This window comes from Cupressus sempervirens, chromosome 8 (assembly GCF_028749045.1).
Source record: "Cupressus sempervirens isolate cs-2001-9-10 chromosome 8, ASM2874904v1, whole genome shotgun sequence".
Lineage (NCBI taxonomy): Eukaryota > Viridiplantae > Streptophyta > Pinopsida > Cupressales > Cupressaceae > Cupressus > Cupressus sempervirens.
In genome coordinates, this window is record NC_143125.1 from 349,064,321 (window position 1) to 349,352,678 (window position 288,358).

Sequence of the window (288,358 nt, forward strand, 5' to 3'; positions counted from 1 at the left end):
AGTGTGTGTACTTGTTTAAAATATTGATTTTACAGACTGTAGATTATTTTGATTGGTCATATAGGTTTAGAATATATGATTAAGCTTTGCTTGTTTGTTCATGGTAACTACTATTGTAGCTATTTGCTAAATTGTTAGATAGCGGTCATCTCACAAATAATCATGTTTGACTGTCTTGTTGTGAAGTTGGGTATTTAGAAATTATGTTAAGAAGGGGTGTTCGGTCAGTGATCTCCTCATCAATGAGTCTAATTTGGTTGGGATCATGAGCTATATTATAGTTGTAAAAATTTGTGTTGTAATGGGTTTTATTAATGTCTACATGTTCTGTAATGGGTCTTATTAATGTGCATGTATATTATAATGGGTGTTCTATAGGGAGATTTAAGTGATCATAATTCAATGGTAAAGGCCATGCAAGGCATTGATATTGTTGAACTTTGATGCAGAGGTTTCTTCCTTCGGAATTTGGGCATGATATAGATAGAGCCAATCTAGTAGAACTAGGGCTAAGCTTTTACAAAGAAAAGAGAGTTGTTAGGAGGGCAATTGAGGCATCCAACATTCCATACACTTACATCTGTTGCAATTCTATTGATGGGTGGCCTTACTTTTATCATACCCATCCCTCTGAGCTTGCTCCTCCCCAAGATCAGTTTGAAATCTATGGAGATGGAAACATCAAGGGTGAGATTTTAAATAATGTCATATTAGTAAATGAAGGAATCTTCACTAATCTAGATTGCAGAGTCTGACTTCAATTGTTGAATTGTTTATATTGAATATGAAAATCCACTACTGTTATTATATTCTATTGACCTATTTATAATTGATGAGCTAAATAAGGGAGTCCTAGCATTTCCCATCACATTATATAAAAAATTTGATACAAATTTTCATTTACTAATACTTACAACTCTTCCTTGAAGTTTTGAAAAACCACCAGAGCCGAGCTTGTGTGTCCCGTGCTTTCTAGTCTTGCCTTTGTTGCCTTTGATGTGTCAGGCAATCTATGAAAAGTTTGAAATATGTTAGATAGTATAAATATAGAGGTTAATTAGTACATAATTAGATTATCAACAGTATCACATACCTTGTTGTACTCTCCACTGGTGTAATATTATTTTTCTTGTCAGCTTTATACTTTCCATCCAAAATCAAAGCCTGCCACTCAGCCTTAGGAACATAGGGTGGACGCTCGTACCTGGGGTTATCCCATAAATTTTTTTGTACTAGTCCCTAATATACTTCAAACATAAACCAGCTTTTTCAAGGAGCTTGTTTCTCTTGAATGCACGAGGTCCAAAGAGTTGGGTCATGCTCTCTATAAGATCATCCTTCAACGGTTTGTGTTGGTTATTCCACCTTTTAAGTAAAAAAAAACATGTTAGACTCATAAATGAAGTGAAGCTACCTTTAATATAGTTCAAGAAATGGATGAAAAGGAAAACTATTATAGCAATGATATGAAATCAAAATAGTGGTTTGGGGTTTTAATTAGGATATGATGTTCCACCAGGTACGCATGGTGGGCCCGAATATTCGCAAACACTCATCACCAAGTTTTCTCCAAAAAAGATCATTTCCTACAAAACAATCATGGGATCATTAGTCGATGAAGAGTGATCAAAAACTAAATTACTATTATATCACTATAGAATAATAATAACTTTAAAGTACCTGGAACTTTGGCTACTTTTAATGGAATGCCTTCATCGTCGCTGACGATCAATGTGACATCCTTCACCGTTCCCGTACTAGGAACATAGGAACATCCAAGAAATGATGTTGCAGCTCCTATTGAAAAAAGTTTCATAAGTTTCATAAGTCTTTGTCACGAAGTATAAAAGAACAAATGATAATTGATGTTAAAAAGTTGTAAAAAAAAAATTGTTTGTTGTTGTCATAAGAGAGGAAAAGAGGGATTTGTGTACCAGCAGATGGTGCAACAGTCAATGCCTATAAGCTGCGTGTTGCTGACTCAGCAGTCGAAAAGAGATTTGTGGTTGTCCTGGATGGAGGCAGCGTCATCATAGGATTCAATTGATGTGAAGCTAAAGAATAAAATTGTTAGAGCATGCATAAATATAGAACGCATGGACTAGCATGGACAAGATTGTTAGAGCATTAAAAAAAGGATTGTTCGAGCATGTATTGTCAATGATTATGATTATTCCTATATATATTCAGTGGAAAACAGAAGTGAGGAATGGAACATGCGATCTACCTGAACCACCTGCAGCACCCTCATCATGGGAACGGGGCTCGAAATCATGCAAAAAACTCTGTAAAGACAACACATCCATATTTTAGTTAATGCCATAAAAGAGCATAACATAAAAACCATTATTGAACTCTTGTTATAATTAAAAATTTCATTAATACTTACTTTTAAGGTTTCAGAGGTGTGCATCAATTTAGCTCCCCTTTCTCTTATTTCCTGAGTAGTAGGCTTTATGGTTGCCAAACGTAAAATTTCTCTGCCAATTTTCTTTAGCAACTTTTTAGTCAAACCGATCAGGTCATCGGTGTCTGCTAAATCAATATAAAAAGGGTCCTCCTTAGGGGGGGGCTGTTGATCAGGGACTGCAAGTTCCTTTCCCTCCCTCTGACCACTGGCCCTTTGTGACAACAATAGTATTAGTAATATCAAAATTACTCCAAAACAATGAAGAAAACAACATTAAAAAAATTACATTTTGCTTCTATCTAGTTTGCACAATTACAATGAGTTTTACCTGCTTGTGTGTAGATGAGTCGGGAACATCATCAGCATCCCCTTCAGGCAATTGCTCCATATTGTGCCCCTATGTCAAAGATCAAGTATAAAAATGTTAGCCAAAAATTTATTGACTAAATGGTATGTTGGAGTCATTGATTAGAAGTTGGTTTAATAGTATGTACCACCCCCATGATAGTAGCCTCGTTTGTATCTATGCGATTCAAATTGTAATCAACAAGAAGCTCTTCCCCTACACGTATTGATTTATCGCACAGATGAATACACGATTTCCCTCGCGCACCTCAAATATGCAATTGGGTTGCTTTATAGTTGACCCAGGTCGTGTACTATTTATAAAACCCACACTATTCCTTGTTGCTTTTGGCCTTCCATCAATGTATATAGCCACACTTTTACTTTGATTATTGTCTTGTTGTTGTATATAATTTTCCGAGAAGGCATACTTACGCATGCTTTTTTTATATTTAACAATATGCATCCAACTTTTGTAATCATAACATGGTCCAACATACTCCATCAATTCAAAAACTTTATTGTAAGACACCTTTATGCCGTCCATAGAAAATAGGCCCAAACCATGTAGTGATGATGGTGCTATGCGATATATCCTCTCGTTAACACAAAAATTAGTGTTTATTGGAGGAAGTTCCTTGGGTACCCAATGTTTCTGTAGATGTTGGTACCTCAAGGGCACCTCGATGTCACCTTCCATCTCATCATCATAAGAGCATGACCCCCCTTGATCAAGGAAAAATTTTATGCATTTATTGAATTTCCTTCTAGTCCTTTGACCTCTAGTTAATCTCCCTATTCTAGATAAACTGCATGTCTCACTTTCCTCTTCTATTCCTATATTTCCCTCACTCGAGGAAGACACTTCTGAAAAATACCTATTCGCTGGTACCTGCAAATGGGAGAGATCTTAGAAGACATCAATCTTACTATTGATAAGTGTATTAAATAGACTGTCTATAAGGAGTATTGACTTATACCTATCGATCCATGAGACTGTGCGGGATGCTCCTGAAAGGGGTTTAGTTTCCTGCAAATGTAATTCAATTATCGTGAGCATAATCACATCATAATCATAATCACATCCATCATTAGCATCACATAAAAATTAAAAACATTAAAAGCTACACAATAAAACACTTAAATCAGGCTCACATTATAAGCCTACTAGGGAAGTAGGCCTAGTGAAGGGCTAAAACTAGGTTTTTGTATCAGCTGATGAGTTGAGGGCTTAGTCACCTTAGGGACATGCTATTTGAAGTTGTTTGATGTGTGTGGAGGTGGAGGAAACACCTAGTTAAGGTGAAGTCGAGTTTGGCGCCTATTGAGGTATTGTGAGCATTTGATAGTTTGTTGATTAGATTGCTTGGATGAATCTATTGGATGGATTGAGGGACATTCATGGGATTATTCCAAAGATGTAGAACCTAAGGTGGCATAAGGATTTGGTGTGCACTCTGATAGGTTATGGAGTTGGCTTGGATCAAGGAGAGGGATCTTATGAAGATGCTTGGTTGGTGTTGTGAGAACACTATGGAAGTCCCTCTTGTTATGAATGATTGCAAGACCACCTAGGGTCTCTGCATCACCTACAGAGGAAGAATTATTAACCAAAAAATTGGGTAAGCACTTATATTATGTTTTCCCTATGAATTTTATTCTAGGTACAACTCCCTTTTATAGATATTTAATGAATTCCCTTTTCTAAACTAAACACTTACAAATGCTTTTGACCTGAAAGAAAATAAGGCTCAATACATTCATGCATCAATATGTGTTTTAAATATTTTTATTTAATTAATTTAGATTAGCAGTATTCTATTTGTATTTGAAACTTGTAGCTTTTAAATAGATAATGAATAAACTATGTAACCATATATATAAGACAAATATATTTCTATCAAGAAATGAATATTAAATAGATTAAGGATTGATGGCATACCTCTAAATTCCATCATTATCACCCTCGTCATCATCATCATCATCATCATCATCATCGTCCTTGTCATCATCATCATCGTCATCATCATCATCATCCTCACCATCGTCATCATCGTCATTATCGTCGTCGTCGTCATCGTCATCAACATCAACATCATCTTCATCATCATCATTATTAGCAGCATCATTGTCATCATCTTCTTCTTCTTCTTCATGAAAATTTGTGTCAGGAACATCATCCAATAACTGTCGATCATGATCACCATCTACATCATCTTCTACTTCTTCAATATCTTCTTCTTCCATCGCATTATACTTTATTGGCCTTCCTCTCGGTTCATGTCTAACAAAAAATGACCAACCCAGTTTATGTGGAACCTCTGAGTAAAATACCTGCTCACATTGGCTTGGAAGAACATAAGGCTCATCCCCAACTGGCTCAAATGACCTTGTATTAACCATTGTAAATCCATTATCATGTCCAATAACAATTCTATCAGGATCATTTGGATTAAGTCATAGCTTGTACCATTTGACAATGAAGAGTACTAATTTGAAGGAACTAAAGTCACACTCAAGTATCTCATCCAAAATGCCATAGTATCGATTTTCAGACTCTTGAGGATGTAAGTTGTTTCTAGATGAAATATTAGTCACTTGAAAGACTTTAGTTATTCCTGAATCACAAGTTTTCTTTGTGTCATCCAACACTTTGACGCGAAATTTCTAACCATTATAGAACATAGCCTTGTGGTGTTTAACCTGCAATAATATGTGAAACATATCAAAATTATTGTATCGTGAGTTGATAAACATACATGTGATTAATAAATTTGTATGTACCTAGAAATCTCTTAAACCACGTGCTAAATCTATTTCCCTTTGCGTAACATTGGAATCTCCATTAAGATGAGCTTCTTTAACTAATGAAGATACACCTTCCCATGTTAATGTGCGACCAAAATGTTGACATCGTTCAATCCATACCGTCATCCAATCAAAGATTGTTTGCAATATAAAAATGTAGTGCATCCCACTCTCGAGCACCTATACAAAAAAAAAAAAAGACAACTTACATCCGATTTATTTTGAAGATTAAGAAATAATTTATTACAATAACATCTTATAATTTATTACCTCTCACTTTCCTCAATGTACCTTTCCCCATCAAGTACTCCCCTTCTAATTTTTTAAAAGGCTTGAGATCCCAAATGTGATCTACATGGATATTTGATGCAAACTTAGGAAGATATTCAGTAATGTACATCATAGTCTGGTATACAATATATCCCTCTACCATAGAACCCTCAAGATGTGCTCTTTGTCAAACCAAAGCCTTCAAAGATTTCAAATGCCTCTCAACCATCCACATTGACCTAGTGTGTATAGGTCCACACAATTCAATCTCCTCGACTAGGTGTATGAGGTAGTGTTCCTGTGCATTGAAAAAAGTTGTTTGGGAGTCTTTGTATAGGGGCTCGTATGCCTTCTGAAGTAGAGGTACATCAAGGCTATCATCATCATCATGATCAGATAGACTTGGACTAGATGTGTCATGGATCAATGTATTTATACCATCCTCTTCAATTGTGTTTTTTGGCACATGATCATCATCTTCCATGGGATCATTATCTTCACCTTGGATATTTGCACCTCCATGTTCCTCCACTTTGAAAACCATATTCTTCGAATTGTTGTGGTTCATATCATGTACTTCCCTGGGAAGATCAACCTATATAAAATTGATTAACATAAATAAACCATGATCATCAACTCATCAAGTGATTTCATATGTATATAAATTGTTAAAATGATATAATGAGCAACTTACTAGTGGATGATAGTCATGCCCCCCTTCAATGTGACCATTCTCCCTACAATGTCTCTTAACTATTTTGATTAGCAGTCTTCTACAGTTTAAGCCCTTACAAATATTGCAAGGACAATAACATTTTCCATCACCTTTTCTTTTCAAGTTAGACCACAATCTAGCGATTGTCTCCCTGTTTTTTTCTTCACTTATATTATCTGACATGATCATTCTTTGCAGGAAGCAAAAATTGGGCTATGAAAACTTCGGTCTACAACTTTCACAAACTAAGAAAAATTGTCGAAAGTACACAAATCTTCTTAGACCTAGCTAAATACTTTAATATTTTAAAAATACTTTCTTTGACTTTATTCCTAAGATTATTTGTAAAATTTTGACCAACCGCCTAAAGGTCTTATTTCAAGAGACCTTACAACATTAAGCCACTAAAAGAAATTTCAAAACATATAAGCTAAAAGTCTAGTTAAAATATACATTAGAATATAAAGAAAAACAATTTTCATACCCGAGCACGTGGCTATAACTCGTGCAATGGCCTTCTTGCTTAGCTGTAGAAGCTCTCCAGCAATCAAATTATACAAACTACAAGGCCTAACAAAAATTTCAAAACATATAAGCTACAAGTCTAGTTAAAATATGCATTAGATTAGATTCAACAATAGCAAGCAATGTTATTCAGAATTAGATTCAACAAACCTTAGCAGTGTAAATAGCCATCTCCTCTAAACTGGACTTCAGACACGAGGGGGCATTCACATACTCTTCCCCTAAAGGTATCCTGAAGAACAAAAGCCAGTATTCTTGAGTTTGTGAATTGCACCTCGAGATAAATGAAGCTTAAAAGGAATGAAAATTGTTTTCATACATTTAAATCAGGATGTAATATTTGTTCATAAGTATATACCTTGCAAGCACTTAAAATTGTTGTTATATGTGTTGTAGGAAAAGAAGAAGTTTATACTTATGTGTATAGACGCACTTCCTGTATGCGATCCAAGGCTCGAATGTTATCAAGTGTGTCCAATGATGGGGAGAGACCTCCGTGCAAGCAGAAGATCTGCAATGAAACAAAAGAAAAGAAAATTTTCTTATAGTAAGAACAAGTTTGTTGTGCTGCACAGGGTACCAACAAAATAGTGTATAATATCTTTTTCTTTACCTGGCTTTTAATTCAGCATGAGAACCTTTAATAGAAAAGTCAAGTTGATAACATATTTAACAAGAGCTGCAAGGTAGCATAGTTCCTGCGTAAGTCCAAGAAAATGTGTGAGGATTGACATAGATTTGAGTAAGTCCAAGAAGATGTGTGAGCATTGACATAGATTTTGTGAACATTTTCTATGTAATGAAGATTTTACTACAAATGGAATGAACCTAGGGGTCGATTGGTAAACTGATTATTTGTATCAAATGGTGTAAAATTGAAACTAAAACCATTTCAACTGGCCATGCCAGTCATGGACTGTTCCTCCATATGTTATAATACTTTCATCATATATCACAAATATGAAATAGAATATGTAGCACACTAAAATAAAGCATTAAAAGATAGTGTCTAAATGTAATTAAATATATGGAACTGGTTATAAGAATCTATACAAATCAATCAGAATGGGTTGAAATTAGTGCATCTTACTTCAACATTTCATGTAACATAGCCAAATCCAAAAGAAATCTTGTAGACAAACTACCTGAGATTTATAACCTTTATCTTCCAATATCCAATGGCTCCTTATAGGCGTTAATACAAAGAAGCCAACTGTCAAAAACTATGGCAGTGATAAACATTTTGAAAAATAAAATTGTATTAGGTATAAATAAAAAACAGTGAAGAATGGTGTAGACTTGTAGCCAGAAGATAACACAGTGAAAATTGATGAGCTCTTTGTTATCACCCACCTCAAAGAAACGTGCATATCAACTCCAAGTGTCAAATGTCAGCTGTAAGTGCAACAATGCAAGTTTTCATCTGTGTAACTTGTTTTTCTGCTACAGTCAATGCTGATACATCCTGCTTTAACATAAATAGATTAGTCACCAAACAAATTATCAAGAGACCCTATGGTCATCGTCATGATTATTTGCTAAGCCAATTTCAACATCAAAGCCTCTAATATGAATATAGAGGATCATAACTAGATCCCATATGATTTTCATAGAGTGAGATCTGAAACATTGTCATTCAAAAAACATATACAATCTCTTCTAGAAACAACATCAAGTAAAATCTTGGATAGCAGAAAAATTGTTATGTATAACAAAAAGTTGTTTTTAAATAAACTTAAGCAATTTTTAATTTACCAAAGTTTTTGCTAAGCCCACATTTGCCAACTGTGTAAGGAACTTCATATGATGCTGCGAGGAATGTGTTGATGAAGCCAAAAAATGTGATTTTTTGATTAATCACTAATTGCCAACATTCATGATTATGTAATTGTGAAGGACATGTTTGAATTGTATCTACTCTGATTTACAATCAATTTTCATCCTATCACTGTGAAAAATGGTAGTGTGATGTTGCTTGTATTACAAAAGGGATGTTGCTTGTCAATCTTGCTAAGGGTACTAACCCCAAATCCCTATAAGGGACATTGCCTCTTGACCCTTTTAGGTGCTCCATCCCTAAACTTGTGCCAACGATTGTCCCCAAATCAACCCTTGCTAACCACCATCCCCAAATCAAGATCCTAGGTCCCACCCTTCCCAAGACTCTAAAGGAACATAGAATTATTTGCAACTTTGTACTTAGTTTTTAGGTTGACTTCATACAAAGGAAATTGTAATTGAAAATTATCAACAATTAGTTATCATTTATGCAGTGTGTAGTATGTATTGTGCAATACAATTTAATAAAATACAATATGAACATAAATAAGAAAAAATGTATCTCATAGTTTATGGAATAAGCTTTCATTTTATTTTATTTTTGTATCTCTATTCTATAAAACAACATTTTGTTAATTTTTTCATCTTTATTTTATGTGTGTTGAAAATATGATTTTTTCTTGATTGATTCGTGATAGTTCGATAATTTTTGAATCTTTTGGTTTGCCTTTTTTTTACTAAGAAGATTTTTACTACTATGGTAGATAGTAGGAAACCACTGCAAACTTTTGTTTACATAAAATATAATTCCATGATCAATAATGTTACATGCTCTTTTAAAAAGAGAATTACAATTAACTCTTGAAATGAGCTAGCCTATTACAATTAACTTTATCAATGTGCTAGACTATTAAAATTTTGATTGGAATTACATGATATAATAATGCACTTGCAGTCTGGTCTATTGCAAATTGACCATTGTTTCCAAAAGAATATGTTGCATTTTATTCCATTACACAGAATATGATACTGTGAGCCTGCATTCCCTTCCAAAAATCGCACTGTATTATGGTTATGGCACACAACTCAGGAATTTGACTTCAATTCTTTTGGCATCTTTGCTGCTCTTGTAGAAAAAAATGATATTGCAAATATATAACCATGCAGCTCAAGACAAAATTGTAAACCTGCTATATTATAAAACCCATTACAACCATACAAACTCAACAAGAGAATCATCCATAGGACAATGCAAGGCTGTTGTGCCTCCTACCAACATTCCTCAGGGTGAACTAAAGCAATAACCAACTCAGATCACCTTGAAAAAAGAAGCGACTAGGTTACCCCCAAATTTTCTCAATGATTGGGTTGCTACCATCAAGCAAACCCATAGTTAAAGAAAGTGGTCAGACCAACCATCGATCGGAAAGCATACAGCAACACCATCAACGACTACCCAAAAATTAGATCCTATATGGACAAACAGACATCATCCATCTATCTGCAAAAAGATGCTATAGATGAGACAATGTAAGTCGGATATAAAGAGGAAATGTTCCAGTTGGAGCCAAATTGAGGGCCAAGTAATATTCACACATCAGAAAACTAGATACAAAACATATATAAATAAGTGCCATGTTGAAATGTCTATATTTCTCAACCCATGTAGTGAACATCACTCATTGCTCCTTTCAAGCTTTTTGTCAACCAAATGGCTGTTTCTCTTGGGGAGACTTTACCACATCCAAAAGGCCTCAAAACTATGCCAAGTTCTTCTAGTCTCTGCTGTTGGATTAATTGTGCACTAAGCTCTAGCAAGCCTTCAAGAGCTTCTGCTCTTTGTTGATATGATTAAAGATATATTCCTCCTTTTACTCATTTTTGAGAATAATCAGAATCTTTGCTGGAGGTTGAGGTTGTCTTAAGGTGCTGATCTGCAATATGATGGCCAATAACAGTTGTCCCCATGGGAACTAACAGGACATCTAGATCATTATTGTTTGCATCTAAAAATGAATTCACATCTATTCTTCCTTGCAGCAAGCTGCTCACAGTTCCTCTCTCTGACTTAGCTTGATCTGTACCAACTCGAAAAGCATTGTGTCTAATTACATGAATAACATCATTGAAGGCTAGTTTCACATGAACAGAAGTAGGAGCTTTTGCATTGATCTAGATCGTGCACTTCTCCTGTGTTCTATCACAGTTTGCATCATCCCTATCTGAACCTGAGCTTGATGAGGTGGACCTTTCTAAACGCAATCCATATGGGCTACTCTCTACTCTCAAATGACAACTTTCTTCTCCAGGAATGTCTAAGCGAGTACCCTTAACATGTTGTTTTGTAGCAGGTAGCAAATTTTTAGAAGGGGCTATGGAGAACTTCGCAATTCGATCAAGTCTGGGTGCATTAACTGATACATCAGGAGACTGCATAGCTCGAAGCCCTGAATATTTTTTTCTATCAGAATACCACAAAGTGGCAGCTTTAGAAACATAAGGTTACTCAATAGTTGCATCTTCTGGAGTAAGGTTTGATCTCTCAGTGAGTGCTTCAATTCTTCCAAATGAAGATGCTGATGAGTGTGAAGTTAAAGAAGATTTTTGTGGCCTAGGTGTTATAGATTCATTGTTAACAGCTTTTACTTTAGGTGTTCCATTCTGAGGACTGTTAGTAATGAATGTAGGCCATGAAACTGATGGCTTTGTTGGTAGGGGCAGGGAGGCCCTACGACTAGAAATACCTGGAGTTGAACCTGGTACACAAGATGGACATTAAGATTGTTTTGTGTGTGAATATTTACCATCCAATTTTGGTGTCAAGACAACTCATGGTGAAGGTTCTCCATAGGGTAGCTATCAAATTTATGACTCAAGTTAACATTATAGTTAAGATAACAAAAGAAAATTGTAGAAATAATAAGAATTTGGAACTTACAGATTGCCTGCCTTGAGTAAGATGTGCCTTCTTTACAGAATCTATTTTTACTCTGGGAGTGGGAAAAACTCAATCAGGGGTCTGAGGGCTTCCCACTCCAACAATCTCTTTTGCAAGTCGCTTTGTTGCATTTGCAGGAGAGCTTTTCTTATGAACCATGGGGTGCTTTACTTCTTTATTTCTATCTACAAGACTTTCCGGATTTTCTGCAAGAAAGCTATGGCCACAATGCCTATCCAATGGAACATCCTCTGAACACAAATTTGATTCCTCTGGTTGCTGCACAGCTAAATATTTATTTAAAAAAAACTGCTTGGAAGATTTTGGTAATTCCTTTCCTGTGTATGACCATGTACCTTCACTTCCAATGTTATGCGAAAGGCTATCCTGCAATGCACTATCTCTAGCATTCACATAATCACGAGGGGGCCTTACTGGACAAGCTAGATCACTATTACTAGAACCTTCTATATCACAACTATTTTTTCTTTCATCTATATTTTCCTATTCAAGATGGTATCCACCCCTCAAGACCCTATCTGGGGTCAGACAGTGAACAAGGCCAAAATGTGTCCTGCCTTTAGCAATGTAAGGTTGAAAATTAGGATGCCTCAAACATAGATGGAAAACTCACAGATTACTCGGTGAGCTTTAAATGCTCGCCAAGTATTTAAGTTGGGCGAGTAAATCCTAGAAAAACTCGCAGGAATAAAAACTTGGCTGTTGGGAAAAAACTCGTCGACGGCGAGTTTTTACTAAAAACTCGGTGATTTTTTTTAAAAACTCGGCTGCATTGTTTGATGCCAAGAACTATTTACTATTTTGCTTCCTGCCATGAGCATTCCGCATGAGAATGCAATTTTGTACGCACTGTGCATTTATATATATCTAAACTCTGCTTGTTTCTTTTGTATTCTCTTTAATTAACTTATTAGATGCATCTTCTCATTAAATTTTGCAAAACAAATGTATTTTTAATTAAATTTCAGTGGTTTTTTTAAGTTCCCGAGTTTTTTTTTTAAATCGCCGAGTTTTTCCCGATTAAACTTTTGGGGGGCTTGGCGAGTTTTTGCCTTTGGCGAGTTTTCCAACTATGGTAGATACTATAGACCTTCGCAATGAAGGCCATACTTTCATAACTATGCCAGATATATAATACCACTGCATTTATGTGTAAGATACATGCAACCAAATGTACTTTTTATTACTGGCCATTTTGTGGACTTAGGGCCTTTCATTTCCAATGAAAATAATGTTCTATTATTACTTTTATACTTGAATTAATGAATAGTGAGCAAGGATTTTTGAATTTTATTCATTATATGAACGTTTAAACTTGAATCTTGATCTCATGTAATGGGATACTTGTAATAATTTTCCAACTTGTATCCCAAATTTTTAATATATAGTCGTAAATATGTTGCTACCATCCTACCATAATGGGCTTCGGGAGTGAGATCTTACCACCCAAGGTTATGCAAAATAAAATAAGCTTTGATGCATTGGACTATGAGGAACAACAAATTTTCATGGATTTCGCATGTCTTTTTGTTGACAAATCCAAGCACACTGCCATGGAAGTACAGGAGGCATCAACATGGAGCTCTCGGCATGCAATGGAAACACTTAAAAACAAGTGTCTTGTTCAAGAAATGAAAGGGCATTCATGAGAAACATTAACAGTTATAATGAGAATGCATGACCATCTTTGGGACATGGGAAGATAAATTGCAAATAGCTTGAGCCTAGTGAACTAGAATACAATTACCAAAATGAATTTATCTCATAAAGGTTGATATTTTGCAATTTTCTTTGGTCAAATGTAGATTTCCATATTGTTGTCAAGACCATAATGTCTTATGACGTTTAAACTGGAACCTAATGTTACTGAACGTTAATGTCTTGTGATGTTACTAGAGAAGGATGTGCAAAAGACATGCAGAAGAATGCGTAGAGCTCATTGGCAAGAGCCTCTCGCCAAACACAACAAAAGCTCACCAGCCCCAATTGCTGATGTGAGGAAAACAAAGGATTCATTAAGAACTAGTTTTATGGCCTCTTTCTTCTCTGTGTGTACCAAGGTTGAAGTATCTGAAATGAAGAGTGTGAATGCAAAATATGTTGATAATTCCTCACAGTGCAAACACATTTTCCCACCATGACATCCACTAGGGGGTGATCATGACAAGTTAAAACATAAGGGAGCAACATCTTCTATCACTGTAAGATAAGCATCCAATTATGGTGCAACCGCATGGATTGTTGAAATAAAAGCAGTGGAAGAACTGTAATTTGTTGGCATTTAGATTGCTCTCCTGTTCATGGGAATTAAAATTTGTTTTCCTGTAAGTTGCTTTCTAATTCAAGTGTATTCCTACTACCATAGATATTTTGTGCCTATAAATTGAGAAATATACGGATTTGGGGCTAGTTTCTTTAATCAAAAAGTGTTTAAGATGGAGGAATTTAATGATCTCTAAGGTTTTCCAAGATTCTCAAATTACCAAAAAAGTAAAATTCCCATTATCTAAGTAACCAAAAATGTGTCCTCCATCTTAAAGAGAATTATTGGTCACCAACTTCTAATCTCTATATTTTCAGCCTTAGGAATGAATTTGATGTTTCATTTTTCACAATTATTTGAAGAGAAGTAGTTATATAAGCTTCATTATATACCTACAAAATGTTGAGAGCAATTGTGTCCCATAGAATTATAATAGGCATTGAAATGATAGTCAACATAAAATGTAACAAAAACTTAATTTGGCCACAACAATCATCGCAGGGCAGCATAGCGCAGTGGATTAGCGCGTTTGACTTCGGATAAAAAGGTCGTGGGTTCGACTCCCACTGTGGTTGAGTTTGTCAAAATGAATTTTATCATTTCATTTTTGACATGTTTCTCAAAGTTCACTGCAAAATGCAAGCACTGCTCTGCTTTCTGTGAGTTTAAAGCTCTTCTTGTAGCATGGTCTTAGGTGACACTATCAATATGGCTCTTTCCTTATCTTTTGCAACTAGTTTTCTAAATGACTAGAGGATTTTTTTAAAATGTTTATGTTACCATATATGCGAAGGTAGTGATAGTGAAATGCATATTGTTGTTTGTTCATCTGTGCATATTCATAGATATATGCCATATCTTAATAGAACAATTATTTACCCTAAATGTCTACTAAAAGGCCTCTTATTTGCCTCTTTTGCTCTACAGTCGTTGAAAGACTTGAAGGAGCTCAAACATTTGGACACTGAAATGAATGGGCATTCTTTTGATCTTGAAAAACATGGAGAACAAAGGAGTAATGGGTTTATTTTTCTTACACCTTGCCGATGCACGTCTCTACCCGACCCTCTGAATGCCTCGAGTTCACCTCAATGCCCCTCTCAATGCTGCTGAAGTGATCTCCCGCGCACATGCCTTTCCTTTTAGAAGAACCCTGTGTCGCGCTATTTCATTCAAATGAGGGTTTTTGGCTTTTTTTTCTCTTATATCCCACTGGCATCGCAATTGCGATGCTTGCCATCGCAATTGCAATGGCATCGGGCTAAAATTGAAAAAAAAAAGCCAAAACCACATTACCTTTTCTTGCCGTCGAAAATTGACCCCTAATGTATTAGTGTAAATGACTAAGTGGTTGATACTAATAGAAAATAATGGTTAGAGATACCAGAAAAATTCCCTCAATGTAAGAAGGATGAACGTAATGATGATAAAAATATATATGTCCTCCCTTGATGGCCAACTCTACTATTCACAAGGAGGGAAGCTAGACCTTAAAGAGAAAACTCATGACATAAAAGAGGGCCTCTAATGAATCCTTTCTTGAACTCCTTAATTCTAGAATGAATGCTTGTAAATATGTATATTTCTAGTAGATGTTAGATCTCCAAATGAAATGAGAAAGCTTCCTTTCATACCCAATTCCAAACGTAAATTCGAATAGGGAGCTAACTAGTATTGGGTAGAAAATTGAAAATTTAATTAATTACCAAAATCTAAAAAAAGTTGTCACTTGGGGGACCAAGTCAACTTTGACTTCAAGCTCAAGAAAGACCAAGTTGGCCTCAACTTGGTCTATGTAGGACTAGGTCAACTTGGTCATGGGTGGGCAACCAAATTCTAGTTTTAGCTTTATCTAGAACAAATAGGTGAAGAAAACCTAGAATTAATCAAGCAATAATGCAAAAAAGAGATCAAATCCACATGAATATATTGGTGGTTTAGGAGATCACCAAAGAGGAGCTAAAACATCTTAAGTTCCCCCAAGTCAATTGGTGATTCCATTTTAAGATGGTATTGTTGTCAATCAAGATTTTTCCTTTAGCAAGATGAAATATCTAGCTATCTTGTTGAAACACAAAAACTCTCTCAGGTGGTGGGTTGTCCTAAAATGAGAGATGAATCTTCGGGTAAGACCGATTCCTAAATAGTGCTCACCTAAAAACTTAATTGTATGTGGGAAAATGGATGAGAAGTGAATGAAAATAATGAATACTAAACCTAAATGAGGTGATACACCAATGATTTTTATGTAACTTCAATTTAATTAACACCAATTACCCAAGATACTAATGCTTCACAATACCTAGACAATCATGCAATTACAAAACTATATCTATGAAAGGACCCAAAGTCTCTTACTTGGAAAGGAAAACCTAGGATTTACCAATTTTCTACAAAAAAAAATGAGGACACAAACAAAGACCTACAATTACAAGTATTGAGATTCTAACATGCACTAAGGAATATAGCTTGAATGAAGGATGAACACTATATAAAAGCAAAGAACACACAATATTGCAAACAAGAATCAATGAGAAGGAACTATTGAATCTGTATAATGAATGCTGAAAAAATCTCTGCTACAAAGTGCTCTTACAATCAACTCAAAACTTTGCAATGTGCAAAAATCTAAACCAGAAAGAAGAGCCCTAAAAAATGAGGTGAAAATACAATAAATAGGGCTCAAAACCCTAACTTGGACATGAAAATTTGAATAAAAAATAAGTCTCAAAACTCCTCCCAACTGTCAAGAAACTAATCCAAGCTACTCTCAAACCCATTTGTAACTTATAGCTAACTGAAATCTACCTCCATCTGCTAAAACAATCAATGCAAAACCCTAGGTCAAATGTGAAAAATAAGCCACAAAAATCATATGTGAAACTGCTCATCTCCAAGTAAAATATGCCTAAAAAGGGCCTCCAAAGTGATTTGGAAGTGTAAACAGGCCTTAACTGCTCAATAACTCACCAAAAATAGCACTTAAGTGCTCAATAACTACAGGAGAAAGGAAACCTTCCTTTTGACTGAAAAAGAACTCCTTGCAACATGTAGTTGACTGAAATGGTATATCTCAGCTGCAACATGGAACTCTAAGATGAACTGAAAGTTTCATCTAGTCTCAAAATACAACTACAACTTGAGCGAGTTAACTCATTTGCATTTGAAATAATTAATATATTAAATGATTTAGAATTATATCCATTTAATATATTAATTTTACAAAATATTATGCAAAGTATTTATTTGATTTTGAATTTAGAAGTAATCAATTGTGTTTAATGTTTTATAATTTGAACACTAGACAAATTGATTTTACAATATATATGCATAAATCAAATATTTATTTTATTTATCAATATATTTATGTTTAATAAATATTAAATAGTTTATATTTCTATATAATAAATATTATATATGAATAGAGTATTTATATATTGATGAATAAATTTCATTATTATTTTATATATGATAATGATGAATTGCAATGTATTTATCTTATTTAAATTAATAAGTAGGGAACTTTATTTGAAGAGAGGAGAAAAATACACTCTCTTAAGAAATGGACCCGAAAGCATTTTGTAAATGCATTTAATGAATTTAGGGTACCAGATAAAAAATGAAGGAAAGTCTCATCTCATTTTTCATTTTATCTTTTTCACTTATAAAGACTCTCTATGGCTAGGGTTTGAGCATCATTGAGTTGCTTGTTGAGACTAGATACATGGCCACTCTGATATTTTAATATTTGTGAGTTTTGTTCCTAAAGCATACTAGTAAGCATTCCTCTCTCTGTGAAGGGAAACACTCAGAAGTAAGGGTTTGAAGAAGAGCTCTGCTTAGTTTAGGCACAGGTAACTTCATGATTGATCATTTTGAGACTCTCTACTATCATTACTATTTATATCATATCATTTCTAAATAAAATTTCTTTGTGTCATGGACACTTTTGGTGATTGAATAAGGTCATTTCTTTATGGGATTGATAAAGATAGATAACTCTGTAAAGGCTTGGGGTCTTAGCTATGAATATTTGATCAATACCCTTGTGCTTTGGCTAGTGTCTCTTTGGATGACTTTGAAATCATAATACTAGTAAGGCTACTAATATTTTTTTCACTCATCATCTCTTTGTGTATATTATGTTATGCAGCTCCATGTATGCTTAATATCACAGTGACTGGTTGAAGCACTTGAAACTATATATTTCCTTCCACAAAGTGCAAAGTTCATGGTAATAAAAATGCAAAAAATATTCTTTGTTTCATGGAAACTCAATATATGTCCTTGTTTTTCTAATATTTAAGAGCCTATATACTTTTACCTATGAGCTCTATTAAAAGGTAAATGAAAGCTTTGTCTATATCTTTATCATAATCTGTGCAAATTCTTATTCTATATTCAAAAAATGATGGCTCTCCTTGCCTTTTGTAAATTTGGGCTTGATCATGTGGGTAATGAAATGATAAGCTTCACTTCTTTATAATATTCTAAATGGATAGCTTCTGCAAATTCTAAATGTTACTATCTTATTTTGGAAGCTCCTTAAGTAGATGTTTTTATCCATCTTGTTGTTTCATCATACTGTTGAGCCTCTCTATTCGTTTAGATCCATAAGAAATAATAATAGAATTTATATCATTAATTTATATAAGGAATAAAATATAGAAAAAGCTCTATGTTCATTTCATTAGATTGTTTTTGATTAAGTAAAATAAGTTTTAACATATTCTTAAAACCCAACAATAAATAAAATAAAATTGACTTAAAGACCAGAGCATGAAGAAAAATAGAAAAAAATACCAAGTCATAGAAGGCCACTAGAACCAGTCACAAGAAGACATAGCCTCTAAATGAGCAGGCTAGCCTAGCAAACCTAAAAACCAAAGGAAAGATAGAAAAGCCAGGAGAACCAATCAAGGCATCATATCTTTGACCAACTTTGCTACCTTGAGCTCCAACTGTTCCATGGTCTTAGCAACATCAATCATCAACTGAATTTCATTTGGAGAGGCCTCCCTATCCTTCATCCTCTTGTTCAATCTCATTTTATTTCTTGGGCTCTCAACGAAGGGGTTGACATCCTCTTTAGTTACCATGTTCTCCTCATTGTCTAGGTCATCTTTTCTTCCTGTGGTAACCTCCATATGCAATTGTTTGGTAATCTCATTTAAGCCTTTGATAATATTGAAGCTCTGGTTAGCTAAGCTATGGAGAGATATCTCCATCCCATCCATTCTTTTTTCTATCTCAATTACCCTGGTTTCCAGACTGCTAATTTTTTCGATCCTATCTTCCCCTTCCTTTCTTTCCAGACCCTACAACCTATTATTTATCTCTTATGTTTCATGGAAGATCCACTTGATAGACTGAAATTTATCCACCGTGTTGTTGTGGGAATTGTTGGGGAGATTTAACCCCACCTCCCTGGCATGTCACTGAGATTCACCATAGCTAGATCAATAAGTTCCTCAAAGTGAATTCTACCATCATTTCCCTATAAGACCTTGGGTTGGATAGTTTTTCTCACAATGCCCATTTTTGTAGTCCAAGTTTTGAAGTTCATCCAGAACATTTTCCTACCCTTAGAGTCAAAAGTACAGGTAGTTTTTTCCATGCCATACTCCTCATTTCTCTCCTCTGGAGCATTAAGAGGGGTCTCTTGTCCCTTTCTTGAATCTTGATCAACTTCCATATCAATTCCCCTTCTCTTCTTGGTACAGCTTTCCACCTTCCTATGTTCCTAGACCTTGCTAGTTCCCTCCTCTTTCACATTATTCTCCTCCTTTGAATCCATCCCCTCATCCTCTTCATTATAGTCCTTAGCAAAATTAACCTCAAACTTTATACTTTTACTTGTTGAGCCTTTCCCAACCTCTTTCTCCTTATTTTTGCTAAAATCCTTTATAATCTTGGCCACCTCCTCTTCATCATCTAAATGAAGCCCAACACTATCCTCTATGTCAGATTAGGGATAGGAGCTCTTAATATCCTCCAAGGAATCCACTTTATGGGATATGGTTCTACCATAGGTTTGATCCTTGAAGTGCTCATAAATCAGTAACAACAAGCCCTCATGGAAAGACGGCATAGCATACAATTTATTCTTATATCCCATGATATTCTTATTAACAAAGAAGAAGAGGTAGTAGGGGATGGAGATTTTAGTGCCATACCTGAAGTTGTTAAGGATGACAAAGTGATGGGTGCAAACTCTATCATACCTAGTGTCCAGTGTAATGTACGAGATAATCACCCTAAGAACGATCCTCCATAGTTTTTTAATTGAAGCGGGTTCATAGTATGCTCCCATCTTCACCAAGCTTTTCATCTCCTTTATATTCTTGGAAAATTCTTTAACATCATTGAGGGAAAATCTCTTATCCCTAAAAAATTTGATTCCTTTGGAAGAGGATTCAGTGACCTCTGCTATAACACCTTCATTAACCTTGAAATCAATACCATCAATCTTAATGTTCCCATCTTTCCAAGACTTGGCCATAAGATTAGTAGCCTTTGGGTTCCATCCATGTAGTTTCTCAATGAAATTCAAAATGCCACCTTCTCTCAACTTCTCCCAAACCTTCGACCTCCTTTTTTATTTTGTCGATTCATCCTCTAGTTCTCTACAATGCCTTTCACCCACCATTTTGTTGCTTAGAGTAGAACAACTTCTTTGCAATCTCTAAAAGCAAAGAACATAACTCTGATAAATATCATTGAAACAAATCTTTCCATTGTTCTCAGGAATGCAATAGCAATTAAGATTACCAATCACCCAAAAAGTGTGCCAAAAAGCCTCCCAATTAAGATTATTGTACTAAAGATGTTGAGCACTGTCCCTTTAACAATATGTTTGTCACTACTAAAAAACCTTGCTTCTGTTAAAAAACCTTCCATATGTTTTCTCTCATTTATCTCCTGAATATATTTTCCATGAAAGACTTGAATAGGCCCACTATGCACATAACCCAGAAAGTGTTTTTTAATATTCATTCTCATTTGGTCATAAATCAGAATGCAAGGTGACTATCATGTTTTTGTTGTTTAGCATAATGGATGATCATGCTGCTATAAGACTCTGTGTTATGGCTTTAATAAATCTTCTCTATGATATTAAAGCTTGCTCTAATTAATGTCTATCCATATACTTCATAATTACATCATGCCACTTGAACTATAAGCTGAAGATGCCTTGTTGAATCTTAACTAGAGTAGTACTTTATACTGATAATGATCCCTTTGGCTATGATATTATGATAATTTCTATTAATACATCTATCACACTACAAATCATGACACATCACCATCATTATTACATTTGAATATGTACCTACACATGAAACAAACTCGTGAGTTAAAAATGAGTTGCTTTGATTTATGTTTTTTTAATACATTTTCTCTCCTTTTCTTTCCAAATGATGACAATGCAACACTCTTCATGGTATATGTTGTTGATTAATTTATTTTCAATCTAGTTTGTATCCTCCTATAAAATGTATCTGAAGGTATGTATATGGTATTAATAAAGAAGATATGGTTACAATCTTTTAGCACTCAGTTCTTCTTGAGTTGACACCAGTTTTACAAACATGCTGAAAATGTAAAGACAACTTCTACAATGTGGCTGACCTAAATACAAGCTCAAAAATCCATTATTTTCTACAAGGCAATACGGGATCTTAACCTTATCTCTCTTGTTGACTTCTATTTATGTAACTTTAGATGCATAACATTTATACCTTTACACAAGTTGTGTTAGATCATACTATAATTTTCATTTGTAAATACCATGAAATGTTTGATTTGCATTAAAAGTATGTGCATTTTTCACATTAATGTATTTCTTGTTGAAAAGAAATTGAAAGGATTTAAATTGCACAAATACATTTGTATATATCTTTTGTGAACACTTGTGCATGTCAATGTAATGATCTATCTTTCATGAATGAAATCAATTGTTTTTTATACTTCTGCCCTTTTGTGTACCTTTATGATGTTCATTCTTAGTCACAAAGATCTCTATAAGTCTCCCAATTTTAGCATGATGCTAAAATTGGTAACAGATACAACAATAGCCTCCCACTTTTTCATTTATGCAACACTTGTGAACTCTTCACATCAATGATATATTTCTCTCCCTTGACATCAATGAAAACTAATGTCTCCCAAATTTCTATATAGACTCTATGTTACCATACACTACAACCCCAAGACCAAAATTCAAACCTACAACATTTTCTAACACTTATTATATAAGAAACATATTCTTTAGTAAATCAAAACTCTCCCACAACTTTACCAACTCCACCTTAGAGAATGCAAAAAAATGAGTGCAAAAAACAAATTGCACTCCAAAATATCTCTACTTAATTAACTACTTAAAAGTTCTTGATCCATCTAATGTTTAATATTTTTCACAATCCTATCTATTTTTTCTATTTGGCTAGGAGACACTCATCTTAAGGAATCATCCTCATCATGATAAGATTAATTTTTAAAATATTAGGAATTAAATACATAGGCATAGAGGTATAACATAAACTCCCTTCCTCTTTCTCATGTGGCTATTAGATGTAGACAATAGGGTCATAAAACTCATGGATGAAATCATAGAAGGAATAATCTACAAAATACAAAATTTTAACAAATCAATCATTTTAACTTACATTATAGAAATAAAATTTGAACTTTTGGATGCATAAAATATATAAAAGAATTGAAATGCATACTCATTACACACACACACACACACACACACACACACACACACACACACAAATTAGATTCAAATAATTTATGAGATGCATTGAGTTCACCAAAATGTAAGGCAGTGAACACAACTTCAAATTATATGAAATGCAAGAGTATATAAAAAATGATAAAAAATTACAAACTTAAATATCAAATAAGAGATTATAAATCAAAGATGAAAATTAAAATTAGATATAAATATGAAAGACATCAAGTACACCAAAATGTAAGGTAGGAATATAGGATTATATAGCTTGTATAAGAAAACTAGGAAGATTACACCTATTTACACCTACAGTAGAAGGGAGATGGTAAATTAGGATCAAGATAACTCAAGCAATTAGTGGATTCAATAATGCTTCTCTATTATTGGACTATAAATTTGTGATTATCATTGATAAACACAAGATCTCGCACCAAGTAGGATGAAAATATTGTATTTCTTCATGCACAACTAGGAATTAATAGAAAAATGTGGGAAGTAGATCTAGAAAAAATAGATTGTAATTGAGCTACATTTTAAATTTTAGGTTAAAGTAGATGGAGTGGGGTTCTAGGTTGACCTACTCCTTGGATTGGGAAAGATTCTCAACTTGCTCCATGCAGTTCCAATACAATGACTTATTGACTACAACTCTTCTCCTAATCTAATAGTATCTATATCTTCATGTTTTCCACCCATACATAGTTTCATTAAGAAAAGAAGGTAATTTTTTTTGTAAAAATAGGTCTCCTAAATCAAATCCTAGTTTAGAAATGAACATTAAATTACAAATAAGTTGAAATGAAATTGAGAGCATGTTGAAGTATAATAGAGGTTAGATTTGAGAAATGAAATTCTTATACATTCCTAAACTTTTTAGATGTCTAAATGTCCATTAAGGTGATTTATGTTTACTTGATGTTAATTTAGGTTAGTAAGACTATGAATTCCTCAAAAAATTCTCAGATCTTGAAATTAATCTCTCCCTGAATGTTTTGGTCATTTGACCTAATGCCTTAAAATTTGAAAATGAGAAATTATAGTTGAGATCTTGATTTGGAATTGATTTTCTTGAAAAATCAAGTATGATACATTGTTTATATACTTATCCCAACTATTTGATTTTTTTAAACTTGAATGATGCTACCATGATTTTTAAATTCCTACTAAAACAAAGTAATAATTGCAAAGTTTCAATTGGGCTCAAACATTGGAGAGTGGGGCAATTTGGTCAACATGGTGTGGTCCCAAATTGAGAATAGGAGCACTAATTATAAAGAATATGTCAAAATTACATGTGGAATTAGATTGTGTTAGACATGTTTTCATAAATGGCCTTAAATGCTAAAATAAACCCTAATTGAGAAAGAGAATGCATTGGGATGCAATTTACAATTAAATACTCACCCCTTATGAATTTTCTTTATAATCTTAGTAAAGTAGATCAAAGAATAGGAAAAAATTTAAGGTAAAAGATACAAGGGTAGAGAGAGAGAGAGAGAGAGAGAGAGAGAGAGAGAGAGAGAGAGAGAGAGAGAGAGAGAGAGAGAGAGAGAGAGAGAGAGAGAGAGAGAGAGAGAGAGAGAGAGAGAGAGAGAGACTATGAGTCATATACGAAGATTGGTGCAAAGAGAGAGTTGAATAGTATAGAAATTTATGTTATGCTAGTCAATTCATCTCAAAGATAAATTGTTGTATAATAGGAAATCTAATAGAAATAAATGGTGCAAAAAAATCCAAGGAAAACATTGTATCCAAGGATATTTTCAAAGAGAAAAGTGCAAAAAATAAACAATGAAAATATTATGTCCAAGTAAATCTTTTAAGGGCATATTACAAAGTAAAAGACATAGTTTTCTAATTAACCTTAAAAAATGATTATAAAATTTGATTTAAGGTATGTACATAATTTGTAGCAAAGAGATGATTCTATGTCCCCATATTAAATAAAATTTTCATGCCTTTTTAAGAGATATATTTTTAAGGTAGCACACATACATCAAAAAGATAAACACATTTTCACTATGAGATGTCACCATGAAAGGGAATTCAAGGGAATTAAAATACATATAAAAAAAGAGATAACATAAAGGATCAACTAACTTAAAGATTTGTATACATATTCAATAACTCACGTGTATCAAGAATAATTATATCCAAGTGATCTCATCCCTAAAAGGTGGTCGAAAGTGTAGAAGAACAATGGAAAATGAGCATGTAAGATGAAAGTAAATAATTTTTTTTGGTAAACATGGTCAAGACCAAAATGGGAGATGGATCTAAATTCTTTACATCATTCCCAAATACACAATATAAAGAAATATTTACAATAATATCGCTTGTATGACATGGCACGCGCGCGCGCACGCACGCACACACACACACACACACACACACACACACACACACACACACACACACACACACACACACACACACACACACACACACACGTATGATAAATGAAAGAATTAAGATAAAAATATAAGAATGTCACAATAGGTTTGGTCCCTTCATCAACTTGTGTGAATAGAGCTAAAATATTCATCAAAATAGACCTAAAACAAAAAAAATAGTAACAAGCAACATATCATGGGGGAACAAATTGCTTACAAAAAAATATACACAAGAGAATACACCACACAAGAATATGTATATAAGTGTATCATATATCTCCTAGTATTTATAAATATCACATAGGGAGGTAGACCACATGCAAGAGGGAAAATGTGAAGCATGAAAAATTGAGCTACTACAAATTTTAAACAAGGACAGTGCTCTAATAATGAGTCACTTTATTGTCAGAAGGATCTAGGATTAATTCTTTGAAAAATATTGAGAAAAGCTCATTAATGATTTCAATAACCTCAAATATATCATTAGAATCATTAGGGTCAACATCATTAGTATCAAAATTTTCATCCATGTCATTATCTAAATTAATCACAATAGTATCTTTAATTGAAAAATGACAAGTATCATGGTTATATAACTTAATTAAGATTTTATCCCTCTATTGGGAATAGTTATAGAATGGTAAATTGGAATGAAATAATCATGAGGTGTTTTAAAGAAGGTAATGGTTTGAGAAACAATCTCATGGACCTTAACATAACATCTATGAAAATGATCACACACACTACAATTTCATTTTGTTTTCTTGAAAGTTGGGTTGATCAACGTCGAGCTCTTTATTCCTTTGTGGAAGGAGGAATGAGAAAAGCCTTAACAAGTTTTTGATTAATGTAAAATTAGGTTTTGAGGGGACTCAAAACCCTATACAAAAATAAAAGATCAATGATAAAGAGTCCACCCAATTTTACAAGCACTGGGAACCTATAGTAATAACACAAAAAAACTAGGTTTTATAAGGACCTGAAACCTACGAGTAGAATTCTAAAAAAAAACCAACTAGAAAGTAAAATCATAGTAAAAGACAACCAACACAGAGGTACAAAACTAGAACCAAAAACCCAAACCAATGATTATGACCAGTAAAAGAAAAATAGGAAAACCCTATCACTGGAGCTCCTCCACAACCTTAGTCAAATCTTTTGCAATATCAAAAATCCCTTGAAGATATGTTTGTATAAGATACGAGTTGAAATGTAAGTGTAAATTGGAGGAATGGAAGGTGTGGAAGGAGTTTGGGTCCAAAAATAAGAAGGTCAAATAGTCTTAATTTTTCTCAACTTGGAAACCATTTTGATTTTGAATTTTTTGTATAATAGAAAGACAATGTCTTCTCATGGTTTCAAGGGTTAAGGTTTTGTGGCTAAAAAAAGTGGACCATAACATTTCTATGTATTTTAAAGACTTATAGATGCTAGGATTGATCATGATAATTTCTCCGTTATGGGAAAACTTCAAACACTTATGAATGCTATAAGGATAATTTTTATATAAGTTATCCAAAGATGCTTATTTCCAATTTTAAAAAGAAGGGTAATATAACCTATCATTGGATAAGTGAAACAATAATGCACCCTAATCATTACATCAGTTTTATCATAAGTAGCTTGATGAAATTTCTTGTTAAACTATGTTCTTTGGAAATAAAATTTGCCACACACATGATCAATAAGGACTCCACAAAATAATTTTCCATTAATCTCTACAATAATTTAAAGGGTTCCATTAGGTACCTAAATAGTCTTCTTATGTTTGAAGGTAACATGAGGTTTATGGCTATGATTAGATTTGGGTTTAGAAGTAGGTTGCTAAATAAGATTAACAACTTTTTTTACTACACCGCATGTATCATCAACCATCAAAGCTATAGGATTGCTAAAATAAAAAATTATATTGAAAGAGGGAGGTAAAATATTGGTTTGATAAATAATATAAGTATAATATAAATTCAAATGTTTTTTATAGATTTACAAGTTTCTATTAGGGTGTGCAACACATTTATTTCATTTAGAATCAATACCCTCAACATCTATAATATTAGATTACATAAGATCTTGGAACATATGTTTCAACCTACAAAACTTCTCAATAAAATTTCTAGGGTGATGATGATATTCAAAAAAGGTTTTTGGATCATAGGAATAAATTAATTGGAAGGAGTAATTGTCTTGATGAGTGGAAGTTTCAAAATATCAGAATTCATTAACTTCGACATAAAATTATGCAAAGATTTTGAAAGTGGTGTAAAGTATGAGATAGTTTTAAAAATGGATTACAAAGGAGCCACGACTAGTTTATCAAATGTCACTTATGTATCATTATAGTTTAATGAATTATTGATCTTGATGAATCCTTGTTGGGATTTTGAAAAATTTGGAATAATTATTGAAAGGCATCAATCTTATGAATTGGATCCACTAGAGTGGATGACTCAAATTAGCTCACTTGAAGATGATAAGTATGAGGCACTACACACAAGTGGGTAAATGAAGTAAACTAAATAATAAATTACATATAATACATTTTTCAATTTATAAATGAAAATTCTTTGAACATCTATATTAGACACTGGATAAGAGATTTCAACATGCAAATGTTCAAATATATAATAAAATTAATATTTTTTCCTTGTTACATGTCTTACAATTTATTCATACAAATTAAGGATCGATATTATTTTGATATAATTGAAAGAAAGCATTAGTTAATTTTTTAAAAGATCCAATAGAAAAATGGGTAAAGAACAAAACCATTGTATTTTCCTTATATCTAAATGTTCTAGAAAATAACTTAGCCATAAGCCTATGATCATTTGTGAAGTCACTACACATGGTTTTAAATATTCTTACACGATTCAAGTGATCGCCTTTTCAATTGTATGTCTTCAAATGAGAGATTTCTATGTATTGATATAGAATCATTTAAATGATATGTCAAGAAAGTGAGATGGCAATATCAAAAGTTGGGATGTTGTATTTAGATTGGGTCATGGAATAAATTAAATTGTTGCAATTTTGAAATACTTTAAGCTAGTTACTAATGGTTTCTTTGGTAAATATGTTAGTGTTAGGCATATTTTTTATTAATAAATGCAATAAAAAAGGGTGTTGTCCCATTAGAACCCATTCTAAAGGGTGTCCAAAAATAAATTACAACATCATTAGCATATGAACATTAGCAACACATAAAAAAAACAATAGATATTTAAAATTGGTATATCATCCACCCAATGAACAATATAAACAACCACTCTAACATCCATATCAAAAAAATAAAAAAGGAATGCAATAATTCCTTTTGAAATAGAAATAGATAAACTAAAATTAGTAACAAGTATACTAACTAGAATTATATTAGCAACTATCAACATGATAATAAAAAATATTATGAGTATACAAAATACTATTCATTGTAGTGATATAAAAAATCATAATATAAGACCACTTAAAGTCATAACCAATAGAAAAGTAAACATAGTTTCAAAGAGTATTAAAAAAATTAACACAAAAGAAATACAACTATCAATCCCATTGAAAGCCAAAGTGCCAAAAAAAAGAGAGGGCCTCACCCTAGTTTTCTTCCTATATGTGGTACTAAGCATCATATTCATCTAGTCCTCCATCAAAAACATGAATATATCATTTTGGTTGACTTCATTATTGTCGTGCCTTTGGTGGTTTTAGCCTAAAGCATATAGAGAAATTGTAGTTGGGTTGTACATAAACTTCAATGAGGGGCAGGACAGATTATCAATCCTATTTTCAACCTCCTCCAATGTCTTTTTTATTTCATCAAACTTGTCTCACACAAGGTCCATCATTATAATATCAATCCCCATATTGGCTTTTACCTTTTGCAACAACCAGAGGCATTATATTAGTCTTCTTCTCCTACACCTGGGTGTGATTAGAAGAACCTGAGTATTAGAGGCTCATGTTTACCAAATTTTCACCCCCTTGGACAAGATTCTAATTTTTTTCTACCCAGATGCCTATTTCTTGGGTTTTCATCAAGGAAATTTTTCTTCTTTTTATCCTTTTTTTGATCTTTTTTGGGGGTATTATCAAGTTTATTTTCATCGTGATAATAAGTTTTAGTAGAAATTTTTTTCATATTTTGGATTTTTTAAGACACACACAAGCTATGAGAGTGTTGTATATAGAACTTATTCAGGTGATTTTTATTGATGGGCTCTCAAATTTATTATCCTTCTGTAGTGGTTAACTATATGTATTGGATCTAAAGACCACACTAACAAGGTATGGACTAAGTTAGTTAGGTTCAAACTTACTCTTACTTTCTTTATATTGTTGATTCTTCAAATTTTCTTATATAACAAGATTAGCCACTTGAGATTATCTATGTCTCACTTTATTTCTAAATCTCTTAGACATTCTCTTATGATAATCTTTTAAATGATTAAAAAATAAATGGCCAGAATCATCTAGTAGTTCAAGCTCGTGTCAACTAGATATGCAATAATCATCATGAGTAATTAGAACTCTTATAGAAACCCAAGTAGTGGGAATATTAACCTCAATAGGTAGTACAACCTCAACTCTAGATACCAAAGAAAAGGGTATCACCTTAGTAGGTGTTCTGATACTAGTCCTATAAGCCCATAGAGTTGGATTCAATTGAAGGCGTTATTCCCATCCAAATTTGTTGAGTGTTCAATGCAAGATTTTTAGTATGGACTTGTTTGATGTCTTCACTTGTTTATTACCTTGAGGATAGTAAATGAAAGATGAATATTATGTAATCGTGAATTTGGTACATAGATCCTTGGTATCTTTGTTTTTTAACTATCCCCTATTATCTTTGATGATAGAAGATGTAATGTCATATCTACAAATGATATAGTTCAAAATAAGAATTTCTACTTATTTTCCCATGACATCAATAAGAGGAACAACCTCTACCCATTTTGTAAAGAATTCTATAGATTTGATAATGAACTTGTAGTCATTGGATGAGGATGGGTAAATTTATCCTATTAGAGAAAAATCCCACAACAGAAAAGGCCAATGAGTTATGAATGGTATGAGCTCCTTGGTTAGAGCATGGATCAAATTACCTTGAAGATGGAACTTCTTGTAAGATTTAGAAACTATAATAGCTTTGTTTCCATATTAGGCCAAAAATAGCCATACCTAAGTAGTTTTTAGGGCTAGCGTCTTTCCATTTGAGTGAAATCCACAAATACCTTAATGTACTTCAACTAACATGCACTCAGACTCACACATTATAGACACCTAAGAAAGGTATTGTCTAGATCTTGTCTATACAAGTAATTTTCTATAATTACGTACTATGAAGCATTTAATATAAGGTAAAATTTATCATTTTTACTGATATTTTCTAGAATTAGTTGATCAAGGATATAGGAATAAACATGATGATAGAGAGATGAATCATGCCCTATGACAAAATAATTCATTTGAGAATCAAGAGAATCATTAGTAGGGTATAATAACATCTCCACCAGGAACTTATAATGAAACTCATTCTTTGGAATTAGTAGCATTTAGATAAGGGTTTCCAAATTCACATAGAGATATTACTTCTTTAGATCATCTACCATCCTCTTATAAGGCAATATTTTTTCATTTTTTTAGTAGAGATCATTCACTTGATTAGTGACCAATAGTAAATCTTTGTAAATATATGACTCATCAAACTTACACTCAATGACAACCTTCGTACCATTAATCAATGCTTCATATTCAACTATATTGTTAGTACAAGGGAAAAGTATCGTGTATGCCTTGAGAATGGAGTATTGTTGAGGTATGATAAACATAGTTCTAGCACCATATCCTTGTTGTGTGAAAGAACCATCAAATAAAATCTTTCATGTTTGTTGCATGAGATGCATTATAGGATCATTAGTGAATTTGATATCCAAAGGTTGATCATCATTTAATGGTGCTTTAACCAACTGATCAGGACTAGATGACACTTTAATGGCTTTCTGATCAACATGTTCAAAGTCAATTTTTTTGAGAATTATGACCCATTTAGCTAACCTTCATATCAATATTTCTTTACTCAACAAATATTTCAAAGGATCAATCTTCACCACTAAATTACAAAACCAACTTGTCAAATGTAGAAATTTATAGTTGAAGAGAGGTTGTGATATTGATTTTGAGTCTTCACATAAGGAAAATTGACCTTAAGTTGTTATTTCTCCCTTCTTTCTATAAAAGGAAATTTGGGGTCATTTTCTTTGGGTTAGGAAATTAAATTTGGATATAGAATTTTGTAAACAGAATTGTACAATGACTATATTTCTCTACTTACTACTAGTAATGAGAGAATTCATTGAATTGTACCATATAAAGTAATGAGAATATTTATAAATTTTATCATATGAATTGCTATATTTTTAAATAAATAATTAAAAATTTGCAAGAGTTGTACCATATCAGATGAGCTAAATAATGCAAATAAAAATTAATATTAATTGTAAAAGTTGAATGATTAATGATATTATCAACCACATACATGATTTGACATTAGAATATGTTATAACTTATTATGAATGATATAGATGATGAGATGCAGAGACTAGAGTCTAGAATCTTAACAATAGACTACAATAATTAGTTGAATAAATACCTAGGACATGCTGCTTATATAACTATTAGACTTGCCATATCATCACATAATTAGGATAATCTAATTCCTTTCCATAAAGTTTAGAGATTAGTTCATTATTCATTATGTTTTCTTCATTTTGCATGCCTCCACTTATTATATCTTAAGTTCAATGCTACCAAAATCAATACTTGAGTTTGTCGATATCATTACTTTTGGAACTCCCTCTTTGGTTTGAAATGTTGCTCAAACATCTTCTTTGATATTTCTTCCTTCAAACATTTAGTGCCCTATTGTAAGGAGAATTAAGGAAATCGTATCTAGATGTATAGAGACTAAAGCAATTTTCTAAATTATTTCCTAGTTTGTTTCTTATCTTTGACTTTAGCAACCCCAAAGAGGTGAAAATGCCCTCATCCTCCACCAACCCCAATATCACAGTCACACATAAATTGGTAAGCTTGAAATATTCTTGTATTGGGTTCATCAACCTTTCACTCTAACCTAGATTTCTCCAAAGCTTGGTTATTGATCCTTCTTCTTTAGGGTTCTACATTAGTTCACATTCTTCCTTCATTGTCTCTGAAAAATTGTATGATTTCTCTCTCAAACAAGACTCATCTAAAATCTGATTTAGAGTTATTCCATTGATTTTTTTGGTTTTTTGATAATGATCTATCAAATTTAGTAGCTTATTTTTAATTTTTTTGGATTATTGAGACTCCAATAATGAGGAAACACAGCAAACATGGAATCGAATAGTTTGACTAAAGGAAATCTTCCTCTAATCTACGAGGAAATACCATATACATTTTCCTTCACAAAGAAGCTACAAACTCAGTAATATTTGGGAAAGACTTCCTTTATAATACTTGATAGTCATTTCCTAGGGTTCTTTACAAGTTCCCCAAACTTGACCCTAGCAAAGTAGTACATTGGTATCTAAACACTATGTATATTGGCACATAAGTCCCCATTTGCATCACTCTTTAAAATGTTATCAAGATTGTCCAAATTTATGAGTCTCATCCAATCAAATTTGTTTACATTATCACAAAGTGATGGTCGATACTAATAGATATTATCGATGGTCATGCATGTCAATATACATAGTTTAGCATATCATACAATATGCGTAGCTCTTTTTTGGGCCTTGTTCATTATGCTCCTCATTTCCTCTAGTATAGGGAGAAGGTCTGCTAACATTAAGAGTATTACTACATTACTTAACTTTCAAAGCAACTTGGGGAATTTTGGTGTGCCATCATCATTACAATTTGAGTTCATTAGACCAAGCAATGATGGATATTTAAAAAAATTTGATGCATTGGTACTCTATCTAAAAAGATCTATCTAGTACTATTATCCTTAATAAGACTTTTCCCATCTGTAGTCCTTCAACAAAGTGTTGAAATTCCCTAAATCATTTTGAAATCTACCAAAAGTGTTGGCAGATCTCTTTGACTAAAATTTCAATTTTTTTTACTTGATGATACTTGCTAAAAATTCCAAAAGCTAGATTCATTTTGTGGGCCAAGTAGTAAATGATAACAACATAAGGTGCACAATTTTTTTAAAATCTTTCTGCAAAGACCATTCTTGTGGTCTCACATTAATGAAGCTCCATCTGCTCCAACATACACCAACTTTATGGCAATTTTCATGTCATCTATATCTCAATATTCAATTAGAGAACACTTTACTAATTCAAAATATATTTTTTATTGTTGTATTATCCTTCATTTTAACAACAACTAGAAAATGAGGTTGACATACAACAATATGTACACTATAAACATGCATGCATGCCTAAGAAGTATTATCTATTGTTGTAACCTCATCTAAAGAAAATGCAAGAAAGTTTGAGGCTTTTAATTTTGCCTTCGCATCTTCTTTTTCAACCTCAAAAAGATAAGTTTCCCATTCTCATTTGTTGCTTACTAACTAGTGACTATTAGGATAGTTACAAGCTATTAGAAAGTGGAACAAAACACTCAATATGGACAATCTACCATAGCATTCGCTTTGCTCAAAATTTAAAAGACAACACTTAACTAGAGATCTTTCCCCATTTGTTCTATTTCCTTTTCTTTTCTAATAATTTTTTTATTGATCCTTTTATTTTGACATGCTTCGTTTGTATTTTTGAAATTCAAATAATTATGCATACTTAACATATTGAGATTCCTCCTAGGTTTTTATCTTATCACTAATTGTTTGACCCCATCTATGATTTTCTTCTTGTATACTTTACACATATGCTTCTCTATGGTGTTAATTTCTAGATGCACAACCTCTTTTCTTTTTTATTTATCCTTGTATTTATCTTAGATGTGCATACTGCCAGAGGCCTACCTTAATTTAAATTTTCCTTGGGTGTAATAAATAGATACTTTAAGGCCCATTCTATTTAAAAATTCTTGATCGATAGTCTCACTCCTAATTTTTTTCATATCATTTTTCTTATTTTTATTTCCTTTTCCCTTCCATGGTCACGCACCACCATCATCTCTATCATTCTCGTTCAAGTTGATTATATCATTCTAGATGACTTGGGTGTTTTCTTGAAAATCTTCTTCAAGTTCACTGTGATCAGAGATATCAAGTTTGTCAACTTATTCAATGTGGTAGTGGTGTACTAATAATTGTAAGTTGGGACTCTTGTAAATGTATTTTTGATGATGTAGCTTCCTAATTTTGGCCACAAACTTTTCGACCACCAAAGTACGATGATAAGATTCTATATTTTGTTGGCCTTTCTTAGCATTTCCCACATGCATGACTCTTACCCTTATTCATGTTCAACATCTCCAATGAAATAAAGGCTAGGAATTTTTTAAACTTTTTTAAGAAGCGACAATATACTATCACATATATTTATCAAATATGATTCATTACTTGTATGACCTACAATATAAAATATATATGTCATCATGTCCAAGGTCTCCCAAGTGACCACTGACCACTAACCACTAACTTTATCCACTAAATAAGAACAAAATCAAAATTGTAGACATATAGAGGTATAACTTTTGTGAACTTAGAATAATATTATAACACACTACACAATGCACTACAAAAAATAATCACTCACCTTTGTGTCAATTGTAATCATCAATGCTCTCATTATTTGAGACTTTACTATTGATTAGAATTGAGAGAACTAACTGAGTCAAATTTTTTGAAATAACTTATGAATTCATTTATACCAATTCTTTTCGACAAATTTGGTGAGAAATTTATAGGGTATACAAATATTTGATGAAACCCGCATAATAATAACATGTCTTGTGTCATTTTTGAGGTGATTATGGTCCATAAAATATATTTTCCATGAATAATAGAGTTCAGAAAAATGGAATTAATTTGTGACACATATTCACAAAATGATAGGCACATTTTGACCTCCCTCTAAATTAATCTTTATAAAATCATTGGATAATTTAGGCAATCCTAAATTCACCTTTAGGAATTCTAGGTGAATGTTTTCAATTTTTTGTGTCCTTGATTGGCTATATCGTGTAAAAAATCAAGGAAATTGCATAAATCATTGGGTGATGGGCCTAAGCATTGCACCTAATTTTTTTAGATTTTGGGCGACATGCCCCATCCCATGCTTACAATTTATTCATCAAATCCCAGTTTGTTGATGTGTACAATTCACCAATTGACGAATATTAACCCCTAAATTTTCCTTGTGGATGTCCCATTTTTTTTATCATATACCTAAGGGTGACAAATGATTAACAATGGAATATTTCATTTTGATGCCTTCCTACTCTTGTGCCCCATTTTCCTATTCTACATTCAATCATGCTCATAATTTTTTTCAAGAAGAGGATTAACCATAATAGTGTTGTAATTTTATGATTTACTAATATACTATGTTACACAACATTTTGGGGATGAAGACAAGGGGGTGAGAATATAAAAATTTTAAGTAGGTGATTTTTTTAAAGTTATATCAAGGTGTGTATGTGTGTGTGTGTGTGTGTGTGTGTGTGTGTGTGTGTGTGTGTGTGTGTGTGTGTGTGTGTGTGTGTGCATGTGTGTGTGTGTGTGTGTGTGTGTGTGTGTGTGTGTGTGTGTGAGTGAGAGAGAGAGAGAGAGAGAGAGAGAGAGAGAGAGAGAGAGAGAGAGAGAGAGAGAGAGAGAGAGAGAGACTGAGAGAGAGAGAGAGAGAGAGATTCGTCAATAATTGATTATTAACAAGATGATATGCAAATAAATTACTAATTCACAACAAGAGTATAACTAGAAGTGTTATAAATCAATATAACAACATTATAATTGTTGGAATTCTTTAGAATAACTAAAAGGGGGGTGAATCAGTTATCCAGGGTCCAGATGTACAAATAAAACTTTTGAATTCTTAGTAGAACCATATCCATAAAAACTTATCATGTATGCATCCATAAGATCATACAATACATAAATGTTGTAGGTTATTGTCCTAGGTCAAAACAACTTTGTAGAAATGTAAACATGAAAAAACATAAGAACTTTTGCACAATTTGACACAAGGATTTTACATGGAAACCCAATTTGGAAAAAAAAATTAATAACATGCTACTAATTCTCACTCTTTTGAAGTGATTCCCTATGAAATGCCAACCCTATTAAAGGTTACAATACACACTGTTAAATATGACCTAGTTAAAAGGATTTCAATCACCTTATTAGGAGTGAGCCATGTTAGAGTGCTTTAGACCATTCCGTTAGAATGTCACCTAGTTAAATGATTTACAAATGACTGTTAGGTCAATCTCAGTCCAAAGGATTTAGCCTAGATTGATACAATGATTATAAAGTAATGATAAGGCTTGATCTAATAACAAATTACAACTCACTTGTAGATTACAAATCTTTGTTTTAGTTCTCCATTATGCTTGGCTTTCACACACTTCAGCTTTGGTATCTTGTTCACCCTTCAAGAATTCATACTCTTAAGCGTTCTTTCTTTGTATGCCACTGCAGTCACTTTTGTTTAGCCAATGAATGAAGCAATACCCTAGACTCCTTGTCTTCCTTAGGTTCTCACACATGAAAACCTTTTCTTCTGACCAACTATCTCTATAAATGGAGAATTAAGATCTTTTGCCACTTAACCTCAATCATCCATTTTAGGGTTAGGTAGGATACAATGAATCTATCCACTTTTCTATTTGGTTGCTCTAGAAACTTCTACAATCTTCCTTGAATTCACCTCAAAATAGTTTAACTTTAATTTTGTGCCACCATCTCATCATGGTTATCTTCAACTCACTCAGTTTAAGAAAATAAAATAGTCAACTTAGATTCATCAAATCTTCAATTTAACACATTTACTAGCACTCAGCATCAGTATGCTATCACTCGGCATCAATATGCTATCACTCAGAAACTATACTGTTCTATCACTGGACCAACACTAGTCCACTTGGAAAACACTAAAGTTTATTGATGCTCAGCACAAACTAAACTTTACTCGACATATACTAACAATCACTCAGCTTGCATTTTTGTATCTTTTCTCGTCATCTCTTAATTTTCACTCAAGTTCCACTGATTTTTGCTCAACTTGCACTGACTGCTTGACAAGGCTTAGTAGACACTTTTCTTACTTGATCATCTTCGAGTCTTAACTTGAGCAATCTTTCATTTCAAACTTTAAGTAGATAAGAAATACACTATAGTATCAATGTCTTACTTAGTCTTAGTTCTTCTTTTACATACCAAATAACTTAATCTTTCTCTATGTGTTATTGTTATCTCCTCTTTTCAAATCATCTTCATCAATCAACTAAATGATAGCTTTTAGACCAAAAATTAATTATCTCACTGGTAGGTAGAAGGTTTGAAATCATTGACAAAATGATGATTAAATAGATCAAATTTCCACAATCCATTGTATTACATTGATTTATTTCTAGATTTGATTGTGTAAAGATTTTTACCATCAATGTTTTTAATCACACTATGTGATCCATCATTAGAATGAAAGAGATGCAAAACAAAGTGATGGATCTCTTTCTCTCTTTCATCTTGATGATGGATCATGTAGTATGATTTGAAACATTGATGGTAAAAATATTTACACAATCGAATCCAAAAACAAATCAATGTAAAATAATGATTTTTCCATTATAGGTTCTTCACTTCAAAACAATCTTATATTAGCAATCTCCCTCTTTTTCATTGATGGCAAACCAATACCAAAAAGAAAATAAATATTTGAAATTATCCCTTTATCAGTGTATTATATTTCCTTCCTCTGTGTAGAGTTACACAAGGTTTGTCAAGTTCATTTACTGTATCTTCTCCCTCTGACTTATATCTCCCTCTTTAGAGCATCTCTCCCTTTTTTTGATATTCAAGTATTTGTCTCTTTCTGCTTTGTTCTTATATCTCCCTTAGTACTTTCTCCCTCTTACTAGATATGTGTCAGTAGTCTTATATCTCTCTCTTTGACAATAATGCCAAAGACTTATCGTCTCTGTATGCAGATATAATCAATTTTAGATTCTCCCTCTGTCACCTTTCATGTGACTGTAAATCCTCTAATTCGGCTCCTTCATTACTTTAGGCAGCTCCTGAAGTAATATCCACTGCATCAAGTTGTAAGATACAACATTCAGCTTAGTTGATGCAGGGCACTACTTATGCTTCTTAAGTAGCTTTGGATAGGGGTATCACCCCTTGTTTACCTCTTAGATATTCACGAGCATCCTTAGGTAAATCTTTTGTGAAGATATCAACTATCTATTCTTTTGTATTCATATATTCCATCCTTACATCTTTTCCTTGCACTAAATCTCTCATGTAATGATACTTGATTGCAATGTGCTTAGTCTTTGTGTGCATCACAGGATTCTTTGATATATTTACAACACTTACAATAAAGTACAACAATTTTAGTGATTTCCTCCTTCATACCTTTGATTAGTTCTTTGATCCATACAATATATGTAAAATTTACTACAGTAGCTACATATTCAGCTTCAACGGTAGATCAAGATATGCAATTTTGTTTCTTGTTGGTCTAGGTGACCAATCTCTTACCTAAGACAAATGCATCATCACTTGTGCTCTTTCTATCATCAATGTTTCCAACCCAATCAACATCAGTGTAGGCTCTCAACTCATTTTTTCATTTTTCTTGTTGTATAGACCATAGTCTTATGTTCCTTTCAGATATCTCATTATTCTCTTAGCAACCATCAAATGATTCTCCTTAGGATTAGTAGAGAATCTTGCAACAATCCCAACAAATAATGTAATGTCAGGTCTTCTATGCACTACATATTGCAATTTGCCAATCATAGACCTATACAATGTTTGATTCACATCAGTTGAATCATCCTTCTTTGACAACTTGTGTCCTATCACCATAGGTGTGTTAACTAGTTTGCAATCTTCCAATTCAAAAAAAATCAATATTTCTTTCACATACTTAGATTGAGTGATGTATATAGCATATTTCATCAGATATACTTACAAATCAGCAAAGAACTTGATCTCTCCAAACATAGATATCTCAAATTATTTCTTCATTTCATTTGCAAATGCTTTACATAATGTATCTTGACCTACAAATATGATTCCATCCACAAAAATTTTAGATAGTAAAATACCTTTACCTCCTTTTGTCTTTAACTACAAATTGTTGTTATCATCAGTCTTCTCAAAACTAATCTTCACAAGATAATTGCGAAGCCTTTCATACCATGCTCTTACGACTTACTTTAAACCATATAAAGCTTTTTGTAGTCTACATACCATGTTCTTGTTGTTAGTATCAAAAAATCCTTCTATTTGTTCTATATAGACCTCTTCTTCTAATATGCCATTCAGAAATATTGACTTCACATCCATTTGATAAACTTTGAAACCTTTGTATGCAGAGTAAGTAGAGTTCTTACTCCTTCCAATCTTGCAACAGGGGCAAATGTTTCTCCATAGTCTATTCCTTCTTCTTATGCATACCCTTTACAAACTAATCTTTTCTTATTCCTTGTGACTTCACCATTTTTATCTAACTTGTTTCTGTACACCCACTTAGTTTCAATCACATTCTTGTCCTTTGGTCTAGGAACTAGAGTCCATGTTTTGTTTCTCTCAATATGCTCAATCTCTTCTTTCATGGCTTAACTCCAATCCTCATTTTCTAAGGCATATTTCATTATCTTAGGTTCATGCATACTCAACAAAAATGTATCACTTCTCATATTGTTCCTTGTCATTCATCTAGCATCTTTATCTCCAATAATTTTTTTAGTAGGGTGATGTATCTTGACATACTTTAACAATCTTTGTTCTACTCTACTTTCCTCAATAGGTCTATCTACTTTATAATCACTATGTACTTCTCTATCTATTAGTTCAACATCTCTTTCATGTACACTTATCTAAAAATCAAAATGTTTCTCAACTTCTAGCTACAACTTGACTCCTGATTGTAGCACAATTTATGAATGCAACTCGGCATTCATTGTATGTTACTCGCCAGTCACTGAAACTTGTAGTTGATTTGCAACTTGGTTTACAAAATCTTCATCAGTAGGCATACCTTCATAAAAGTATACAAATAATTTGTTCTCTCTAGGTTTAGCTTCATGTACCTCTATATATTCATCAAACTTCACATTTGCACTTTCCACAACTTTGTTAGTGTTAGTATTTAAACACTTATAATATTTACTTCTTGTGGAATAGCCAAGGAATATATCTTCTTCACTTTTAGTATATAATTTTACATTCCTTAACTCGTTAAGAATGTAGCACTTGCTTCCAAATACCTTAAAATATTTTACATCGGGGGAATATCCATACCATAATTCAAAAGGTGTTGAATGAGTACCTTTCTTGACTTGCACATGGTTCAAGGTATAGATAGTTGTGTTACAAGTTGGAGTTTTTGTTACACCAAAAGATCAACCTATTAATGCCCAGTACAATCACTAGACTTATAGAACATAGGAGGTGGTTAAGCCATGTCACGAATCTCAAAGAGGAAGGCTAGCGGTTAGTCCAACAATTCCCCCCTTAGTGTTACTCGAAGAGATTTGAACCTATGACCAAGCTCTAATACCACTTGTTACAAGCTAGAGTTGTCATTGCACCAAAAGATTGACCTATTAATGCCCAATACAACCACTAGACTTATAGAACATAGGAGGCAATTAAACCATGTCACAAATCTTAAAGGGGAAAGCTAGCGATTAGTCCAACAAGTTTTACTTACAACCTCTCTCCATTATTTCAAAGCAACATCCTTCTCCATCATGAGTGTCCTAACACAATCCATTACATATATGTTCCTCCTTTCAGAAATCTCATTTTGTACAGGGGTCCTAGGTGAAAAAGTGTGTCTTTTGATTCCTCTATCATCATAGAACATCTCAAACTCATTTGATGTAAATTCTCCACCTCTGTCAGATCTTAAATATTTCAAGATTTTCATGTCTTCTTTTCAACTCTAGCTAAGTACCACTTAAACATTTGGAAAGCATTGGATTTTTATTTTAGAAACATAACTGTCATCATCCTAGAATAATCATCAACAAATAGGATAATGTACTTGTCATCTTTGTAGCTTTGTACATCAATTGGTCCACACAAATTAGTATAAACAATCTGCAAAATATCTTTAGAGATGTAAGTCTTACTTTTAAAACTAGATTTTGTTATCTTGCCTAACTGACATTGTTTACACATCATATTGTCAGGTTTCTTTAGTTTAGGCAAACCTCCGACTCTTTTCATGTTATTGATACATACTAAGTAATCAAAGTTAACATGACATAACCTCTTGTGTCATATCCACACATCATCAAATTCTACAACAAGACAAGTAGCATCATTCATATCAAGATAAAATAGATTACCTCTAGTCTGATCACTTTTTCCAATTAGTTTTACATCGGTGTCATAGATCTTTTTCATCTTGTTCTCAAACTCAACTTTGAAACCTGAAATATTCAGTTGTGACACACTCAACAAATTATAGTTAAGTCCTTCAACATAATAAGCATTGTCACACATGATCTTTTATGTGAGTTTAATAGATGCTTTTCCTTTTATCAGCCAGGGTGCATCATTACCAAACCTTACATTATTACCATCATAATAATCAAGGGTAATGAACTTGCTTTTATCTCCAGTCATGTGATGTGAACATCCACTATCAATGATCCATCTATCACTCTTGTTTACATAAGATACTAGTGCAGTTGCATCAGCCTCACCAAAATCATCCTTCATTATAACATGCACCACTTCATCATCATGGTTGTCAGATCCATCTTTGGTTTCCTCTTCAGCAATGTAGCAAGACTTATTTCCTTTATCTTTGTAATATTTGTTGTCCTCATCTCTTTTATTTTTGTATTTGTCTCCACCTCTATTGTTCTTCTTCTCTGGACATCGAGTAGTAATATGACCAACCTTATTGCAATTAAAACACATGATAGGTAACTTACCTTTGAATTTTTCATTTCCTCTATAAAATCTCCTTACTAGAAGTGCTTCAAGTTGTTCTACATCTTCCTCATCTATATCACTATCACTAGAAATATATTTGACCTTTTTCTTCTTCTTTTTAGGTTCTTTTAATGATAGTTTTGTTGAGATTAGATTGAAAAGATCATTGTTGAGGGAGATTGTTGAAATTAGATTGAAAGAGGGATATTGTTGAAGAAGACTATGTGTTTCAATCATTTTTTTGTCACTAATGTCAAACCTTCTATTTGATGGTGAGACAATTTCTTATAAGATTCAAGTGCTATCACTTATTTGATTGATGAAGAGGATTTGATCAAAAGATGTAACAATAGCACCTAGAGGAAAGGTTGAGTTATGATTATGTATTGAAGTACAATAATTAGTTAAGATAGTGATAATATGATGTATTGATAATCTACTTAAGGTTACAAAGGTTGGTTACACTAAGAAATTTTAGAAGAACTAGTTACACAAAGTTTGTCTACCAAGCTTGACCAAGTGGATAGTAGGTGTCAAGAAAAGACAGAGCAAGCCAAGTAAAAAATTAGTTGGAGCTAAGTAAAAGTTCATTCTTGTGTATGCCAAGTAAAACAATGGATGTCAAGAAAATTTTAGTTGATGTCGAGAACTAGTATACTTTAGTTTGTACTGAATGATTTTATAGTGGATGCCAAGCAACATAGTATGTGTCAAGCATCAGAAGCTTGATAATGTCGAGCTGCTGCATTATTTAAAAGATCATGAATTTGATGGATCTAATTCGACAAGTTTATTTTCTTGGATTATGTGAACCAGGTGGAAGATAAGGTTGAAGAGTTGGTGGCATAGAATTCAAGGTAAACCATTTTTAGGAAAATTCAAAGAGAATTCTAGGAGAAGTTTCTAGAAGAGATATGAGATATGGGGAAGATACATTGTATCCTACCTAATCCATCCAAACCCTAAATTGGACAATGGAGAATGAGTGGAAAAAGATCTTAATTTTCTATATATAGGAATGGCTGGTCATGAAGCAAGTTTTTCATGTGTGAGAACCTAAAGGAGACAAAGAGTCAAGATTTTTGCTTCATCAAGTGACCTAAGAGAAGAGTCTGCAAAGGCATGTTAAGCAAGAAGGCTTAAGGAGATGAATGCTTGAAGGGTGAACAAGCTATTAGAGCTACAAAGTATGAAGGACAAGTAGAATTGAGGACTAAACAAAGATTAGTAATCTAAAAATGAAGTTGTAAGTTGTATCAGATCAAGCCTTACTATTACTCTCTAACAATTGTATCAGTATAGGGTAAATCCTTTGGATTAAGGTTGACCTAATAGTCATTTGTAGATCCTTTAACTGGGTGACATTCCAAGTGAATGGTCTAAAGTCCTCTAACAAGGCTCACTTCTAATAGGGTGATTGAAATCTTTTAACAAGGTCACATTTAACAGTGTGTATTGTAACCTTTAGTAGGGTTGGCCTTTCATAGGGCATCACTTCAAAAGAGTGAAAAGAGTAGCATGTTACTGGTGGTTTTTCCCAAATTAGGTTTCCACGTAAACCATTGTGCTAAGTATGTTGATGAATCTGTTATGTTTCATGCTCTACATTTTTGCAAGTTGATTTGAAAATAACCTACAAGTTTTAAATGATTACATAATGTTATGGATGTATGCACGAGTATAAATGTTTTATGGGTTCACTAAGATGTGAAAAGTTTTATTTATACATCTGGACATTGAATAACTAATTCACTTCCACCCCCCCACCCAAATATTCTAAAGTATTCCAACAATTGGTATCAAAGCCATCTGCTTAAGAGGACTAGTTTGAAGGTACTAGAAGCACAAAGATCAAGATGTCAAAAAGAGAAGTACCCAAGCTCAATAGAGATAAATTTCCTACATGGAAATGTTTGATGAAGCTAAACCTTGGAGGACTTGGAGATCATGCACAATCTACCATTTCAGTGGACCATGTTGATCCTGTTGGTGCCCCTACTGCTAAGGATATGAAGAAGAAGAAAGAACACAACCAGGCAATGTTGGAGATTACCTCTGCCCTAAGTTATGCCAAATTTGATGATATCAAAGGTCTTCAAAGTGAAAATAAAATATGGGATGCCCTAACCACTATCCATGGAGGAGACACAAATGTTCTAAGAGCCAAAGCTGAAAGCCTCAGAGGTAAGTTTGATGATATGAGAATGGAAGAAGGTGAGAATATTGCTCAATATGTTGAAAGGATAAAAGAAGTTGTTAATGCAATAAGAGGAGCTACTGGTAACATAGATGATGATATTGTACTAAGTAAAGTTTTAAGTACATTATTGCCTATATGTGCTATTAGAGTTTCTACAATTCAAGAACTAAGATGCATACCAGGGAATTGACTATTACTTGAAGGGCTGGTAGGTAGATTCACTACTTTTGAGCTATCTAACTTTGATAATTACAAATGTGAAAAGATTGAATTTTCTTTCAAAGCTAAGGTATCATTGAAGGAACCTAATAAAAAGAAGAAAAAGAAAAAGAAGTATGTGTCTAGTGATAGTGATACATATGGGGAGGATGTTGAACAACTTGAAGCACTGTTGGCAAGAAGATTCCACAAAGGTAAAGGAAAGTTCAAAGGTAAGTTACCCATCATTTGTTTCAATTGTAATGAGGTTGGTCATATTGTTGCTAGATGTCCACAGAAGAAGAACTACAAAGGTGGTCACAACTACAAGAGTAGAAGAGATGAAGACAACAAGCATTACAAAGACAAAGGCAAGAAGTCTTGCTACATTGCTAAAGAGGGGGAAAAAAAAGAATCTGATGAACATGATGATGAAGTGGTGTATGTTGCAATGAAGGATGAATCTAATGAAGATGAGGCAACTGCACTTGTGACTTGTGTGAACATGATAGATGGATCATTGATAGTGGGTGTTCGCATGACATGACTGGAGACAAAAGTAAGTTCATTAACCTAAATTGTTATGATGGAAAAAGTGTAAGATTTGGTAATGATGTACCATGTTTGATAAAAGGAAAAGGTCCTATCAAACTCATAGATAAGATTTTATGTGACAATGCTTACTATGTCGAAGGACTTAATTATAATTTTTTTAGTGTGTCACAATTGAATAATTTGGGATATAAGGTTGAGTTTGAAAAAAATAATGCTAAGATATATGATAGAAATGAGAAACTGATTGGAAAGGGTGATCAAACTAGAAGTAATCTATTACATGTTGATATAAATGATACTACTTGATTTAAAATTTGATGATGTATGGCTATGCAACAAGAGGTTATGTCATGTTAATTTTGATAACTTGATTAGTATCAGTAACATAAAGAAAGTTAGAGGTTTCCCTAAGTTGAAGATGCCTGATAATGTAATGTGCAAACAATGTTAGTTAGGCAAAATGACAAAGTCAAGTTTTAAGAGTAAAACTTATACCTCTAAAAGAATACTAGAGATTGTTCATACTGACTTGTGTGGACTAATTGATGTGCAAAGCTACAAAGGAGATAAGTACATTATGTTGCTTGTTGATGACTATTCTAGGATGATGACAGTTATGTTTCTCAAATAGAAATCCGATGCTTTCCAAATGTTTAAGTGGTACTTAGCAAGAGTTGAAAAGGAAACAAGTAAAAGTATAAAGTGTTTGAGATCTAACAGAGGAGGATTATTCACATCAAATGAGTTTGAGATGTTTTGTAATGACAAAGGAATCAAAAGACAGACATCTACTCCTAGAACACCTCCGCAAAATGGAATAGTTGAAAGGAGGAATAGATTTATAATGGATTGTGCTAGAAGACTCATGATGGAGAAGAATGTTGCTTTGAAATACTAGAGAGAAGTTGTAAGTACAATTGTCTATACCTTGAATTATGTGCAAATCAAGAAAGGTACTCATTCAACACCTTTTGAACTATGGTATGGATACTCACCCAATATAAAATATTTTAAGGTATTTGGAAGTAAATGCTACATTCTTAAAGATGTCAGGAATGGTAAACTTGATGCAAAAAGTGAAGAAGGTATATTCATAGGATATTCCACAAGAAGTAAAGCTTGTAAGTGTTTAAATACTAACACTAACAAAATTGTGAAAGTGCAAATGTGAACTTTGATAAATATACAGAGGTGTATGAGGTTGAACCTATGAAAGAACCTAAAGAATACAAATCATTTGTATACTTTTATGAAGGTATGCATACTGATGAAGATGCTACAAATCAATAGCAAGTTTCAATAATTGTCGAGTCACACCTTATGAATGTCAAGTTGCATTTAGGAATCAAGCTACATACAGATGCTGAGTTATAGAACAAACTAGATACACATTCTGATTCTGAGATTAGTGTACATGAAAGAGATGATGAGCTACCTGACAGAGATGTAAACAGTGATTTAGAAGTTGAAAGACAAAATAAAGAAACAAGAGTTGAGCCAAGATTGTCTAAATATGTCAAAAGACATCATCTTACAACTCAAATCATTGGAGATAAAGATGCTAGACCAATGACAAGAAATAGATTGAGAGATGATACATGTTTATTGAGCATGAAGGAACCCAAATTAGTGAGAGATGCATTAGAAGATGTTGACTGGAGTAAAGCCATGGAAGAAGAGATTAAACAAATTGAGAAAAACAAAACACAGACTCTAGTTCCTAGACTTGAAGACAAAAATGTGATTGTTACCAAGTGGGTATTTAGAAATAAGCTAGATGAAAATGGTGAAGTCACAAGGAACAAAACAAGATTAGTTTGCAAGGGATATGCACAAGAAGAAGCAATTGACTATGGAGAGACATTCACTCCTATTGCTAGATTAGGAGTAAGAACTCTACTTTCTTATTCTACATACAAAGGTTTCAAAGTTTATCAAATGGATGTTAAATCTGCATTTCTGAATGGTATATTAGAGGAAGAATTTTACATAGAATAACCATAAGGTTTTGTTGATGTTAACAATAAGAACATGGTATGTAGACTACACAAGGGTCTATATGGTTTGAAACAAACACTAGAAGCATGGTATGAGAGACTTCATAATTATCTTGTGAAGATAGGATTTGAAAGAAATGATGATAACAACAATCTGTACATAAAGACAGAGAAAGGAAAAGATATTTTGTTATCTAAAATATTTGTTGATGATATCATATTTGGAGGTCAAGATGCTTTATGTGAGGATTTTGCAAATCAAATGAAGCAAGAATTTGAGATGTCTATGTTTGGAGAGATCAAGTTTTTTGTGGGTTTGCAAGTATACCAGATGAAATATGATATATACATCACTCAGTCAAAGTATGTCAAGGAAATATTGAAAACTTTTGGATTGGAGGATTCCAAACCAGTAAGTACACCTATGGTGATAGGACACAAGTTGTCAAAGAATGATGATTCAGCTGAGGTGAATCAAACATTGTACAGGTCTATGATTGGAAAATTGCAATATGTAGTACATAGAAGACCTAACATTGCATTATTTATAGGGATAGTTGCAAGGTTCTCTTCTTTAATGGTTGTGAAGAGAATAATGAGATATCTAAAAAGAACATAAGAGTTTGGTCTATACTACAAGAAGAATGAGAAATTTGAATTGACAACCTACATTGATGCTAATTGGGCTAGAAACGTTGATGACAGAAAGAGCATCAGTGGAGGAGCATTTTTCTTAGGCAAGAGGCTAGTTACATAGACTAGCAAGAAACAAAATTGTACTTGAAAATCTACTGCTAAAGCTAAATAAGTTGTTGCTGCTATAAATTGTACAAACATTGTGTGGATCAAACAACTACTCAAAGGAATGAAGGAAGAGATCATAGAACTATTGATACTTTGTTTTGATAATACAAGTGCTATCAATATATCAAAGAATCTAGTGATGCACACAAAGACTAAGCATATTGCAATCAAGTATTGTTACTTGAGAGAGTTAGTTCAAGATAAAGAGGTGAAGATGGAATATGTCAACACAAAGGAATAAATTATTGATATCTTCACAAAAGCATTACCTAAGGATGCTCATGAGTATCTAAGAGGTAAACTAGGGGTGATACCCCTATCTAAGGCTATCTAAGTAACAAGAGGAGTGCCCTGCATCAAACAAGCTAATGTTCATATGTTACACATTGATGCAGATGATCTTACTTTAGGAGATGCCTAAAGTAATCAAAGAGCTTAAACTTCAAATTAGTCACAAGTAATATGACAAAGGGAGAAATTGAAGACGCTAAATTTTTTTATATATGTCATATTAAAGATGACAAGTCTTTAGTATTGTTGTCAAAGAGGGAGAGTTTTACTGATCAAGAGAGATTGATTGATCAAGAGGGAGAGATTATATCAAGAGATTGTTGTCAAAGAGGGCGAGTTTACTGATCCTAAGAGGGAGATAATTGTTGAAGGAGACAGTTATTGATCAAGAGAGCAAAGAAAGAGAAATCCTAACATCTACCTAGTAAGAGGGAGATATAGTAAGAGGGAGTTATAAGAAAGTGTTTTGTAACCTATTCAAAAGATGGAAGTTGTTGATAGAGGGAGATATTTCAATACAAGTTTTCTCTAGTTAAATAAGTTGTTGCTGCTATAAATTGTACAAACATTGTGTGGATCAAACAGCTACTCAAAGGAATGAAGGAAGAGATCATAGAACTATTGATACTTTGTTGTGATAATACAAGTGCTATCAATATATCAAAGAATCTAGTGATGCACACAAAGACTAAGCATATTGCAATCAAGTATTGTTACTTGAGAGAGTTAGTTCAAGATAAAGAGGTGAAGATGGAATATGTCAACACAAAGGAAAAAATTATTGATATCTTCACAAAAGCATTACCTAAGGATGCTCATGAGTATCTAAGAGGTAAACTAGGGGTGATACCCCTATCTAAGGCTATCTAAGTAACAAGAGGAGTGCCCTGCATCAAACAAGCTAATGTTCATATGTTACACATTGATGCAGATGATCTTACTTTAGGAGATGCCCAAAGTAATCAAAGAGCTTAAACTTCAAATTAGTCATAAGTAATATGACAAAGGGAGAAATTGAAGACGCTAAATTTTTTTATATATGTCATATTAAAGATGAAAAGTCTTTAGTATTGTTGTCAAAGAGGGAGAGTTTTACTGATCAAGAGAGATTGATTGATCAAGAGGGAGAGATTATATCAAGAGATTGTTGTCAAAGAGGGAGAGTTTACTGATCCTAAGAGGGAGATAATTGTTGAAGGAGACAATTATTGATCAAGAGATCAAAGAAAGAGAAATCCTAACATCTACCTAGTAAGAGGGAGATATAGTAAGAGGGAGTTATAAGAAAGTGTTTTGTAACCTATTCAAAAGATGGAAGTTGTTGATATAGGGAGATATTTCAATACAAGTTTTCTTTTTGGTATTGTCTTATTATTTTAACCTAATCAATTTGGTTGAACAATGTGTTCACCATTTGGTTGATTTGGTTGATCAGTTCAGTTTGCCATCAATGCCAAAGAGGGAGATTGTTGAGTTCAAATTGAAAAGATCATTGTTGAGGGAGATTGTTGAAACTAGATTGAAAGATAGAGATTGTTGAAGAAGACTATGTGTTTCAATCATTGTTTTATCATTAATGTCAAACTTGATATTTGATGGTGGGACAAATTCTTATAAGATTCAAGTACTATCACTTATTTGATTGATGAAAAGGATTTGATCGAAAGATGTAACAATAGCACCTAGAGGAGCGGTTGATTTATAATTATGTAATGACGTACAAGAATTAGTTAAGACAGTGATAACATTATGTATTGATAATCTACTTAAGGTTACAAAGGTTGGTTACACTAAGAAATTTTAGAAGAACAAGTTACAAAAAATTTGTTTATCAAGCTTGACCGAGTAGATAGTAGGTGTTGAGCAAAGATAGAGCAAGCCAAACAGAAAATCAATTGGAGTTGAGTAAAAGTTCATTCTAGTGTATGCCAAGCATAACAATGGATGTCGAGTAAAGTTTAGTTGATGCTGAGCACCAGTAAACTTTAGTTCGTGCTGAGTGATTTCATAGTCGATGTCGAGCAACACAATATGTGCTAAGCATCATAAGCTTGATAATGCTAAGATGTTGCATTATTTAAAAGATCATGAATTCGATGGATCTGAGCTAACAAGTTCATTTTCTTAGATTATGTGAACTAGGTGGAAGATAAGGTTGATGAGCTGGTGGCACAAAATTCAAGGTAAACCATTTTAAGGCAAATTCAAAGAGGATTCTAGGAGAAGTTTCTAGAAGAGATATGAGATATGGGGTAGATACATTGTATCCTACCTAATCCATCCAAACCCTAAATTAGATGATGGAGAATGAGTAGTAAAAGATCTTAATTTCCTATTTATAGGAATGTTTGGTCATGAAGCAAGTTTTTCATGTTTGAGAACCTAAGGTAGACAAGGAGTCAAGGGTTTTTCTTCATTAGGTGACCTAAGAGAAGAGTCTACAATGGCATGTTAAGCAAGAAGGATTAAGGAGATGAATGCTTAAAGGGTGAACAAGCTATTAGAGTTGCAAAGTATGAAGGCCAAGTAGAATTGAAGACTAAATAAAGGTTTGTAATCTATAAATGAAGTTGTAATTTGTATCAGATTAAGCCTTACTCTTACTTTCTAACAATTGTATCAGTCTAGGGTAAATCCTTTGGATTAAGGTTGACCTAAAATTCATTTGTAAATCCTTTAACTAGGTGACATTCCAAGTGAATGGTCTAAAGTTCTCTAACAAGGCTCACTTCTAACAGTGTGATTGAAATCCTTTAACAAGGTCACATTTAACAATGTGTATTGTAACCTTCAATAGGGTTGGCCTTTCATAGGGCATCACTTTAGAAGAGTGAAAAGAGTAGAATATTACTTGTGGTTTTCCCAAATTGGGTTTCCATGTAAATCATTCTATCAAGTGTGTTAATGAATCTATTATGTTTGATGCTTTACATTTATGCAAGTTGATTTGACAGTAGCCTCAAGTTTTAAGTGATTGCATAATCTTATGGATGCATGCATGAGTATAAATGTTTTATGGGTTCACTAAGTTGTGAATTTTTTTATTTATACATATGGACCTTTGATAACTGATTCACTCCCCCCCACCCAACCCTCTCAATTATTCTAAAGTATTCCAACAAGTTTAGCTTTGATAGTAGATTCAATGTTTTCATATTTGAAATTATCAAAATTAGAGAGCTTAAAGGCAGTGAGTCTACCTATCAATCCTTCAAGGGTCAAATCATTACCAGCTATGCAACTAAGTTCTTGTATGGTAGAGACTCTAATAGCATAGATGGGCAATAGGTAAATCAATACTTTGTTTATAATAGTCCCATCTTCAATCTTGCCAATTGCTCTCTAATAGCATTGACTACTTCTTTTACTCTTGCATAGTATTGAACTATATTCTCACCTTCTTACATTCTCATATCATCAAACTTGCCTCTAAGACTTCCAAATTTGGCTCTTAGTACATTTTTGTCTTCTCCATAGATATTTTCTATAGCATCCCACATCTTCTTAGTAGTATCACATTCCTTGATGTCATCAAACTAAGTGTATCATAGGGTAGATGCAATCTCTAACATTGTTTGATTTTATTCTTTCTCCTTTTTTAGATCCTCTACAGTTAGGGCTCCAGTAGGGTCAACATGCTCAATGATGATAGTAGATTTTGCATGGTCTCCAAGACCTCCTAGGTGTAGCTTCATCATACTTTTCTATGTGGGGAAGTTATCCTTGTTAAGCTTGGGTACCTCTCTTTCGGACATCTTGATCTTTTGCTTCTAGTACCTTCAAACTAGTCCTCTTAAGCACTATGGTGCTCTGATACCAATTTTTGGAAGTCTTTAGAATAACTGAGAGGGGGGTGAATTAGTTATTCAAGGTCCAGATGTAGAAATAAAAATTTTCAATGCTTAGTAGACCCATATCTATAAAACCTTATCATGTATGCATCCATAAGATCATACAATACATAAACTTTGTAGGTTACTGTCCTAGGTCAAAACAAATTTGCAAAATGTAAACATGAAACAACATAAGAGCATTCACACAATTTGACACAAGGATTAATTCTCACTCTTTTGAAGTGATGCCCAGTGAAAGGCTAACCCTATTAAAGGTTATAGCACACACTGTTAAATGTGACCTGATTGAAGGATTTCGATCACCCTATTAGGAGTGAACCTTTTTAGAGGACTTTAGACCACTCCATTAGAATGTCACCCAGTTAAAGGATTTACAAATGACTATTTTAGATTACTGTAAAAATAGGTTTTGAAGGGACCTCGAAACCCTTTCACATCCTCAAAAAGGAAAAAGCAAGACAACCATCAGGAAAAGAGTCCTTAAACCTACTAGAAGCAGCACCAAAATCAGGTTTTATAGGGACTTGAAACCACATACATAGTCCAAATAAAGTACCTAGGTTTTACAAGGACCTGGAACCTCCAATACAGTTTAAAACTAAAAACCAGAAAACAAGACCAAACACAGGAACCAGATGTAGCAACCAGCAAAAAGGACCTATTCAGGAACCCAACCAGAAAAGAAGACCCAAAGAAACTATTGCAGTTCTGTGATCATCTTAACTGCCTCCTTACCAATCTTAGCCATATCCTAGATGGAGTTAGTAGCTGAAGAAGCAGCAACAATCAAGGCTTTCTTCCTCGAACTCTATCTTTTCCTCTTGCTAGGGCCCTCCGAAGATATGGTTCCTTCATTTTCTCTTTTTCCTAGGCTCACCACAGCAACACAAATGCTTGAAGTTACCTACTCCATTTTTGTTCCACTTTCCTTGATAAGCATTCTAAGATTCTGCTCATAATCCTTAAGTTTTTTTGGGATGTCTCCCATTTGCACCTCCAAGTGTTTGATAATAGCTCGATTAGCCTCCTGGTTATGTTGCAAGGTTTCCACTTTCTTCTTCAACCCCATTATTTCATTATAAATCCAAGAATCAACTTGGAGGAAAGAATCAGCTTTAAGTTTGGCAGAATGCAGGAAGGAGAGCTGTGTTTCCCTCTCCGAGGAGTCACCCGCATCTTCAACAGTGGTATGTGGTGAGGACCCAACTTTATCAATTTGTTCCTCCCCATCCAACGGTTCCTCCTCTCCAGTCTCCACATGGTCATGTTGACTAGGGACCTCATTATCTTGTCCCTTAGTCTCCTTTGTAGGAGTGGAAGCCTTCCCCATATTTTCCTCCTCACTCATAATGACTGTTAGGTCAACCTTGATCCAAAGGATTTACCCTAGACTGATACGATGATTAGAAAGTAATAGTAAGGCTTGATCTGATAACAAATTACAACTCACTTGTAGATTATAGATCTCTGTTTGAGTCCTCCATTATGTTGGCTTTCACACACTTCATCTCTAATAGTGTGCTCACCCTTCAAGCATTCATATTCTTAAGACTTCTTACTTTATGTGTCAACTGCAGTCACTTATGTTCAGCCATTGAATGAAGTAATACCCTAGACTCATTGTCTTCCTTAGGTTCTCAAACATGAAAACCTTTGCTTTTGATAAGATATCTCTATAAATAGAGAATTAAGATCTTTTATCGCTTAACCTCAATCATCCATTTTAGGGTTAAGTAGGATACAATGAATCTACCCACTTTTCTATTTGGTTCCTCTAGAAACTTCTTCTACAATCTTCCTTGAATTCACCTCAATTCAGTTTACCTTGACTTTTGTGCCACCAGCTCATCATAGTTATCTTCCACACGATTCACACAATTTAAGAAAAAAATAGTCACCTCAGATTTGTCAAATCTTCAATTTAACACATTTACTGGAAATTGGCATCAATATGTTGTCACTTGGAAACTATACTATTATGTCACTCAACTAGCACTAGTTCACTCAACAAACACTAAAGTTTACTAATGCTTGACATATACTAACAATCACTTGGCTTACACTATTTTTCATCTTTTCTCAACATCTCTTGATTTTCACTTGGCTTCCATTGATTTATGTCTAGCTTGCACTAACTGCTCGGTAAGGCTTGACAAACACTTTTCTTACTTGATCTTCTTCCAGTCTTAACTTGAGTAATCTTTCATTTCAATTTTTTAGTAGATAAGCAATACACTATAGTATCAATGTCTTAATTGGGCGTAATGCTTCTTTTACATACCAAATAACTCAACCATTCTCTAGGTGCTATTGTTATCTCCTCTTTTCAAATCCTCTTCATCAATCAACTAAATGATAACTTTTAGACCAAACAACAATTGTCTCACCAACAGGTAGCAAGTTCGACATCATTGATAAAATAATGATTGTTCCATTACAAGTTCTTCACTTCAAAAAAATCTTATATCAACAATAACAATAGTCTCAAACATCTAGGCCATGGTCTATCAATATAAATATCCAAATAAAAATGTTTGAAACATGTCTCCAAAAGTCTCAAACATCAAAATATAACAATTTATAGCCACAACCTATGAAACTAGGCCTCATTTTAGCTTTTAAATATATGAAGGCCTATAATAATTCGAGTCACTATCTCTCTTTGGCAAAACTAGATCATCCAATTAATGTTTAAATTTTAAATTTGATGACCTATAAGCATATTTATGTATAAACAATAGTATTTGAATTATTTTTTATCTAATAAATAAATATTTAAAAGTTATCAAATCAAATTTATAATTAAATATTTTTTTTATTTAATATAATTTTTTTAACATATGTTTATTATAATGAATATTAAAACTTATATATATATATATATATATATATATATATATATATATATATATATATAAGATTTATAATTTAATTCTTATGATTTAATATATCAAATTTTAAATATATATTTAATCACAAATCTCATTGTCAAATATTTAGTCTCGAATTTGATCATTTGAGGGCACGAATTTGAACCTTGCAAGTCCTCCACATTGATTATTAGGCAAAAGGAATTTAGACAAAAATCTTTTTATTTAATTTTAATGCCAAAAATCATCCAAGTGTATTGGAGATGTTTTTTTGTTTCAAAGATAGATCATAGACATTTCAAGGACAAATCGCCACCCCTGAATGTCAGGGGACATTTCCTATGGTCTCCTACATTTCTTTAATATGGAGGATGCCTTAACAACTTTTCCTTTTCATTCCACTATCCCAAAATATTTTGGGGATGGAAACAAGTCAGCTGGAGACATGAAACATGAAACATGTTTTTGTGTCACATAACTGATATATTCACTTTTATAGCTCAAATGACAAAATTAAATATACATTTTTGTTATGGGGTGTGAGGAGATCTATATCTTATATAAATACTATGCAAGCAAACCATTTATGTATTGTGATTTCCCTTTATCAAGATTCTAAATGCTCTAATCAATATCTTTAATGAAGATTTCACTGAGTTCATTTAGTTAGGGGTCTATTTTTTAGTCTTTACAATGCTTTAGAGAAAATTTGCATATTTTAGCTATTGGGAATGTTTCATATTATTTTCTATTTATTTGAACTTTGTTGTAGTTATTTACAAAAACCTTTATGTCGTCCATGTGCATTTAGCTATTATTACTTTCTTATGTTCACAAGTCTTTCTTTTTCAAACCATATCAAAATTTCACCATCCTTCTTATTTATTTGCTATAGGTAATAGTATTGCAATCACTTGTTGCAAGTAGTGAATTAATTTCAACCAATTAAAATGCTTTATTTTTTCATTTTGAAAATAGTCATAGTGTTTATAAAGTTTCAGATTAGCTTCTTAATTTTTTTCTATTAAAAAATACCATTTGAAATATGATTGGTTTATACAAATTAGTGTTACAGGAACATTTTTTTTAGACATCCTCCATATTGCCCTATTTTTACCAATATTTTAGTATATTTTAATATTTAAAAATGTTTATATCTTCAATATTCGTTTCATATGATGAATTTTTTTATGATTAGAATTAAACTTATTACTTAATTACTTACTGATTTATTTAAGTAACTAGATTCCACTAAAATTCCTCAAATTTTAAATTTTATCTAAGTTCTATTATAAATCTATTTATTCACTTTACTAAGTTCTTCCATTCTATTAAATTATATTAAAATAAATAAATAAATATAAACTATCATAAAAATTAAAATTATATTAAACACACACACACACACACACACACACACACACACACACACAATATTGTATTAATTAAATTATGTTTCAAAAGTATATGATTTTCAGGTTTATTGGGCTTCAATTGGAAAAAAATGGCTCTGCTTAGCGAAAAAATAGAAATGACGAAAAAGCAAGAGCAATATTTGTTAAAAATAAAATATGTTCAACCCCCTCCTCTTATAATTGTGAACAAATTTGAAGCTCTTCAAAAAATCATGGAAGAATTAGAGAATGAAAATCCTCCAGCGACATCAATTCATAGGAACTCTTCTAAACCATCTGCCAGCATAAGAAAAGAGAAAAACTCCATTAACATTCTGAATAAACAAAACCCTAATCCGGTCAACACCAAGATCAAAAATCTGAGTAAGGGCACTAGTAGTTGCAAATATCCATCCTCCTTTGACTCATTAGTCAAAGCCCATAGCATTAAAGATCAAGATAATATACAAAGGTATGCCTTGTCCCTTGATGGTTCTAAACTACCAAACCAAGGATGGATTCAAGTATGAAGTTGCAAGGATTAGAGAAATTTGATTCGAATGAAGTCCAACTATAAATCATTTTATCACTAAAGTTCAAAATCTTCCAAGCATCCAGTGCGTCCCAAATTTAATTCAAACCCTAGCCTTGCCTTTAAATTTACTTTGCCCACAAATGATCAGACATTTTCTGTCAAACCTCTACAAATTTATGAAGTAAATAGTATCCCTATGGAATCCTAGAAACCCTCATTTGTATCAAACTATTCATCCAAACTAGCTAATCTCATACAGTTATCCAAAAGCAATCAACTGTATATTCCCTCCCCATAAGAAACCCGACTATATAAAACCATAAAGCAATAATATTAGTGCTGGTCAAACCCTTCTAAACAACCATGAATAGATTTCAAAGATGTCTTGATCATTAGCGATAAAATTTTGGAAGAAAGATGGAGGGAATGCCAAGAACTAGGTGCCTTTGCTATCTAGAATGGATCCAAAGTGAAACTTCAAGATCTATTTAGATGGCTAAGGGATCATTGGCATGAATAGGTAAGTATTTATATCTTTTCCAATTATGTATTGTATTTACATTGTCAAAATCCAACAATTAGAAATTAAAATATTTGAATTACATATGTGTTGTTCAAAGGACACTCAATTAATTTCCTAGTTTGGAAACCTAATTTCAGCGAACAAGATCTAAATAGAATCATAATGCCATCTTGGTTTAAATGTAAAAATATACCACCCAAACTTATCCATAGTCAAGCATTGCATAAAATTGGATCGGAATTGGGTGAGCTAATAGGTTTAGAATTTAAACCTACCTTATCCAACCAAGTGGGATTCCTCATTAACATAAAATATGGATCTTAGAAATCTATAACTAACAAAATCATTACCAACAGATCAATATATAAGCTCACATTCAATAGACACAAAGATAAAATTAAGAAGATTAAGAATTTACAATCCAATACAAGTTTGGTCGGCGACATAAAAAGGACCAAAAATATGAAGAAAAATCGAAAGAATACTCTGGAGTTGTATTTAGCTAAAGAAAAAATGCCTCAAAATAGAGGCATAGAGATAGAGATAACAATATCCAATAACAACAGAAAGCTACCAGTAGGGGATTTGAACCATATTAGCATAAAATTTCAAGAAGATCTAGAGCCATGGATAGAAAGTGAGTTAAATAAGAAATATAAGGAATTTATTAGTTCACTAAAAACTTTCAAAAAATGTATGCTATATCAAACTAAAAAGAACTTTATCTCTGATCTAGATTCCATCTTAAACATCTATCACAAAGTATCCCATGATTTACTTCTACTCCAAAATGATATACATGATCAAATAACTCTTGGATATGAGGAACATATGACACATTATACACATCAACTAGGCAATATGTTGGGAGAAATTATGAACTAGAACTTCCAAGAATCCATTTGCTTAAAGGATATGCAAAAAACTAGTGATTTCTACAAAAGTACAACACAAGCATTTCAATGAAGAAGAAAATGAGATCTCACATAGAACCATCAACACCAATGTTGAGCAATGCTCTCCAAAAAAATACTCTACAATGGATAGCAGAAGTGAAAATCATTCAAAACTAGTAGAGTAAGATATAAGAATAGAATATAACTTGTGAAAACAAGGAGTATGCAAGACATACTCAGTTACTAAGTCAATCTTTAGAGTATGGTAAGGAATATACATCATTAAATATCCCACCAGCTTCAGTAAAGAAATGAAGTAACATCACCATATAGAAAAAAGCCAAGAAAAGATCACTAAATTTTTTGGCAAGCTCTAGAGAATAGCATAAATCCCTTAGAAGATCTAGATTTGGGCAATGCATAGAAAAGGTTCCACAAAGAACATAAGGATAATATTTACATATCTATAGAAGTAAAACCTCTATTAAGCAGAATCAATTCAACAGAAACAAAAACCCATGAATTATAAGCTACAAGATCAGTAACACAATATGATTCAGGAAATGAACAAAGTTGGGAAGAGTTTAGAGTCCTAGAAGGTACAGAGAAATAATTAGATAAAAAAGAGAACATGATTAATCAACCTACTAATACAACATTAGAGGCCTTTAAATTAGAAGTGGAAGAACACATTTTACAATAAATAATAGAGGAAGAAGAAGAATTATCTCAATCAATAAAGGAAAACATTAATGAGAACATAAATAATATGGGCCTATCAATGAATAAACAGGGTATCAAAGCTCCAATCATGGAAAGATGAAATTGAAGAGGGGTAGAAAATGGCTAATAGAACTAAGAAATGCAACAAGGCTGGATACAAATAAAAAAATGATAAATGAGATTTTGGACAATGGCAAGGGGAAGTGCCTTCCCATAGAGCAATTAAAATCACATCATGGAATGCTAGGGGCCTCAATGCCCCTAGCAAGAAATGCTTATTAAAGTGTAATCTCACCTTATTCAAATCGGAACTAATCTTAGTTTAGGAAACACAATTTAATAAAGAAGGAATAAAACTAGAAAATAAACTAAGAAATTGGAAAATAGAGTTTTTAGAAGCAATAGGAGCATCAGGTGGTCTTGGGATCCTTTGGAATCCTAGGAAATTGGATTCAACAAAATTACCTCATACAAAAATTGGGTGGGAAGTAAAATCAAAAGTTTCAAACATAATTTTCAAGCAATATTTATCAATGTGTATGGACCTACAATCACAATGGACAAAAAAGAAGTATGGACATGTATGAGTAGATTTATGGACATTATACAAGGAGGGAACTTCATTTTAGGGGGGATTTCAATGCAATTAATAGCCTAGAAGAAAAATACGGAGGATCTAAATTCATTTCTTTAGCAATTATCGATTTCAAGCAATGGATGGAAAATAGCAATCTTATGGATATCCAAACCAACAATGGTTTGTTTACATGGAGCAACAGAAGAGCAAGATTTTGCAGCATAACTGAAAGAATAGACAAATTATTATTAAAAGGTGACATCGACATATTAGACTTAGCCTTTCAAGCTCAAATTCTCCCCTTTGCTGGATCAAACCACTATCCAATTAGACTATAATTTTTGTCCCTCAAAAAGTCATCTAGAAATCCTTTTGAATGCAAAATTTTGTGGTTTTTAGATAATAACTTTATGGAAAACATTAAAGAAATTGTGGAATGAATCAACATTCAAAGGATCCAAAATGTTTCGTTTTGTGTCAAAACTAAAAAATACTAAAAGAAATCAATATAAAATGGAATAATGAACATTTCAACAACATTTTCAAAGAAAATTTAGATAACGAAAAAGACTTAAAAAACTCAATGAAGAAATTATTAGGAATAGAATGGATAATGAAAAATACCTAAAAGAAAATGAACTTTTAGGAAAACAAGAGAAAATAGTAGCTAAAGAAGAGATATTTGGGAAACAAAAATCTTGAGAAACTTGGCTATTAGAAGGAGATCGTAACACCATTTTTTCCACAACAGTAAATTAAACAATCATGACATCAACAAAATCTCTAAAATCAAAAAAACTCAAGGGATAATTGAAGAAGAACCAAGAAGAATTGTTCTACAAAAATATCCTAAATAACTATGAATGCTCCAAATGAACAACCCAAAACAAAATGTTTATCAACATACCTAAAATCATCATAGCAGCAGACAACAAAATGTTAAACAAACCATTAACAATAGAGGTCATTAAAATAGCCCTATTTAAAATGAGCCCGAACAAATCTCCAAGCTCAGATTGTTTTCAGGCATTCTTATTTCAAAAATGATGGGACATAATAGGAGAAGATCTATGGAAAGCATTAGAAGCAACAAAAAATGTGGGCACATTATTAACCAAAATTAATCATACTTTCCTAACTCTCATTCCCAAAAAGAGGATGCTAAGGAATCATGCCAATTTAGACTTATAGCCCTATGCAATACTATATACAAAATCTTATCAAAAGCACTTGCCTTCGTACAAGTACTCCCCAAACTAATATCAGAAGAGCAAACAAGTTTTGTACCTAGTAGATCTATCCTAGATGGTATTATTGCTCTTCAAGAGACTATTCATTCAACCATTAATAATAAAGAAGCATGTATTCTTATGAAATTAGACATACAAAAAGCTTGCGATATGGTAGATTGGAGATTCTTATGTAAATCCTTAGAAGCTTTCAGTTTTTCACACCAATGGGTTAATCTTATTTTTAATTGCATTTTAGCTCCAAAGATATTTGTCCTAATTAATGGTACTCCAAAAGGCTTCTTCACCATATCTAGAGGCATAAGACATAGGGACCCCATCTCTTCCTTCTTATTCATCATAATGGTAGAAGCCTTTGGGAGATCCATAAAAAATTCTCAAGAAGAGGGTAGTATTATAGGAATAAAGGTAACATAAAACATCCCTAATATCACTCATCAACAATTTGTAGATGACACTATTTTGCCAGGCACCAGCTTCATTATAGAAGCCCTTAATTTTGAACAAATTATCTAAAATATATAGAAGCTTCTATCCAAAAGGCAAATGCTAAAAAAATGGAAATATTCTTCCTCTAGAATTTGTTTGATCTAAAAATCAATATCTGCAACATTATGGGATATAAGAAAGATGACTTCCCACGTAAGTATCTAGGTATCCATTTAGGAAAAAATACCAGAAACCCCATAGCATGGGAACCATTATTAGAAAAATTAGACCATCATATTGACAATTGGAAAGGGAAATGGCTTACCAAAGCATGTAGAGCCACAAAAATTAAGGTTGTCCTCTCAACTATACCTTCCTACCAAATCTCATGTCTACCCCTTCCTATAGGAGTTAGTAAAAAACTTGAAAGTAAGCTCAAAAAATCCTTTTGGAGCAACACAAATGAACAAAAGAAACTAGCCTTAAATAAATGGGATAACCTTTGCAAACCTAAAGAACAAGGGAGCTTAGGCTTCAAAAATCTAAACTAGGAAAACAAAGCCTTTGGTACAAAACTCATATGGAATATGTTTTAGGAAAAGGATAGTAAATGGGCTAAGATCCTTTACCACAAATATTTAGGAGGAGTAGATCCATACTTACTCTTCTAAGTCAAAGATCCTTCACGTGGTTCCAACACATAGAATTTCATGCTTAGTTGTTGGCATTTGATTAGCAATAATTTAACTTGGGACATCAGGAATGGAGAAGAGGCTTTATTTTGGGAAGACTCATGAGATGGTCTTCCCCCTCTCGACATCTATCATTTATTAGCCAATATAAAAAATACTTTATCCCAATCATGGGGATCTAAGGTATCCAATTATAAATGTATTTCAGGCCTAAATGGAGTCACCATATCTGAAATGGAGATCCTTAGAAAACTCAGGAATATCCTTATTTGAAATAGAAGAATTCTCAAATTTTTTAAACCAGAAGTGAACTTGCTACAAGGATAGACATGATAAATTAACTTGGGGGTCGTCAAAGGATGGAATATAAAAATTCAAGCTAGGTTATGAGACCTTAAGCCTTACTTGTCTTGAAGGAGAAACCTATATCCTCCTCAACCTATGCTGAGATCTAGCCTGCCTTCCTAAAGTAGGTTTTTTCTTATGGGTAGCCATACAAAATATGATACTTACCATAGATAGATTTACCAAATTAGGCTTTGAAAGGCCCTCTAGATGTATCCTTTTCAAATCCCACATAGAAGATGCACAACACTTACTCTTTCAATGCACATATTCTATTCAATGTTTGGAATGGCTGCAACAAAAACTCAAATAGTATGCACCCCTTCACAACAAACTTAGCCTAATATCAATAAGAAAAATGTATATAATAAATTGTGGAACACTTCCGCATCCATACTATTATGCGAAATCTAGAAAGAAAGAAATAGAAGACTCTTCAACAATCTAGAACTGGATATACCTTCACTCCTCAAAAAAGTGGAAGTAAGCATACAAGAAGTTATGAATAATTATCTAAGGAAACGAGCACAAGAAGAAGGATCCTTCATGGATTGGAATGCGAAAATGATGAAAAATGGGCAAACCTTATTAATCCCCCATTACAATAATCTAAGAAAAACCTCCAAGCACGCAAGGAATGTAGATGGGAACCTCCATCATTAGGATGGACAAAACTCAACTTCAATCGAGCATCAAAAAGAAATCCAGGCAAAGTAGAAATATGATGTATCATACATGTAGATGCTAGAAATTGGATAGTTAAAGGATTAAAACCCATTGGTCAAGCAACTAACAATATAGCAGAATTAGAAGCCCTTAAAGAAGGACTGAAGCTAAGTAAAGATCAAAACATTAGGAAACTTATTGTCAGAGGTGACTCACAAATTGTCATCAATGTGTTAAGAAAAAGGGCTACCCCAAATTGGTAGATCAATCCTAAACTTGAAACAGTATTACCTCTACTAGATTCATTCAAAGAAATAAGATTCCATCATATCTTTCGAGAAGGCAACAATAAAGTAGACTTATTGGCCAATAATGGCGTACTAGGAATAGGTATTACTTTAGCCCCATAAGTTCTTTATCCTTCTTTTTCATTCTTTCTTACACTTTCCATACTTTCCCTAAATGGCTAAATTCTATTTCCCCATCCTAACCTCATAAATAACTATATATTTGAGTAAAAGAAATGTATAAAAATAACATTATAATGGTGTCAAGCAAGAAAACATATTTTGGATTTCTAACATTGCTAATGATTTAAATGATTTGAGATTCATGATATCAGACAGGAGGAGGAATGCTAATATCATATCTTTCAAAATATGGCATTTCTGAGCACCACTGTTCCTGATCTCCAAATTCTATTTATGATTTAAGATATATCCAGTTTCATTCTACCAATTGATGAAAAAGAAGAATGATGATATCTACCAAGCTATTATACAATTAAATTTTAACAAATAACATATAAATTGGAGTATGCCCCTTTTAATATGTAAAAGTGTATAGGACAAAAGTCCTAGGCAAGGTTGGAGGTTTTCTTCTTCATTCTTTCCTACCATTGCCTATTTGAATGGAGACAATACAATGCAATTTTTCTTCTTTTAATACGTGTGTGTGTGTGTGTGTGTGTGTGTGTGTGTGTGTGTGTGTGTGTGTGTGTGTGTGTTATATGACCTTGACCTTTTATCGATTTTTAAAAAATAAAAAAACTATTAAATTAATTAACTTAATAACAAGTATCTTAAAATTTTGTCAATAAATAATACTAAAGTATAAATATTGTAGACACCTAAATTTGATTAGACCACTAGGTAATCGTATTTAGTCATCTTTTAGGACATTTAGGGTACTTAATTTCTGGATTAGATTTTGTAAAGATTTTTGCCATCAACTTTTCAAATCACACTACATGATCCTAGGACATTACTGATTAAATATTTATTATTTAATTAACTAATCGTCATCCCCTAGTTAATTAATTAATTAAATTAACTATAATTCAATTGATAAAATCAAATGATAACCCAAAATCAAATTATCAATTAAATTAAATTAAACCTCAAACCTATTTAATTTAATCCCACATCCCTTATTTATTAAATAAATCATTTAATAAATTATGCAAACCCCTAAAAAATTCCTAAACACTATATCTACCCCTAATCCAACCCATTCACCCATACTAACCTCACTTAGCCTCCAAACTAACCCATCCCATCAAAGCTAAACCACTTCCCCCCTAACCCCCTTTTTAAACTAAGTCTAATCCCCCTCCTAAACATGTGCACAACTTTAAGCAAGGGTTAAGACTTGCTAACCCAAGCCAAAGTCAACAAGTCTCCCTTATCCTCTTCCATCCCTATACAAGAGCATTAATGGCTCTTACATGTCATTAATGCCTCTTAATGCCTCTTCATCCCTCTTAATGCCTCTTACATCCCTCTTACACACTCATATTCCCTCATTGCTCCCCTTAACTCTCCCTTTTGACCACCCAATCCCCTTGTGACACTTGTCCCAAGGTTAGAGCCCTAAACAAGTACAATCCATGTGCTTCCCTTTCAAAGCATCTTAGCTCTCCCTCACCATTCTTCCATCCTTGCATCTTGACCCTCCATTTCACCACCCCTTAGCCTATGAATAAAGCCCTTCCTTCTCACAATCCATATCAATCCACTTTCATGCAAACTTAAAATGCCCCACTAACCACTACATCAAAGCCATTTTTACATCATTACCATGATAAAATTCACCCAAACCTCCATAGTTAAAACCCTCATCCATTTTCATGCTTTATAGAACACCCCATCCATTGGAAGCTTGAGCACACTATGAGCATACATTCCCTATCTATCAGGGACATATCTACATCATTGCAGGTTACACCCAAGGAGCTTACCATTCTTGGTTTGCCTTCCTTCTTGGTGATAACCTTGGTCCTATCATAAGTGTTAACTATTTTAGTATTGTGAATGCTTTCGTTAATAATTAGTATTCATTTTGCACTACTAAATTAGGTGATACAAATATTACATTATTAACCACATTCAAACTTTTTTTTTGAAATATTTTATTTAGATTTAGATTTAAAAATACATCATTATATTATCACAAAAAATTCATTTAACAACTACCATTTAAAATGCTTATTGAATTTTCCTTCTTAAGTCTGAAAATAAGTTAAAAAATAAGACAAAATTCTAAGAACTAGTGGTAATGGATATGAAGAAATGCATCCATATCTATTTTCTAATTACTTCATTTATTCATAAGCATTTAGTTGATGAGATTTTTTTTAAAGAGTACAATATTTGTACTTTAAAATTATTTAAATAATTATAACATATGATAATGGTAGTTATTATCAAATATTTGTACTAGAAAACTACAATCAATGACATGTACTTGCACTTGTTAGTAGGTTTACTATTGCATTATTTTTTGGAATTATCATGCTAACTGTAGTTTTAAAAAGTTTTTAAATCATAGAAATTATTTTTTGATAGTCTAATTGGCTCAATTCATTTAAGTCTTATACACGAGATTTTTAGAAATTTAAACACATCAATTTTATTAGAGATTATATATACCATATAGATTTGAGCATTGAAAATGACACTTATACGTCACATGCTTCACAAAAATATGACTAAAAATATTATCCTAAAAAATGTTGATGGAAGGAGAATTATTTATCCCATCACCAATAAATGTCTTGCTAGGTAGTTCTACTTTCTTGAATAACACTTGCGTTCCCATAAAAAAATCTACGCATAACTCCCATTTTCTATTATTGTTGATGTTCACATTAGAAAATATAATATATCAAATAAAATAAATAATATATCATAGGTTCAGTATATATTATTTTATCATACTAATAAGTTTTTTTTTAATGAATAGTCCCTTTCTATTAATAAATTAATATACTAGTTACAAATTCATAAAAAATAGGCCAAAGGATACAAGATCACCTCGTGAGACTTCATATAGTCAAAGCTAGATACAATAACTATTCATCAAAAAAAAAAAAATTAAGCAGCACCCTCTGGCCACCAGAGCAGTGCCAGCCGAGGGAGGTGGTTCATCACGATCATTAAAACCCCATGCATCCCTAGGATTGGCAAGCGGACTTGGAACAATCCAACCATTAGCAACATCATCAAAAACTTTTTCTTTATCTTTATCTTCCTTCCACAGTGGAGAGATAGCCAGATTCAGTTGGAAAGGCCATTTGGAGCTAACAATACTAGGAGGAGCAACAAGAAGGGGAGCCATAGAAATTAAGGACTAGCTAGAGCTGCGATGAGGTGGAGAAGCTGAGTGGTGCCGCTAACCATCATCACAACCACTTGGAGAGTGGTGGTGGGGAGCTTGTGAGTGCGGCATGTGCGAGCAACAAGTAGAAGAACTGTGACCTCGATGACAACCTCGAGGAGGAGTATGGTCAATTGAGTTAGGAGGCACTCTAGCGATCGTGCATGATGCGTTACCCCAATGATTGAGTAGCTTCTGAAAATGGGCCACCTCTAGAGCCACCTTGTTAGCTTGGACCTGTATCTGCAACATGACATTATTACAAATGCATGCTTTAGTGTACATAGCAACATTGATATGAAGAAAGTTGTGAGTGAAAAGAAAAACATTCTTTTCCTTCCATAAAGTAAACAAAATATCCATCTTGAAAGTATGCCAGATATGGGAAAATTTCCTAGGGATCCTAGGGGAATCACCAAGCACAATCATGTGCCAAGAAAAGGGTTCTAGCCTAAAAGGCTTGAAAAATCATGTATCCAATTCCAATAATTCTAGTCATGCCTACAAAACCAAAAAATATGCAAAAAAGACTTAGGATGCCCACAAAAAGGACAACGAGGATTTGGAAGACCAATATTCTTAAGTCGTGGCCCAAGGGGAAACTCTTGAAACAAAAAGCATGAGGAAAAATGGACAATCTTTAGCTCAGTGATAACACTTTAGATAGTGTCAAATCACATTCTCCAACGATAAGTAGAAGACTAAAGATGCTAGCGTTGGTTGAGAGTGTCCGCCATAGGAAGATGGGGAGAAAGACAATGATATCCTAAGTTGGGTTTGTAATTGATGAAAGGCGTGGCAGGATACCACTTCCAGTGTTTCTACAAAGGTCACACAGACTGGATACCCACCTTGTGGATCAAATGACCTAGAAGGGCAGAGAGGAGAAGATCAAAATTTTGTCGATCTAGATGAGCAAGAGAGAATTGGACCTGAATATCCTCCCTAGATCCAAGACTCATGGAGATCCTAGAGAAGAGATCCTTAGGATTCTTGATGCCACATTTGAAAAAATGCAAAGTACTAGAACCTCGAGTCTTGGCTAGAGGAACACCCTGAATGGCAAACAACAATGACCACCAAAGGTTCTGCTGATTTAAAGAAAGCCCATCATGAAACCCATCACCATCCCAATGAAGCCAAGGATTAACATCTCCCCAAGCTTTCCAAATTCTTTCGATAACAAAGGAGCCCTGGATATGAATTGGTTTTTGCATAATGAGAAAGATATGATGAGCAACCCCCTTCCATGCAGGCTTGTTAACAGAGAGACCAGAAGAGATACAATGCCAAACCAACACTTTCCAAGCTTCATCACCAATGAAGGCATGCAAATAATCCACTTAACATAAAGAGTGAGCCCTTGATTCTATGTGGAAAGAAGGCCAAGACCTCTAGACTCTTTGGGGAGATAACAAAAATTCCAGGCAACCCTGGAAAAGCATGATGATCAGATCCAGAAGCCCAAAGAAAGTCATCAAGAAAATGCTCTAGAGTCAAGTAGGAAGCTTTGGAAGGAGCCTAGCAAGAAGAGTAATACACATGAGTAGCTGTTAGTACCTTATAGAAAATTTGGAATTTCTTTGCAAGAGAAAGGGGTTTAGTAATCCAATAATCAAGCTTTTTCTCAAATTTCATGAGCACAACATTCCAAAATTCCACTGAAGAAGCTTGAAAGGAAAAGGGGATGCCCTAAAAGTGAAAAATCTCCTTGTGGGTAACCCATTTGCACTCGAATTGATCAATCCAGGGTGACGATAGAAGGAAGGAGTGTTTGTAATAGAATGTCTTGTGTCATTGGATAGCTGAATCAAAAGCTTGACAAAAAGTGTCGAAGCATTGCAAGGCATTAGTGATATTTTCCTCGTCCTCTAGGAGAGTGAGAAAAGAGTCATAAAAAAATTAGCCATTGACAATCTGAGAAGAAGACTTGGGCAAGGAAATTCCATGAACCAAACCAACAGAAACAAAGCGGGTAGGTAAGTAACCAAACCCTTCAGCAGCAAGAACATACAAAGTCAGGGCCAGAGGGAAACCTTGCTAGATAGATCAAAAAATCCTGAAGGCCTCAGATTGAGAGCTATTAATGGTAATACAAGCATTAGCTTCACCAAAAAGAATTTCCACAAACTGAAGAAAATTAGGGCTGGAACCCAAAACCTAGAGCATAGTCAAAATGAAGGGCCATTCAATTCGATCATAAGCTTTGGCAAAATCAACTTTTAAGAACATAGTCTATTGATTGGACTTACGAGCCCACTCCATGCCTTCCCAAACAAAAATGATGTTGTCAAGAATATACCAGGACTTGATGAAACCCATTTGTTCTAAGCACACAATTAAGGGAAGAAGATGTCAAACCTTGAGAGATAGAGCCTTAGCAATGATCTTATATGACATGTTAAGCAAGGTGATGGGCCGCTAGTTGTAAATATCCTCAAGGTCACTAGCTTTAGGTATCAAATTAATGTTTCCTTTGTTAATGATGTCTCCTAGACTCTTAGTGTGGTAGGCTTCAAGATATACTATGTGTAGGTTTAGGTTTGGACCAATAGACTCCCAAAGGTGTTTGTAAAATTCACAAGGGAACCCACACACCCAGGGGATTTTTCATTAGCCATAGAAAAGACACCCTCCTTGAGGTCCCTGATGGTGAGAAGTTTTTTATATTAAGCTCATTGCTTAACCACTAGGGGATTTGGAGTAACAAAAATACACTTTCTGAGAGCTTCCTCCCAGGCAACCAAATTTCTCTACAAAGAAAAAACATTTTCATAATGACGAACAAAGGCTTGTAGGATGTCAGGGAGATTGAAAAGAATAACATTACCCTATTTAATATTTTTAATCCCAAAATTAGTATGGCAGGCTCTAAGAGCCTGGAAGAATTCTTTAAAAGCTTTATCACTAGCCTCTAACCAGTGGAGTCAAGCCTTGATTTGGGCACCTTGAGAAACATAGCTATCAGAAATTTGTTTCTCATGGCAAAGCTTGGCAAGTTGGACTTGCAAATCAGAATCAAATGGGCTAAGGGTAAGAGCTTCATAAGCCTTCCTGAGAGCCTTGGTATTGGCTTCATAAGATCTTTTTTTGAAAATAGCCAATTGTCACTCATAGATGCAAAGAAACTTAGCATTTATGGTAACAACATCATTCCACCATTGAATCCAACTTGATTGAGAATGGGGACGTGGCTCCAAATTCCAGACATGTAGCATGTGAGCAATAGTGAAAGCATGAGTGAACACTGACATGTTGAGGAAAAATTGTGTTTTGACAACTTGTTGGACAACTGTTTGCCAATAAATGGTAAAATAAATGGGATAGTAGTCTAATAGCATCACATCCAATAGAGGAATGATAGGTAACTCTCGATCTTCAAAAAAAGGAGAAAAAATATTGTGCAATAATCATAGCACGATCAAGATGTTTTAAAATGTGGTCAAAGACAACTCGAAAATTAGACCAAGTGTGCCAGACCCCACTCTATTGGTGGTGGTTAGCATTGTGATAAAAAAGGCCCAATTTATTGTGCATATAGTACCACAGTTCCCTTTCTCCAGGTGTCTAGTGAAAGGGAAAATACCTTCCTTGTCAAAAGCTAGCTCTACCATATTAAAATCATTGCACATAACCCAAGTAGCTGATGGAAAGTTGTTAGCCATCCAACACCAAAGTTGAGATTTTTCCATAACATCATTGGGAGCATAAAAATTAACTATACCAAAGGAATGATTATTGATAGAAAGAAAACTCTAAATAATTATGTGCATGGGGTTAGAACCATGCAAAATAATAACATAATGAAGACGAGGTGACAAGAGAGTAACTACACCATCTCTACCAGTTTTGTGATGAGAAGAAAACATAATGTCATCTGGCCAAATGACGCAATATGTAGAAGAAAGCATGAAACCAGAAATTTTAACTTCTTGCATACAAAGAAAATCTAAATTACCAAGTCTATGATGGGTATCCTAGACACAATACTTTTTGGAGAGGTCTGTACAACCTTGTACATTCCATGATAACAAAAATTCATGAAAAATCTTCCATATCTTCTTCGTCCTCAAGGGAGGAGTAGCTAATTTGCAAAAAAGTAGAAACTGGGTTGAAACTAGAGGGAAACCCTCTGGGAGTGATGACCTATTGCTTCTCATCTGGTTTCTCAGCAAGTCTAAGAGGACTGCGAGAACATCACACATTTTGAGTCTCAATGGAGGACACAACAAGCGGAGTGTGAACCACTACAGGAGTGGTAGCCCTCGTAGTCACCTTGATCACCTATGAAACAACAGGGTTTGAATCCTGTGAAACAACGGGAATTGACTCCAGTGAAACCACTATCAACCCTGCAATGACTGAGGTTTGCACTCCATTATATGAGGAGTGGAAGTTGAAGCAACATTCAACTATTTTGGGGCTGAGGAATCCTTTCCCTTGTGCCCAATAGTGGTCCAATCTACTTTTTGTTTTCCTTCTGCTGGCTTAACAAGAGCATCCTTGGGCGAGGATTTAACCCTAGGCATTATCAAAGGGAAATCCCTGATCTTGTGTTCTGCTAACTGACACTTATAACATGTGTTTGGCAGGTTCAAATAAAGCACCTTCTAAGAGAAGGTGTGGGAACCAATTTGAATCTCCATAGAATCCTTGAGATCCTTGGAGACAGCAACCTCAACACAAATGCACTTTTGAGGATGAGCATTGAAAAATTTCTCATGTTCCTTGGTAACAACTTTTCCAAGAGTGTTGGCAATGGACTCAATAAAGGGTCAGCATGGTAGGAGAAGACTAGGAAACTCAACCCAAACAGGAACCCTACACTTTTTGTCATCAAAGATTGTAAAGTCTCTTGACCACCTTTGGAACACAAGTAAGGAGGAATGAACTGACCAATGGTCATTGCCAAAAACTACATCAGCCTGGGACAAGTTAGCAAAATAGAATAAAAAAAACCTTTGGTAAGGTTTTGCATAGCTTCAAGGTGGACTCTGTGAGGAGTCCAGCTCTTGGTAACCCATTCTCTGAGCATGGCTTCAGGAAGAGTCCTACCCACAAAATAACCTATCAATGTATGTTGTTCTAAACATTCACATGCAATGCCAAATTCTTACAGAGGAAGGATAATATCAAGATTACCTTGTGATAGACCTTCGGGACAAATTTGCAAGGATGTTTGTTCAACGAAGGCGCTATGGCTACCTGAAGCAACAATGTGAACACGAGTATCAACTACTAGCTCATAGTTGGTTGGGGCCATTATAAACTAGCCCTAAAAAATTTCCACATTAAATGTGGTTTAATAGATGGCAATGACAAAAGGAAATCTTAGACAAAGAGCCATACACAAGAGACACATAAAACCCTAGTAGAGCAAAAATGAAAGCCAAAGTCATAGAACCACCTTCACAATATTGAAATTTAACTTCACTAGTCTTATAATATTTTAATAATTATACTTATTAATTATTTTCATTATGATAATATTGTTTAATACTTCATTAGATTTTTTTTTACTATTGCATATCAAGAAATAGTGAAAGAGTTTATATAAAATCAGGGGACCACAAAACGACAATGTTGCCTATCAACAATTATATCAGATAGGAAGTATTAAGTCTACATAGACTAGAAACAAAGAGATATATATCCAAAAATGAAATAGCAGTGAACTAGATCACTGATCCTATTCTTCCTCCTCTTCACTAGTCTTAGGAGTTGTGAAGTGTACTAGAGATGATATATAAAAGGACACATCTTCCTCTTCCACTTTTCTCTTCTAGTTTTCTTTTTGTTTAAGCTTCTAGATAGAGTGTGCTAGTGGCATATTGAAGTCATCCACATCTTTTTTAGTAGTGTATCCATGGGCCAGATCCTTCTTTTCTAGTACACATTTTCCATCCTGTAGTAGCTGGAAGAACTGACTTTCTTTTATCTTGAAAATAGTAGTGACTTGCAAGACAACATCAACAAATATGAGTCTTCGTAGAGACTCAGTAAGGCATCTACCTTTACCCTGAAAGATGTCATTATTCCTCTAAGAATAATAGAGGAAAGAATAGACCAGAACATATTTTACCATTTATTGCAACCACTAATTTTGCCAAAAATGACATTATCAACATAAATATTGCCTATCAAGTTTGAGAGGAAACATACTCTAGATCTCCCTAGCAAAGAAGTAATGAAAAAAGACACGAAAGATGGATTCAAGTGGTCTACAAATGGAATAGATATTTGGTTCCCCTCCCAGCTTCTTGAAGGGCAACTTATGTAGCAGAAACCTCCACAAAAACCAAGAGACTTTGGGTTCAATGGGTCAAGACCAAAGACTAGAAAAGATTTTCCTTCAATTAGCATGGGCAAGGGAGAGGCTTCAACAAGAATCAAGGTCGTCAAAGATAGAAGGGCTGACTGAAATCAAAGAGTAGACATATATGGACTTGACAATATCAATGGGGGTAGAGTCAGACCAATGCAACTAGAAACAACTGGAGGTGGGTGAATAACAAAGAGGTCTAACACCAGCATCATCAAGAGCTTTCTTAATAAGGCAATAAATCCTCCATTGAGAAGAAGGAATAAGATATTTTTCTTTGATCTCCTCCCACTGGATCAGTCTACCATCACAAAAAAAATCATTCTTAGCATAACATCCCTAGACAAGAGGTAGAGGTTTAGAGTTTCTTTTCAGGTTCCACCAGATAGATGCTTTGCCACATCGTATATTGCCTTCCTCTGATCTTTGTATCTTACCAAATACTGGTCTAACATTTGCCCAAATTTTCCACAGGGATTTGAAAACATGAGAGTCTCCCACCAGAGTTTTTGTTTCCAATGCCAAAAAGTCCAAAGTATCTAGCTTACCCTAGAACTTGGCACCACAAGGATGCCTAATACTTAAGTTATGTCTAATGAAGAGTTTCAATGGCTCCTCCTCTTGGACAAAATTTTCAATCCATTTAACCACCAATGCTATTCCTTGTTGTCTCAAGTTCTTCAATCCTAGACCGCCAAGTTCTTTACTTTTCATACACCAATCCCATTTAACTGCATGAGTTTTCCTAACTCCTTTCCCATTTGATCAAAAGTAGTCTCTAATATTCTTCTACAGGAACTCAAACTGATTGACATTAAACAACCATGTCAAAGAGAAATACACTGAGTAAGAAGAGAGGATTTTCTAACATACTTGCATCCTTCTGGCAAAAGAGAGGTAGAAAGAGTTCCACTTATTGAGTTTAGTAGTGATTTTATCTTTGATCCAACTCCACATATCATTGATATTAGGGTTGATAGAAAAAGGTATTCCTAGATATCTCACAACATGAGAAGCCCCCTCGCCACCCCCACCCCCCAAAGAAATGCCAAATTTATCACACCATGGAGGAGACAAGTCCTGACCTAATAGGCATGATTTCAATATGGAGATTTTGCTTCCCGATGCAAGACAAAATAAGTCTAACTTGATCATCAAGTGTTCTGTATTTTTCTCTTCTAAAACAAAAAAATAGTTGTATCATTTGTAAATTGTACAATGCTGGAGCTATAGGGCAACCCTGTCTAATTGATCTAGATAGAGAGAGAAATTTTGATCTATTCCCATTGACTTCAATAGTGGCTCTGGTGTCCTTGATTAAAGTTTCAACCATCTAGGAGAAAGTTGTAGTGAAGGCAAGAGCTTCAAGCATCATTAGAATGAACCCCCATTCCACCCTATCATATGCCTTCTCATAGTCAATCAACAATACCCCCACATTTTGGTTTGAGATTTTTGACCAATCCAATGTCTCCCAAGAGGTAACGAGGTTCTCAAGGATGTATTTGGCTTTCACAAAGCCTATTTGGGTGGGGTTGATAATCTTGGGAAGAATATTTTCAACTCTTATAGCTAGAATCTTGGCTAGAATTTTGTAAACCATGTTAAGAAGTGTGATTGGTCTCCAATTCTTAATGAGTGTTTTTTCTCCTCCTTTATGAATAAGATTAATCACCCCTAAATTAATGTCTTGGCCCAAGGAGTCTTGATTGAGGGGAAAGTCAAAAGACATCTTTCAACACTAGGTTAATCCACTGGGAATTAGATTTGAAGAACTCTATAGGAATACCATTTGAGCTAGGGGCCTTCTCCCTACTCATGAGTGAGATAACATAGCTGATTTTTGTGATAGAGATGGGGACTCCACGATGCAAGGAGTCTTGAGCTGACAACTTCCTAGGAATAATAGTGCAAATTTCGTTCCTAGCTTCCTTCATACTGCATCCAATATCTTAAGAAGAGAAAAAACTTTTTTAATATTGGGCAAAATTATCAAGGATGTGTTCTAGATCAGAAATGGTAAAGCCATTATGACATACACAATCTATCTTATCCTTGGCCTCCTTGACTTTCAGTAACTTGAAGAAAATTTTAGAGCCTCTATCAGCAATCTTAAGTCAATTGACTCTTGATTTGATTCTGGCCCCTTGGATTTTTTTGGACTGAATTATTCTAAGGTCATGCTTGGCCTTGGCAACAAGTCCCACAACTCAAGGATTGGAGGGGAGGGCTTGAATAATAGCTTCAACATCCCGAAGAGAGTTAAAGAGGGACAATTATTAGGCCCTACTATCCTTGGCTTTCTTTTTACCCACAACTTTAAACATATTCTGCCAAGAGATTGCCATCTTATTCCAACTAGAAATGGGGTTCTCATGCTGACAAATGAAAGAGTTGTACCAATGTATGATCTTTACAACACCCTGCACTTCATGGACCTCAAGGAGGGAATAATTTAACACAAATGCATTAGCCTTCTTCTCAAGGTTAGGAATGGAGGAACCCAGTTTGATGATATCAACAATAATGAGGTGATGATCAAATAAAGAGAAGAGGAGAACTTTAACAAGATTGTCATCTAAGGGTTTAGAGAAACTAAACATATTTTTGTCAAAATAAACTCTATCTAGTTTTGAAAAAATCCTTTTATCCCCCTTCTAAAATTAGACCATGTGCATCAGATCCCTTTGGATTGATTCTTGAGTTCAGCTAAGGGGTCAATAAGATTAAGGTTGGATAAGAGCCTATTCTAGACTTATTGATCATTTCCCTTCCATTCAAATTTTAGCCCCTCTGCTTTATCCTGTGCCCTTTCTACCATGTTAAAATCTCCTACTAGGATCCAAGGGATGTTAGGCAGGCTAGAGAGCCATTGCCATAAGTTGATTCTATCTGTATGCTCATTAGGGGCATATATAGAGCAAATTCCAAATTCAAACTCTTGTGATTTAAAAGAGACACACACAACTCTATTGTAAGGGGAAATACCTTTTTTATCAATGCACTTTCTCCATTTGGGCCCAATTAGAATGGATGTACCATCTTTTCCTCACAATGGTTGGTAGACACTGAGACAACATCTTTCTAGGTGCACTTAAGGGCAATATCTAATACAAACCCAACAGACTTCACTTCTTGCAACAAAATGATTCCAATATCCTTGGTCCATCTAAGGAACCTCTTAACAATATATTTCCTGTCAAAGGATTCCAATCCTCTGACATTCCAAGAAGCTAGTTTCAAAAATTCCATGAGAAATTCTATTTGTCAATAAACTTGTTATTTAAAATATCACTAAAATATTTATATTTATATTATAATAATTAACTTTTCAAAATAATAATAAATAAGTTGCCATTATATTTTGTATATAAATAATATTATAAAGATACATTTTTTATTCTTCATTTTGATTCTTTCTAATGTTTGTGTAAGACTTGTAAGTTCTAAACTCACTAAAATTATTTTACGTTAATTTGGATGCACATATTTAATAATTTGTTAAATTCAACAAAGTTATGACTACTCTATTTACTACAAATAACATTTATTTTTAAATTATAATCTATCATTATAATCAAATTATCTTTTATTCTTAATTTTAATTACTTTGAAATATAAGTGATAATTATTTATAGTTAAATTTAAGATTCTAATTACAATTTTAATTAACTTCATTAATTAAATTAAATATATTTATTTAGTCTAATGTTTGAAACAAATAGTTTTACTAAAAGAATAAAAACAAGTATTAGAGATTACATGCCACTTGTCTTTGTCCATCTTATATACTCTAAATGTTCTTTTTATTGTCTTATACTCCTCATTGAGCCAAGAGTTTTAGCAGAGTATTTGTAATTTGATGACTAGTTGTATATAGTGTTCAAATTAATGGAAAACAGTTCAAGGGCTTCTTGATGATTTTTTAAAAGGATTTTACTTACTAAAGATGCCTTCTTTTAAATGAGGATGGTCTCTTAGCCAAGCCTTACAATAGTACATTATGATTTGATTTTGTTTTCTTATGATGGTTATTAACTACTAAGTCCACAACCTAAAAAATAATTTTATAATAATAATACAATTCACTACAATTTAATTGTTGACAACTTTTATAAATAGTAACTATTAGATTTAATGATACTCTACAGTACAATTCAATTGTTTATTAATTTTATAAATAGTAACTATTAAATTCAACCACGATACCGTAGCAGTGTGAATGTGAGAAAGTAGAAAGTGAATCATAGAACTCCTATGAAAGAGCTGCCTCCCAATGGTATGGATTCCCCTCCCAAAGAGCAGGTGTGAACCTGAGAAAGTGAAGCCAAGAATGAATTGTAAAGTATGAAAACGTTGAAAAATGGTCGAAATAGTCACTCCCAACGTTTACACACGCGATAGCACTCAACCACGCGTACGAGAGTGTAAAAAAAAAAAAAGAGTTCTCACGCATTCCTCCTTCCTGTTAAAAATGGTAAGCAAATAATTGTGGTAACATGAAATGACATACAAGATAAAACTACCGATGTCATAATTGTGCTCTTCCTGTCACTAATTATCTTCCTCTCATCGTACAAACTAAACATGGAAAAGGATGAAAAACAAAAAAAACTAACCGCAAAAGCAGAATACAAATCATGTTGTAATGTAGGACGGCAGCGAGTTCGATGTGAGAACCGGCAAAAGGCCGTGCTTATTATTCAGATTGCTGAAGTTGAATGAAAGAAGTGCATACAGGCGGGAAAATTGACAATCTGTGACCTATTTTTCTGCTTTATATACAATCACAGTTGATATTACGGCGAAAGAGAGGTAAAACAATATAAAACCCTAAATTGTGCTAAGGGATCTCATCGGAAAAGTTTAAATACATTAGTTATTGTTTTTTAATCACTGCTTCAAATATGATGGAATATCTGAAGAGGTTCTAAATTGCTACATTCTGAATGATAAAAAATATATTATTTAATCTTTACGTACTGTCAAAAGATATTGAAATGTGTTCCGACCAAATGTACATATTTTCCCCGGCCAAATTGGCTTCTTACCAGGTAAATTGATAGGCTGTTTAAACGGATGCCTGTTGCAAAACTTTTTATTTAAGCAGCCGCGTGCACGCGCATTTTCAGTCATGACTGTGTCTGCAAGCATGCATTTTATTCTTCAATATTGTAATATTTAAGGGTAAAAATGTTCCTCCCTGATCCGAATGTTATGGCTTTGCTTGCTTAATGGTTCAGGTGTGCGTGATTTGTAAGGGAAGTCACTGTTCTTGATAGGTTTAAATCAGGAAACAATATTAAATAATAATAAAAATGGAAAAATGGAAAAATAATTTTATTTGGAAATATTGGACTAAGAGATTTGATATTTGGAAAAAATAGTTATAACAGATTAAATATATAGGATATGCCAAAGTTAATATGAAATTGAGCAAGTAAAGCGTGATTAGTTTTAAATTTAATGTAGATTTAAAAGGTGCAAGGTATAATAAATATGTCATTAAATTTTGAGTTTTTATTTGTAGGGCAGGTTGGTTATTTTGTAGATGTGAAAAGTGAATTTTGTGAATATTTAATTGATTTTGTGTGGAAAGTGTATTTAGTATTACAAATACAATTTATTTATATAGTTTATATGATATTTTACAATATAATTGTTTTAGTATCTATAATCTAAATAATAGCTATCCCAGAACACTTACATACAAAATTAAGGAGTTTGTTAGCTCTTTTAGTCAAACTCTAGATAGTTGATTTGACCATGATGAACAAAGATCAAAGATAACAATAAACTATGCATTACACTTTTATGATGTGGATGTTCCATTTTTTTTTGTCTTATTGCATTTAATTTGTAGACATATTCAATAGATTCCTAGAGGATTCATTGATGATTCAAATGAAGTAGTGTTGGTCCTTAAATACATCACTCTAAAATGTAATTTGAGATCATTTACACTTTAAGTTAATTAATAAAATAGCCATGAGAAAAACATGAATTTTTTTTTCACAATTGGAATTAAACTTAGGGCCCATTTCGCAACTGAAATACAAGCGGAATAGGCATATGTAAATTCTTAAAATTTTGAATTCCTTGTTTGGATGCACCAAATTGGAATTGGAATACGAAATAAAATAGGAATACGTATTCCAATTTTGGCCTAAAAATGAGGTTTTGCAATTCCACCTAAATAAATGGAATTGGAATACATATTCCTATTCCAGTTTTATTTATTTTAGAAAGCATAAATTTTTGGGTTTGTGAATTCCCCATCAAATTCTGGATGAATCAAACAGAGAATAGAAATATGTACACCCATTTTCTATTCCAGAATAGCTATTCTTATTCCTACAGCCTAACGGCCCCTTAGAAAATAACATATAATATATTGGGTTGCTAGAATAGGAAATTGAGAATAGAAATAGGGAATAAGAATAGGAGTAGGAATTAAGAATAGGAATAAGAAATAAGAATCAGGAATAGGAATAGGAATAGAAATAGGAATAGGATTTGTTATTCCACACCCTGTTTGGTTCTACAAAACCGGAGTAATCATTTGATTGGAAGGGGCAAATGGTGAAAAACTTGTAGCAAATTTTTTCTTCTCCATTCCTTGGAATGCAAATTGATGTTTTTTTAATTCTCCTTGGCTTAGCTGATTTTCGACATGACACACGCCTATGATCTTACTTGTGCTTGATCAACACCCTGTGCCATTTCTCACCATATCATATTTTGTACAAACCCTTCTTTCAAATCATAACCAGTCCACCATAATCTTTCAAATGGAGACAAGAGTGAGAAAGGGAGGGAGCACCTGGTTTCTTCCACAAGGTATTAATTAATACCTTAATGCTATCAAAGACGAGCTAGGCTTCTTAATCCTTTTTGTGGGAGTGGATGAAGGAAACATAATAGAAAGAATGCCAGATCATCCTTTAAAGCAAATTGAAGAAAGCATAGCACTAAGATTGAGGCTGAAGCTATGGGAAAAGGAAGAACACATCCTAATCCGATGTATTGAACAAAAGAAAATGAGGAGGAACATCCAAAACAAAATATATCAACTGCTCTACCTTTATTTCATGTTTCTCGATGTTGTTCTGACTGCAATCTTCCAAGTGACAGTAAAACCAAATCCGAAGATGTGCAAATGTTGGTGGAGTCCATTCCTTTTAACGACCATAGCTGGCAGTCATGTTTGACAACGTCCATATGACATTTCACTTGGGGGTCACATGGCGACTTTAGATCTCAAACATTGTCGCGACTGGTCCAAGCTTCTAGTGGGGAGGAGTGAAATTGCAACATGTTTTTTTTTCAACCAATCTCATTAAGAGGACCTACAAATTTTATCGAATAAGAAAAAGTAGAAATGAGAATAGGAATAGCTATTCCAAGGTATTTTTTAGAATGGATACATACTCATTTTGGAGTCAAAATGAGAATATGAATTCCAATTCTCAAATCCAATTTAGCAGCCAAATTGAAAATTAAAAATAAGTTCCAATTGCCAATTCCGATTTGGTGCACCAGGTAGAAAATGGAAAACAAATTTTTATTTTAAGTTCATATTCTAATTGACTTCCCACAAACAAATGCACCTTTAGAATTTATAAAGAAAAATAAAACTAAAATACAATTATTTTCTAATTTAATGTAAAAACACATTTTTTGAAAGATGAATTATTATAAGTCCAGCTTAAAAATAATTAATTTTTACAACCATATTGCTTAATACAAAATATAGATTTTAATATTAATAAGAATATACAAATATAATAATAGTACCAAAATAACTGACCGCTCCTTTTTAATTTTCACCCTTCTATATTGAGAAAATAAAGCAATCTGGCAAAAAAATCAAAGGTACCTAAAGTGGATCCATTTAATCTGGGCATAAAAAATGGCGAGTAAATATTATTCAAATTGAAGATAAGAAACAGTAGAGCTGAAAAGTTGTGTTTGAATATTTGAGATTGAGGGGAATGATTTGTGGAATGTAAAAGACAATGAAAAAGAAGAGGACAATTGTGGGCAAAGGTCAAATGTTTGATTGTACTTGACCTCCACTTTGAGTCTGACAAGAAAGGCAGTGAGTAAGTTTTAACAGCCTGAGGTTGACACCAAACAAATTCACCAGATTTTCTAGGTTAGTCAAATATTTGTAACATAATCATGTGCTGCTTTATATATTCCCGAATCCCACCCACACCCACTCTCGCTCACATGGCAGACATACTTGTGTGGGTGTCAAATGTCAATCCCATCACTTCACCTCGCTCAATACAAAACAATATTATTTAATACAAACCGCCACCACCCACTACCAATTCTAAAGTGAAAGACGAATAACAAACAGCTGATTGATGGACGTTCATACAGACGTGTAGTTCGCATTTTCAGAATCATCAGTACAACTGTATAATGTTCACTCATCCTTCACTTCACATTTTATCTACACAGTGTTTGCAAATGGAAATACGGAGTTTTAAATTTGCAGTGGGCCAAAAAAAATCATGCCAAATTGCTAATCTTGTCGGTTATCACAGTTTATTTCGTTATGTACATAGTTTAGCAAGCCGAAAAGAGAGGAACATAACAGGAAGAGTATGAGGAAATATCCTGTGAATAACAAGCTAAAAAGGTCTGGTGGGCAGCAGGAGTGAGTGAAATAGCAAATTTGACAATAGTAGTTTTGCTGGTAAGGGTTGCTTTCATGTAAGCATTTCCGCTTCCTACGCTTCACTGGGCATAGCTCTATTCTCCTCCTACACGTTTCCGCCCTTTTTTTTGAAGGGCAAGCAATCCCCTTGTCTGATGAACATGCCACCGCAGTTTTGAATTTCAAAATCAGGATTCTAAATAAGTGACGGTAAATTAGTCTATAGTTATGTGGGTCCATGAGATTTGTCCGCATAGATAACATCAAAACCTACCAAAGAGGTATATCACAGTTTCCCCTCAATTCATAATTTGTCATCATCCTCATCCTCGGTACCTTAGACGTCTGTTAATTCTGTTGCAGCCCGTCGCCATTAGCCATCATTATTTCCATTGCTTTCCGTGTTGGGACAATGTATAAACTTCATAAATTTTACAGACCAGGGCCTGTGGAATAGAAAGAGAAGAGCAGTAGATAATTGAAAATAAGAGTTTGAATATGGAGCAATGCTCGCACATGGAGAGGATTGGGACAGAGATAGACGGAATTATATCACAAGACAAAGGTGGAGTTGGTGTTGATTCAAGTGAGAATGGGGATGGGGATGTGGACGGGGTTGGAGATGTGAAGGAGGGAGATGTGTACATAAGAAGAAGGCTTGGGCAGGTGATGACAGATGAGCAGATGGATATCCTTCGATTTCAGATTTCAGCCTATGCAACCATTTGTCAGCATCTGGTTGAAATGCACAAGGCCATCATGGCGCAACAAAATGCTCTACCTGGTTGGTTTTTAGACTTCCAATCATTCTTATACTGAGCGTTTGCTTTCTTAAATGTATCTTCGTTTGGTCAAGTGATTGTTGACTTTAGCAATGCTTTATTATTTGAATGTCAGCTGAATATTCAGACAATAAAGAGGTTAGTTCGGAATCCTCCACAAAATTCCAGTTATGATTTGTATTCCTTCGGTGGATGCTGTAAATAATAGCCATTTTAGTCTGTTTTTCAATGTGCTTTGGTAGTTAACTTTATGGGTAGTGAATTTCAGCTTAGATGACACCATCAAGGGGTATTTCTTCTGTTGAATTCACTCATGACATACGTCTGTTCTCGCTTGCGCGGTCACACCCCACCCAGAACTTTGTGCTTGTCAACACCTTTAAAAGTAACATTTGTCTTGGGGAGTCGAACCAAGATCTCCACTATGTGATTTGCCACTCGAACTCATACTGTTGACCAGTTTAATATGTTTGTATTTGGTGGAATATCCCTAAAACTATTTAGTAATTCTAAGCCATTGAATCATAGTTTAAAAGAATCAACTGTTATGGTCTAGCCTCATGTGGATAGCATCGGAATATTTATGAATTCATGGCAAATAAATATTTGCATCTTCATTTGTCATTTCTTGGCTTCCCGTTAATTGATCGTTGATAAATTGTAGCTCTTTTCTGTACCATAACAGGAATACAAGTTGCCTCATAGCATGATTCAATCTTATTCAGAAGTTTTGACTGTTATGTAAAATTCCCTTAAAAAAACATAATGGCTGTAATGTTTCTCGGAAGACCATATATAAGAATTTTCAGCCTCAAAACTTTCACGTGAGAGGATACAATGCCCATTGACTTTCCTAAAGGTCAGAGTTCTTCACAAGTCTCGAATTCTGAAAATGCACCCAGAAGATCAAGCTTGGAAGTGGTAGCTTGAAATCAATTATCATATGCAACAAGTCTTTTTAAAATTTCTTTGGGCAAGCATGCTCCCAGAATCACGTCCATCCTCGTATTCTGGAATTAAGTTCCTCAAGAGGTTGCACTATCAGTCCAATTTTCTGGCAAATACAGGACAGCATTGATGAGAAGAAAATCCAATGACTAAAACTGTATGCGTGGGGGGGAATGCATGTTTTGCTTTTAGTTTCATATATAGTGTGTATTCTGCTCAAGACAGACTAACACTTTTAGTACTTCTAGGGAGCATTTTTTGATGCAAAACTATATTTTCTAGATTCTCCTTCATCTCTGTTTTCTATGACCATTTAAAATCTAATCAGAAATGATTGAATTAGCTTATCTGGCTCTAAGATTTACAGTTAGTTGCATCCCTGATACAAAAATAGATGGATGTTTATGTTAATACCCATCCTCTAATGCAGGAGGAGTGGCCGTAAAGCATCATTTCAATTTGTCTTGTATAGGAAATAGAGTTATAACAATATCCACATCAAGCACATTGCATTTTCAATAAGATTTTGCCTTTTTAGCAGTGATTCTTGGATGGTTATAGCCAGTCCCTTTGCTACAAAGCATCACCATACCATGCAGTTCTGTCCAGACTCCAAACAGCCCAAATCATTTAAGTCAGTGAATAATCTCCTAAGTAGTAAGATCTCATTGATAAGTAGGAGATAATTTCCACAGCAAGTCAAATTGTGATATTGCTATCAGGATTTAACTGCGTGATTTTGATTCAAAGATCTCATTGCTCATGGAACTATGAAAATTATAGCAGAATATGCTCTGGAGAACCTATTATTCAAGTGTAAATCACTATGTTTATTCAATAAGGATGATTAAACTTACGTAGCTTGAAAGAAGCAAAATAAATTCACATACTCATGGATTTAAGCGTTTTAACAAACTGAGACTTACTGACACCAACACTTGGAACCTCTAAGGCTCCTACTCTAACAAACTTCCAGAACTGAAACTAACAGTGCCAACTCTGTAAGAGACTGCCAGCAGCATTTAACATACATTTAATCATTAATTCCTACACCCCCTGTAATGAAGAAATGCATTCTCTATGAAATGTATTTCGACATATTACAAACTTCTTCTTTCATTCCTACAGCTAAGCATCTCCTAGACTATCAAATGAGACCTCAAACAACTCTCATTCTCCAATACTCAAATAGAGGCAGGAATCTATTTTTCCTCTAGAAAACCTTTTATATGTGCTTTGGTGATATCGAAGTATCCAATAATCATTCAAATGGTTGGACGATTTCATCTTTTTGTTCTTCACACCTTACAAGTCCAGCCAATCAGCATTAATTGCAACTATAGCAGTACACTCTTCGTGACACTTTAAATTTTTCTTTTTGATGTTTTCAAGCAAATCATCTCTTGTGCATCCTCTACTGCACAAGTAATTGTTGTCAAATAGTGCTTTTAAGTTGCAAAACAACGCTTTGATGCCTTTTCATTCAATGATCACAGATAAGGTTTTGCTTGGCAGGTCTCTCTACTCCTCTTGCAAGCTGCACCACACTTGAGCTCTTCAACTAGTCAGCCACACCCAGACTATTCTCTACAACAAACTCAATCTATTATACTTCACTCCAATTATACAAGAATCAGCTTAAATGCTCTCATATTATTGGACTGGATTTCTTCATCTACATGCCTTTCTAAATACAGCTTTATAGTCAGCAGCAACCTCCTCATCACTATATGGTGCCATTCTCCTCCACAATAAAAGTACCTCTTTTCTTTAATACTTTGGCAACAAAGCGAATGCTAAGAGATGATGGGCGTAGTCATTTTTTTCCTAATCTTTAGCACAAATTTGAAAAATGTTTCTGTTGGGTCCTATTGTCTGGCTTCAATTTCACACTCATTTTCTCCACCATGGAGTACATGCCATCATAAATCTAATTTATCGTTCCTGGTTCAGATACAGGTTCACTTTGCAGGTTCGGTAAATTATTTTTTCCTTGGGTTCGGGTTTGGCATACATACCCTGTATATATGAGTGTGTGTGTGTACATACTACTACATACAAATTGACATATTAGTACATTTTTATATACATCATATATGTTCTAAACTTCAGACATATTATAATAATAAGTTAGAAGCATGATACACATGAATCCATAATTGTCAGAAAAATTATAAATAAAATACCTGACACATCATATTCATAATTTGCAAAAGTCTCAAAGTGCCATTACACAAAGAAATTTCAAATTACAAGCCATAATTCATATTTAATATTTAATATTTAATACTTAATATTTAATATTTATATTCATCTTCATCACGATCATAGGCATCAAGGTTAGCATTTGGTTCAACTTTATTTGAACCACACTCCATGTCGGCCACCATTAGGCATGGAGTGTGGTCATACCTATGTTACCATAATATAAGTTAGAAGCATGATACTCATAAATCCATAATTGCCACTAAAATTACAAATAAAATACCTCATGCATCATATTCATAATTTCAAAGTCTCAAAATGTATTTGCAAATTGATTTTTTTAGGGTTCAAAATCATTTTCTAAGGCATGCGAGGCCCATTTTTTGGCACCTACAGCCACAAGTGCATCTAGGTTTGACCCAAGTTCACGCCCGAGTTCCTACCACAAGAACCCAGGTCAAACCTAGAGGAGAACCAAATCAGAATCAGAACCCAACTAGAACTGGGACCGAAACCCAATCTTAAATGGGGGAACCCCGTAACCAAGTCATAAATTTCACCCAAACATTGGTGATCATTATCGGCATACCCAATCATGCTCATGATGGGCTCAGTGAAATTTAAAATATATTACACACGAGCCTTTTCTTTTTGGGCATTTTGTGCTTGACTACCTCCATACACTCCACAAGTTGTTGATGGCCATGGAACTCAAGGCCCCTCGCACCTTCACAAGTTGTCCTAAGACAATTGTGTGAGATGCAAATAATGTTTCGACAACCTAACATGGCATAGAAATACACGTTTTCCGTTCATTTCTTCTCTTTCCTCATCCATTTCTTCTTAAGACTACTCCAGCTCAGCAACTTGTATACTTTTCATCTCCTTGTCGCTCTCTTGCCTTGATGATGGTTCGTACATTGTGACCCGAAACATTGGCTCAAAAAGATACATACAATCTAAATCCAGAAGCAAAATGTTACTTCTATGGTTTGTGGAAACACACTTACAATTATAAAAATACACATCACACATCACCAATAAAAAGTTAAAAATAAACAATAAAAGTTAAGTTCCCTTCAACAACTTCAAATTAGAAAAGATCTTGAATATGGCTTATGACATTATATTTAATCACACATTTGAAGTTTTTTAACCTCCATGTAAACTTATTTGACTCGTTCAATTTGTCTTCCAATCTTTTTCAATATCAAATTGAGTGGATCGCAAATGGTGTCCAAAAATGTGACAATATGTAGCCTCCAATGTAAACCTTATGTAGCCTCCAGTGTAAACCTAACTGCCCTAAACAAATTTTGCATTGGCTGCTATAACTTGGACAACATCTTCAGGCTTCACCATTTTTATGGATTTTATGAGGGCATTGGCACAAAAACTTGCATCTTTTATTTGCCCCTGAGAATCCACCTCCTTCAAAAACATTATCCCTCCAGGGGACAGTACTATAGCATTAATCAATGGTCTATTTTTGCGATCTTATTATCCATAAAAAGTTATGGACATGTTTGTTTGGGTCATGTATCCTTGATCACTCTCAATAATATTTGTACAAAATCTTTCTCTTTTGCCAATAAGGTGGTTTGCACCTTTTTTAACTGAGGACTAACATAATTAGGAGGCGTATTGCAAAGAATATTCTCTATATTCCATCAATAAGGTGATCTAACAATATTGAAAGGAAGCCCATTGCATAAATACAATGAAAGATGCCCCAATCTGCAACCTCTCTCACTTCATTTTTGAAGGCCTTGTCCAATGGGCCTCTTTTTCACAAAAACAAAACATTCTCTTCTTTTGAGGATGGTGGCATTGACATAAAAGCCTGTAGGCTAGCTAGTTGTGTGAAGCCACTAGGAGGTACCTTCGAGCTTTCCTTGGCAAGAGGTTGTGCACGAATCTTTGATCGATAACTTCTCATGTCGACATCCACTTTTTCTTTACAATAAGCCAATATTTGTTCCTTTGGCTATGAATTGACTTTTATTCCTTGAGAAAGAGATGACGCATAAATGAGCATTCACTTGAAAACATGAGCTCTTATACTCTTTTCCACAATGGTTATACCATAGTTGAAAAAATCATACTCGACAACTTATTGCCAAGGGGCAGAAAATAACAACAAAAAATTACTGATTACTTGATGACTTATTGCCCCAAAATTCAAGAGCTTAATTTTTTTTCTTAAATCTAATTAGAAATGCATTTTATTTGCAAAATTCAATGAGGAGATGCATCTAATGACTTAGTAAACGAGTAAACAAAAGAAACAAGTTGTGTCCAAATATATTTAAATGCAAATGGGGTACAAAATGGTATCCCCTTGTGGAATGCTAATGGCTAGTAGCTTGATATTTTGAAGCAAAACTAAAATAGCAAATTATCTTTGTAAAACTATAAATAAATACAAGCACAACATCAAAATAGTCTACACCTTCCAAGCAGCTCTAGTAAAAGTTACAAGAGGGCTGTCTAGTCTTAGAAATTCGTTGCTGTCATACCTCTTCCCTCTCCACAACTAGTAGTGACTCAACCTCCATTCTCGATGTAGATTGTATTGGCTTTGGCAATGACTCATCATCCTCAACCTCCTCATCCTCCTCAATATCATCCAATCTCATTGCGAATCCACTCTCCTCTATAGCTTGCCTCTCCAAATTGTAGATCCTATCCTCTGTAAAAAATGAAGGTTGCTCTTTTGATGTCCAATCATAGTAAGGATCTATGCCATCCAAATCAAGTAGACTAGCTTGTGTTTCGTCTATCTTGTGCACTATTGAAGGTTATATTACACAAATACGATGTCATAGAGGCATTATTGTGCTAACTTGTTTTCATGTGGATGGCCTTGAACAAGCTCCAATGCGCTCACAAGTCAATGAGCTACAAGGCTGGCATAAGATTTAGAGGGAAAATCTTTGCAAATTTGGGACACTTCCACCCCAGTTTTGCCACCAAGCATCTACAAAATAAAACATTGAAGAGTTAAAGCTAGGTAAAAACATATTTTAATTTTTATCTACTTATCATATATATGATTGACTTCAAATTCCAAATATTATACCTAGGCTTTGAGTGTTTCTTCTTCTCCTCACTATGTTTGAAGAGAATAGCTTGCCCCTTGGATTCTTGTACATGTTCAACTTGGAATAAACGAGGCCTTTCATCTCAACCTTAGGTATCATCCTCTGTATGTTTGCAGTGAAGCCCTCCATGATCTCTATGTTGGGATTTGAGTAGGATGGCAAGAAGCAATAATGGGGGTTGGGGAAGTACCCTGCAGCATGAACGGGTAGGTGGAGCTAATTGTTCCACCTTCTATTAATAGTTTTCCATATGGGATCAAATTTGAGGTTGCCCCCCTTGTAGAAATTTTTGATAGCTTCCTCGGTCCTATCCATGGCCTCAAATAGATATCTCATTGGGTTTTGATCCCCATCGACCAAGTGGAGAACTCTAACAAAGGGCTCCAACACCTACAATTGAAAAGAACAAAAAGATTAATCATTGAAGTTGTAAATTAATAATGAAAGGTTTGAATAGTTTTCAAGTTACCTTCACAATCTCTGTAGCTCTGTATGCAAATTGCTTGTTGAAGACCATATATGCAACACTTTCTCCAACAGGCTTCTTTGAATAGCTTGAATCTAGCTATGCTTGAATAATAAACATTTGCTTGAAAGAAATCAAAATATTTTGCAACATTAAGAAAATTGTTGCAAACCTCATGATTCTCGCTCTTCCCTTGGTTGTGTTCTTTCATCAAGTGAAGAACCCAAGGGTGACTGTAGATGTATTTTGTGATATTTCTTGCATCTTCAACAACCAGCCTCACTCAATTTAGTTTCGTATATCCTCCAAAAGGTCAAGAACATTCAATACATAAAGAGTTCAGAAAAGTGTACTATATTTGTCTTTCAAGATCTTACCTGCTGCCGTGTATATGCTGCTGCATTATTGATTGTGATTTGCATCACATTATCAATTCTAACCTCCATTACAACTTTTTTTCTAACATTAGAGCCAAAGTTTCAACAGTCTTTCACCTTGTTTGGGGCATCCACGCATTTCAAAAACACCTCATCATCCTTTCTAGAAACCAAAAAATTAACGATGGTGGGTTTTTTGCCATCCGTCCATCCATTTGAAAGAATGGTGTAACCACATTGTTTCTTTTGTATTTTTTGCTCTACCACCACCTTTTGTATTAGCAACGTACAAGTACAATATAAAATTAATAATAACTTAAGTACACAATTTAGATTTAAAAGATAACTTATATTCAACAAAAATAAGTAATTACCATATATAAATAAAAGGTACATAAATTTAGTGTACACTCTAAAAATAAAAACTTTATAAGTTATCAACTTAGTTACCCAGTTATCCCCTTAGCTCTTTGAGCTAGGCGAATCTTGAACCAGTTCTTGGTCCTGGTCTCGGTTCCCTTTTGGGTTCCACTTCAATTTGAACCCAAAAGGTTGGTTCCTCTATGCCAAACCTAGGTCGAACTAGGGCAGACCTAGGTAGACTAAGTGCCAACTAGGTATACTTCCATTGGGACCATTCTATAATTTAGTGTAGAAAACAATTATTACAGAATTTGAATAAAGATTTTTAACATTAGAAACAAAATTTTCAGAATTTCAAATATTTATTTCATCAAATTAAACTAGCCCTCGAGATTTCTTCTAGTGAATTTTTTTAATCCAATTGCTGATAACGGTGCGTATCTAAATAATTGGAAGCTCTACATACTGATAAATCATATTTTAAACATTTAACAACATCTTCAATAGGTGAAGGAAGTTGCAAGCTACTTATGTAACATTTTTCAAGTAGGATGTTAATTACATACAAACAAGCTCTTTGTTCAATGAAAAAGTAATAAGCGTTAGACAATTGGGAAAGCAAGAATTTTATTAGTATAGTTGATCCCAGTAACATTGACAATGTTTGCGAACCAACTAATGCCTTTGATAAAGAAGGAGAAGAAGAAGATGAAGATTTAGATAATCCATTAGATGATTGTAACTTAGCGTAACATTCTAATTGTTGAAGTCTAAACTATGATACTTGAACTTGATATTATTTTAATGTTTTGGTGTTGCTTATAGATATGATGTTAATATTACAAGTATATAGTGTTTTTGTTGTTTTTATGATACTATGCATTCTAATCTTAATTTATTTTTCTAGGCTGCATACATATGTATATGCTATATATATAATTTTTACATGTTTTTGTACTAACAAACCCATACCCCATTTCAAGATTTTGCCATACTAGCGAACTCGTTCGTTCAACCCGAACTTGAACTCGAACTCGAACTCGAACTGGTAACTTAGGTTATTAAGATTCAGAAAATAACTTTAAATATTTAAAAAAGAAGAAGAAGTGAACTAACCTCCAACTCAAGTTTGCATGAGAAGGTGCCTTGTAGCCTTTTCTTGCCACAGTCATTGTCGTAACCATTCAACCAATATGGATTTTCCCCAACATTGAAGGGATGTTATTAAAAGGGATGAGAAGGCATCATGTAGCCTTTTCGAATTTATATTACTACCATTTCTTTGTATACCTGTAGGCTCTTATAGTTTACTTTTTGATTCTCTTTGCTCTACTAACCTCAAAGATCATCCAATCTCTTGGCTAATCATGTTGTGCTCTCTTGTCACATCTATTGAGGTCAATAGGCACAAACTATCTTAAATCAGAGCTTATTGTGTTTTATAACAGTATTGTTCTAGTCATGAGTATGGGATAAGTCAATCTGTAGATTGAAGATGATCCTCAAGCTATCATTTATTTAAAATTGATCTTGAAGGAAACAACTGATGGATGTCATTGGTGAAGGTTATTTTTCATTTGCAGATGTTCAATATCATGCAAGACATTGTTCAAAATTTTGATTATTTGTTGAAATGTTCACATTGAGTACCAATCAAGAAGACCTATCAAGTGACAAACATGCTATATCCATCCCACCAAAACTAAAGCTAACTCTTTACTTCTGCCTAAATGAAGCCAGCAGTCCCATCCAAGTCATGGTAGCCTTAAAAATGTCTCCTAATATAATCAGCCGTGACATTTAGTGTTAATTTTTTTTGAAACAACTTCCACTACCACATGATATTCAGTAGCTCCCACAATACACCCATGTGTTATTGTTTGAGCTCTTCCCACTTTCATATTCCCAATGCACTTGCCAACCCAATTTTTATTTATCTTTTTCTTCTCGGGCCAAAGTCCCCTCTTGTGATTCAAACTTGTTATGTATTCCGTGTTGCCATTCAGCTTTATTTTCCTTCCCTATGTTCACTTATCACCCAATTCATAATAGATAGCCCCTAATTGGGTCTAGCACACCTTTTCTGGTTTTTAAATGCAGTGTGTTGATTTTTCTATCTTGTGACCATATAATCCTTTAGGCATGACCCTCTTCTCAACATATATTCCATTCTTTTCCTTAATCTTTCATATGTACTCCATCTACCCATCTTTCACTTCTTTTCTGTATGTACATGGCCTTGGTGATATTTATAATAATGATTTCATTCCTTTTTGATCATTTCACAATAGTGAATGGATGATATCATTGCAGAAGCCTCTTTTAATAACTCCTTTGGTTTTGCTATAAAGGCCTCCTACAGACCAATGCCTATAAAAAATTACCCAGCTACCATAAGTGATCAAATTAAATTTTCTGAAGAGCTTCATTTCTATTCGGGTCAGACATAAATGGGATAAACTTGGTGTTACCATGCAGAGCTTGGCTGTTTAAATTATGGAGTGGTGAGGCTTGATGAAAATACAAATGGTCTACTTAAGTTTGTAGAGGTAGGTAGGAAAAGTCCCAGAGATGCTTGTCTCACGGCTAAGCAGATTCAATATCTGTCTATAAGCATCCCCACCACACAAAATCACCAACTTGGTAGACTGGACTTGCATAGGGAAATTCAAGTTGTTTCCAAATTCTTAAAGTTCCTCATCTCTACAGTCTGTGAAAGATTATATTGTTTCTCACAGTCACATCCAAAGAAAAAAGGTCAATTCATCAATTATTTTTCAGCAGATATGAGGTTTAGGAGGAGCTCACGAGTTCAAAGCACAACCAGAATCAAGAACCAAAAAGACAGGACAACAAATGTAAGAACTTAGAACACTCCTCCCTCTCAGGACACCCAAATGAAGATGGAGTAGGGCCTAGAGAAGAACTCCCAACAACATATTCCAATTGAAGATGATGACAATGCTTCTAAGTGGGTCATGCAAGTTGAGCCCTGGCCACTTTTTGTTATTCCAAGAACACAGCAGCCTAAGCAGATTAATTTAACCTAGTTTATGACATCTACCCTTGTTATCGAGATTAATCGCTGAAATCTACTAATGTAAATATGCTCATCAATATAATCTACTTTGCTTGAGAAATGTACCATCTTAATGCTAAAGGCATTCTTGGCCTCTACCTTTTACTTGCTTTGGCATTCATCCATGTGATATGAGCATACCTGAAGTCTCCTATGTTTGCATCCCCTTCTATTAGACTATCTACTGATAGCCATGCACACAGTCCCTCATTTCCTATCTTGAATCCATATTGTTCCATAAGGATGACATTTCCCATATAATGGGAAAGGAGCCTACAAGTAGACATTTGATCCAATAAGTTGTAATTGAAGACTGAAACATATTCAAATAAACCTCCACCGTTTATTAGCAAGCACAGGAAGGCAGGATATCAATGTAATCTAGGAAGCATCGATTATGTTAATAAACAGAGATGTCGATTTCAAACAGCAATAGATAGCTGTTCCCCTTGTAATAAGAGCAGTGGAAAGATAACTATAATATTCCCATCAATATCTTGATTATTGATAAGATCATAATATGATGTGGTTGATCAAAGAAGTAAAATAATAAACTATGTAATCAGACCGACGCCATACTATGCACAAAGAGGCATGGTGATACTTTAATGACCATCAAACATGAACAGCGATATTATGAAAGGTGGATTGTAGATGGTTGTTAGATGCTTAGTAACATTGTTCGATCAAGGCTAGTCAAGCCATGATTAATCAGGTGAAGAGAAACTAAGGAAAATGGTATTAATAATTAGGTAGCAAGTGATGGTTGATAATAGATATTATACCAATTAATATCTTAAATCACATACGTTATTAAGTGGTATGGTTGATGAAAGTAGAGGCCAGTGATTACCATAAAGAGACATCATCTAATTGTTAATCATGAAAGGGAGCAATAATATGAAGAGATGATTACATACGAAAGACTATGATTAAAGAAACAAGTCATAATTGAAGAGGCATGATTAAACAAATGTAATGGAAGGATGCATCTCATCCTTGTATCATTTCACTGGCAAATGCAAGTATATAGAGGTAGTTGATTTACCCTCTCAAATGATAATTGAAGACATTTTATTTTATATATTCCTTATGGGATTTGCTCATATCAAACATCAGCTGTATAGGCTATTCTCAGGTTGCAAGTATAAATTGCCCAATCAGAGACAGCACCATTTGCAGGCTTATATAATATCAGAAACAACATCATATATCTTTATTGCATGGGTAAAAGGTAATATTCAGACAAATAAATTATAAACGTTGGAGGTGATAACCTTATTGATCGCTGTACATTGCTAAAGAATATATCAGACACAACAACTCTAACATTGTATTGAGTTTCTAACTAAGAGATCACAGAGATTATACATTATCATTTATTTGAGATATCCCAAGGATTGCCTGTGCACACAGCATTCATAATTACATAATAATATTATTGTATCAGATACAGAAAAAGACTCCATTCATTTTTACTGCATTACAGTGAGAATCATAGTCAGACATTATTTATAGTACAAGTTTATAAATAAATCAGACTGCAGACATTTTTTTCAGTTTTTACATGGGGGCGTCCCAATCAGACTGCAGACTTATCTTCCATTACTTGTGTATATACTCATATCTATCTGATATAGTAAGTAGGAGATATTGAGAAGAAAAAAATTGAAGACAAATCAGATTTCGTAATAATCTTCCATTGCTTAATAAACATCTAATTGACATAGTAAGTGAAGGATAGCGGCATAATATTTTCAGTGTTCTGGAATAGAGAAAAAGGGTACACTATAGGGCCTCACACCTTCCATCCTTTTCCTCCCTGACTGCTGGCTTTGAAAGTTGATTCTAAGTTTCTAATGGCTCTTGTAGATCCTAAAGGTTATTCTGATACTGATTTTCACAATCCATGTCTCGAAATCTACCTTATTGGTCTCCCTCATGTCATTAATAAACAAGAGAGAAGAAAAGAAGTGAACAATGTAAAAATAGGATGACTCATATCATTGAACAGAAAGAGCAAATGGCACAAGCTATCAACTTTCTTCTTTCATCTAAGAATGTAAAGGGAGTCTCTAAGATCATGCAAAAGCAAGTTGAATTGGCTATATATCTCAAGTACTGGGTCAGAAAAGGAGGAATCTCTCCTAATTGACAATGAGGGGTGAGATTTGACAGCAAACAATGCATGAGAACAACCTCACCACTGCTGAAGTGTGGTCCCATGAGGAAAGTTACACCTCTCTTCAAGCTTAGAGATTTTCTTACACTGCAAATTAAAGTTTTTAGCTTTTATTAACGTTTTTGTTTTATCTTTGGAATTTTGAGACTTCATTGTAATCTGTCAATCCAAAATATTCCTTGTTGGCATCTAGTATATCTGATAACTATAATCCATGTAAAGCTTAACTTATTGGTGAATGTCTCTCATGCTGGTCGTATCATCCAACTGTCATGTTAATGATAAATATCAGAAATCTTGATTTTACACAAAGTTTAGGCTTAGAAAAATGTATGTTGCCACAGCTCAAACCATCCCTGTTCTGATGTCTACTAACTGAATGCCTAGTTTGATCCTTATATGTATTTCTCTATGCAAATATCTTTTCTTCTAATATGATTGTTTATTTTTCAAAGAAAATGAATATCCTTTTAAAATTTTTTTGATACATCAAAATAAAACAAATATCTTACTGGGTTTCCGTTTTAAATATAAATTGTAAATAGTAATTCATCATGTTTGATTTCGTTGACCATATCTTTTTTGATGAGTTTGTGATTCAACGTTTATATAGAAGAATTCTCAGGTTAGATCATTTTTTACTAGGATATACATTCCAGTCATGCTTTGAAGGATCCTTCCAAGCATTATTTCTCTGTCTTATTTCCAACTATATGTTCCAGAAGATGTATGGCTTGGTAGACATTTCCAGTTTTCACTATGAAACTAACTCATGGTTCAATGTGTATGCATTGTATTCTGTTGTTTTTGGCACTATTTCCAAAAGTCCCAATATTTTGTTTTTCTAGTTCAGTCTTCACATAATTTTTCTTTTTTTGTAATAACATTTAAAACATAAATGATAAATGAATAGCTTGGTTGATTTATTTGCAGGTTACAGGTTAGGGAATCCCATTCTGTATGATTCAATGATGGCTATTGCAGGCCATAAGATGACTGGTCGGCAGCGTTGGACACCAACGCAGATCCAACTTCAAATTCTTGAGAATATATTTGATCAAGGAAATGGAACTCCAAGCAAACAGAAGATAAAAGAGATCACTGCTGAGCTTTCAGAGCATGGTCAGATCTCAGAAACTAATGTCTATAATTGGTTCCAAAATAGGAGAGCTCGTACAAAAAGGAAACAACAATTGGGTCCACCGAACAATGGTGAATCTGAAGTGGAAACGGACCTTGATTCTCCAAAGGAAAAAAAGGCCAAGACAGGTCAAAACTCTCTCCAGGAAAGTCAAGCTGACAGGTTACCTGATATGAGATTGAATTGTTCTGAAGGAATACCCGATCATCATCAATTTGATTCTCAACAACATGCATCTGCAGTAGCTTTGCGTTCATACCTTGACTCAAAGTCTGTACTGAATTTTAGCAGAATCCCGTCATTTGATCGTGAATTAACTGCTGCAAGTATGCTCAATCTGCTGCATCCTTTTATGCCAGATTCTATCATCCCTGACAATCAATTTTAGGTGTTCTATAAACCCAGTAAAAATATTTGAGTGCATAGATCATTTTGACTTTAGGTTGTATGTTTGGAACCATAACACGATTTCTGAAAACAGATTTGCATTTTATGATGAAAAACACTCCTTTATCCCAATATTTTTTAATTTTTGATCCATGAGTATTTATTTTAACTCGCCGTCTTATAGACTTACAAATTTGAGCATGCAGGAAATGGACAGTTAGTAAGAGTGGATGAGCCAGTGGATGATCTAAGCTATATTCATTCTGGGGAAGGCTACCCTTTGATGAGGTGAGTTGTTTTCCATGCCATTCACTTTCTCAATAAGTCAGTCATTGTATTTTGAGGAATGCTCTCCATGATTCTTTCTGAATTTTATTAGACATATAAGTATAGGCCAATTTCCTCCAATTCCCCTCTAGTAATGATCTCAAGGATCATTGCACCGAATGCAAGGGCACAAGAAACTGAAGTAGATTTAAAAGCAGTTATATGGATTTTTGTGAAACAAAATACCCAAAATTATAGTTCTGCATTCTGGAGTGGCAAAAGTCTCTCCAGGTCATTGTGTTGTTATGTGAAATGTTCCTTTTAATCAGAATAGAAAAACATAGGCATAACAACTAAGTTGCTGATTCGGCTTCTGGTTCAAGTTCAGGTTTGAAAACCTGGTTCGCTGGTACGATTTTTTTTTTTGAAATAAGATTAGATTGTCACATTATATCATACAAACAACAAAAACACTAAACTTATAATCATAGCATCATATACCTCAAGTTCAACATCAAAATATGAAAATTATAATATCAAGTTCAAGTATCATTGTTTCAAATTGCAACAGTTGGAACTTCATACTAAGTTTCAATCATCTAATCATAATGGACTCTTCTTCTTCAATGGCATTAGTTGATTCAAAACAGTGCCAAAACCAATGGGATTAGTTGCACCAACAACACTTTTTTTTGTCCAATTCCTCCAATTCAGCAACTACAAGCTGAGAAGTGGAAGCATCGAAGTCTGTATGCTTTGCATTCATATCCTACATCTTCAACCCCACTTCTTTATATTCATTCTGCTTGTGTGAAATGTGATGCAAGTTGGAATGCACATATACTAAGCTCTCCACCTTTTTTTGATTTCAACCTATTGTGCTTTACTGAGTGGATGAAAGAATATGTGCTCCAATTTTTTCTGATGCAGATGAACTAACAACCTCTGAAGACAAGAAAAAGTAAAATTTTAAAATAAAATTATTACAGTTATAAAATTACTAGCAACCTATGAAGAAAAAGTAAATTAAAATTATAAATTACTCATGCTATAACTTTGGTTGCAAGGGGAAACAATTAGAATCGTTTTCCATGGAGGTACCACCAACTATGAGCATCCTTCCTGAATTGATGACAAAGAGTATCATTATTTAAGCCTCTTGCATTCACAAACTCTGTGAACTTATCTATAATCAAATCTCGCATATCATCATCACGAAAGAGTCTTAGGAGTGCTGCCTTGTACCCGTCAAACACTTCTAGATCTCTATATGGTGGAAGCCTTTTGAGCATATCAAGACATTAGTTGCTACACTATTTTTGGTATCAATGTATAGACAAAATGTAGAGAAGTGGTTGTCTAGTTCCATTGTCCTACAACAATCGTATGCAATTGTTTTAAGGTCTCCTCAAGGTCTTGCTCTTTGTCATTTATGAATTTCTTCATCTTCTCATGCATTGAGTCGATGACATCATACACCTCTCCAATGAAAAGTCTATCCATGTTAGTGCATAAAAGAAAGCTCATAGTGGGCTTGGTGAAGCGAAGGAGATATTCTACATGTTCCCACCACGAGTAATCCAATATTCGTTGCTTAATGTTTTCGTTGTCCTCTTAGTTCTGCTTTGCCTACATAGAGACCAATTATTGTTGATCACCATATTGCAAAGTGCCACTTTCACAAGTTGTCTCAAGATGATTAAGTTTGATGCAAAATGAGTCTCAAAAGCCTGTACTAGAAATTAAAGCAAAAAAGATCAATTAAATATGAACAAAATATAAAAAAGAATACACATTACATTATCAAATCATGAAAATCAGAAAATTTAAAATACTGATTTTGATGTTTTTAAAAATTAAATTACTAAGTTCAAGTTCACTTACCTTCAACAGCTCCAAATTTGAGAATAATCTGAAAATCCCGTAAGGCATTTGGTGGTTTGTGATGGACATTTGGATGTCCTCAGCCTTTGCATACACCTCTTTGATCTGCCTAACTTTATTCCCAATCTTTTGTAGCATAAGATTATGTGGCTTGCCTTATAAGATTGTGCGGATAGTACAAGGTGTCCAAAAGATATCTTGATATCACTCTTCAACCAACAAATCAACACCTCTACAATTTTGTGTTCATTATGAATCGAACAATGTTTCTAGGTCTTGTGACATTTTCACACCACCGCCCCACTACAAATGGTGGCCCCCTCTTTTTGTTCATACTTGTTAGGTTTTGGTAGTAAATGTGGCAATTCAAAGATCAAAAGAGTTGAGGAGTGGTTTGTTTACCGTACGGGTAAATTAAATCAACGCATATAGACAATGGAACAGAATAGAAAAATTGTATTCGCATATGCCAGACATTACATTATGCTTGATAAGATTAATGATAGAAGATGATTAATGATAGTAGAAGATCGAAGATGCTTGACAATGATCCCAGACGGGATATAAATACTATCTGCCGAACCTTCCCGAAGGAGTCCGTCGGCCACAAACATTATGTCCGCTACAAACTATTTACTCGTCGGCTACCGAATACAAAACACCGATGACAATCCTTCCGTCGGCTACAGAAACACCGACGGGACCATCCAGTCGGCTGACACCATCCCCCCCAAAAAGAAAAGTCGTCTCCTGACGACTAAAAAAATATCTGAGACAAATTAACAAACAAAATAAATTAACAGAGTGACTACAACAAAAATCCTGCTTCTGTCACATCACTTCCACATTCATCCCGTGCTTGTAGCCTCTGCTAACACAACACTGCCTCCTTGATGAAGCTGACCTTGATAGCCACCTATGCTACTTTCTCTGTTTTCAATTCCTCGGTACCCTGAGCCAAGTGTCGTTGTACTGCCTCCAACTGGATGATTAGCTCTTCCCGAGCTCTCTATGCATCCACCAAGACAGCCTCCCGGCCAACACCTACTCCCAGTGCCTCTGGTACATAGAAAGTCCATGCCTGCAGCAACTTCAACTCTTCTCAATTGGTCAGACTCCCACGACTGATATCCGCAATGACTGGGGGTCCAAGGGGCAACGCCCTCGGTGGGGTTGAGGGGCAGCGCCCCTCGCCGCCAAGACCAAATTAGCACTCCGGAACTCACACAAAATTGCACGGAACACACCATTTCTGTCATTTTTTACCGATTCTACACTCTTTCTGGCAACCATTGATGCTTCCCCTTTCCTTTGGCATCATCTGCTACTCATTCCGAACAACTTGAATTTGTCGTCGTGTTTTTTTTTTTCGGAAAGAAAACCCTTCACACCCATCTTCTACATAGACTCGAATACTCTCTCCTCCGCAAATGAGAAACAAAACTCCAACAATCTTTCGCTGAAACATCTCCTTCGGCAATGAGAAACACAAAATTCTGAGAATCACAGTGGATGTATTCTAATACTGCTCCTTAGATGGCGCCCAAAACAACAAAAATAGAGGAAAGCTTCCTCGGCAGGAACAACCCGAATGTCACAGCCGGATTCCAAAATCCTTCCTTCGGAAGCCCATGGCTAAGCACATAAGCCGCGGTGAAGAGAATAACGGGCCAAGCTCATCCGAGGGTGTTGCCAAATCTTTTCGTTCGCCGGAGACTGGTTTACATCTGTGGGAGGCTGTTGCATCTAATAAACAAAAGAATCGCCGCGTGAATATAGCAAGAAGAGAACCCCGCAGACAACTTGCTATAGACAGGTGCCTGCGGAGCACCTCTCGCGGACAGGTGCTTGCGGAGCACCTCCCGTGGATAGGTGCCCGCGGAGATGCCCGCGGAGCACCTCCCACGGACAGGTGCTCACAGAGAGCCTCCCGCGGACAGGTGCCTGCAGACAGATGCCTGCGGAGCACCTCTCGCAGATAGGTGCCCTCAGAGTACCTCCCGTAGAATTTATTTATTTTTATTTTTATTTTTGTTCCAATTTTTCTTTTTTTTTTTCAAAAATAAAAATACAGAAAAATACAGAGGTACCTCAATTTTGCCTCCAGGCATTGCCATTCTGCAACGACGACGGCAAAGGAGCCCTCAGAGCATTCGACGACGACTTCTTCAGCGACGACGACAGCGTCGGATCATTCTACAACGATTTCTTCGACGGCGACAGCGACGGTGATGAAATCTTCCGAGCACGGTATGTTTTCAATTTGGACCCGTTGACTGCCTGAGGGATCTCTTCCCCGTCTAAGGTTGACAATTTAATTGCTCCATTGTCGCCGACTTTTCGGATCTGGTATGGTCCGACCCATCTGACTTTGAACTTCCCCGGCTTGATTTCATTTCGCCCGTCATACTTGAGTACCAGCTGCCTCGACTGAAACCTGTTGAGTTTGTCATGCCACGCCTTATGTCTGTTCTGTGTCACCTCTGTCGTCCATTGTGCCTGCGGTCGTTGTGCATCTAGCTTATTTCCTTGCTGTTGGTACCCTTCAAGTAATTTTATGGTACGATGCGTTCTTTTCTTCCTATGCGGTCTGTTCACCGTGTACCGGACGGTGGAACTTTTCTTTTTTTTGGGTTTGTATTGCATGTCCTTTCCTTCTTCAGCCGTAACCTCCTTTACGTCATTTGCTTCTCTGTATTCTTTCAGATACTCATTTTCCTCTTTTTTCTCACCTTCGTCGACCCTTAGCATATTACAACTCGAAAACAATTCGTAGTCTTCTATCTGCCAATGGTAAAGGCCATTCATCGAGTCTAGGTCGTCATCATTTGATCCTCCTAGTGTCAATACTTGTTCGTCGTTCGGTTCCATTCTCCTCTTTCCTTCATTGTCATTTCTTTCGTCGTCACTGTCGCCTTCACCTTCTGAGTTTGACGATGCTGCCCCTCACCTACCATTTGTGTGTGCAAGTCAATTATGAATCTTTTGCCTCCGGGCTCCATTGATAGGGTATTTCGTTTCCAATCATGTTTAACTTTTGCTTGCACCAACCAAGTCCGTTTGAGAATAGCATCATATTCTTTTCTTTTCAATGGAATGACCACAAAATCCAATAAAAATTGGTTACCGGTTGCGCCTTTAAGGTTCTCAATGGTTTGATCCCATGCTAGTCTATCGTGAGCAATTGGAATGTAGGTGGCCACAGCGACGACTTTCCCAACTTCTTCCAAGTATCCTCTGGCAACACATTCATGCCGGACCCTCCGTCAACAATTGTGTCTGCCAGAACATTTCTCAAAATCCCCATCTCGACAACCGCCGGATGCCTTCCCGTCGTGAGCGCCAGAAGCATTGGGTCTGTTGCCGTCATTGGACTATTGTCCCTTCCTGCGTCCTCCGTTGCTTTCGAAAATGGTGTATGATTCAGAATGGCCATCCGTAACTGGGGCATTGTGAGAAGGAGGTCACTTATCTTGAACGGTATCTTCGTTTGTAAGATTTGTCGTACAATATTTTGTTCTGTGAAGTTCCTTGCTAAGGTGCCGGTGATGTCCTTCAACTGAGATGTCCCCGCCGACGATGCCTTTGCAATTTTCGCCTGCGCTTCTCTCAATTTTCTCTTTTCCTCCGCTTGCCTCCGTGTAATTGCCAGAACCTCCTCTACATCCGTGCCGATAGTGATCAAGTTTACTCCAAACTTTGGGCACTTGGCATCTTCATGGTCGTTGGGTCTGCACCATCTGCATAATAATTTTGGTGTGTTTGTCATTGTACAATCTCGCGCAAAATGACCCCACAAATTACATGCTCGGCATTGAACAATCGACTGTTCGTTTGCATCATACTGGGTTCGACTTCGGCTCCCATTATTATTGTTATTGTTCGCATTGTTGTTATTTTGCCCTCTATTATTATTCCTGTACTCTCCGGATGTGGCACCTGCACTATTCGTATTTTCGCTATTGCCCGATGGGGAAGCCTCTTATGTAAGAAGCACCTGTGGAGATCCTCTCGTCTTCATGTTAAATGGGCACTCCTTTGTCGAATGGCCCATGATTTGACAAATGTCGCAGAATTGATTCTTTGGACACGATCCTTTAGTATGATCGTTGGTCTTACACTCCGTGCACCACAACTCATTGCCTTTTGGCTCCTTTTGCATGTTTTTAAACTCCATCATGCGGATCATGTCCTTCTATAGGGCACGAACCTTCTTATTGTTGCCTTCATTGTCGCTGCTATCACCTCTGGCAGGCTCATCGTCATCTGAATCAGATGAGCTAGTCTTCGTCTTTTTCTTTGTCTTCAACTCACTTTCGAGGTCCAATGCTCTGTTATAAGCTTCCGTATATGACGACGGTGGCACGATTTTCATTTTCCTTCGCAACTTCGAGCGTAGGCCTTCCACGAACCATCTTTTCTGAAGTTCGTCCGCCGGCTTACTTTCCATTTTGTTTATCAAGTCTTTTAATTTCCTGGCGTAAACGCGGACGATTTCGTTCTTTCCCTGCTTAGTATTGAAGATCTCTGCTACAATTTCATTATCATCTCGGTACAGTTTAAATTCTGCCAAAAACTCCTTTTTAATGTTATCCCAACTGTTTAGCTTTTGTGGATCTGTATCAGTGAACCAATCAATTGCTACACCTCATAGGGTGGTTGAAAATTGCCTCATCCAGTCGTCTTCATCAGTTATCCCATTTGCCCTCCAGATCGTTTCACATGTTTTGCAATGTCGAATGGGATCGACTGTACCATCGCCATTGAACTTCGGCGGTTTCTCTTTCAGTCCCGCCATCACAATTGGTTTTTGTAAACAAGCATTGCTCGGTCCTGCAATACTAGCGCTGTTCAATCCCACACCGGCGGTCTGCACTCCCACACCGGCGGACTGGTCTCCCACATCGGCGGTCTACACTCCCACACCGGCGGACTATACTCCCACACCGGTGGACTGCACTCCCACATCGGTGGACTGTTCTCCCACACCGACGGACTGCACTCCCACACCGGCGATCTACACTCCCTCACTGGCAGATTGGTCTCCCACACCGGTAGACTGCACTCCCACACTGGTAGACTGCACTCCCACACTGTCGGACTATTTTTCCACACCGTTAGACTACACTTCAACACCGGCGATCTCAACAGCTGCGAACCTTGGTGAAGAAAAATGATCTTCTGAAGTTGTCTCCCGCGGAAGTGTATCCTGAATGAAGAGTTCACTCCACACTCTTGCTCCGTCGGCACTCCGAGCCGTGCGAGTCGATGCTCTTCCGTCTGGATTCTCTCCCCTCGGCGAACACAAATTCAAAAACGCCTCTCGTGCTTCTTCCACCAATTCCACCCGCAACCGAGTCTCCTCCAACAATTCTTCGGCGCTCCGGTTTCCGTCGGCAATCTTCTGAAATCTTCGTCGGCTTTTGGCTTGCTGTGCCAGAATTAAATTCTCTTGCGCAGTACGGATTCCATCTTTTCCCTTGACCTTATTCCGATCCTTGTTAAGCTGATTTGGCATTAATCTTCATTCCTCCCACCTTCCAAGTTCATAAGGCAACGGCGCCAAATGTTTACTGTACGGGTAAATTAAATCAACGCATACAGACAATGGAACAGAATTGCAAAATTATATTCGCATATGCCAGACATTACATTATGCTTGATAAGATTAATGATAGAAGATGATTAATGATAGTAGAAGATCGAAGATGCTTTACAATGATCCCAGACGGGATATAAATACTATCCGCCGAACCTTCCCGAAGGGGTCCATCGGCCACAAACATTATGTCTGCTACAAACTGTTTACTCGTCGGCTACAGAATACAAAACACCGACGACAATCCTTTCGTCAGCTATAGAAACACCGACGGGACCATCCAGTCGGCTGACATGGTTGAATAATCAAGTTGTTGGATTGCAAGAAAAATTGGAATGTTCAAATTAAGGTTCCATTGGATCAAGTTGCAGTTGGTTGGGATAAAAAATTCTAAGTGCATTAATAATTTTGGCTGGTCAAATAGTTGAAAATATGTTATAAAGACACATTTTATGCATTAGGGCTTTAAGACCCTTATAAATAAATGATTTTCCATACTGAAAATGTGAAAAATCCTAATAAAAATCAGAATTTCTTAATAAAAATGCATAGAATCTAGATGAAAATAGAATTTCCCCATTTGAAGAGATATTTTTGTTGAAGAAACCAAGTGTTGGAACAAAGTGAAGAGTCTAGATGAAGGTCGATATTCCCCTTGCAATTAGAGAATTTTAAGACAATTACTTTGTCTAGACAGGTATGGATTTTCCCCTTTGTCTCAATGAAGATAATTTCCCCCCTCTCAACATTTAGAAATGTTTTGAGCTTAAAATTCAGGAAATCCAAATGGAGTATGAAACTCTCCTTTGTCCAAATGAACATAAAAATCTCCTAAATTCAGATGGAGATTGATTTTCCCCTTGAACAAAACTTATAAGATTCACTAGCGGAATGAAGTCGATGGCAAGACTACATCTAATAGAGTCCAATGTTATTCACTTTTCCATGCATCCTTAAATAGAAGTAGTTTAAAACCATAAATTTACATTCATTGCATTGCATTCTGTAAGTTGGAAATTGGTCTACATTTTCATTGGACATTGTGAGGCCATATCAAAGTCCAATTGACAAAGTCCTAGTGAATTAGCGAAAGTCCCTTTATGATACCAACATATCACATTATTATTATTATGTATCCATTATTAAGAAGGCACCTTGGAGATACCTTTATGATCTTTCATTGCAATCTTTATCATAAGTGGTGTCTTTATTCAATAGAGGATTCAATACTCGGTGTTTCATCTTGAAGCATCGAGTGTTCCTATTGTGTATGTTGTAAGGATATAAAACTCACATCAATAAGTCCTACTGACTCAATGGCAGAGACGAGAATATTAGAAACAAATTGCCCATCTTTTACTTGCCCCTCACAATCCATAGATTTCAAGAGCATTGCTCCTTTATGGGACACCACTATGACATTAATCAAGGGACGATTTCTTGTATCTTTCCACCCATCCAAAACAATCAATACCTTTCTCAATCCATGAGTTTCTAATGAGATTCAATGCATCCTCTACCCCCTCGACCTCTCTTTCCAACAAGTTATTGCAAATCTTCTCATAATCGGGGCCCTTATACCCTCTTGGAGCTTCATTAACACTTTTCAACTTATTCTAATTTGGGAAGCGAACCACACTAAAAGGCAACCCATTTGCACATAAGCATCTTTCTATATACTTGTCTCAATCCATGAATTCCTAATGAGATTCAATGCATCCTCAACTCCTTCACCTCTCTTTCCAACAAGTTATTGCGTATCTTCTCATAATCGGGGCCCTTATACCCTCTTGGAGCTTCATTAACACTTCTAAACTTCACAATATGATGTTGAAATAAGACTCACAACCTCCTATATATACCTAATTATTCTTAGGTTGAAAAGACACAACCCTACATAACACCTAGGCTGATCTACCTACCTAAATAATAATATAATAATGATAACATGACTTAATTAAGGATTAAGTTAGCCACAAGTTGACTATTGATAACCCTATATACACCAATATTAAGGGCATAGCATGCCCCCTCTCTTGAAATAAGCATTGTCCTCAATGCTAACCAAGTGTGGGTTCTTTTGAATGAACTCCTCATCCTCCCATGTGGCCTTTTCAACTAGTAAGTTCTTCCATTGGATGAGATACTGAGTCAGGGTTCTGTTCTTCAGCTTCTTCATGCGTGTTTGAAGAATGCACTCTGGTTCCAAAATTATTCTTCCTTCTTCATCAAGTTCTAGTAGTACTGTTTGAGTAGGAATATTCTACCCAATTACCTTCTTCAAACAAGAAACATCAAAAACTGGATGTATCTTTGTTATTGGTGGCAACTCAAGCTTGTAGGCAACACTACCAATCTTTTGCATGATTTGGTATGGTCCATAATATCTTGGAGACAACTTATTATTCATTTTTTGTTGCTTCATTGAGATTTTTTTATAAGGCTACAATCTCAAGAAGACCCAGTCCCTAACTTCAAAATTTCTTTCACGAAGATGTTGGTCCACTTGTCGTTTCATTCGATTTTGTGCCATAGCTAAATTCTCCTTGAGTCCTGAAAGTACTTGTTGTTGATGAAGCAAGTGGTCCTCTACTACCTGAACTCTTGGTGACACCTTTAACGATGATGTGATGGAAGGAGGATGATATCTATAAAGTGCCAAAAATGGAGACATTTTTGATGAGCTATGAAAGAAGTATTGTACCACCATTCTTTAAGAGGTAGCCAATCTACACATTGAGATTGTTTTTCTGAAGTGAAACAGCATAGATATCCTTCCAAACATTTATTAACAACCTTAGTTTTCCCATCTGATTGAGGATGGTATGAAAAACTATGAGCCAATTGAGTACCCAAACATGAGAATAAATCTTTCCAAAAATGACTTGTAAAGATAGGATCACGATTACTAACAATAACCTTAGGTCTACCATGTAGCTTTTGCATATTCTCCAAGAAAACTTTTTCCACTATACTTGCTGTAAAAGGATGTGATAATGCAACGAAATGTGCATATTTAGTGAGGCGATCAACTACTACCATGATGACATTATGACCTTTAGATTTGGGAAGCCCTATGATGAAGTCCATGGATACCTCTTCCCGAAATTGGCTAGGAATAGATAAAGGCTGCAAGAGATCTGGTGTCTTAATTGTTTACCCCTTTTTTCTTTGACAAGCCAAACATTCAACCACAAATTTTTGAACATCATATTTTAGCCCTTTCCAAAAAAAATCTTGCTTGACCTGATGATGTCTTCAAAAATCTTGAATGACCACCAATTGGGGACTCATGTAGTTCTTTGAGAATCTTGTGTTTAAGAGTGGAATTCTTGTAGAGATACAAGTGCTCTTTATACCAAAGAATATCCCCCTTTAAACAAAACTTATCTGAACTAGTAGGGTCACTTTTTATTTGCTGGATGAGATTACTTGTTGCAACATTATTTTGCCACTCTTCTTTGGCTTCTACTACCCAATTTTCTTGTAATATTGAAAGAGCACACAATAAGGCTTCATTTTTTTCATCCTTTTTGGAAAGTGCATTGGCCACAATATTTTCGTTCCCTTTTTTGTATACAATTTCAAAGTCATATCCCAACATCTTAGTGACTCATTTTTGTTGCTCTTCTGACGATAGTGTTTGTTCCAAAAAATATTTTAGGCTATCACGATCTGTCTTAACCTTGAAGTGTCGACCCATTAAATAAGGCCTCCATTTTTAAACTACATGAAGGATTGCTAGTATTTCCTTCTCGTAAATAGGTTTGAGTCGTTTTTACCTTTTAATTGATGACTCTCAAAAGCAATTGGTCGACCTTCTTGCATGAGAACTACTCCTATCCCATTTCCAGAAGCATCACATTCCACAATGAATTCCTTGGTGAAGTCTGGAGTGGAAAGCACTGGAGTTGTACTCATAGCCTTCTTCAATTGCTCAAATGATACATTAGCAGATTCATTCCAATGAAAAGAATCCTTCTTCAATAGCGTTGTAAGGGGTACTGCTCTACGACCATAATTCTTCACAAATATTCTATAGTATCCTATCAATCCCAAGAAACCCCTCAGCTTAATAGTTTTTGGAATAGGCCATTCCATGATAGCCTTAATTTTGTTAGGGTCCACCTTTACTCCATGTGAAACTATCTGTCCCAAATTCTCCACCTCCTTAAGACCAAAAGCACACTTGGATGGCTTAGCATAGAGTTGATGATCTTCGAGTAATTGTAATGCTTGATTTGCATGCTGCAAATGTTCTTCCCAAGTCTTGCTATAAATTAATACATCATCAAAAAACACTAACACAAACTTTCTCAAGAACTTCTTGGAATTCTTCAAACTTTGGAATGTAGATGGTGCATTGGTAAGAGCGAATGGCATCACCAAAAATTCATAATGACCCTCATGAGTTCGAAATGCTGTCTTACAAATATCTTCCTCAATCCGAATTTGGTGATAACCTGATCTAAGATCTAACTTGGTAAAATACATAGCTCCATTTAATTCATCTAGAAGATCATCGATGACTGGAATAGGAAACTTATCTTTAATGGTGTACTTGTTGAGCACTCTATAATCTGGACACATGCACCAGGTTTCATCCTTCTTACGCACCATCACAACAAGTGAGGAGTAAGCACTTTGGCTATGCCTGATAATTCTTGCCTCTAGCATTTTCTCAATAATTTTTTCTATCTCACTTTTTTGTATGTGTGGGTACCTATAAGGCTTGATTTTTGGTGGCTGGCTCCTTGGAACTAGTTGTATGGCATGGTCATGATCCCTCTTAGGAGGAAATCCTTTAGGCATATCTCTAAGAATCATTGAGTGACGATCAATTATTGCTTGTAAATATGGATGAGTAAGAGCATTAGATTGAGAGACTTCTAATGAACATAGCTGGGCCACAAATCCATCCTCACCTTTCTTAAGAAACTTTTGCATTTGATGAGAGCTTACCATCTGTGGGGATTTTGTCTTCAATCCCCTTAGCTCCACTACCTTTCCTTTTGATTGGAATCACATGAATAGTTCTTGGAAGTTCATCTCAATTGTTCCCAATGTAGTAAGCCATTGTACTCCCAAAACAATATTTGATGCACCCATGGATATCGCATACATTGGGGTATCAAGTTGATAATCTCCCATGGATGATTTGATGCTATCACACTTCCCTGAACAACTAACTGTTCCCCCATCTGCAATCAAAACTTGAAACTCTAGGGCTGGATATATAAAAAAATTTAGAAGAGTTGCAAACTTTTTGTTGATGAAATTATGAGTACTGCCTGAGTCGATCAACACTGTTACTTTTTGCTTCTTTGAGAAACCCACTACCTTGAGAGTTTGTGGTGCACTGAAACTTGAAAGTGCACGACAAGAAATGATTGGTTGAGAATCATGCGATTCCTCACTTGACTCCCTATCCTTCTCCGATATGGGCTCATCCTCTTCTTCCTCACTTGGACCTTCAATATAGAATAATTTCTTTTCACTACATTTATGTCCTCGACTATATTTGCTATCACAATTGAAACACAACCCTTTTGCTCTTTTCTCTTCAATTTGTTGTGGAGTTAACCTAGTAGGTTGAGGAAGAGAAGTTGTTGAATATCCTTTTTCTCTTTTCACATTAGCCCCTTGCTTTCTAAGAATCAAGAAATTCTCCTCTACACTGTGCGCCAATATAAAAGACTCATTTACCGAGCTGGGACAAAACATGCGTACCTCATGTTGAATGTGATCCTTGAGACCACCCAAGAATAAATCATTGAAGTTCTCCTTTGTAATTGTATCCACTTTTAATGATAGATTTTGGAATTTTTAAAATATAATCCTTAACTAATCCTGTTTGTTGAAGCTTAGCAAGTTGGCTAAAGAAGTTTTTTGTCACACCATTGCTATATTGTGCTTGGAGTTCTTCTGTAAAAATTGACCATGATACAGTGAGACCCTTTTTCCTCCTATGAGTACAAAGCCAATGATACCAAATAAATTGATTTGGTTCTAGATATAAGGAAGCCATCGTGACCTTTTGTCCATATGAGATTTGATGTACTTGAAAAAAATTCTCCATTTGATTTATCCATGTTAGAGGATCCTTGCCATCAAATTTGTGCATATCCACCTTTGGAAAAAATTCCTAGATCCTATAGGATTAATAAAATTTGTGTCATTATTAGTCGACTTGAAGGTTTTGCTTGAGAGCTCCTTCGTTGTTTCATTCATATAGGTGCTTAACATGCTTCGTATATCTGATATATCTCCTCGTAGGTCACACATATCCCTCTTAACCTCTTCCTTGGACTTACTAAGTTCCTCATTTGGATTACTATCCTTTGTTGCTTACCAATCTTGATCGGAGGATTTCCCCATTGTGGTAGCCTTCTTTTTGCCTCTTGTTGAAGGCCCTGTCATGATGGAAACCAATATTTTTGAAATAAATCACACAAATGAAATGTAAATTCTCTTATTTATTTGCTTATTTATTTTTTACTGTAACTCACTAGGGCCAAGATACCCTACTCGGAAAAAATTAGCAAATTTGCTGCCTTGAGAGAGAATTTTCCTAATTTTACAATATCTTGCTTTTTTTTTTCCAATTTCTCCAAGCTCTAAATTTAGGCTCCTCTACTATGTATTAAAAAACCCAATACAAGTTATACTCTAATTCGATAGGATATGAGAGATATGAAGATCTCAATAAATTGTGTAGAAATAGTAATTCTGCAATAATTTTCTCAAATTTGCTCCAATTCCTCTAAATTTTGACTATAGCTTCTTTAATATGGTCTTCAAAAACCCTTTAAAAATCTTTGAAAAATTTGCTAAAATCTGAAAGTTATGCTCTTTCAAAAATCACCCCAATGTTGAGAAAAAATCTTGTCTCTGTGGTGCCAATATCATGCTGTAATGCCACTTGTAATGAAATAACTTGCATGATAGAGGAAATAATATGAAATATTATATGAATACTTGATAATAATTGAGAGTAATAGGCCACTTCAAGGGGGCAACCTCCAAATATCTTCAATGAGAACACACTTCACAATATGATGTTGAAATAAGACTCACAACCTCTTATATATACCTAATTATGCTTAGGTTGAATAGACACAACCCTACATAACACCTAGGCCGACCTACCTACCTAAATAATAATATAATAATGATAACATGACTTAATTAAGGATTAAGATAGCCACAAGTTGACTATTCATAACCTTATAAACACCAATATTAAGGGCGTAGCAGCCTCTTACAGGGATTGGAGCCTTTTCCTGCATAGTGAGGAGTGCTCATTGTTTCTTTTTTGACCCATAGGTAGAGGACTTGGTTTCGCGCTGGTGTGGGTTGGCTCTAGTTTCTTATTGTTCTTTATGGAATGGGTTTACTTCCATCAGTAGTTGATTGGGTTAGTTAATGCAAGTTTGTAGGGGGGCACTTGCAGGGTCAACATGTCCATGCTGGTTTTGCAGAGGATGGATATCTGAGTTCCAGTACGATTCTTTTTGGGAGTTTTTGTCCCTATTGCATAGGTAGGCTTCATCCTCAGAGAAGGTTGGTAGAGTGTGTAGGGAGTTTTAATCTAGCAGATGGTATCGGATATCCGTTTTCCCTCGATATGGATGGATGTGAGTTTTTTCTCTACTGGGATCCAGGTGGAGATAGGATTGGCATGATAGATTGGATGAGTCACCATTGTTGGTATGGTGACATTATATTCAAGATAGCTTTGTGGATAGTGTTATCATCACAAGAGTTTGTAGGTGATGCTAGGGACATTATACATATCCACCCTTGGGATCCAGGTGGATCATTGTGTTTCTTTGATTTCCGTGATTGCTTGAGGACAAGCAATCTTGGGGAGGGAGGACTGTAATGTCCCCATTTTGGCAAGACCATGATACTGGATGGATTTAGCCTATTATTGGGTCCTCGTAGGCTAATATTGGTGTTGAGAGGACCTTGTTGTGGACTTATTAGGCTCAACCAATGGCAGTGGTGAGTTTTGGCTCCGTTTTGAGGGACTTACTATTTATAGTAAGTCAACAGATGGTTTCAATGAGCTTAAATGAGTTAAAGGAGTTGAGTGATGCTCTTCGTTTTTATTTTGGGCTTCTGGGTTGGGCTCTAAGAATCTTGGAGGGAGTGTCTATTTTTAGTAAGTCATCCTATTAAGTTCATTCATCATCTTTCTTTATCAAGATCGCTCATGTGCTATCAGATTTCGAGTCTGATGCTTCTACAGTAATTTTCACAAGAGGGGTGAATTATTATTTAATTAAATACACAAAGGTTACTATTTTTGCTGGTGTTGTATGTTGAGAAGCTTCAAGTCTTGGGCACAAAAAACAATGACCTTGTGTGTTTGAATATCATTATATTGTTGAAAAGGCCACTTTTGGAGCTAAAGGGAGTTAATAAATAGTATAATTCAAATATGTGCCTAACTATAAAGCAAAGGGCTTTTAAGTGAAAGGTGTATTGAAGAAGCTATTGGGCGACTAATGTGTTGTTGAAGAGTTTGGCTTTGTAAAAGTTATAAAATGCCTTCACGAAACAAATTGATCTATTCCATTATTGCATCTTTGTTTGATAATTTTGATCTACAAGGGTTTCAATGCGAGTTTAGAGGAAATCAGGTTTTCTTCTTGGAATTTGTTTGCACTTTGAGCAGGGTTTGTATACGAGTGTGTTGTGTATCATCTACTGAGGATTGGATGATGTTATTGTAAATCATTCAATCATTCCATCTACTGCAATTTCATTAAGGAGAAGAATAAGTTTGGACGCTATCATTGCAAGGGTTTATACAATTGCAACTAATAGTGTTTATGTGTGCTATGATTACTTGATTAAAGTAGTGTTTGGGCTTTATTTACATGTGCGATCATTGCACATTGGGCAACATTATCAACCTGTGAGCTGTGTTTGGTCTCTAGTAATGTTACAATTGACTATTGGCAGCATTTCTTCTTAGGGTCGCGAATCGTAGGGATTGGCATGGCATTTTACTATACCAGATTTGGCATTAAATCTCCATTCACCTCTGCTGCAACTTGTTTTTCCAATGCCAATATCCAAGTCAGGTCCTTTAATAAATTGAGTTATTTGCATTGTAATTAATTTTCAAGTTTGATAATTGCAATTGAGATCATTGTGCTGGTGTTTCATATTAGTTTCAATTTGTGTTATTTTATGAGCATTTGTATAAATTCAAAAAACCACAAAAACAATTCTTCACCATAAATTCAGAGTGAGCCAGCAAGGCTCATTACATCTGAATATCATATGGTTTTATGAAACAAACAATAAAATTACATTTAAAGATAAAAATTAAAAATAAAAATCTTATCAATACAAAGCTTGACTAGATACAATCTTCTTTTGATTTACATTAGAAAAGTACATACATATTATGATAATAGATAGTTTCATTATCTCTGTTTAGTATCTAATGGTCATCTATTGTAATTTTTTGTAAATATTAGAATGTTTTAGATTAATGCAAAAACAGGTTTTCAGGGGATCCGAAACCCCCTACAAAAGCGAAAGATAAACAGTAAGCATCACTAGGGTTTACAAGGACCTAAAACCTGAAGTTCACTACAAAACATCAGAAAACCAGGTTCTACAGGGACCTAAAACCACAAAAGTAAACAAACAGAAGAAAACCCAAGTTTTACAAGGACTTGGAAACTATAGTTAAAACAAAGAAAGCTGGAAACAACAAAAAAACTTAACCAACAAACCAGCACGGATCAAAAACCAGCACGGATATGAACTCGACCAGCAACTAAAGAAGCTCTTTGATGACCTTCGCTAACTCCTAGCCTGCCTCCGCAGTGCTCTGGATAATGTCTTCCATTGTAGTCCCAGGAGCCTCAACAACTTTCTTCTTCATACTCTGCCTTGTAAATATTAGAATGTTTCTAATATTTAGTTTTCTTTTTCTAGAATAGAATGTATCTATTCTTTAGTTAGCTGTAGATAAGTTAGTTTTTCTCTTAGCTAGAATAGAATGTTTCTATTATTTATGATTGTTTCTTAAGGAAACATCGTTCAATCTCTTGTATAAATTGATCTCTTCATCACTGTTAATAACAAGAAAGTAGTTACCAATTACTTCGTAATATTGTATCAGAGCCAATAATCTAATTTTTTTTAAAAATAATTATAATTTCTTGGTTGAAATTATCTGCCTTTTATTTTCGAAATTATTTGCATACATATTTGCTTCCAACTCTCTCTATAATCCAACTAGGGTTTCCGTTCTGAGAGATCTGAATCTGCCAACTGCTGGTTCGTCTATTTTATTTGCACATTTCTGCCATTTATTGTGGTTTTTTTGCGTCAGGGTTGTTTTTGTTCAAAACCCTAATTTTTTGTACTGGATCAATTTATTTTTTTACAAATTCATGGTGGGTTTTTTGAGATCTCAACTGGGTTGTCATCTGTTTTTTTTAGGTGCCACGATTGTCAAGCCAACCGATCCAGATTTCGACAACATATTCTTTTTTTTGGGTTTTTTGAGCTCTCTTCTAGGTCATCCTTCAATTTTTTTGGGTCTTAACGTATTTTTGCCTTGAAAAAGTGCCTTCACAGATACTCACATTTTCATTGGAAAATGTGCTATGGCATATCTAACTAATATTTTCTCACGGAAAATGCGAAGTTCAACGGTTCCAATTATGGCACGTGGAAACATTGGATGCTAACCATCTTCGAATATTGTGACAATGATAAGGTGGTTTTGGTTCACGATAGTCTTCTCAATAGAGGTCCTCTGCTCCAGCTTCAGAAAGCTCCGGGAAAAAGAACATTCAATGCAACCATTGCCACAAGTTTGGGCACATGAAGGTTGAATGTCGGAAGCACTTAGCTGCCCTATCTAAGCAATTTGGTTCTCAACCCACAGCGAACGGAGCGGAGCACCTTGAGCAGACAAAATCTGCCTTTTATGCTTTTTGACAGCTTCGTGCTTTGGATAGATTAACCATTAAGGGAGGATATTACGATAATAGATAGTTTGTATTATCTCTGTTTAGTATCTAATGGTTATCTATTGTAATCTTCTGTAAATATTAGGATGTTTCTAATATTTAGTTTTCTGTTTCTAGAATAGAATGTTTTTGTTCTTTAGTTAGCTGTAGATAAGTAAATTTTCTATTACCTAGAATAGAATGCTTCCACTCTTTACAATTGTTTCTTAAGGAAACATCGTTTAGTCTCTTGTATAAATTGATCTCTTGATCACTGTTAGTAACAAACAAGTATTTACCAATTACTTCGTAATAATACATACAATCATTTCTATCGAATAGTTCTAGATTATAAGCCTAGCTACAACAACCATTACAATTTTTGTGCCTAAGGAACTTAATTAATAGATTTCAAAGGGCAACTTTTAGGGATCTAAGAAAATAAAAATAAAATATTTTGAAAAGTATCAATTTAAAGTGACTTGATCCCTATTGGCTAAAAAATTGGAAGGAACACCACTTTTAAATAAATAAATTCTTAAAAATGATAAATTAAATAAAAATAACTTTAAATAGGCTTATATCTATCACCCAGAAATAGCCATTATTTGAGATCGCAGTTGTTTAATGTGGCTGGTGCTAAAAATAGCATATTGCACATGAATAACTTTTTTGGAACTCTAAAGAAAACTTTGACTTGAAATTGATGAATACTTTAGAGCCTCTCAAATACGGAAAGCCTTCTAGAGCTTCTAGTGAATTCCAAAATCCTCACTTCCATCTATAAATTGAAATATCACTGCCTAGGGTTTGACGCTAAGTTGTTAGAGGAAGAATAAAATCATAATGACTGTTCAAAACCATAAAACGATTTCATCAAATTAGTTGTTCAAGGATGAGCTCATAAAACACTGGATATCTAACAGATTTTAGGTACTTGATCAGCCAAATGCATCCTAGATGCTGTCATTGAAATGAAAACCAATGTTTTATTTATTGAAAATTGATCGGGTTAGCATGCAGATACCACTTATGTTCTTATCATTTCTTTCTCCTGTTGGGAGGAGTTTTTGTGTGGAAAATCCACTCTCAAAGTGTAGTAGAAGAGAACTAGGGTGACAAAGTCATCATGAAAGTGCACTTCCTTTATGACTGTCTTATATACTCTTGTTGGGTGCAGATTTCAGATGACCAAACCCTGCCATATGTATGCCTCACTTTGACTTTATCAGTGATCTTATTGTGGTGTGTGCTCAAGCATTTATTGCCATGTCTTATGCCTTGATGGAGAATTGGAGTGGCAAAGCACTTGACACTTCTAAGAATTGTTCTCATTTATATTAGGTACACTTTACTAATGTTATAGCCCTGTTCTGGGAAGATTTTTTCTGGTTTGTTCCCCAAAAAGTTTGTGCCTCCTTTCTGATTTTAGCTTGCTTTTATCTCTTGAGTATGCTGGCATGGATTGCTTGGATTATTGTCAATTTCTAGACATAAGTCCGAGCTGTAAAACAATCGAAAGAATGAGCCACTCTCATTAATTTGGTTCTTTTAACCTAGATGCAGATTCATGAGACCTCTGACATATTTTGAACAATTTGAATGGAATGAAAGTCATTTCCTGCCATCTTTTAACTATCACGTCAGAAGTCTAAGAGGGCTTTGCCACTGAAAAGGTGCACTCCATTTAAGCTTGATACATCCCATTCATTGCTTTGGCAGAATTCAGTAATGCGGCAGATAATTTCCTCCTTGATCACACTTTTATAATGTCTTTGACATGTTGGATAATTATTTTCTCCTCTTGCCATGAAAAAGTGTCTTGTCTTGACATTTTTCCTTGAGGGCTAGTTACAGATCTCACTTGTGTTTGCTATATCTCCCTTTGGCATGGATTATTTCTGTTCTCTTCATTAATGATGACTGAAATATCTTTATACTCTGTCCTTGTTCATTGTTCTTGCATGCTGATGATAGGAGTCCATGTTTTCTGGAAATAGTGTAGCCTTGGATTACCTTACAAGAGTTGTTAGACAAAATACTAGACTAGAAATAGACAAGATTTTGCTAACAGATTGGAAAGACCATGAGTTTGAATGGATTAGCAAATTGTTGGTGCATAGTGCATAAAATTTCTAGCATTGCCTCCATTTTGAGATGGTTGGAGTTCATTTGGTGCTCTAGATGGTAACAATGCTCTTTCTAGTGTTCTGATTGTGGGTTTGTTTTCCTTAGTCCTTGGAGAACACTACTATTATAGTAAGTTCTTGTTTTAAGACCTATCTTTTGATTTTTTGTGGGATTTGCTCTCCTTAATCCTTGGAGAATTCTGCTATTTATAGTTAAGTGCTTTTTTGGGTACTAGTCTTTTGTGTTTTTCTAGTTTTTTTCTCCCCAATCCTTGGAAATCATTTCTATTTATAGTTAGTGCTTGTTTCGACAACGATCATCATAATTTAGCATTAGTTGTGTTTTGACATCATTGGTTTTCTTTTCTAGTGTTCTAGTGAGCTTTTTGCCAAGCAAATGGTATTTTTCCTTTTTTCTACACTAGGGGTGTCCTCGTAACCCAACCCAACTCCTAGTAGCTTGAGGCAAGTTGGGCGAGTCTGATCCCTTGGGGATGCACCTACTCACCTGCAGAGCCAGTGCATCTTAAGAAGTAGGGCCTCAGATTCAAACCCAAGACAATGGGGAACTACCCACAACCTTAAGCCTCCTCCACTGACCAAGTAGGCTTTGGGGTGACCCCTAAAGTGACATTTATATTGTCACTAGAGTGACATTTATATCGTCGCTAGAGTGACATTTAATTATTCACTTTAGTGTTTAAATCATAGATGGACTACTCGTCGAAAACTTAGTGAGTAGCAAAAACTTGCGAGTTTTTTTTCCTCAACAAGTAGTTGCGACTTAACTCGCAAGGAAAACTCACCAAGAACTCATCAAGTTTTTGCCAATTTTTCCAATACTTGGAGTTTTAAAAAAATTTCAGGCTATGGAGGAGAGGGTGGATTTGGTTTCACACTGGATGGCATTGAGGAGGATGAGGAGTCATTGCTAGTTCCAACTACATCTAGTATGGAGGATGAGCCACTACCTAAGTCAGACATACCAAACAAGGAGGCACAGTCACACACAATGTAGACTTCTAAGGTTAATCCCTCTAGTTCTTCCTCCCCTTAGTTTTTGCTTGTGCCGGGAAGATGAAGATGTAATTGTAATGATGTATATACTTTTAGTTTTACAAAAACTATTTACTGTTTTGCTTTCAGCCATCAACATCCCTTGTGCAAATGCAATTTTCTACTTACTTTGCATTTATATATATCTAGACTCAGTTTGTTTCTTTTGTGCTCTCATTTATTGACTCACTGGATGCATCTTCTCATTAAATTTTGCTAAAAAATGCATTTCTAATTAAATTTAAGCAAATTTTTAAGTTCCCAAGGTTTAGCTGAAACTAGCCAAGTTTATCCTGAGTTTTTTTAAGGCCTTGGTGAATTTTTAGTTTCGCCAAGTTTTCCAACTATGGTTTAAATATTAAAGCTTTATGTTTTGTCCCTTAGGTGGATACCTAGATCTATATGGAGGAGCCTTTATGTTGAGAAACAAGGTGAAGGCAACTTGTAATATAACTTTCTTATGTGGTACAAATCTGAAACTAAATTTTAATTAAACATGTGTCTAAACCATCCAAAATAAATAAAAAATCAACCATGCCAAAAGAGACAATAAATTTGCACAGAGAAACCCTTTCAGGAAAACATTGCACCATCGAACAAGGGCAAGTATGTTATTATTCTTTGAAAGAGAGACTACAACAATAATACACTTCACTTCTCTAACCAACCATGGACCTACTTGGAAACCTCAAAGAAACTTTGTGATGAAACAACTATGCCTTGGTGTAACATACGGATTTTTTACTAACTAATTTCAGTCTTAAACTAACTGATTTCCAACCCTTATTCACATGACTAAGATTTTCCAATGGCTATATGAACTGAAATAAATCTATATTACAATGCTGAACTACCAAGTTTACAAATTTAAAACATTTACAACTAATTCAGCTGAAAGTAATTATTTAACTACCTCTAGATTTTAACCGAAAATAAATGGCAGATGTTCTTGAAAAGAAATTCAAAATGAAATATACATGATCATTTAACTATCTCAATGAAATAACTATCTTTAAAGTAAATGACTTTCAATCTTGAAAAGAAATACTTAACTTACAAGTTTAAAAGAACATACAGATTAATTTGTGAAGCTTCCTTAAATGGTTGTCCAAGCTCTGGCTTTGGTGAGAGGAGAAGCATTGACATAGGCTTAACCTCCCAGCCGCGGACCATTACTTATCCCCACAGGTTCTAATTTAATAAAACGACCCTCCCTACCCTGAGGTCGGGCTTGGGATGTTCATTGATCCAGCCATCAGAGTATCCAGGTAGGTTGAGGTCCCAGCAGTTATTCGACGAAATAACTGAAGCATTTGGACAACAACAAGATCAATTGTTTCTGGCAAGTCTACCTAATTCCACTATGGCCAAGGATTTCAAATTGTGGGTTTACAACCCGATCTCCACCATTCAGCTTGACAACTTATTTCACATGTGGAACTTGCATGAGCTAATGCATTAATTATTTATTGTTGATTTGGTTCTAATGTCATTCTTGTTTTCTTTTACAGGTTCATCTACACCTCCTCACCATAATCAGGCCATCAAGCCGGTGATTCCTTGGTGCCTTCCAATTAACTTTTATTGATATACTTCGCACCTTCTTCACCATATTTTGGCTTTTAGCCCGGTGAACTCCTTGGTGCTCTAGTTTATTATCTTATCTCAGTTATCAATCATTATACCAAATTGCAAAAGAAATGTTATCAGAGATGACAGACTTTCAAGAAAAATTTAGAAAGTTGCATATTTGGATATCATAAAAAAAAAAAATCAGACTTGATTAGGAAATATTGCTATGGCAGCCGACTGATCTTAAGGTCATAACGAATACGAAGGGATTATAGTATCATGCATTACAATTAATTTAGAGGCAGATTGAAAAGGAAAACGATGGGCTTCAATCTCAGATCGTAGTCACTACAAATAATAACAACATACTTGCAATGAAAGATGAAGAACATGTACGTCTACTACAGGAATGATTACTTATGCATTAACAATTATGATGGAATGGAAATCGGTTTCAATGAATGCAATATAAATCCTTATGTGACTTTGCCTGGTTATTGAGTAGCTTGGGTGTTTGGGAAAACCTCCAATCCGTGGCAAGTTTATTCAGCCGTATGCAAGAATACACTTGCTGTTGCCTCTGCAAATTATTAGAATGCTAGCTGGGGGGTTCGAATGTAAATGGCTTGAAAGCCTAGAGCAGTAATGGATGCCAAAGCTAGGAATAAGAGTGTCGAGTTAAGCTTGAAGGTTTCATATTAAAGACACGAGCCAAACCTTATGGCTACCATTAGTTACAAAATCATAATCGAAATCTTTAATCAATCGGCTAAAAAGAAAATAAAGAGAAAAGAGGGAAAATTGGAAAGGAAAAGAAGATGAAGAGTTTTTAAATATTTAATATTATTTATATTTGTTTTATTTTCTTGATTAAGTTTATAGGTATGTAATAGTAAGGTGGCATCGTTGGATTAATGTTTTTAATGTAATGGTGCCACTTTATTATTATTTACCTATGATCATAGTTGAGAGAATAAAATAATATTTAAATGATTTTATTATTTGATAATTTCTTAAAGGTAAGAACTTATGTTTATTTTGTATTGTTTTAATATATTGTTTTTACTTATAGCTCACGTGGTTCCAAAATGAAATATGTTGCCAAGTCCTAATAACCTTGCCGGAATGGTTTTAAGTCAAACTTGTCGCTTCTGATGACTGAACCTTATGCCCATCCCCTTTCGATAACCTTGTTTTGCAATGCTTTCCCTCTCTCTTTGGTCTTCATCCTGTAATCATTCAAAACAACATTCTCACCAAAACATCAATTCAAGATTTATAAATTGTTAATTAAAATCATCGAGTGACCCTTAGGAATTTCATCAATATCATAAAAACTGACTTGTTTATCATATATGTACAACAGCTGCAATTAACTGACTCTATTTCACATGATCATGAATAAATTAATGCAACGGCTAGAATTCGCTAACTCAATTTCATATGATAATTAGATTGATACAACGGCTATAATTAACTGATTCAATTTCACATGAACATGAAAGTAACGGCTATAACTAACATGTTATAACAACGGCTATAATGAACTAATTCAAATTCACATGAACACGAAGAAATAAATTGGGTTCAACGGCTATAATCAGTTTAAAATTTTAGGGAAAAAATTGGGATGTAACATACCCATCCTCTTAGGTTTTTCATCGTCCACGTTGAAAATAATATCAAATTGTATTTAACAGTTAAAATAAAGGAAATGAAATATTCAGTTTTCAACTTCTGTGAAAAGATAGGGATATTTTTGAAAATATCATGATAATCTTCCCAAGTGGCACTCTCTTCTGTATACTGGTCCCACTAGACCTTGCACTGAGTTAACTCTCGATTTCGTAAGTGCAGCTTACGTACCTCGAGTATTTTGAGTGGTTTTACCTCTACCACACTTGGCTCTCGCACCTGCAACAATTTCCAATCAATCATGTGCTCATGGTGACTAACAAACTTTTTAAGGTAAGACACATGGAAGACGTTATGCATCCTAGCAAGGGCTAGTGGTAAAGCAATCCTGTAAGCCACTAGGTTAACAACCTCCAAAACCTCGAAGGTCTTACATATCTGGGAGCTAATTTAGCATTCTTGCCAAACTTGATAGTACTCTTCTAAGGCTTAACTCTTAGTAACACCTTGTCTCCTACTATGAATTTTGTGGGTGTTCTTTTAGCATCAGCATAACTTTTCTGTCTATCGTTGGCTTCCTTCAACCTTTGATGGATTTGAAGTATCTGCTCTTCCATTTCTTGAAGCATTTCGGGCTCGACAATGACTTTGTCTTCCAATCGATTCCAACTTACTGGGGTTCTGCATTTACAGCCATACAAAGCCTTCAAAGGAGCCATTTTAAAAGAAGATTGATATGAGTTATTATATGCAAATTCGACCAAAGGTAAGTATGTTTCCCATTGATACCATTGATCTATGCAATAAACCCTTAGGAGATCCTCTAATACCTGATTTACTTGCTCTGTCTAACCATCTGTCTCAGGATGATACGCTGAACTTATATTTAATTTAGTGCCCAAGGCTAAAAATAGTGTTTGCCAAAATCTGGAAGTTATCCTAGTATCCCTATTTGAAATAATTTTCTCTTGAACCCCGTGTAACCTGAAAATTTCTTTTATGAACTTATGGGCTATCTCAGGTGCTCCATCGGATAAATTCCCTGGTATGAAATGTGCAACCTTAGTTAATCTATCAACTACGACCAAAATAGTGTTGTGTTGATTCCGGGTCATAGGTAACCCTTGTACAAAGTCCATGGATATTACCTGCCACCTCCATTTAGGTACCTCATTTGGGTGCAACAATCCTACTAGGTACCGATGTTCTACTTTCACTCTCTAACACTCTAAACAACCCGCTACAAACTCAATTATTTCTCTTTTCATTCCTTTCCAAAAGTATAAGGGTTTTATGTCAGATAACATTTTCGTTACTCCCAAGTTTCCTGAATATGGGGTTGAGTGATATTCACCTAAAATTAATCTTCGTAGTTCAGGGTGATTGGGCACATAGATTCTGTGGCGGTATCTCAACAATCCATCTCCTTCCAAGTTAAATTCTGAATTCTTGGGATCTTGCGGATTTCTAATAAGTGCCATGCTGATTTCTATATAAAACTCGTCATGCTCTAAATGCTGTAAAATTTGGTCTCTCAATCAGAAATTTACCATAGTCATTGCGGAGATGTGTCTCCTCCGGCTTAGGGCATTAGCGACCTTATTTTTCTTACCTTTAATATAGCTTATGTTGAACTCATAATCTACTAAAAATTCTAACCATCTCCTTTGTCTAGCATTTAGATTTTGCTGGGTGAAAATATATTTTAAGTTTTGATGGTCGGATCAGAGCTCAAAAGGTTTTCCAATTAAATAATGCCTCCACATTTGTAAAGTATGTACTATGACTGCTAGTTCAAGGTCATGAGGTGCATAATTTTGTTCGTAATTTTTCAACTTCCTAGACTCATAAGTAATGACTTGTTCTTCCTGCATTAACACACCCCCTAAACCTTCACCTGAAGCATCAGTGATTACCACAAACGGTTTCTGTGGATCGGATACCCTTAAGATAGGTGCAGTAGTCAATTTTTCTTTCAAAATTTCAAAAGCTGATTGACATTTTTCTGTCCAAACAAATTTCTTTCCCTTCCTCTGGAGTGAAGTGATTGGATAGGCTATCCTTGAGAAGTTCTTGACAAATTTTCTATAAAATTCAGCTAATCCCATGAAGCTCCTAACTTCAGATACGTTTCTAGGTATGTGCCATTCTTGAATTGCTTTAATCTTAGATGGATCTACTGCTATGCCCTATGCTGAGATAATATGCCCTAGGTACTGAATTTTTTTTTGGTAAAAAACACACTTTGATAATTTCCCGTATAACTTGTGTTCTCTAAGTCTTTGTAGAACTATCTCTAAGTGTCTTTGATGTTCTTCATTCTTGGAATATATTAGGATATCATCTATAAATACCAATACAAATTTATCCAAACAATCCTAACATATACTGTTCATTAAATTCATGAAAGCTGCAGGGGCATTAGTTAATCCAAATAGTAGTACCGTAAACTCATAATGTCCATATCTAGTTCTGAAAGCAGTTTTATGTATGTCCTCATCCTTAATTCACAGTTGATGGTATCCTAATCTTAGATCAATTTTTGAAAACACAGTCGCACCCTTCATTTAGTCAAAGAGATTATCTATCCTAGGCAATGGGTACTGATTTTTGATGGTGACTTTATTGAGAATTCTATAGTCTATGCATAGCCTCATGGTTCCATCCTTATTTTTTACAAATAATACAGGGGCTCCCCATGGTGAGACACTGGATCGTATCATCTTCTTATCCAGCATATCCTGCAGTTGAATCTATAACTCCATTAACTCTGTGGTGGTCATTCTGTATGGGGCTCTGGATATGGGTTCAGCTCCTGGTAACACGTCTATGGTGAAATCAAATTTTCGGGAAGGGGGTAATCCAGGAAGTTCCTCAGGAAACACATCTTGATAGTTCTTCAAATGGGGATATTTTTCTTCGAATGATTCTTTTAATTTTTGCTTGATTTCTCCATCTTCATAAATATAATCATCCCCAATATGTGGTTTCCCTTGTATCTTCAACTCTCGCTGCGCCTTTCCTTTCATATCTCTTAAGTTGCATTGCGGAAATCTGTTGTGCTCTAATTTCATGTTTAACCCTTGAATACTTGTGGGTCTACCTCTATCATACACACAATTGACAGTTTTGGCAAGGCAATCTACCTTAGCCTTATGTTCACTAAGCCAATTAATTCCAATAATAATGTCATAAGACCCTAGTGGAGTTACATATAAATTCAGTTCTGTGGAGAAATTCGGGAAATCAACTTGAGCTTCAAACAGGCATTGCTCTACCTTGGCCCTTGACTGGTTTGCATATTCAACTGTCCATGGTTTTGCCATGAAACCAGATCTTTTTTGAAATCTACTTAATAGCCTAGGTGATATAAAACATTCAGTTGCTCCAGTATCAATGAGTATAGATATAGGGTTTCCGTAGATCTTACCCAGTGTTTCAATGGGACCTATCTGCTGCTCCGCTTGCCTGTTATCCAAGGCTGCATGAATCCTCCGCTGAAAAACTTGCTGCTGCTATGGCAAGGGTGGGCGTTGTGTCTGGTTGTAGTTAGGGCATTGCTTCTTATAATGGTTTCCTCCACAGATAAAACAATCTCTTGGTGGTCCTCTCTTCTCATTATTATTCGTATGAAAGCTTCCTTTGATGTCTCTTGTTCCACTGTCTTTATTCTCAGGTTTGTTATTCTTATAATCCCTAAATTGTTTTCTTTGTGGTCCAAATTCAGCGCCTTTTGGATTCCGGGTAGTCGTTCTCTTATTGTCCCGAATGGAATCATCCTTCTTAACCTTATGTTCTTTTCGGACAGCCTTTTCCAAAGCCTCTTCTATGGTTTGAGGTGCTAGAACATCTACGGCTCCCCCTATCCTGTTATTTAGACCCATGATAAACTTTCTTACCTTCGAGTTGGTATCTTGTTGGTATGGTAGTACGTATTTAAGCAACCGGGTGAATTTCTCCCAATATTTATGTACTGACAAATCCCCCTGTTTCAAGTTCTGAAATTCCAAGAGTTTTCAATCATAGAAAGTCTGGGGCAGCCATCGTGTCCTAAATATGTCTACGAACTTTTCCTAGGTGATGTCAGTAGATCTAATGTTTTGTTCTACCTTGGTGTTTCCCCACCAAGTTGCAGCTTCCCTGGTGAATTGGTATATGCCCCAAACTGCCTTTGAGGTCTTTGAAAAATTTCTGATTTCGAAATATTGTTCAATTTCTGTCAGTGATGCTTCAGCTTCTTCTCTGGACTCAGTGCCAGAGAACTTAGGGGGTTAATTTTTCTTAATATCTACTGATAAATCAGCCACGATTTCCTTCTTCCTTTGTTTATTTGCTTGTTTAGGAGAGGGGGTTTTATTATGTTCAGAGACTTCTGTCTCGGACCTGGGTGTGTTTTGCACCGCTTTGCGATGTTGCCCCATTTGGGCTGCCATCTCACTCATTCTCCTTTCCATGGTTTCTGGTTTTAGTTGTGTTTCCTGTAAAATTTGGAGTAACAGTTCGTTGGAGGATTGAGGGTTCTCACGAACTATCTCTTGGTTTTCTGCATTCTCGTTGTTACTCATGTTTGTGTTTCAGGTCTTTCACCTGTTAGTTTACAATTGTGTTAGAAAATCTAGGAGCGCATAGTTTTCAAATGACACAACTAAGTATATAGTTTAGTTTCATTGCTCGACTAAGCAAAAGAAAATTTTATTTCCATTGTTCAAAATTTTCATTGTTCACCTAAACAATCTCATTATCAAAATTTATTTCCATTGCTCGACTAAGCAATCTTTATTTACAAAATCCATTTTCATTGCTCGACTAAGCAATCCTTAATTACAAAATTCATTTCCATTGCTCGACTAAGCAATCCTTAATTACAAAATTCATTTCTATTGCTCGACTAAGCAATCTTTTATTACAAAATTCATTTCTGTTGCTCGACTAAGCAATCTTTAATTACAAAATTCATTTCCATTGCTCAACTAATTTATCTTTATTTACAAAATTCCTCTATTGAGGAAGACTATATTCACACAGTATCTTTATTCTTGCTTTGCAACATTTGGTTCTGACTGGTACAGGTCTCGTACCATCCATGACCTATGAAAATGGAGAAGGGGACTGCTTTGTTGAGCGTTCTAGTTCTGTATCAATTTGTTCCTATATGCTGCCTTCTTGGCAGGAGTCCATCTGACTCTCTTCTTCATTCATCGGATTGCTTGGCTCAGGTTTTCATTATCTTGAGGTTCAGAATAGTAGGAGTAATCATACTTAGTCATGTTCTTAAAGAGATAAGGGAAAATAAGATGTCGAGTTTTCTTGCGAGGTGCTTTACGTCCAAACATCCTATAGTTAGTTTTCAGTTTTATTAGGTTTTAAGAAGGTGGTGTGCCCTAGGTTCAATGTCAAACCCAACGCTCTGATACCATATGTAACATACGGATTTTTTACTAACTAATTTCAGTCTTAAACTAACTGATTTCCAACCCTTATTCACATGACTAAGATTTTCCAATGGCTATATAAACTGAAATAAATCTATATTACAATACTGAACTGCCAAGTTTACAAATTTAAAACATTTACAACTAATTCAGCTGAAAGTAATTATTTAACTACCTCTAGATTTTAACCGAAAATAAATGGCAGATGTTCTTGAAAAGAAATTCAAAATGAAATATACATGATCATTTAACTATCTCAATGAGATAACTATCTTTAAAGTAAATGACTCTCAATCTTGAAAAGAAATACTAAGCTTACAGGTTTTAAAAAACATATAGATTAATTTGTGAAGCTTCCTTAAATGGTTGTCCAAGCTCTGGCTTTGGTGAGAGGAGAAGCATTGACATAGGCTTAACCTCCCAGCCGTGGACTATTACTTATCCCCACAGGTTTTAATTTAATAGAACGACCCTCCCTACCCCGAGGTCGGGCTTGGGATGTTTATTGATCCAGCCATCAAAGTATCTAGGTGGGTTAAGGTCCCAACAGTTATTCGACGAAATAACTGAAGCATTTGGACAACAACAAGATCAATTGTTTTCGGCAAGTCTGCCTAATTCCACCCTGGCCAAGGATTCCAAATTGTGGGTTTACAAACTGATCTCAACCACTTAGCTTGACAACTTATTTCACATGTGGAACTTGCATGAGCTAATGCATTAATTATTTATTGTTGATTTGGTTCTAATGTCATTCTTGTTTTCTTTTACAGGTTCATCTACACCTCCTCACCATAATCAGGCCATCAAGCCGGTGATTCCTTGGTGCCTTCCAATTAACTTTTATTGATATACTTCGCACCTTCTTCACCATATTTTGGCTTTTAGCCCGGTGAACTCCTTGGTGCTCTAGTTTATTATCTTATCTCAATTATCAATCATTATACCAAATTGCAAAAGAAATGTTATCAGAGATGATAGACTTTCAAGAAAAATTTAGAAAGTTGCATATTTGGATATCATAAAAAAAAAAATCAGACTTGATTAGGAAATATTGCTATGGCAGCCGACTGATCTTAAGGTCATAACGAATATGAAGGGATTATAGTCGGCTTCAATCATTATCATGCATTACAATTAATTTAGAGGCAGACTGAAAAGGAAAACGATGGGCTTCAATCTCAGATCGTAGTCACTACAAATAATAACAACATACTTGCAATGAAAGATGAAGAACATGTACCTCTACTACAGGAATGATTACTTATGCATTAACAATTATGATGGAATGGAAATCGGTTTCAATGAATGCAATATAAATCCTTATTTGACTTTGCCTGGTTATTGAGTAGCTTGGGTGTTTGGGAAAACCTCCAATCCGTGGCAAGTTTATTCAGCCGTATGCAAGAATACACTTGCTGTTGCCTCTACAAATTATTAGAATGCTAGCTGGGGGGTTCGAATGTAAATGGCTTGAAAGCCTAGAGCAGTAATGGATGCCAAAGCTAGGAATAAGAGTGTTGAGTTAAGCTTGAAGGTTTCATATTAAAGACATGAGCCAAACCTTACGGCTACCATCAGTTACAAAATCATAGTCAAAATCTTTAATCAATCGACTAAAAAGAAAATAAAGAGAAAGGAGGGAAAATTGAAAAGGAAAAGAAGATGAAGAGTTTTTAAATATTTAATATTATTTATATTTGTTTTATTTTCTTGATTAAGTTTATAGGTATGTAATAGTAAGGTGGCATCATTGGATTAATGTTTTTAATGTAATGGTGCCACTTTATTATTATTTACCTATGATCATAGTTGAGAGAATAAAATAATATTTAAATGATATTATTATTTGATAATTTCTTAAAGGTAAGAACTTATGTTTATTTTGTATTGTTTTAATATATTGTTTTTACTTATAGCTCACGTGGTTCCAAAATGAAATATGTTGCCAAGTCCTAATAACCTTGCCGGAATGGTTTTAAGTCAAACTTGTCGCTTCTGATGACTGAACCTTATGCCCATCCCCTTTCGATAACCTTGTTTTGCAATGCTTTCCCTCTCTTTTTGGTCTTCATCCTGTAATCATTCAAAACAACATTCTCGCCAAAACATCAATTCAAGATTTATAAATTGTTAAATAAAATCATTGGGTGACCGTTAGGAATTTCATCAATATCATAATAACTGACTTGTTCATCATATATGTACAACGGCTACAATTAATTGATTCTATTTCACATGATCATGAATAAATTAATACAACGGCTAGAATTAACTAACTTAATATCATATGATAATTAGATAGCTACAACAGCTATAATTAACTAATTCAATTTCACATGAACATGAAAGTAACGGCTATAACTAACATGTTATAACAACGGCTATAATGAACTAATTCAAATTCACATGAACATGAAGAAATAAATTGGGTTCAACAGCTATAATCAGTTTAAAATTTTAGGGAAAAAATTGGGATGTAACACTTGGTTCCAATTTCTAGCCAAAGGGGTGAGTAAAGACCATTGCTTATTTTACAAAAAAGGGGCCAAAACAACTTGCAAAAGCCTAGAGCTTGGAGAATGAATGGCCCATAGACATAATAAAATAATTAAACTCTTCATGTGACTCCTTGGGCACCAAACCAAAGCCACATAGACTACGGACATTTTGAGTACCCATAACTCTCGATGACTATCCAAATCTCCAAATGGACACCTTTTCTCTTCCCAAAAATTTAGCACCTCGTTTTTGAGCCTTCATGCCTCAATATGGATGTGGGAAAGAGTATATTTTGTACATTTTAATTTTATCTTTATCACCTAAACAAAATGCAATCACAAATAAGCCATGAAGTACAAATATTAAATATTTTTTCACATGTCCTAGGGAGCACTTTCCAAGGAACATGGAGACTTATGAATTGCTTATGATTGCAAGGTTAATGTCACCTTATCCAGTGCTTTGCATATGAAATGTTTTTAATATTTCAAAGAGGTTTTTTTGAGTGGAAATTGGTTGTTTAAAAAAAGCAACAGAAAGGTAAAAAGTACTTTTTCATTAAAAAAAAGTATCAAAAAAGGAAAAAAGTGATTTTTCAAAAATTGAATTAAAAAAAAAAAAACACTTTCAAAAAATTGCGAAAAAGGAAAAAGTTTTTTCCCCCTGATATAGCTCAGAAAATGTTATAAAAGGCAATTGAGGCTCTCATTTTCTTTTTTATGAGATGTTGTATACATAACAGGATGTTGGAATGAATAGATAAGTTCTTATGAAATTCATTGGGAATGGAGACCCTCATCAAAAACACTAGTTTTGTTGGTGTAAATCCTCTTGAGCTGGTTTGGTGTTTTCACTCAGGAAACACATTGGTTTTCATAGTTTTCCAAAATCGAAGCTTGGAAGGAAAAAAATATTCAAGGTATTTTGATTGATGTTTTCTAGTTTGTTTTCTAGAATTTTTCTCTTTGATGTTTGTAGAGTGTGTTGTGGTGTTTTTTGGGGGTCTTTCAGGTGTTTTCTTCGCTGGTCATACGATTGGGGTTTTTAGACGATTTCCTACTTCTAGAACCTCGTTTTGGCATTAAAATGAACATCGAAAATATTTAAATTTGTGGGTTATTGATTGTCACATAGTTGAAAAACTTGGACTTGCGATCTACTTGCCAAGGCCCGAAAAAAAGACTTGACAACTTGAAAAATTGCTTAACTAAATAAGAAATGCATTTTTTTGGGCAAAATTCACTGAGAATATGCATCTAATGAGTTTGTAAATGGGTAAATAAAAGAAGCAAGATGAGTCTAGATATATTTAAATGCAAATTTGGTACAAAATGGCATCCTCATTTGGAATGCTGATGGTTGATAGCCTAATAGTGATGTAGGTAGGGGTAAACAAGATCAATACACTCTAAATTAACCAATAGTTAAATACCCAGAACACACAAAAGGGTGGTTTTCTCTTACAAGCCTTCTACTAGCTAGCAGCTTTCCAAACAATGTTTTCCTTCATAACTTTGCAGGTAGACATGATAACAAAAACATTAGGGTGGTTTAGATACCCATTTGGGTTTTATATATATTATTTCCGAACCAGAGCAGATTGTTTTTGTAGGGAACCCCTCAAAATTTGACTATCTTTCTGTCAATTAGGCCTATACTTTTGGAAAACATGAGGACATCAGACAAGCGGTAATATCTTTTTCAAAACAAACAACATGTACCTTGCCTGAAATGAAGTTTCTCCTTATGCAATAATTCTTTGACCTTCTCCAACCCCTTGGTTTGACTATACAAAGGTATTTTGTGCCTTTTGCGACATGCTTCAACAGTTACAAACCAACCAACCAATTCTACATCACTTTGACTTTTCATATTCCCATTTTTGCTTTTTTGCAATCTTATGACAACTTTTTCGACAATATTTACAAGATTTGACAACTTATACAAAATATCCCCTAATGACCTATCATGGACCAAAACATAGATAAATAGTCTTCAAATGGCCTTATTACATGATCAAAACCTATAACTCAACCCAAAATAATAAGATGGCCTCATGGCGGCATATAGCTCATCTAGTGTTTCTGCACCAAACTCCTAGAAAAAAGAAAATTCAAGTCCTCTTGAATGCAAGTTTGCTCCTTCCTTGTCTTCTAATTCTTATGCAACTTGTCCTTTATTTATGCAAACTCTTCCTAGGTCCTTCCTCTTCTTCTTCTTACACCATCTCCTATCCAATATTTTATCTGTTTCCAAGTTGCAAAACTCCATTTCATTTCTCGTGTACATGTCTTCGTATCATCATCTATATCTCCTTGTTCCTTGTAACCTAAACATACATAATCCAATGAAAAGTCAGGAATAAAATATTGAGACCTTGAGGTCTCCTTGTCTTCTTGCATCATACACTCCACTTCAACCTCGTCTTCTAAGGGTCTCCTTTGGTGAACAAATTATTCCAGCTTATCCATCATAGTAGCTAATTGCTTAGGACTTTCATAAACAAATTGGTATTCCTCTTCTTTTAAATCTGTCATCCCCTTCCAAAGGATTCGATCAATCTCTTCCTGGTGCAGTTCAGGGCTGCATTCAGCTTGTTCTACTGCTGTAACTTCCTCATCCACAATAATGCTTTTCTTCTAAGAAGCCAGATTCGTCCCCTGCTGCCCAGATTTTGATCCAGTTCTGCACGGGTCTGAATTCGCGTCCGGGTTTGTTGCAGGTCTGGGCAGGGTCCTTATTTTAATCATTGGGTTCGCCCAGGTCCTTGCTGGGGTGAACCCGTGCAAACCCACAGCAAACCCAGGGCAATAGGGTCTGAAATGTGAAATAAAACAGCTTTAAAGAGTTATGTTTTTAAATTTTTGTTTTATGTATCTCTTAAAGGAACTTAATAAAAAACATTTCACTCATCTAATCTCTCATATTGAGGATGATGATGATATAGCAGCATCTGAGACTAGTGGAACCAATTTGAGTTCCAGTGATAGGGATCTAGATATAGTTGTAGCCGGGGATGAAGCCATTGATCTCTCGTTTTTTGATGATCCATTTGACCCTTGAAGGGCATTTGATACTATGATCATTGATAAACTACTAAACACTTGTCATCTATCATTATGTCTTAAATTGTATTAATTGATGAACTAGTCTATGTTTTGCAATTTAGTAATTCAATGTATGATTTTGTTTACAATCATGAAGATAGATTAATGAGCGAGTATTTAATGTTCATCGTTGACATTTGGCATTGATCAATGATCAAGCAACAATTATTCATACTGTGAAATGACTTTGTTTTGCAACTATGCATGTTTCTCTTGTATATATAATGCACACACACACACACACACACACACACACACACACACACACACACACACACATTCACGAACCCACCCACAAACCCAAATGGGAAATGTTTTTCCGCCCAAACCCACGAACCTGAACCATGAACCCAAATCCCCCAAACCTGAATCGGCAACTTAGCTTTTCTTTCTTCTCTCGTGAACAATACTCATAATAGGCCATGATACCTTCTTTTTGATCGGTAAATGCCATCTTTGCATTTCAAGTTCTATTTTTTTTTCCAACTCCATATTCTTTCTTGTTTGTTCCATAGCTTGCTTCAATTCTCTAATCTCTTGTTCAACCTCCATTTGCTTTTCCTTCTCTTTTTTCTTCTTTCTCTCTTTTCCCTCTTGTTTCCTGTTTCGATTCTTCTCTTGTGAGCCCTCAACCTGAAAATACCTTCTTAACAAATCCATCTCTCTTCAAGCAAGTTTCTTTCACCTTTCTTCTTTGTCTTTGTGACACCTCAATTAAGTTTCTTCTCTTTTTCTGTGCCTAGTCTCTTGGCATCTAGGTTTTCTCTTCAACCTACAAGAAGACAACACACAAACACACACTTCCAACTCTCTTTGCCTAAACCTTCTGAGCTATGATACCAATTGATGCAGAGCAGGGATAAACAAGATCAAAGATTCAAAACACACTAAATTAACCAGTACTTCAATACCCAAAACACATGAAAGGATGATTTTTTCTTACAAGCCTTTAACTAGCTAGTAGCCTTCCAAATGATATTTTTCCTTCATAACTTTCAAGAAAAACATGATAAAAAAATATAAAAGTAGTTTCAAATACCCATTTGGCTTTTATTTAGCGTATCTCCAAATCAGCATCGGTGGATTTGTACGGCACCTGCCAATTAGGCCTAAACTTTTGCAAAACATGAGGACATTAAACAGTCAGTCAGTCATAACTTTTGCAGAACAGGCAATTAAGGAAATCGCTTTGGTGAGTTCAAAGAAAACCTAGATACAGACATTTTCTCCAGTTATTAGTGAAATCCAATAGTGAAAAGTAAATTTACAAAGTTTTTCCAAAACTGGTAACCCTCAGGCAGATTCAGATCTGCTCTAACGAAAATGATCATAACTTGTGTAAGTCTCATGAAATTAAACCAAACGAAAGGAAAATCAAACTAGACTTATGTCTTATCTTTTACAATTGGTTTCAAGCTAGTACTATACTGTACTTGGTCTTACCAAAGGAAACAATCACACTGCACTGGAGGAAAAACTCAGAAAATGCAACATAGAACTTGCCAAAAATGAAGTTTCTTCTTATTCAATCACTCCAACCTTCTTTAATCCCTTGGTTCGACCATACATAGGTACTTTATTCCTTTTACATTTTCCAATAGTTATGTTATAGGGGAAATCTGCAAGACTAGAAAGAAAGAAGATTAGTAGCACCGATTAAATCAGCATACTAAACTAACAACTTATTTAACTCTACAAACAACAGAAATGAAAGCATAATTATCAGAAATAAAATGCAAACAAACAAATGCATGCAAACCAATAAACCCTTCAAGTCTCTATTGCTTCTCTTTGTTCGTATGAAGTACGCACTCAGCTGTGATATCAGCAGCACTTAGACTCCAAGCTCCGAGAAAATGATCAAAGATTAGGATTGCGAATGATTGTGATGATATAAAAACTGATAGAGGTTTGATACTCAATTAATTGAAAACCTGCATAAGTGTGTGTGTGTGTGTGTGAGAGAGAGAGAGAGAGAGAGAGAGAGAGAGAGCTGTTTATATAGATTTTCAGGAAATCTATAAACAGCTGAGATTGATTTTGGGAAAATCATGATCAACGAACAAGGATGAAAGAGTAGAGAAATAATTGGAAAGTTTCCAATATTAAACTGAAAAAGACGGGATAAAATCTGATATATTTTCAATTTTTGGAGAGTTTCCAAAAATTGAAAATGGAAAGTTTAAGATATATTCTGATTTTAGATTTTCAGAAAATCAACTTTTAAGTTTATGAGGATTTTCTTATTTTTAGAATTCATAATTCCTCATAAATTTGATTTTTCAGTTTTTAGAAGATTTAATTGAATTAAAAATTTAGTTAAATTAGAAAGAAGAAATTAGTTGAAAATAAATGAAAATTAATCAAAAACTTACAAAAGTTGAAATTGAAAGAAATGAAGATGAAATTAAATTAAATTTAGAATTTAATTTAACGAAGAGGAATAAATTAGATAATTGAAATTATGGGAGATTGGAAATTTAGTTTAACCGATAATAATCAATTAATCAAAGGTTAATTAATTAGATAAACTTAATTATTTAATTAGTATTAGAGAATGATTAAGTGATCCCAAGATTCAATTATAGAGGAATAAAGATGATTAATTAACAATTAAAGAATTATTAATTAATAGAGGAAATAATTAGCAATTTAATGTTAAGTCACACGCATGTCCATTTTTTAGTGTCTATAAGTTACAAACCAACCAAGCAAAAAACTTCTACATCACTTTGATTCTTCATATTCCCATTTTTGCATTTGTTTCAGTTTTAAATTTTTATGACAACTCTTTTGACAACATTTACATGATTTGACAAATTTTACAAAATACCCCCTAAGGACCTATTGTGAACCAAAAAATAGATAAATGGTCTTTAAAAGACCTCATTCTATGATTAAAACTTATAACTTAACCCAAAATAACAAGATGGCTTTATGGAGGCATACAGTGGTATCAGATGCAAATTTTTTGGTGCCAAACTGCTAGGTTGTGGTTGCTTGTTCTTGTTGGCAATTGCATGTTAGAGTTTCAGTGGTTGTTTGTCAGTTTCAGGCTTTATTTGAAAACCTCTTTTTATAGTCCCTAGAACAGAGTTGAAAAATTGTTCAAAGTTGACAAGTCCTTCTGTGAGATGATGCAACTTCAAGAATTGCTGAATTTGACGAAGGATCCAAAAATTATAAGGGAGTTGTAAAGATTGTCGCAAAACCCAAACATACGGAACCATATAGGAAAGAAGATGAGCAAAAACTCCACATCAACAAACTCAGGTAGATCTTGAAACTGCAATAAATGAAGAAACTAGCACAAATGAAGAGTTTGAAAATAAGATGTTAGAACCAAAGAAAAGTGACGCTGAAGCTGAACTTTCAAAAGAAAATGAAGAGGAAAAGTACAATGGCCCCTGGATAACATGTAGCCTCCTTGTGAAGGAGAGTTGGATCATGGGAAAGATTGGCCTAAACAAGACGCTGAAAGCAACCTTAAGGACAATCCACTCTTTGAGATGAAAGTTTGATAACCCACTTCAGGAGGTAGAATACTAAAATGATTGAGAGTCATGTGTAGCACAAAGATTCCTCATTTAACCTTAATAAAGGTTTGGAGCACACTGAAACTTTTAAATCAGCAACTGTTGATGAGCTTGTTGATCATTATGATGTTTCCATTTTAGTCTATGAGTAGGGTGTTTCAATTCATGAAACGTACAGTTTTTGATTTCCAAGATAGTTATGTTGGGAGTATACACTTGAACAAATGTTGTATTAGATCTTGTTGCAATTTTTAGACTAGCAATTGAAGATAAGCAAATTGACCATTTGCTAGATTATAATCCAAGGCATGAAGGTAATCATGAGAGTAGAGGATTGATGCTGTTTACTTTGCCATTACAAAGCTGTTTCGTTAATGGATGTATCATAAAAAGGTAAAAGAACCCGTACGTGTCTAATTATAAGAGCATGCGATGTAGGGGCTCTATTAAGATGTTGGGGATCAAGAATAAAGGGATGTTTAATATACAAGAATCACAGTTTGCAAGTTAAGGTAGCCAAATATCTCTCATCTTGTCATGGCATTGAGTTCACTTTGGGTCAGCCTTGCATGATACTTGATATTGCTTTTGGTATAACTGAAACCACTAGAAATATAGCTTCAAAAAGACCTTGTAGCAGCAGGATTTGAAGAAATCTTTTCAGTTAATGGTGGAGAATTTTTAGGGGTTGTTTCATTTCAGGTGTCCATTGTTTGTCAAGAAGGTAACTATACTTGACGCTTTTGCAAAATTCAAGTTTGGTTATATTATGTTTGAAATTGCTCGTGATTGAATGATGTCGGTCATATTTCAAATCTTTAAAGCTTCCATTAATGATGTTCACATCATACTTGGCGCTTTGGCAAAATTCAAGTTTGGTTACATTATGTTTGAAATTGCTTGTGATTGAATGATGTTGGTCATGTTTCAAATCTTTGAAGCTTCTATTAATGATGTTCACATCAAGAAGTTTATAACATTCATACACTTTGTCATGGCACTAATTTGAATATGAAGTTTTTATATGGGATATTATGATGTTTGTCAAGAAGTTAACTATACTTGACGCTTTTGCAAAATTCAAGTTTGGTTATATTATGTTTGAAATTGCTCGTGATTGAATGATGTCGGTCATATTTCAAATCTTTAAAGCTTCCATTAATGATGTTCACATCATACTGGGCGCTTTGGCAAAATTCAAGTTTGGTTACATTATGTTTGAAATTGCTTGTGATTGAATGATGTTGGTCATGTTTCAAATCTTTGAAGCTTCTATTAATGATGATCACATCAAGAAGTTTATAACATTCATACACTCTGTCATGGCACTAATTTGAATATGAAGTTTTCACATGGGATATTATGATGCATGAAGACTTCATTGTTTTGAACACCGCCACTAGATGACATGTGGATGAAATCATGATATGCAATATGATTGATTTAGATACTTCATTTTGGAGCACTTGTGTAAAGGTTCATTGATTAAGTACATTGGAGATTTATCGTAGTGAATGGAATCAATTTGGTATGATGGATGACTTTGTGGATTCACCACAAGTAGACTACTATTTTGACTCAGAGGTTGATGGCTGTCAATGTGATGGAACCACTTTGCTAGTGAATATGCATACCTAAGATCATATGGATGGGTTGTCGGGAATTAAAGATGATGGGAGAGACTGTAATGATCCTTTTTTGGATATCTTGTAATATTGAAACAATTACTTTTACTTCTCACACTTGCTCTATCTAATTCTTGCACTTGAACTAAATAATGGAGAATATGCACAATATCACTCGCTATTTCTGATTCAATCAACAACTCTTAGGCAAAATTATTTGATGTGTGTGTCTTAGTCAAATGATATTAGCTTCTTCTGATATGTCAAGGTAAATTTTCTATATCAACTAGTAGCTGTTTCTATTATATCAGGATGAGGTATGCTACAAAATATGATTTCTTATCACTTACAGTGACATAGGATTTTCTGCTTCTGATATAAATATAGATAAGTATATACATTGTTATGTTGCTATACTAGTGTAAGAGTTTTACTTAGAGTTTTATAATAATTATAAAAAAAAAATTTAACAATAATTTTATAATAAATTTGTAAATTTGTAAAACAAAATTTAAGAAGAGCTCTCAATATTATCATAAATTATAAACTCATTACTAAACATAACTTTCACAAATACAACTATATAAAAAATAAATCTAAATATCCTAATTTTTCATTGCCCTAAAAGATAAACTATTAAACATAGAATGTAGTATAAATTTTAAAATCCACAATAACGTCGGGTGTGATGAATGTCATCTTCGCAGCTTGCAGGTGCCAATGAATTGCAAGGGCCGATTAATGCAAGACATAATGTCGTTTGTCGTCTTTGCAATCACTGGTGTCGGCAAAACAATTACAAACATTTGACATTTTAATTAAAATGACAGAAGGAAAACCTAAAAAGTGTTTTGTTGTTTCACTTGCCGAATTTAACAAGCCAAATTCGCGATGTTTCGTGAGATTTTCTTCAAAAAAATGCGACAGTATTTGAAAAAACACGTCACCAATATATTCCACATTTTAATCGCTTGTCTGTCTGCCCTACGATATATCGCCATTATTTTCAACTATGATATCAATTATTATTATAATTGGTCAAATTTGTTGACTATGTATTTTCTTGAGTGGCTTACCTGTATGATTAGACAATTCTTTCTATCAACTCAGTTGACATGTGATTGATTTCAAAACTAATGCTCACCTTGGTTTCTTAATTTAGTCTCTATCTAACCATTGCTACCTACTGATCAGAGTCGAACTATCCATCATGCTTTGTCAAAGCAATAATGCTTAAGTCGTTGATTTGGATCAATTCACTACCATCAATATTAATTTTGCCTTTGCTAGACAAATCGAGGCTTCATTAATCTATTAGATATTATTCATCCCCTGCTACTTAATAATTTTTATTATTGTTGTCCGCAACTTCTACAAGTTGCTGTCTTGGGATATTCTTGCCAACAGTCGGTTTGAGCAACAGTAACTATTCCAAAGGATGCAATGAGCTTATGTCTGGCCTTTAGTAGAGGCATCAGTGAAGAAACTATTTGACGCAAGGAGGATTTGAAAGCTAGGGCCAGAGGCACACCTAACTATCCAAACACCTTGTTGAGTAAACACAACGAAAGCAAACAACAGGGAGAACAACACCAAGGAGAGAAGGAACATCATCCAATTATCAACATACATGCCCAACTGTAAGGCCTTCTGGGTTACGACCAACAAGATTTTACGAAATCCTAGACTTAGAACTTTTATAGGTTTTAATTCGGACTTCCAGCTCTTCTACTTTGCTCTCCCATCCAGATTCTCTCCAGCATCTCTAACCTAACCTAAAACACCCTTATTTGTACTTGCCAAAACGGCTTACAGAAGATTCTAGATTATTACATAATAGAAAGGCCAAACTTAGAACTGTTTGCACACATCCCAAGACAAGATCCTTACATTAAATTCATGATCCAAATTAAATACATAAGTCGGCTCAAACTAAGAACCAATCACAGAAAAACTTGGTCAAAGAAGGAACCGAGCATCAACAAAAATCAGGTTCACTCAGCACATGAAGAAACACTCGGTCACCAAAGCACTCGGTTAATATTGGGCAGCTCGGCCAATACTGAACAACTCGGCCAACACTGAACAACTCAGCCGCAACTGCAGCTCGACAACCACTGGAACTTGGCAATAACAGGCAGAACAAACCAAGATGATTAGGATTACAAGGCAACCCAAGATGCTCCTGCATCACTATTCCTTGTTGACTCACAATATCATAATTTCTAGAAGTCAACGTTTAACATCATTTGATATTTGTCCTTACTCTGACAAATGTCGTGTCAATACCTGTCCTAATGGCATCCTTTTGCAATCTCTTGCCTCAGTTGGCCAATATGTCGTAATTGCTTGTAATCTTAATGCCATTAACCTTTCATGGTCAATCTGTTTGTATCATCAATAATGATAAATCCTTTGATTGTGTACTGGGATACCATGATCATTTTCTTTATAGTGAACTTGCATTCTTCATTGGATATATGTGACTGATATGTCTATGGTGTGTCATTACAATTTTAAACCTTACTTTCAAATTCCTCTGCGTAGGAGACTTCGAATTTGAATGGCCTCAAATAGCTAACCTTTGGTCAGGAGGGGGACATTACAGGGACAATACCATGGGAGACTATGAATCAAAAAGGTGAAACGAATGCTGCTGCTACCTCTCTTTACAAATCAGTTTAATGAGTCCATTTATATGCATACAAGTGGATTGGAGAGTGGTTTTGAACAAAATTTGGATCTCTTATGTATTAGTGACTTATGGAAGTGGGTATGCAGCCAAGTGGATGATCAGAAATCTCATTTGGGCCTAGGATTTTCAGCATTGTAGTGATTATTCTTATTTTTGTGTGTTGAATTTAAATGGTCCAGACTTGGACAGATGCAGATTTTATCATTTTCAGACCATTCAAAATTCTGACAATGTTAGTTTTTGGTTTCCCATGGAGGGGATAAGTGTTGCAGATAACTAGGTTTAGTGTTCGATGGGCATTTAGGCATTGCTTGTTTTAATTTTGGTCACACCAATCTTGACTCTGCAATACAGGATCAACAAGAATTGAGATCAAAGGCTTGATGGAGCCCTTATTGAGTTCACTAGTAGTGATTGTGTCATCTTTGAGTTTAACTACACTTGCTGGGGCCTTGTCAATCTCATCAATCTCAAGGGTTTTGACCAAGAATGCAATTTCTGATGGAAGTGCATGGATAGAACAACTTCAGAGATTTATATGGAGAAGGCCTTAGATTCATGCCAATTCTTTCAACAAAGTGGTTAAAACTGGCAATAAATTCAATCATGGGCTCATTGTTTTCCTTTTCCTTTAACAGTTGGGCAAAGAGACTGTAATGGGCACCCCTGGATGTCCCAAAAAACTAAACCAAATTGCTGAAAGGAATTATGTCAAACAGTTTGCATTCAACTTCTTATTTCTCCGTTTAATTTTTTAAACCCCTTATAACTCCGGAAATCAAATGTTTATTTGTTTGTTGTATTTCGTGCATGGAATTGGTATCATACAACATAAACAAGAAAGAAACTACAATGATATGCAAAGTGGAAATGAACTGCTGCTAATAAAATGTTATTTTCAGAATTCATAAAACCAAATACATGGCAGATTTATCAACTCACTAATTACTTCAGCAGTATTGACATAATACTCCAGCCCATGCTTTCGAACTTGCTGCTACAATACTTTGTCCTTCAATCAGTCCACTACCTTCATAATACCATTCCCTCAAAGCGGCATAAGCGTCAGACAAGTAGTGAAGAAGATATGAGCAAAATACCAAATCTACCTGTAGCCGGAAATGCAACTAAACTGCCTAATAATGAAGTCAATAACAAAGAATTCCAAAGGCCAAACCCCAAGGGAATGACGTCTAGAATGTTACAAGAGAGGATAGACGTCCTCAAATGCCAAGAACGGAGCTGCAACTCACACACCAATTTCTTCTCATATTCAACCTGTCTAATGAAGCCACAAATGCTTCCTTTTATTCTATTCCCACGGGTCCCCTCAACTCATATGGGCAATGTGGGATAAAAGATGTGTAATATAAAACATATATTAAAATACCCCTTATGTCTCCCTTGGGTACACATCACCATAAAATAAATATTAAAGTAACACTTTAATATTTTACAATTAAATTAGACGTTACTTTAATAAAACTTCAGGCATTAAAATGTATTAGCAATCGAACTCCGAATAACGCAAGTGATAGCTCATTGGAAAGCTCTCACCGAGAAGTATCGAATCCAATCACCAAAATTGACCTGCACTGTGTCCTGCCGACTTACTAAAAATAGTAAGTATGCCTGAAACTAAGTAAATCAACTTCGTTTTGGCCCAAACTGGAAATGACTAGGCCAAAACACTCCAAGATCCCATTAAACCCTTCGTTAGCCCTCGGGACCATGTAGAACAAGGCTAACGCGCACACACTTGGTCAACTGCTAAAATGGGGACATTACAGTCCGCCCCCCTTGAAATTGCTTGTCCTCAAGCAACCTCAGTCCAGCCTGCTGAATAACCTGCTCACTCTCCCATGTAGAATCTTCCTCCGGCAGGTCTTTCCATTTGACCAAATACTCCTTCACTATCCAGTTTCTAAGCTTCCTCTCTCTGGTATCCACAATAGCCTCAGGTACTAACACAAGCTTCCCCTCCTCATCCAAAGGGGGTAAATCTGCAGAAGGCACTACACTCTGACCAATGGCTTTCTTAAGCCTAGACACATGAAACACATTGTGCACTCAATTGCCCTCTGGAAGCTCAAGCTCATAGGCGACTTTGCCCACTTTGCGAATCACCCTGTAGGGACCATAAAATCTAGGTTTCAACTTTTCAGCTCCGCTCTTCTTGAGCGATGACTGTCTATATGGTTGTAGCCTCAAGTAAACCATATCCCCTACCTCGAAGCTACGCTCTATTCGGTGCTGATCAGCATACAATTTCTGTTGATTCTGGGCCTGTTGTATATTCTCTTTGAGTACTTTCAGGATGTCCTGACTATCCTGCAATAAGTTTTTGGCTTTGGGCACTCTACTGTCCCCCAAAACTAAATCTATGAAGCTAGGTGCTTCATAACCATAGAGTGCCATGAAAGGAGTCATCTTGATGGACATATGATAAGTGGTGTTATAACAATACTCTCCCATATGCAACCATCTGATCCAAGCCTTTTGTTGTGTAGTTACATAGTTCCTCAAATATCCTTCCGCCCATTTATTCACAATCTCTGTTTGCCCATCTGTTTGTGGATGATAACTAGTGCTAGGTGTAAGATCTGTACCACACAACCTAAACAACTCTTGCCAAAAAACACTCATAAACTTACTATCCCGGTCGCTGACAATGAATCTGGGCAGCCCATGTAACCTGAATATCTCTTTAAAGAAAAGATCTGCCACCTGTGCTGCTGTGTAAGTGGACGGAATAGCAAAGAAGTGAGCAAACTTCGTCAAGCGGTCCACCACCACATAGATGCAATCCCTTCCCTGCACTCGTGGTAAACCAGTGATGAAGTCCATCGAAATACTTTCCCATTTCCTATCAGGAATGGGCAAGGGCTGTAATAAACCTGCAGGAAATGTGTGTTCTCCCTTATTCTGTTGACAAACCATACACTCCCTGACATACCTCTGAACATCATCCTTGAGCCCTTTCCATGAAAACCGCTCTCGGATCTGCCTGTAGGTCTTGAAGACCCCCGGATGTCCTGCTGTGGGTGCATCATGAAATGCCTTCAATATCGCCTCTCTCAAATGTGATGACGGAATCAAATAAACCCTGTCCTGAACTCTGATCAATCCATCTATCGCTTCATAGCGATCATCCTGTATGGTACCTGAAATCAATCCAGAAGCCCAAGCATCTCCGACATACTCTGCTATAATCCGATCTCTCCAATCTCCTGAAATCTCTGCCAGAGCACATAAGTGAGGTCTCCGAGATAAGGCATCAGCCACCACATTTTTCTTACCTTTGACAAACTCTATGTCAAAGTCATAAGCTTGCAATTTAGTCACCCATTTTTGTTGCCGGTCATTAAGATCACGCTGGCTCATGAAGTATTTAATACTGTTGTGATCAGTCTTGATCACAAAACGTCCACCTACCAAATATGATCGAAATTTGGCCAATGCATGCATTATGGCCAACATCTCCCGGTCATAGACAGAATAACTTTTCTCAACTCCTCGGAGCTTCCTACTCTCGAATGCAATGGGATGCTTCTCCTGCATCAATACTGCTCCAATCCCATCACCTGATGCATCACAATGAAGCTCAAAAGGCTTTGTGAAATCCGGTAGAGGTAGAACTGGACATGAAGACATTACCTGCTTGAAATGCTCAAAACACCTCTGTGCTGCCCCTGTCCACACGAAGGCTCCTTTCCTGGTAAGATCTGTCAAGGGTGTAGCAATCTGTGAGAATCCCTTAACAAACCTTCTATAAAAACCACATAAACCAAAGAATCCCTTAAGTTGTGTAAGGTTTGTGGGAGTAGGCCACTCTACAATAGCTCTAATCTTTTCGGGATCAACCCGAACGCCATCTGCACTAATGATATGCCCCAGGTAAAGGAGCTCAGTCATGCCAAACTCACATTTAGATTCCTTGGCATACAATGACTCTCTCTCCAGAATAGATAACACCTCCTCCAGATGATGTAAGTGCTCCTCCCAGGTCTTACTGAAGACCAAGATGTCATCAAAGAAGATCAAGACAAATCTCCTCAACTGCTTCCTGAATACCTGGTTCATACAACTTTGAAATGTAGCAGGTGCATTGGTTAGACCAAATGGCATAACCATGAACTCAAAGTGGCCATAGTGACATCAGAAGGCTGTTTTCTCAATGTCCTTTGCTCTCATCCTGATCTGATGGTATCCGGATCGCAAATCAATTTTGGTGAAGAAGCATGCCCCATGCAACTCATCAATCAGCTCATCAATCCTAGGAATGGGATACCTGTTTTTAATTGTTTTCTTATTCAGTGCCCTGTAATCGATGCACATGCGCATTGTCCCATCCTTCTTCTTTACCAATACTACTGCTGAAGCAAAAGGGCTCTTATTGGGCCTGATATGCCCCATCTCCAACAAATCCTTAATCGCCTTCTCTATCTCATCCTTGTGTTTCTTAGGATGACGATAGGGAGTAATCATAACTGGTTTGGCTCCCTCCTCGAGCTCAATAACATGTTCCATCCCTCTGTCAGGAGGAACCCCATGAGGAATATCGCTAAATACTTTAGCGTGTCTATCAAGTATCTTCTGGACATCTAGTGGATGACTCTTTTCTTGTGGCTCTGGTGAAGTTGGCATAATGTGGCACTCTGCCGCCCACTCTATGTCATCATGACGAAAAAGTCTCTGCATTCTCCTCAAGGACACTATTCTGCAACCTCCATCTGAAAGCCCTCTAAGTACCACAGTTCTCCCCTCATGCTGGAATCTCATCTCCAATTTCGCTAGATTGAGTGTGAACTCAACTAGTGAAGCCATCCATGTCATGCCGAGGATGACATCATAATCTCCCATGTCCACAACATTGAACTCATCTTCCAACTCGTAGCCATCTCCAAACCTGATGCGAAGATTAGATATCTTCCGAGTGCATAATAACTTATCACCGTTAGCCACCATGACTCTAAACCCATCATGCTCCTCTGTCTGTAACCCTCTCCTGGCTACCAACTGTGCATCTATGAAGTTATGTGTAGCCCCAGTGTCAATAAGAGATATCACTTTCTGCCCCTGGATAGTACCCCTGACCTTAAATGTGATTGCCTTTTGGGCCCCTGTCAAGCGTGCCAACGATCTATCATCCTTAGGAATGTTGCTCTCCTCTATAGTGTTACCCTCATCTGAATCGGAGTGCTGATCCTCCCCTTCTGACTCTGACTCTTCTGCTGAAAAATACTCCATTTGATTTGCCTTAGCCTTGAGAGAACATTTATGAGATAAGTCCCAAGGCTCTCTACAATGGAAGCACAGCTTCTTCTTTCGAAGTTCATTCAAGGTTTCATTGTCTAGTCCTTTTGATCCTTCTTTGGGTTTGCTATACTCTTTCTGAAATGATTTTTTGTCTTTGTCCTTGCGGTAGGAAGAATCTGTTGAATGGTTTTTTCCTTTGTATACCGAAGGGGCTAAATCTCGTGCCTTTTTAGTTGCTTCAGCTAACGTGAGTGGATCATGTCCCTTCACCCAACCTCGTAATGGATCAGCAAGACCATCACAAAATAACACCACCAATCTCCTAGGAGAGATATCAGTAACAAGTACAGACAAGCGCTGAAACTCGGCAATGTAAGCATCCACAGAACCTGACTGTTTTAACTGTGCTAGCTCCTTGAAATGTAACTCGGGATCCTTAGTGTCAAATCTCCCAATCAATGTTTCGGTGAATTCCTCATAAGATGTAATCTAATTATGCCCCAAAGTCACCATGCCATGATGCCACCATTCATGTGCAACGCCATCCAAGTGCATAGCCGCATACTTGATAGCCTCCTCCTCAGGCATAGGATTAAGCTGCAAGTATGTATCTACCTTCTGCACCCAAGCTCGTGCAGTCATCTTCCCTGAAGCATCATAATAAGGTAAAGAAAGTTTTCCAACTTTCTTCCTCAGCTCAAAGTTTTGATTCCTCCCTCCTGCTTTAGGCATGTGTCTCATCCTCAAGTCCATATAATCTCTAAGAGAAATATCCGCCTGAAACTCTGGTCCACTAGCCTCCCAGTCCCTCCTGAACTGATCCTGTAACTCGGTAATCTGCGGTTCGTTTACTGGATGAACCGGATCTCTGGGTGGAAAAGTGGGTAGAAGAGGTCTCGAGCTCACAGTCCGTGCTGGGCGTGCAACGTGTCTAAAGTTATCAGCCTGATTCCCATTGTTGCCGTGTCCATTATTACCATTAATGTTATTCTCAGGACCATTGTTGTTGCCTTGGCCTTCATGGTTATTGTTTCCCCCGTTGTTATTGTTTCCCTCGTTGTTATTGTTTCTGTTGTTGGCATCACCTGGATTAATATTGACACCCATCTGTCTAGCCATGAGCTGCAACATCATGTCCATTCGCCTATTCTGCTCCTGCTGCATACGCTGCCCCTGCTCTAATGTATCCAGTAACTGTCGGAACAGTACCTCCCCTTGATCTGGACCAGCATTTCTGCCTCCGCCTAATCCTGTATTCCTGTCATCTCGATCACCCATATTATTGTCCTGATCACAGAATATCTCCTCTGTGTCTGTATGGTTGAATTCAATGTCCCCCTGCACGGATGTACTAGACTGTTTGCTTTGCAAGTCTGAAATCCTATTTTGTCTTGCTCTGGTATCGTAGAAATTATAAGACCCCTGTCGCATGCTCAAACATAAATGCTTAGCCTGTGTTTTTTTTACTTACTTTTTCCCTGTATCCGGCTGTTCCAAATTCCCTATAAGACCTCCACAGGATGGCAGGACTTATAGCTCTGATACCACTGTAATGGGCACCCCTGGATGTCCCAAAAAACTAAACCAAATTGCTGAAAGGAATTATGTCAAACAGTTTGCATTCAACTTCTTATTTCTCCGTTTAATGTTTTAAACCCCTTATAACTCCGGAAATCAAATGTTTATTTGTTTGTTGTATTTCGTGCATGGAATTGGTATCATACAACATAAACAAGAAAGAAACTACAATGATATGCAAAGTGGAAATGAACTGCTGCTAATAAAATGTTATTTTCAGAATTCATAAAACCAAATACATGGCAGATTTATCAACTCACTAATTACTTCAGCAGTATTGACATAATACTCCAGCCCATGCTTTCGAACTTGCTGCTACAATACTTTGTCCTTCAATCAGTCCACTACCTTCATAATACCATTCCCTCAAAGCGGCATAAGCGTCAGACAAGTAGTGAAGAAGATATGAGCAAAATACCAAATCTACCTGTAGCCGGAAATGCAACTAAACTGCCTAATAATGAAGTCAATAACAAAGAATTCCAAAGGCCAAACCCCAAGGGAATGACGTCTAGAATGTTACAAGAGAGGATAGACGTCCTCAAATGCCAAGAACGGAGCTGCAACTCACACACCAATTTCTTCTCATATTCAACCTGTCTAATGAAGCCACAAATGCTTCCTTTTATTCTATTCCCACGGGTCCCCTCAACTCATATGGGCAATGTGGGATAAAAGATGTGTAATATAAAACATATATTAAAATACCCCTTATGTCTCCCTTGGGTACACATCACCATAAAATAAATATTAAAGTAACACTTTAATATTTTACAATTAAATTAGACGTTACTTTAATAAAACTTCAGGCATTAAAATGTATTAGCAATCGAACTCCGAATAATGCAAGTGATAGCTCATCGGAAAGCTCTCACCGAGGAGTATCGAATCCAATCACCAAAATTGACCTGCACTGTGTCCTGCCGACTTACTAAAAATAGTAAGTATGCTTGAAACTAAGTAAATCAACTTCGTTTTGGCCCAAACTGGAAATGACTAGGCCAAAACACTCCAAGATCCCATTAAACCCTTCGTTAGCCCTCGGGACCATGTAGAACAAGGCTAACGCGCACACACTTGGTCAACTGCTAAAATGGGGACATTACAGAGACCATGTCCATTCTTGGTTTGGGCCACAACAAAAAATTTCTCCTTTATGATTTCCCAATTTGTGAATTAATAGTGAGATAGTGGAACCATTCTACTTTTGCTTCAACCAAAGTCTGAATGAAAAGGTTGATTACTACATCTTCATAAGAAATCCCCAATATTTTGCAACTCGTGAGTTTCTAGATATGTATATTTGGGTGTTGAGTACCATTAGACATTGCAATTCTATCTACAAGTTTCACACTATGATCCAACATCTGCTTCCTTCTCTTGTTTCTATCCAACAAAACAATTTATTTTCTAAAAGACAAACTTGACTATTATTTTAGTTCATGAAGTTCTACATTTGATGGAACAATGCATAAATGTAGGAACAGTGCTCAAAATTGGACATAAGAATAAAACCTATGACTGTGTTTCTTGGGCTTTCTTGAACAAAGTTCTGGAGAAATTTTTATTACAATAGAAAATCAGAGATCTAATCTTCTTTTGCATTTCCATCCATATGTTTTTGATGTTAATGAATTGTTTTACAATACACTCAGTATCAAAATAATTTTCTGCAACTCCAACTTCATCTTGGTTAGATTTTTTCAGTATGAGGCTTGAAGTGGGCCCTTTGCTAGAGGGCTGGTCTCAGAGCTTTTCTAGAATTTATTTATTGTTTATTTTCACTGCACTTGTATGATTCATAAATGCAGTAATAAATGTCTTACAATTTCTCTTATTTTGGATGTCAATACTCAGCACCACCTTCATTTGAATCTCTCCCGAAACATTAGCTATGGTTGTTTCTCATGACATATATCTCATTTCTTGCAAACCTATGCAGCATGGCAACTGATCTTGGAGTCACAGCATCAATCCTCTCGGAATCAACAGATAGTCGTGCAAAATGATGGCTAGGGCTGTAATAGTATTTTCAGGTGATACACTAATCTGATGGAATTTATTATCTAATGAGATTTTACAATAGTATTTCTTGTTATAATGTGCTTTACAAATGCATTTACTGAAGAAATTCAACCATATAACATATTTTGAACCTAGAAAAAGTCTAAAGAAGTATAGTATAATTCTTCTGTTCGATTTCAGTTCTGTTCAAGATTGAAGAGAGAGAGAGTTGTGCATCTTATAACTCAGAACAAGTTTTGACAATGAAGATATACTTTCAATTTTGCATGATGGTTGTGGCCATTCTGAAATTGAAAATAATCTCTATTGATTTTTGCATTGACTAGGAAGTTTAAAGGTTTCTGCACAGTAAATATCAGTGAGAAATTATCACAGGGTCAATCGTGGGATCTGAAATCTCAAACTAATTGTTTTTGTTTCTAAAATCCTGGTAGGTCATGGTGAGCTGTAAGTTTAATCTCTCACTTGTGCATTAAGAGAGGACCAGGGAAGGAATCGAATTTTCCTGCTGTATACATTTGCAATGGAAAATATATTAAAACTAGTAAATGAAATTTATTACTCTTTAAACAGATTCTGAAAGTTGCCTCTGATTTGTGTGGTAGTATACATAAACATGAAAGTTTAAAATTTCAATTAAAAAATTGTGGTACGATTTTTTAAATACCTAGACGTGTACATGCATTTTGGCATGGCATCAACGTGATGTTGCCTTGCAATTTTTCCTTTCTACTCTTAAAAATATACTTTTAACAGCATAGGACTATAGTGTTATTTTCCTCTAGAAGCGAACAGTCGTGGGTCTATCATCATTTTCATTAGTTCAATCCTAGTTTGAATCTGGCTATTAGGGAACTTCATAAGTGGGTACTTTTTAATTGTATTTCATCTTGGGAGAGAACGGCAAGCTCCCCGTTTCACCTAGCAGTGGACCAGGTTTAAAAAGAATGTTTTAGAAGCTGCTCACCGTGTGGGGTAGCCGTTCTCGCCTATATATAAAATGAAAGATTTTCCTGCATAATGAATAAGATAGTAATACCTCAAAAGAGGTACCTAAGTATGAGATCTATACAAGCTGAAAGAAAAACCTCATCCCATTACTTTATGGGTTTAGCCTGGGAGACTATTATGCATTGTCAACAAGTGCTTCCCGCTTTTTCGAAAGAATCGTTTGATTTCGATATGAGCATAAATCCACAATTGAATTATATAGCTAGTTTGGGATATTCTTCATTATGCTTATGTTTGATTTTGTTTGAATCATGTAGCGTTACTTTAGCACCTAGCGGTTATATTTAAAGGTTTTATCTTTTATGGAATTTGGATTCTATTGGTGTCTGACAGTATTTTCCAATAAAAAATTTCTTGTTGTGACTTTGTTGTTAACACTAAGAGCTAGTCTTTGTTGACTGATAGATGTTACCGTTCATCTAATTGAATCTTTGGATGTCACTGATCTTGTAGCATTCCGTTAAGCATTTCAAATTTTATGGTTAAAGCTAAAGAAGACGGCTCTTTGACTTATACTAATTTTGCTGCAGATTATATGGCCTCAGACAAGCTAGGCTCGTGGACGGATGACACACTTACTATGATATTAGGATTGCACTGAAAACTGTCGATTCTCTTGAATTCATTCGCTTGCTTGTATTTTTGCTAATTTAAACGTGTATATATCTTTCTGATAAAGTCAATTGAAATTTCATCAATGTGGTTACTCTTAAATCTGGTTTTAATATCTTTTGATAAATTCAATTAAAACTTTATTGAAGTGGCCCTGCTTAGTATGATTTTTAATGGATCACACTAAACACAGGTAAGGAACAGTTGTTCCAAACGAAGCTTTTGTTACTTAACGGGGTTTCAATGACGTGTGCTGTCTACTGGTAGTCTATAACCTTTTCATTAAAATTGCCCATGATCTTAACTCAATATCACTGCAAACAAAGCAAACAAAATCAAAACGTGTTTGCTTCTTCTTAAATTTTGAAGCTAACAGATTTTAATTTGTAGATCTACACTCCTATCGACATCATTGACGTTGGAGGGAATGGGTTAAGCTAATTTTGGGTTTTGATATTGTGGTACACGTGATCCAGTACAAGTAATCGTAAGTATATTTTCATAATGCAACTCTGCCGGCAGAATGATATCAGCCCTAAATTTTCGTAAGTAGTCTTAATTTCTATGACTTCATTGGAGGTTTTGTTGGTTAAATTTAGGCAGAATATCTTGGCTGTGGATAACCCTAAATTGAACTGCGACGTAGGATGGCTATTTTTCTGCAGTTGATGCTATTAATAAAATACACAGTGGCTTGACCATGAATGATAATTTTTTTTCTTTTCATAATGATGTTAATCTTCTTACATTAAGTCTTGATTTATAAATACCTCTTAGGAACTTTAGCTTATGAGTGTTTTTACGAGTCTCTATGATGGAAGAGTACTTAGTAACTTAAAGCTCTTGCTTGGGTCAAACTCATTCTTTTAAAGATCTTTTCAATATTTTGTTTTATTTTTTGAATTCAATATATTCATTTGTTTAAGCTAGTTGAAGTCTTCAAATGCATTTAGATAACCGTCAAGGAAAATCTATATTCAAACATAAATCATTAGTGTTCATTTATGTGTACGTGTGTACACATGTGTGCATTGAGATAAAAAAATAGATATTAGATTAATAATTTACACAAGAGCACAAACATGACCAATGATGTGCTCAATCACAACCTTGATAGGAACAATCACTAATCAAAATGTTACAAGATTGAAAATAATGCATGCACTAAACCAATACTTATAAGAGTACACATGTTCCTATTTTGTTCCAACATTTAGGCCTTTATCTTACTAAGTCAATTAGATCTTGATCTCCAAGCACTGGTACTTCATTTTACCATTTGCCAATTGAATCATCCATACACCAACCCTCTTAACTCTTGGATCCTCCATTCTTATACTCTTTCTAGCAAGTTCAACAAATAAGTAAACTTTGGTTCGATGTAATTCCTACCATGTAGTTTTATTTTTTGTTCCTTTTGCCAAGCTCTTTTAGGCCACTTTTATGTGTGCCTTTTTCATTTAAGTAATATTACAAATTATTGATGTATGATGTTATATTTTGTTTTGATTTATATAATGACTTATTAGATAGTATGAGATATCATATACTTGCATGTGCATAATGTGTGTTTGTTTTATATTTTCATTTGATGTGTTTGATGTGGTTGAGGAAGGGAGTTGTAGTCACCTGCGAGTCGGGTTGTACACAATGTACCACTTTCTGTCATTGTTTGTTTAGTGTAGATATAAATATTAGTACATGTTTTTCTCTTATGCCAGTTTGTAGGTACCAAATATGTATCTCTCTGATTTGCGAGGATGAGCGTGCCTTATCGCAATATATCAATGGTAAGAGGGGGGCTAATATACCGACTCATCCTATCCTAAGCCATTATTCTTCTGAAATATGTACAAGTACATGATTGACTACCCATATGATTTTGTTAATATGATGTGAAGTCGTTAACTTAGCCTTGAGCATGATGATCTTGTCAGTTGTTACATGATTTAGTCATGTGAGTTTTATCTTATGTTTGGTTGGTGAAATAAAGTCATTAAGATTAGTTATGACTTAGGAACAACCAAATCTTTATAATTATTGAAATATTAAATATTAGGACATTTAAGTGTAGAAGATTAATTTAATACCTTTCTTTTAACTAAAAGTTTAATTATAAAATTAAAGATTTAATTAATTATTAAATTAAAAATAAATAAATAAATAAATAATATGAATTAGTATTAAATATCAAGTTGCATATTATATTATACTACATTATTAATTATGATTTTCTACATTATAGTGTGCTAAAAATATTAATTATCAATTAACTATTAATATGAGATTAAAGTTGCACATTCAATTTAGTAAATTGAATTATGATTTAAGTTAAAAATTTAGTGATTTGTATAATGAGGATTATTAACTATAGTAATTTGATGTATTATCTTTTGAGTTGAGTTCTAATTATGGTGATTTGAGTTATGTGGTTAAAAATTGAGTTGTATATTATAAATTAACTAACTAAAAATATTAATTATCAATTAACTATTAATATGAGATTAAAGTTGCACATTCAATTTAGTAAATTGAATAATGATTTAAGTTAAAAATTTAGTGATTTGTATAATGAGGATTATTAACTATAGTAATTAGATGTATTATCTTTTGAGTTGAGTTCTAATTATGGTGATTTGAGTTATGTGGTTAAAAATTGAGTTGTATATTATAAATTAACTAAAATTAAGTAAAGCAAATTAAAATCCACTTTATTATAAAATTAGAACTTAATCTTTTAAAAACAAAGTTAAGTGACTTAAATTTGGAATCAGGTTATTAAAACATTGCATTTTATTTTTGAAGGTTGAGTTTTATTTTTAGATAATCTAATAAAACTTTTCTATAAATTAGATGAGATTGTCATCTTAAGGATTCATTATTATGAAATGGAGGAATATTTGGGATTTTTGGAGGAAAAGGAAAAGTAATTCAAAGCTAAGATTTTTGGTTGAAAATTTGTTCTCTCTTCTTTTCAAATTTGCTTGAAGATTTTGAGGCAAGGTTTTGAACCTTTGTAATTTCAATTTAAGAAAAAGAAAGAACTTAATTTTCAAGATAGAGTTGGTCTCTTTGTTGTCAAAATTGATTATTTGGTTTTTTTTCTTCAGTTTTGATTATTTTCTTCTTTGTGTTGGTATGAGTTTTCATGTGTTACTTTATATGTGATTGTTGAAAGAATTATTTGAGTTAAGGGTTTGATGTTTAGAATTTGCATATAATTCTTATAAAACTCTACTTTTAGAAATCGTCAATTTTAAAAGTTTCTATTTTTTAGAAAAAGACTAATAAATTCTATGTCAAGGAAAAAGTATTTGTGGGAATCCTATTTTTAGAAATTCTAGAAAAGAACCATTTCCAGAAATCTCATTTTTACAAATTTATATTTAAAAGAAAAACTATTTTTAGAAATTCGTATATTTTAGGAAATTTGAATTTGAAAAAATAAATCTAAAAGAATTGATTTATAGTAATTCTATTTTTAGAAAAATACATATATAAGTAATGACAATTGTTAAAGTTGATGAAAGATCAATCCCATAGCTCTTGAAAATCACATGCGAACACTTGTCACAGAAAGAGAGAAGCAAAAGTTATGGACGCTGGAATTCAGAGATCCACCGAGGAGACATTCTCGATAAGAAAAAAGATAAATTGATATATATCAAAAAGTAAATAAACAAGATTACAAAGAGAGATCATCCATTTGAAGGAGATCAAAATCCTAAAAGATAAAACTTAGGTTGCATAATAATAATTAATAAAAATATTAATTATTATATTCTTAAAGTTTAGCTTAAGTAAACTAGAGTTAATTAGAAAAAAATCTAATTACTCTAACACCCTCCCTTAAGATAAACTTAGGGAGTAGTTAAAAACCTAGAACTACTACTGAAAGTAAAATTGGGTCTCGACCTCAAAGCCTGACGAGGTACCCAAGCACAACTAAATCTCTGTAAAGAGGAGATATAGAAAAAACCACGTAGGAAAAATTCTATTCCAAGAAAAGATGGAAAAAAAATGTTTAAAGACTAGTGGTGACTTAAGAAGCCTCCAAACTAGGAAATGTCCCAGAAGATAGGAACAAAAAGGATGATCATGAAGAACATCATTGAAGCATGTAGAAGCTGCAAAGCTCTGTCAAAAGTAAGTGTTGATCTGAATAAACTTCATTGAAATAGAACCTGATTAGGTAGACAAGACTATAATCTGGATGAGTGCTCTCGGAGGACACTACTTGATTTAGGAGACACACAAAGGCAAACAACTGGACTAGAAGATACATATGACATAAAACACCAAAGCTTGAAGAGATGATCAATCAAACATGGAATGTTGCATCCAAAGTAGGAACAAAAAGAAGAGTGTCTATATAGTAAATGATTCATCTCACCGAAATGCATAGGTACCTAACCATTGCATCCGCCTAATACATAGGAACAAATCCTAAATACATAGCTCACTCAATCAAACCAAGGAAGCATGTGAATCAATAGAAGAACCCACCCAAATGCAAATAAGGGCAAGGTGACAAGAATATGAAAAAGTGAGCTAAAAGAACTGTATGTCAGAGAACCACGACCAAGATGCACAAAAGAGTACATATGCATGTACTGAGGTGATCAATTTGATCCACATCATGAGGCTAATGTCACAAAAGGAAAACTTACTTGACAAAGGAAGATGACAAACAAAGGAAAAACATCAACCCCCAAGACACTTTAATCAAAGTAGTGCATGTACAATAAGGCACAAAATACAATGAATCCTAAGAATACAATGATTGTATGAGTGTCCTCAAATGACACTACTCGAAGTAGAAGGGAAAAAAAACTAAAACAAAAATGTAAATGAAATATGACACTCTATCTCAGTGTGTTTGCAAGAATTAATACATGTCTACAAAGACCAAAAGAGACATAAGGCTGATACAAAAAATAGTACAGCCTATGATGAATCATCTGAAGCAACAAAAATGATCCTTGGAATTGAAACAACCAAGATATCTACCATAATGAAAAAATATTAAAAAATATTGAATAGAATGTGCATGAAGTAGAATCTAGAAAAATAACCAACATTTGTGGAAAGATCTCTAAAAGACTTTTCCAACAATATAAATAATTTTCAAATCAGAGATTGGATGCTTAAGATATGTCTTCCGAAATGCAAAATTGAACTCCTAACTTTGAAAAAAAAAAATCATAAAAAAATATCAAAACTGAAAATAGCCTGCACCAATATAGCAGACTCAAAACTAGCTTTCTGGCGATCTTGTTTGCAAAAAACAAAGATCACATGCTCGAGATATAAGAAAACACATGAAGGTAGATCCAAACAGAGCCAAAAGGGCTAGCAGGCATGCTGATGTAGTGTTGACATTAGTAAGTAACAAACCCAAATTCGATGCTCAAATGATTATCGAATCAAATAAAAGCCAGAAAAATGTCCCCACATGTCGGAAAAAATATCCTGACATTGAAAAACATACATATGCCAGAAAGTAAGCCGAAGCTAGTAAAAGTAAATCGATGGCCATGAGTGTTACCACATGTCAAAAATAGATTCAATGGGAAGAGTTTGATCGGTGTTGGCGAAAAAAGACAGGGGGACAATATACATGCATGTTGGAAAAAAAACTACCTGGCTCTATCTTCAAACCACCATTAGGAAAACCAAATCCACTCATTAAAATGGGTGGGGCCTGCTCGTCCTTGTCAATAAAAGGGCCAAAGTAACACAATTGATGTGGTCTGAGCTCAACAATGGGCACAATGAGTAAAAAAGTCACATTGCATATAAAACAAATCCTTGTTGCACCAAAAAATATTGAAATTTCCCCACATGTCTTGCATGTGGGCTGATGGGTACGAGCCTAGAGGCCACGATGGCGTTGATTGTAGGTACAAAACAAAAATTGATGCTGAAATGGGACCCAAAAAATTTCCAAACTCAATGGAGTAAGAACCAATAAACTCAAGCAAATAATTGTTGACAGATGTTGCCAAACTGCTATTAGTAATGCCAAAGCCGATGTTCAAGGTTTCAAAGGTATTTGATTGCTGATGTTTGTACACTGTAGCGCATGGAGGGTGGGTTTAATGGTGGGCACTGGCTAAATAGCCACGGAAATGCACTGGCCTGTTTATTTCCGTTAGTCTGCCTTCCACGTCTCCCGTACCATCCAAAGATCTTTACAGAAATGACATTAGTATGATTGCCATTAACATTTTCTGAGAGAACTCAGCAGACAATCGAGTTTTTTCGTATAACCCCCCCAACGTACCGTACTATCATGGGAAAGGCTCGTTTGGTCTCATTGTCAAAATACGCTCAATACTGGGATTGGGAAATTATTAGAAAAATATAGAATTGGTAGGAAATTTTCTTCAATTTTCAGTTTTTATTAAATTAATCTGATTATACATATTTGAACATTATGAGTTTTGATTTTTAAATAATAAGATGTTTTTAATTATAGAATGAGTATTTTATTTAATCAAAAGTTATGTTCAGTTAAACTATTATCAATCAAAAGTCTAATAAACATATATTTAAATCAATTTTTTTAATGTGTTATGAGATAGGCGATTTGATTGACATTCCACTATTATAATTTGTTCACTTCCATTTTCAAAGGTTTTAACTTTTACTAGATGAGAAAGTCAATAAAAATACAATGATACTTACCAATTAAACTCATTTAATTCTTAACATATTAAATAATCAGACTTATATTTTAAGATAAGTACAAGAGAATATTGACTTGAGAAAAAAAGTCCATCAAATTGAAAATGAGAAATGACCATTATAAAATATACTCAATATTGGGATATGAAAATATGAGACAAAACAAATATATACATTCTTTGCAAGGGCTAGGATTGTATCACCATAGTGAAGTAGAAATTCGGGCTAGAATTGTAACAAGATAGTGAAGTAGAAATTTACTATTGATGACATTATATTAATTATTCAATTTATTAGTATAATTTCCTTTTCTGATTTGAGTTTTTTATTAAAATAATTTGACTAGAGCTATCTTAATATTATGAATGACCACATATTTAAATCAAAAGTAATGTTTAGCTGAGTTTTTAAGAACCATGCAACTACTTCAAAGCTATCTAATATTGAAGTATCTAGAAAATGTAGTTGGTTGAATGACATCTCTAAAGATTTTAACTTTTAATAAATGAGAAAGTCAATAAATTCAAAATCATTCATCAATTAGATTTCATAAACTATAATTTAAAAAAAATTATAGTTTATGAAATCTAATTGATGAATGATTTTGAATTTATTGACTTTCTCATTTATTAAAAGTTAAAATCTTTAGAGATGTCATTCAACCAACTACATTTTCTAGATACTTCAATATTAGATAGCTTTGAAGTAGTTGCATGGTTCTTAAAAACTCAGCTAAACATTACTTTTGATTTAAATATGTGGTCATTCATAATATTAAGATAGCTCTAGTCAAATTATTTTAATAAAAAACTAATATTAAGATACTTATAGTCAAATTATTTTAATAAAAAACTCAAATCAAAAAAGGAAATTATACTAATAAATTGAATAATTAATATAATGTCATCAATAGTAAATTTCTACTTCACTATCTTGTTACAATTCTAGCCCGAATTTCTACTTCACTATGGTGATACAATCCTAGCCCTTGCAAAGAATGTATATATTTGTTTTGTCTCATATTTTCATATCCCAATATTGAGTATATTTTATAATGGTCATTTCTCATTTTCAATTTGATGGACTTTTTTTCTCAAGTCAATATTCTCTTGTACTTATCTTAAAATATAAGTCTGATTATTTAATATGTTAAGAATTAAATGAGTTTAATTGGTAAGTATCATTGTATTTTTATTGATTTTCTCATCTAGTAAAAGTTAAAACCTTTGAAAATGGAAGTGAACAAATTATAATAGTGGAATGTCAATCAAATCGCCTATCTCATAACACATTAAAAAAATTGATTTAAATATATGTTTATCAGATTTTTGATTTAAATAAATATTCATTTTGATTGATAAAGTTTAACTGAACATAACTTTTGATTAAATAAAATACTCATTCTATAATTAAAAACATCTTATTATTTAAAAATCGACACTCATAATGTTCAAATATGTATAATCGGATTAATTTAATAAAAACTAAAAATTCAAGAAAATTTCGTACCAATTCTATATTTTAGTTTATGAAATCTAATTGATGAATGATTTTGAATTTATTGACTTTCTCATTTATTAAAAGTTAAAATCTTTAGAGATGTCATTCAACCAACTACATTTTCTAGATACTTCAATATTAGATAGATTTGAAGTGTTTGCATGGTTCTTAAAAACTCAACTAAACATTACTTTTGATTTTAATATGTGGTCATTCATAATATTAAGATAGCTATAGTCAAATTATTTTAATAAAAACTAATACTAAGATACTTATAGTCAAATTATTTTAATAAAAAACTCAAATTAAAAAAGGAAATTTTACTAATAAATTGAATAATTAATATAATGTCATCAATAGTAAATTTCTACTTCACTATCTTGTTACAATTCTAGCCCAAATTTCTACTTCACTATGGTGATACAATCCTAGCCCTTGCAAAGAATGTATATATTTGTTTTGTCTCATATTTTCATATCCCAATATTGAGTATATTTTATAATGGTCATTTCTCATTTTCAATTTGATAGACATTTTTTTCTCAAGTCAATATTCTTTTGTTATCTTAAAGTAAATTGAAGAGAAATATAAGTCTGATTATTTAATATGTTAAGAATTAAATGAGTTTAATTGGTAAGTATCACTGTATTTTTATTGACTTTGTCATCTAGTAAAAGTTAAAACATTTGAAAATGGAAGTGAACAAATTATAATAGTGGAATGTCAATCAAATCACCTATCTCATAACACATTAAAAAAATTGATTTAAATATATGTTTATTAGACTTTTGATTTAAATAAATATTCATTTTGATTGATAACAGTTTAACTGAACATAACTTTTGATTAAATAAAATACTCATTCTATAATTAAAAACATCTTATTATTTAAAAATCGACACTCATAATGTTCAAATATGTATAATCAAATTAATTTAATAAAAACTGAAAATTGAAGATTTTTTCCTATCAATTCTATATTTTTCTAATAATTTCCCAATCCCAGTATTGAGCGTATTTTGACAATGAGACCAAACGGGCCTTTCTTGTGACAGTATGATATGTTAGGGGGGTTATACGAAAAAACTCGATTGACTGCTGAGTTCTCTCAGAAAATGTTAATGGCAGTCATACTGATGTCATTTTTGTAAAGATCTTTGGATGGTACGGGAGACGTGGAAGGCAGACTGACGGAAATAAATGGCCCGGTGCATTTTTGTGGCTATTTAGCTAGTGCCTTAATGGTGCGGGGACTGAGAAAATAAATTCCAAAAAATCTCGTAAAGCATGCTCATTAAAGCACTGAACAATCCACACTTTTTCAAAGGGTTGGTCACCTGTCAAATCAACAAGCACTTAATCCTTGCACTCACTTATACCTCAAAAGAAAGTACACACTGATTGCATAAACCATATAATGAGATAAAGGATAGAGTGCACAAAAAGAGACACCGATAGATGTTGGAGGGGCTCAAGCATTGGGGCTAGAGGTCGAGGCACTGACTAAATAGTTGAAGATTTGCACCTTGGTGAGTGCCCCCAATTTGCCCTGTGCTGCTCGTCCATTCTGACAACTCAGTCCTTTTTAGCATGATTCCGTCCAATCACTCTATCTAGTCAATTTGGTATAGTACTTTATTAAGATATGATCGTTTTAGCAAATATTTAATATGACCATTAGTTAGTTAATAATTTAAAATAAAATAACAAAATGTGCTTTTATTTTGACGTCAAATTATTGTATATTCACATTTTAATTATAAAATCTACTTATGAAATGTTATTACTTTTGTCCATAAAATAAATATAATGAGAAAATAAACTTGAAAATTTTGAATTTTCAGATGCCTTTAATCTTAAATCTATTACAAACTTTAAATATATTGTTGGAAGGACATTTTATGATTTTCGATTGACTTATATTGAATAAGTGAAAAATTAAAAGTATTTTTAATATTAAGTCAAAGAGTTTTTAATTTATATTTATGATGTCTTTTTTTTTAAGTATGAAGCAAATGAAATGAATTAAATTTTGTAAATATATCTTATTAATTTTAGAGAAATATATTTAAACATTTTATATTTATATTTATAATACTAAAAGTAAATATATTTAAACATTTTACCTCTAAAAGTAAATATATTTAAACATTTAATATTTATATTTATAATACTAAGTAATAATGTTTCTGATTTGATTTTCTATGAAACAAATGAAATGATTTGATTTTAAAAAAATATATATCTTTTTAATTTTTCAAGAGAAAATATAAGTTTATATTTAATATTTTATTCTTATTAAAAATATTAACTATATTAGAAGAATGTTATTTCTTAGTATTCATAATACATATTTACATATTTTTGCACATTTTTACACTAATATTTATAATAGATTTTTACTATGTTATATATTATTATTTTTTAAATTAGTAAATGAAACATTGTAAAATAAATTATAATATCTTATTGTAAAATAAGAAAAGGAATTTAAAATCATCTAAAATGATAATAAAAATTGTTTCAACATATTTGAAATATAAAAATATACAATTATAACAAAGATTTTAAATAATTTCTTGTCAAACATAACTTATTAACATTATTGTTATCCATTTGTTTAAAAAATAGAACAATATAATTAGAACTTTTACTTTTCTACCATTATTGAGTAAAAGTCAATTCAGAATCATAAAATACTCTACAAAAGTTTTTTTTTTAGATTGATTTTTTTCATAAAATTACTGAAATAATTATTAAAAAAATCTAATAATATTTCGTAATTTATAAACCAGATTGTATACAATTTTAAAATTGAATATACAATCATTTAATAGTAAAATAGAACATTTTGTTATTTTAATCATTAATTTAAAATATTATATATTAATAACTTTTCATATAAAATATTTGCTAAAAATATTACATTTTAATACAATGTTGTACAAATTTGATTAGATGCAGTGATTGGATGGAAGTTAGCAGAAAGGAAGGACTGGATTGTCAAAATAGATGGGCAGCACAGGGCAAACGGGGGCACTCACCGAGGTGCAAATCTTTGGCTATTTAGCCAGTGCCAGAGGTTGAGGTCCAAAAAAATGCAACCCATAAAAATTAGGCCCGTGGCCCAAGGAAAAATGGAGGAGCACATGAGTGCTAATAAAAAGGTTAATAAAATCAAGGCACATATGTCGCGCATAACAGGTCTATGTGACCAACTACAAGTGGTTTGAACTGGCAACGAGGCCCATGGGTGGATCGCAACCCAAAAAATAGTTCCAAGATTTGCGAAAAGGTACAACAAAATGTCCTCCAAATTGGATCCAAAAAAACATTAACATTAAAGAGCGCTCCCCAAGAAGTTGTTATGTTGGGCACCCTCCAAGTCATTGAAGGTGCATGGGCCCCCAAAAAAAAGACCGACCCTCTTGAGAGAAAAAAACATGCACGTCGTATACTAAGAAAAGATTGCTTGCATGGGCTGACAAACACCCTTCTTGAAATCCCATGTCTTTACTTCCAAGAAAAAAATGACGTACCTTCCAAAACACCTCCCTTCGGCATATTTTTTTGATAAAAATAAAAATAAAAATTTGCACATCTTTTTTCAAACAAATTTATAAAAATATGATTATATTTTTGTCATAAAATGAAATACCATTGTCCTCAATTTGTATGCCCATGCCATATGGCCTTGGTGCAATAGTTTTTGCCATAGACTGCAACTTTTTCTAAATGAGATAAATTATATGGAAATGGGGAATTTTAGATGCTTTGAGCACAACAACGATGTCTATTTGGGCTCAAACTGACCTGAATCAAAGGTCCCTCTACATTTAATAAAAAATCCTCTAAAAAGTACATATATAATCACCAACACAAAACTCTCATAAATAGAATAGAGGCATGAAGATCTAGCACTCTGATACCATTATGAAATTAATCAAAAATCTCTTCACATGAATGTTGATGGTATTCCTTAGGGGGAATATCCTAAGCATTGCCAGAGCATGTGGAGATTGTTTTGATTAGTAAAAATAGGTTTTAAAGGACCCAAAACTTTACAAAATAACAAAAGTCTAGAGAAAAGTTGAACAGGACAACATGAGACAGACCTCCAAAAAGAACAACCATGAGGTCACCCAAGACAAAGCTAGAAAAGATAGCAAAAGAACAGTAAAAGAACAGTAAAAGAACAACAACCAACCAACTAAGAAGTATTTATCAGGTCAATAGATTGATCTGCTAGAATATGCATATTTTTAGCAACAACCTTCACTTCATCCTTTTTACTCACATCCTCATTCTTCTTAGAATGAGCTTGGGTGCGTTTTCTAGGTCCCTTAATCTTTGCCACTGGAGGGGAATCCTGCCCTTTGTCATTCTCAATCTACTTCAAGAGGTTACCCACATTATCAGCCATCTATTTAAAAAACTTTTCCAAATTACCCAGCCTAGCATCCATTTTAGACACCTTCCCCTGAATACCTCTAATCTCTTTATCCATCACCCTTTGTTTGGCCTCGAGCAGTGGTATCTTATGCATGAGGTTTTTAACTTCTTCTGCATTCTCAATAACCTTTGAAAGTCTGTCTATGTGTTGGCCTAGTGTACGCTCACCTTTGGCAGTTTTGCTGACTTGCTCCATTTGCTTGCCTAGCAACTGCATTTGTTGCTTAAGGAAGCCAATCTCCTTCAAGATTGTACCAGGGTTACCAAAAAGACCCTTGGATGACTCGAGTTCACCATTAGTATTATCACTCAAATCTTGAAGATGCCCCTGTTCCCCAACATCCTCATTATCTAAATCCCCATTCTTCATAGTCTATAACCTCTCCTCCTGACACCTTAAAGATTTTCTTTTCCTTTCCAACCGGTGAGCCAAAGGCTCATCATCAGAAGGGGAGAGGCCTGGTCATCTTGAAAGCCCTTAATACCCTTACCTTTACCTCCACTCCTCTTATTATAGTGATCTCTCACTAATTCCTACATGAAATCGCTTTCTCGATCAGAATCACCTTCAACAACTATCTTTTTCTTCTTTTTAGAACTACAACTAGAGACCTTTTTCAAAGTCCCCATACCCCCTTCAGCTTCATCTTGGGTATCTGAATCATAACCCTTATCTGGGAGACTCCCTTCCGTATCTTGGTCTGCCTCTTTCAAACTTCCCCTGGGTTTTACAATCATCTTGGATTTTAATACATTCATAATCAAGACCATAAGACCCTCATGGCAAACATGCTCACCATTCGAGTCTTTCTGAATAGCCTGAGTGGAAATGCTAAGAGACTAGATTAAATAAAATGGGAAATTGATCCTAAAATCATGCCTAAAGTGATTTTCCAACATGAAATGGTACCCATACAACTTAGTGAATCTCTCATCTAAAGTTAGATATTCCATTATCACATGAAATGATATCCATACAACATGTGGAGATTGTTAGTATGATTGACATGATGCATTCATGACTATGTTTGTCATTGATGACAACATAGTATGGTTTCTGTGAAGACTGAGAAAGTTGCAGACAAAAAAAAGGTTGTATGGATAATGAACAAAGGGTTAAGTGAAGCACGGTTAAGGACATGTTCTACACTTTCTTTATGGTGAGGTTAAGTGTGCATCAAGTACGTCAAAGAAATACATAAGATATGTGTGATTTATAGAGAGTAGTATACAAACATAGTATCTAGGAAGCAGCTTCTGATGAATGGATTGTACCTCCTAACATAGATAGAATCATGATATGCAAAGTAGTACAATGACAATAAAAAACATGATGGTGATGTCAGTGAGTGCATAAGGTCTAGAGTCGCACATCTGAAAATTTGTAAAGATTGTGAGCTGACAATGTTGTGTAATTGCAAAATAATTAATTATCTTAATGTGGTCCTATTATAAGTAATTGGAAAAGCCTCAAGGATGACTCAAAGAATTGTTTTAAGGACTTGGTATAAAGGAAGGTATTTTCCTTGATTGTAACTATGCATTATGATTGAGATAGTGCAAGCAAGAGTAGTGTATTTTTTAAATGCAAGTAAGCGATCCAGGGGATTATTGGATGTGAAGTTAGTGATTTGGTGACAAGATCAAAAGAGGCATCCTGATTGACAAGACAAAGGAAGTACAAGTGCAATTCATTTCTATTATTTTGCAAGGAATAACACGAAGATCAGTTGGATAGTGAATTTAGTGATCTTGCCCCTAAAGTGTTTGGACAGTGGGCCCATTTGCCTTCTACAACTCCTAATAGGGTTGGAATCTCCTAATAGGGATTCAAAGTTTCCTAACAGGGACTAATTTGTACTAAATTCTTTTATTGACTTCTAATAGGGTCCATCATCTAACAAGGAAGATTTATATTAGTACATCATTTTTTGGTACCATCACCATTGAGGTTTTCCCTACTTAACATATATGGTGTTATTGTGTATGAGTATCTTGTTATGGTTGTTGATTATGTTGCTCATATGGTTAAGGATTAATAAAGTTGATAATTGATATAATAGTTGGATAACTGATTCACCCCGCCTGGCACCCCCACCCACCAAGTTATAGTGGACTTTACATTCTAACAAGATCAACCCTAGAGTTCCCAGGAATCACTACATGCATGTTAGTGAACAATATTTCCCTTTTAAAATATCAAAAAATTCTTGACTCTATTCCCAAATTTAGAGAAAAACTCAAACACCAATAAATGAGTTCCTTTTGATAGAAAATTCTCTATATTTACAAGTACAACTTCCTAACTTCAGATATATAGCAATTTGAATCTTATTATAAAATAAGGGTTTCCACAATTACTTTTGACAAGAAAGCATTAGGCAAAACATTCAATTCATAATGATGAAAACAATGTGTAGATGGAAAAGCAATTCAAATTTCACAATTATTATTAGCCACATGATTGATTATCACTGTAAAACAAAATTAAATGAAGGATACTCCATTTTTATGGATTCAAGATCAACATTTAATGCAAGGAAAGAATTGGTTTCATATACATTCACTACCAGATAACAATGAAAAACATGTTCCAATAAACCATACAATTTAACAACCAAGATTCATATACCAAAAAACACGATTTCATATAACATTGCATTAAACATATTAATATCAAGAATCCAAAATATGATAACTATAAACAATAGTATCTAATCCAGAGTGCTAACCTTATCAAAGTCATTTGAAACAACATATATAACCATGTAGGGATTGAAATTCAGTTTTTAAAACTTTCACTTGGAGTCAATAAACTACCAAAGTCTTAACAAAAAATCTAGAACACCTAACTAATCAAAAAGGAAAAATTCTATTAACATGTGACCCCTAAGCCCTATCTAATTGCTAACTATGCTAGCAGAGTACATATTATGCTCCTAGCTCGCTGGTAGGCCTCCACCTACATCTTTCCAGAGCTTGTGAGACACCATGAAATCAATCAACTACTTTTGTTGGGGTACACCTGTAATACCTTAAAATTGGCTTATTGCCATGATCACCAATTTTGGTCTATTTCTGATCAATTATAAAGTCTTATTTCATTAGGCAAATTCTTGTTCTAACATTTGCTACTTGACGTAATTGTCAAATGCAAAAAACCCTAATATGCATTCATCATATTTTCCTATTTAATTTGTATAGTACACACTCATATTAGCCACATTAAACCTATTTGATTTCAATTTAATTTAATCTAAAGTATTTATACTTTATTAAATTAAATAATCCCCTAAGGCTAATGTACTATGGAATTAAATTTATTTAATTTAATAAATATGCCTATTCTAATTAATTAAACAAAATTATTTAATTAAATGGAGAAGCTACTTTTAAATTAATTAAACAAAGTTATTTAATTAAATGGGAAGTTATTCCTAAATTAATTAAATAGAGTTATTTAATTAAATAAGAAAAGTGTCTCTAATTAATTAAATAGAAAAAGGTAATTATGAGAGCATATCTTATTTTATTAAATTAAACATCTCTCATAATTTTCTCTTTAGTTCAAGAATGGAAATTCCTAGTTCACTGTTGATCAAATTAGAAGTGACCCAAATCACTTGCTCTCACACTGAAGTCTATTTGAGTTGACTGACTGTTACACTCAGATCTAAGCCAGTTAACTCCCTCTAATTTGGGAATCTTCCACCTTAACTGAACCTCATCTTCAATCCTGACCGTTGATTGAAATCGATCTCAACCGTTGATGGATTCCAAGAAAGTCTATTTAAGAGACCCTCATTTCCTCATTATAGAGGTTGAATTTTTATGCTATTGAATTGCTGTGGAATTGAGCACTCACCTTATTTTCTAGTTTCCACATTGCTATCATTTTAAATTTTCATCTAGCTTAATAATGCATACATTTAGCTTAAAGTCTTTTATTTCTTAGATTAATTGCTTGCACTTCATCTAGATTACTTGCATATCATATAGGCTTAATTGCATTTCTTTAAATCCTTCATTCTTAGAGGGTCTGGTTGCCTGCACCTTGATTTTAAGGATATTAACAGGCAAAATCCCTTTAGATAGAAGCCAACAGGTCAACTCGCAAGGCTAATCTTAGGTGAATAATTTGTTGTTCATTCTAGGATGAATCCATGTATAATGACCGTGTTGAAGTGTTTGTGAGGTTCAGAGGCCCACATTTCACAGGTACATTTTTGGCGCCCACCGTGGGGCCGAGAAAATTAATTTCTTTGGCCTTACTCTGCATTTTTTAAATCATTTTCGTATTCTTTGTTTGTATGATTCTGTACAGGTTTTGAATCTTTGCGCGAGACTATTCATTTTTGCGTGAGGATTCTAAATCTTTGTACAAAGATTCTTTGCATGTCGCGTGAGAAAGTGCAAAGCACATGAATCTTCACGTAACACCTATTTTCTTCACGCAAGTCGTAAAAGAATTTTGCGCAAGCCTGAAAATAATTTTGCACGGCTCTATCAGAGATCTCGTGTGAGATCTTGTAATAGCAGCTTTAATTTTTGAGCATTTTTCGATCTTCAGATTATCTATTTTTACTAACATGCTTGTCTTAATCTGTTCTTTGGTTTTTGCTGTAGCCCAACTATTGTTTACAAGACGTTTGTCAAAGATTCCTTCTAAAACCCACTTAAACATGGATTAACAGTTTGCTTGCAGGATGATTTTCAAAGATACGCTTGTAAAAGATCAAATTTAAAACCCACAAAATAATGTGTGTCTTCTTTTCTTGCTTTCAAAATTAGATTAAATAGGGCTTGTGAACTTCTTAGGGTGCAAAACGGAAGAATAGGGAAATATGTGCTTCACTTCTTGGAGGTCATGATCGAGAGTGAATCGAAAACCTAGACGCTTCTGAAAGATAGCATTCTGAGGGAGGCAAGTAGCTTGGTGGTTCTCCAACGCTTATTCTCTTCTATGATAAGATGGTGATTTCCTTTAATGGAATCAAAATCTTCGAGGAAGAATGAGTTTGGATTGATTAAGCCAAGTGGGTAGTTAATTTGTTTGGCATGTTTGGGCGAGAAAATAAGGTAGAGGATTATGCTCTTTCCCCTTGAGGGAAATCAAAAACTCTGACCCTTAAATCCTGACCACCAGTCCATGTCAATCCTTTAGAGGGCCTGTCGGAGTGATCCAACCTCCAAGAATGACCCAAGTGAGCACACTCCTTTCGCCGGAGATTCCAACTCACTATAATCAAGATGCTTTGTAGAGCAAAAGACTCCAAAGTTAGATTAATTTCTTCCCCTTAATTCTTAATATCACATATCAAGGGGAAGCTCTGTTTGTGCACTGGTCGACATTGGCCCCTAGCTTGCTAAGCAAGTAGTGTGCACCTTTAGATGCTGGTGTGAGCTCTTGGTCTCAACTCCGCTTGTAGAGCCACCAAGAATTAATACGAATGAAAGCCAAGTAAAAACCTTGTAATTAGAAGCCACCCGGTTCACCTCCAAAAGGAAGCATAATCTTTGTGCAAGGAAGGGGAAGAATCTCTCCTGTAGAACTCACCATAGGCATGCTACTGGATGTTTGAAGGTGGTATACGCACTTGTCCCCTGCCATAAGGGTGCTCATTCAGCATATACTATTGAGTCCTTTGAATATACCAAAAACACGAGCACCCTCTAGAGGGTGACACAGCTATGTGAGGTACACACATGCGCATAAGATGTGGGACAAAGGTTTTGCCTTCTCTATAAAAGTGTGTTTGTTATCAAGTCATCAACAAAGTCCAAACCATTTTACAACAAACAAAAGTCAAGACTCCCCTATCCTGTCGAGTTGCTTTGTCCTCGGCAGGACTATTTTCGACTACTACTTGCTTCCCACTGTCTTCTTTGAACACATTGCCTGAATTGCAAACTCAAAACATTGTCTAAATGTCTTGCTAAGTCAACCTCGTTGTTTGTCCAATTGAATTTGTCTAGTAAATCTGTTTATTCTGTCTGAATAGTCTGAAAATCTTGTCAAAATCAGTCATTATTGTAAAAATGGTCTACCTTCTCAAGCAAGATCTTCTTAAGTCTCACGCGAAATCATATGGTTCTATCACTGTTTCACGCAACTCTATCCAAGTTCTCTCGCAGCTTGTCAAACTTTCTCGTGCAAAATTAAACTACTGTCACTGAGTTTCACGCGGCCCAGAGTATAATCTCGCGTGGTCCAGAATACTTCCTCCCATAGCCTGTAAAGGTTTCTCGCGCAAGACTTTATGTTAGCATTATCACTTTTGGTCTGTTTTAGCTATATGTAGCCTGCATGTTGCCTTTTTTTGCATCTGTTTATCACTCTCTGTCTACGAACAGTCCTGAACAGTGGTACTTTGCTTAGCTGAAGACTTGTGTCTCATACTTTGACTAGTCTCATCTCTTAAGTTATCTTTTGTCTTCGTTCCTTAATGGTTGTCATACTTTGTGTCACGTTGGTCATAATCTCTGGCTGTTCTAGCCTTGAAATCAAACCATTTGTGCCTTGGTTGATAGCATTCTTGCTATTATCTTGTCCTTTTTGAGACTCAGTTTTAGTGTGGTCCTTGCCCAGGTTCTAACTTATTGTCCTTGTCTATGACTGTTGCAACCAAAAGCGGCAATGTATGTTATCCTCTTAGACTTAGGCGAGGTCATGCCAGGGGTCATAATCACAGCAGAGATCACTTACCTTTCATTACACAATCTGTATCTAGTTCGACTAGTGAGGCATCTTCATGATCTCCCTCACATGCCAGGTCACCTCGAATTCAGCAAACATTTTCCATAAATTTGCAACAAATTAGGAATCTTTTGTACCAAAAGAATACTGAGATAGGTAGAGGTCCTGCATTACCAAACATGATGTCTGATTCCTTTCTCAGAGGATCTTTTGAAACACAACACACTGAGACTGAACACATTCCTATAATGACTAGTCGTGAACTTGAACATGGTAGTCATAGTTGACATCAAGAACCACCTAGGAATGACAAAGAGTAAGAGAAAGCTTACGACACTGATGAGGAATAGGAAGAGGTGGAAATACTCCCTGAACACATAGAAAAATGTCAAAGCGACAAAAACTTTCAAAATGTCATGGGAATCCTCCTCAACGAAGAGAAAGAAAAGTACTTTCTCAAACTTTCCCAAGAGTGAGAAAAGTTACCTTCTCATTTCAATGTGGAAACTATCATCACACCTGAAGAAGAAAGTGAGACTTCTAAACTCCAAAAAAAATTAAAAATTATGCAAGACCAATTGGCTTAGATGATGCATGAGAAAGAGAAACCCACAAATACATACACATTGGATGTTCTTTGTCCATTTCCATTTGACAAAAGCATAAACATGCCACCTTTCCCACGAGGCATAGAGCTACCCAAATATGACAAGTACTTTGGTACTACTAATCCCCAAGATCACTTGCCAGAATTTGGTTCTTTGTCTATGGAGTTTATACATGATCAAACATACCTAATGCGTTTATTCCCTAGAAGCCTAGGTGATCAGGCTTTGGAGTGGTTCTCACATTTACCTCCTGGTATCAAGACGTTTGATAAAATTGCCAATCTATTCATTTAGTAGTATTCTCATAACATACAACACCCTATCAATATTCGAGATCTATGCAACCTTAAACAGAAAGTTGGAGAACCTTTTCTCACATTCCTCGAACGATGGAGACAACTATACACTAAGTATTCCCATAAAATTCTAGAAATGAAGAAGCTTGACATTTTCACTGATAACCTCCTACCTGATTTTGGATATAGAGTCCAACTTCAAGGACCACGTGCCTTTGAAGAAATGATTACACAGGCTATTTGTATCAAAGAATTTACAGTCAAGAAAGGTGAACTCACCCTTTAGAGAGACATAAAACAAGGTTCCACTTCCAATAGGGATAAAACCAAACACGTCAACAAGAACCAAAAAATTGTACATGATGGAGTCATTAACAATGTCACACCCAAACCTGCTAAAGCAACATTTAATCTCACAGACGGCCTCAAAGCAGCCAAAAATGCTGAGAAACCTCCCCTTGATAACAAAACATTCGGGAACAAACCAAGAAACTGATGGACAACACGCCCCAAGCGAGAGTATACACCCTTGGGAGAACCTTTGGATGTGGTTTACAAAACATTGCTACAAAATAAGCTTATTTCACCAATGGATAACCCTTGTCCCTATGATCCACAACCACATCCACCATGGTGGAATGAGACCTCATTCTGTGAGTACCACCAAAACAAGGGACAAAAAACTAGCAACTGTATAAACTTGCGCCATAAAGTCTAGGACATGATTGATGCTGGTGATCTTGTGGTAGATGGACATAACAAAAACTCAAATTACGAGGCATTCAAAGAACCTTTCCCAGCTTATGAAAAAGGAGAGATTTCAAAACCACAACCCAACAACAAGGTCAACTATACATATTCCAATGATGACAATGTCATCAACATGGTTGAACCTATGGATTCTGAATACTGCAATGTTATTACGATTAAGGGGAAACAAGATAACAACAAACCCAAGACACCATTTATCTTGAGAGGCCCTACTTCCAACAAAATGGTTAATACGTCCTCGCAACACCGTGCTAACACTGTTACTTGCTCTCGTGCCAAGTTGGTGCTAAAAGGCCCTGCGCCTCCTACTTCAAATCTTGAACAACACAAAGATAAAGCCCTTGCTAGTCCATTTGGAAAAGGTGCAAAACCCACAACGAACTTGATCGCAACCAATTATAGTGTTCTTGATTAATTGAAATGAACTAATGCTCAGATTTCCATTTTTGAGCTACTTAAAATCTCACCCGCTCACAGGAAAATTCTGGACAAAGCCCTCACTGAGTTAAATGTTCCTCAAGAGCTTGATCTTGAGTGATTCCAATCCATGGTAGGTCACCTGACCTCACCTTATCTTATGACCTTCTTTGAGGAGGATGATAACTTGTTGAGTCAACCACACAATCAACCTCTATACATCAAGGTTATGATCCATCAAACACATGTTTGTCGGGTACTCATTGATAACGACACTAGCCTAAATATTGTCTCTGCTGCTCTTCTTAGAAAATTGAATTATTTTGAGGACACTATCGATCCTCGATGAAAGATCACTATCAAAGCATATGACGAAGTGGAACGAAAGTCTCTAGGTCTTGTGGTTTTACCCATTCGCGTGGTCCTATAGAAAGGGATGTCACTTTTGAGGTGTTTGACATTCCCTTGGCTTACAACATTCTGTTAGGATGGCCATGGATACATGAGATGTGTGTTGTACCATCCACATACCATCAATGCATCAAGTTCCCATTTTATGGCTCCAAAGTTACTATTCCTGCCACTACTAGCTATACCTGCAATATGCTCAAGGCTATTGGAACTTTCATCCTTTGTGACAGTCACCAGTCATCTTGGCTATGTTTTCTTATTTTCGCCAGTGTCCCTCGTTTTCAAGATTTTTTGCAATAGTCACCAGTTGTTTCAGCTGTGTTTGCCTATTGTTGCTTGGGTTATGTCTCCAAATTCCTTTATGGAAGATCTCTCTTGTGTCAGTCACTAGTCATTTTGACTGTGTCCATCTACTGTTGCTCAGTCCACTTTAGGTTCTTCATCTTGAAGTTTCCTCTTTGACCTCAATCACCAATCGTTCTGACTATGTCTACCAACTGTTGTCACCCTACTGAAGAGATTCCTTTCAAACATGTTCTAGACAATGACACCTGACATCAATCCCATGACAAAACATTGAACTCAAAAATGATATACTTGTTTGGATATACTGAGCATTTTCTTTGTTTTCTTTGTTTGGCTTTATCATATCTCCTTGAGCAACTTGATGATGTCATCTTCAACTAGAGAAGTAATGACTTCGAGCATGATCTTTTCTTTGCTTTCTATCTTTGGTTTAGTTCCAATAAGTTGATATATTCCTATAAAAAGGGTGTCCACTATAAGAGCCTCCATCTCGTATTGGATGGCCGTGTGTACCTCGACTCCTTTTATATGAATATGCCAATAATGTTGGTTCTTCTCCTTGTCTATTGGAGTGAACTCTTCATGCTATAGTAAATACTGATACTCATCCTACTAAGTGAACGTACGGGTCACTGCGAGTATACCTAGCATACTTCTGTCTCAAGTTACGAATGCAAGGGTCATTGCCAACATAATACTTACTGAATACTTAGCATAAGATGGATCTCCCATGTGTTTGGTGTGTCTATCATGCAAGCAACATTCTGGTCATCCTAGTGTTTATGCTTTGATGCTTATATTAACTTGCTATATTAAAAGGGACAAATGTTCTGGTCATTCTAGCTTCTTGTGCCTCGAATGCTTACATTTAATCCCAACAAACCTATAACATATGTTCTATTCATATTCCCATGATTGCAATGTTAGTGGGAATTGTATAACATATGAGCTTTGTTCTATGTCCAGTGATCATAAATTTTTGAGGCTTGGTAACCAAACCTAGGGTTGCATTTAACATAAGTCTTGCATTACATACTTCACTTGCATACACACACAATTTGGTTGTGATTCTATTTCTCCCCTGTGTGATGAAGGATTGGGGGCATCTTCAAACATGCTAGGTTTCTTCACGGCTGCACAAGCATTTGGTTCATCAATTTGTGCTCCTCAATGGAATACATATCACTGTCAAGCAAAAAAAATGCAACACTACATGAGATGTCAATTCATTTCCATATGAATTGCATCCATATTATCATGATATCTACTCTACATGCTCATAATCACATCACATCACATCAGAATAGATATGCATTCATATCAAAGTACAACATGTATCTCATCATCATCATATTGACATCTCATGTACATCAAAGTGAAACAAACACAGATAATGACATGTACACTGATACTCAACTCAAAATCTCATATATATGTATGTCTCAAAAGAATGGGTTAGTACAAAAATAGGCACTACTCGAGTGCTATCAATCAAAATGATACAAAATGGTGCTGGCACACCAATCAATACATAGCCAAAGATCAAAAATCAAGAACCAGATGCACAACATCTAACTCTGCCCTATGCTCTTGTCTCCAGGAGGAGCAAGATTAGGAGCCACAAGCGGAGGAGGAGGTGGTGGCATGTCAAGTCTAGCAAGAGGTCATGCACCTCCCCACTCTCGAGCATACTATGAAAATTGTTGCACCTGGAAAGCCTCATCAGGCACCACTATCAAATATGTAGCAAAGTAGTAAGCCACCCGAGCCGACTAAAGGTGGATCTCCTCCCGCGCAATCTTCAATCTCTGCTAAGAAGTCTTGGCGTGCTCTCTCCATCGATCAATCTCTCACTGTTGCTCCACCAGTTGTGAGTCCCAGATAGCTACCTATATTTGTAGATCCCCCAACTGCTAGGAGGCCTGACGAATCTACTCTCAGTAGCACCATACTGTGTCCTGCACCCCAGTCGTAGGCTAATCTGGCATATCCTCCTCAAGCATCTTAGGTTCCTGCTGCTATGGTGATGCCTACTGCTGTGGTGGAACCTGCTGGTGTGGAGCCTCCTATCGTGGAGCCTACTGACCATGTCCCATCCCACTACCCTCGACACTTGGGTCTAATCCCATCTACCATGGGGGAACTTGCAACTATTGTACTTGATGCTAAACCTATGGCTGCATCTGTGGCTGTGCTTACTGCTACTGAGGCACCTATCTTTGTGCTTGCCTGGCCATCCCCAGAGGATTTGTAAATCAAGGGAATGGATGACTAATAAGATAAGTCTGATATGTAGGTGTCATCCCTGCATCTGCTACCTCTGGTAGGTAGTCCCATTGAACTGTAGCTAGGCTATGCACGTCTATCATGGATCGGCCTGGATCCATATGTGGAGGCCACCCCTACGCTACATCTCTTGCCAGTTTGGCATATGCGTAGTACTCCTGAGAAATATCCTATGGTCAGTTGTACTGCCGCCACACCCATGAAATTGCAAACCGCTCTATGATCTGTGTCGTCCTGCCCAATAATGGCCGCAAGCTAAACACCTAGGGTAGCTCTCTAGGGGCATCATCCCAGTCCTCAGTCTCTTGTCAGGGCTACCATACGATAGAGACCATGTCATCGAGACACGTCCTCCAATGCTCTGTCTTACCCAAGAAGACTTGGGTGATGTGCCCTCGATATCGATAGATGTAAGGCTCCATCAGCTCTCTGGCATCCTAAAAAATTGACCTGCATATGGGAAGATGCTCCCAGGCCTAGATCTGAAGTACATATACTCCAGAGGCCATAGTCTTCTTCTCATGGAAGACTATCTCGTGCATCTCATGGTATAAGTGGGCCAGTATGCATTGACCCCACCCAAAAATCTCAGGCGCCTCTACCATCTGGCACAACATCACTCCCCACCCACACTCCAAACCATGTTGTCCTCTATTAGGACACAAGAAGTAGCTCAAGAATATAGCTAGCATAGATGCTAGCCTATGTGTCGATCGGTATGTATGCATCAGCTCATCGCAGCTGATGGCTTGACCTCTCTGCAGCTCCTTTTCAAACACAATAGACAGTGCCTTTGTACCTGCTCGGGGCACTCTATCATACACCACTTTGGCTCCATGGAATGGGATCCGCAATATCCTCCAGATGTCCTCAGGGGTGATCATCATCTCCCCCACTGGCAAATGAAAGCCGTTCATCTCCGAATGGAAATGCTCCACCAAAGTTGTGAGTAAGCCGTGATTCACCATCACGGCAAGGATCCAGCATAGCGAGGACAAACCCAATCGAGCAATGTGTGCTCGATCAGCATCATCGAGACTCCACAATAACTTTCCATATGGTGGGTAATGCAATCTGAATGAAATGTCATCAAATACCTCCTGCACACACACAAACAAAAATGACAAGAAAACGGCCAGTACCAAAATGAAATGGCGAAACAAAGCTCATAAAAATACAAATCTTACACGCAAAATTAAAAATTTTAAACACTGTTGTCATGGGTTCTCATGCAAAGATCTTAAGATCTCATGCAAAGATCTCTGACTCTCACGTGAAGTTTCCCTCTTCCGTGCGAAGAATCTTCTTCTCGCATGAGAAATGAAGTCCCCGCATGAGAAACAAAGTTCTCGTAGGCGAAGAATCTCATTCTTCGCACGAGAGGAGGGTGTCTCCTGCACGAGAAACCTCACTGACATGCGTGGAGGAACTACGCACCCTATTTCTTCGCGCAAGAAGAGATCATCTTCACGTGAGAAAGGACAGTCTCACATGAAGACTGTTTGGACCAACTCTAAAACATCCTAAAAATGCAATAAATGACCTCGTAAAGCGTGAAAATGAAAGTATGAAGATGGGAAATCGATGACTCACTAGTGGTCCATACTCTACTGGCCGACTATGTTGTTTGGAATGCTCAAAATGATGATATCTCATGTTCACTGCCATGTCTCTCTCAAAGCTTAATTCACTAAAGGACAAAAAACACAAATGAATTGAAAATGACCCCTTGGGCCCTTATATAGTTGTTGACCTAATTTCTCAAAGTGCTCCAATTTGCGCAAAAATTACCCCCTAGCTAATTTGACCATTCTGAATCCATTTTCAAGATCAGATTCAAAATTTGACACACCTAAGTGCCTCAAAAACATGTTTTAAAATTTTGGGGACCGACGTGATCGAATGCTTGTGCTGTCCAAATTTTTCTAATACTTTGTGCTTCTTGGAATCTTTTCAACTCCAAATTCTTCATGTTTTCAAAACTCATTTTGGAAAAAGTCAACTCAAGTCAACTACACTCTATTCTGGTCAACTCCTTGGTCAAACTTGGTCTTTTGGACCTTGAAATCACTTTGGATTGACTTCCAATTTTATTAAGATCATTTTGATCTCTTCATATTTTCTCCTAATCATTCTGATCTCTTTTATATTCTGCTAAACCTTGGATTTCTTCTGTATCTTTCATCATTCTTCTTACATCATACTTCTGGTGTGTCATCTTTTGATTTTGCTCCCAAGGGGGTAGGATGATTACATCATTAAACTTTCATTTCAAATCGATCTAAATCTTCATCGCTTGGGACACCTTGTTCCTATCTTATGTCCTCATCACTTGGGGCATCTTGCTCCCTCCTATCTCACATCTTTTCTATCTATCTTATCTTTTCATCAACTGATCAATCTTATAACAACTCTTTTCATATTTTGATGGACAAGTATTGGGACAGTCTAAACCCTGACTCCTGAGGATCAAGCCTCGTTCTAGGGATGATCCTATGATTCATAATTTGATCTTTCTATCTTTTATCAATTTTAGGTATCTAGATGTTCTGTTTAGATCCTTAAAGATTAAGCTTCGTTCTGGAGATAGTCTTTTAAATGCTTTCAATCTCAGGTATCTAGGTGTTCTATCTAGATCCTTAAAGGTTAAGCTCTGTTCTGGAGATAATCTTTTAAATGCTTTCAATCTCAGGTATCTAGATGTTCTGCTTAAATCCTTAAAGATTAAGCTCCATTCTGGAGATAGTGTTTTAAATGCTTTCAATCTTAGGTATATAGGTGTTCTATGTAGATCCTTAAAGGTTACGCTTCGTTTTGGAGATAATCTTTTAAATTCTTTCAATATTAGGTATGTAGGTGTTCTATCTAGATCCTTAAAGGTCAAACTTCGTTCTAAAGAAACCTTTTAAATGCTTATCAATGTCAGGTATCTAGATGTTTTGTTTGGATCCTTGAAGGTTAATCTTCGTTCTGGAGATAATCTTCTAAATGCTTTCAATCTCAGGTATCTAGGTGTTCTATCTGGATCATTAAAGGTCAAACTTCTAAAGAAACCTTTTAAATGCTTATCAATCTTAGGTATCTAGGTGTTCTATCTAGATCCTTAAAGATTACGCTCCGTTTTGGAAATAGTCTTTTAAATGCTTATCAATCTCAGGTATCTAGGTGTTCTATTTGGATCCTTAAAGATTACGCTCCATTCTGGAAATAGTCTTTTAAAGGCTTATCAATCTCGGGTATCTAGATGATCTGTTTGGATCCTTAAAGGTTAAACTTTGTTCTGAGGGAAACCTTTAAAATGCTTACCAATTTTGGGTATTTAGGTATTCTGCTCAAATTCCTTGGGATTAAACTCTGTTCTAGAGATGGTCCTTAAAAGCTTATCAATTGGTCTTTGTATCATCAAATTCGGAACTAATCTTATTTCTTGATCATCGCATCATGCTTTCTAATTTTCTTTGAATTGAACATGTTACTCGCACATTCATTCAAAGAGGGGCAAAATGTTATACCCCAAAATTAGCTCATTGCCATGATTGCCAATTCTGGTTTATTTTTGATCAATTATAAAGTCCTAGTTCATTAGGCAAATTCTTGTTCTAACATTTGCTACTTCACTTAATTGTTAGATGCAGAAAACCCTCATCTACATTCGTCATATTTTCCTATTTAATTCCTATAGTACGCACTCATATTAGCCACATTAAACCTATTTGATTTCGATTTAATTTAATATAAAGTATTCATACTTTATTAAATTAAATTATCCCCTAAGGCTAATGTACTACGAAATTAAATTTATTTAATTTAATAAATATGCCTATTCTAATTAATTAAACAAAATTATTTAGTTAAATGGAGAAGCTAGTTTTAAATTAATTAAACAAAGTTATTTAATTAAATGGGAAGTTATTCCTAAATTAATTAAATGGAGTTATTTAATTAAATAAGAAAAGTGTCTCTAATTAATTAAATAGAATTATTTAATTAAATAGAAAAAGGTAATTATGAGAGCATATCTTATTTTATTAAATTAAATATCTCTCCTAATTTTCTCTTCAGTTCAAGAATGGAAATGCCTAGTTCACTGCTGATCAAATTAGAAGTGACCCAGATCACTTGCTCTCACACTGAAGTCTATTTGAGTTGACTGACTCTTACACTCAAATCTGAGCTAGTTAACTCCCTCTAATTTGGGAATCTTCTACCTTAACTGAACGTCATCTTCAATCTTGACCGTTGATTGAAATCGATCTCAACTGTTGATGAGTTCCAGGAAAGTCTATTTAAGAGACCCTCATTTCCTCATTACAGAGGTTGAATTTTTATGCTATTGAATTGCTATGGAATTGAGCACTCACCTTATTTTCTAGTTTCCACATTGCTATCATTTTAGATTTTCATCTAGCTTAATAATGCATAAATTTAGCTTAATGTCTTTTATTTCTTAGATTAATTACTTGTACTTCATCTAGATTACTTGCATATCATATAGGCTTAATTGCATTTCTTTAAATCCTTCATTCTTAGAGGGTCTAGTTGCTTGCACCTCGATTCTGAGGATATTAACAGGAAAAATCCCTTTAGATAGAAGCCAACAGGTTGACTCGCAGGGCTAATCTTGGGTGAACAATCTGATGTTCATTCTAGGATGAATCCGCATATAATGACCATGTTGAAGTGTCTGTGAGGTTTAGAGGCCCACATTTAATAGGTACAACACCTAGTTGCTACATCTTTAACTTCCACATGGCCATTATCTTGTGAACATGCCCCATTTTTCCCTCTTGGGCTTCCAAATAATCTTCATAGATGATCATCATAGAGTCTGCTCGAGCTATGGTGTTGAAGTCTTTGACCAAGAGGATTTTGATCTCTTTTGTGAATTTCATCTTATCTCAAAAAGAAGACACCACTTCACTCATCTCATTGTCTAGCTGATCTTAATTCTCCACGATTCTGATGTCAATTCATTTAATATCATTGTTTAGGATCTATGTGAGACATTTTATCTCATTTAGAAGCTTAGAGAAATGATCTAGACACTTCTCACTTATTTAAGTTTTCTCTAGACACGAATAGGAAATTGACATCTATGATAGAATTATGAGGTTTCTTGGTCAGAAATTTGCCTACCCTATATGCTTGAACTTCACTGATGTGGACGATGAACTCATCACATTTTAATTTCTCTTCTTCCCATGTGTTTAGTTTTGATTCAAGCTCAACCATGCATTTGTCTTCTTTTGTTTTTACCTTAGTGAAATTGGAAATGTAATTAACTCCATTAGAAGCTACTAAATCCACCCAATCATTGAAAACATGAGCCACTGGCTTGTGTCTTTATTTTCTAGAGAAGTGACATTAACTGTGTAGGTGGAACTAGGTAGAGCTAGGACATTAGGATTTCACAAAGTATGAATGTACTCAATCATCAATTATAGAGACTGCTTCAAACCTGTCTTGTCTTTCTAGTCTTTCTAGGTCTCTATTGACAATCCTTGAATATCTAGCTTGGAAGATCTTCATATCTACAGTTGCAGGTCCAATATCAATCCTTTCAACAACATAATCTTGTGGCATTATATCACCACAATCTTTACCCTCTACAGGCTTATACACATCAGGGACCTAACACCCTATTTTCTCATCCATTTCAAGCTTAGTTTCCACCTTTAGTTTCTTGCTTCTAGGTGTCTTGCCTAAGCATTTACTTACCATGTTGATTTCTTGCATAATTATTGGAACTATACTCATTTTCCTACTAACTGATAGGTCAAACTAGTTGGGTGCTGAGCAATCAAATTTAGATGGTGGAGTTTGGAGAATTGTGTTTCTAGTAGCTAACAAACTTAGGGTATTAGCACCATTAACCATTTGCTAGGTGTTTTGGTCCTCATCTTTTCTTTGATTTTCAATAGTGGATTCCATTATGTTGGTAAATACATTTGTTCTTTCAAATTATTACTCTTTAATGCCCAATTCAAAACAATATTTGATCACAAATAGTTGGAGAGCTCCTTATGCATGTTTTAGCTTTCCTCTGAATTGGTAGGTATAGCTCCCTAAAATAGATTTGCAATGAAATTTTTTTTCTTCCTAAACTACGTTGGGTTATGTTCTTAACCCAAGAATAGTAGAGGGATAACCAAGCTAGACCTAAATAAAATCCACCTCAAGTAGATAGAAGTTTATCAATACTGAAACAGATTTATGCATCCACACATCTTATGAATCCATAAATCCCATCCACACAATTAACTAATGTTGAACTAAGCTAATTTAAATTTGAATTGTGACTAATAAACTGGAAATGCTAGAAGGATTTCCTCTTCGAATGACCTATAATAATACTTATTACATTCATCTGTTGCCTCAAAATAGGGGAGGTAGGACTCTGTCCTTCTGTTGTTCTAATTCAAACAAAAGAGAAAACATGGACTAAATATAATACTAATTGGAATAGAAAATGATTGACGTAAAATACCACTCAATTGTCTCTGCAACAAAAAGTACTTCACACCAAAATTTTTTTTGACCTTTCATTAATCTTATCAATTCATACATATAGAGTTTTTGAGATGACTGTTACAATGGAAGCTTAATTGGTTCATATTTTGAAAATGACAAATGGCAAGATGTCAATTTTTCATATTACAAAATTACAAAAGAAAAATGAAAAGAGCGCATAATATGAATCATTTAGATTTCTTCCCCTTTTCTATTTTTGCTCTGTGTGACATAGTAGCAACCATTATTGGGATCAACTCCTCATGATTGGGCACGCGTATATTAGTGAATCTCAAAAGCCATTTTAAGTGTTCCCTCACCAACTCCTTTACAATATTTAACTAATCTGACAACTCCTCTATGGCACATGTATCCATCCACTGAGCATTTGGAGTTATGCAGTTCTGTTTTGGCTATTGGAAGCCAGTGTGGATAGATTATCCAAAAAAGTAGAGAAGTTACTTTTCATTACTTCCACTCTAATGAGATCCTTTCCTTGACCACTAGTTTGAGAATTAATGTGTAGCCCTCTCATAACCTCAAATCTTCTATCTTGAGTTTTGTTTATTTTTCCCTCCATTTTCTTGAGTCCCTTCTTAGCTTCCTAGATCATTTCTAACTTGAACTACATACTTTGGAGCCATTCAAACAAAGGTTCATTTCCTTTCTTTAGAATCTTGGCTTCGATTGCTTCTTTTTCTTTCATCTGGATGATCATCTTTAAAAGGGAGATGCATTCATCACACCTGACTCTTTCTCTGGCCAGAGTATTACTATTAGACAATATGTTTTCATTTTCATTTTCTAGTCTGAGGAGAACATTTCCAATTTGATCTATGAGAGAAACTCCTTTTGATTTAAGTCTCTCAATCCACTCCCTACCAATTTGGCCATAATGTCTATCTTCTTGTAGCTGGGAAATGAGGGCTTGCACTTCCTTTGAGATGAGTCTGGAAGAAGACTTACCCTTCCCCATCTTTGAAGTCTTCTTTGTCTCCTCATTTGATTTGGTAGATTCACTACTACTACTTTTTCCATCCCCTAGGTCTACTATTTGTATAGGGGAACCACCTGGCTTCAAATGTGAAGCATTTGTAGATGGCATGGGGCTATGATGAGGAGATGGAATTGGAGTGGTATGCAGAGAAGGAATAGTGGTAGTACGTGGAGATGGAATGAGAGTAGTATGCGGGGAAGGTACCGAAGTAGTGGCACTATCCTTTGGTTTTTCTGCCTTCTTCTCTTCAGCACAAATCTAGGTTCCTCTGAAAGGAAAGTAACCATCATGACATGTCTGGGCTATAGGGATATTCTTGTTTGGAGGTTGATCACCTCCACTAGCAAGCTGAGTTGGCCCTTGAGTGGAAGCTATGGTCACACTTAGTCTAGCACTCTGGAATGAAGTTGATGTTGCAGATTTTGGAGAAGCTTGAGTGGTTGCTCCCTTACTCTGGCTCTTTCTAGTTGTCCACTCAACCCATTTCCTAGTTCTCTTGATAATCCTAGCCATCATGATATCAAGATTCTCCTCCACATCTACATATGGCTTGGAACTAATAGGAATCTGCCTTAATTTAGTCAAATATGTATTGCTATACATATTTTGACCATCATCCTCCAATCCTTCTACATTGAGATCAATGCTATATGTCTTTATTTATTCCACTGTGAGCTTGGAAAAAGCACAACCTCAGCTCTCCAAATCATCCCTGCAATCTACCCAATAATCCTCCAGAGTGGGGACATGCTTGATCACACTCTCGATTTGAAACACCTCTCTTGCATATCCATTTGGGTTGAACATGGGCCTCACAACCTCATATTCCTCCAATTTGTACTTATTCTCGAATGCCTTGAGCATTTTTTTGGCATCAGACCAAGAATCACAACTATAAGCCCCAACCTTCATGGGGAACTCATACCCCTTCTTCCTTAAACTGGCACTCAACACATTCACTTGGATAACTTGTCTCATGATCTCTATGAGCATGATCATGTCACTTGGGTATCTGAGCAACTTTAGAGGAAATTTGTCAAAGGGTACAAGATGCAAATACGAGAAGGATGAGAATTAAATAAAGTAGCTACCAAACTGACTGATGGCCGCCATCGCTTCTAGGCTAAACCTCCTCTCTGAGCATCCTTGTAGTTCCCTACAAATCCTCATTGTAAAAGAGCCATTAACTCTGACATACTCTGCATAGCTATTCTGTAACTGCAAGCATGGATAAAATTCATAACTTTTTACATCATCAGGAAAATCCTCTATTTTGGGAAGGCTTGAGCACAATTGTAGAGAAGCCAACATATTAATTAGGAAAGAAGACATGTAGAAGGTATTGTAGAACTTTGCAGCACTGAGAGCTCTGGTTAGGTGGTCACTTACCTCATATGCCCAATCAACATAATGTGTGTTTGAAGATATGATTTGCACTAAAAAGAAATATTGTTCTACGAAATTGAGTACTTCTACTTCACCTTTCAACCGATGCAAAAGAACCAGAATGTCCACGATTTCAAGCTTGAGATCGGTGCCAAAAAGGGTCTTAGGAACCTTACTCTTAGCTCCCCATGGCTTTTGGAACCAGGACCTCATGATTTCCTTTTGCCACACCATCTTCTTCAAGGAGAACTTAGACATGGCTCCTCCTATGGTCAATTCAGAAAATTCTTCCCACTCTAGAATTCAGAGGCAATTGACTATAATTTTCCAATCAATTGAGATGAAAACTATATGATCTAGCAACAAAATTTGTTTAGTGTCTAGATTGTAATGGTTAATACATTCAATGATCAGCTCGGGGGCTTGAAATTCCATTGGAAACCTGACTGCTTCCATGAAGTTTCTTTGTTATTGGGTGAATTGACTCCATCCTCAACCTTCTTTGGAAATATTGCATGTCAAAGAAGCAGAGTGAGGTATCTGTAACATTTTGCAATGTTGACCTAATCCCATTTACTCCATTGAATCTAGCGAATCTTGTTTCCATCGTAACTGAGATAGAGATGAATTGAAAATCTTAAAATTGAAAATAACATAGAGAGTAGAGCTTTGCAACTATGAGAATTTTGAAATCACTATTCAATTCAATAGCATAATAGTTCAAACAAGAAAGTGGTAGTTCAAAAATCCATTATGTTCATCTCTATATAGAAATCCCAATCCACCCATTAATCTTCAAGATCTGCACCACATGAGTGAATTAAAGGATAAATCTGTTAGATTAGTAAATGCAGGGGTTCCTAATAGATTTTTCCATGTCTTTTCATTGTTCCCATTAGCCCAACAGTAACTTTCCTTTATTACAGACTTACTTTCCCATTTTTCACCAAGCTATGAAAAATTAAGAACAAAGTACTCCGTGGGGAAAATTTTGCTTAGCCAAATTTTGCTCAAGATACCTTCCCAAATGTGATTAACTGGCTTCCATTATCCTTTTTAAGCATCCTGCAATTGATCTATGAGCCCAACATGCTTTCAGAATTGATTTTCAATAGATGCGAAAAATCACTTTCCAAGGTTGAAAACCCACTAAGAAGAAGGCAACTTCTATTTTTTTGCCCTTGTCTTTGTTTTCACTTAACTCTTTAAGTTAATGTGTCTCCAAGCTTTGAAAAATCTAAAAAGGACTGCAAAAGTGAAAAAGGAACCCACTAATTTGCTTTCCTCTCTTACAAATGCCTTTGTTGAAAAATTGACTTCCTGGGTCGAAAACCCGTCATTGAGAAGCAACTACAGAGTTTTTCGCCAGATGCTATTCTTATCATTATGATGAATTTTGAGTGATTTCCAAGATAGAATACTGCAATGTAGGAACACTATATCCATAAAACAACTCATGTCTTCCTTGCTTTAGCTTGTATACTTCGTTTGTTGACCATTGGCAAAAAATTACCTTCATAGTTTGAAACTCTACCATGTAGAAGCCAATGCTAGGTTTTCCGCAGACTTCATTTTCTTTATGTGCAAACTATAGTGAGTCATAAGAAAGTTCATTCTTGGAAATGAATTTGTGAAGATCATGACGTGACCCAAGAATCTCCATCAAAAGGGATGCTAGACTACCCACAAAACTTAGGACAACAAGGGAAACCCACTCGGTTATGTAATGCGGGAGAAGAAGGAAGATGAAAACTCGATGGAGAGACTTTTCATTTGGGGAAAAGAAATAGACTTAGGCATACTTAAACCTAATTGAGACACAAGATCATTTTCCACTTTGCATAAAGGGTACAAGATGAAAAGTGGGGCAACAGTTGGCTCTGACTGGGGACTTGGGTTGAGCATACCCAAGCAAGGAACTCAAAATCTCTAGTTTCACAAAAGAAGGTAAAAAGGTGGCAACACGCAAAACAAAAATGAGGCAAAGAATAGGAGAAAAAAACAAAGGAAAAAGACTAGCTAGGAAACATAAAAAGATACTAAACCTAACTATAATACAAATATAGGGGTTACCTATTCTCAGTTAACAATTTGATAAAGCTTCAGATCCTTACCATTATAGGTCAGGGGTAGTACTTCACCATCTTCATATGTCAATTTTAAAGAATTGTTTTCAAATGCCTGATGAATTTTGAATGGGCCTTTCCATAAAGTATCGAACTTCTTATGCATTCCTTTTGGAGCACTTCTCTTATCCTAGAGAAGCACACTATCTCCTACCATGAATTTTTGGGTCTTGTTTTCTTATCAAACAGATCCTTCACTCACATCTGGTGCTGTGTAATGTGATCTACAATTTCTTCCTTTTCTTCTTCAAGTTTGCTCAAGTATAAGATCCTCTTCTCCAGACCATCTTTATAAACATCATCCTCAATCATTGTTCTGAGTCTATTTGTGGCTAATTCCAGAGGTAAGGGGAGGTTAGCTTCAGTCTTGTAAACCAATTCAAAAGGAGATATGCCAATTTCCCTTTTAGGTGTCACTCTATCTACCCAAAGTGCTTCATGAATCTTTTTGTGCCAAGTCTTTTGATTATCTGAAACCAATTTCTTAACAATATTCATCAAATTCTTATTACTTGACTCAGCTTGACCATTTCCTTGAGGGAAATGATCAGATGAATGACCCACGGTGATCCCATACTTAAAGTAGAAATTGGAAATTTCAATTGAAAAAAAATAAGATACATTATCCATCACCAATTTAATGGGGACACTGAATCTGGCCAATATGTTCTCCTTTATGAATTCACACACCACTTCAAAAGTAGTTTTTTTAGTAGCTTTGGCTTCTACCCACTTAGTGAAATAGTCAGTCGCAGTTATTACATATTGGTGACCAGCACTAGATGTATGACTAATTGGACCAATGAAGTCAAGATCCCATTGTTGAAAAGGTCCCTCGATGATAATGGGTCCAGAGGCAAAGCAACTAGTTGAGGATGTCCAGAGAACATCTTGCACTTCTCACATTTTGCTACCCATGCATAGGCATCTTTAAACATCCCAAGTTAGTAATAAAACTGCCTTAGTATTTTAAAGGATGTGACTGAAGATGAGAAATGTCCTTTGCAAGCTTCATCATGAAATTTTCTCAACAACTTTTCCTGCTATTGTTTGTCTATGCACCTAAGGAAAGTGCCATCAATGACATTTTTGAATAGCTCACCATCCCAAATCACATACTTAGTTGCTTTCAATTTAAGATCTCTTCTTTGTCTTGTGTTTAGGCATTTTGGACATTCACCATATGTTAGCAAATAAGAAATATTTTCAAACCTTGAATCATAGAGGCCTACAACTAACACTAACTGCTTTTCTACCAATTCTTATGATTCTTCAGTTACCTTGTTTTTTGAAATTACCTTACACAGAGCATTTCCCCTTACCATCTTGGTAGGTTTTATTTCTATATCATACTCCTGTATCTTTGCCACCCATGCTCCTCTGATATTACAGCCCACATCCTACTATGTCAATACACTCTTTACTGCGACATCTGGGATAAAGACCACAGAATGTGAATGCAGGATATAAAATCAAAAAATTTTGAGGGCTTTAACCATTGCAAAAGCATTCTTTTCAATCTACAAATATTTTAGTTCATGATTCTTCAAAGGTATGCTCATGAAGGCTATTGGGGCTTGTACCCCTTCATCATTTCCTTGCATAAGTATCGTCGATAGAGTATGTTCAGAAGCGTAACAATAAATGATTAAATCTCATTTATAAATGGGATGGCATAAAACTAGGGCATTAGCAATAGCAATCTTTATATCTTGAAAGGCTCACTTTCCCACCTCATTCCATTTGAAATTTGAATTTCCTTTCATCATATCCACTATATGCTTAGTTGTTTCCGTGAAATCAGGCACAAATCTTCTGAGAAAATTCACCTGCCCAAAGAAAGATTTAACAACTATTTAATTCAAATGAAAGCTCAATCTTTGAATGGCTTCTACCTATTCAGGGTCAGTTCTAATGCCTTCCTAGGATACTATATGACCTAGGAGTTTCCCTTCTATTACACAGAAAACCAACTTCTTGGGATTGAGAGAAATTTCATGCTCTTTGCATCTTTGCAAAACTTTCCTTATATCTTCCATATGGTCTTTCCTTTCTCTTGAGAACATGGTGAGGTCATCTAGGAATATGACTATGGTTCAATCTTTTAGATTGACAAATGTCTTACTTCTGCATCTTTGGAATGTAGCATCAATCTTGATAAGTCCAAAGGGCATTTTGAGATATGCAAATGTACCCCAAGGAGTGGTGAACGTTGTCTTATGCTGATCTTTCTCCTCTACTTCAACCTGATTGTAACCTGAGAAACCATCGAGCATCAACATCATTTCAGATCTTGCCACCATTTAAAATAAGTAATCCATGTTAGGAAGAGAAAATCTATCTTTAAGAAATGCTTGGTTCATATTGCAAAAATTGACACAAATCTTGATCTCCCCATTCTTCTTTCTGATGGGTACTGTATTGGCTATCTAGGTGGAATGATGAATGGGATAGATGATCCTCACTTTCAACATTTTATCTACCTCCTGGAAGATAGAATCTGCGTCTTTAGGATTATAATTCCTTTGTTTTTTCTAGAAAGGAACTGCATCAGGCTTCAGTGGAATTTGATGTTTGACCTTCCCATCTCTATAACTTTTCAAATCTTCATAGCTCCATGCAAAAATATCTCTATATTCCATGAATAGATTTATTGCAACTTCTTTCTCTTCAGGTGAACAACACTTTCCAATGTTAATCATTCTAGGATTATGAATATCTCCAATATTTACTCCCTCATATTCACCCATAGTAGGCCCCTTTTCTTCTCTCTCCTACTTTGTGTAGGCATCATGTCTATTAAATAGTTTTTCTAAAGCCACAAAATATGGGGGAATAATGTTACCTTTCAGCTGAACTTCTCCATTTTGATTTTGTTCCTCATTTGGACCAAAGCTTTCATGATCACTTCTACTCGATTCATGCTCAAAACTAGACTTGTCATTTTCAAGGAACATCTATAAACTCTTATCATCATTAAAGAATTGCCACAATTTTGTATTTTCTGGAACAGCAGATCGATACACGATTTTAATTTGATACTTTTTGTCTTTGAAATCTGGGTGAGGAAGTAATAGGGAGGTAGAGACTGCAAGGGAATTAGCCTTGGTATTCATCTCTCATAGAACTGCTTCAATAGAGAAGGCATCTAGGCCTTCTGTCTAATCCCAAACTCTATTTCTATAATTCTTTAGCTTGTGATTTTTTATAGAATATTGCCCTTTACCTGCTTCACAATAATCTCTACATCACCTTGAGCTTTTAAAATCTTTATCCCTATTTCCTTTGATGTTATTATCCCCAATAACAAGGCTTCATATTCCATAGTGTTATTTGTATTCCCAAATTCTAATTTGAAAGCCATAGCTTCAGGTTCTCCTTCCAAGGATATCAATACTACACCTAGTCCAGATCTTGAGGTGGCACAACTTCCATAAAATTCAAGTGTCCATATACCCGATGCATCCTTATTTCCATTTGAAACTTTCTTGCTTTGATTCTCATCTATTTTCTCACCTGAGCCTTCTTCAGTAAACACCATATAATTGCCAAATTCCAATTCTTGGTAGAGAATCTGAGCTTTAGGGTCATCTGATTTCAAGACTGTGAACTTTTCCTTTTCTTCAAGTTATAATTTGACTTTCTTATTCCCAATAAGTATCACTACTTGAGACCAGTCTAGCTTTATTTCTCCTCCTCAGTCTCAACAAAAAGTTCTACTTAAAAGAATTCCATAACTTCTACAAAAACTTCTACTTAAAAGAAGTCCATAGCTTCTTTTCTAGCTGAGAAGCTAAGGCTACCTGAGTGTCTTTAATTTGCCCAAGTAATGGCACTTGTTTGGCATCCATCGAGTAGCATCTTCAATGCACTTTAGTGAGATTGAGACCCAAGGCTTTGGCTATGGAATAAGGCATAACATTATTCGATGCACTTGAATCTATTATATAATTATATGTTTACATCCATTGATATACAATGAAATATAAAAAGACTCAGGTTTTTGCCCAAGGGATGTTGCTAAGACTGTAGAATCTTCTTGGTTAAACAAACCAAATGTCAAGGTTTCATCCTCTTTCTCAACCATTACCTTATTATTCACATCTAATGTGTTTCCTTTACATCGGTCTACTAGTCTTTTTAACTCAGAAGGATGTGACTTTAAATAATTAATAGTGGAAATTTGAAATTTTGATTCTTCACAAAATTGAATGAAATCAAAGGATGTCTTTTCCTTACCCATTTGTGAGGTAGATGCTCCTTGATTAGTATGTACATTACTTGCTAAAGGACTGGAATCATTTCTGTGAGTGTGACTAGAGGATTGATTCTTCAACCTTTGCCCACAGGTAAGCACTATGTATGAAGTTCCATCAATGGTTGCACAACACTCACCTTTTGATTCATAATGTAATTCATATTCCAAAAATAAATTTCCAAAGTCACCATTTGGATAGGAATCGGGCTCCAAATAAGGAGTTACAGTGTTTAATTCATTAGTAGATAACAACTGCATCATGTGGGCATTCTCTGAACAACTCTCAATGTCATGATCTATGGTCATATGAAAGGCACACATATTTCCTTTTTTCAGCACCCCCTCAATTTGCAACCTGGATTGTCAACTTGTAAGCTATGGAAATCTACTTTTGTTGTTTCTTCCTGGTGAATTTTGATAATTCCGTAGATAGGGACTATTGAATCTGGGTAACTTCTTCTTCATTGCTACTAGCTCATTTAACAATTTTTGAATCATCTCCTCAGACGATGTGGTATTACTAGAACTTCCCTTAGTTTATAGTTCTCATTTCCACTTTCTTGCAGAAAACAAATCATCCTCACACTCAATCACCTTCTTTTTTGCATCAGCTAGATCCATGGGATGTGCTCTCCTTAAATCATAATTGACATCTTGAGGCATTGCACTAATAAAGAAGGTTTTCAAATTATGAGGTGTGGATCTATCAGAAACTAGAATTCTATTGATAATCTTATTGAATTTGGCAATGAAATCCCTCATGTTCATCATTGGTTGCTTCTTAATTGAAGTCAACTGTGTTTTTAGGGCATGTTCATCTTCCACGGTCTTGAATCTTGTCTCGAAAGTTGTCCTCAATGTATCCTAATTAGTTATTGAGCCATTAGCTAGATGATAAAACCAGTTTGTTGCATTATCTGTGAGGGTCTCTATGAATAACCTTACAACAACATCTTCATGTCCCACCCATAAGATATGAGTGGCTACGAAGAAAGCTTTAATGTGTTCATCAATAGTGACTTTCCCATCACTTGAGAATTTAGGGAAATTCTTCCTTGAAATAGCCAGAAGTGGATGATAAGTGTTTTACACTAACAGTCTTGTTGTCACAACCCATGGAGTAACCATGATTGTCCTGGCAGTATATGGCAATAAATTTACAACTGGAGTAGCAGTAACTCTGTGAAGATCTAACACCTAACAAGTAGAATGTGAAGTACTAGTGTCCTGATTCTTAATAGGGGAAGGTGGCCTACTCTGGCTCTTTTTTTCACTTTTTCACTTTGGAACATCTAAGATAGGAAAATCGAGCTCTATAAGCTTATCAAAAATAAGGTCTTGCCCACCCTATTCCTTGGTACTTTTGAGGAACCTAAATTGTTCTAGGATGCTAAGTTAGGTTTATCTCTGAGCTTCTTGTCTCAATTGTCTTTCTTCTCTTTGGATATCTCTCCTTTGAACAACTCTCTCTAAGGCTTCAGCTCTTCTTTCTTCTTCTTCTAATACCTCACTAGCGTTCTTGTAATGTTCAGTGTTCCTTCTTGTCTCCAAATGAATGTGTTAAGGGATGAAATTATGTCTTCTTGGTCATCTTGAAAACCAAGGTTAGGTTGGAGCATTGGAATTATGTTTTCATTAGGTAGTACCATTTTCCCTCATGACATAGGCTTTTTGGTCAAGCGACTATTTGTCTCCCCACTAGAGTCGCCAAAAATTTGTTGGTAAATATATTTGTTATTTTAGATTATTACTCTTTAATGCTCAATTCAGAAAAATATCTGATCACAAATAGTTGGAAAGCTCCTTATGGATGTTTTAGCTTTCCTCTAAATTGGTAGGTAGCACTTCCTAAAATAGATTTGCAATGAATTTTGTTTTCTTCCTAAACTAGTTTGGGGTATGTTCTTAAACCGAGACCACTAGAGGGATAACCGAGCTAAACCTAAATAAAATCCAACTTAGGCAGATAGAAGTTTATCAACACTGAAATATATTTATGCATCCACACATCTTATGAATGCATAAATCCCATCGACACAATTAACTAATGTTGAACTAAGCTAATTTAAATCTAAACTATGACTAATAAACTGGAAACACTAGAAGGATTTCCTCTTCAAATGAACTATAACAATACTTATCACATTCATCTGTTGCCTCAAAATAGGGGAGGTAGGACTCTACCCTTCCCTTGTTCCAATTCAAAAAAAAGAGAAAACATGAACTACATAAAATACTAATTGGAACAGAAAATGATTGACATAAAATACCATTCGACTATGTCTACAACAAAAAGTACTTCAGACAAATTTTTTTGCCAACCTTTCATTAATCTTTTCAATTCATACATATAGAGTTTTTGAGATGACCATTACAATGGAAGCTTAATCGATTCATCTTCTGAAAATGACAAATGGCAAGATGCCAGTTTGTCATATTACAAAATTACAAAAGAAAAACAAAAAGAGGGCATAATATGAATCATTTAGATTTCTTCCCCTTTTCTGTTTTCGCTCTATATGACTTAGCAACAACCATTATTGGGATTAGCTCCTCATGATTGGGCATGTGTATATTAGTGAATCTCAAAAACTATTTTGAGTGTTCCCTCGCCAACTCCTTTACAGCATTTAACTGATTCAGAAACTACTTTGCGGCCTAATGTATCCATCCACTAAGTGTTTGGAGTTCTATAGTTCTATTCTGGCTATTGGAAGCCACTGTAGAGAGATTATCCAAAAAAGTAGAGAAGTTACTTTTCATTACTTCCACTCTAATGAGATCCTTTCCTTGACCACTAGTTTGAGAATCAATGTGTAGCCCTCTCATAAGCTCAAATCCTTTATCTAGAGTTTTCTTTATTTTACCCTTCATTTCCTTGAGTCCCTTTTTAGCTTCCTAGACCATTTCTAACTTGAACTGCATACTTTGGAGCCATTCGAACAAAGGTTCATTTCCTTTCTTTAGAATCTTGGGTTTGACTACTTTTGTTTCTTTTATTTGGATGATCATCTTTAAAAGGGAAATGCATTCATCACACCTGACTCTTTGTCTAACCAGAGTATTACTGTTAGACAATATGTTGTCCTTTTTTGTTTCTAGTCTAAGGATAACATTTCCAATTTGATCTATGAGAGAAACTCCTTCTGATTTAAGTCTCCTGATCCATTCCCTATCAATCTGGCCATAATGTCTATCTTCCTAGAGCTAGGAAATGAGGGCTTGCACTTCAACTGCACTAGGAGTTTGCATCACAAACATACTAGAAATAGTTGGTAGTGGAGTGACTAGCTACCTGATAAATTTGTTCAATTCTTCTATTTCTACTTTCATCTTGATCTTTGACAATTTGAGACTCTCCAATTGTCCTTCTATCACTTCATTACTTGATCTCCACAAGCCAACTTTTATATCATGTCTAGCTTCTCCAAGATCAATTGAATGCAGAGTAAAATCTTCAGGCGTCATATCTTGAATTCTCCTTCCTTTGTTTGGCTTGGCTATTTCCATTGTCAAGTGCCCTATTTCTAGATCTTGCCTTAGTATTAACAAAGTCTTTTTCTTTTTGACCTTTGTCAATGTAGTTCAAGACTGAACAATGAGGGATACAATGTCCTTCGCAGAAAAACTTTCATCTTTTCTCTTTCTTTTCCTTTCCAAGGTATCTTCTAGCCAAGAATCGGCTCCTATCACTTTGGAAGCTATTCCGAGTGATTTAATGCTGAACATTTTCTTCTTCACTAGAGTCATGGCTACAGTACTTGAAGAGAAAGGACTCTTTGAGTCCTTTGAGATGAGTCTAGAAGAAGCCTAGCCCTTCTCCATCTTTGAAGTCTTCTTCATCTCTTCATACAATTTGATAGACTTGTTGCTACTACTTTTTCCATCCCCTAGATCTACTATTTATATAGGGGAACCACCTGGCTTCAAAAGTGAAGCACTTGCAGATGGCATGGGGCTATGATGAGAAGATGGAATTGGAGTGGTATGCAGAGAAGGAACAGGGGTAGTATGTGGAGATGGAATGAGAGTTGTATGTGGGGAAGGTACCAAAGTAGTGGCACTATCCTTTGGTTCTTCCACCTTCTTCTCTTTAGCACTAGTCTAGGTTCCTATGATAGGCAAGGAACCATCATGACATGTCTGGGCTATAGGGATATTCTTGTCTGGAGGTTGATCACCTTCACCAGTAGGTTGAGTTGGCCCTTGAGTAGAAGCTATGGTCACACCTGGTGTAGCAGTTTGGGATGAAGTTGATGTTGCAACTACTGGAGAAGCTTGAGTGGTTGTTCCCTTACTTTAGCTCTTTCTAGTTGTCCACTCGACACATTTCCCAGTTCTCTTGATAATCCTAGCCATCATGATATCAAGATTCTCCTCCACATCTACATATGGCTTGGAATTGATAGGAATCCCTCTTAATTTAGTCAAATATGTATTGCTATACGTATTTGACCATCATCCTCCAATCCTTCTACATTGAGATCAATGTCATATGTCTTTATTTGTTCCACTGTGAGCCTGGAAAAAGCATGATCTTGGCTCTCCAACTCATCCTTGCAATCTACCCAATAATCCTCCAGAGTGGTGACATGCTTGATCACACTCTCAATTTGAAGCACCTTCCTTGCATATCTATTTGGGTTGAACATGGGCCTCACAACCTCATATTCCTCCAATTTGTACTTATTCTTGAATGCCTTGAGCATGTTTTTGGTATTAGATCTAGAATCACAATTGTAAGCCTCGACCTTGATGGGGAACTCATACCCCTTCTTCCTTAAATTGGCACTCAACACATTCACTTGGATAGCTTGTCTCACGATCTTTATGAGCACGATCATGTTGCTTAGGTATCTAGGCAACTTCAGAGGAAATTCGTCGAATGTTGCAAGACGCAAATACGAGAAGGATGAGAATTGAATAAAGCAGCTACCAAACTAACTGATGGCTACCATCACTTTTTGGATAAACCTCCTCTTCGAGAATCCTTGTAGTTCCTTGCAAATCCTCATTGTAAAAGAGTCATTAACTCTGACATACTCTACATAGCTATTCTATAACTACAAGCATGGATAAAATTCATAAATTTTTACATGATCATGAAAATCCTCTATTTTGGGAAGGCCTAGCCACAATTGTAGAGAAGCCAACATATAAATCAGGAAAGAAGACATGTAGAAGGTATTGTAGAACTTTGCAGCACTGAGAGCTCTAGACAAACGTTCACTTACCTCATACACCTAATCAACATAATGTGTGTCTGAAATGATGATTTGCACTAAAAAGAAATATTGTTCTACAAAATTGAGTGCTTCTACCTCACCTTTCAACCGATTCAAAAGAACCAAAATGTCCACAATTTTGGGCTTGAGATCGGTGCCAAAAAGGGTCTTAGGAACCTTACTCTTAGCTCCTGGTGGGTTTTGGAACTAGGACCTCATGATTTCCTTCTGCCACACCATCTTCTTCAAGGAGAACTTGGACATGGCTCCTCCTATGGTCAATTCAAAAAATTCTCCTCGCTCTAGAATCCAAAGGCAATTGACTACAGTTTGCCAGTCAATTGAAATCAAAACTATATGATCTGGCAACAAAATTTGTTTAGTGTCTAGATTGTAATGGTTAATACATTCAATGATCAGCTCAAGGGCTTGAATTTTGATTGGAAAATTGACTGCTTCCATGGAATTTCTCTATTAGTGGGTGAATTGGCTCCATCCTCAACCTTCTTTGGAAATCTTGCATGTCAAAGAAATGGAGTGAGGTATCTGTAACATTCTGCAATGTTGACTTAATCCCATTTAGTCCATCAAAACCAACGAATCTTGTTGCCATCGTAACTGAGATAAAGATCAATTAAAAATCTTAAAATTGAAAATAGCACAAAGAGTAGAGCTTTGCAACTATGAGAATTCTGAAATCACTATTCAATTCAACAACATAATAGTTCAAATAAGAAAGCAGTAGTTTGAAAATCTGTTATGTTCATCTCCATATAGAAATCCCAATCCACCCATTAATCTTTAAGATCTGCACCACAGGAGTGAATTAAAGGATAAATATGTTAGATTAGTAAATGCAGGGGTTCCTAACAGATTTTTCCATATCTTTTCACCATTCTCATTGGTGCAATGGTAACTTTCCTTTATTACAAACTTACTTTCCCATTTTTCACCAAGCTACAAAAAATTAAGAACAGAGTACTCCATGGGGAAAAATCCGCTCAGCCAGATTTTGCTCAAGATACCTTGCCAAATGTGATTAACTAACTTCCATTATCATTTTTAAGCATCTGACGATTGATCTATGAGCCCAATAGGCTTGCAAAAGAGATTTTTCAATAGATACAGAAAATCACATTTTAGGGTTGAAAACCTGCTGAGAAGAAGGCAACTTCTATTTTTCTACCATTTTCTTTATTTTCACTTAACTCTTTAAGTTAATGTGTCTCCAAGCTTTGGAAAATTTAAAAAGGGTTTTGAAAGTGAAAAAGGAACCCAGTTACTTGCTTTCCTCCCTTACAAATGCCTTTGTCAGAAAATTGATTTCTTGGGTCGAAAACCCACCATGGAGAAGCTACTGTACAGTGTTTTGCTAGATGCTATTCTGATCATTATGATGAATTTTGAGTATTCCCAAGATAGAATACTACAATTTAGGAACACTCTATCCATAAAAAAACTCATTTCTTCCTCAGTTTAGCTTGTATACATCGTTTATTGACCATCGGCGAAAAATCACCTTCACAATTCAAAACTCTGCCATTGAGAAGCCAATGCTAGGTTTTTCGCAGACTTCATTTTCTTTATGTATAAACTATAGTTAGTCATGAGAAAGTTCATTCTTGGAAATGAATTTTTGAAGATCATGATATGTCCCAAGAATCTCCATCGAAAAGGATCCTAGACTACCCAGAAAACTCATGACAATGAGGGAAACCCACCCGATTATGTAATGTAGGAGAAGAAGGAAGATGAAAACCCAATGGAGAGACTTTTCACTCTGGGAAAATAAATAGACTCAGACATACTTAAACCTAAATTAGACACAAGATCATTTTACACTTTTCATAATGGGTATAGGATGAAAAATGGGGCAACACATTACAAGCTCTCTTTCACTTTGTTCCTTGTCTAGATCAACAATTTCTACTTGTTGAACTTTTTCTTCTTGATATGTAAGTGAGTAATCTTAGATGAATGTTGAACTTGAACTAATATCTAAACAAAGGGTTCAACTTCAGGTCCAAATTCTATATTACCTACAAGGAAACATGTGATAGTTTGATTAGTATGAGGAAGAGGAAGATTTAAACTAGAACTAGCAGAGCCTTTTTAAGGAATCTGACTAGTTGGTCCCAATTTTGATGTCTTCTTCTCAATGAGCCATTTCTCAATCTTATAAAAAATAGGGAAAATCCTAGCCTGTAAACCATCTTTCTCTAGCCTAGCCCAATCCAATTTAGGTATAGATAAATCTTCAACTTTTTCACTAAATGATGGGTCAACCACTTCTTCATTTTCCTATTCTTTAACACCGATGACATCCATTTACAAATTGTTTTCTTGAATCTATTTCAAGGTGAACCTAAACCACCACATATTCCTTACTTTGCAGTCTACCTAAAAATATTTTAATTGTGGCACATGAATGGAAGGGGGATGTGGGTCAAATTAAACCTATGAAAAACACTTTGAGATCAAACTTAGCTCGAGTAACATAAGGAGGAAAGTTGATAGTTTGTAGTTCAGGTTCCAAACCAAAAGCCTCTTGGATTTTCTTACAACAATAATGGCCAAGATTTTTTGGGAAGACATGGTCGAAACCTCTCCTTTCTTCACAAATTTTGTCCACCTCTGATTCTTGTCTGCAAACTTCAATTAGCACATAGCGGTCCAAGCAATATTTGGGAAACTTTAGGGGTTCACCTCTGTAGCCTCTAACTCTTAGATATGTAAATTTATTGAATTGGATAAAGAAGCTACCTTAGATTGTAATGAATTGAACCTATTCTTCTAATAACCTTTTATTTTCCTTACCCTATAATTCAAAGACAAATTTCACTAAGAAAGTATCTTAGACTCTCCTGAAATCTCTAGGGTTCCTCTTCCTCTACAATAAAGGGTAATAGTCATAAATTTCCATATTACTAGTCCAGACTTCATGAGTTTAACCTCCCCATTGTCTAAAATTAACCAAGATGTAGAAAAGATAAGAGTACATATAAAAGTTGGCAGTTTTAGATACTTGTGAAAGCTCTTCATGTAGTCTATATTCTATGATTTCTTCCCAATCAATATACTTTTCTTTATCCAGAATGGTTTGAATGAAAATGTACATCCAGTTCTCCCAATGAAAGGCATGTTGGTTCCCTTTTATCATATCAAGGAAAATTATGATGTTTCAAATCTCAAGAATCATACATTCTCTTATCAAGGGTCATGGCAAGCATGAACCACCTTTCTCTAGTTTTTCCAACTAGTTCTTAGCAATAATGATGTTTTAGTGCTTGGCATTGGTGTTGAGCTAGCTGTAGGATAAGCTAATAGTCTAGTATTCATATACCTCTTGAGGTGGAATTCCCAAGGAACCCATTACTATCACCTGGTTCACATAGATTAAGACTTCAACACTATGTGTCCTAATACACTGTTCTATGGAATCATAGTTGTCTCTGCATTCCGAAATCAATTCTAATTAAAGGGTTTCTTTAAGAAAACTCCTAGACTACACTAATCTATCCAAAGACACTTTCTTGGAAATTCACCTAAGTTTAGCCTTTCCAAATCTTGCCACTACTTTCTCAATCTCTTCTTTTACAAGGGAAGTGTCTCCTAATTCTGGCAAGAAACTAGTTAAGGGTGTTCTTTTCTTTTCTTTGGGTAAGTTAGAATGGAATGCAACCATAGAATAGCTACATGCTTTCAAACTTGCATGCAAATGAAAGAGGAAAGAAAAAAAATAGCTCTTAGTTGAGTAAGAGAGAAACTCACCATGTAGATTGCATGAAAAGTCCTTTGTAGGTACACTAAATTGCTACCTCCTTTTATCTCTAGAAGAAAATAGAGTTCTTACCTTGAGAAATCAAGGTGAAACAATCAAAAAAGGATTTTATGGAAGTTAAAACCTAAAAAGAATGTTGCAAAATGATAGGGAAAGTAGTGATGTGACATGGTACATTTTACTCATTAATGAGTACTTTGATCTCAACATGTACCTAATCTTGCTTCACCGTCGTTCTTACCAATGATTATTGAATGCATGTCCTTTAACTATTTTTTGGAAAATTAATGAGCATCTGTCTCTAGAAACTCTTATGAATTTTGAACACTTGAACCAATTATAATTGGTTGGAGGTTCAGTTTGTCTTGTTGTGGATATATTGGGATGCAGTGCTCATGACTGACTAAAGCTCGATAGCAACTTGCTTTACATTGAACTTTGAACTTGAATAACATGAAAAATAGTTCAAGGTTCACCATTGAAAAGAGCATTGGATCCATTAGACATCATGAGACCAACCATGCCTAGGTTATAAACATGTGAAGTAGACCTTTGACTCGAATGGTTCAAGGTTTAGATAGATTATATATGACCCAAGCATCACAACAATAGGTAGACCAAATTTGACTTTTGAAATTGGACTTATTATTTCAAGTTCAACTTCAAGGCAATTTTCAAAGATGATAAAAATTCAAAAGTTAAGTCTAAAATGTGGGTGTTAACTAGCTCTAACTGGGGATTCAAACTGTAAGGGACTAAAAAGGGACTTAGACTCTCTTGTTTTGAAATATATTGACTTAGACTTTCTCATTTTGAAGTACACTAACAACCAAAAAAAACAAGAAAATGAAACACAACAAGAGAAAGGAAAACATAAGCTTAAGACACAACAACATGTTATATACATCCTATACAAAAAGAAAGAGATCAAAAAAGTTGGTAAAGATTCAAATCCTACCCATTGTAGTCCACAAGGGTATTTATGTTCCATCCAAGTACCTTGGCTTGAAATAATTGGGCTTGAACACTTGGCTAATTATAAATGACCTCTTCCAAAGTCATTCAAAATTTTCAAGGGCTCCATGGAGCTCTTTCCTTTTATCCCAAAGAAGTACTTTGTCATTTACCATGAACTTCCTTGGTCTATCCCTGTGACCAAAATTTATTGACGCATGCCTAGTGGTTTGTGATGTGATCTACCATGATTTCTCTATATTCTTTAACTTGTGCAGGATAGAAAACCTGCTTCTCTAGGGTTGTTTAGAAGGCTTCATCTTCTATCACCTTCTCAATTTTAGTTGTGGCCAATTCATGAGGCAAATATAATTGAGCTTTTAATCCATACATTAGCTCAAAAGGAGTAATTCCTATAGCCCTCTTGTGGGATGTTCTATCAGCCAACAATTCTTCAAACAACTTCTTATGCCAATCCCTAGCATTTTCACTAACCAACTTCTTCATAATCATAATGAGGTTCTTATTAGTAGATTTTGCCTGACCATTTCCATGCAAAAAATAATTTGAAGAGTGTGAAAGTTGGATACCATTATCGTAAAAAAGAGTTGCAATTCACTAGAGTAATTTTTTTAGCATCATGAACGATTACCTTGGTCACCACCCTAAATTTGACCAAAATGCTTTCTTTCAAAGAATTACACACTACTTTTGAAGTAGTGTTTTTCACCAGGACAACCTCAACCCATTTGGTAAAATAATTTGTTGATGTTATGATATGAGTGTGTGACCAGTACTAGGAGGGGGATTTAGGGGTCTTATAAAATCCATACCCCACTATTTGAATGTAACTTTAATGACTATTGATCTTAAAGGTAATGCTGCTAATTGGGGGTTTCCTGTAAACATTTTATATTGTCACACTAACCTACCCATTTGTATGCATCTTTGAACATCTCAAGCCAGTAATAGTAATTTATGAGGATCTTAAAATCCATGAACGTGGATGAATAATGTCCTACACATGCTTCATTTTGGAATTCCTATAATAACTTATTCTGTTGGTCATTATTTATGCACTAGAGGAATATGCCATCTAATCCCTTCTTATAAAAAAAATCATTGACAATTTGGAGACTTTAACCTCAATTTCCTTTTCTCCTTGTCAGTAAGATGCTCAGGGAACTCACCATATGTGAGGTAGTAAGCAATATTCATGAACCAAACATCTTTAAGACTTAATAGAAATGTCAATGGTTTTATTGTTTCAACCAATTCTTGCTTTTGGGTCATCAACTTGCACAAACCTTTCCCCCTCATAAGCTTGGTGGGCTTGATTTCCAAATCAAATTCTTGAACTCTCACCATGCAAGTCACTGTGTTGTTCATGACCACCTCCTATTGGGTAAGAATGATTTTCATGATAGCATTAGGACACATATTGTTGATGGGAATGCAAAATGTAGTATCAAAACTATTTCACCACTTTGACTACAACAAATACCTATTTCTTTGTGAAAGAGTATCTCAATTCATGATTCTTTAGGGGCACACTCATAAAGGAAATAGGGACTTCCTCTCCTTAGTCATTTTTTTTCTAATAGAATAGCTGAGATATTGTATTTGCAAGCATAGAAATAGATTAGGAAATGCTTTTTATAATTTGGGTGAGCTAGAACTGGGGTGTGGGAAATGGCTATCTTCACTTCTTGAAAAACCTTTATGGCTTAATCACTCCACTTAAAAATGACCTTCTCACTTTGTAAATTGGAAATAGGCCTAGTGGTCAACAAAATTGGGGAAAGACCTTGCTAAGAAGTTGATTTGACCAAAGAAAGAGTGCACCCCATTGCGGTTGGAAGATAGTAATAGATGTTGAATGAAATAGATTTATTCAGGGTCAATCTTGATACCATCTTTTGACACCAAGTGTACCAATATTTTCCCCTCATTAACACAAAACATAGACTTCTTCAGATTTAAGGGCATTTTGTGTTCTCTACACCATTGAAGAACTAACTTGAACTCATAAAGATGCTTCTTTCTCCTCCTAGAGAAGATAGTCATATCATCCAAATAAATAATGTTGGGTGGATATTTTGCAACCAGAAATTTTGGGTAAATCAAGTCATAAAATAAGTAGACCAGCCATGGTGTGTGAGACAAAGTCTCTTCTACATTAAAGGGAAGGCTCCCCCTTCTCATCATTCCTTGGATCAACTCAAGGTAAGAAAGAAGTTGATTTTGTAAGGGGTGTTACCAATATTCTTTCCTCTTAGCTTTTAGGAAAGAATCAACTTACCCATGGAGTGAGTAATGGGCAAGATGAAATCTCAAACTACACTTCTATCTAAAGTTGTAAATGGTGATATTGATAAACCAACACTAATTCAAAGGCTAGCTAAAAGCATACCAATTTGGCTCTAAGTCTTATCTTAACCTATTCTAAGAATAACCTCTACCACTGGGGCACAAAGACTTTCAAAACTAGAGAATTCTAACTATTTTTCATGAATTTGAGATGCTAATACTAGTTGTAGTCAAAGCTCCTAGTTTATCTATTGTCACAATCGCTCCCAATCAAAGCTTCAACTTTGATTGCTTCTTAACTCACTATGCTCTATTATTGAACACACAATAATAACATGAATAAAAGACAATAGGTACAAATTATAGTCAAAGCTTCAAGTTTTTTCTATCACAATTACTTCCAGTCAAAGCTTTGAATCCAATTGCTTCTTTTATTCACTTTTCTCCCAAATTGGTAGTACACAACCAAAATTATGCTTGCACAATTTTGACAAAGCTTTCTTGCATACAATAAAAGATGATTTTTACAATAAGGGGACACTCCTTTATATAGGAAAATGAGTTGATAAAAATATGGAGGAAAAAGTGGGAGCAACTAAACCAACTTTGACCCAGTCTAACTAATAAGAGAAATAATTGGATTACATGTAATTACACATTTTCATATAATTAATCATCGTCAATTACAAACATGAAAGAAGAAGAAGAAGAAAGTATTGAGGCTTATTGATTTTGAATGAATCAATCATGTAGATTATCAGTAAAGGCCTTGTCCTTGATGATACAATCCCAAATGATAATAGCATCGAGAGTTCGTGTCTTACATGCCATTGCATTCACCTTGATAATCATGGTATTGTTTCTTTTGATAGCCTTTGATGAATTAGTCATCGTCATTTGAAAACTTGATGTGATAAAGCTTTTTATCGTTCAACTTATCATGAATTATCCTTTGTAGATTGGTACATTTTGGAGTCTTCGACACTTTAAAAACCTTCCTAATAGTGTTTGGAGGTAAAATCAAAATAATTTTTCAACAAGCATCTGCAACCTTTTTTTTTGAAACAAAGTGCTTGGTGCATTCCCAAATGAACTGAGGTTCTCAGAAAAGCATTGGGAAAATTAATATCAAATGAATTTTTGCTTCTTGAGAATCAAAGCATGTCTTCTTCACTTGATGTCTTCATTTTTTATAGAATCTTGGTATATCTTGACTTGCTGTAACATGGAAGTTTCGATGGGATTGAATCCATGAAATATTTTAGATTTGAGTTACAATGATGAATCCATGAGGAGTGGGTATTTGAAGTATGGATTTGATACTTATGAAACACATGTGATGGTTATAAATGAACTAAAAAGCATATATATTTGGATGGAAAGGGCCAAAGTTGGACTTGGAAGGATGTATTGCATGTGAACAATGATGGGTTTTTGTGGGTATGGCCAAGAATGCAAGTAATTAGGATGCACATAGATGTATGCAAATGATAACTTTTGACTTTAAAATTGTGACTTTTAGTAAAAAATGGGTTCTCAATATGCAATTACATGTAAAGTGATTTACATGTAATCATGAGTTGACACATACATGTAATTAGGTTCAAAAGATGAGATTACATGTAAGTGGGTTTGGAAAATAGTTTTACATGTAATTGGATATGAAGGATGGAATTGCATGTAAATGTGGATGGAAGATGAGTTTACATGTAATTGTGGATGGAGAATGAGATTATATGTAATCACATGTGGAGAATGAGATGTAGTGTGTCATGACATGGAAAGTGGAATTACATGTAATTTCTCTTGAAGTGTAATTGCATATGAAAGAAGTGGATGCAATGTGCCTTGACATGTAATGGCGATTATGGAATGAAACAATGCACTTGCACGAAGAGGTGGAAGGTGGAGTGAAGTGAAACGTGCTCAAGTTCTTGGGAAAGAACTTGTAATTTCTTCCAAAAGAAGAAAAATGAGAAAGCAATCAAACAAACAAAAAACACATCTTTGGTTTTAGACTTAAACATGTTAAGAAGCAAGTTGCTTTCAATATGCAAATTTGAATTTGGAGTTTGGGAAAAAACCAAAAACATGAAAATGAACTAGTTCATCACTTTTAAAGGAAAAATGTACTTTTCACAACATCTAAATCAACAAGTGTAAACCATCAAGCTAAAACATGTACAAAATTAGTAAGATAAGCATGAATTAATTAGCAAGAAGGAAAATGTCTAGTTACATGATGATTGTGTGCCAAAAATGAAGGAGAAAGAAACTCCAACTTTGAAAAATTCTCAAACAAATTTGGACCCCTTCAACCTTGCCATGATGAATTTGAAATGATCATCTAAGGGGGTGTTTTCCATGTATATGCCTAAAAATGTGATCAATAAATATCAAAACACAACACATTTTTGGCAAAATGTAAGAAAAGAAACCCATTTTTCTCAAAAACATGGTTCTAAAAGGGCATTACATGGATCAATTTTCACCTTAGAATGTAAAAAAATTCCCTCCAATGTCATCTAGAACGGTTAAGATTCCAAAACAACTCCTTATTTGGCCAAAACATGAATCTTGAAGGCCAAAGTCTGGGTGTTTTGTGGCTCCAAATGGGGCTGAAATAAAATGTTTTTAGCATAAATGAGGTTTCCAAATGCATGGGAATGCATAAGGATTCAAAAACACCTCTTGAGGGAAATATTTCAAGTCATTCCATGGAAGAATCTAAGGGAAATCAACAAAAATAGGATCTTGATGGCCAATGACAAACATTTTTACCCTAGGAGCTAAAAATGGGTTCTTAAGAGGCCAGTGCATGGATTTAACGTCAAAACACACTCTCTAGATGCTATTACATATTTAAAAATATGCATTCGGCCTTTCCAAGACAAAACACTCTCTTGGAGTGCATATACACATTAAAAATATGCATCTTGAGAAAAAAAAAGGTTCTCAAGATGCATATACATATTTTAAAACATGCATATGTGTTGTCCCATGTTGGACACACTCTTGGAGTGCATATGTATATTTTAAAAATGTGCTTTATGTGTAGCTCATTCTTGAGAGGTCATTGCACATCTTGAATAAGATGCATTTACATACTTTTTTTTCAAAAGCTCACTCTCTAGATGCATTTGCGTATTTTAAAAATATGCAATTGGGTCTAGAGATTGAGATGCATAACTTAAGTGACATTAAAGAACATGACTTTTTAATTTTTTAAACCCCATTCTCTAGATGCATTTGCATATTTTGAAATGGAGAATGAGATACATAACTTAAATGACTTAAATAAGAACATGGCAATTTAATTTTTTATGAAATATTACTTAAATGGACCATAAATAATATTTACACCATCATTTTAAAAATATAATCCGCACATCTCATTTTAATAGTAAATATTTTCTAGAGCCTTTGATTTAAGAATGAAAAATGAAATTGAACTATAGAGTTAATATAGTCACTTAAGTGAAAAATTAAAAAGCAACTCAACTTAAAAATACAACATAAAGTGCACTATACTTACTTTAAGTGAAAAATTTAAATGATAAAGTAACTTACAAACATAACATAAAGTGACTATAAGTTATATTTTTCAAAAAGTGAATGTCAACTTAAAAATATAACATGGTATTTTTAATTCATGTAGTTGCACCAAGAGAGTCTACTTTTGGGGCATTAAAATTGTCATATCTTTTGATTGCAAACTTTGATTAAGCCCTAGGATATATCGAATTGAAGGGAAAATCGGAAGTAATGACTTGAGCAAAATCAAAGGACTAAAAACCAAAAATCACACTCAAAAATGAAGAAAAGGATGTTGAAGGTCTAAAAAGTCAAGGATAGGTTGGACAAATAGAAAAATGAAAAAGACTTGTCTTCCATAAAATGATTCATTATATCAATTGGAATCGATTGGTTGATCAATACTATCCAATTGAATAACAGACTAAACTTAGAGAAAAATGAAACTAAGTTGAAAAAGTTTCATTCTATTACCTACATTTTGTGGTGACAAAATGCATGACAAAAAATAACAATCATGTTGTCAAGGAGATGAGAAAAAGATGAGTTCATTTCCCTTTAAAAGGTAGCACCTGCATTGACAAGCCCAAAAGCCATCCAACAATAGGCAAAGGTACCTCATGGGGTAGTGAAGGCAGTCTTATGTTGGTGTTTAGGAGCTACACTGATATGATTGTACCCTAAGAATCCATCAAGCATGGACATCATCTCTGAGCCTTCCACAATTTACAAGATGTGATCCATATTTGGTAATGCCAAGTTATCTCTTAGACTTGCTTGGTTGAAGTTCTTGAAATCCACACAAATTTTTACTTCATTGTTCATCTTACGAATTGGAACTATGTTGACTACCCACATAGAGTGGTGTATGCGATATATAATATGTGCTTTCAATATTTTGTCCACTTCTTTGAAGATTGCATCTTCTATCTTCAGGTTGTAATTCCTTAGTTTCTACTTGAATGTGTTTTCTCCAAATTTTAGTAGGATTTGATGCTTGGACTACCCTTGCCTACAGTCTTTTAGATCTTCATATGATGAGGTAAACACATCATTTAATTCTTTCAATAGCCTAGTGAACCTCATCTTTCAATCTCACTACATCGCATGCCTATGTTTGCGAACTTGGGGTTATCCTCAGTGCCCACATTTATTTTCTTACATTTTCCTGAGGGATTCTCTTCTTTTGTGATGATATTCTCCACATATTGGCCTCTCTTGTCAAAAAGTGTTTCCAATGCCATTAGTCCCTTTGGGATTCTATTATCTCTTAACTAGATGACTCCATTGTCAGGTTTACCCATAGATTTAGGACAGAAATTTCAACATTCTAAACTTGAACCTTCAAAGAAAATGTCTCAAAAATATTCAATTTCTTGTAGAAAAGAGTTTATGTGTGTCTGTGTCATCATCAAAAACTTTATAAGAATTGGGATTATTGGGCACACTAGGGTGATGAGCCAACTCTATAGTATAAAGATCCTCTTGAAAGTTAGGATGTGAGATCATCAAAGATGTTGATGATGCCAACTTATCAACTCTAGCATTAAATTCTTGAGGTACTAAATCAATTGAGAAGGCATCCATTCCTTCCAATTCATCTTAGACTCTATTTATGTAACAATTTAATCTTCTATTTTTCATAGTAAAAATCCTTGACTTGTTTGACTACCAACTGCACATCTCCACGTGCCTTCAAGAGTTTCACTCCCCTCCTTTTGGCTTCATCAATTCCTAGTAACAAGGCTTCATATTTGGTGGTATTGTTTTTGTTTTAAAATGTCAACTTGAAGGCACAAGGAATCATCTTCTTAGAGGGTGGTATCAACATGACCCCATCTCCAAATCCAACTAAAGAACAACTACCATCAAATTCAATCTCCCATATACCTTCTTTGGCTTTTTCCCCTATGCTTTCTACATCATCTCTAGGTAAAATCACATAGTTAGAAAACTCAATTTCATTATACAAAATATGGGACCTAGGGTCTTCCAAGGGGAAGAATATATATTTTGACTTCGTCTCAAGGTGTAGGTTAACCTTTTTATTGCCAATCAATGCAATAGCTTGAGACCACTCTATCATGCCCAAACTATGAGGGCAAAAAAAACACACACACTTTTTTTTTTTTTAGTTAATAATTATAATTAAAATGCTCTAAGTTCAATATGGTCATATACACAGTTAAGGTAAAGGTTCTCTACACTTTATTTAAGTTTATAAACTTGTGGAGGAAAGCATCGTTAAATTTGAACTCTCGTTATAAATCTGATATCAACATTTGTTTCATTATTACGTAATTTTACTTAATTTAAATTGTTCTAATTAGAATCTAACTAAAACAATTGCTAACAAGTCTCGATTAAACTAACACAATTACATATAAATATTAAGTGAAAATCTCAAAAAAAACGTAAATAAGACTACTTACTATCTAGTACTACTAAATAGAATTAACTAAATCTAATTTAATCTAAATTTAATTATATTTAACTAACTTAAATGACTTCTTCTAAAACATGCAAAAAAAATTACTACTACAAAACAATATATATATATATATATATATATATATATATATATATATATATATATATATATATATATATATATATATATATATATATATATATATATATATATATATATATATATATATATATATATATATATATATATATTTTAACAAGCATAAATAACCAAGTAAATAATTAAATCTAACATTAACTAATCTAAACTTAAACTAATTCTAACAAACATAAAAATCAAACAAACTAACTCTATGAAAATAATCTTAATATAAACTAAACTAATCTATACTACTCTAAACCCCTACTAACACCTACTAACCTATCATCATACTATCCTAGCCCACTTGACAAGTGGATTTTCTTACATCCTAACCTATCAAATCTACTCAACCCCTAAACACTCCTCCCAAGCTTGGGCGGATTTCTAGACTTCCTACAAGTCAAATCAACTTCCCCCACATCTGGCACACATACTTCCCCAAAGGATGCGCTTACCTAAGCACAAGGGAAATTAACAAAGCAAAAGTAACATCATAACCTTAAAAAAAAAAGACTTCCTATCAACCCAACTAATGCCCACCCACCATCATAAACGTTCTACAAAAAAAAAAGTCAGCGCTTCAAGCGCTTTCCAAGGCCCCCAATCCAAAAGCAAGCGCTGACAAATATGAAAAGACAAGGGCAAAAGAATTACAACATGTAATCTCCATCAAGGCAAAACCTAACGCATTTGGAGTTTTTAAAAATTTGCAAGGAAGATGGGGACGGTACACAGCGACATCACCCTCATCACCATTTGCTGACCTAGATAAATGCTGCAACATAATGTCTTTTCAATCCCTATAAAAGAGCTGCGACCAACAAGGAAGATATGGGGAAGCATTAATCCCATAAAGTTTTATAGGTAAGGTTATAGATTTTTAGGATATTAGTTATATTTTCTTGTATTAATTTATTCAAATGCAATATATATTCCATTTTGTTTAATTCTATATTTTAAATAAAAAGAATCATTTTGGAATATTCTCTGTTGTTAAATTCCTTTAATCTCTACTCCCATGCAAAGGACAGAGAGTTTCTATTACTCTTCTTGGAACACTTTTTTTTTTTTGAAAATTTCTTAAGTATAGAATTACAAGGCAAGCATATATATATATTTTTTTGTCTAAATTTTTTTTGAATAGAATTAAAACATGGGTACAATAGTTTGAAGCCTATTAACACCATATTTAATATGATCTCCTATATAACTTGAATTTGCAATATAATGATCATAGATGTTGTTTTCTTTCCTTAACATAATTGTCATTTTGAACATAAAAGAAACATAAAAGGAACTTGGGTATTTGCTCAATTAAACCAAATCTACATCCATGATATAATTTTCGTTTCCAACATAGAAGTAAACTTGAAATTTACCTAATTAAATCAACACCATTTCCATCTTATTTTGATGTGCATCCGTCCAAAATAAAGTTTACACAATTTAATCACATGACAAGCAATTATGCTCAAAACACCAATTTTATTGGCAAACCTGATTCAAGGCTTAGCCGGGAAAGAATCAGGAAGAAAACCCGGCTTCGTTGCCATTTACAATAAGGTTTAAAATACAATTTACAATAGAATCTCAATCCCAAATTTCAACAATTTTAATAGAATTTTCTCCATGATCCTCATCAAGGGATTTATAATGTTTTCTGCAATACATTTCAGGAAACAAGGAGGAAGCAGATATCTGATCGAGTGACAACCAAGCATAACCAAGAGAAAATCAAACATGCATAATCATACATGGTTTACACAATAGGATTCACAATGAATCAAAACTAGGGAAAGGTGGATTCTTCCAACAGGAGAAGTCAAGCACAACACCAATTCAGATGCCCAATCAGGGCTAATAACCAAGAACTCCCGTTCTTCCATTTAATCATTGCCATACTCATATCAGGTTTGTGCTGACGGGTAGGCGCCCATAACACCCTACCCTTTATCCCTCTTCTCATCCTGAGAAGAGACTCTAGACTGGATGGAGTCCAACTAAATAGACCTTTCCCAAATTTGGTCACTTCTGCCCTCTCCAAGGGTGAGTAATACTAAAACACCCATGCAAGGAAAAACTCAAAAATTCAAACATAAACATGGAAGGAAAACAACCAAAATAGCATAGTTTTCAAATCTTCCCAACATACCCACAACCATACAAACAATGAAACAACAACAAGGTATCATGAACATGAAACAAAACATAAAAACTAAATAAGGGAGATGAGAATTTCCTACCTTCACAAATAGGTAATGGAAATGAACCAGTTTGAGTAGAGTATCCCTTCCTTCCTTCAACCTTCAAGAATTCTTCTCTAAATGTAGAGATTGGGTAACAACCTCCACAAGTCCAAGAAGGGCCTCTAAATAAGCCTCCAACTCAACCACCAAAAGGAGCAATAACTATTTCCACCCACTAGCAATTCTAGAAACTCCTAACTCAACCTACACCATGGTTAAACCCTAAGTGGAGATGAGGTGAGGTAACTCAAGATAACCATGGTCAATTTTCGCTCAAAGGCAAAAAAGGACTTTTTGAGTGACCTCAAAAGTCAATAAAAGGGGCTTAGGGGTTGGAAAAGACCCCTAACCCATACCCATACCCTTTGGGTAGAATAATTTCATGATTTAAGCCTTAGGAAAAAGGTTTAGAGCCAAATAAAATCTAGAAATAAAATAGCACCTTCTAACTACTCTAACATGAAAATAAGCACTAATCCGGATTAGGGATGACTAACCTCAATTAAGAACCTAATAGTAATCTGACACTAACTTATACCAACTTGGTCCAAAGGTTAAACAATTAACCCTAATAGCACACTGAAGCACATAAACATTTTACGAGTGTCAAGCAACACTGAAAGAACATAATTATGAACATTAACATTTATTGAACAAAGAAGATACATACATATATCTCACAATACAATACGTGAATTATGAACAACAAGGCTTCCAAAATTAGCACAAAGAGATCAGTTCTGTTCCTCCGTAGGGTTTCTCGGCTAAATATCTGCACACTCATTGCACACATCAATAGTCCCATAAAATCACATGTACATAAATGTATACGTATTCAGAAATTCACATAAATTAAAACATACATCAATAAGGGTTTCTTCATCCTACTTAATTCTTCATCATTTAAAATCTCTTAAATCAAAGTCTCAATCCTACATTTATTGATTTCATCAACATACATATACATGAAACATTAAATGAAAATCATCAAATATATCTGAAAATAACATCACACAACATGAAATAATAAAGTATGTTCTAAGCATCAGATAATGTCTCGACATCTCGAGTCGTGAATATCAAAAAAAAATAGTACTGCATCACTATGCTACAATGGGTCAGGGCGAGGCCTCACATTCTCCTCCTAGGTCCTTAAAAAATATCCTACTCAACAACATTCCATAGCTGGTTGAAATGTCTGCTACTAGGATGGTTAAGTTAACTCTCTTGTCAAGGAACTCAACCAAAGAGACTTGGGCATCTTTGAACTAAATGAACAAGGGGACTTGTTTTGAATCCATGTAATAACAATTACCAAAAATCTTTGTCATAGGTAAATCTAAGGCTTTGGTGATAGAAGATGGCATGATATTATCAAAGGCTTGGGAATCTATAATGCTCAAGATATGAGAAGAAATGTGAAGATAGGTCCAAACAGAGCCAAAAGGGCTAGTAGGCATGTTGATGCAGTATGGACATCAACAATTGACAAACCCAAATTTGACTGTCAAATAGTCATCGAGGCAAAAAAAATGCTAGAAAAATGTCCCCACATGTTGGAAAAAATATCTAATCATTGAAAAACATACAAAATGTCAAAAAGTAAGCTAGAGCCGATAAAAATAAATTGGTGGCCATGAGTGTTGTCACATGTCACAAACAGATTAGTTGGGAAGATTTTGTTTGGTGTTGACAAAAAAAGGTTAGTGGCCAATATACATGCATGTTGAAAAAAAAAACACATGATGTTGTCTTCAAACCACCATTAGGACAACCAAATCCACCCATTAAAATGGGTATGGCCCGCTCATCCTTGTCAACAAAAGGGCCAAAGTAATAGGGTTGACATGGCTTGAGCTCAACAAAGGGTAAAGTGAGTAAAGAAAGTTGCGATACATGTACAAAACATTCCACATTGTGCCAAAAAAATGAAATCTCCCCACCATGTCTTGTGTGTGGGCCAATGGCTATGGGCTTAGAGGCCACGTTGGCATTGACTGTAGGTACAGAACAAAATTTAATGCCAAAATGGCACCAAAAAACCATTGAACTCAATGGAGTAAAATTTAGTAAACTCGAGTAAGAAACTGCCAATAAATGCCACCAAACCGCTATTGGTAATGACAAAATTGACATTCAAGGTGGCAAATGTATTTGATTTTTTGATGTTTTCTCATGGAAGTGCATGGAGAGTGGGTTTAATGATGTTGGAGATGAGAAAGATAAATTACAAAAAAGCCCGCAAAGCATGCTCAATAAGACACCAAACAATCCACACATTTTCAAAGGAATGAGTGCTTGTCATATCAACAAGCACTCAGTCCCTTTGCTCACGTATACCTTGAAAAAATGCATGCTTAAATTGCATAAATTATAGAACAAGATAAAGGGTAGAGCACACAAAAAGAGGCACCAACATCAATGTCAGAGGGGCACAAGTGTTGAGATTGGAGGCCAAGGTCCAAAAGAAATGCAACCCATAAAAATTAGTCTATATGGCCCAAGGAAAAATAGAGGAGGACAAGAGCATCAATAAAAAGGTTACTAAAATCAAGATGCAAATGTCGTGTGTAACAGGTATATGTGAACAACTACAAGTTGTTTGAGCTAGCGGCAAGGCCTGTGGGTGGATTGTAACCCAATTTTGTTTCCAAGGTTTGTGGCAAGGTACAACAAAATAACCCTAAAATTGGATCCAAAAGAAACAATGACATCAAAGAGCATTTTATAAGGAGTTGTCATGCTGGGCACTCTACAAGTCATTGAAGGTGCATGGACCCTGCAAAAAAGATTGACCCTCTTGAAAGAATATGCATGCTCATGTTTTATACTAAGAAAAGGCTACTTGTGTGGGCTAATAGGGAGCCCTTCTTCAAATCCTATGTCTTTTCTTCCAAGAAAAAAATGTCATACCTTCCAAAACACCTCTCGTTGGCATATTTTTTAAATAGAAAACAAAAAACATATTGTATCTATTTTTTCAAACAAACCTATAAAAATATATATATATTAAATTAAATAAAATATTTATGTCCTTGATTTGCATGCCCAAGCCATATGGATTGGGTGCAAAACATTTTTTCTATAGATTGTAACTTTGTCTAAATGAGAAAAATTTATATGGAAATGAGGTTTTTTGCATGCTTTAAGCGCAATGGTGATGTCTGTTTGGGCTCAAAGTGACCAGAAACAAAGGTTCCTCCAAATTTAATATAAACCCAAAAACCAACACAAAACTCTCATAAATAGAACAGAGGCATGCATATCTTGTACTTTGATACCATTTTGAAGTTGATAAAAGATCAACCCCACAGGTCCCACAAGTCATTTTATGCAAACACTTGCCATAGAAAGAGAGAAGCAAAAGTCGCAGAGGCTTGAATTCAAAGATCCATAGAGGAGACATTCTTGATGAGAAAAAGATAAATTAATAAGATTACAAAGAGATCATCCTAATAAATGAAATCAAAACCCTAAAAGGTAAAACATAGGTTCCATGATAATAATTAATTATTATATGCCTAAAGTCTAGCTTAAGTAAAATAAAGTTAATTAGGAAAAATCTAATTACTCTAACAATAATAATCTTATTTGATGAGGTTTTATATGAATTATTAATTAGAAAATTAATGCTTTCTAGTAGTGAACTTTATCATACAACGAGAAATTTGTGAAACTCCACATCAGAAAAGTATTAAAAATTAAAATAAACTTTTATAGTCAAATTAAACCCTTAGAAAATAAATGAAATGTTGAAGTTGAGAAAAGCTCAACCCATAGCTCCCAAGAATCACTGCATGCAAACAATTGTCACATAAAGAGAGAAGAAAAAGCTATGGAGGCTAAAATTCACATATCTACAAAGGAGACATTCTTGATAAGTAATAAGAGAAATTGTTATTCAATCAAAAAGTGTTAATTACAAAGAGAGATCAATCCTTATCAAGGAGCTCAAAACTGTAAAAGGAATCTAACCTAGGTTGAATGATAATAATTAATAAAAGAATTAATTATTATATGCCTAAATTTTAGCTCAAGCAAACTAGAGTTAATAAGAAAACACCTTATTAATCTAGCATGAACTTTTATTCATAAAGAACTATTTATGTGAGTGTATGTTTACGATTATTGTATTTGTGTTTTTGTGTTATCATGGCATTTAAGTTGGCTACAGGGTTGTACATAGAGGCTTGGGAAGCAGTTGATTTTTATGATGTCCTTTATGTGATATTTTTAGTGATGATTGTTCTTTCACAACCAATGTTACAAACTCACGTGTTATGTGATAGTTTGAGGACCAATCTTGTTATATTGTCATTTGAGGACCATGTATGTGAGAATTGTAGTTTGAGGATCATGCATGCGAGAATTGTGTTTTTAGGACCCATATATGCAAGAATTATGGTTTGAGTACCAATGTGTGCATTCCTATTTACCTTCTTATGGAGCCATACTTGATTATCATTTGATTTATGAGATTCTTTCTACGTGTTGAGCTTAGGGTAAGTTATTTAGATGTGTGGATGGGAGTGGCTTTCAATAAGTATTAGAGCCCACAAGTGGCTACTAGGATCACTTATTGTAAGTAATATAGTAAAGTGGTAACACGATACATTAAATGGGGGGGTTTTAAAATAAATAAATAGTATATGTTCCTCATCCATGCTTGAGTTCTTGATTGAGGTATTGGCTAAGATGAGAGTGGGAGAAGATGATTGATTGAGGTCTTTTGTAGTTAGTAGCCTTGTGCATACACAAGGTTTACTGATGTTACATATGGTCATTTGAGTTTTAGGGTTCAGAGAGGGGCTACCAAGACAAAATGAAAGGCTTATACATATGTGGTGACACTTTCCTATATACATAATTGTTTTCTTAAATGTGTTGTTTCCTCTCATATAGTGTATATTACCTTTTTAGTTGGGCATGGATCTTGAGATTAGATAGATTTTTAGGATTTCATCCTTTCTTATGTGAGCTTTTTTTATGGTTTGATACCCATATGGAGTTTGTTGTTATCTCCTCAACATGGAGGGAGTGAGACTTCTTTGTGTTCTATGAGGTCAGGAGGTAGTGTCACCTTTACTATTGAGATATATGTCACCTTCATGTACTAATGTTGGATAATTCTTGTAGTAGTTGTATCATTGTAATTCATCTTGGAGATTAATTCTATCTTCTTCTTTTATTCTTGTATATTAATTTATTCAAATGTATTTGATTTATATCACATACTCTGTGACATGTGTTGTGGATGCATAGTTCTATGTATTTGGCTTATGTATCAATTAGATTTTGGATTTCATATATGATGAGGTTCATTTAATTTTTGTGAGTTATATTTTATTATTTGTACTTTGTAGATTTTAACATATACTTAATTCTATGTTATGGAATCCATGGGATTTTTAATCCATGTTTTGAGTTATAATATATGCATGTATTATCTTATTGTTTCTTGCTTTCTCTTTGTTGTCACGTTGTTATTACATTACTATTTGTAAACTCTTAAGAATTTTTTTTACGTAAACTTAGTTGAATTATTTACATAATTTCTCTTCATTCGATGTTAGTATGTGAAGTGGTGTCACTTGATTAACTAGCTATTTATTTCATCTTCCCCTATCTTAATTTGCCTTTGGTTGAAATGTTCATCGTGAATTAGATTCTCCAACTTGGGAATAGTTGTGAATTCCCTCTATTATAGGAAATCTATTGTCCTCCAATTTGAAAGTGAACTTCTTTAGCTCTTCATTGACGATCAAGTTACTAGTGGAACTTTTGAAGAGTTCCACTCATGCTAGGAACTTGCTTATGTTCCAATACTAAAATATTATTGAGTCTATGTCACATGAAGAAGGAATCATCCAGAGTTTTGTTAGTGTCAAGAACTCATTCAAGCTCTGATTCATAGCACATCAAAGTGAGTAATAATTTTGTGATTTCTTTCATAGAAGGAACCTATTGAAGGGTTTCAAAGTTATTAGCATTGTCTGCATCTCAAATCTACATTACTTTGCATGTTTTTTCTATTAAATTTTACAAACAAATGAATCATTAAAGTTCCTTTAGTTTTAAGAATCATTTTAACTCTCAATTTAAAATTCAAAATATTGTCTCCATCAAAAGTTGGTGGTTTTGAGGGATCTCATATCTAAAAGGGTTCTAAAAGTTTGTGGACTTTGTTCAACCTCCAATTAGTTTGTGAGGAACTTGAAACTTCCCATCGATAATAACAATCTATATCATTTTAAATTTTACCAAATTTGATTAGTGGATGATTATTAAGCTACTTAACCCAATGATTTATTTACTTGGTGAATTCTCATCAAAATGGGCAATTTGTAATACCGACCCCTAGTTTTCTTTTGAGTTATTATTGCCAAACTCTTTTAGGCCAGCTTTATTTTTATGTTTGATGATCAACAACATTGGTTTTCCAGATTGTTGGATATTATTTCGTACTCACTTGATTATATGATGAGTTACTTTGGTACTAGTTATTTCGTGTATGCATGATTGTTCTTCGATGATGATGATAGTATACAATGATTCAAGTTATTTCATGATGATAGTTAGATGGATTATTTATATGTGTTTTCTATGGATGCTTACCTCATACTTGAATGTGTATGGTGTACCTATATGTTTTATTTAATGTATGATGTTTTTGATATGGTTGAGGGAGGGAGTCGTAGTCACTTGCTAGTCGGGATCTACACGATATACCACTTCCCACCATTTCTTGTTTAGTTTAGAATATATGTGTATGTACATGTGTGGATTTTATGCAGATTATAGGTAGTGGGTATTGACTTCCTTGAATTGCCAAGATGAGCCTACCCTATCACAATATCTCAATGGTAAAAGAGGGGAGATAATTCTTGAGTCTAAATCCATAACTTAAGCCAATTGTCCTAGAAAGTAGGATATGTATTTGAGTTGTCTACCCTTCTGAATTCGTCAAGTGACATAAATTTGTGATTTTAACCCTTGAACTTGATCTAGTATTTTGTACTTTACTACGGGTTTTCATATTCAGTCTCATGGGTCTGTAATGATTTTAATTTATAATTAGATCAATTTAAAAGATTAATTAATGATTTAATTTAATGGAAATTTTAGGAAGGAAATCCAATATTTAATTATATTTAATTAATTGAAAAATTAATTAAATAAAAGAATTGAATTTAAAGATTTAGTTGAAGTCTAATTTTGGGCATAATAATATTTATTTAATTTAATAATAATATATTTAGGAGTTCATTTTTAAATAAATGCAAAATATTATTATTACTTAATAAATATTTTTATCAAGAATGTCTCAAGAATTAATTAAATAGAGAAGAAAATTAATTTGATAAAGATATTTTAATTAAATGGCAAAAAGGTTGTGCATGAAAATTAAGACATAATTAAATAATAAAGGAAAAGGGCTTTTCGTGTGATTGCATAATCAAAGCCCTAAATTTGGGAAAAAACTCTTTATTAGCAATTTAGAGTTCATTTCTTCATAACCGAGTTTTGGAGGAACAATTTCGAAGCAGGTTTTCAGAAGAAAGGGGATTACTTGTGTGGTCCATGCATTTGTCATATCAACATCAGATTCAGGTAGAATCTTGTGGGTTTATTTATGCAATTGTTTTTTGTTCTTCAAATTTCTTGTCTTCTTCGTGTCTGGATAAATCTATTTTCAAAATTTTAGATTTGGTTGAAACTCTTCTATTGAAATTTAATGTTTTTTTTGTTCTTGATCACGTCTATGAATGAATTAGTCAAATTGAAACCCTTGTCTTATATTTTAATTGTTCTTCATTCTAAGATTATCTGTATATAAGTATTGAGAATTTAGAAACACTCATCTTGTTAGAATGGTATTTTAAAATGGATAGGGTTTGGAAAAGAAGTCAATTTTCTATAATTCAAATTCAATTGTTTACAATTAATTGCCCTATCAGATTTGGAATGAAAAATTATTTTTAAAAAATTATAAATTGGAATTTATTGGAGGGGGGCAAATTTGATAATTTGTTTAAATAAAAAAATTTAATAAAACAAAATAATATAAAATATATCTTGGACGGAGGCAGGCCACCACATCCCACCTCCACTCCTCATATTTCCCCCAATGGCATGCATAGATGATGTTGCATAGCATGTGTTGTTGCAGTAACAATAGTACTATGTATTGTTGTTGCAACAATAGTTTGCTACGTCAGCAAACACATTGCAGGCCAACGGGCCATTTTTTTTTCAAGAGGGGTAAATGCTTTGACCTGGAGCTATGAACCAGTGAGGCCACAAATGGGGGACCTCATCCCTATTAGATTTGAACCTTGATGGCAAGGATAATAATTCAACAACTTAACCATCACAACATGCCACTATTGTTAGGCCGACAGGCCTTTAAACGTGTCAGTATTAATTTTTTTAATTATATTATATTTCAATATAAATTTATTAATTATTAATTTATTTTTTATTGGTAAGAGGTTGAAGCCAAGATTCATTATTATTATGTGATTGAATTAATTATTATTATTTATTAAGCTTGTGTAGAGTTGAACCCAAGACCTCTCAGATAAGCGGCTCATAATTTACCGTTGTTTTGTAGGCTCTTGCCTTTTATTAATTATTAATTTATTAATAATTAATAATTTATTTAATTTAGTTTAGTAATTATTAATTAATTTAATTAATGTAGTTAAATTAATTTTAATTAATAGTAAATATTATTTAATAAGTTTAAATTAAAATTTTATTATGTTATTATTTAATGATTATGATTATTAATGATCTTGTAATTATTTTATTAAATAATCAATAATTATTATTTAATAATTAAATAACTATTATTTAAGAATTAAATAATTATTATTTAGTAATTAAATAAATATTATTTAAATTATTTTATGATATTTAATAGAGGTACTTTTATTTTCAGAGGTTAATGGTTAATGATGCGTTCAAATTTAAAAGTGAAAATGGATTAAGTTGTAAGGGGAAATTTGTAGACTTTATCAAACCAAAAACTTACAACAAAATGAAAAGTTGAACCTTATTGTTAACCCAAAACTGTGTGTTTTAAAAACCAAATAAAAACTATGAAACTACACTATCAGTTGTATGTTTTCTCATGTGTTGGGTTTGGGGTTGACTTAGAGTGTTGACCAGTTTTGGGATATCTACTAAAGGCCAAGAGTTATTGTTTTTTGTGATGTCATGGTTTTGTATATCTCTATTGATTTTGGATTAGTCTTGTTAGGATGATTGTATTGGTAAAATCTGTGATTTTGATCAGTGAGATTCCAGTACCTTCCAGTTGCTTATTTAAGAATTGATGCATGGTTTATGGTCATATGAGACCTTTGTCTTTTACTGAGCTTAGGGTAGGTTATGTGTATGTTATGTTGGGAAGTGACTTGCAATGAAGGCCAGAGCCCTAAAGAGGTTGCCTGGGTAACCCATTGTAGGTTATGTTAATAAGTGTAACATTTCATTAAATGAGAGTAAAATGAATTAATAAGAGTCATTATTTTTCCTCCCCCATGTCTCGAGTGCTAGTACAAGCTAGGATGGGAGTAGAGAGGATGCTTGTTTGTGACCTTGCTTCATTAGTATAACTTGTATGTACGTAAGGATAATAGTTTCGCATAGAGTCACTAGGGGGCTAAAGTCTACTGAGGCTACTAGGGTAACCTTAGAGTTGGCTCATGCGATGACACTTGCCCACTTACATAGTATATTCCCTGCGTGTCTTTTTTTCCTCTAGGTTTAGATGTTATTTGTGTCTTGGTACCTTGAGTTAGATCGCTTTCAGGTTTTCCTTGACCTAGATGTTAATTTTGACTTTTGGGATTGTTATCCTATTTGGGGCTTTAGACTATCTCTTTAGCAAGGTGGGAGTGGACCATTTAGGCTCCATGAGGTCAGCTAGTAGTGATTTTTACTTTTACCATTGAGATCTGACAGTTCGATGTTCTGGCTGGAGTTCCATGTTATGTATTTCCTTTCATATTATTATTGTGTACTATGATGGATGTTTATACCTATTGTATTGTATTTTATTTCATGGATCTTAAGAGATGATGTAATCTATTTATGATGTATATTCTTTCACCATTTCATACCCTATGACTTGTATAGTGGATGATTGTGCATTTTGATAATTGCCAAGTGGTATTCCAAATAATTGAATATTATTTAAATGGTTTCATACTTGTAGTTATTTTTTAATGTGCATGTGTTATATATTAGTTTTAGTATTAATTAAACTTAAATTTGGTTCAACGTCATGGGACCCTTAAGAACTCTAATATGTTTGATGGTATGTGTTTATGTGTATGTTATTGCTCTGCTATATTATATTTGTTGTTAATTTATTATCTTTCAAAAAAAAAAAAAGTTTGGAAAACTTAGTGAAAACTTTAGGTTAATTTCTTTTGGGTTCCCTAGCAGGTTGTTACACCTGGTATCAAAGCCTAGTTTCTACATTGGCAGTTTTGGGTATATTGGAATGCCACTAGTTTGTAACTAGTTGAATTGAAACAAAAAAAACCATGATATGTATATTCTCAAACTTGAACAGATGAACTTTAAAACTGAAATATATCTAACGTAAATTAGGCAAAACTAAAATTGATCTTCTATTGTCTTCAAAATATGTTTCTTATGTGTATGTCTGACAATATTGTATTCTTATGGTTGTTATAGCATGTTGTTATCTTGTATATTATTGTGGGATGATATCTAGGATGAGATCTATAGTTAGAGGTCATAGCTCCTGTAGTAGTAGAGGCCGAGGGCAAGGCGGCGATACTGGTGTGCATGAGTTTGTTTTGGATAGTCCTATTCAAGAGAAAAATAGGAAGGAACATAATGGGGAGAATCAGGCAAATTCAGAGGAAGTTGACTTGTGACAGAGGATGAGGGCCATTATGGATTGCCTACCTCCTCCTCAGGGTGTTGATCATCATGAGTCACACCATGCAGGGAATGAGGAGAGGCATAGGTCCAAGAGTCCTCAGAGGGACACTCACATTGATAGACAGAGGTCAGTTGTAGCTGCTTAGATTAAGGACCTTCATGATCCAAGATCAAAGCTTTTAATGGGCTAGGTTCAAGTTATGTGGCCAACCAGTGGCTTATTTCTCTAGACAGGTGTTTTGCTACTCAGGACTTTGACTTTAACATCAAAGCGAGGTTCTCCATGACCCACTTGGAACTCTTTGGAGCAACATGGCGGAACATCGAAGAGAAGAAACTAGGTGTGAGCATGAACACCATTACATGGGAGTTATTCCTTAAGAACTTGAATGAAACTAGCAGAGGGCTGATGAATTTCACAAACTAAAATAATTACTTTGACCATAATAGAGTATGAGAAAAAATTCTGTGAGCTCATGCCTTATGTTGGAGCTAGTGAGAATTCATCACTGATGGTTCAACACTTCATTCGAGGTCTGAACAACAGTCTTATTGGAAATGTAAAAGTTTTCAAACCTACAACCTTCAAGGATGTAGTACATCAAGCTATCCTAGTAGAGTAGAGCGTTACCTTAGGACATGGTGGTTTTATGGGAGCACCTATAGCCTTAGGGTTTAAAGGTAACCAGGGATTAGGTACCAATAGGAAGCCTACTTGTATAGGAGGCAATCAACAGTAGCATCAAGGATAATCATATCCTTCAGTGCAGAGTGGAGGCGATGGTCCACATTTTAGGAATTCTCTGCACAATAAGTGTAACCAGTATGACTAGTCACAACAGAGTACTCAATCTTTTGCTAGCGGGGGTAGTTTTTAGTAGTCTGGTGCACCTAGAGTGTAGACATGTTTTAATGGAGAGTGTTTTCATGCAAATAATGATGACACAATTTGTCTCATTGCCCTTACTAGAAATCACAGTTCTCAGATCAGAAACCTGCAGCTTTAGAACCCATGGTTGGAGATTTGGGTAAATCGTAAAGAGTGTTCTTAGTGAAGTCTTATCCTCCTATAGGAGGAAAGGGTCCAATGGACCCGCACAATAAGTGCTTTAGTTTCTTCTTTCTTGTAGGCTTCTAGGAGTAAGCCTAAGTCTAGGGGGAGTGGATGTAATGCCTACCCCTAGTTTTCTTTTCAGTTATTATTGTTGAACTCTTTTAGGCCATCTTTATGTTTATGTTTGATGATCAGTGACATTTATTTTCCAGATTATTGGATATTATTTCATACTTAGTTGATTATATGTTGAGTTACTTTGGTACTAGTTATTTCATGTATGCATGATTGTTCTTCAATGATGATGCTAGTATATAGTGATTCTAGTTATTTCATGATTATAGTTAGATGGATTATTTATATGTGTTTTCTATGGATACTTACCACATACTTGCATCTGTATGGTGTAGTCGTATGTTTTATTTTATGTATGATGTTTTTAATATGGTTGATTGAGGGATTCATAGTCACCTGCTAGTCGGGATCTACACAATGCACCACTTCCCAAAATTGCTTGTTTAGTTTAGAATATACGTGTATGTACATGCATGAATTTTATGCAGATTACAAGTACCGAGTATTGACTTCTCTAAATTTCCAAGATGAGCTTATCCTATCGCAGTATCTCAATGGTAAAAGAGGGGAGATAATTCTTAAGTCCAAATCCCAAACTTAAGCCAATTTCCCTAGAAAGTAGGACAAGTATCTGAGTTATCTACCCTTCCAAATTTGTCAAGTGATGTAAATTTGAGATTTTAACCCTTGAGCTTGATCTAGTAATTTGAACTTTATTATGGATTTTCATATTCAAGTGGGTTTGCGATGATTATATGTTATAATTAAATCGATTTAAAAGAATAATTAATGATTTAATTTAATTAAAAATTTATGAAGAAAATTTGATATTTAATTATATTTAATTAATTAAGAAATTAATTAAATAAAAGAATTAAATTTAAAGATTTAGTTAAAGCCTAATTTTGGGTGTAATAATATTTATTTAATTTAATAATAATATATTTAGGAGTTCATTTTTAAATAAATACAAAATATTATTATTACTTAAGTTAATAAATATTTTTATTAAAAATGTCTCGAGAATTAATTAAAGAGAGAAATTGATTTGATAAAGATATTTTAATTAAATGGAAAAAAGGTTGTACATGAAAATTAAGATATAATTAAATAATAAAGGAAAAGGGCTTTTCACATGATTGCACAATCAAAGCCCTAAATTTGAGGAAAAATCTTTATTAGCAATTTAGAGTTCATTTCTCCATAACTAGGTTTTGGAGGAGCAATTTTAGAGGAGGTTTTTAGAAGAAAGGGGATTACTTGTGTGCTCTATGTGTTTGTCATATTAGCATCATATTTAGGTAGAATCTTGTAGGCTTATTTGTGCAATCATTTTTTGTTCTTCAAATTTCCTCTCTTCTTTATGTCTAGATAAATCTAATTTTGAAAATTTAGATTTGGTTGAAACCCTTGTGTTGAAATTTACTGTTTTTTTGTTCTTGATCATGTCTATGAATGACTTAATCAAATTGAAACCCTTGTCATATATTTTAATTGGTCTTCATTATGATATTATCTATATATGAGTATTGAGAATTTAGAAACCCTCATTTTGTTAATAGAATGATATTTTAAAACGATTAGGGTTTGGAAAAGAAGTCAATTTTCTAAAATGCAAATTTGATTGTTTACAATTAATTGCCCTATCATATTTGGAATGGAATTTTTTTAAAAAAAATTAAATTATAAATTGGAATTTATTAGAGGGGGTGAATTTGGTAATTTGTTTTAATAAACAAATTTAATAAAACAAAATAATATAAAATATATTTTGGAGGGAGGCAAGCCACCACATCCCACCTCCCCTCCCCATATTTCCCTTGGCAACATACATAGACATTATTGCGCTACATGTACTACTATGTATTGTTATTGCTACAACAGATGTGTTAAAGGCCGACAGGCCTTTAAACACACCACTATTAATTATTTTTTAAAAATAAAAATTATATTTTATTAATGTTTTTTAGTAACAATTTTTAGTAAATAATAATTCATTTAATTTAGTTTAATAATTATTAGTTAATTTAATTAATATTGTTTAATTAATTTTAATTAATAGTAAATATTGTTTAATAAGTTTAAATCAAAATTTTATTATGTTATTATTTTATGATTATGATTATAAATGATCTTGTAATTATTTTATTAAATAATCGATAATTATTATTTAATAATTTAATAATTATTATTTAATAATTTAATAATTATTATTTAATAATTATTATTTAAATTATTTTATGGTATTTAATAGAGGCATTTTAATTTTCAGAGCTTAATGGTAATGATGCATTCAAATTTAAAAGTGAAAATGGGTTAAGTTGTAAGGGGAAAATTGTAGACTTTATCAAACCAAAAACTTACAATGAAATGAAAACTTGAACCTTACTATTAACCCAAAACTGTGTGTTTTCAAAACCAAATGGAAACTATGAAACTACAAGTTGTTAGTTGTATGTTTTCTCATGTGTTGGGTATGGAGTCGACTTAGAGTGTTGACCAATTTTGGGATGTCTACCAGAGGCCGAGAGTTATTATTTTTGGTGATGTCATGGTTTTGTATATGTTTACTTGATTTTGGATTAGTCCTATTAGGATGGTTGTATTGGTAAATTCTATGATTTTGATCAGTCATATTTCAATACCTTCTAGTTGCTTATTTAAGAACTAATGTGTGGTTTATGGTCGTATGAGACCTTTTGCATTTACTGAGCTTAGGGTATGTTATCTGTATGTTATGTTGGGAAGTGGCTTGCAATAGAGGTCGGAGTCCTAAAGAGGTTGCTTGGGTAACTCATTGTAGGATATGTTAATAAGTGATAACATTTTATTAAATGAGAGTAAAATAAATTAATAAGAGTCATTGTTTTTCCTCGCCCATGCCTCGAGTGCTAGCATAGGGTAGAATGGGAGTAGAGAGGATGGTTGGTTGTGACCTTGCTTTGTTAGTATGCATTGTCAGTTCAAAAGGATACTAGTGCCACATAGAGTCACTAGGGGGCCAGAGTCCAGTGAGGATACTAGGGTAACCTTAGATTTGGCTCATGCGATGACACTTGCCCACTTACATTTTAGATTTTCTACGTGTCATTGTTTCCTCTGGGTTTAGATGTCATTTGTGTCTTAGTACCTTGAGTTAGATTGCTTTTAGGTTTTCCTTGACCTAGATGTTGATTTTGACTTTTAGGATTGTTATCCCATTTGGGACTTGAGACTATATGCTTAGTACGGTGGGAGTGGACCATTTAGCTTCCATAAGGTCGAGTGGTAGTGCTTTTTACTTTTACCATTGAGATCTGACAGTTGGATGTTGTGGTTGGAGTTCCTTGTTCTATATTTCCTTTCATTCTAGTCTTGTGTACTATGATGGATGGTTATACTTGTTGTATTTCAAATAATTTCACGAATCTTAAGAGATGATACAATCTATTTTATGATGAATATTCTTTGAGCCTTTCATACCTTGTGACCTATACAATGGATGATTCTGCATTCTAATTATTGCCAAGTGGCATTCAACATAATTGTATATTATTTAAATAGATTCATACTTGTAGTTATTCTTTAATGTGGATGTGTTATATATTGGTTTTAGTATTAATTAAACTTAAATGTGATTGAACTTCATGGGACCCTTAAGAATTGTAATTTGTTTGTCAGTTATATATGTTGTTGTTAAGTTATTATCTTTCAAAAAAAAAATGTTTGGAAGACTTAGTGAAAACTTTAGGTTAATTTGTTTTGGGTTCCCTGGCGAGGCGTTACACAAGTGCAATCTAAGTTGGGTCCTAATTCAATGAAAGTTTTGTAGACTTGAAGAATATTGCTAAAAATGGGAACTTGTTTGAGGCTTGAATTCTCAATCCAAAAACTCAAAAATTAGTTACCCATTTTTTCAAAATACGTTTTTGTTTCAATTTTTATTTTAAATTATGCATAGAAACATATTTTTGCACGCTAATTATTTTTTATTAAGTAATACAGGTTTTTTGTTAATTAAATATGAATATGTAATATAAGATGCACATTCAAATTAGTAAAGTTGTATTATGATTTAACTTAAAAGTAAGTGATTTAAGTTAAGTGGTTACCAGGTGAGTTACAAATATTAAATTAATTAAAATTAAATAATGCATCTTAAAAAACACACTATAGTAAAATTTGAACTTAATCTTTTGAAATAAAGTTGAGTTAAATGACTTCATTATAGGAATTAATTATTAAAATATTGTTTTTTACTTTTTATATGATTGAGTCTATTATTTTAGAAAACCTATTGAGTCTTATATATTAGAAGGTTTTAGGTTATTATTATTTTATGACATTTATCAAGTTTTGGAGTTTGCTTGCATCTTGAGAGTTTAAAGAATTTTGTGAAAGATTGGAGTCCTTTTAAGGGTTTATAAATTGTTCTTCATACTTACAAGTCATCTTGGTGGATTAAGATAGGGTCCGAAAATCCCTTTGTAATTTTTTTTCAAAAAGATTGTTTACATTGTGTTTGCTAAATTGTTAAGGTTTTTTATTTTTATTCTTAAATATTCGAGTTTGAAAGACATTTTAGATTTTTAATTATTCTTATTTATGTCAAAAATTATTAAAGTATTAAATTTTAAGATTTTATTTAAAAATTAAAAATTTAAAAATTAATTAATTTGTTGGTGTAAATAAGTATTTACTATTTACACTTTACTTAAGTTTAGTTTGGTTAATGCATTTTTATATTAGTTGTCATGTCAATACCTAGGACTTTGCATATTCACATGATTTGTCATGTTGACAACACAATAGTTTGCATTGTAATTGAGCACACGTTGTCTACTGCATCTCTTTACAAGATAAACCTTTGTATTCTTATCGTCTCATTGTTGCACACACATTCAAGCACAATGGGGGATAATCCAATCTTGGTGGACATGTGGTTACTTATTATGATTATATCTTTGTTGACTCCTAGTCATCTTGATTGTCTTTATATATAGGCACTTTATCTAAAATTCATTATTATTGAGATTCTAATTTGATCATCTCTCATCTCTCTTGTTCAATCTCTTGTGCTTCTAGCTCTTGGCATAGCATTATTGCCTTAGAAAATTTCTTACATGGTATCAAAGCCATAAGAACGTACATTTGGTAGTTGTTGGAGAGTTTCATTGTCTCACATCTTGGAGGGCCACAATTTAGATCTAGGATCAACATTCTTGTGGGAGGAACTTGATCAATAACTAACCTCACCATTGCATTCGGTTGATCGCTATAGAAATTTTTGACTATAAATTTTCCTACTTTTTTTAAAAATTAGACTTGGAAGATTTGCCAATTTGGAGGATTACAAGTACCATTCTTCTGCAGTATGGTAACCCATCGAACTGATCTACAAATTGGGTAACATTAGTATATTATTCCTTGAGAATTTTGTAGAAAATACTTGGGTGGATACATCTTTGCATTAATGTTTGAGGAAGATAATTGTTAAGCACGATAAATCATTGTGCACTATGAGCATGAGCTCTGTCTCCATTGTTGGCAGGACCTTGCAATCCAACAATGACTCTTTCACATGCGATCTCCAATCGAGTAGACATATGCCCGACTAGAGCCAAGGTGACCTTCCATCTCATTCAGTAGAGGCATTTCCATGGTTGTGTTGTAGTTTCCCACTGGTGTAGTGAACCCTCCTCATAGTGACCGTCTTGCTTCTGAACTTCTCTATGTTGTGACTATCCAAGCTATGCACTTCGTTTGGAGGATTACCCTCTATAAGTGCTTTCTGAGCTTCAAGGTTAACATTGTTATCCTTCTCTTTTTTGATGTAAACTCTGGGTAATCTACCATATTTTTTGTCACTTGTCTAGACACCAATGTTTACAATACTATTATGTGGATTGGCCATCCCATAACATTAACCTAGGAAAATGAAATAAAATTAAATCATCAATTAAAAAAAATTGTGTTCAAATTTTTTGAATCATGTTTATGAAAGATTTTATATCATATATGAATTTTTTTTGCTATTCGATACATATATGAACCTCGGTAGCCTTTTCCACCTCAATTTGGCTAATTAGTTTCTTAATGCAGTGGGGCTTGTTCCAAACTTGTATATGAAATGTTTTCTAATTTCTTCATCTAGTTGGAGTTGCATAGAAACAGTACCACACTCTTTGAAATGACAGTAAAACTTTGATTTATATATTTTGAGAAGAGAAAAATTAAACAAAGAGATAAAGATCTTACGAGTTTGAACTCCTCTTGAAGAAATTCTCCACCACAAATCATGATAGCGACCACATAAACTACCATTGATATCTGTGATGCACATACCAAACTCACACCTCGAAAACTTTGCCCCACAAGCACTATCTGTGACAGATAATTATTGAACACTATGAGAGTTTAAGATATAATGGTCTTTCTATGACATATAATTAGTTAAAATGGTATTGTCTAATTTTTGTCAATTTTTAGTAGACTTTTTAAATTTTTTTTTTAAAGCCAAAGTGGGCTAGCCACCATAAACATATTAATAATAGAAACTGATTCAAAACTCATTCAGGAAAGAATAAAAAAGAAAACCCAGAATCCTTGTCATATACATGCACATAATTGACAATTACATTTGGTTTTCAATAGGAAGATCTCACATTCCCTGAAGATAAAACATTGTTCTTAATGTCCTTCAACATTAGCTTGTTGAATTCCCTATTAGACTTAATAAATGCAACCTATTTTTTTATTTATAAGTATTTTCATAATATTTTAGCATCGCGTAGATTTTTCTACTCTTAAAAATACTTTTCATAAATTTAATACAATTTGATTTATTATTCACTATCTTAAAATTATTTAAATATTTGATTCTTCCATTTCTAATTATTTGATTTTTATGAGAGGCATTGCACTCAATGCTTTATTTAATTATCTTTAAGTTTTCAAATTGATGCAAATAATAATTTCTAATATTTTTCAAGTGGAATGTTCCTAAGACTTATTAAATTGTGAAAAAAAAACACAAACACATCGAGTTGTGTATCAGTTGCAATGCCTATGCATGAAATCAAGTTGTCAATGAAATAGAGCTTCATGATAGAGTCAAGTATTCAAACCCTACCAAACCTATCAAATATACACTTGCACCCTGTCCTGGTGCAAGCACTAGTTGTTTAATTTATCAGTTTGTTTGTCCAACTTTAGGAGGCCATAACTCACTCATCTAAGCTCCAAATCAAATATAATTTTATTATTATTTTGGCCTAAATTTTCTAAAGTTTTTAGTGGTATCGTTATTTTTTGATTTTGGTGAACATATTTTCTAGAATTTCTATTTTTTGGTGACTTTAGCCAAGCAATCTTGCATTTGGGAACTTCAAAGGCTTTGTTTGAGCTCATCCAAACACATTTTCAAGTTTCATTTTTTTGAAAGTGCATATTTTTTTGTCTACTTTCTAGATCTGCAATAATATTGTAGTCTTATTTGGGTGAAAATATCACTTTCATAAATTGGTCTCATTTGGCCTTGTATGATCATTATAAAGCATCAGATTTGATTTCATTCTGAGCTATTTTGATTAGTGTATGGTTTGGCCTTAAAAAGGTAGTTGTAAACATCAAAATCAAAAGTCCACCTTTTCCCAAGTGGTTATTGTACACACACTATATAAAGTGCCAAATCATTATTATTATTATTATTTTTAAAAAAAAAATTTGGGGGGGTGTGGATTCTTTGATTGAGTGAAAGTGGGGGGTTGGGGGTGTGCATTTGGTGTCTTGTGTTATTTTTCCTTCTTTGATTGTGCTCTTTCTTTTACATTATGGGTTCTTTTTCTAAATTGACAACACATAATTATGCTACTTGGAGAGAAAAAATAAAGAAACCATTAAATGAAAAAGGCTTACTATGTTATGTAATAGGTGCTACAAAGAAACCTGATAATGATGTTGATAAGGCTCGTAAAGAAGAATGAGAATCAAAACAAGAGATCCTAAAGAATCAAATACCACATCGAAACCATTAGCAATCCTAAAGAAGCTTGGGTTAAACATGAAGCATTGTATGGGGTGTAGATGAAGATATGACCTACACCATTGAGGATAATCTTCTCAAGTGGGATCCTAGGAATTTTGACACCATTAAAGACTATCTTACCCAAGCAGACTTGTATAGGGAACAACTTAAGGATTATGGTGAATCCATTAAGGATGCAAAGTTAATCAATCATGTGATGACTCATCTTCCTCTTGAGTATGTGGCTTTTGTTTCAAGTTATAATACTCACATGTTAATGATGGGAAGTGCCTTCACTAAGACTTCATTTGAGTCATTTTCAGGATTGTTGTTATTAGAAAATGAAAATTTAGTGAGCATGGGGATTATCCAGTCTTGCAAGTCCAAAGCTTTGGTGGCTAATAAAAGGGACTCAAGGTTGGAACAATTCCAAAAAAAGAAAAAGCAGTGGAAGACTATGCCAGAAGATGACACATAACAATCTACCTCTAGTCAACAATCTTCTTCACAAAAGAGAAAGTATTTAGGGCAGAAATTCAACAAGAAGGGAAATAAAACTTGTGCATGTTACAAGAAGAATGGACATGAAAAACATTATTGCTATTAGAAAAAAATTGATGAACTTAAGAATCTTCTGAAGAAGAATCACATAAGTCTACCTTCAAGTATGACTACTTCATCCTCTTCTTCATATTTCAATTCTGATAAGGTCAAGCATTAGTTATTGATTCAACTCATGATTAAAAGAGATAGCTTCTTTGGGCTTCTCATTATGTAACATCTTCATAGTCTATGTTTTCATCATTTGATCCTAGTCATATACTCTACCTATTTTGATGGGAAATCATACTTATATGAATGTGATTAGGAAAGGAACTATTGATAAGGGGAAGGGATACTTCAAAGATGTATTTGTAGACGCTTAAAATCATCCCAAAAGACTATGTTAATTTATTTAATATTGCCCTTGACATTATAATTAATTAATTATTAATTAATTATATTTGTCATATTCTTCTACCTATTTAATTAAGTAGGTTCATTTTCCTAAGGTATTTAAATACTTCCATCCCTAATGTGTTAAATTTATTTAATTCATGACCCTCCATAAATTCCCCTTTTAAATAAATCTTATTTATTTAATCCCCTCCATCTCATTAATTTCTTTAAACCTATGATTAAATTAAATCTTATTTAATTTAGTATTAAACCTAGCCTAAAAACTAGTTTACACCCATCACTTTCATCCTCCTAAGCCTATCTACCATTTAATCCCACTTAATTACCTTAATCATCTTGCTAAACCCCTTCTTAAGCCTAAGTGTGTGCTCGCACATGTGTGAGGAACACTCACACTTCCCACACCCCTCACACTTCTCACACCTCTTACAACTTTGTCCCCCACTCCTCTCTCCAAGTTTTCTCACACATGTGTGAGAAAACTTTGAATGTTGACCACTTGTATGACTTGCCTACATATCTCCTTGTGGCACCTATGTGGATGCCACATAGATGCCACCTCACCAGGGCCTCTCTCAAGCCTATAAATAGAGCCCTTGTCTCAAGCATTTTCATCTCCCTCATATGCATTATTATCATGTTAGTTTGAGTTTTGAGCTTGTTAGTGATTTTTCATGCTTGCATACTAACCTTTGGTAGTTGTTAGTTTTCTTTACATTTGCGTTGTTAGATTAGCTTGTTCTTGCATTTCCATTCTCATTTCATCTTTGCATATTAGCTTAGTTTTTTTATTGCATTCCATCACCATATCCTTGAATGCTCTCAAGCATGGTTGCTTCCATAGCCATTTTTTGAGGTATTCATTCACTCATTTAGCATAAGATCATTATCCCACTTGCATTTCAAATATCAAGAGATTCACCATAGTTGTGTTTTGGGAGAGCACATCAACATCCCTCCAATCTAAACACACCAACAAGGCCTCTCATGGGTTCCTTTGTTGAGTTGTTTGAGGTTGCTTGAAGACTTGATCTTTTAGTTGCTTTGAGTTACAAAACTCAAAAAAGTGTGTGTTAGTTTCCTTTTATTGTTCAACATCTGATATATGCATATTGGCTAACATTTTCTTGTTTTCTCTTGCTCCCAACAAGTTTAGTTTTCTAGCATACAATATTGTCTATACCTCACCTAAGTCACAACCTTCTTTCCATCTATCATCTTACTCATGGGGATACAAGGAGGATTGTTGAATTTAGACCTGCTTTAATGTTTATCAGAGACTTGGAGACTAGAGAGGTAATTGCTAAAGGGGTGGTTGATCATGCATATTAACTATACTACTTTGCATACTTTTCTCGTAATGAAGATAGTGATTCTTTTGTAATCTCTTTAGCAAATTTTGATCACACTTCCAGTGTTGATTCGTACTTTGAGGAGGTTTTTGACTACTTGAACTTGGGTATTCTCACATGTGATCAAGTTCTTGAGCTATCCATTTCTTCTCCTCCTATTGAGATTGCATCTACAATTGTACCTAATGATTCTTTTATTTGCATAGCCATGGATTAAGGAAATTTAGTGCAAAAGAATGTTCCTTGTCTTCTAGACTCAGTTCCATGGGATGACTACTTGATAGACATTGCAAGTTTTTTTGTGGAGTCCTATATTTCTGATTTGGGAGACACTTGTAATAACCCCAACATGTTATAACTTCGTGAAACACCAAATCCTTCTCAAATTCAATTGTTTGACATTTTGTCAAACACTTTGCAAGCAAGAGATATATTGCATATGTAAATTTTGATTTCTTTCTAAATGCCAAACTTTAACAAATATGCTTCCAAAGAACCCACCAAACAACTAACAATGAAGATGCAATTATTTTTGAATAACACTGATTAAAAATAGGAATATATGCATCTACATCAATAAGAAATTAGGGCAACAAATTTTTATATAAATTAGATTCCAATAGATTTCACAAACCCTACCAATGCCCTAAATATCTACTCTTAAACAATGCAATATGTAGTAGATAAAAACCTGGAAATTGCTCCAAAAACATAAATTTTCTTGTAGCAAATCGTTGTAACAAATTCCAACTTATTCCTTACTTCACAAAGCTCGCCCTTGGCCACAAATTTGGTACAATAAAAATACTAATTTATCTTCTCCAACAGTCCCAACCCTTCAGAAGATATTTCACCATCTCATTTATGCAAATCAATGGGAGTGTTTGTTCCCAACGATCAATATAATAACTATAGAAACCCTTGGCTCCACAAGCTATCTAGAAGAGTAGATGGAAACACATTCAATGCTAAAAAATGAGGTTGTTCTCCCTATTTATTCTTTTCCTTCACCCTTCTAGAAAGAAATAAAATATTATTTAATTGCACTTTCTAGAAGTTTCTCCCTTTCCAAGGCAATAATTAGTTGTACTTCTAGAAAATGTACCCTCTAGAAGCTTCACCTTTTCCAATACAATAATTAGTTTTGCTTCTAAAAAATTAAATTAATTAAATATAAAGTCACCTTTTATTTTAATTTATTTAATGACTTTATAATAAATTAATTTAATTAGTTCCTCCTTATTTCTCCATTTATCCTTCGGAGAACGTAAAGGCTAAGAACTCCACTAATATGCTAAAAAGATGGGAACATTACAATCCACCCCTCTTGAAATTGCTTGCTCCCAAACAATCTCAACTCTAGATGCTGCAAAATTTCTTCATTCTCCCAAGTGGCATCCTCTACTGGCAGGTCCTTCCACTTCACCAAGTACTCCCTGATAGTACATCTCCTCAAATTCCTCTCCTTGAACTCAATGATAGGCTCTGGTACTAAAACCAATCTCCCCTCACTGTCCAAGGGTGGAAGCACTATAGAAGGAACAATTTGGTGTCCTAATGCCTTTTTAAGATGTGACACATGAAAAAATTATGGACTTTACTTTCTATCAGTAAATCCAACTCGTAAGCCACCTCTCCAACTCTCCAAATCACCCTAAAAGGCCCATAATAATGTAGCTTAAATTTTTGGGCACCACTCTTCTTGAGAGTGGATTGATGGTAAGGCTGCAACATCAAATATACCATATCATCTACCTCAAAAGTTCACTCAATCCTCTTCTGATCAGCATACTACTTCTATTGATTCTGTTCCTTGGTGATATTATCCTTAAGAGCCTTCACAATGTCCTAATTCTCTTGTAAGAAGTCTCCAAAACTAGACACTCTACTATTTGATAGCAACGAATCCATGAAACTGGGTGCCTCATATCCATATAATGCCATGAATGGTGACATCTGAATAGACATGTGATAAGTGGAATTAGAACAATATTCACATAGATATATCCACTTAACCCAAGCAATCTGTTTCCTTTCTATGTAATTCCTAAGTTACCCCTACACCCATTTGTTCACTATCTCTGTCTGACCATCTACCTAGGGGTGGTAGCTAGTACTTGAAGTGAGTTCTATCCCACACAATCTGAACAACTCCTGCTAGAAGTGAGTCATAAACCTACTATCCCTATTGCTAACAATGCTCCAAGGTTTAAACCATGCAACCTAAATACCTCTCTAAAGAATAAATCTTCCACTTGTGTAGCAATGTATGTAGTGTTGATTGGGAAGAAGTGGGCAAAATTTGTAAGCCAATCAACAACAACATATATACAGTCTCTACTCTGGGCTCTCGGTAGTCCTGTGATGAAGTCCATGGATAAACACTCCCACTTTCTATAAGGAATTGAAAGTGGCTTAAGTAAGCCGGCAGGGTAAGAGTGCTCCTTTTTATTCTGCCAACAAGTACCTGACACTCTCTAACATATGGAAACACCTCATCTTTGAGCTGTTTCCACAAAAAATGCTCACGAATCTACCAGTAGGTTTTGTAAAAACCTGGATGTCCTACCATTGGTGAGTCATGATAAACTCTCAACACCATCCTCTTCACCTTTGACCCTGGCACCAAATAAATGTGCCCTTTGTAAATGATGATCTCATTCACAAGGGTGAAATCACTATTTTGAAACAATCCATCTATGAATCTCAATGCCCATGTATCCTTTGCATACTCATCAAGGATCAATTGTCTCCAATCCTCTAATATATCTGACATCAAGCTCAAGTGGGGTCTTAGTGACAAGGAATACGCTACTACATTCTGTGTCCCCTTGAAATAGGTGATATCAAAATCATATGCCTGTAATTTACTTACCCGTTTCTGTTGCTTGTCATTAAGATCTCACTGCCCCAGGAAATGTTTTAGGCTATTGTGGTCAATTTTTATGCTAAATTTTCTACCCACTAAATACTACCTGAATTTGGCCAAAACATGCATTATGGCCAACATTTCCTTATCATAAATGTTGAAGCTCCACTTAGGCCCCCTAAGCTTCCTACTCTCATAAGTAATCGGGTGCTTGTCCTGCATAAGCACTGCTCCAACACCTTTGCCAGATGCATCACAGTGCAAATCAAAAAGTTTTCTAAAATCTGGTAATGTTAGCATTGGACAAGAAGTCATCAACTCCTTGAATTTATAAAAACACTCATGTGCCTCAAGAGTCCATACGAAAGCCCCCTTTCTCATCAAGTCTACCAAGGGTGTTGCATGCCTAGAATACCCACTAACAAACCTCTTGTAGAACCCACACAACCCCAAAAATCCTCTCAACTGTGTTAGGTTCACTAGGGTAGGCCACTCAATAATAACACGAATCTATTTAGGATCCATGCATACTCCTTGAGCATTGATAATGTGAGTGACCTAGATATAATAACATATATAATCCCAAATCACATTTAGACTCCTTTGCATACAAGGAATCCCTACTTAGAATGCTCAACACAGTGTCTAAGTGTCTCACATGCTCATCCCATGTTCTATTGTATACTAAGATGTCATCAAAGAAGACTAACACAAATTTCCTCAGCTGATGCTAAAAAATCCTATTCATTATGGACCAAAAAGTAACTGGAGCATTAGTTAGCCCAAATGGCATAACTACAAAATCAAAATAGCCACAATGACATATAAATCTCATCTTCTCTATATCTTGTTCTTTGACTCAGATATGATGATAGCTCGATCTCAAATCAATTTTGGAGGAGAAACATGCTCCATGTAGCTCATCTAATAACTCATCAATCTATGGGATGGGGTACATATTTTTTTATAGTCTTCTTGTTTAGGACCCTGCAATCTATTCACATCCTAAGAGTTCCATCCTTCTTCTTCACCAAAACCACAGAAGAAGTGAAAGGCAACTTACTTGGTCTAATTTGCCCCATAGCAAGTAGTTCCTTGATGGTTTTCTCGATCTCATCCTTCAATCTCTTTGGATGGTTGTAGGGTGTGATCATGATGGCTTTAGCACCCTCCTCTAACTCAATAATATGCTCAATACCTTTATCTGGAGGTCTACCTGGTGGTATTTCATTGAAAACCTTGTAGTGTTTGATTCTTGATTCCTGTATGTCTAGGTGATATTTTGATTTTTGTTGCCCCTGTGATGACATTAAAGTGCAATAGGCTACCCACTCAACCTGGTCATGTCTCAACAAGCTCTCCATGCATCTACAAGACATCATCCTAAACCCACTATCATGAATGGCCTTAAGTTTATGGGTCTTCCTCTCTGACTGAAACTTCATCTCCATATCTCTCAAATTGAGAGTGAACTCCTCTATGTCATGTAACCAAGTCATACCCAAGACCAAATCTGTATAACCTATGTTAACAACATACAATCTGCTTTGAAATCAAAATTATTGATCTTTAGTGGTAGACCTGTAATCTTCCTATCATATTTAAGGATGTAGCCATCAGCTACCCTCACTCTTAGACCCTCAAATTGCTCTATATGTATCCCACACCTCTCAATCAATATGGAATCAATAAAATTGTGAGTAGCACATGTATCAAGCAAAGTAATAATTCGTTGACCAACCAAAACCCTCTCATCCTGAATGATCCCTCTTGTTGTACAATAGTGAGACAGGCCTCCTTAAGTCTACCCTTAGTCTTCTCATGACCTATATCATCCATGCCTTCCTTTTCTTCAATCGTTCCTCATTCTCAGATTGCTGGTCTAAATTTTCAGAATCATAATCCTCATAATATGCCCACATAATGTTGTTTACTTTCCCTTTTGGCCTCAAGGGATAGTCACAGTTCATGTCATAGGGTCCTTTGCAATAAAAACAAAGTTTTTTCTTCCTTAAATCATTCAATTTCTCTCTATCCAAAGGAGCAAATGATTTATCTTTATTTTCAGCCTTTGTTTCATTCCTGTCATGTTTCTTGAAGAATGGTTTGTCTTTGCTAGATGATGCTCCCTTTTACTGAAATTTATTTATTGGGGTTTCTTGTTCCATACTTCTAGCCTTCTTAATTGCTTCATGCAAATTAAATGGATCAAAGGCTTTTACCCAACCCTTTAGTGGTTTGCATAATCCCTCCATGAATAAAACAACCAATCTCCTATCTAATATATCTGGCACCATAATGGATAGCCTCTAAAAATCACTAATGAAATCCTCAAATCTTCTTGTTTGTCTCAACTGTGCCAACTCCCTGAAGTAGACTTCTAGATCCTTCTTATCAAACCTCTCTACCAACCTGTCCACAAAGTCTTCATATGAAGTCACTTGGTTATGCTAAAGGGTAACCATCCCATTGTACCACCAATCATGTGTAACTCCCTCTAAATGTAGCATGACATATTTTATTGCCTCCACTTCTGTCATAGGTCTTAGTGCTAAGAAGGTATCAAGCTTGTGAATCCAAGCTTGCACTGTCATTCTGCTACTCTTGTCAAATGTAGTCAAGGAAAGCTTCCTTATAGCCCACTTTAATTCATTATCCTTGCCACGAGGTCTCCTATTATGTTTGACTGCATGGTAGTGTTATCTTCTTTGGTTCAAAAACCTCTCAAAAGTCATTCTCTCCTATAACTGCAATGTCAATAATTCCCATTCATCATTAGCAGCTATAAGGATATCTACAAATGTCTCATCCTCAGCTTCCTTTGTTGGCTCCTATACTAGTTCCTCTCTAACAAAGGTAGGATGTGTGGGCATGTTTGTTGTTCTAGAAGGAGTTCTATGAGCTCTAGGAGATGCCACTACACTCTTGTTATCCCCGTGTTCCTGATTTCATCTATCTTGTGGGTTCATGCGCTCAACCATGGTGGTGAATTCCTGCAAAGCCTAAACCATCCACTCTTGTCCTGTAACCATTGCTCTAAAAAATTCCCATGTTTCCTGATCCTCATTCCTATTGTCTCTTGGTGGGCTACGCTCTTGCCTATCACCCATGGTGTCTGGCTTCCTATCAAAATCTTGTCCCTGTCAAACAAAGCTTGCCTGTGAGTGGAAAATCTATGAGAGCCAACTCCAGGTGGATGCATTTGATTGCTAAACCCACAGGATGGTAGGATTTATCTCTGATACCAATGTAATAACCCCAATAGGTTATAACTTCGTGAAACACCAAATCCTTCTAAAATTTAATTGTCTAACATTTTGTCAAACACTTTACATGCAAGAGATATATTGTATATGTAAATTCTAATTGCTTTCTAAATGTCAAACTTTAATAAAGATGCTTCCAAAGAACACAACAAACAACTAACAATGAAGATGCAATTGTTTTTGAATAACACTGATTACAAATAGGAAAATATGCATCTACATCAATAAGACATTAGAGCAACAAATTTTGATATAAAACTCTGATATAAATCAGATTACAATAGATTTTACAAACCCTACCAATGCCCTAAATATCTACTCTCAAACAATGTAAAATGTAGTAGATAAAAACTTGGAAATTGCTCCAAAAACATGAATTTTCCTATAGCAAATTCCAACTTATTCCTTACTTCACAAAGCTGGCCCTAGGCAACAAATTTGGCACAATGAAAAGACTAATTTGTCTTCTCCAATAGTCGCAACCCTTCAGAAGATATTTCACCACCTTAGTTATGCAAATCAATGGGAGTGTTCATTCCCAATGATCAATATAATAACTATAGAAACCCTTGGCTCCACAAGCTATCTGGAAGAGTAGATGGCGATACATTCAATGCTCAACAATGAGACTACCCTCCCTATTTATTCTTTTCCTTCACCCTTCTAGAAGGAAATGAAATATTATTTAATTGCACTTTCTAGAAGCTTCCCCCTTTCAAGGAAATAATTAGTTGTACTTATAGAAAACACACTCTCTAGAAGCTTCCCCTTTTCCAATACAATAATTAGTTGTGCTTCTAGAAAATTAAATTAATTAAATATAAAGTCACCTTTTAATTTTAATTTATTTAATGACTTTATAAGAAATTAATTTAATCAATTTCTCCTTATTTCTCCACTTAGCCTTCGGAGAATGTAAAGGCTAAGAACTCCACTGATATGCTAAAAAGATGGGGACATTATAACACTATTGATGAGATTAATCTTCTCTTTGGTAAAGATAATCCTTCTTCAGTTGTTGTGAGGGAACACTCTGACCCCCATCTTCATTCTCTACTTGATCAATCTTTCGAGTTTGACATGATGGTGGATACCTTGATACAATAGTTGGAGGAGATCACTTTCTCTTCAGAGAAGACACTTGAGTCTTTGATGCATGTTCTACATTCATCCTCAATTGGTCTTGATTTTTCTTTTTCAATGGGGTTTATAGTACACATGATTTGGAGGAGGCATTTTTTAGTATTGCCATGGGGAAACTTGAATAGATTTCAAATATTCCATACATTTTGAGGATTCTTCTTATAGATGGGGGGAAACTTCATTGATACACCTTTTTTTTTTTCCTTCCTAAGGGGAAGAATGTTGTTCTTTGCTCATGGTGTAGTTTCTACATTGAACCTAGACCATCTACCACATGTGTACATTCTACATTGAGTGGAGGTTACTTGGTCTGTCTTCCACTTCTCTCTTATGGGGGGATCTTTTCCTCACATGAGGTCTTCTTCTCTCTCACTTTCTTTTATTGTACTTATCTCTCTTTTTGGAGGGGGTTTTTTCCCATGTGGTTTTCTCACTTTCTCCACTTTATGAGAGATTGAATTGCATTTTTTTTGCACTTGTAGTTTGTACAAGGGTACTTAAAATGGCCTAGTAGCCGAGACCCATCTTGCATTATCATCTAGCTTTTGTGAGATTAAGTGCATCCTAGGGGGTCTGTTGGTGTAAATAAGTATTTACTTTTTACACTATTTAAGTTTACTTAGGCTAATGCATTTTTGTATTAGTTTTCATACAAACACCTAGGACTTTGCATATGCAAATAAGTTGTCATGTTGAAAACATAGTAGTTTGCACTACAATTGAGCACATGTTGCGTACTACATCTCTTTACGAGATACACCTTTGTATTCTAATCCTCTCATTATTGCATGCACATTCATGCACAATTGAGGATAATCCACTCTTAGTGGACATGTGCTTAGTTGTTATGATTATCTCTTTGTTGACTCCTAGTCATTTTGATTGCCTTTATATACATGCACATCTATGATGTATTTATCTAAAATCCATTATCATTTTGATCATTATTGAGATTATCATTTGATCAGCTCTCATCTCTCTTGTGCTATCTCTTATGCTTCTAGATCTTGGTGTTGCATTATTGCATTAGGAAAATTCTTACACAATTCTATATTATTATGTATATGAGCATTCATATATTAATTCATATATGAGCATAATCTTTTCATAGATATAAAATAAAATATGGAAGAATATATATGTGGAGAAAAAAATTACGAATTAGAAAATCAAAAGAAAGATTTATATATTTTTGAACCTTTTGAAATTTATTTAATTTCTTGATTTAAAAAATTAAAAATGTCCAATTATTGAATTCATAAATTTTAAAACCACGTGTACATTGTGTGTGTGAGAGAGAGATCGGTAAACAATTGAAGCCTAGAGTATTTATTGTTATTATTTGTGGATATTAATTATTTTGTTTAACTCTGATTAGACTCGAACCCAAGACCTCTTAGACAATAGGATCACAATTTATCATTGTTTTGTAGGCTAATGCCTGTTATTAAATATCCATTATTATTAATTTTAAAAATTAACAACATTAATTTTAAATTAAAATTTATTTATTTCAAAATACAATAAATATATGTAATTTATTGTTCTTATAAGTGGGTTTTAATAATAATGTTTTTATTTATACAAGCAAGTTTAGTTAAATTGATAGTTGAATATAATTGTGGTTTAGTTAAATATTTTAAGAGGATTTATTGTAGAGTTCACTTTATAATTATTTAGTGATAGTTATTGATATTATGAGTGGAACTGTAAATAATTTAATTATTATTTAAGTTGATTTATTTATAATTGTATAATGAATTATATATATATATATATATATATATTGGATTTAAATGAAAGTTAGATTAATATTTTTAAATAGAAATTGATATTAATATTCAACTTAACAATATATATTTATGTTTTTTATTAAGACATTTATTATTTAAGAATATCCTTGACACTTTGTTATCCTAACACTTTGTTGCAACATGCTTAGTGTTGAAGCAGATCCTGCATCTGAATAGAAGACCTTCATAATCTAAAGATTGAATCCAAGAGCCAATAGGACTATATAGTTTAAACTTCATTTGAATGCCTTTGGATGCATCAATATCAACAAAAATTTGAGCATAGGTAGAATGTGATAAATTAGAGGATTCTAGTCCACCATTTAAAAATAGCTTGAAGCCTCACTTACTTCCTCAAGAATAGAATCATGCTATAGATGAACATGAAGGTTAGGAATTCGTACTCGTATAGGAATTTTGCAGAAAGATTCAATAGTAGGATTGAAGCCCTTGTGCCAAGGTTTAATCATCAAAGGGATGTAGTTCTCCCATGTGAAAAAATGATCACATAGGATGGTTCTTCTATCATAGGAAAGATTTGAACTACATTAGTTAGAGATGGCTCCTAGTGCTTAGGGATCCAAGCATGAAGCCCCTTGAGAGAGGGCTAGCAGCCCCTAAAATGATAAATAAATGCACCTCGAGGGTCGCAAACCTTTGTTCAATCTTTAAAACTGCATTTTTATCCAAATCGACTGCAATGGATTTACAAGTAGGGAAGAGATTAGAGACAAGCTTAGAGCTCACCCTCAAACCCCCACCTTTAACAAATTGGGCATAAGAGGGCCTAATTGGAACCCCCAAACTCCTCACCGTAGCCTCCTTCCACACCATAACTTTATGCAAAATTACTTCATTAGTAGCAGAATGAGATAAGAGCGACCTAATCAGAAACCCCTTGACTGAGGTAACTCAAACCCAACAATAGTTGACAACTCCAGATCCTTGGAGCCCTCAAACACACACAAAAGGTTGCTAAAGGAAGATCTGATGACCTCAACAAACATACCACCACATCCCTTGAGGGAAGAACCCCCCACCGTTGCCAACAAGGGAGAAAATTAAGTCAACAAACCATAGGGTTGCACACGAGCACATGCTAGAGATTTCAAATTTACCATTGCATTAGTCTACTAAGATAGATTGATTGATGTAGGTTGTGATTAGTCTTAAAGGATTTAAACTACTTTGGTATAGAGAAATTTTATATTTCCTCTCTGCATATATAATCCTCGGGCCTTTTTGTGAAATACTTATGCACATATATGAAGTTATGAGGTGTGTAATTTTATGAATGCATGTAGGTATTATTGAAGAAGTTTTATGTGTTCTACAATTTTAGTATTTTGGTGTATCACCTCCTTAACAAGATTTTGAGTTTTAGTTTTTTGTATGTTATTTTTCATTTTCAAGCTTTTTCATAAACCTTCTCTATGAAGGAAGTTGGATTTTAGGTGATACCTTAGGAAGTCATCATTCTCTAGAGGTTTATTTAGCCATAGGTCACCCAGAACTTTGGAATAATCTCATGTTTATCTAGATGTGTTCAGTTTGTAAAACCTGGCATAACATGCAAACATGAGAGATAACACTCATGTCAGCCAAACAAAAGTCTAATGCATTGTTCTTAGCAGAAAATCCATACATCCCTAATCCAAACTTCAAGTTTCAAGGGTCAAGAAGGTAACTGAAGTGTATTCAGATAGTCCAGATACAACCACTACTAAATATAACTAAATCTAGTTTTTTATTTCTTTTGTTATGTAATTTTATATCATCGTTTCTTTTATTTACCATCATCATGTAAAAATGCATATTTTGCTTGCAATTTTAATTTTTATATTTTTTATTTTCCCTTGACACTATTTTATTTTTATACATACATACATAGACACACATTTGACCCATTGTTTAAATAAAAAAATCTTATAAATGTAAATAAGTAACAAAATATATCATATTAAGCTAATTTCAACATACTAAGAAGTTAATTAATTGATCCATGAATAACATGAACATAAGATTAACTTAGTCAAAGACATTGAATTAATCAAAGCATTAACATTAGATCCTAAGTCCAAATCCTATGATCCTCATAAGTACAATAAATACCAATATCAAACTAAAGTCAAATGCATCCTGATACATGGATTCAAACCAAAATAGAGGGGCACTACAAGACACACATGTGTGAGCAAGGCATAGAGCATGTAGGAAGGGTCATATAGGTGGGAGCATGGGGAAGTTGGAGACAATTGTAATAAGGCACACCACTTGTGAAAGTTTTGCAAAAGAGGTTGCAAGCAAAGTGGGTTTGACCATGGAGGTAACTTCGCATAAGTGACCTCCCTGGAAGTCTTGGTGCTTCACCTTTGTGAGCATCGTCTACATCCAATGAGCGCTAAGTGTTTCATTCATTCTCATGAGAGATGGGTTCATGTGAACCACTACTAATGAAACATGGGTCAATGAGTTCAACTCAATAACCACAGAGTTAAATCTTTGATAACAATATTACAATTTGATATGTTGTGGAAAATATCTCATACTTATCAAGTGATAACATGTTTATATTTTGATTCATGCAAATAGATAAAATGAAATTGATTAAGTGCAAAAGGATTAAGCAAGGTGTGAATTTGAATATTACAAGAAATGGTAATGCAAATAAATTAACCTAAATTTGTTTTAATTACCTAATTATTAATGAATTAATTTAGCTTTGAGATTTAGGTTAAATTTAATTAAATAAATTTATTGAAGAAAGGGTGAGTGATAAAGATAAAGGGAAAAAATTACTAGTAAAATAAATACTAATAATTTATTTAGTTGATGACCATGGCTAGGATAGAGTAAAATCGTGTGTATCCAAGTATGAAAAAAGTTTAAGCACTTATGTACAAGTTGCAAAATATTATTACATGGAGTGATAAAAAATCTAGTAAAAATATGATATATTTATAATACTTGGTTTAATCGAATGTTATTCACTTATGTTGGATCACTCTATTGGGCAATGTTAGGAAGTTGTCCTTAAAAAGCATGCAAGATAGATAGATAGATGAACTAATAGTTTTCAAATCTTGAAACCATTTAAATATTTTTATTATTTTTAATCGTCTTTTTAAAAAAATGAATACTTGATTAATAAGCCTTATAAATTTGATATCAAAATGACTCACTCTTGTACAAATGTAAGACTTGAAGATGTTATATTTGCACTAAGAATAAAACAATTAAAATTATTCTTCTTTAACCACAACCTTAGTATGTCATTGTCTAAAAGGAAAAATATTTATTTGTATTTCAACCTTACCATATAAATAATAACAACTTATTAAAAACAAATTTAAATGTATAAACCCTTACCATATATATATAATCTAAACCCCTCTACATTGAGCAAGTGTGAAGCACCCCAAACCAAGTCAACTATTTAATAGACTAATTTCATTACGCATATTACATATATTAACATTTTAGAAACTAAAATATATGTTACATTTAATAGCATTTTAAAATCTAACCAATAATTACATATTGTTTTTTGATGTTTGAGTAATTAATTAGGTTTCTATAATAAGAAAACCGGGCGTAACCGGGACCCACTTCCCTATCGGGGGCCTATTTTACTTATATAGCTTCAGCTGAATGAAAATGGACGTGGACTCTTTTATGCGCTTCCCTGATATACATTGAATAACATTCTACTGTTTGTTCGTTAACCAGTACACGAAGCCCTCTCCTTGATCACTGCCTGCAGCGGATTCTTCATAACCACAGTGAACTCCTCCATCTCAGCAAGGTCCACCGTTTCTCCCTCTTTGCTCTGCCATTCAAATTTCTGAACCAGCGTGGCTACAAGAAGCTCAACATGGAGCATTGCCAGTCCCAATCCAGGGCAAATCCTCCTCCCAACGCCAAAAGGCATCATCTTGATCTCCTTGCTTCCCGTCAAATCGACATCCGCCTTCACAAACCTCTCCGGCACAAACTCCTCTGGATTCTCCCACTCCACGGGATCGCTCCCCATTAATCCCACACAGAAATTCACCAGCACTCCCGCTGGGATATCAAAACCCGCAAGACTACAATCTTCCGTAACACTATGCGAAAGAACGAACTTCCCAGGCGGATGTCTGCGCAGCGCCTCCTTCACCACCGCCTCCAGGTAGGGCATCTGGGATTGAAGCTTCTCCTCCTCCGCCAAGTTCTTAACCCCAATTTCTTCAATTTCCTTGAAAACCCTAGCCTGGACATGCGGAAATTTCACCAAATTCGCCATGACCCATTGTATCGTAGTCGAAGTTGTGTCGGTGCCGGCGTTAATGAACTCCGAGCACAGAGCCACGATTTCCAGATCCGTCAAAGATCTGCCGCCATCAACACTCAGAGAAAACAGAGTATCAACGTACGCCCTGCAATCTTTGCCCTTCCCCTCCGCCAGCTCTCTCCGGCGGCGATCAATAAGCCCAACTAGGGTTTCCAGGTGACGCCGATAAATCCCTTGCATCTGCTCCTGCCGCTTCCGGTAGAAAACTTGCAGAAGAGGGAAAGAGTCCTCCAACTTCACACCCGCGCCGCTGAGGAGGAGCTCTCTCATGACGCCTTCCACCTCTCGGACCGCCTTGTCGTCCAGTTGCAGTCCAAAGCACATGTAGAGCAGTAGGCAAAACGCCGCGTGCCTCAAATGCTCTATCAATTTCACCACGCCGTCGTTTCCCTCTGCCTCGGATTTCAAGCCCTGGATGAGCACCTGGAGGCCCCATTCTCTGCCCGATCTGAAGGATTTGAGGGCGTTTGAGCTTAGGGTTTCGCTCACCAGGTTTCGTCGGAGGGTTCGCCACATGGGACCGTAGGCGGCCGAATTGATGTTCATCTGATTGCTCGTCAACAGCTTGCGGATGCCCTTTGCGGGCGGTCTGCTCGCAAAGAGGGAGCCTTTCTGTACCAGAGCCTCGTGGGCCAATTCACGGCTTGCGACAAATACAATCGGTTGAGGTCCGAATCTGATTGTGAAAATTGGACCGTATTTTTTCTGAACTTGTTCTATGTAGACTTGGAAGCTTTGTTTGGAGAGCTTAATCTGCACCAGGTTGCCGAGAATCGGTAATCCTGGAGGACCCGGAGGCAGATTGGGTTTCTTCCTGAACTTGAGCAGCAGTAGCAGGGGAAGTGCAAATAGCAGAACAAGATATAAAATGGAATCCATGTCCAATGCGGCTTCAAATTTGTGCGTGATACTCTTTTTTTTTTCGAAAGCTCTGGTTATCGAACCTCTACATCCAGCCGATAGCAAAAACCCACGAGATTTTCGAGTCTGTTTAAGATTTTAACAATTTAGTGTGGTACCAGAGTTAATGCCAAACCAATCATTTCTTATCCAGAGTGAGGCGAGCAGATCGTTTACGGCAATGGACTTCTTTGCAGAATTATTTGATGTGCGATCTTCTTAACCACGAGATGTGGAGAAAGCAACTTCTGAACAGCTATCTAAATCGTATATATATTTTTAAGAGGAAGTTTTTTTTCTAATCTCTTATTATTATTATTATTTTGGAAATATATTAAGTTATGATAAATTACCACAAATCATCGATCCTTTTTTTAAGGTATTGCAAGACTTAAGTAGTTATATATATATGTTTGTTAATCATTATTATTATTAAGTTTGAGTAGACTGAACTCATAGGCTCGTCTAATTATTATTATTATATATTAGAGGAATACAAATAAATATATTCCAAATTCAATGAGATAAAGAATAAAAGGTTAGTGAAAACATAAAAATAATTAGATTCCAGATTTTCTTATGATTAATTAGATCATAGAGCCAAGGAGGTAAAATATAAAATGCTGGTGGAAACAATAAAAATGATTATATTGCAAATCAAGTGGAAAGAATACATATCTTTATATTGAAAATTCTAGAAAGTTAAAAACAAGGGATTAGGTGGAAGAAAGGATGAGTATATTAGAAGAAATCACAAAAGGAAAAATAATAAAGAGAATTCTACAACCAAAAGTCAAGCAAGATAATATAAAAGGCTCGTGGAAACAATACAAATGATTATATTGCAAATCACGCTGAAAGAATAAAATTGTTTATATTCTAAATTCTAGAAAGTTAAAAATGAGGGATTAGATGGAGGAAAGGATCTATAAATTAAGGAGAAATCACAAAAAGGAAAAATAATAAAGAGATAAATCTACAACCAAAAGTCAAGCAAAATAAAGATAGAATATGAGCAACAAGAATATAATAATAAACAAGTGCCATGTAGTGGCTTGTATTGAGGCAAGTTATAATAGTTTAAGAATAAAAATTTAATAGTGAGTTGTAATGATGTTTTTGAAATTAAAAGCGACCAAAAACAAGGGGGTCGACCCTTACATCCAAAAGGTTGGTAACCAGCACATCACCAGCAGAAACCAATAGAGGACATTACTGAAGCAAAAACAAACTAAGAAGTAACTTAACCATAGTATTTCTACCCAAACTACTAACTAGCATACTACTATGAACAGAAACAACTAATCTATAGTAGAAGTCTATACAGTTTACCAAACTACTGAAGTTCATAAAAAAACTGTTGGCATAGTCAAGCCAACCCAAGTCTGAGTAACAACTGGATACCCGCAAACCAAGTAACAACATAATAACATAAAATAAGAAGGATCCGATGATCCCTTAAAACTATAGACTTATTTATCAATTTTTTCCTTTCCCTTCCCAGCCAATAAAACCCGAGCCCAATCCTCAGCAAGAAACTTAAAGAGGAGCTTATGATCCTCCATGTCCATCTCTATTTCTTCTTTCTCCTATGCCAACAATTGGAGGGTGGTAGTTGCAGCATGAGTGACCTTTAGGGAAAATTTAGAGAAGGTGGAAAATCCTTCCTCTAAAATTTTAACCCTTTGATCCAGTTGGGCAATCACCTCCTTTTGCTCCTCGACCTTCTCTTTGTTTTCAGTCCCCACCTTTTTAACTTCCTCTTTATCTTTTTTTGCCTGGTTATCATCTTACAAAACCTTTGGGTTAGTAAAAACCTTGGATTTTTCCTTGACCGGGGTGGAAATGATAATGGGGGAGGTATTCACTTTGCTACTATCTTCACAGAAGGTAATGGGTTGTAGGGTGAAGTTGGCCGAAACATGGGTAGTCTTCGTAGTGATGGCATTTTCAGCCGACACCTGAGTATTTCCAACAAACATCTAGGCATTATCAACAGAGTTGTCAGCAGAATTCTCACTTTTTTCTACCTCCTCTTTCCCTTTTTCTCTCTTGGAGTCAGAGTTATTCTCCTCCTCCCTCTCCCTTTCATTGTTGTCAAAGCTCTCCTCCTCCACCTCTTCTACCTTGAATCTATTAGATTTTTGCTTATGTCTTGCTTGGGATTGGGCAAGCCTTCCTGACCTTCTCCTACCCTTTCCACCTCCCTCCTCCAAGTCCTCCTCTTCCACCTCCACCAGTTTTTCCACTTTAATCTTTTTACTACCCTTTTGTTCCACAACCACTTCGGCTTTCTTCTCTTTCTTATTTTCATGGCTAGGGGAAGGCCACGAGGTATGAATTTTGGTAACAGTGCTGGTACTCGGGGGGGAACTCTGGTGGTCGTGCTGGTTGTTAACCACCACCACCCTAGGGGGGCAAATGGCAAGATGGAATTGGTATAGGCAAAAAATCAGGCCTTGATGAATAATGGTGAAGTTATGCCCCTTGTTCCTCCTCTCCCTAACATCATTGACCATATCCTCCAGAGAATGTAGTAGAAAAAACGAGATAGAAATAAAATCCCTAATTCTAAAATGATTCAAGAGGGGAAAGTGGTAATAGTAGTAGACACCAAATCTGCCCTCCAGCGTAAGATATTTCATGAGCACCAGGTAGACGTCATCCCATGGAGCTGGCAATCTATCCCTCTTAAATCCTCCTATGGAGCACATTGGTTCTTCATTTTCCACAAAAAAACTACTCATAGTGGCCTCATCTACTGTTTTGGTGACCTTTCTCCATTTTTTTTCCCTTCGTAGACAGCCCGGTGGCCATGGTGATTGCTTCCTCATTTACTTGAAAAGTAATGCCATTTATGGTTACCTTGCAGTCGTTCCACCCATTAACGAACTGGAGGGCACAATTCTCATTATACTCTGCCATCGGCTACATGTAAGGCACAAATCCCCGTTCCTTTAATAGGAACCAAGTAGCCATCCTATCTTTAAAATTCTCAATTTTTGTGGGCTCTAGCCTATTCAAGTCTCCACCAATATCTTCCCCGCCTTCTTCTAATTCCCCCACCTTAGTGATGCACATCTAAACCTCCCTATCTCCAATATCACTACTAATACTATTAGCCCTGGATCTCTCTGCAAAGAGTGAAATAGTTTTAGAAGCCCGTTTTTGAGACACTTCAAAATTCCATGTGAATTCATTATGAGAATCGTGCATGTTTAACATCATAATTTTTACACCCCTAAAATCTCTGACAATTTGAATAATGATATTATTCGTACTTTCAAAGGGGAAGTAATTTGAATTCTACAGTATGTTACCATAATGGCAAAATGACACTCTCCTTAATTTGCATTCATTTATTTTTCCTTTTGTACGACCACGTCTTCTCCTCATTTCCCTAAAACTCTTATTAAATTTAGCAAATTTCAACTTTCTAAGGAAGAAATTGCCAAATTTGGCCCCGACCTTAATTTTTGTAGTCATAATTAATTAATACTCCCCCCTCTTTCCTTGTGAATCAAGAACATAATATCCTCGTTTAGATTTTCCATATTTCTCCAGCACATGACTGCTGTTAATTCAAACCCCATGGCAGCCGCTGTATCAGCCCCCTTATTTCCTTCTCTATAGATGTGTTGCAGGTGGACCCTTTCCATCCCTTCTAAAATATGCGTAATGTCCATGATGATAGTTTGAACATTCCATCTCAGTTAGGACACTCCATTTACCATATCAATAATAATTTGGAGTCCCCTTCTATAGTTATTTCCTTAACTTGCATTTCACTAATCAGCTGAAGACCTCATAGCAGAGCCATAACTTCAGTCAAATTATTACTTCCACCCCCCACCTTCCCAGAGTAAACTAACATTGCATCACCATTCACATTTCTCAGCACTCCACCCACCGCTCCTATACCCCCTCTAGCAGCACCATCAAAGTTTAGTTTAAATTGTGTTAGTGTTGGTAGTTTCCATCTTGTTTGCTATCTCTTTAACACTTTTGAGTTCTCGAAAAGATAAAAATCCTCTTGAAACCCTCATTTTTCAGCAATGCAACCTTCTTGCCTACCTAGTTCTTCCTTCGATAATTTACATTTGGCTACCCTTATATTTTCCTTCAGTAATTTCTCTGTGATTCCCATAACCACCTCCACAGGTTTTTCCTCCTCTCTAAATATTCTATTGTTTCTTTCTTTCCATATATGCCAATAAATATATGGTGGAACAATTCTCCACAAAAAAACCAATTTTGGGTGGTAGAAGGGACAACTCCAATTCTCCACAAATTGACATAAGTTGTCCTTTAGAACCCAATTCAACCCAAATTTCTCCCACACCATAGCCCAAATCTTTAAGGCGTACTGACATTCAAGGAATAGGTGAGAGATACTCTCCTCCTTTTCTTTGCAGAGACAACATCAGTTTGTGATTAAAAAAAGCCCTTCTTTTTTGATTGTCTAGAGTTAAAATTTTACCATATCAAACAGTCCACTGAAAAAAATTAATTTTAGGGAGTAGATTACTGATCCAAACTTTACTCCATAATGGTGGGCAGGAGTCCTTACTAAAGAGGTTTTCGTAAGCCGACTATAAATTCTCTGCAAGAAGTTAAGTCTCAAACTCTAGTATCCTCCTAGATCAGAATTGAGGGTCTTTGCGCTCCTAACAACATTTCCAACTCCTTAAGAAGCTGAATATCCTCTTGGAAGTAAGTGCCTTTACATAGTTTCTTCCACTTCCTCCCCTGGTCAATATAGTCCTCCACCTTCCTTACTATGTCTTCCTTTAGTAACTCCATTAGTCTTTAGTAATGATGTTGATTTAATATAATTTAATCAATATTTTTAAGATTAAAAAAAACTATCTTCATACATATTTAAATATTTGAAGAATAGTAATTTCTTTAAAAAAATTATAATTAAAAAAATGATCAAATAAATATAAGTGTAATATTAGAATTCATTTATTCTCTTTAAATTATTAAGATTAAAAATAATTATCATTTAAACTACATATATCAATAATAGTTTATAACATTAAAATATTTTTGAATTTATAATATGTAACTATTATAGCCAAAAAATTATTGGATAAGTTTTATGAATTTGATATGTCTTATGTGTTTCATATTTTATATATTTCATCTTAAATATAGTGTAGTGCTTCTTGAAATCCACTCCTATATAAACATTAGAAAAAATCAAACAATTAACTTAATTATAAAAATACTTACATTTCATTGGTTGAATAGGAAGAATTAATCACTCATTATGCACAAGTATTGCAATAGTATGCGTCTCCAACAAATACAATAAGAATATTTTTTTTTTTAAATCTAGAAATAAAAATAAAAGAGATTTATAAGTAAAAAGTAATTTGAAAATTTAAGATATTTAAAAAATATGCAATACATAATATAATTTATAATATAATTTAGTTTTGTTTCATCTAATAAAAATTGTGATATTAAAAATGATTAAAGTATTATTAAAAATATTATAGTAGTTACAATTAATTTAATTCATATAGTCCATAATAATAATTTAATTTAATTTAATTAGAAACATTATTGTATACATTTGAATTGATTCAAATTATGATGAGTAAATGTGAGAATGGTTATTGGTAATTAATGAATTGACTAAAATATATTCTTGTAGAAATAGTATAGTTATATTAATGTCTCAACTAACATATTGCTTGCAAATATTGCTACAAATAGAACCTTTGTGTGCAATGGGTACACGGAATATATATTGAAAATCAATTACAAAGATAAAGAATGATGGCATTATAGTCATGAACACTTCTATTTTGCTATCTTTTGAGGACGACTATTAATTATCTATGAGAGTAGCTATTGGAACATCAAGAGCACTTAATTTGAATAAGATTATTTTGGGAAATAATAGTCTATTGCACAAAATATTTTAAAATGTATATAAATTGCAGATAGAGAAAAAAAATTTAAAGAAAGAAAACATTACATGAGTGTATAAGAGGGTTTATAATGGGTGATTAGCATCACACATTAATGGGTGAAATCAATGAGAATGCACCCAAACCAACTCAAATAATCGGTTTTGTAAATTTTTTAATATTTGAAGTCATTTGTAGCTTCCTCTTAGCCACCAAGTTTTATATCGTGAGACTATCTAATCATTCAGAGGTACTTTCAATAAGGGTTGACCAATTCTATTAATCATGTAGGTTCTTGGAATAAATGCTCACCATTGTGATGCCCTCTTCCTCTTTCATAATGTGCATGCTCTTATATGTGTGACAAAGATTTCAAAACAAAATCTTCACGACATCCAATGCCCTATCTTATTATATTTCCTCTTGATCCCAATGTAATTTATTTCCCATGAATTCAACAATTCTTGGCCAAATTTTATGTCACCTAAATTGTAATTATATTTTCATTTCTTACACTACAACTTGTGTTTATAGGTCATGTTTAGAATCACTAAAAATAGATTTAAAAAATTAATTCATATTCTACTCCATATATGTTTGCATTGACATGTTTCTTGTGTATTGGTAATTCTATGTTCTGTTAAATGTAAATAGTCTACTATACAATATCATATATTCAAAATAAGTAAACTAAAAGTATCAAAATTTGACTTCATGCACATTTTCCTTTTGAAAGTAATCTTGTTTTTAGAAACTATATGGTACAAATAGTTTTGTAAAACAAATGAGGACATAATTTGAAAAGTATAGTGATGTATAAATTATTCAGCAACAAAAAATCCAAATCTATGAGTATAGCTATTATGAAAGATGGTTTGATGGAAGAGTGAGTTGGTGCCTTTAACAAGTTCACAAGTGCTAAGTGTGTATTAATTGTGAAAATTTAATATGTTCACTATTATCTACAATATATACAAAACATATCATGACTTATATATCTTATTTATATCATCATCTATAGATAATTTAGTGTAAGATAATATGAACAAAATAATTGATGAAATTTTACCATGAAATCCTCTAAAGTTGTAGGTCATTTACAAAAGATTTTTTTTTAAACAAAGAAGCAACTTGTTTAGTTTAAACTAGTTTTTAATTATAATATATTTATGAGCATTTTTGTTGTTGTTGCTAAGTTACTCATCAAATAACTTATTAGAAGGTAGTGGCCATGACAATAGATTCAATGTGTTCTCCTAAAGAAAAGTTTCCTCTTTATTTCAAAATTTACTTTTAGTTTTCTTTGTTATCTCTTTAGTATCATGGACCCACATATTTGTGAGTTCTATCAAGCAATCCAAATTCCTTGTTTATGCTTCCACATTTTGAAAGCATGCAAACCAAGGTAGTTTCTATTACAACATCTAACAATATTAATCTATCCTTTACACTTTGATGGATGTTCATGGTCTATTACAAAGCTCCCATTTTGTCACAAGAAGACATGATGTAAGCTCCCATTTTGTGGATCTTAGCTACAAACCTACCAATTCCATTTTCTTGAATATTTCTAAACTCCTATCTTGTGTTTGTCCTACAATCATGGTGTAAGCATTCCATGTGACCACATTTCGTTGAGGTATTTTTAAAAATAATTCAATTTCTTTGTCAATGCTTCCACACTTTTCATACACATCTATTAGGCTTGCTATGGCTACAACATTTGATATTTATCTTGTTATGTAATTTTAAGTATGCCACTCCCTTTGACTATCCCTCTATTTATTTTTGTCTCCACATCTCTCTTATTTCTCCCTATATGTCTCTCATTGTCTATTTTCCCTAACTCTTTCTACTACTTATCTCTCATTTCCTCCTTTTTTGTCCCTCCCTCTCTCTCTCAATGCTAATTTCTCTACCAATCTTTGGAAGAACAATATTTGACATACAATTCAAATTGTACTATTAATAATTTAAAATTTCTATAGAAGAGAGTACTTAGGAAGCCACTTAGAGATCGCACAGGTGTGTCCTTTTTTATTGAATGTGAACTATGTTACTAAATATTTGTTAGTTTGACTCCCTAGTAATTGACCTTTATGTCTACTTTCTCACTTCCCTTGTGTACTTTTTCTTTTCCTCACCTTTGGCGATCCCAAATTACATTATGTCATTTATTCCCTTATATCCCTACTTGATTTTTTGTAATTTAACATATAACATTACAATTGTGCATATACTATTATGAGTTATAAACAAAAATAGTTTATATTTTTAAAATTAAATGTAAACTTTGAGTTTTAATTTAAAAAGTCTTGTTCACATTGTAATAAGATTTTGAAATATCTTTAGTTTATATTATAATTTAAAATTTTAAAATTAAATGTAAATTTTGAAATTTAATTTAAAAAGCCTTGTTTACATTGTAATAAGATTTTGAAATATCTTTAATAAGGTAAAGGTTTCACTTCAAAAAAATTATAAATAAAAAGAAGCTCACTCCACATTTGAATATGATAGCAATATCACAACAAGAATCTTACTACATATCAAAATAAATAAAAAATACTTATATTATAATGTAAGTTTAAAAAATAATATGTGAAATTAAATTAAAAATATTAATTCTTTTAATGTTCTATATATTATAATAACAATTTGACATAACTTTCTACCAATAAATAATTTAATGATAATTTCTTAAACTAAAAAAAATCACAAATTGTAAATAATTATATATCGAACATAAAACCAAAATTTTAAAAATATATTTCATTTATTAAAAATTGTATTAAATAGAGACATTTTACCTATGTAGATTTTTTTTCTGAGGTAGGACAAATATCTACTACTTTTGATTGCTATGTCTATGAACTATTGAGTGCCTTACATTGGTGAACCTGCATGCACGTAAATTTGCACTCGGGACAGAGTGAAATATGCAATATGAGTTTCAGTCATATGCCATGAATGACTACTCTTAGATCCTTACAAGTGGGTGCATATTTGATTTTTAGGTTTCACATTTCTATTGAAATTAAAAATAAACAATGAATTAATCTTGGATAATACACAAACAAATAAGACATATCTTATATTCTTTATTTATTTATGGTTAAACCCACATCATGGGTTGTGCCTATGACCTTTAAGATTTGTAGCCCTATCATGATCCGTGGATGTAGCTATGGCAGCCATTTCCTTCCTGGGAAATACTGTAGTCTAGGGGCCTCTAGGTGCCAGATAACACTCTAATTATCCTATGCATTGATAAAAAAGACCTATTATCTGTAAATCATCTTTCTTTGGAGTTGAGTAAAGAGAGTTAGATCCCAAAGAATGACAAGATTTCATTTTTTCATGCAACTGAAAAGGAAAAATATAGGAGATTGGGGAGATGTATTGATGATTATTAATTTAATATAAGTAGTATATAATTAGCTTTAATGTTTAATTATATAGAATATATATTTTATAATCGTTGTCAATATACTTTAAGTTTATTTTTCTCTTTTCCTAGTATCATTCTTAGTGGATGAATTGTTGAGTGAAAGTTGGTTTTCAACTAGTTAATTAATCAATATAAACATTAACTCATGGTGTTTAATGTGAAATTAATTCTATAAATATTTTAAAATTTGGTTTTCAACTAGTCAATTAATCAATATGAACAATAATTCATGGTGTTTAATGTGAGACTAATTCTATAAATATTTTAAAATTTGATATCTCTCGACATTTCTTACATGAATTTTTAATAATATAGGTACACTACTTTAATAATAAGTAAAGAAAATTATTTAAAGAAAGATGGCTACAAGATGTCATATGTCAAATTTCAAATGACTCTTGCATAAGAAGACAAAATAGTTATTAAATGTCAAGAGATATATTACAAGATGATGTGGATGACTGAAAGAGACAATATAGTTATTAAATGGAAAGAGGCATATTAGTTCTTAGAGGTGTACTAATTATTAAATGGGAGAGGACAAGGGTAACAATCATTCAACTTCTAATGGAAATGTCGATGGGTAACAATTATTCAATTTCGTATAGAAAGGTTTAAGTTATTAGTTCATGAATACTAATATTAAATGTCAAAGTATGGATCAATAGGTATCAAGAATCACATTTAAAAAAAAAAAAATTATGTTATCACTCTTTTTAAATTTATATAAGATTGATAAGCTAGTTTTATCTACAATTATGTTAGACAATAATATGCATTTTTTAATTAGGATGATGTTACTTTATGTTGTTTATTATAATTTTTACTTTTACATATGTATTACACTAAGGGGTGTCTTCTATAGTGGCCACACAAATTGAAGGAGTGTGTGTACAGAAAAAAGAAATGTTGGTAGTTGCAAATGCTTGGTAGTAGAAGTGGATACAAAGGTTTTTTTCATGAGTTGTATTTTGTGAAGTGTTTTTTTTTTAAATTACGTTGAGAAGCATCATCTACAATTGTAGCACAAATTGAAGCAGTCTACTTACATAAAAGAGAAGTGTTGGTATTTACAAACACATGGCAATCAAAGTCAATATTAAGTATTTTTCATGAATTGTCTTTTGTGAAGCATTTTTCTTAGTTATTTTGAGAGTCATCTTCTATAGTAGTACCATGTATTGAAGGTTCAATATACATAAAAAATCATTTTTTTATGAAATTATATTTTTTTTAATAAGACTAAATAGCTACAATTGTTTTAAATGCATGTCGAAATGTCATGTTTTATTTTGTTTGACTAGATAGGCATGTTTACTAGAGCCTTGGGAAGTAGCTATTTTTTTGATGCTTTTATGTGATGTTGTTTAGTCTTGATTATTTCATTCCCAACTGATGTGATATATCCACGTGTTTGTGTGATGAGATCAAGTTCTTTTTTTAAGCTCATGTATTGTGAATTTCTTGGTGTAAGCTATGAGGTTTTTGATCAGTTATCTATTGGTTCTTTCCAATTGCTTGTATAGGATTAAGGTGAATATTGCGATTTATCTATTGGTGCTTTTCAGTTGCTTGTATAGGACTAAGGTGAATATTGTGATTTATCTATTGGTGCTTTCCAGTTTCTTGTATAAGACTAAGGTGAATATTGTGATTTCATGAGATATACTTTTATGAGCTTAGGGTAGACTATTTATGTGTATGTTGGGAAGTGGCTTCAAATGGAGGCTAGATCCCTAAAGAGGCTCCCTAAGTAACCCAATGTAAGTTGTATTAATAAGTGATAACATTTCATTAAATGGGTTTAAATGAATTAACAAGAATCAATGTTTTACCTTGCCCATGCCTCTAGTGCTAGTATAGACTAGGATGCGACTAGAGAGGATGTTTGGTTGTGACCTTCCTTGTTAGTATACCCTATATGTAAGAGAAAATATTGATGTGGCATAGAGTCACTAGGATGTTGGAGTCCAAAGAGGTTGCCAGGGTAACCTTAGAGTTAGCTGAAGTGATGACACTTGCCCACATGCATATTAGGTTTCCTACGTGTCTTTTTTGCCTCTGGGATTAGATGTTACTTGTGTACTTGGTACCTTTGAGATAGATTTCTATCAAGATTCCTTGAACTAGATTCTTATTATGACTTTTGGATTGTTATTTGTTTTAGACTTGAGATTATCTTCTCAGCACAGTGGGAATGGGCCATTTAGGTTCCACAAGGTTGGGTGGTACTATTTCTTATACCATTGAGATCTGATAGCTGGATGTCATTGTTGGATATACATGTGTAGTTGTTCTATTCTTCTACTTTTTTTATTATGTTCTCTAGTCATATTATGATGTAGTGTACTTGATTATTGGAGATCTTATGAGATGTATTTATTCATAATGTATATTCTTTTAGCATTTCATACCATGTGATTTGTATAGAGGATGATTATGCATGTTGGATTATGCCATGTTGCATCTTATGTACTTGTATATTATTTCATTTGATTTCGTACTTATGGTTATCTTATCACGTGGGCATTGTTATGTATCAGATTTAATTTTAATAAAACTTATGTATGTGATTCAATGTCATGGAACCCTTGAGAGATGTAGTTGTTATTGTATTGCTTTGTATGTATGTGAGTGATTGCTTCCACTATGTTATCTTTGGTTGTTATAATCTTTAAAAAAAATGTTTAGAAAACTTTGTGATGTAATAGGTTAATTTCTTTTGGGTTCCTTGATGGAGCGTTATATTTTGTCTCCTCATCTTCAAACCTACCACTATCATCTCTGTTCTGGCTCTTTTGGGCGCTGACGGGGAGCCTTTTGTATCAGGAGGAGGTTGTGGTGGTGGGACTCCTTCCTTTTCTTGTTGAGCTTGTTCTTTCTCAGGTTGGGCTTGTTCTTCTTGAGCAGTTGGTTTTGCCTGAGCCTCTTGCTCGTTCTCTCTTCTTCCAGGGGTTGCCTTTCTCTTCTTTCCCTTACCCTTTTGTGTCTCAAATTACTCAACCTCCTGCTCATGTTGGTGTACTATCTCTGACCTCATTAGTGATTTGGCAAGGTAGGTTGGTATAGTGATCTTTTTTCCTTTACCTCTTTTAGGTTGAGTTGTTGCTTAAAGAAGTAGGGCTTGAGGAATTGGATCCATCCAAAAAGGCTTCCTGATCCATTCTCTTGTTACCTCAACTACATTTCGGCCTCGGTGATTAATATCATCATTCTCCTCACATCCAATTTCTATATAATTTTTTTTTTGTAAATTTACAAAATTTGTATGTATTTATTTTGAGGGCTCTTTTTGTAATGCCCCTATAGGGAAACTGGTAAAACTAAGCTAAAATCATCTAAGTGGTAAAGTTTTTTTTTTAATTAACAATTGGTTCCCTAACAATTTAACCTTAGATTATTTTTCCTTAAGGGTTCATTTGGTTTGTGGAAGATGAGAGGAATTGGTTTTTCCAAACTCTGGATTTGAAATTTTTTGTGTTTATTTCAAAATTTTAAAAAAATGGAATTGGAATACCAGACTCCTAATTTTGTCTCAAAACCAAGTTGTCCAACTTCTTACTAGCAAGTAGAAATTGAAAAACAAAACCTGGTTATGTTCTTTGAGTAGTGTAAAAATAATAGATTAGACTACTTTTTGGAGTTTTCCTGTAACTCCAAGCTTACACATAAAAATGTGTCTTCACACTCATCTTTCGAGTGAAACAATAGTTCAAGTAAAATCCCAAAAATAGGAATGAAGATTTCCAAAACCTTGATTTGGTTAAATCAAGATTTCTATCTAGAAATATTGACTTCTACAATTCCACGAACCAAAAAAACCCTAAAGTAACTTGATTGATTAATCCAATTTAAAACTTAAACTTAAGATATGCTCATTAACCAAGGCAATGATATACATTAAGAGCATATGATCATTGAAACAAGAAACATAGTACTTATAAAGAAAATGAAACATAATGTTAATTCATATTCACAAGTAATCATAATGATACATATACCAAAATTATCTTCACAAAAGAGAGATAACAACCTTTTCCTTTTTAAGAAAAATTGTTTCCTTTTAAAGAAAATCTCATCTCTATCTACCCAACCCTTATACATGCTTTTCTTTTAAATACACTAGACTTAATCCCCTTTACATTATACATCAAATTACATTACATCAAATGCAAGTATTAAGAACATCTCTAATTATCTTCAAGCATTATCCAAGCATCTCATCATGAAGAAACTACAATGCCATGCCAAGAAACAAGCCTCAAAATTTTCCACCCAAACATTTGGACCCTAATGAACCACCCCTTGAGAGAAAAACCATGATCTATAAAAGGCCTAAGACAAATCTAGGGCTTAATCCGAAGATAAAAATGATAAAATATAAAGATAGAAGTTCATAAGAGACCTCAAAAAATTGCAAGGACAAGAGTGAAGGGTGTATCTACCTCTAGGTGAGTGTCATCGTACCTTCCTATAAGTTGGGATCCACCCCCTAGGCTTAAGACTATCTTACACACAAAACATCTTTTCCTTGAGTACTCCAATAGGGATAGGCATGACCAAGTAATGTTGGGATCAGCCCCCTAAGCTTAAAACCTATAGTATATGTAGTGAGTCCCTACTTTGAGTACTCCAACCAATCTTCCACAATTATCTTATTAAGAGTGAATACCTATGCCCTAACCCATATTTAATTATCATTATGTTATGACTTGTTTACTTACTCACATTGTAGCGAACTTGCACAAGGTGCTGGTCTCCTAGCATAGGATTACCTAGCCGCCACTTCCAGGCGCCAACAACCATAATAAGCCAGTCACCTCAAATTTATACCCTGCTCAATATTTACACTCATAACATGTCCATACAATAAGTGTTATCACATAAAACAACATGTCATGATCACATGAGAAAATATCAAGTACAAACCAAAAATCAACCAAAAGATTGACTTCAAACATTTCAAAATGACAAGGAAACTGTAAAATTGCGCATCTATAAAATATATTAACCCATATTCCTTCTTCTATTGTGCTTTCATTATAACTATGCATCTGTAAAGCAACAAGGGACATTGGTGTCATACAACTATGCATATGTTTTATTTTTACCAATTTTGCACATACATTTTGTAGAACGATGCATATGTAAAGTTTAACTGTGATTTAATTATATATGTGCATTGGTTTTGCAGCCATGCACATACATTAAGCAAACTAACACATTTTTTTAAAGCAAACAGATAGACAAGTAGGTTGTTTAAGGTTACACTATTGTGCATATGATCAATATACTTGTGCATGAATAATAGAGGACTCAATTTTGTTTTTGAATGCTATGAACTAAATTCCCAGGGCTTATTGGATAGTGGATGATCTTCCAACATAAACTGGGCTGAAACCTTGGACAAAAAAACCTTCTAGCATCCCACCCAAGGGATTCAATTCATAGCATCCTTATTTTCATACTTTCATTATTCAATAGGAATAGCTATAGAAATCACATGGAAAGGACATAGAATTCAAGAATTCATAAATAAAATACAGATTGCAATCTCACAATGAACATATCCATTATGTCATAGTGATTTAAATTCCAAACATAAATGATGTGATGGTGGCCTACTTTTTTTTATTCTTCTAAGGTACTTGGTAGATTTTTCTTTACATGTGTGGTGTCTCCCATGTTTTCATATTGTACCTTGATCTATTTTATTCAGTGACACTTTGTGATAATCATGTTTATATGCATCTAAGATGCTTTGATGATTTAACATTATTTTTTATTACGAGTATCATAGCCAATAGATGTTAGATGCTACATTTTTTAGTTTGATCATATCTACATGATGATGCTAGTGATGTGCCATGATGCTTTATGATGATATCTGGTTATTTCGCATTAGATATCAACTTTGTTTATGGATATATGACAAACTTTATCAAATTATTGTTGATGTGGTTGTGGTATATATATTAATACTGTTAAAATTTTATTATGGTGCAAATGAATGATTTAAATAGGTTATTTTAATGGAGTTAATTAAATGATTACTTACGAGATTTCATGCATTGTTGATTCGATTATAGTATTATTGTGCATCTACGCTTGATCATAGTTTTTATTGTGCAAGACTTATATCCTCGACATTAGCATGTGGAGTTAGTGGTTTGGCCAGTCATACCTAGCCAATGTCATTCTTGTATGGGTGATGTATTATGTTTAACTAAAATAATAAAACCTCTAGTTAATTTGGTAAATCCATATTCATGATGCATTTGTAACTAGAAAAGTGAAGTGTTTGTGCATTTAGGAATCCAAAGTGGTTGTGAAAGTTATTAAATTATTGCAATTTCTTATTAAGGGAATTTTTATAATTGATTTAATTTGGTTTAAATTACCAGAAAAATTTTCATAGTTGAATTCCATTTAATTGGAATTATTTTATTTGTAGTGCCTCTCATGTTTGCAGTTTGTACTTGTTCATTTTGTTTTGAGATATGCTTGATACTCTTATTTTATATACTTTGAGATGATCTGAGGGTCAGATGTTATACTTTGATTTCAATACCATAGATGGTTTACTGCCATGTTGTTCAGTTTATCATTTTCACATGTTGATATCATTTTGAGATGATAGTAGGTTTATGATGATATCTGATTTTATGATATTTGAACATATTTATGATTATGTTATGGGATGGATTTTATGCTATGGTTATTTACTTCATTCTTGTCTCTTTATGCTTTATGTGAACATGAGTGATGTAAATGGATTATTTATGTATCATTGAATGAATGGTTAAATTAGTTATTTAATGTATTTATTGCTTTGGCTATGTTATTATATACAATTGCACTTGATTGTGTGTTTTAGTGTGTAGGATTTATATCCTAGGCAGTGACACATGGAGTTAGTGATTCAGCTATTCATATTTTACTAATGTCATCCCTGTATGGTTGACATATCCTTATTTTAATTGTTTAATTAAACCTTTCAGTGACTATTAAATCTGAACTCATTTGCATTATGTGACTAGACTATTAAGTGTGTCTATGCATTTAGTAGTTTGCATTGTTGTGAAAGTTGTTATGAGATTTTCTATGATTTTGGGTTTTAGGGCTTTAAATTTTATTGAATTTAATTTTTGGCAACTTTTCCCTAGGTGAATTCCTATTATGAGGGATAACTTGTTTTTGTTTGGGTCGATGTGGAGTTGAGCTAGTCTAACTGGCTATTTGCCTTGATTAATTATTCACTTGACAAGTGAATAAGTATTGAAAATGAGATTTTTTTTTCTCACTTCTCAATTTTGCAAAATACAAATTTGAGAGTTTTTTTGAGAATCCTCTTTTGGAGGATCTCATTTTTGTTCATTGTGGGAACTGTGAGCATGGGATCTTCTCAAGGTTAGTCTCATTGGATCCAGCTAGGGTAGACCTTGCTTTTCCATGATTTCTATCAGTTTCAGGGGGTGATTTATTTCATTGTGTTGTTTACAGTTTCAACCCCTCTTGCTATCAAGTAGGGGTTTCCCATTTTCATGTTTCTGCTTCATTTGAGCTTCTATTTATGGTAGCAATTTGTTAGGAGGCTAAGAACTAGTGTTCCCCTCTATTTCTATTTGATGGTTCTGCTCGGTGGGTTAGGTATGAACATTTTCCCTATTTTTGGGATGGGGGTTTGGGGTTTCACATCTTTATGCTGGTCATTTTTGCATATGATGTATGAACCCAAATATTATTGGATTTTTGGGGTTTTTGTGCCCAAGGACCAAATGAGTTTTAATTTTAAGTTTTTCTAGTTTTTGGCTTTTTACCTCATTTTGCATACCACCTTATTTTCTTGGATTTTCTTGGCATGATGTTGGTCATGGACTTGGATCATTTGTTTGGATGTCAATCAGACCATTGTTGCACTTTTATGTGTCATTAGGATGCATGCCACATCTGTCCTCTCGAGACTATTTTTTGTTGGGTGATATTTTGTGTTGTGTTCTCATCCAGTCCTTATGTTATGATCTTTGTGATGGTAGTGTGCCACACATGAGTATGTTCCCATATATTTATTGAGTGGCTTGCGAGGTTTAATCTTCTATGGTACTTTCAGAAGTTATGATCATTGGGGTTGGGTTGGGAATATGCATGCCTACAGGCACTCATTGTTGGATGAGCATGGGTAGGGTAGGGTAGGGTAGCATATGGAGGGGGATTATTTTCCACAACCCAATGTCTATTTCCCAAGGGTTGGCATGCATAAGTTTTAATCAAGTGATAACTAAAGAAAATACTAGGTGGTAATAAAACTTAAGATGATAAAATGTATGTGCAAGAGCCTTCCATTAAGGAGTTGAGCCATAGAGCTTGGGCTTGCCGATGCCAAGTGACTCTCCATGATGTCAGCCCCTACTTAGTAGCCAATTGAGTGCCTGACCAAGACTTATAGATCATGCATTGTCTATGTTCTTGGTTTTAGTCATCATACTATCTGGCGTGAGTGTTAGCCATGTACATTTTCTTTATGTGTGTTTGTGGTTGGATCATTATCTCCATCAGCATGGAAGGAGTGGACCTATGGGTTCCATGTGGTTGGGAGGCATAGCTACCTATATCACTACTAGGGGTCAGTGTATAGAGACAGTCTACTATCCCAATGTGATCGTTGCTAGATGTTTTCACTTGGTACTTTAGGTTTCAGAGTATTCATTCTTGTGATTTATGTTTTCATTGGAATGCTTGTATATCATGTTTAGATGATGTTAGTATTGTCACATTTTTGTATTATGATGTTTAGCACATGGTAGATGATGAGTTTGATTTTTAGGATTATCTTATGCTTTACTTCTAGCCTGTTAGATTTTCGTATTCTTATGTTGTAGCATGTTTTAGTAATGACACCCTCATAAGATAGCACCGATGATCTGGTTGGTAGTTTGAGATGTTACGTGTGGGGGATGGCTAGGAATCATGATGGTCTTATGACACTATTATGGTTGGAAGGAACCATGTACTTAGTTTGGTTGTTCTATTCATTGTGATGTTGTTTCAATTTATTGCGATATTATTTTAGCACACTATGATGTTTCATTCTATATTTTCCCTTCACTACTATGTTAGATGGTAAGATGTAGTTTTCATCTTATAGCTATTGTGTTTGAGTTCCTATAACTTGACTATGGATCATTGGGTGACAATGCATTAGTACTGGGAAACACATTAAAGTATTGCATGCCCAAAGGGGAAGAATTGTGTGATACTAGAAAGTATCACATGCCCATGTAAACTCTATTGTGTAAAACTTTGTTGTATGGCACACCCATTTAAGAAAATTCATATGATACTAGTAAAGTATTGCATGCCTTCCTAAGAAGTGTTGCCCAAGCCTTGATTATATTGCACACCTTCATTGGAAAGGTCGTATGATACTGGAAAGTATTGTATTGTGTTGTTTTAAAACATCACCTAGGTTTTGGAAAAACTTGCTTGAGTGGATAGTGGACTCTTTTTGGGTTTTTCTAGAAATTTTTTCGGAGGTGTTCAGGATACCCTTTATAGTGTTCTCAAATACCTTGGGGTTGTATTTCAAATTCGGTATTTTTCAGATTTGTATTTTTTTGCATTCTTCCATGGTTTTGTTGTTTTGGTCAGTAGTGGCATTTGGAGATCCATTGACATTTGGATGGTTGTTTTGTCTTGCATTGCAATCTTTGTGATCCTCATAACTTGTATGTCATGTACATCCTTACTTGTTAAAAAAATTATGTTGGCTTATATCTATCCTCATTTACAAGGATCTCCGAACTAGGCATTGTTGAGAGATTGTTGAAAGCATGAATGCTAATGATATTCCTATGAGGGAGTATTGTAGATATGTTACTGTGATGATATGTTACATACATGATTGATTTTTTCATTGATGTTAACATAGTAGTTTTTTGTGGTATCTAACATAAGAACAATGGAAAGATCAAGTTGGTATGGACCGCTAGTTTAGTATTCTCACTATCCAAGGTTATGAGAAATATATCGAAGTATCTAGTATATGCAATTAACGTCAGAAGAAGAAATGATAAGTTTGGAAGAAGTTATGTAAGTTTTGGTGTTGTCTATTTTGAGATAGAGTTTACTGAGGCATATTCTAGTAAACTTGTTATATCTCTTAGCAAAGTTGTTATTTTGAGTATTGAGGTTGAGGATGTGAAGAAGACATGTTGGTGAAGACATGGATAAGTTTGCTCGTCATAATATTACGTGTATGAAAAGATATTCAAGTTGCAAGGTGGAAGATTAATGTTATCGCTAAGTGTAATGTGTTCTTAATGTGGTCCTATAATGATTAATTGAGAAGGTCTAACAAGTGACTTAGGGAATTGTTTTATGGACTCAGTATAAAGGAAGGACATTTTTCTTTATCATGAAGTATGGTATTGTATGGAATTGTATTGATGTGAAGTAATTATAAGCAGTAGAGAGAGTGAAATGCAAAGTTGAGCAAAGAAAAGTGAAAGTGAAGGAAACTTCATTACCGAGGTTTTACTAAGTGATCCAAGGTTTGATATTTGGATCTAAGGTTCATGACCTAGTCTACAAGGTCTGATAGTGATTGGTTCTATTGACAAAACAAAGGAAAGAGGAACATAATAGTAAATTGCATGTTTGAGCAGTGAGCTCTTCTTGTAGTTGAAATTACATGTTTGGGTAGTGGTCTCATCTTGCATACATTGTACTACAACTTGTAATAGGGTTGGCATAGCTCATAATAGGGATTCAAAGTCTCCTAATAGGGACTCATATGTACTAAATGTTGTAATAGACTCCTAAAAAGGTCTATCCTCTAACAAAGAATATTTATTTTAGTACATCATCTTGTGGGCATCATTCCCACTGCGGTTTTCCCTCTGATCAAGGGTTTCCCTAGTCAACAAATCTAGTGTAATTGTCTATGTGCATATTTGTATGGTTAGTATTTACTTTGGTTGAATGGTTAAGTTTTTCTAAAGAAGATAAATATTTTAATTAGTGGATAACTAGTTCATCCCCCACCCCCCATCAATTATCTTGATGGACTATTGTTTATAACAATTGGTATCAGAGCATCAGGTCCTTGAAGATAAAGTTTAATAGCTTTGGGAGATCAATGGTGAGTTATTTCAGAAAAGATAGTCCTGAATTTGATGGAGGAAATTTTGACACCTAGAAGATGTTGCTTCTTGGTAAGAGATTAGAATTGTGTACAAATTTGAGCATTGCATTTCTGGATAGAGGCACAAGCAAAGATAAGTGCAGATCTAAAGAAGACATAAAGATAAAGGAAGGTATTGATCTACTTACAAAGAGAGAACCATAAGGTATGAAAATTTTTGTTTGTTGGACATTAAAGAGTCTAGTCATTTTTCATCTAGATGTTCTAAGAGATTAAGAAAAAATAGAAAGAATCTACTTTATGATAAAGTTGAAGAATTTAAAGCAAGTATGGAAAGATCTTTTAAAGATAGTGTTAATGAGTCTATATTGGTTAATGAAGAGCAAGTATCAAAAGAGATAGCCTTAGTAACCATTATGGAAAGTGAAAATGTGAGAATTGATGAGAAATTTAGGATACAAAAAAGAATAGTTGATTACAATTTAGATGATGATAATGTTGTTTCTAAACTAAGGAATGATGAGGTATTTCTTGAGACTAACAATGATTTTCAAAATGAAGGATAATCGAGGCAGGGACAAAGCTCAAAACCTTTGATAGAGCCAAGAGTTGAGATAGCAACTCATACTTTGGGAAAGAATATGATAAAGAATCACCTATCTAAGAAGATCATTGAAAGCAAACATAAAGGCGTGATGACAAGAAGCAAAGTCAATGAAGAACTATGTTTGATATCTCAAGTTGAACCCAAGAATGTAGATGAAGCATGTAAAGATGATTATTAGAAACAAGCTATGGAAGAGGAATTGGATCAAATAGTAAAGAATGAGACATGGGAATTGGTTCCTAGACCAGCAGACAAGAATGTGATAGGAACTAAATGGGTATTTTGGAACAAGATGAATGAGTGAGGCAAAATTTTAAGGAACAAGGCAAGATTGGTATGTAAAGGTTACTTATAGGGAGAAGGAATAGATTATGGTGAAACCTATGCTCCAGTGGCTAGAATAGAAGCAGTAATATTATTCTTAGCCTATGCAACACAAGAGAAATTCAAAGTGTATCAGATGGATGTCAAGTCATCATTTCTGAATGGAGAACTTGAAGAAGAAGTGTACATGGAGTAGCTTGAAGGTTTTCCTTTGACAAATGATAAGGACATAGTATAAAAATTGAAGAAAGCATTGTATGGCTTCAAGCAAGCACCCAAAACTTGGTATACAAGGTTGAACAAGCATTTGACAAAGCTTGGATATAGAAAAGGTATGGCAGATAGTAATTTGTATTGGAAAGAAATTGACGATCTGGTTTGATGATTTTGGTAATATTTGTTGATGATATCATGTTTGGAGAAAATGATGAGGAAAGTAAGAAGTTTGTAGAAGAAATGAAGAAAGAATTTGAGACGAGTATGATAGGAGAAATGAAATATTTTCTAGGATTGCAAATTGTATAGAATAAAGAAGGAATATTTATTTCTCAGACTAAGTATATGAAGGATTTACTGAAAATATTTGGTTTGGAAACATGCAAACCCATTGGAACACCTATGGTAACTAGAAACAAGTTATCTACAAAGGATGAGATACCTACTATTGATCAGAAAAAATATAGATCTATGATTGGAGGATTGCAATATCTGACTCACACAAGTTTGGACATAGCAAATGCAGTTGGAATTGTTGCAAGATTCCAAGTTGATCAAAGAGAAGTACCTTATGTAGCAGTCAAAAGGATATTTAGATATCTGAAAGGAACATCAGAGTTTGGATTGTGATATGATAGATCTAATGATTTTACTCAAAGTGCTTATACTAATTTTGATTGGGGAGGAAGTATGGATGATAGAAAGAGCATCAATGGTGGAGCCTTCTTTCTCGGAGGAAGATTGGTTTCTTGGTTAAGCAAGAAGCAAGATTGTACATCACAAAGTACAATAGAAGTAGAATATGTTGCAGCAATAAACAATTACAATCAAATTGTTTGGATGAAGTATATGTTGAAGGATATAAGGATAGAAATCAATGAACCTGTTCTCATACATTGTGACAACAAAAGTATGGTAAATATGTCTAAGAATGTAGTCTTACATTCGAAGACCAAGAACAATTCTATTAAGTATCACATGTTGAGAGAAAAAGTTGTAGAAAAATAAATTAGATTGGAGTATGTGAGCACTAAAGATAAGATTGCATATATATTCACTAAACCTCTTCCCAAAGAGTCTTTTGATATTTGCAAGGTATGCTAGGGGTTATGCCCCTTCCTACATCAAAGTAGAAGATGAAAGAGTGCATTAGTCCAATGTAACAAAGCCATTGTTGTCTAGACTAAATGTTGATGCTTCCTTCATGGGGGAGTATTTGTGATGGATAGATTCATCTAGGACTCATGTTGGATGTTGTTTTGAATAGTGTCTTTGGATACTTGAGTTAGTAAGAATCAATTTTTGTAGAGTTTGATGGTTGTTGAAACCTTTGACATCAATGTCAAAGGGGGAGAAGTTCAACATGAAAAACATCATGAGAAGATCATGAGGAAGTACAACATGTTTAGAAGAAGTACATCATGGAATGATAGTTTGACAGAAAGCATATTGAGGTATATCAATGGGGGAGAATGATTGATGAAGAGGATTTGTAAAGTAAGATGACCAATCTTTTGTTGGTATTCTTGGAACTAGATGTTTTTCATCTATGTTTCCATCAATGCCAAAGGGGGAGATTGTTGAGAGATTGTTGAAAGCATGAATGCTTATGATATTCCTATGGGGGAGTATGTAGATATGTTACTATGATTATATGTTACATTCATGACTGAATTTGTCATTGATGTCAACATAGTAGTTTTCTATGGTATCTGATAAAAGAACAATGGAAAGATCAAGTTGGTATGGATGATTAGTTGAGTATTCTCACTATCTGAGGTTATGATAGATACATCGGAGTATCTAGTAAATGTAGTTAACATCAGAAGAAGAAATGATAAGTCTAGAAGAAGTTTTGGTGATGTTTGTTCTGAGATAGAGTTTATAGAGGTATGTTCTTGTAAACTTGTTATATCTCTTAGTAGAATTATTATTCTAAGAAACGAGGTTGAGGATGTGAAGAAGACATGTTGGTGATGATGTGACTAAGTTCGATTGTCATAATATTATGTGTATGGAAAGATAATCAAGTTGTAAAGTATAAGATTAATGTTATCACTAAGCGTAACATGTTCTCAATGTGCTCCTATAATGATTAGTTGAGAATGTCTAATAGACAACTCAAAAAATTGTTTTATGGACTCAATATAAAGGAAGGAAATTTTCCTTTATCATGAAGTATGGTATTGCATGGAATTGTATTGATGTGAAGTAATTATAAGTAATAGAGAGAGCAGAATGAAAAGTTGAGCAAAGCAGAGAAGAAGTGAAGGGAACTTCATTGCCGATGTTTTTCTGAGTGATCTAAGGTTTGATATTTGGATCTAATGTTTGTGACCTATTCTACAAGGTCTAATAGTGATTGGTTCAGTTGATAGAATAAAGGAAAGAGGAACATAATAGTAAATTGCATGTTTGAGTAGTGATCTCTTCTTGTACTTAAAATTGCATGTTTTGGCAGTGGGCTCATCTTGCATACATTGTACTACAACTCCTAACAAGGTTGACACAACTCTTGACAAGGTTAGAATCTCCTAACAAGGATTCAAAGTCTCCTAATAGGGACTCATATGTACTAAATGTTGTAATATCCTCTAACAAGGAATATTTATATTAGTACATCATCTTGTGGGCATCATTCCCATTGTGGTTTTCTCTCTGATCAAGTGTCTCCCTAGTCAACAAATCTAGTGTAATTGTCTATGTCCATCTTTGTATGGTTACTATTTACTTTGGTTGAATGGTTAAGTTTGTTTAAAGAAGATAAATGTTCTAACTGTTGGATAATTGATTCACCTCCCCCCCCCCCCCCCCCCCCCCCAATTATCTTGGTGGACTATTATTTCTAATAGGCATTACATATGGTATCAGAGCCCATGTTGCAACATTGGGATCTTTGTGTTATGCTTCCACTATGGTTTTATTTTTGTAAATGTATTGATTAGTTACTACTTATTATTTTGATATCTTTCTATGACTCTTATGCTTGTGACTCATTATTCTAACTTTTCTTTGTTGCTTCCATAGTGATGCCTCCTACACATAGACCTAGTGGTGGAGGTGGTACTTGTATCAATAATCATGAAGAATAACATCAGGAAGAGGAATGTCAAGGTGGAGGAGGAGAACAAGGTAATAAAAATCAAGTTGGAATTGAGGTACTGATGCCAGTGTTTCATGAGATTCTTACTCAGTTGGGCCCTTGTGTAGAGGAATGCCTATAGGATCATAATTAGGAAGAGGGATCTCATCATGGAGATTCCCATCACTTAGGGCATAGAGATGAGGAGTGTGAGCATGAACATTCCCATAATCCACCAGGTGGCCGAGGGAAACATTAGGATGGTAAGGACTATAACAACAAAGATTCCATCAATTTGGATATCATGAAGTCTCTTCATCAATCCAAACTGCCATTGTATGATGGTAAGGGAGGTGGCCTCAAGGCATAAACTTGGTTATTGGACATGGAGCACTGCTTTACCATGTACCCATATGCAACCAATATGAAGGCGTGTTGTGTGACTATGCTATTGAGGAACCACACATCTATATGGTGAAATATTGAGGGGCATAAGCTCTAGATCATTGCAGATCTCACTAGGGAGATAGTTGATGAGAGGTTCTGAGAGAGATTCCTATCTTCTCAGTTTAGAGAGGCTCGTGTTGATGCGTTCCACACAATCTGACAAGGAAACATGAGAGTGGATTAGTATGAAATCTAGTTCCTTGAGCTTAAGTAGTACTCATGCTACAACCATGATGATTTACTCCTAGCTCATCATTTCATCTGAGGCCTTAGGGATGCCCTTATTGCAGAAGTTTGTATACATTAGCCTAGAAATCTTGTCCTCCTTGTTGAGAAGGTACATATTGTAGAAGAAAATTTGCCCAAAGGTTTTAGTGGAAAATTTGGTTCTTAGAACCAAAGCACAAATAATTTAGGGTAGGATGCATAGTTTATCTAGTCTACAAGGAAAGGCTAGGCCCAGTCATCACCCTCGCAGGTTGTATTTCATCACAATTGATAGAAGGGGTATTGGACCAAGGGTGGACATTCTTTTGGTACCTCAAGAAATAAAGGAGACAACCAAAGCCAAGGGCAAAAAGGTCAGTAGGATTGTCCTCCTCAGAGCGTTCAACAAAATTCTAGGAGGGGTAGTGCACATTATCCTAGTGCTACTCAGGATGGTTGTGGAACAAGTTTTAGCTTTTGGCAAAAACTATTATTGTCATGGTCAATCAGGCCATAAATCTTTTGAGTTTTCCATCAAACCATCCATAGGACCTATTAAGAGTGTAGCCAGATCAAAGCCTATAGTGGGAGATGTTGGAAGGAATCATCGAGTCTTTGTGGTGGTTGACAACCATCAAGTTGAGTACCAAGGTACAATAGTCGAGGCTACATGTATGTTGCATGGTATGTCAACTTTAATTTTGTTTGACTCTTATGCTTCATATTATTTCATTTCACCATCTCTTGTTCAACGATGTGGGCTAGTGGCAATGCATCAGGTTGATAGGTGGCAAGTTGAGTTAGCCATGGGTTCTAAAGTGGTTGTAGATTCTTTGGTCAGCTGTTGTAGTTTTAATTTGGGAATCTTCACCACCATAGTGGATCCACAGATTCTACCTGTAGGATCATATGACATTATGTTGTGCATAGATTGGTTAGCCGCCCATTTGTGAATATCAATTTTCATCATAAGACAATATAATGTGTTGATGATACAGGTAGGCAAGTGGAACTTTTGGGAGTTTAGAGACCAGTGTCACTTTGAATGATCTTAGCTAATTAGATGAAGTGATGTGTATGGAAGGGTTGTTAGTTGTTTCTTATTTTTCTCAGTGATCTTGAGGAAGCCAAGAGTCGTACAGTGATACTTGATGATCACCCACTCCTTCGTGAGTACGTACATGTGTTTTTGGATGAGATACCTAGTATGCCACCATAGCATGACATAGATTTTTGGATTGATCTTGTACTAGGAGTGGAGCCAATTTCATGAGCTCCTTACTGCATGACTACTCAAGAGTTGATTGATCTTAGATTGTAGTTGGAGAATTTGTTGGCCAAGGGCCATATTCATCCTAGTGTATCCCCGTGGGGTGCACCAATCATCTTCATGAAGAAGAAGGATGGTTCATTGCATTTGTGCATTAAATACCAATAGTTGAATAAGGTAACAGTGAAGAACCCATATCCTTTGTTGAGGATAAATGACTTGTTTGATCAGATGAAGTGAGCACAAGTGTTCTCAAAGATTGATTTGAAGTTGGGATATCATCAGCTTCGTATCGAAGAGGTTGAAATTCATCAAACAACTTTTCATACACAGTATGGGCATTATGAATTCGTAGTGGTACCCTTTGGGTTAACACTTGTTCCATTAGTGATCATGAGTTTGATGATTGGAATATTTTGCACTTACCTCGATCAATGTGTCATTGTATTCTTGGATGACATATTGATCTATTCAAACATTATTGAGGAGCACGAAGTCCATTTACATCAAGTATTGCAGTGCTTAAGAGACCATTAGCTATATGGAAACTTGAGTAAATGTGGGTTCTTGCAGTCAGAGGTGAAGTACCTAGAACACATCATCACTAGTGTTAGAATTGTAGTGGATCTAGAGAATTCATGCTATTATGGATTGACCAGTACCCACTAATGTCTTAGCGGTTAGTAGTTTCATGGGATTGGCCAGTTACTATTGTTGCTTTGTGAAGGATTTTTCATGAGTGGCTCATTCAATCACTTTTCTTCAGTGGAAAGGGAATAAGTATGCTTGGTTGCAATAGTGTGAGGCAATGTTTAATGCTCTTAAGGAATGTTTGACAAATGCACTAGTCCTTGTAGTACCTAATCCTGTAGGTGATTTCATGGTTTGCATAGATGCTTCATTGGAAAGTGTGGGTGTGGTGTTGATGCAAGATGGTCGAGTGATTGCTTATGCATCTCAGAAGCTCAAGGACCATAAGCTCAAGTACCCCACTCATGATTTGGAACTCACAACTATGGTGCATGCCCTTATCCATTGGAGGCATTTTCTTTTGGGACATGGGTTTGAGTTGCATAGCAATCATAGGAGCTTGCAGTATATCTTTATGCAACCAAACCTGAATGTACGATAGCATCATTGGATGGAGTTCCTATGCAAGTATGAATTTGATGTTCATTAAATTAAAGGGAAGCAGAACATCATCATGGATGCCTTGAGTAGGAGGTGAGATGAGGTATTAGTGATGTCATTGGGAGTGGAATTGCAAGGTCGTATCTTGGAGGCCTTTTCTAGTGAAACTTGGTATCATGAGTTGAGGGAAGATATCAAGTTTGGGCACACCCTTGAGTGGAGATTTTTAGGATTTATGCTTGAGTTCAATGGGCTATTGTAATACTTGGGGCATATCTAGGTACCTGTGTCGAGTAATCTTCATATCTTGGTTTTTTTGGAAGCGCATCATGCACTATATTCCACACATCCTAGTGTCAAGAAGATGCATGTTGATCTCAAAAAATTGTACTTTTGGGAAGGGATGAGATGCAATGTTGCTGATTTTTTTGTTGCTAGAGAGTGAAGGCAAAGCATCAGCATTTGACAAGTCTTTTACAGTTGCATACCATTCTAGAGTGGAAGTGGAATACAATATCTATTGATTTTATCATAGGGTTTCCTATGTCATCACAGAGGCATGATTGTATCATGGTGATAGTGGACAATTTGTCCAAGGTAGCACATTTTTCACCATTGAGAGTATCCTACACAACTTCTTTTGTAGCACAGTTTTTCCTTGAGGATATTCTACATTTGCATGGGATCCCTTGTCAGATTATTTTGGATAGAGATCTAGTGTTTATTTTTGCACTATAGATGTCTCTCCAACATGCTTTGGGCATGCATCTCAATTTCAATTTGGCTTATCACCCAGAGACTAATGGTCAGACTGAGAGAGTGAATCAAGCTCTAGAGAATATGCTTTGCATACATGTGATGGATAGGCTAGTGAAGTGGGACGATTACTTATACCTTGTTAAGTTTGCATACAACAACAAGTATCATAGTTCTTTTGGCATGTCACCTTTTCAGGCTTTGTATGGTAGATTGTGTTGTACCCCTTTGAGTTGGGATCATTTAGAGGATTAAGTTCTTTGGGGTGGAGTAGTAGGTTGTTCATATTACGGAGCATTTTGTTATTTCTTAGGATATATGGAAGAAGTATGCAGATGCCCATAGGTTGGACTGTCACTTTTCAGTTGGTGACAAGGTATTTTTGTGAGTGTGTTCGAGGAAGAGCCCCATCCATTATGGAAAGGGCTCTAAGTTGGCACCACATTTTGTCAGACCATTTGGGATCCTTGAGAGGATTAGTCCTAATGCTTATTGAATAGCATCCCCACTTAGCCTATTGCACATCCACGATGTCTTTCATATTTCTGTTTTGAAGAAGTATATTCTAGATGTTATACATGTTCTTGATTAGGATGCTTTGTAGGTAGTGGAGCCTACTCGTATCCTACAGAAGTGAAGGTTGACCTTGCAAGGTCAAGACATTGAGCAAGTAAGGGTCCAATGGGACCCAAGTGATGAGACCTATGCGACTTGGAAAGATGCTACACGATTGAGGGGATTGTACCCCTATCCTTTTGCTAGCTTCCATGAGTAAGCCTATGCTAGTGGGGGAGGATGTAGTGCCTCTCGTGTTTGCAATTTGTACTTGTTCATTTTTATTTGAGAGATACTTGATACTCTTATTTTATGTACTTTGAGATGACCTAAGGGTTGGATGTTATACTTTGATTTTAGTACCATAGATGCTTTACTGCTATGTTGTTCAGTTTATCATATTTGAATGTTGGTGTCATATTGAGATGATAGTAGGTGTATGATGATATCTAATTTTCTAGTATTTGGACATATTTCTGATTATGTTATGGGATGGATTTTATGCTATGGTTGTTTACTTCACTCTTGTCTCTTTATGCTTTATGCGAACATGAGTGATGTAAATGGATTATTTAGGTATAATTGAATAAATGGTTAAATTAGTTATTTAATGCATTTATTGCTTCAACTATGTTATTATATACAATTGCACTTGATCATGTATTTTATTGTGTAGGATTTATGTCCTTGGCAGTGGCACATGGAGTTAGTGATTCAACTATTCATATTATCCAATGTCATCCTTGTATGGTCGACGTATCCTTATTTTAATTGTTTAATTAAAACTTTCTATGATTATTAAATCCAAACTCATTTGAATTATGTGATTAGACCAGTAAGCATGTCTGTACATTTAGCAGTTTGCATTGTCGCGAAAGTTGTTAAGATATTTTTTGTGATTTTGAGTTTTTAGGTTTTAAATTATATTGAATTTAATTTCTAGTAGCTTTTCCTTAGGTGAATTCCTATTACGAGGGATAACCTTTTTTTTTTGGGGTCAATTCAGAGTTTAGCTAGTCCAACTGGCTATTTTCCTAAATAGATTATTCACTCAAAAAGTGCATAAGAATTGAAAAAGGGGTTTATATTCTAACTCTCACGTTTACAAAACACAAATTTTAGAGTTTTTTAAGAATCATCTTCTAGAGGATCATGTTTCTATTCATTGTGGGAGTTTTGAATGTTGGACCTTTGCGAGGTTAGTCTCATTTGATTTGGCTCAAGTAGACCTTGCTTTGCCATGATCTTTGGCAGTTTCAGTAGGTGATTTATTTCATTTTGATGTTTTCAATTTCAACCCCTTTTGTTGTCAAGTAGAGTTTTCTTGTTTTTCTTGTTTATGCTTCATTTCGGCTTTTCTATCTGGTAGTAGTTTGTTAGGATGTTGAGAACTAGTGTTCCCCTTTGCTTTTGTTTGTTGGTTCTGCCTAGTGGGTCGGCTATGAATATTTTCCCTATTTTTGGGATGGAGGTTTGGGGTTTTGCAGTGTTATGCTGGTCATTTTTGCATATGGTGTCCAAATCCAAATATTATTAGATTTTTGAGGTTTTTGTGCCTAAGGACTAGATGGGTTTTAATTTTCAGTCTTTCCAATTTTGGGGGGTTTTTACCTTGTTTTGTGTGTCATCATGTTTTCTTAGGTTTTCTTGGCATGATGTTGGTTGCAGACCTAGATCATCCGTTTGGATGTCACTCGAACCATTGTTGCACTTTCATGCTTCATTGGGATGCATATCACATTCATCCTCCCAAGATTATTTTTATTTGAGTGATATTTTTAGTTGTGTTCTCATCTAGTCCTTGTATTATGATGTAATGTCCCCTTTCAGGACATTAAATATTTTTCTCTTGAATTGTATAAATTTGATAATATTTCGTATGATATCCTCTTTAATGTTTGAAATTCTATATATATATATATATTTAGTAATTCATAGGGTCATGTCTTTTTATTAATATTAATTATATATGATTATATAATTAATAATATATATGAATCACTTTAATTATTTATAATAATATTATTTTAATATAGATATAATTGTAATATACTATAGTACATAAAATAGTAGACATATATATATATATATGTGTATGTATGTATATATATGTGTGTGTGTGTGTGTATATATATATATATATATATATATATATATATATATATATATATATATATATATATATATATATATATATATATGTATATATATGTATATATGTATGTATGTATATATATGTGTGTATATATATGTATGTATTTATGTATGTATAATTAATATTTATAATTATATAATATATAACAATTTATAGTTGTATCTTAGTATAACTATAATATTTTATATAAATTATCGATTATTAATATTCTACTCTTTATGTATAATACTTATTATTAGTTAATTTATATGCTGAAATGGGGATATCACAGTCCTCCCCTCTCAAATTTGCTTGTCCTCAAGCAAAATCATTCATACACAACTCCTTCATAGATACAAACATATTTGCATACAAAAGTCCTAAAAGATTTATGAAATATACATCTTAATGAATGATAACACAAAGCAAACACGATGTAGATAGATGAAGACACGAAGAAAACACAATGCAGAAAAATGAAGACACATGTTATATAATTCCTTGATTGTGAACCTGCAACCACAAAAAAATCATTAGTACACATTTATATATAATTTTTTCTTAGGATTTCATTATATCAATCCCTTGAGAAGGTAGTGATTTGTCAATCAAAAGTATAGTTCATCTATTAACTCATCATTTTCTAAGTATGAGAGGAGAAACTATAATAGGGTGCCTTCTTACCCAATCATGGGCCTCACCATTCTCCCTCATTATTGTCATCTCTCTCTTATCACCATCTCCAAGATAGTGCCTTTGTATGATGTACCCCAGGGTATTCGCTCCACCGTAGGCCTTACCTAGTACCTTCAAATGGTGTCACCCAACCCATTCCACTGCATGCCTTATCTTATCTTGAAAGATGACGATCTTAGATATTTTAATAATATTATAATTTATTAAACCTTCAATTTTACATTATTAAAGCAATTTCAAGTCAATCAAGATTTATGCTTAATTGACTAATAATAATTTTTGTAATAATCATTTCAATTATCAAATGATATTATTATCTAAAACCATCGATTATATATGTTTATAATTTCATACAAATACATGTATCTTATATACATTATAAATAAACATAATCCTTCATTTTAATAATAGAAATTAAATAGCATAATACTTTTTTAAAAATACCTATGGCTTTCGCAGCAGAGATAATAAATGTCCCTTCCAATCAAGGGCATCTTCCGTCATGTTTGAGCATACAAATCTGCCTTCCATCTTAGTGTGATTTAAAGGTTGTAAGATATACTAATGATTCAATGTATATTGCTTCCCAAATAAATAATATTAAATATATTTGATTGGATATCTATATTTGATCCCATATTGCTTCCATATAGATATCAAGCTTAGTACGCTTCCAAAATCGAGAACTCCTTTAAGGTAGGAATTGGGATGATTAAGGCTTCTCCTCCTAGCACAGTTCTCCTATATGCTAAACATCAGAAAAACAATTTTCTTGTGATTATCAAACACTTTCACCGATACAATGGAATGAGCAACAACATATGGAAATAATTGTTATATTTCAAATACTATTTAATATTTATTCCATGTCTTCAAAAATGAGAATCTCTCAGATTAAGAAATCTCCTTTCCGCTCCACACACAAATATTCATTTGTGAGATTTTTATCATTGCTTCAATGTAGATTCATTTTCAATCTCATCACTAACTTGCATTACACAGTATGAAAATTTGAGGTATTGCTATAACTAGGGGAGAGCTACGATCAACAAGTTTCATACACGAAATGAAGTAGAACCAATCTCACAAATATCAATGAAAACCATTGTACTGTTCCATGAACCTTCAGGGATAATATAGTTTGGATGAAATATTTTGTCAATCATAATATTTTAGTACTCAGATGAATATGATCTACTGCTCATATACTATAGTTCTCAAATAATTCAAATCGATTTGTTATCAACAGACAAGCTCCATAATATTATGATCACTTAGTCATCCTGAATTTCATATAGAATTGATAATGATCCTTAGCTAATCAATGTTGGGATTAAACTATCGATCAACAATTTATCTCAACCTGGCAATGAAGGTTTTCACGGCGAACTGATACATTATTCAATAATATAGTTGTGATAGTTTTCAATTGATCTCTCATCTTGTTTTGTAGCGTATGCTTGACATATTTGTATTGTCTCACTATGTCTCTTCAATTTGTGAATCCATTTCTTGTTAAGAAAATCTTGCATTGTATCCAAGAGTTTATAAAGCCACTGGTTTCGCATGATAGTTCACCGTAGAAATGAATTTCCTGCATGTCTATAACCTATGTTCCCATCAAAGTGCCATTTCAATGCTTTATCTGTATTGCAAATCTAATCCTGATGGCATGCCCATGGGTGAACCTACAACTCTGTAATTCAACTTTGTGTATTTTTGCATCTAACAAATTATCGATTCTCAATTTATCAATGGTCATTTGCAAATACAAATGTGTTGCGTTCTCATTTCTTAGATATTGTAACCTTTATTTTCTTTTTCAGTGATATCCTCCTATCACACCTTAAATTTTCTATTGTTGTCCTTGGGATCTCATTCCTTTATCTCACAAAATGTGTATAAGTGTGTTAAAAACTTGCAAATAAAAATAAGATTCCCCGTATCAGAAGTGAGTAGGGTTTTTACTTGCAAAAACCCATGCATTCAATAACTTAGCCACTGCCCACCTTTTCAAAAATTTGACCTGTTAATCATGTCCAACAATGTGGACATGATTGAACAAAAAAATTAACAGGTTTAGCCAATTTTCAGGGGTCATGTAATGTCCCGTTGAATTCTTTCTTCCATCATCACCTTTTGTTAATAATCTCATTATTGCATGTGTTGAAAGAGAAATGAAGGATTCTAAAATGTCACCAATATGCTAGAATATTCATTGACATTTATTTTATTTTATATTTCTTAACTCTCATTATTCATGTCTTTGTTTGATTCCTTGTTTAATCTTTTACCTTGCAAGATGGCAGGATCATGCTCTAATACCACTTGAAATGTCTCATTTTAGAACATTAGATATTTTCCTCTTGAATTGTATAAATTTTATAATATTTCGTATAATATCCTCTTTAATGTTTGAAATTCTATATATATATATATATATATATATATATTCAATATTTCATAGGGCCATGTCTTTTTATTAATATTAATTATATATAATTATAAATTAGCAATATAAATTAATATCAGCGTTTACCCCTCTTTAAAAAATATTATATTAATTATTTATTATTATGTATTATATATGAATCACTTTAATTATTTATAATATTAATATTTTAACATATATATAATTTTCATATACTATAGTACATAAAATAATAGACATATATATGTGTGTGTGTATAAGTTATTTATAGCATGGCTATTAGATATCTAATTTTATATATATATATATATATATATATATATATATATATATATATATATAATTATATCATTATATAATAATTTATATTTGTATCTTAGTATAGCTATAATATTTTATATAAATTATCAATTATTAATATTATACTCTTTATGTATAATATACTTATTATTAGTTAATTTAAATGCTGAAATGGGGATATCACATATGATCTTTGTGATGGTGGTGCACCTCACATGAGTACGTGTGTGTACATTTGTTGGGTGACTTGCAAGGTCTGATCTTTCGTGGTACTTCTAGAAGTTATGATCATTGGGATTGGGTTGGGAATATACATACCTATGCGCAGTCATCATTAGATGAGCATGGGTAGGGTAGGGTAGCATATGGAGGGGACTTCTTTTCTACAACCCAATGTCTTCCCAGGGGTTGGCACACATAAGTTTTAATCAAGTGATAATCTAAGAAAATATTGGGTGGTAATAAAACCTAAGATATAAAATGTATATGCAAGAGCCTTCCATTGAGGAGTTGAGCCGCACGATCTGAGCTTGGGCTTGTCGATGCCAAGCGACTCTCCACGATGTCAACCCCTACTTAATATCCCATTGAATGTCTGACCAAGACCTATAGTTTATGCATTATCTATGTTCTTGGCTTCATTCATCATACTATTTGGCATGAGTGTTAGCCATGGACATTTTATTTATGTGCATTTGTGCTTAGATCATTATCTCCATCAGCATAGTGGGAGTCGACCTACGGGTTCCACTTGGCTAGGAGGCATAGCTACCTATACCACTACTAGGGACTAGTGTACAAAGACGGTCTACTATCCTAGTGCGACTATTGCTAGATATTTTCACTTGGTACTTTGGGTTCTAGAGTATGCTTTCTTGTGATTTATGCTTCATTTGAATGCTTGTGTATCATGTTTAGATGATGCTAGTATTTTCGCATTTCCTTATTATGATGTTTAGCATATGGTAAATGATGAGTTTGATTTGTAAGATTATCTTATGCTTTACTTCTAACTTGTTATATTTTCTTATTCTTATGTTGTAGCATGTTTTAGTAGTGACAACTTCATAAGATAACACTAACAATTTGGTCGATAGTTTGGGATGTTACATGCAAAGGATGGATAAGACCCATGATGGTCTTATGATGATAGTACAGTTGGGAGGAACCACATACACAGTTTGGTTTTTCTATTCATTGTGATGTTGTTTTAGTACACTACAATTTTTCCTTTTGTATTTTCCCTTCATTGCTATGTTAGATGGTAAGATGCAATTTTCATCTTATAGCTATTGTGTTTGAGTTCCTATACCTTGACAATGGATCTGGTACTCCCCAGTGTGGAGGTTTTAAGTTCTTATTTTATCCCTTGATTCATCCTTAGAGTAATTCTTGCTTTCACTGGGCAACCATGCATTAGCATTGAATGATACATTAAAGTATTGCACACTCAAACAGGAAGAATCGTGTGATACTAGAAAGTATCACACACCCATGTAAACTCTATCATGCGACACTATGTTGTACCACATGCCCATTGAAGAAAACTCATACAGTACTGGTCAAGTATCACATACCTTCTTGAGAAGAGTCACCCAAACCTTGATTGTATCGTACACCTTCATTAGAAAGGTCGTTTGATATTGGAAAGTATTGTACTATGTTTTTTGAAAGTATCGCCTTGGTTTCGAAAAAACCTAATCAGGAAAATAGCGAGCACTTTTTGTTTTGTCTAGAAGTTTTTTGGAGGTGTTCAGGATACCTTTTATGGTGTTCTCAAATACCCTGGAGTTGCATTTTAAATTTAGTATGTTTTTAGATTTGTATTTTTTTGGGTCCTTCTGTGGTTTTGTTGTTTTGGTTAGTAGTGGTGTTTGGAGATCTGTTGGCATTTGGATGGTTGTTTCCTCTTCTGTTGTGATCTTTGTGTTCCTCATAAGTTGTATGTCATGTGCATCCTTGTTAAAAAAGTTTATCTTGGCTTATATTTGTCCTTATTTTTAAGGATCTCCGAGCGGGGCATTACATTATTTATCTGGGTTAAAAAGGGGATTTAGTTTATTTTTTCTTTATATATGTCACTTTGTTTAAAGTGCATATATGGCCCAAATCTGGAAAGAATATTCACTTCTCACATTTGAAAACCAAGGAATTAGGAGAAAATCCTCTAAACCCCCATGTGAGTTTCTAATGTTTTGTTCGTTGGGAGAGTTGTGATCATGGTGTTACCGTGAGGATAGGTGTGTTGGATTTGGAGTCGAAAACTCTTCCCTTGCTGAGTTTTTCATCAACGTAGGCACTTCGATTATTTTATAGTGTCTTTCTCTATTTCAACCTATTTTACTATGAGCTTGGCCTTTTCTATTTTATTAGTTCTAGTATTTTTCAACTCTTGTTCTTGATTTCCTTAGGGTTAGAGGTTGGGAACTAGTGTTCCCCCCTATTTTCATTTGTCTGTGTAGGACCATAAAATAGGCTAATATCTAACATACTATGAGAAAATCACAAACTCAATAAACATACTAATGCCCTCTAGTTACCATGAAAGCCAAATAAAACAAAGAAAGAAACATAAAGTAAAATTTCTCTTTTTAGTTGTAGCTCTCATGTCCTTCTTTCTTCTCCATATGATGTAGCTCCAATTGCCTATATTGCACACAATTTTAAAAAAAAATTTATGATATGATAATGCTAAGAGAGTACTAGAAGAGTAATTTTAAGCCTAAGAGATGAAGAAGTTAGGACCAAAAATGGGAGCAATGTGGCTCATTTTATAGCCAACACCTAAGAGGAGTGCATTGAACTTGTCACCTTGAATGTACAACTTGGCAAGAGATTCCTTTTGGAGATCTATGATACATATGAAACAAGATGCCAAATATAAGATTCTATGACACATGGAAATCAGCTTGACTAACAATGGATGGGAATCTATGATGTGCATATGACATCCCAATGTCACTTGTAATCAAGAATCTATGACAATGGAAGCTTATTATAGCCACATGTAAGGAATCAAATATATCCAATATGACGTATTTAGCCAAGTGTAGATGGAGAATCTATGATGTGTCATGCCCATGTATCATGATGATGTCAAGGTTATGTCAAGATTATGTGGAATAATTGAATTAAAAATTCATTATTCCACACAAATGGGAATTAGTAGTTTGAAAATTTAAAGTGGAAAATACAACTTAGGAAATCGAGAACTTCCATGGTTTGTGAATGATGAATCAATTAATTAATAATATTAATCAATTGAGAATGTTAGTTAGGAAGAATGATTAGCAATGCAAGATAAAAATGATTGAAATGACATAGGATTAAATCATGGGTTATTTAATCCTATAGAGAAAATTAGTAGATGATAGGACAATTTGATTTGATAAATGCGACAACACCCTTTAATGGAATGTGATGATTATGCAGATCAACTAGGGTGATGATGGGTAGACCAAAGCCATGGTCAAATTGAATGACTGATGAGGGTGGATAACATGCCAAGGACACATGACATGGATTAAGAATATATAAAATTTAATGGACATTGTAAATGCTATAGGATCAAGATTGATTGACAGGGTTGATCATAATAACATCGATGAACACTCAATGCTATTAAATTAATTTGATGATATCCCAATTTGACACTAAGAGACTCGACAATATCAAAGGTCAGAGGATGTGAATGAAAATTTGACCTAGCACTAAGAGCCATGACAATACTAAAGTCAGATTTGATAGGTTTCATAGATTGATAGATTTCCAAGGCACCAACAGACATGAAAATGCCTAGGGTTGAACAAATGATGATCAATTTGATATGTTTGACATGTTTTAGGCTGATTATGGTTGATTCTGAGTGATTTCAAGTAGATTTGAGGTGATTCCAACTTGATTTAATATGATTTTGATATGATCTACAATTAATGTGAAAGAGGATATGAATGATGAATAATATTGTTGAGATATAATCAAATGACAATCAAGTTGGCCAAAAGATTAGAATTAGTGAAGTGAGAAAATGGGGTGAGTTAGTATGAAAACATGATTAAAGTGTAGACATGGACCATTTTTGAGCATCTACATTTTTCCCCTCTTTGATACAGTGTGATTTAGAGCATTGTGTCAAAGAATACTAATGAAAAAGCTAAAAAAGCATGCCCCAGTAGTGGTGGTATATATGGGTGCCCCCTTGAGAAAGTGTACAACATGGGAATATGATAGGTCAATTTTTTGAAAATGAGAGAACAAATCCATAGCAACTGACAATCACAAATCATAGCTCAAACATGAAAGTTATGGGGTCCAAAATGCAAATCAATAGTTAATCGAGGGCTCAGGAGTAGTTTCATGAGTTCCCACTCAAGAAAGTGACAAAATAATGAAAATTATATGTCAATTTATTCACAAAAAAGATATAAATCCAACAAAGCTAACATATTGCAAATTGGAGTTGAAACACAAAAGTTATGGGCTCTAGAGTGCAAGGTAGGGGTCAATTAGGGGTTCGGGAGTAGTTCTGGGTATCTAATTGCCCCAAGTAAACCCAAAATGCACCCAAGTGTACGTACGAAACACTTGGTAATGCCAAGTGCACTATGACAGAACCAAGTGTGCCCTAAGTGCACTTGAGAAGCCCAATTGCACTCTGATAGTGCAAATTGTGCCCCAGAAGGCTACGGGGGCCAAAATTATTCCAATTAGACTCAGAATGACCTAAAACACTATGTGCATGCCCATAAGGATAAAAAGAGGTTAGAACATGGATAAAATTAGTCAAACATGGTCAAATGTGGTCAAATGTGGTCAAACTTGGGTCAAATTAAGGCCAGACTTGGTTGAAAGCCACATAAGGTTGATAGATAGTGAATGATTATGCAAGAATGCAGGATGAGGATGTTTTTGGTGTACCAGAGTAGAAGACTATCGTGGGGGATGAAATGGACATCAAAAGATAGAGGAGATGAGGTGAGGAACAATTAGTATGAGGTGAGGAATTTTGCTTTCAAAAAGTGCACTATATGCCAATGTAGCTTTATTTTGATATGGCAGATGGAATGCAACACATCATGGCATAAAGGGCTAGAGTGCAAATGCAAACCTTTTGCATAGACAAGCACAATGTGGATAGAAAAATGATCTTATCCTTCCTGAGGCATATAGACTTGCCCCATATTCTTAAAGGTGCATTTTGACATACAAAAAAATAAAAGATGACCATGAACCATCCTAGTCACTCTCATAGATTAGTTTATATCATCGAGTGGCATAGGAACATTATCAAAAAAAAACAAAAAAAACCAAAAAAATCACTCACTAGTCAACAACTATTCTTGTCCATTATTACTTGTTTTTTAGTGTTTTAGGTTTGCAAATAGTGTTTGGCA

The 288,358-nt window shown here is 34.4% G+C and overlaps 2 protein-coding genes, 1 non-coding gene and 2 pseudogenes across 4 annotated transcripts; 3 read left to right on the forward strand and 2 right to left on the reverse strand.

Annotated features, from left to right (window-relative positions):
• LOC149542769 (leucoanthocyanidin reductase pseudogene) overlaps positions 1-755 on the forward strand; it is a 1,068-nt pseudogene extending 313 nt beyond the window's left edge.
• Positions 756-10,508: 9,753 nt separating this feature from the next.
• On the reverse strand, positions 10,509-66,704 carry LOC149542770 (uncharacterized; annotated as a pseudogene).
• Positions 14,576-14,658, forward strand: TRNAR-UCG (transfer RNA arginine (anticodon UCG)). Its single transcript has one exon. It is a non-coding gene; the product is annotated as a tRNA-Arg (tRNA).
• Positions 66,705-81,632: 14,928 nt separating the features above from the next.
• On the forward strand, positions 81,633-151,430 carry LOC149542772 (WUSCHEL-related homeobox 8-like). Of its 2 annotated transcripts, none has more exons than XR_016355510.1 (5): positions 81,633-82,520; positions 96,176-96,771; positions 96,977-97,058; positions 149,577-149,670; positions 151,201-151,430. XR_016355510.1 is itself a non-coding variant. In XM_089797661.1 (5 exons), the coding sequence occupies exons 1-4, from the start codon at positions 82,235-82,237 to the stop codon at positions 149,641-149,643; spliced, it is 969 nt and encodes a 322-aa protein (XP_089653787.1). In that variant the 5' UTR covers positions 81,657-82,234; the 3' UTR covers positions 149,644-149,670; positions 151,201-151,430. The 2 variants fall into 2 exon arrangements, 1 of the variants encoding a protein (XP_089653787.1); XM_089797661.1 differs by having other exon boundaries at positions 81,657-82,520; positions 96,176-96,709.
• Positions 151,431-246,535: 95,105 nt separating this feature from the next.
• Positions 246,536-248,532, reverse strand: LOC149542773 (cytochrome P450 77A1-like). The gene has a single exon (XM_089797662.1). It carries the CDS (start codon positions 248,268-248,270, stop codon positions 246,780-246,782), a length of 1,491 nt encoding a protein of 496 aa, XP_089653788.1. The 5' UTR covers positions 248,271-248,532; the 3' UTR covers positions 246,536-246,779.
• Positions 248,533-288,358: the final 39,826 nt, after the last annotated feature.

Excerpts from the sequence above, each read along its gene's own strand:
- LOC149542772 (XM_089797661.1), top strand. The coding sequence starts at position 82,235 with ATGGAGCAATGCTCGCACATGGAGAGGATTGGGACAGAGATAGACGGA. Across the intron at positions 96,710-96,976 it reads TCGTGAATTAACTGCTGCAA|GAAATGGACAGTTAGTAAGA; the intron begins GTATGCTCAATC and ends TTGAGCATGCAG. Across the intron at positions 97,059-149,576 it reads GAAGGCTACCCTTTGATGAG|CATGGCAACTGATCTTGGAG; the intron begins GTGAGTTGTTTT and ends AAACCTATGCAG.
- LOC149542773 (XM_089797662.1), bottom strand. The coding sequence starts at position 248,270 with ATGGATTCCATTTTATATCTTGTTCTGCTATTTGCACTTCCCCTGCTA.